At 46.8% G+C, this 288,358-nt stretch overlaps 5 protein-coding genes across 9 annotated transcripts in view; 3 read left to right on the top strand and 2 right to left on the bottom strand.

Annotated features, from left to right (window-relative positions):
* Nucleotides 1-22,106: 22,106 nt before the first annotated feature.
* On the top strand, nt 22,107-55,871 carry NKPD1 (NTPase KAP family P-loop domain containing 1). Its single transcript, XM_050927825.1, has 4 exons — nt 22,107-22,180; nt 30,220-30,388; nt 45,614-45,745; nt 54,166-55,871. Exons 1-4 carry the CDS (start codon nt 22,139-22,141, stop codon nt 55,869-55,871), a joined length of 2,049 nt encoding a protein of 682 aa, XP_050783782.1. The 5' UTR covers nt 22,107-22,138.
* A 9,358-nt stretch (nt 55,872-65,229) lies between these two features.
* On the top strand, nt 65,230-82,881 carry LOC127036714 (zinc finger protein 436-like). 5 transcript variants are annotated; one of them, XR_007770208.1, is made up of 4 exons: nt 66,051-66,069; nt 71,923-72,036; nt 76,044-80,156; nt 80,411-82,881. XR_007770208.1 is itself a non-coding variant. In XM_050927853.1 (3 exons), the coding sequence occupies exons 2-3, from the start codon at nt 71,958-71,960 to the stop codon at nt 76,913-76,915; spliced, it is 951 nt and encodes a 316-aa protein (XP_050783810.1). In that variant the 5' UTR covers nt 65,230-65,306; nt 71,923-71,957; the 3' UTR covers nt 76,916-82,881. The 5 variants fall into 5 exon arrangements, 4 of the variants coding, with proteins under 4 accessions (XP_050783810.1, XP_050783812.1, XP_050783814.1 ...); XM_050927853.1 differs by lacking the exon at nt 66,051-66,069 and adding an exon at nt 65,230-65,306 and having other exon boundaries at nt 76,044-82,881; XM_050927855.1 differs by lacking the exon at nt 66,051-66,069 and adding an exon at nt 65,788-66,026 and having other exon boundaries at nt 76,044-82,881.
* Nucleotides 82,882-97,358: 14,477 nt separating this feature from the next.
* PPP1R37 (protein phosphatase 1 regulatory subunit 37) lies at nt 97,359-255,861 on the bottom strand. Its single transcript, XM_050927774.1, has 13 exons — nt 254,939-255,861; nt 205,537-205,634; nt 193,668-193,713; nt 192,478-192,578; nt 179,035-179,154; nt 152,171-152,321; nt 143,568-143,723; nt 133,488-133,600; nt 132,090-132,231; nt 126,320-126,486; nt 123,129-124,101; nt 114,661-114,751; nt 97,359-103,770 (listed from the first exon to the last, which is right to left on the bottom strand). The coding sequence occupies exons 1-12, from the start codon at nt 255,759-255,761 to the stop codon at nt 114,669-114,671; spliced, it is 2,973 nt and encodes a 990-aa protein (XP_050783731.1). The 5' UTR covers nt 255,762-255,861; the 3' UTR covers nt 97,359-103,770; nt 114,661-114,668.
* Nucleotides 255,862-275,664: 19,803 nt separating this feature from the next.
* On the top strand, nt 275,665-277,851 carry POLR1G (RNA polymerase I subunit G). Its single transcript, XM_050927866.1, has 3 exons — nt 275,665-275,757; nt 275,900-276,032; nt 276,757-277,851. Exons 1-3 carry the CDS (start codon nt 275,736-275,738, stop codon nt 277,409-277,411), a joined length of 810 nt encoding a protein of 269 aa, XP_050783823.1. The 5' UTR covers nt 275,665-275,735; the 3' UTR covers nt 277,412-277,851.
* A 3,153-nt stretch (nt 277,852-281,004) lies between these two features.
* The window catches only part of ERCC1 (ERCC excision repair 1, endonuclease non-catalytic subunit), an 8,039-nt gene continuing 685 nt past the window's right edge, over nt 281,005-288,358 (bottom strand). The window contains exons 2-10 of the mRNA XM_050927847.1: nt 287,723-287,830; nt 286,343-286,648; nt 285,677-285,780; nt 285,196-285,295; nt 284,804-284,880; nt 283,951-284,050; nt 282,003-282,074; nt 281,484-281,552; nt 281,005-281,287 (exon numbers count right to left, since the gene is read on the bottom strand). Coding sequence (XP_050783804.1) covers nt 281,234-281,287; nt 281,484-281,552; nt 282,003-282,074; nt 283,951-284,050; nt 284,804-284,880; nt 285,196-285,295; nt 285,677-285,780; nt 286,343-286,648; nt 287,723-287,803 — 963 coding nt within the window. The 5' untranslated portion in view covers nt 287,804-287,830 and the 3' untranslated portion in view covers nt 281,005-281,233. The remainder of the gene's footprint in view (nt 281,288-281,483; nt 281,553-282,002; nt 282,075-283,950; nt 284,051-284,803; nt 284,881-285,195; nt 285,296-285,676; nt 285,781-286,342; nt 286,649-287,722; nt 287,831-288,358) is intronic.

Below are 288,358 nucleotides of genomic sequence, written 5' to 3'. Positions count from 1 at the left end.
GCTGCATGTATTGATCTCACTTATAGCAGCTGTAGCCCATGATATAAAGTTATATTGAGGGTTTGCGTTGTAATCCTCTGCAACCGTGGAACTCACCAAACAGGAAAGAAGCATTAATTAGTGTAAAGTGCTGATCCTGCACACCAGAAGGCCAACTGAAACCAAATGAGCCTTTGTGAAACGGCAAAGGACAAAGACTTTGTTGACTGCCCTCCCACACACACCTCACTACGAAGAGGAGACAGGTGCCAACACTGGCTCCATCCGTTCGAAGGGAATATAAATGCCTGACCAGAAGGAACAGTATCACTATGCTGCTTATAATGCAAAGAGGGCAATATTTCCAGACATAAGTAAGGAGTCCCCAAGCTGTTTATTTTGGGTTAGCTCTAACAGACCTATAGAGCTTGCACAGATAGCAGCTACTACCACCTTTTGGAACTTCAGCCTGTAACTCATGTGTGTGTGTATGTTTACCCACTTTAACCTTGTAAATAACTCTCATTTATTTTTCCTAGTTAATAAATCTTTAGTTCATTTAATATAGGATTGGTGACAACCGTTGGCCTGAGATCTAAGGTACGCTTGACCAGGGCTAAGTGACTGGTCCTTTGGGATTGGGAGTGACCTGAATGTTGTTGTGATTTTTGGTGTAAGGGGCCATCTATCACCCTTGCCTGGATACCAAGATAGACCAGAGTGCCCAAGAGGACTGTCTGTGACTCCAAGTTAAGGCTGCTATAGTGCTTAAGTAGTTCACACTTGTTATTTAGTTGGTGAAAGCTAATTATAAGAACACCCAACCAGTTTGGGGTTTGTGTGGTGGTTTGTACCAGTCTGCCCTGAGGTTGGCATCCATGTTCATGAGCCACTCCAGACAGCTTGACAACCAGTATATTACATATACTGGTATATTAGCAAAATATATGTAGATTCTATATGTCTCTAATACCTCCATATGTTGCCAGTGACCTGGGCAGAGGCTGCTGCTGGGAATTCCGCCACCAGCACTACCATTGTTCCCATCCCAGCACTTTGCTGCTATGTGTATCTCATCTAGCTGCATGAACCTGTGCTCTTCACTCAGACAGGGGCACTCTACCAGCTGGCCAGTGTGGTGTAAAGACAACGGTGTAAAAAAAATCACAGCCTGTTACTTTAAATCCAAATGGGTTTCTTGGTCCTGCTTGCATACTGGGGACTTGTAGGGAAACGTGCAATCAGGGTCAGCCTAGGAAGAGCGAGCATCGAACAAGGCAGGTGAGTTGCGGCTCTCTGCCTGAGGGAGCAGCCTGCTTTTGTCCTCTCTGGTTTTGGTTGCTGTGTGTAGTCATTCTGGAGTCTAAGAATAAAAGTAGTTCTACTCTGTAACCTTCCAGAAAGAGTGTTGGATGGGTTTTTTAAATCTAACTTCTCGGTTTGTATGCTGTGATCATCATAGCCAGTGCCTTTGGCTGGGAGCTGGTGTGGACAAGTGGCTGAGGTGTCTTGGCATGCCCCAGTTGCCTTTCCTCATGTATGTTTTGCAATCTCACCCAGCTGGGATGAGATGTTTTGCTCCAGGCAGCAGCAGGGCATGTGCAGCTCCTCCTCGTCTCATTTGTTCAACATTTAACACTGACACTGTTGAGTGCTGAGCAGGTTGTTACCGTTCACACAGTAGATGTGACTACACATCTGTCTGAACTGCAGGGAGCAGGCTCTGTGGCTGCTCGCTGGGAGGGATCATCTTTGTAGCTGGGGAATCAAGGTCTCTGCTACTTTTCAAAAAGGATCCAGTCATGGGCAGCGGCTGTGCCAACAGTCTGGCTGTTATTGCTGTCATCAATTTGTATCACCCTGATACCCAGTGCTAAACCAGGGCCCTAGGACCGCTCTCGTCTCTGAGAGCCCCTGTGACTTCTCCAGGGCAGTGAGCTCCCTCTGAGAGAGGACCCAGCTTGGCACCCAGCACCCCAAGCCTTATACAATCCCACTATCACTGTCTCCAGCATGACATGCTCCTTCCACACAGTCAAATCTGGGGCCTAGCAGAGGCCTGGTCCCACTGCCCACAGGCCTGAGGACACTAGAAGTACCAACACTGACAAATCAAATATCTCAACTGGATTTTCCTCTCTTCCCACAAACCTTTCTTCTCCAAGGGGATCTCTTTCCTGCAGAACACCTCTGCCTCCACCCCTTACCACCTAGGAGCTGTATATTCACTTTTCTGCACCCATTACAATGCCTGCATGGAATATCTTAGCTAGGAAATGGAAGCTCCCTCAGGCACAGTTCTCATGTGCAATGATTTGAGGGAGAAATTAGGAATTAGGGAGCAGAAAGAGTCCCGCAGCAAAGGATGCCTCCCCCTCCACTTCTGTGAGCAGGGGAAAGGCTCCTCTGCTCCCCCTCCCTCCCTCTCTGCAACATCCTCCCTGGGAAAGGAGAGAGGGCACTCCAATGCAGCTGCCCACCCAGCCTGAGAGAGGGGGGTGAAGAATCCCAGGAGGAGCAGAGGTAAGGTTGGGAATGGGATGCAACAGAACTGAGATAGGGGCAGGATTAATCTGGGGGCATGGTGGGTTCTAGGAGGACAGAACTGATGTGAGGGGCTGGGCAGAACTGATTTTCAGGGGCAGGACTGATTTGGAGATTGGCAGGGCAGAATTAATTAGGGGCAGGGGTAGGATTGCCAGGTGTTCGGGTTTCGACCAGAATGCGCAGTTGAAAAGGGACCCTGGTGGCTCTGGGCAGCATAGGATTGCCAAGTTTCTAGTCGCACAAAACCAAACACCCTAGCCCCACCCCTTCCCTGAGGCTCTGCCCCCCACTCACTACATTCCTCCTCCCTCGGTGGATCACTCTCCCCAACCCTCATTCACCTTCACTGGGCTGGGGCAGGGGGTTGGGGTGCAGGAGGGAGTGAGGGCTCCAGCTGGGGGTGCTGGCTCTGGGTGGGGCTGGGAATGAGGGGTTCAGGGTGTGGGAGGGAGCTCTGGGCTGGGGCATAGGGTTGGGGTGCAGGGCGGTTGAAGGCTCTGGGCTGGAGATGAGGGATTTGGGGTGCCGGAGGGTGCTCTGGATTTTGGAGGGGCTCAGGGCTGGGGCAGGGCATTGGGGCTTGGGGTTGGGGTGTGGGCATATCTCGGGTGGCTCCCGGTCAGCGGCACAGTGGAGGAGGCTAAGGCAGGCTGCCTACCTGTCCAGGCGCCACTCTCGCCCGCAGGCACCACCCTCCCAGCTCCCGTTGGCTGGTTTCTGGCCAATGGGCGTGTGGAGCTGGTGCTCGGGGTGGGGGCAGCGCATAGAGTCCTGTGTCCCCCACACCCAGGAGCTGGATTTCCTGGCCTCTTCCTGGCACAGCGTGGTTCCAGCCAGGATGACTAGCCTGCCTTAGTGCCACTGCACTGCCGACAGGACTTTTAACAGCCCAGTTGGTAGTACTGACCTGAGCCAGCAGGGTCCCTGTTCGACCATATGATCCGGTTGAAAACCGGACACCTCATCACCCTAGGTCAGCACCCCTGACTGGGCTGCTAAAAATGTGGTTGGCAGCGGCGAGGCTAAGGCAGGCTCTGTGCCCGACTCCGCATGGCTCCCGGGAAGCAGCGACATATCCGGCTCCTAGGCAGAAGGGAAGCTGGAGGACTCCACGTGCTGCTCCCACCTGCAGGCACTGCTCCCATTGGCCAGGAATCTGCAATGGGTGGGAATCGGGGGCACCGTGGCTAAGAGGCGCTGCAGAGCTGGCACTTGGGGTGGTGCCTGTGGGCAGGGGCAGCATGCAGAGCCCCTCTGGCTGCACCTCTGCCTAGGAGCTGGACATGCCGCGGCTTCTCAGGAGCCACGCAGACTTCCTCCATCCCTGGGAAATGCTAGGGCAGTGCTGGTGCAGCTGCTAAGGGGCCACCTGAGGTCAACACCTTCTGGAGCCTCCGTGAACCGCACCAGCCAGGGGTGCCCAGAGCCCGCATCCCAATCCCTATCCCGTGCCCCAGCCCCCTACCCCAGCCCTGAGCCCTCTCCTGCACTCTGAACCCTGCAGCCCCAGCCTGGAGTTCCCTTCTGCACCACAAATCCCTCATCCCCGCCCCCCACCCCCAGAGCCTGCATCCTCAGCCTGGAGCCCATACCCCCTCCTTCACCCCAACCCCTTATCCCTGGCCCCACCCCAGGGCCCATACCTCCAGCTGGACCCCTCTCCCCCTCCCCCTCCCACACCCAAACCCCCTGCCCCAGCCTGGAGCCCCCTTCCTCACCCTGAGCCTCTCATTTCTGGCCCCATCCTGGAGCCCACACCCCCAGCCCAGAGCCTGTACCTCCTCCCACACTCCAATCCCTTGCACCTCAGCCCGCACCCCCAGCCCCCTACCATACTCACAGCCCCAAGCACCCTCCTGCTCTTCCTAGCAGCCACCTCAGCTAAGTAGCCCTTCTCCCTGCAAGCGGCCAGTGGCTGCTTTGGGACAAGGGATCAGGTGGAGATGCTCCTAACTTGTGGCTCCCTTCCCCAGTAGTCCTTCCTCCGAGCTCTCTGGGGAAATGTCTACGCTGCAGTTAAACGCCCTGCTGGCCTGGCTCAGCGGATGTGGGCTGTAACATTACAGAGCTGCATCCTGCCCCTGAAGATGCCATCGCTTCGCCAGACGACTATGCACATGCTAAATATAAATCACTGTGTAGGCACTTGGGCTCTCAGAGCTTGGGGTTCAGCTAGCCCAAACGCAGGCCCACAGATGGGGGCAGTCAACCACCCGCACCTCCACCCAGCAAGTGGGACACAACAGTTGCTCGCCTAGGTGGCTTTGCAGCAGGCCAGTCCCTCCCTGCAGGAGGGGCACGTAGGCTAGTGTGGTTTTGAGTGTGTCTCTATCAGTGCATCCAGGGCAGTGCAGTGGGGCTGGTCCAGCCTCTGCCACTGGGGTGGCCACTGCAACCCACCCAGTCAGCAGGGCACATCAGAAGCTGCGCCAGCAGCCAGACATCGCTGTGCACAAAGCCGGGCACTTCACACTGGTGGGTGCCCATCGGAGTCTGCAAAAAGTAAGAGGGTCACATGGTGTGATGGTGCCAACATCACAAGCAGCACAAAAGGGACCTGGCAACAGGGAATGCAGCTTCACTTGGACTGATGTTCCTGAAACAGTAGAGCTAGTCCCTGGCTATAGTAATCACCCTCACGCCCGTAAACAGACCTTTTATGTTTCAAATAAAGGGCAACTTGGAAATTATAGTTTATTTGTGACACACACTAGTATACAAATAACACACTGTATTACAGTGTAAAATCCTTTGCATGATTATCGGTATATGCGAGATGATATTTATTGATTTGATGTGTAATGTGGAACATTGGCCACCGAATAAAGGGCGGGGGGTCAAGCTGTGTGCGACATTGGAACGTATTTCCTCTCAGCCTGCTTTGGGACAAATCTGGGACACGATACAGGTGAAAAAACTTGAAACAAAGAACACTAGAAAATCTGTTGGTTAGCAGGATGGTACAATAGGGAGAGGTCAGTTTCTGCAGCATGAATTACATTTTATGCAACCTCATCATCTTAACATTGAAGAGCTATAATGAGTTCATACAATAATATCAATGGAATATTAAGGTTATAATTTAAACATAAATGTCAGGAAATGTTAACATTAAGACTCCCATAACATTAATTTGTCCACATTGCATGTATCGTCTATTAAAGCATACATTGAAACAATCTAATCATTAAAGATGGAATAGTATAACTTTTTCCTCCTGCTATACGGTTCATTGTCAGGCAGGGAAGGAATCAGTCAGTACTGGGTGAAGGCAAGAAACAGGACCGGCGCTAGGGTTTTGAGCGCCCTAGGTAGACGGCAATTTCGCCGCCCCGCGCGCTGGTCCCACGGCTCCGGTGGAGCTGCCGCAGTGGTGCCTGCGGGAGGTCCAAGGGACCCGCGCGAGCAGTCGACCGTCCGCAGGCACCACTGGACACCCTGGACTGCCGGCTGCCGCAGCGGCTCCCTGACCCAGGGTCAATGCTCCTCCACGGCAGCCGGCAGCCTGGGGTTTCCCTGGGCCAGGGCAACCCCGCCCCTGGGCTGCTGGCTGCCGGGGCGGCGCACTGACCCAGGGGACCTCCTGGACTGCCGGCTGCCGGGGCAGCACATTGACCCAGGGGACACCCTGGGCTGCTGGCTGCCGCAGAGGCGCCCTGACCCAAGGGACCCCCTGGACTGCGGGCTGCCGCGGCGGCGCCCTGACCCAGGGGACACGCTGGGCTGCCGGCTGCCGCGGCGGCGCCCTGACCCAGGGGACCCCCTGGACTGCCGGCTGCCGCAGAGGCGCCCTGACCCAGGGGACACCCTGGGCTGCCAGCTGCCGCCAGCAGCTCAGACTCCCTCTCTGTCCCAGCAGCAGTGGATGCTCAACCATTTAAAAAAAAATTGGGGGGCGCTTTTTGGCGCCCTCAAATCTTGGCACCCTAGGCAGCCGCCTAGTCCGCCTAAATGGTTGCACCAGCCCTGGCAAGAAAAATCACACTCCTACAATACTCCCTTTAGTCTCGCTCATGGCGAGTGAGTGGGACTCTTTTGGGAGGCAATTCATTTTACCATAGTGTTTAAAATCTCTCCCTAGGGAGCTGAAGGGCATTTGAATCACACATTTCATCTGACCATCTCCCACATGCAAAGTGTTGCCCTCCTGGTGCCTGCTTGGGCCTTGCGGTGAAAATGAGCAAGTGAATGAGAGTGGGGGAGAGCGAGGGACAGAGGGAGGGGAGATGGAGTGAGCTGGGGCGGCGCCTTGGGGAACAGGCAGGGAAGAGGGGCAGGGAAAAGGTGTTCAGTTTTCTGCACTTAGAAAGTTGGCAACCCTAGGCTGATGTGGGATGAGGGGTAACTGCAGTGGGGGCCTAAATACATTTGGGAGTGTGGGCAACACTGAGTGTCTCACACACACTGGGGGGAGTTCAACAATCAAAAGACAGACCGAAAAACACAATGTAATCTTTCCTTTAAAAAAATCTCAAGATTCAGGGGTCAATCTTGTGATTTTTTTGGGGTGTCTGACTCATGATTTTTGAATCTTTGCTTTGGCAATCAGTTATATGAACTAGGATTTATCTATTCAACACACGTTGCTTGCTTCCAAGTGCATGATTTGTCCTAAGGCAATAGCTTGATCTTGTTGGTGTCTCCTAAGAACATAAGAACGGCCATATTGAGTCAGACCAATGGTACATCTAGCCCAGGGCCCTGTCTTCCGACAGTGGCTGGTGCCAGATGCTTCAGATGGAATGCACAGAACAGGACAATTAATAGAGTGATCCAGCCCTTGTCATCCAGTTCCAGCTTCTGGCAGTCAGAGATTTAGGGATACCTGGAGCTTGGGGTTGCATCCCTGACCATCTTGTCTAATAGCCATTGATGGACCTGTCCTCCGGGAACATATCTGATTCTTTTTTAACTCAATTATACTTTTGGCCTTCACAATGTTCCCTTGGCAACAACTTTCACAGGTTGACTGAGTGTTGTGTGAAGAAGTACTTCTATTTGTTTTAAATCTGCTGCCTATTAATTTTATTGGGTGACCCTAGTTCTTGTGTTATATGAAGGAATAGATAACACTTCCTTATTCACTTTCTCCACACCAGTCATGATTTTATAGATCATTATCATATCTCCTTTTAGTCACCTCTTTTCTAAGGGTACGTCTACACTACCCACGAGACTGGCAAGTAGTGATCGAGCTATCGGGGATTGATTTATCGTGTCTAGTATAGATGAGATAAATCAATCCCCAATCACTCTACCATCGACTCCTATACTCTATACTCCGCGAGAGGCGGAAGCAGAGCCAACGGGAGAATGGCGGCAGTCGACCCCGCGCCATAAGGATGCAAGATAAGTCGACCTAAAGTACATCGACTTCAGCTACTCTATTCTCTCCCTCCTCCACCCTGCACAGTGTGGACCAGACCTTAGACAAACAGTCCCTGTCTTTTTAATCGCTCCTTCTATGGAAGCTGTTCCATACTCCTAATCATTTGTGTTGCCCTTTTCCAAGTCAAATATACCTTTTCTGAGATGGGGCAACCAGAACTGCATTCCATATTCAAGGTGTGGGCGTACCATGGATTTACACAGTAGCATGCTGACATTTTCTGTCTTATTATCCCCTTCCTTATGGTTCCCAACATTCTGTTCACTTTTTGACTGCTGCTGCACATTGAGTGGATGTTTTCAGAGAACTATCCGTGATGACTCCAAGGTCACTTTCTTGAGCGGCAACAGCCAACTTAAGCCCCATCATCTTGTATGTATAGTTGGGATTATGTTTTCCAATGTGCATCATTTTGCACTTATCAACACTGCCATTTTGTTGCCCAGTCACCCAGGTTTGTGAGATCCCTTTTGTAACTCTTCGCAGTCTGCTTTGGACTTAACTATCTTGAGTAGTTTTGTATCATCTGCAAATGTTGCCACCTAACTCTTTAACCCCCTTTCCAGATATTTTATGAATATGTTGAATAGCACTGGTCCCAGTACAGATCCTTGGGGGACCTCACTGTTTACCTCTCGCTACTGTGAAAACTGGCCATTTACTCCTATCTTTTAACCAGTTATTGATCCATTAAAGGACCTTCCCTCTTATCCTGTGATTGAGTATTTTGCTTATGAGCCTTTGGTAAGGGACCTTGTCAAAGACTTTCTGAAAGTCCAAGAATGCTATATCAATTGAATTACCCATGTTCAAATGTTTGTTGACTTCCTCAAAGAGATCTTCTGAACTCACATAAGACCCTGAACTCAGGGAGTGTAACATTCCCGGACATCGCCAGATGGTGCTATTATATATAGTCATTCATTCACCCCTTTAAGAGCTTCAAAAGAAAGCAAATGAAACAGGAAATCATCAGGCCTTGTGGGATTGCAGCTATTGCATGGAGTGCAGATATCTATTGCCAAGGAGGACTGTTGATAGCAGTAGGATTTAAATCATACTGGCCTGCTCCAGAACATTGTTCTGGCTCTTTCGAGGGTAAGAGTGCTAGTACCAGAAGTGTGTTCCTGCACTTCTTTTTTAGTACTCACACGTTGGATGCCAATCTATATGCCCACATTCTAGTGACAAAGGAGAAAAGTTAACTCCAGACAAACGCATCTTGTATTTCAGCTACATACATGCAGCCAAGGGCTCAGCCTAGAGAGGCTGCAATGACTGAGATAAGGGCACCTGAAAATAACAATGATCTTGGGAAAAAATACCAGGACAGATACTTTACCGTGCCAGGTTTAGACTATGCCTGGCAGAGTTTTGGCCACACTGAGAAACTGACCAGACACTCCATGTTTCAAAGGGACTCCCTGCTAAAGGTGGGCAAAATTTCTTGGATGAATAGTTTATTTGCTAAAAATGTAGTTTTGGGATGATTGACGATGCTCATTAATTTGTGTTGAATTAGTTGACCAAACTGAGAAAGGAAAAGGAGGAGGTAGCGCTCCCAGCACCCTTGTAACGCCAGTAGCTGCTAAGACGTAGGAGATTCATGTTCAATCCCCTCCCTGTTCTGTTAGATCTGGAAAGCGGTTTTGAGCATGGGTCTCCTGCATTGCAAGAGTTTGCCCTAACCAGTAGGCTCTGGAATATTCACAGCCAGGGCCATCCCTACCTGTACATAAAGTACGCAGCTGCGTAGGGCACCAGGAAATGTGGGGCACCAAATTTCCTGGTGCCCTGTGCAGCCGTGTGCTGCTCCAACCTCTGCTCCGCCTCTTCCCCATGGCTTCCACCCCCAACCCTGCCTCTTTCTGCCCCTGCTCTGCCCCAGCCCTGCCCCCACTCCCCTGAGGAGTGCAGCAGGGGGTGGGCGCCCTGCACTCAGCCTGCTTCGTTCCCCTGGCTCCCAGCTGCACCGCCAGTGAGTGCTGGGGGGCGGTTTGCCCCTGCCCCCCAAGTCCCAAGGCTGGGAGCCAGGGGAGCAGAGCAGAGCGAGTTGGGGCCGGGTCACTCCACTTCCTGCTGCCCTGTGAGTGCGGAGCCGGGCCCGCCCTGGAATCACCAGGCGGCAGGAAGTGAAGCAACCCAGCCCCAACCCACTCCGCTGACTTGTACTTGGGGGCAGTTTCCTCCCTCTCTCCCAAGCCAGCCCGCCCCCTCCATGGAGACCTGGGATCCCACACAGCCCCCTCCGCAAGGGGCAGTGTAGGGCACCAAAATGGCTAGGGATGGCCCTGTTCATAGCTGGTGCTTTCTCGGTCTCGTCTCTAGAAAGTATGCTGTGTTTCATAAATAATTAGATCAGGGGAGCAGGGCCTTGAATGTTAGTCTCCCATAGCCCAGGTGAGGGTCCTGACTATCACATTGTAGGGTCATAGACTCATAGACTCATAGACTCTAGGACTGGAAGGGACCTCGAGAGGTCATCGAGTCCAGTCCCCTGCCCTCATGGCAGGACCAAATACTGTCTAGACCATCCCTAATAGACATTTATCTAACCTACTCTTAAATATCTCCAGAGATGGAAATTCCACAACTTCCTTAGGCAATCTATTCCAGTGTTTAACTACCCTGACAGTTAGGAACTTTTTCCTAATGTCCAACCTAAATCTCCCTTGCTGCAGTTTAAGCCCATTGCTTCTTGTTCTATCATTGGAGGCTAAGGTGAACAAGTTTTCTCCCTCCTCCTGATGACACCCTTTTAGATACCTGAAAACTGCTATCATGTCCCCTCTCAGTCTTCTCTTTTCCAAACTAAACAAACCCAATTCCTTCAGCCTTCCTCCATAGGTCATGTTCTCAAGACCTTTAATCATTCTTGTTGCTCTTCTTTGGACCCTCTCCAATTTCTCCACATCTTTCTTGAAATGCGGTGCCCAGAACTGGACACAATACTCCAGTTGAGGCCTAACTAGCGCAGAGTAAAGCGGAAGAATGACTTCTCGTGTCTTGTTTACAACACACCTGTTAATGCATCCCAGAATCACGTTTGCTTTTTTTGCAACAGTATCACACTGTTGACTCATATTAAGCTTGTGGTCTACTATGACCCCTAGATCTCTTTCTGCCATACTCCTTCCTAGACAGTCTCTTCCCATTCTGTATGTGTGAAACTGATTGTTCCTTCCTAAGTGGAGCACTTTGCATTTATCTTTATTGAACTTCATCCTGTTTACCTCAGACCATTTCTCCAATTTGTCCAGATCATTTTGAATTTTGACTCTGTCCTCCAAAGCAGTTGCGATCCCTCCCAGTTTGGTATCGTCCGCAAACTTAATAAGTGTACTTTCTATGCCAACATCTAAATCGTTGATGAAGATATTGAACAGAGCCGGTCCCAAAACAGACCCCTGCAGAACCCCACTTGTTATACCTTTCCAGCAGGATTGGGAGCCATTAATAACTACTCTCTGAGTACGGTTATCCAGCCAGGTATGCACCCACCTTATAGTAGCCCCATCTAAATTGTACTTTCCTAGTTTATCTATAAGAATATCATGCGAGACCGTATCAAATGCCTTACTAAAGTCTAGGTATATCACATCCACCGCTTCTCCCTTATCCAGGAGGCTCGTTATCCTATCAAAGAATGTTATCAGATTAGTTTGACACAATTTGTTCTTAACAAATCCATGCTGGCTATTCCCTATCACCTTACCACCTTCCAAGTGTTTGCAGATGATTTCTTTAATTACCTGCTCCATTATCTTCCCTGGCACAGAAGTTAAACTAACTGGTCTGTAGTTTCCTGGGTTGTTTTTATTTCCCTTTTTATAGATGGGCACTATATTTGCCCTTTTCCAGTCTTCTGGAATCTCGCCTGTCTCCCATGATTTCCCAAACATAATAGCTAGAGGCTCAGATACCTCCTTTATTTACTTCTTGAATATTGTAAGATGCATTTCATCAGGCCCTGGTGACTTGCAGGCATCTAACTTTTCTAAGTGATTTTTTACTTGCTCTTTTTTTATTTTATCTTCTAAACCTACCCTCTTCCCGTAAGCATTCACTATACTAGACATTCCTTCAGACTTCTCAGTGAAGACCGAAACAAAGAAGTCATTAAGCATCTCTACCATTTCCAAGTCTCCCGTTACTGTTTCCCCCTCCTCACTGAGCAGTGGGCCTACCCTGTCCTTGGTCTTCCTCTTGCTTCTAATGTATTGATAGAAAGTCTTCTTGTTTCCCTTTATTCCCATAGCTAGTTTGAGCTCATTTTGTGCCTTTGCCTTTCTAATCTTGCCTCTGCATTCCTGTGTTATTTGCCTATATTCGTCCTCATGCTCACTCCAGCCCTGCTCCAGTGACTATCCATTGCTGTTCAGAACGGCAAGTCACTTTAATTTGGACTAGATCTTTTTTTTCACTTTTCAATTCACCGAAATATTTCAAACTATGTTGGTTTTGCTTTAACCTGCAACAATTTATTTTTCTTGGCTTTTTGGAATTAACAGTGAACTGAAAAAGCCATTGTGACAGATATTGCAATAGCCTGCAGTATTTCTGGGAGACCATAGTGTATAAAGTTTACATATGGTTTATGGACCTGGGACTGTATGCGATTCCGGTGGGGGAGGGTTACCACATCTCCTCCAGGAACTCAGAACAACCGGGGTTGATGAAGGCTAGTTGCTGAAACTGTAAACAATCCTAGAGAGGTCCCACCTTTGGGGGTAATTTACATGTATTCTTTCAAGTTGTGTGTTCAGAGACCAACAGACAAAGGAAGTACTTTCGGTATGAAAAGGTTGAGTTTAAACTGACACAAGGCCTTCTTTTGATTCAGCAAAGGGGCAGAACTTTCTGTCCAAGGAGGGAGCCCAGTCCCTCAAGGACTGTTGGAAAAACTTTGACTTGCTATGTCCCCATAAGACTGATGGGAATGTTTATTGTTTTTTGTATGTTTTTTCCATAATGGTTTTACCCTAAGGATAACATGCCTACATCTGTAACTTTCACTTCATGCTTCTGAAGATGTGGGTTTTTTTCTCTACGAAAGCTTATGCCCAAATAAATCTATTAGTCTTTAAGGTGCCACTGGATTCCTTGTTGTTTTTGTGGATACAGACTAACACAGCTACCCCTAATACTTGTGTTTTGCTCTGTGAAGGCAGGTTGGTAAGTGGTATACACTGTTGTAGCCCTTTGAGAAAGGTTAGTCACAGGTGTTGGGCCCCAGTCAGACTTGTTGGGAAAATCACAGTGAGATGAAGATGGGGCCCCAAGCCTAACCCATGCTCCTGAGGGAGAGAGATGCAGGTCTCTGCCTGAGAGAGGTGACATCTGGGAAGCCCAACATCTTTAAGTGAGTGTCCTCAAGGAAGATCCCAGCTCTGGTAGTCCCTCCATGGGTAGCGACGCTCTATCCCATTCAGTGTCCATGGTCAACTGGGGTCCCATAGCGTATTCAGGGCGCTTGTCCTCTGCGGTTTGGAGCTCCAGAGGATTTCTGGGAGGCGCCTGCAGCATATGTCTACTAGGTTCCCAGAACAATTTGTATAGTGGGGATGCTGAGAGCCATTGAATCAAACTGTAAACCCCGGATATGGTGGGCTCAGAGGACTCTGCCATACAGGAGAGTGGAAGGGGAGCCCTCAAGGGCAGGGAGGCCTCTGGGTAAAGGAAGTGGGAGCGAGGACTCAGATTCTTTCGCTAGCCCACTTTACTGGGTAATGTATAAACCAGGAAAGTCCCCCACAATAGAGCGACCATTCCCCTGCTTACACCTCACCCATCTTGTCTCTCTAAGGGCCCTTGAGATATAACCATAGCTGGGAAATGCATAAGCTCCGACTCCCTCTCTATCAAGGGGGTGCTCAACCTCCCCCTCGCCCCAAGCCCCTATCCCAGCCCTATCTCTTCCTGCCCCCACTCCGCCCCTGGCCTGCCTCTTCCCACCCCCTCCTCCAAGCATGTCCCATCCCTGCCCTTCCTTCCTCCCAGCACCTCCTGCACCCTGCCTGTTCCGTGGAGTGCAGGAGGTGCTTGAAGGGAAGGGGAGTTGATCAGCTGGGCCACAAGCAGATGGGAGGTGCTGTGGGGGGAGAGGGTAATTTTTTTCCATGGGTGCTCCGGCCCTGGAGCACCAATGAAGTCGGCACCTATGGGGAAATGGGCTGACCATTCTGTGGATAGTTGGCCTGGGTTTGATAAAAATTTTAAGGAGAGTGGCATAAAGGTAACCTCCAACCAGGACCTCCCCAGAAGGGAGAATGGGCTAAACTCAGACCTGTGTGGGGAGCCAAATCCCAGTCGGTGTCCAAAGAAGGAACCTGAGGATATGAAATGTTCTGGTTGCAATAAGAATGGTCATAAGGCGAAACACTGTCCAGTGCTGTGGAGAACAGAATAAGTGGTAACCTCCAGGAGATCCAGATGGCAGTGACCCCACCAGATCCAACCCTGGTGGTCCAATCAGTAACCTGACCATGTCAGCCCCAAAAGGGAAATTGACAATACATTGTTTCCCAGTGGAGGAAGATGGGGTAAGTTTCAGGGCTGAAGTGTCACCCAGGAGAATCTAGTTAAAGGTCAGGAGAGACAAAAAATTGGGTATGACCGAACCATGCATACTCAGACACATGGGAGAGGGGACCAACTCATGGTGCTCATTCCACTATGGCAGAATAAACTCCAGGCCACCCAGGAAGGGCCCTTTAATATATTTAAGTGGCTCAATAAGGTAAACTGTGTGACTGAGCTGTCTAATCACTCCCACTGGCACCAGGTGTATAATGGGAACGTGATGAAACCATATTATGACAGACAGAGTCTGGGTCCTGGCTGTGTGCAGGCCCTGGGAGGAGGAGGAGGGAGAAGATCATAGAATCATAGCGTTAGAAGGGACAGCAAGGGTCATCTAGTCTAACCCTCTGCCAAGATGCAGGATTTGTTGTGTCTAAACCAGGGATCGGCAACCTTTCAGAAGTGGTGTGCCGAGTCTTCATTTATTCACTCTAAATTTAAGGTTTCACACGCCAGTAATACTTTTTAATGTTTTTAGAAGATCTCTTTCTATAAGTCTATAATATATAATATAAACTATTGTTGTATGGAAAGTAAATAAGGCTTTTAAAATGTTTTAGAAGCTTCATTTAAAATTAAATTAAAATGCAGAGCCCCCCGGACCTGTGGCCAGGACCCAGGCAGTGTGAGTGCCACTGAAAATCAGCTTGCATGCCACCTTCAGCACACGTGCTATAGGTTGCCTACCCCTGGTCTAAATCATCTGAGAGTAGTTAAACACTGGAATAGATTGCCTAGGGAAGTTGTGGAATCTCCATCTCTGGAGATATTTAAGAGTAGGTTAGATAAATGTCTATCAGGGATGGTCTAGACAGTATTTGGTCCTGCCATGACGGCAGGGGACTGGACTCGATGACCTCTCGAGGTCCCTTCCAGTGCTAGAGTCTGAGTCTATGAGTCTATGAGACAGATGGCACCAGCCTCCTTTGGAAAACCTCCAGTGAAGAAGCTTCCACGACCTCCAGAGGCATCTGTTCCATTGTCCTAGGAAGTTTTTCCTGAGATTTAATCTAAATCTGCTATGCCCTGGCATATAAAGAGGATATTTGTATCTTCAGTCAGACTTGGGAAGAGTACGTGACCCATGGAGGGAGGGGCCTTCACAGCATTCAGGCAGCAGGCCTGACTCTCAAGATGGAGAAATGCAAGGTCGAGATGGCAGAAGTAGGCTGTTTTGCTATAGGGTGGGAGGGCTGCATAAAACAAGGGCCTGAAAAAGTGGAGGCCACCAGCCAACTCCCTACACAAGAAAACAGGTTTAAGGATTTATTCCCGGAGATCCGTCCTGACCACCTCTATCACTGATCTATGTAAAAACGAGTGAGACGGACATGGTTATCTGGTTTGAGCAGTGTCAATAGGCCTTCTGCAAACTGAAGAAAACCCTAAGTATTGACCCATTTCTGGTAAGCCCCACCTTTGACAAGCCCTTTAACGTGGGACTTGGGGCTTTGCTGATGCAGGGTTGAAAAGAGAGTGTATCTGAGCAAGAAATTGCTTCCCTGAGAGAAAAATGATGCAACAATTGAAAAGAGAATGTTTAACCATGGTGTGGGCCCTCAGCCCATTACAGCCCTATCTATTTGGATGGCATTGTGCTGTATATACTGCCCACTCACCACTTACCTGGCTGCGTCAAATGAAAGGACTAACGCCAAATTGCTAAAATGGAGCTTGATGCTCTAAGATTACGATATGGAAGTGATTCATGTCAAAGGGAATGCAAAGTTGGTCGCTGATGCTCTGTCCAGGAAATAAATCACTCAGGTGTGCTGGACAGCCACCTTTGTGGATGCCCGGTTCTTTTGGGTGAGACGTGACAGATATTGCAGCTGCCTGCAGTATCTTTGGGAAACCAGATTGCACTTGGTTTATGAACGTTTTGGGTATGTCACTGTTGGTCAGGGATTATATGCAATTCCAGGGTGGAAGAGTTACCACAGTCCCTTCAAGAACTAAAAACAATGTGGGGTTGATTAAGGGTAGTTACTGAAACTGTAAACAACCCCAGAGATGCACCACGCTGTGGGGTGGTTTACAAATACTGGTTCCTACTGGGTTCTCAGAGACTAACTGAAAAGGAAGGGCTTTTGGTATGAAAAAGCTGAGTTTAAACTGACACAAGGCCTTATTCTGATTCAGCAAACAGGCAGGAGCTTCTGTCCAAAGGGGGCGCAACCCTCGCAGAAGTGTTGGAAAGACTTTGGCTTACTAAGGCCCCATAAGACTGATGGGCTACCTCTGGCAAGGTTTTAGCAGGTGTATAGGAACGTTTATATGTTTTTTCTGTGAAGCTTTTGCCCTAAGAATAAATGTATTTTGCTTTATAAAGGCTAGTTGGTGTAGCCTTTAGAAAGCAAGGGTTTAGCCACAGCTGCTGGACCTCGGTCAGACCTGTTCAGGAAATTACAGTGAGGTTAAGAGGGTTCCAAGCCTAAAACCCATTCCTGAGGGACAGACCATGTGTGGGTCTCCACTCGAGGGAAGTGACAACTAGGAAGCCTGAATCCTTTAAGCGGGTGCCCTGAAGGAAGACCAGGAGGAGAATCAAAGGTCCAGTTAACTCTGAAGCTCTGACTGGGTTAACCGACACTGTTCATGTGTTTGTGTTGAGTTAGCCAAATAGTTTTGACCAAACTGAGACAGGAAGAGAAGGAGGTGATAGTGGTGGTGGTGTGACCAGGCCTATAAGTTTTAGTCACGTGGTTGGGGCACTTGCCTAGGATGTGGGAGGCCCAGGTTCAACTCTCCCTCTCTGCCGGATGTGGAACAGCAAACTGCCGATGCAGGCATATTTACATACTGTGATATAAATAAGTAGGTGGATCCATTCAATCAAGGACCTGGGGCTGTGTGGCTGCAGGAAAGAAAGCTGGCAGTTTATTCATCCAAGGAAATAAACGATGGCAGCTCAAACAAGAGAGAACAGCTACAGTGGAGTTTGGCCACCAGCTTTTGGAGGAAATCCACGATAAAGCCCCATGGCAGCACCTCTAAGGATCATGGTTTAGCAGACACCAGGAGAGGAGATACCAGTCGCGATACCTCTCTGCCTTACCCTCTCTCTTCTGCCTAAGGGCTTGTCCACATTAAATAAATGTGCACTGGTGTAACTTCATTAAAATAGGTACCACCGTACAAAGTCCTCGAGGTGCTGCACCAGTGCGAAATGAGCTTATGCTCAATGTACCGTAATTTGGTGAATTACGCCTCCATGAGCCCCACCTTGCACTGGTGAAATATGTCTAAATTAGGGGATTGCAGCATGTTCGTGCCAAATTTCTTAATATAAACAAGCCTTAAACTGTGCCTTAGTTGGTAGATGCTGCCTACAGGCTACGCCCACACCAGGAAATCAAATATTATACAATGCCAAAACATGACAAGCAACCATGACTATGGACAATTGACACAGCCTCCCATTCTTTTCCTCATAGGGTGACCAGATGTCCCGATTTTATAGGGACAGTCTCGATTTTTCGTCTTTTTCTTATATAGGATCCTATTACCCCCCACTCTCTGTCCCAATTTTTCACATTTGCTGTCTGGTCACCCTATTTCCTCATTTGACCGAGTGCAAAGAAATACAAAAGATCAGACTAGACAATGTAATGGTCCATTTGGCCTTAACCATTATAAATGTATGAAATAAAACATCATTATTACTCTGATGGGAGTAATTCTGGAAAGTGAAACTTGATAAAGCAAAAGCTACATGACAGCACATTTCTTGTCTCTTAGTTAAGTGATATTGTATTGTTATACACTGTCACCAAGCCCAGATGTTCAAATATTATGAATTGGGCCTAAAATAATGAGTTTAGCTTAATATTTATCAAGGGATTTGAAAAATAATAATAATACATTTTGGGCTTCTGTTTTTTCTCAAATACAGTTACCCTGCACTGGAGGGGACTGGAAGTTCTATGAGATAGGTATATCTCCATTTAAAAAAAAAAACTGAATAAAGCCCTTTTATTTTGAATGTGATTCATCTTTATTAGTTTACCACACATGGTGTACAGTGCCTGCTGGTGTTGTCAGTTAGCTTGCATGTGTGTATATCCTTCCCGTGGGCTGTCCAGCTCTGCGCAGAGAGCTGATTCAGCAGATCTCAATAGTACTACCCAGCCCAATGCTGGGTGCTCAGTGCTTCTGTCCTTGAAGCTTCAACATTATTAGTAGATAGTACAGCATGTTAATTCAGCAGACTTTGATGTTACTCATAAAGAAAGACCACAGTTCAGTGGCAAGGGTGCTCAACCAAGTTTATTGTAAACAGAGCATTGTCCTAGTGCCCTGGCTCTGTGGTTACAGACACAGTAACACAAGTATGACCATTATAGTGGACTCAGCTCAATCAGCAGCAGGACTTTTCGCTGCCCCCTTGGCAGGACAAAGGATTAAGGCAAAGTACACTGCCATTTATAGTCTGAGGCAAACAACTGGAATACACAACACACACACACACAACCTTACGTATTTCATGACCTCTATTTGTTACCGCCCCTTGTTCATGATATCTTGGACAAAACATCTCTATTCCTTTTTTTGTCAAACCATCTCATCTTGTACTAGTTTGGGATGTAGCTGTACTAGCTGGAATATATTTACGTAAATAGCAAGTGCTTAGTATACTAACATCCAGCTTTGCCAAGTTCATGTATTAGACAGTGAACTTGTAAACATCTGCTTTCCTACATGGTCTGACGTTGGTTCATGGCCTCTGATCCTGCACCAGGCCCAGTGCTCCAGGCTGTCTCTGTCTACTACAGCTGTTAGTGAACATAATGGTCTTGTATGCTCACAACCCATAGGACCAGTGCCAAACAGTATAGTTGTCGTAAATGTACAGCAGGTATATGATGGTGCACACTCACCCCTCATGAGCACCTCCAGTCAGTCGGTGCAACCTGCACTCTGCTCACGGTGCCCCTGCTGACTGTTGCCCTGGTCAGGCGGTGCCTCAGCCCTCTAGCTGAGTCACACACGGTCTAAACACATTAAGGAATCCCTTCCAAGGTAATAGGTCCAACAGGGCCTCTCTCTGTGCCCTTGTTGCTATCTTTAGACCTGTCTCTGGGCTCCATGCTCAGCCCCTTCTAGGCTAGCTTTAAGTTTGTGTCTGCCCTGCTATAGAGCAGTGCCCCTAGGGCTTCCTTGCTGGAGACTTTTTAAGACCTGCCCTTCACTTGGGCTTCTAAACAAGTCATATCCCTTTCTTGGGTCCAGTGGCCAGGGAGATGGGGGAACTTGGACCCACCCACTAATCCAGGTCCTGACCCAGGCACCCTACAAATAGCAGCCAAGTGCTGCTTCCTGTAACAGCTGCTGCTGCTGCTATTCCCTGGGCCACTTCCTATGTAGCCCCTTCCTCTTCACCCTTACTCAGGGAAGAAGATCTCAACTCCTTTCCTTCCTCACCCTTCTGGTCCCAGCCAGCAACTGACCTGCTCAGGCCCAGCAGCTCCTTTTAACAAAGACTGCTGTGCTCTGGCTGCTTCCCGGAAGCCTTTCCAGATAAGTCTGGAAAACCCACCTTCACTGCTTCTTTCCTGGAGTAGGGTGTGGTAGGACCATGAGGACTCCAACAGGGGGCCTCAAGGGGCCTAGTACACCCCATCACATAGAACCCCAGTATTATTAGCTGTACTATCATGATATATGCACAGAAGTGTTTCTAACAGGTTCCCAAATTGCAGCACCAGGTTGAGCACAGTAGCCACAGCATATTACTGTGGCTTGCTGTTAGAGTGCTCTTTCAAAGCCTCCCCAAGCCATATACTGTACCTCCTCATTCAGCTCTGTCCAATAGCCCTTGGGTCCGTCTGTTCAAACTCAGCAGACAACCGCTCCATGTCCACCCCTACGGCAAGTTCTCCCCCTTTGCCTCACAAATATTATGCAGGACACAGCTGGCAATTATAACCATTGGGATGTTTTGACATTCTTTGGTGAACCAGAATGTACATACCAGAATCAGGAGATTCCTGTAATCCCTCTGTACCCCTTTGTCAGTTGGTATTATGAGGTTCTTGGGTCCACCATCTAGTAATGGATTAATACCATTGTTAGGATGCTTTTTGTTCTGAATATCCTTAAAAAAAAACCTCTTTCATATGGTCCTTAAGAAATCTGCCTACTATAGATTTCTCCTTGTGTCCCTTTGCTTCCCTTATCAAATTTCTACAATTCTTGGCTTCTGATTTTTATTCATTACTATCAACTTCCCCATTATTGCATTTGTTATATATTATTTTTAATTTTTTATAGCTGGTTTCACTTCCCCTCTAAACCAAGTCAAATTTTTAACCAATATGGCTTTCTCCCTCAGTTGTGGCTTTTAGGGTCTCTACTTAAGTGTTCTTAAACAATTACCAATTATCATTCACATTTTTCTGGTTAAATTGTTCCTCCCAGTTGATTGGCTCATAACTGTTTTCAGCTTTGTGAAACTAGCCCTTTTAAAGCACCAAGTATCTATATCACTGTTCTGGTCTTTATTCTGTTTGCACGTTATAAATGTGATGAAGTCATGATCACTTATAACTAAATTACCATGAATTTTTAGCTTTGTAATCAGTTCCTCTTTATCTGTCAAGAGAAGATCTAACAGAATTCCCTCGTGCTGGAAGCAATACTTCCTGTGTTAGGAAATAGTCATCTATAATATTTAGAAATTCCAAAGATGTTTTAGTACTGGCAGCATGAGACATCCAGCTTGTGTCACTCAAATTGAAGTCCCCCATGATCACTCATCTTTTCCCCTCTACACATTACTGATAGGCATGCAAGGAGCTGGTCATCCTGTTGCCTAGTGTGATTTGGTGCTCTGTAGAAGACAGAAACAAATACCCCATCTTGCGCTTTATCTGTTAGGACATGGATCCATAAGCATTCAAGATCGTTTTCTTCAGAGTTATCAGTGATTTGGAAACAAATAATACCATTTTTGATATACAGTGCCCCCCTACTCCCCCCTGGCACCCATTTTATCCTTTCTAAATAGGTTATAACCATTGATTTTAACATTCCAATCATGGGATTCATCTCAGAAGGTTTCAGTAATACTAGCCAGATCCAATCTATGCTAATAAACGAGCAATTCCAATTTTTGTTTCTTATCCAAATTTGTTTGTGACAAATGGTCACTGTTCCCAAGTCTCACAACTCCACTTAATTCCAGACATCCCCCCTCTGGACAGAGATTGCACATGATGACGAATGGTAGGAGGAAAGGAGCTTTCTTCTTAAAGTCAGAGGAGGAGAGGGAACAACCAGGTACACAAATTTAGCGGTGTAGTCTTGACTTCAGTTCCCCTAATGGAGACATTTCTATCTCCTGACTCAGGTTCAGGGGAGGGGAGTTCTTTGTGTGCTCAGCACTCTATGCTGCCTCTTGTATATCCTGAATTTCTACCTAATCCCCAGCTAATTATTTCCTTTGAGAGGATTCTTTTCTTAGTGTTGTCAGGTGTTTGTCATACCATTCCCCAGAGGGAAAACAAAGAAGGTGTGATAGTAATTAAAGGAAAGAAGCCAGCTTGTGACTATGTATAAATTCAGAAGCACAGCAGGAACGTGAAAGGAACCATAAGTGTGGCCAGAAGAGAAAGTCTGAAGAGAAGCAAAAATCACTGGATGTATTCAGAGGCAGAGAGACACCTGACACCAAAGTCTAAGGTAGGCGCACCCAGCAGCTACTCCATCAAGGAGTCCCTGCTAATTTTATAATACATCATTTGGAGAATGGGAGAGGATTCAGTAAGAGAGACAAAACTCCACTCAATGGGTGGAAAGATTCCTTGATGTTTCCCATCCCAGAGCTTGTCCTGGGGACATGGCCACCCATAAGGATCTACTTGAGGAACCAGGCATAGGTAGTTTCTAAATTATCCCACAATTACTTTTAGTTTGTTGTAATATCTCCCTGCTGAACAGGAGAATCGTGAGACTGTTCATTCATATTTGTGAAATGTTTTTAGAGCCTGAGATGGAAGAAGCTAAAGATATGGAGGCCTTGATACCTTAGGGTTGTGAAAATCAGGCCCTATCTCCTGGAGGCTACTGCAGACACACTGGGAGATTTGGGGTGCTAACAGTCTTGCAGTGCAGCAGTGCTAAGACAGGCTTCCTGCCTGCCCTCTCTCCGCATCACTCCCAGAAACAGCCAGCACCATCCCTGTGCCCCGGAGAGGGGGGATAGGGGGTCTCTGCGCACTGCCCCTGCCCTGAGTGCTGACTCTGCAATTCCCATTGGCCTGCATCCGAACTCCACCCCAGAGCCCACATCCCACACTCCCTCCTGCCCCAGGCTCAGCCTGGAGCCCCCTCCCACACCCAAACTCCCTCCCAGAGTCCACATATCCTTCTGCACCCCATCCTGCACCCCAACCCCCTGCCCCAGGTTCAATCCAGAGCCACCTCCTACACTCCTAACTCCTTGGCCCTAGCTCAGAGCCCGCACCTCCTCCCGCACCTCAACCCCGTGCCGCAGCCCCGTGAAAGTGAGTGAAGGTGGGGCAGAGTGAGCAATGGAGGGAGGGGGGCTGGAGTGAATGGGGTGGGGCCTTGGAGAAGGGGCGAAGCAACAGTGTTTGGGTTTGTGCCATTAGACAATCGGCTACCCTAGATACCATTGTGAATTGTAACCTATAAATACCAGAGAGAGACAAGAACAAATGTTATTTTAAGGTGCCAGAATCCAAACCTCAGTCAGCTGCTGGGTGGCAGCAGCACTTTGGAGAATCATGATGGAAGCATTTTCTATTCAGCTTCCTTCGTTGGCAGTTTTGTGGAAGTTATTTGCTTATTTGCACTTGGAAATTTGATGTTTAGTGTTTTTCTGTCATTTTACTATTGTTTTTCTGGCATTTTGTTTTCTGAAGATGCTGCTTTGTGTCTGACCTTGATACACAAGTGCTTAACAACCAGGGGAGTGGCAGGAGAAAGGGGGCTTCTTGGTATCAGGTCAATCAACAGAATTAGTTTAGCATCTCTGGTTTTCCCTGTTTCAGCCCAGTGTGTGTGAACCTACTCCCAGTTCAGACTTAGACAACAAGAAACTGGCCAGAGAAGGTTTCAGGGTGCTGATGCAATTCACACACAGCACATGGGTGGAGGCTACAAGAAGGAATGTGTCACAGCAATCTGATCAGCAAAGCACCACAGGCCATTTGTCTGGTTATAAGATGAACAGTCTTGTTTTAGAATGGTTTGTCCCCTGACCAGTACTTATAAAACCAGATGTGGTTATTACACAGAAGGCCATTTTGTGGAGGGCACCACAGGCTCCCAACAGCATGACCTTGCACACATGAAAAGAGGTGCTGGGGTCATGCAGAAGGAAGAGGCAGCATAAAGGGGATGTCCTGAGGATACATAAGTGGACACCCTAAATCCAGCAGAGCAACAAACCTGCATGACCAGTCCTGTCAGTGCCCCACAGCTCAGCCCTGTCAGTGTGTCCCACAGCTGAGGTCCACCCCCAAGCACCACCAGCCCTGTCAGTGTGACCCAGAGCTCAGAGCCCCCCAGCCCTGTCAGTGTGCCCCACAGCTCAGCCCTTTCCCCTGCACCACCAGCCTGGCCACTGTGTCCTGCAGCTTAGCTCCCCCCACACCACTGGCCCTGTCAGTGTGTCCCACAGCTCAGAGCCTCTCAGCACCACCAGCCCTGTCAGTGTGCCCCACAGCTCACAGCCTCTCAGCACCACCAGCCCTGTCAGTGTGCCCCACAGCTCACAGCCTCTCAGCACCACCAGCCCTGTCAGTGTGCCCCACAGCTCACAGCCTCTCAGCACCACCAGCCCTGTCAGTGTGCCCCACAGCTCACAGCCTCTCAGCACCACCAGCCCTGTCAGTGTGCCCCACAGCTCACAGCCTCTCAGCACCACCAGCCCTGTCAGTGTGCCCCACAGCTCACAGCCTCTCAGCACCACCAGCCCTGTCAGTGTGCCCCACAGCTCACAGCCTCTCAGCACCACCAGCCCTGTCAGTGTGCCCCACAGCTCACAGCCTCTCAGCACCACCAGCCCTGTCAGTGTGCCCCACAGCTCACAGCCTCTCAGCACCACCGGCCCTGTCAGTGTGCCCCACAGCTCACAGCCTCTCAGCACCACCGGCCCTGTCAGTGTGTCCCACAGCTCAGAGCCCTCCAGCACCACTGGCCCTGTCAGTGTGTCCCACAGCTCACAGCCTCTCAGCACCACCAGCCCTGTCAGTGTGTCCCACAGCTCAGAGCCTCTCAGCACCACCAGCCCTGTCAGTGTGTCCCACAGCTCACAGCCTCTCAGCACCACCAGCCCTGTCAATGTGTCCCACAGCTCAGAGCCCCCCAGCACCACCGGCCCTGTCAATGTGTCCCACAGCTCAGAGCCCCCCAGCACCACTGGCCCTGTCAGTGTGCCCCACAGCTCAGAGCCCCCCAGCCCTGTCAGTGTGCCCCACTGCTCAGCCCTTCCCCCCACACCACCAGCCCGGCCACTGTGTCCTGCAGCTTAGCTCCCGCCACACCACCAACCCTGTCAGTGTGTCCCACAGCTCAGCCCTGTTAGTGTGTCCCACAGCTCAGGTCCACCCCCAAGCACCACCAGCCCTGTCAGTGTGACCCAGAGCTCAGAGCCCCCCAGCCCTGTCAGTGTGCCCCACAGCTCAGCCCTTCCCCCCAGCACCACCGGCCCTGTCAGTGTGTCCCACAGCTCAGCCCTGTCAGTGTGCCCCACTGCTCAGCCCTTCCCTCCAGCACCACCGGCCCTGTCAGTGTGTCCCACAGCTCAGAGCCTCTCAACACCACCAGCCCTGTCAGTGTGCCCCACAGCTCAGAGCCCCCCAGCCCCGTCAGTGTGCCCCACAGCTCAGCCCTTCCCCCCAGCACCACCAGCCCTGTCAGTGTGTCCCACAGCTCAGCCCTGTCAGTGTGCCCCACAGCTCAGCCCTTCCCCCCAGCACCACCAGCCCTGTCAGTGTGACCCAGAGCCCCCCAGCCCTGTCAGTGTGACCCAGAGCTCAGAGCCCCCCAGCCCTGTCAGTGTGCCCCACAGCTCAGCCCTTCCCCCGGCACCACCGGCCCCATCAGTGTGCCCCACAGCTCAGAGCTCCCCAGCCCTGTCAGTGTGCCCCACAGCTCAGCCCTTCCCCCCAGCTCCACCAGCCCTGTCAGTGTGCCCCACAGCTCAGCCCTTCCCCCCAGCACCACCGGCCCCGTCAGTGTGCCCCACAGCTCAGAGCCCCCCAGCCCCGTCAGTGTGCCCCACAGCTCAGAGCCCCCCAGCCCCGTCAGTGTGTCCCACAGCTCAGCCCTTCCCCCCAGCACCACCGGCCCTGTCAGTGTGTCCCACAGCTCAGAGCCCCCCAGCACCACAGGCCCTGTCAGTGTGCCCCACAGCTCAGAGCCCCCCAGCCCTGTCAGTGTGCCCCACAGCTCAGAGCCCCCCAGCACCACCGGCCCTGTCAGTGTGTCCCACAGCTCAGAGCCCCCCAGCCCTGTCAGTGTGTCCCACAGCTCAGAGCCCCCCAGCACCACCGGCCCTGTCAGTGTGTCCCACAGCTCAGAGCCCTCCAGCACCACCGGCCCTGTGAGACTGTCCCACAGCTCAACCTCCCGAAGCACTCTTGACCTGTCCATATTTCACCCCCAGAGTGCAGCACCCCCACAATCAGCCCAGTATATTCAGTGATATTCCTCCTACAGCTCCGAGCCAGCGATTATCCTCCTGTTTCTATATCCCTGACACAATCACACAGGAGAAATGCCAATGTGTGGCTGGCTGTTGCCTCTATGAAACATTCAGTGTGTGGGTTGATGAGGGTGTTTGTGGTGGGTATCCAGTAGATCTAGGATCTGAAGGGTGCTGAGATCCAGAGGTCAGGATTGGCAGTCATCTGTAGTTAAAGTTAGAGCTCAATTAGAATACCCGAGTATTTAGAGTCAGCTCTGATTCTGGGCCCAAACTCTGTGGCTTTATGCAAAGAGCAAATGGAAACAGAAAGGCCAAAGTGCAGCACATTACAGGCTTCATAGTTGGGCAGTATAGGAAAAGCAGACATATGGTGCAGAAATTGAGAATGCCTAAGTGTGAAGGTAGCATTATAAGGAGATGCAGGCCTGTGTTAATTGCCAGGATGCTCTTGGGCAATGTATGCAATGCAGAAGGTTTGTTTAACAATATTTTTAGACCTAGTGAAGAATAATTCTAATTCCAAAACATGAGAGAACCAACGTGGGGTGAGGCTGACCTGATTTTAACAACACCATGGATGTGAGGGACTTTGGGGCTGGCAATCATGAGCTCACCACATTTATGCTTCAAAGAACAGTTCCAGAATCAGTGGGCAGGGCGAGACAGAGATTCATATGTTCCGTTATTATAAGGCCAGACGGGACCATTGTGATAATCTAGTCTGACCAATGTTCCCTCTCATTTTTTAACATCCGTGTGCAGAATGAATTTTGTTATGTGCACCAATATGGAGATGATATATGGTGGGGATGGGGTTGAGGGGTTCAGAGTGTGGGAGGGGGCTCAGGACTGTGGCAGAGAGTTTGAGTGCGCATTGTGGGGGTGAGTGCTCTGGCTGGGGGTGCAGACTCTGGGGTGGGGCTGGGGATGATGGATTTGGAGTGCAGTCTGCCCAGCGCTGAGGCGGGGAGAGAGCACTCCCCTCAGCCCTCTCCCCGGCCACAGCAGCTCCGGGGTCAGGGGGAGAGGTGCCTCTCCCTGGCCGTGGCAGCTCCGGGATTGGGGGGGAGAGGCCCCTCTCTGCTGTGCTCCTGTGCTGCCCTTGATAGCTTGCTGTGCGGTCACGCAGCTTAGAGGGAACTTAGGTCTGACCACCTGTATAACAGAGTCCATAGGACTTCCGTGAATCAAGTTCTGTTTGAACTAGAACATATTTTGGGTCCAAGCTGTGGATTTCACAGCTAGATACCGATTTGATCCTGAATCTGTACAGATTTCCACGATAGTTCAGGTCAAGAGTTATGAGTCAAACCCCTGACAGATATGGGCCTCAGTTGTGAGGTTTGGTTCTGAATCCCAATCAGAATACAATCTTTCCCAAATTGGAAGAGGTAGATGTGTACTGCATCCAGCCCATCTCTAATTAGGAGACTACCGTTTAAGTCAATGTAACTTATGTCACTCAGGGGTGTGAAAACAACACCCCTCTTAGTGATGTAAATTACATTTACTTACAGCCAGGTGTCCACACCACACTATGTTCGCAGGAGACACTCTCCCACCAACATAACTTCTGCCTCTTGCAGAGGTGGAGTAATTATGCTGACAGGAGAGCACTCTCTCATTGGCACAACACGTCCTCATGAGACACACTCTAGCTGCACCAATGTATCATGATAGTGTAGACTTGCCCCAAACCTGAATCCATACATGCAAGCCATCCCCAGAGGGTGGCCAGAGGGGCTTCTCCAGAGTTGTTTACGATTCCAGGCATAATCAACTCCACTGCTTGTCATTCTTGTAGGAGCTGTAGTAACCCTCCCCCAGGGCACAGAACACAATCATACTGAAACTATTCATAAACGTCACACAATGGTCTCCACAGACAGTGTATGGCATTGCACTGTCACTGTATTATTATTATTACTATACATTATTTATTCTTACAGTAACATATAGGAGCCCCAGACCCCACAGCCCAAGGCATTGTACAAAACACCGAACCAAAAGACGATTCCTGCTCTATGAGCATCTAAGAATATGACAAGAGACAACAGCTGGAGATAGACAGAGAGATGGGGGAGGCCAAGGAAAAATAAACAAGTCAGGAAGAGAAGCGGCAATAGCAGCTGCCTGGTAGCTGCCTCCCTGGCTTACGCTGCTGTTTGCAGCTGCACTCAGTATGTATCATTTGGAAATGTAATTACTATGACTTCCCCCCCTCTCTCAGTCTATGGGCACGGCTACACTTCAAGCTGAGGATGTAATTCCTGGCTCTAGGAGACATACCCATAGTAACTCTGATTGCATTAATGCACTAAAAATACCATGTAGCCACAGCGGTGCAAGCAGCAGGAGGGGCTAGCCACCCAAGTACATACCCATCCAAGACTCTAGCCACATACTCCGGCAGCTAGCCCCTCCTTTTTGCTCATTCTGCCACAGATAGACTCTAGTTTCAGCATGCTAGCTTGATCAGAGCAGGTATGTCTCCTCAAGCCAGAACTTACACCCACATCTCGAAGTGAAGATGTACCCTAAATACATGTTACCAGGCCCAACACTGACACTTACTAGGCCCCTCCCACCCAACTCAACCCACTATTCTCAATCCCTCCAGAGTTGGTTCTTTAGCCAGTTTGCAGAGTATGTGGCAGTACACATCGCTGACCCAGTCTGAATTCACATTGCTAGTAGGATTTCATGAGGAGAGGTATCAAATACTTTGTTAAAACCTAGGTATATTATAGCTACTGCCTTCCCTTCATGCCGTCATACTGTAGTTCAGTCACAATCTAGTTTATATGTAGGGCCCTACCAATTTCACAGCATGAAAAACATGTCACGGACCATGAGATCTGATCTCCCCTAGGGCTCCTAGTTGCTAGTCTGGACATGCTGGGGAGGGACAGGAGTTGTTTTTCCCTTGCATGGCTGCTCTTGGTGAGGAAATCAGACCCACCTCCAGAGGCAGCACAGAAATGAGGGTGAAACAACCTCACTTGTGTACTGCAGCAGGGATCTGGGCTTCCGTTCCCTCCCTCGCCCTGTGGCTCCCACCACAGCTCCCAGCACCAAGGTCAGGGCTTCCTTCCCCAGTGGCTCCTGCCAGGCTGGGGGCTTTTGCATCAGGCAGCTGCAGCTTGGACAGCCCAGTCTCTGGCCTTCTGCCCCCCTGTCCCACACCTTGCGACTCCTGCCATGGCTCCAGGCATGGAGCTCAGGGCTTCCTTCTCCGGAGGCTCCTGGGACTGGAGGCTTCCACTCCTGTCAGCTACATCCAGAGCAGCCTTGGCTCAGGGCCTCCCCCCATTCAAGCCAGAGCTTGGGGCAGGCCAGGCTGGAGGCTTCCACCCCCCAACAAAGCAGCCCAGGCTCTGAGCTTCTGCTCCCTGTCATTCTGGCTGGGGCAGCCAGGGCTTAGGGCACCCCCCACCAGTCTAGCTGGGTTAGCCCAAGATTGGGACTTCTGCCCTCCCCCCACCCCACAGCTTCTGCCACTGCTCCGGGTTTCCTCCACCAGCATCTCCGGATGGGGCAGATTGGATGGGGACCCCTGCCTTAATCTGTCACTGGCCTGGACTAGCACCTAGGAGCCCCCAGCTGGGGCACTCCAAGCAGTATGCGGGAGATCCTACCCACCTCCACCTCCGGGAACCTCCTCTAACTGCAGGAAGCTCAGAGGCTGCTGCCTAGGCAGCACAGAAGTGAGGGTGGCAATCTTGGGACTCTTCTGCCCCCCCCCAACAACTTTGCAAACACCCCCGCACACACACACGATCCCGTTTTGGGACCCCCATGATTACAACACCATGAAATTTCAGATGTAAACATCTGAACCTGTGAAATTGACCAATTAAAAAACCTTCTGGCCGTGAATTTGGTGAAGCCCTATTTATATGCTAACCCTGTAATGCTGCTTATTGCTCCATCAGCCCCTCCCAGCTCACAGGCTTTTCTTTTATATATGTGTTCATTCCCTTACTGATTAGGGACTAAAGGCAGCTGTTAAACTAATCGCCGTGATTGTTCTTTTCCCCAGTCCTCTGCCTGCCTGGGAAATCTTGGGGACAGATCTCCTGATCTAACACCGATGAGTTCTAGTGACGAAGAAAGCTCCTGCTTAGAACATGTTGAGGAACCTCCTGGAGTCGGAGGTAAAGGCTCGAAGGGGCAGCTCTACTTCATGGATCAGGAAACCAGCAACAAAGGTACAGTCAGATACATTACATGCTGTAACGCCCTGTCTCTGTTGTGTTTGGGAAATGGGAGTCCAGGAGAAAGCTGGGTGATTTTACATGCTTTGGAAGTCACATGCAAGAGCCCATCCATTAGCATCAACTTTTCAGACTCTTTGTTACTTCTCATTATGATTTATATGTCTTACCCTCAGTGCCAGAACTGTACATACCCTTTCGTAAAGCAAGCAACGGCAAAGATTGCAATTAGGAGAAGATCACAATGCAGGCAGGGGTTTGGGGACAGGACGAGGGCAAAGATGATACACATGGGTCCTTGCCTGGGAGAATAATAGGTGTATCTAGGGAGTTTTCCTTTCTTCCTTTTGTAAACTGCTTCAGTTCTGGAGGAGTGGATAGCAACTTCACAGTACAGGTTCCACTAAGGTTTCTGTTTAAAGCTGATTTTTCAAATTGCTCTAAAATCCACATACTTAGGTAGATTGCCTTGAAAATAGCTATGCCACCCTTGGGCCCCTGGTAGAATTTGTGGTACAGATTCGGGGTCATTTGACCAGGGAGTTCCCAAGATACAGGGCCTCCAAACTCATCATCTTCTAACAGGTTTTGCAGAGGAATTTAGAGACAACAGACGGGAAGATCCAAACATATATCCCCGGCCTTATGGTGACCTAGTGCTGGCACCAGGCTCACTCCAAACAGTCATTATTAAATCCAAACAGTCATTATTATTATAGTATTAAAGGTTATTATTATAGTATTAAAGGTTACTAGTTGTTTGGGTCACTTCTGCTGAGCAAACCACTTTTGGCTTGGGCTGCGAGCTGACTCCACGCTGAACTTCGCAGCTTAGCAAGCAACCTACAGAATATCCTCTTGCCTTGGGGAAAGTCCACTGGCCTTGGAGATTGTGAGTTTGAGTGTTCTTTTACTGACATCTGTTCGCTGTGAAGTGAACAGAAAGGTTATTTTTATCCAATAAGATCTTGTACTCCCAAAGGAGGGCAAGCACCAGACCCAAATTTTGCAGAGAAGGGATTTTGCAAGTTCAGTTGAGGTAGGGTTAGGATGACAGTCCCTAGACTTAGTCCACTTAGCCACACTGCCTTTTGCAATGCATGGGCCAGATCAGCGAGTCACCTGTGACGGAATATCGATGTAACGCTTAAGCAGCAAAGAGTCCTGTGGCACCTTATAGACTAACAGACGTTTTGGAGCATGAGCTTTCGTGAGTGAATACCCACTTCGTCGGATGCATGTAGTGGAAATTTCCAGGGGCAGGAATATATATGTAAGCAAGAAGCAGGCTAGAGATAACGAGGTTAATTCAATCAGGGAGGATGAGGCCCTCTTCTAGCAGTTGAGGTGTGAAAACCAAGGGAGGAGAATCTGCTTTTGTAGTTGGCAAGCCATTCACAGTCTTTCTTTGATCCTGAGCTGATGGTGTCAAATTTGCAGATGAACTGAAGCTCAGCAGTTTCTCTTTGAACAAGTAATGCTTGTGTACAGTGAAGAAAAGGGCTGCAAATATGATTCTGTGGTGAAGGGACTGGACTGGGACACAGAACACTGGAGTACTGCTGCAGATTACTTATGTGAGGTTGGGCAAGTCACTAAAACTACTATCTTTTGAGGTGGCTTCCTTTCTGAGGTCTGTTTAAAGACACCTGCACACTGTGGAGCACACTTCAGTTCTGTGCCTGATTCCCCATTTGACCTTATCCAACCTGTTTCAACTTTCTGTGCTCAGTTTCCCAGCTACAGTCTGTTTTGTCTGCCTGTTTAGGAGACAATTTTGGCTGATATGGTGCTAAGAAGGCTTCTGAAGCTTTGTAGAATCCATGTTCACGGTTGGTCACCCTCTACTCTGGTGGGAGGGGAGTTTGAGGAGCAGCAGGCCTGGGGGATAATGTATTTTTAGGTTGTAGAAGGTTCCCAAGCCAGGGTAAGAAGCAACAGGAGTTCTGCTACCTCATCCCCTCCTTGGGAAACTTGCAGGCTGTAGCTGGGCACGTGGGTGTGAACACCTGAGGTTTGTGGGCATTGACAAAACAGGGAAGGCAGAGTTACAGCCCCAGAGCTGCCAAGTTCTGTGCAGCTCCATGTGTAACATGGTATGCAAATCAGTCAATGAACTAATCTGCACATAAACATAAACTCTGGCTTTATGAAAACTGTGGATTTAGTGCTCATGCAGTCCTGGTGAGTGAAGCCCTCAGTTTTTCTACAGGGGAGGAGAAAGGCAAACTTCCCACACAAATGGCCCTGCCAGCGTGCCCCATCCCTGATCTGGGGGTACTTCCTGTAGGGATCACAAGGTTGCTCACTCCTCCTGGGCCCGGCCGTTCTTGGCCTCTTTGCTGAGTCTGCAAATTAGTATAGAGCCCAGTGGTGAGTTTGGAGGTGGAGCTGAAACCCACCAAACGCATCTCATGTAGAGGCCACTAAACATCCATTAAAGGAGAACAACTTTTTATCTGCTACGGTGTCCCCCTCTGGATCCCTGATTCTTAACCTCTGACCTTGCCCCGCTCTCATTTTTTTCATTTATTGTCCTCCTGTATTCAACTGATGCCTGGGTCCAATGGTTCCTCCCCCTTAATTGAAGGGGAGAGCCTTTAATTTTGGGCGGGTCTACACTCACCCATCCCCAGTACTTCAAATAATACAAACCCTGTAATAGAGATGCCATGTCCTCTTCTTAAAGGGACAATGCCCATTAACCAAAACACAAACACTACAAATGCCACAGTAAAATGAACATGAGCACAACATCTGAATTCCTAGCTTAATATAACACTTTGCAACATGAAGTCATTTAAAGAATTATTCCAGGGCCTTCACACTAGCTTACAGAGACTTTCACGAGTTATTATCAAGATTCAAACCCACAACTACACAGCACAGATGGCTACACTTCAGTGCTAGGAGCCCCAGTGGATGTACAGTCCTGTCTGCTACAAGGAGCAGTCCAGAGAAAGTGACACCACTATCGGGGAACTAGATGCTGGGTACCAGGGTTCTTGGGCTCTGCTTGTGGCAGGAGAATATGATCTAGTGGTTAGAGACAACATAACAGCACCTCTCTTTGGGCCATTTGCAAGAACGGAAGCTAGGATCTCTAGATCTAAAAGCTCTTACCACAAGCTCTTCTACTGACTGCTTTTAACACTTCTATGCACTGTGCAATCCTTATTGAAAGGCCCTCATTTCCTGGCCATAAGGAATAAACTTCATTCTCCATCTTACAGATAACATAATTAATTGGTTGGATAGGCAGAACTGAGACTAGAACCCCATGTCTCCAAAACGAGAACCCACAATCTTTACTGTCCTGCCTTTTAGATGAAATGGGCCAAGTTATCTCCTCATGTAACCCATGCTAAAATGACACGTATCTTTGTCCCTCCCTAGTGACTAGGGGACATATAGGGGTTTTTGAGTCTGTTTCTGCCATTCCCAATAGCAAAGAGGCAGTGAGAGACTAATGATTAATAAACCTCTAGAACAGCCGTTCTTGGAGCTGTCTCTCCTGTTCCTGTTGGGTTCATAAATTGTAGTTCCTGCTGTTTGTTCATAAAGTGACACCTGATGCTGCAGAGTCTGGGCATGATGCTGTTTCTGCTGCTCCATCATCCTTTCCGGATGTCACCCATTCTCCGCCCCCTCCCCCCGCTTTGTGCAGAGACATTTCGAACACAAACCCCACCACTGACACCTCATGTGAGCAAGAATCTTTCTCAACTTCAGCCATCCTGGGCTTGGTTTTATTAATGAAGACATTAATAGCAAGATATCCGTCATTCAGCTCTAACCTCCCTCGGCTCACACTCTAGATCCCCTCACTCCAGAGACCCACTTCTATCTCCCTCCAAATGGAGTAATAAGTCACCTGTTAACTCATTGAGACAGCACTCAGAATCACTCCCTGCTAACAGGATGGGAAACATGGCCAGCCAGGGCTGGGGAGCAGAGTCACCATATATTTTGCCTGATAGTGATATTGGTATGACATTCATCTAGGAGCTGCTCCTAGTCCAGTGGGTAAGGACAAAGGGATTAGCTATTCTACAGTCTCCTGGTTCTGCAAGCAGCATTTCCGATGCTATTGCTGATTTTCCAGGGATACAGGACAGCGGCACAGTTGGTACCATGCAGGAACATGACCCTGATTGTGTTTCACTGGAGTGTGTGACACATGACATGGGAAGAAGACACTTCCATATTTTGCAGATTAGGACATAGACTCCCAAATTTAAGAATTTAGACATTAAGTTCCCAAAGAAGGAGAAAGATCTGGGATCTTTCCAATCCTTGAATCAGTCTGATGGCTGTTCTCTGAACCCACTCCAATTTACCAACACCCTTCTTGAAGGGATGAACCTAATTGTCCCTTCAGCCCTTAAACTTTATGAATCTAGGAACATGCAGTGGTGGATTTAGAGATAGTGGGGCCCTGTGCTCAGCTTCATTTTTGGGGACCCGCTCCGGACCTAGCCCAGAAAAAGAACATTCTCTCTCATCTCCTCATCCTTGTTTTTCATTCTTTTTTTCTTCATCCTCCTCCTATATTATAAGTAATGGGAAGTAAATTAAAATAAAGTGAGATAGTCTAACTTTTTTTTCACAGACCACTTGAAAATTGCTAAGGGTCTTGGCGGACCACTTAATGATCTTTCCAAATATTGTTTGTACCGTTAGCTAACTATTGTAAAGTACTTTGGATAAGAGCGCTTTCTATAAAAAAAACATAAAAAAAATTGAGGTGCGTGGTCTGACCAGGAGTTAGGATGTGGGAGGAGGCTCAGGGTTGGGGTGTGGGGTCTGGGATGGAGTTAGGGTGCAGGAGCAGGCTGGGGGTTGGGGTGCAGGGTCTGGCCATGAGTTAGGGTTTGGGAGGGGGCTCAGGGTTGGGGCGTGGGGTCTGGGAGGGAGTTAGGGTGCAGGAGCGGGTTGGAGGTTGGGACACAGGGTCTGGCCATGAGTTAGAGCTTGGGAGGGGGCTCAGGGTTAGGTCAGAGGGTTAGGGTGTGGAGCTCTTACCTGAGGCAGTTTCTGTTTGGTGTGAAGGGTGCAGGTGGAGATGGTGGGGGTGCAGGAACTCCCATTTGGTGCTCAGGGAGGGGGTGGGTATGGGGGTGAAGGAGTCAGGGCATGGGTTGTGAGTAGGGCTGGATGTGTGTGGGGAAGGGTGCAGGAGTGAGGGCGGGGGCTGATGGGGGTGTGGGAGCGGCTCAGGGCAGAAGGCTGGGGAGGTAGGGGGCAGTGCACAGGGGGGTTCAGGGCTGGGGCAGTCCCAGTCATGGCCACTGGGTTACCTTACCTGGCTGGCTGGTGAATGCATCCCTGCCCCATTGCTGCTCCTGTTCGCTGCCAAAGGGAGCTGTGGTGGCAGCAGCGCATGAGAGCTGCACCCCGTCGCCTACCGCTCCCTTCCCCTGGCCTTTTTCCAGAGGCTGCCAGCAGCCGTGCACGCCAGGGACTGCACCTGTGCTGCCCAGCATCCAGAGAAGCCAGGCAGCAGGACAGGTACAGACAGACACCCCAGCAGGGAAGCACACCTGCTTCCCCTACAGCGCGCCCCCAACCGGCCAGTCATCTGCCTGCCTCATCTGGCCGCCAGCGCCAGCCAGCAGCAGGAGCCTCAGGAGGTAACAGGAGCCTGCTCACCAGTTGGGGCTACTAGGATTATCAGAGGAGAGGAGAGGAGACTCAAGGAGCTTGGCTTGTTTAGCCTAACCAAATAAAGGGGGATAAGTTTATGGAAAGCAAATACATTAGAGCAGGCCTGCACAACTCGTAAAGCGGCGAGGGCCACATTACTCCAAAGAAAACAGCTGAGGGCTGAAACCTCCTGGCCCCACAGAAACACCCCGCCCCAGGGCCACCCATCCCTGCGGAAACAAACCCTCCTTCCCCAGTGCTGCCCCACCAAAACAACTGTGGGCCAAAATGGAAGGCTGGGGGTGGGGGGGTGATACTTTATTTTAATTCAACCAGGGGCTCCCAGCTGAAGAGGTGGCTGGGAGCCCTCAGGGGCAAATTAAAGGGCCTGGGGCTCCAGCGGCTGGGGGAACCCGGCAGGGCGGCTCTAGGTTTTTTGCTGCCCCAAGCAAAAAACAATTTGGCTGCCCCCTGTCCCAACCCTGGGCTCCCCCCTGTACCCTGCTGCTGCCCCAGTCCTGGGCTTTCCCCCCACTCACACCCCCTGCCGCCCCAGCGCTGGGCTTCCCCCTTTCCTCCCCACCAGTGCCCTCCCTCCACCCCGCTGCTGCCCCAGCCCTGGGCTCCCCCCCACCAGTGCCCCCCCCCACACACTTCCTGATGCCCCAGCCCTGGGTCACTGGTAACTCGCTCCCAGGGTGGGTCATTCAGCAGGAATTTTGGATGTGCACAAAACACAGACAAGATTGGTTCCCATGTGGTTACAGAGCTACAGTAAAGTGGAACAATTTTCAGCTTGTGTGATTGGAGGAGATCTGGATGCATGTTATAAGACCATCCTCCATAAATGAGGAAAAGTCAAGGTGCCTTTGTTATTCTTTTGTTCCACTCTTTCTTTCTATGGGGAATTTGCCAATGCAATATCACTGTCTTCCTTCTAAACAAACAAAAAGGCCATGGCTGTTGAAAATAGCAATTCCAGTCCTAATAACCACTGGGAAGCATTTCTTGTTCAATTTTATCCTACTTTTTCTACAGCAAGATACAGTGGATCATATATTGGATTTGGGAGAAATGAAATAACAGCTGCCCAAATTGAGCTTGAGCACTCCTGAATTTTGAGGTGTTCAAATCTGGAAGGCAGGTGCTGGAGCGGGGGGGGCTGTGGGCTCCGCGGGGGAGCATGGCAGCAAGGTGTCTGGAGCTGCATGGAGCCAAACACGCTGGTCTGAGTGGCATCGTAAGGGGGCTGGGGGATGGAGAAGGGGTAGGGGGTTCCAGGGGGCAGTCAAGGGACAGGGAGCAGGGGGGGTTGGATGGGGTGAAGGTTTAGGGGGGCAGTCAGGATAGGCAGCAGTTGGATAGGCATGGGAGTCTCAGGGGTTTATCAGGGGACAGGTAGGGGGTGGGGTCCTGGGGGGAAGTTGGGGGGGTCTCAGGAGGGGGCAGTTGGGGACAAGGAGAAGGGAGGCTTAGATAGGTGCTGGGGTCCCAAGGGGCAGTTAGGGGCAGGGGTCTCAGGAGGGGGCAATCGGACAAGGAGCAGCGGCATTTAGATAGGGGGTGTGGTCCTGGGGGGCAGTTAGGGGCAGGGGTCCTGGGAGAGGGGTATCAGGGGACAAGGACCAGCGGTGCTTAGATAGGGGGTGCGGGTCCTGGGGGGAAGTTGGGGCAGGAGTCCGGGGAGGGGGCAATCAGCAGCCGCAGGCCAGGATTCAAAGGGCTCTGAGCTGCTGGTCACTGCAGGGAGCCCTGAGCCCTTTAAATCCCAGCCGCGGCCCAGCCGCTGGAGCTGCCACCAAGATTCAAAGGGCTCTGGGGTGCCCAAAGCTGCGGGGAGCCCTGAGCCCTTTAAATCCCAGCCACGGCTGGGAATCTCTGCGGGCAGCCCAGAGCCCTTTGATTCCCTGCCATGGCTGGGATTTAAAGGGCTCTGGGCTCCCCGCGGCTGCGGGCAGCCCAGAGCCCTTTGACTCCCAGCTGCAGCTGGGAATTAAAGGGCTCAGGGCTCCCCACGGTTGCGGGCAACCCAGAGCCCTTTGATTGCCCACCCCAGCTGAGATTTAAAGGGCTCTGGGCTCCCTGCAGCTCCCAGCAGCCCAGATCCCTCTGACTCCTGGCCGCGGCTGGGATTTAAAGGGCTCTGTCCGCTGCGGCTGAGATTCAAAGGGCTCTGGGCTGCCCACAGAGCGCCGTGTGCAGGGAATTTAGAATCCCCCCGTGGGCTGCACAGTGAGGGTCTGCGGGCCGCATGTTGTGCAGGCCTGCTTTAAATCATGATTTGAGGACTTTAGTAACTAGAGGTTATGGGTCTATTACAGGAGAGGATGGGTGAGGTTCTGTGGCCTGTGATGTGCAGGAGGTCAGACTAGATGATCGCAATGGTCCCTTCTGGCCTTAAAGTCTTTGAGCTCCTGGAGTTATGTTGGCATTTATGTTGGAATTATGTTGGTTTACATAAGAGGAAAATCTGGCCCTTTGACTCACTATTTATCTTTATCATTTACCTTTTTGTAGGGCTGTCAATTAATCGCACTTAACTCAGGCGATTAACTCAAAAAAATTAATCGGAATTTAAAACATTAATTGCAATTAATCACAGTTTTAATTGCACTTGTTAAACAATAGAATACCAATTGAAATGTATTAAATATTTTTGGATGTTTTTCTACATTTTCAAATATATTGATTTAAATTACAACACAGAATACAAAGTATACCGTGCTCGCTTTACATTATTATTTTTATTACAAATATTTGTACTGTAAAAATGATAAACAAAAGAAATAGTATTTTTCAGTTCACCTCATACAAGAACGGGAGTGCAATTTCTTTATCGTGAAAGTGCAACTTACAAATGAAGATTTTTTTTTTTGTTATATAACTGCACCCAGAACAACGCAAAACTTTAGAGCCTACAAGTCCACTCAATCCTACTTCTTAGCAGCCAGTTACTAAAATAAACAAATCTGTTTACATTTACAGGAGATAATGCTGTTGGTTTCTTATTTTCAATGTCACCTGAAAATGAGAACAGGCATTAGCATGGCACTTTTGTAGCCACATTGCAAGGTATTTATGTGCCAGATATGCTAAACCTTCTGCTACTCACAAACAGAGAAGAATTGGTAGGAGAAGTAGATGTGGGTGGCAACCTAGGCAGCAGTGACCATGAGATGGTCGAGTTCAAGATTCTGACAAAAGGAAGAAAGGAGAGCAGCAGAACATGGACCCTGGACTTCAGAAAAGCAGATTTTGACTCTCTCAAGGATCTGATGATCAGGATCCCCTGGGAGGTTAACACGAGGGGGAAAGGAGTCCAGGAGAGCTGCCTGTATTTTAAAGAAGCCTTATTGAGGGCGCAGGAACAAACCATCCTGATGTGCAGAAAGAATAGCAAATATGGCAGGCGACCAGCTTGGCGTAACAGTGAAATCTTTGCTGAGCTTAAACACGAAAAGGAAGCTTACAAGAACGCATCTGAGGGTGCTGAGGGTGTTGGCTGATGTGATTGCAAAGCCATTGGCCATTATCTTTGAAAATTCATGGCAATTGAGGGAGGTTGGAAAAAGGCAATTATAGATTAAAAAAGGGAAGAAAGAGAACCCAGGGAACTACAGACCCAGTCTCCAGAAAAATTATGGAGCGGGTCCTCAAGAAATCCACTTTGAAGCATTTGGAGGAGAGGAAGGTGATCAGGAACAGTCAGCATGGATTTACCAAGTACAAGTCATGCCTAACCAACCTGATTGCCATCTATGGTGAGATAATTGGCTTGTGATATGGGGAAAGTGGTGGATGTGATATACCTTGACTTTAGCTCCCACAGTATTCTTGCCAGCAAGTTTTTAAAAGTATGGGTTGGATGAATGGACTAAAGGTGGCTAGAAAGCTGGCTAGATCATCGGGCTCAACGGGTAGTGATCAACGGCTCGAAGTCCAGTTAGCAGTCAGTATCAAGCGAAGTGCCCCAGGGGTCGTTCTGGGGCCGGTTTTGTTCAACATCTTCATTAATGATCTAGATGATGGGATGGATTGCACCCTCAGCAGGTTCGCAGATGACACGAAGTTGAGGGGAGAGGTAGATATGCTGGAGGGTAGAGATAGAGTCCAGAGTGACCTAGACAAATTGGAGGATTGGGCCAAAAGAAATCTGATAAGATTCAACAAGAACAAATTCAGAGTCCTGCCCTTAGGATGGAAGAATCCCATGCACCGCTACAGGCTGGGGACCGATTAGCTAAGCGGCAGTTCTGCAGAAAAGGACCTGGGGATTACAGTGGACGAGAAGCTGGATATGTGGTGTGACAAAGTTCCTCCTCTACCTTGGTGGGTCCTGCGCTTATTGGCGGATTTGCTTGCCTCACAGATTCACCCTGTGGGTAGGGAAACAGCCCAGAAACCTTCCCCTCTGATAGAAGCCACGGTCCAGGTCAATTCCTCCTGTGTTCGATCAGGAGTTGAGAGGTTTGGGGGTACCTGGGACCGCCCTCTACTCCAGGTTCCAGCCCAGGGCCCTGTGGACTGCAGCTGTCTAGAGTGCCTCCTGGTACAGTTGCGCGACAGCTACAACTCTCTGGGCTACTTCCCCATGGCCTCCTCCCAACACTTTCTTTTTCCTCACCACTAGGCCTTCCTCTTGATGTCTGATAATGCTTATACTTCTCAGTTCTCCAGCAGTATGCCTACTCACTCTCATCTTCTTGCATGCCTCTTGCTCCCAGTTCCTCGCACGCACTTCCTCTACTCTGGCTTCCTGGCTCCCTTTGGCCTGACTGGAGTGAGCCCTTTTATAGCATCAGAGGGGCCTTAATTAGACTCAGGTGCTTAACAGCCTCATCTGACTCTTAGCAGGTTAATTGGAGTCAGGTGTTCTTATTAACCTGGAGCAGCCCCTGCTCTGGTCACTCAGGGAACAGAAAACTGCTTACCCACTGGCCAGTATCTCTCCCTTTGACTACTCTGCTGTTCCCAACTGGCCTGGGTCTATCACAGTGGATATATGGCTAATGGCATATTGGGTTGCATTAGTAGGAGCTGTTCTTAGTGGTGGCAGATGACAGAACAAGGAGTAATGGTCTCAAGTTGCAGTGGGGGGAGGTCTAGGTTGGATATTAGGAAACACTATTTCACTAGGAGGGTGGTGAAGCACTGGAAGGGGTTACCTAGGGAAGTGGTGAAATCTCCATCTGTAGCGGTTTTTAAGGCCTGGCTTGACAAAGCCCTGACTGGGATGATTTAGTTGGTGTTGGTCCTGCTTTGAGCAGAGGATTGGACTAGATGACCTCCTGAGGTCTCTTCCATCCCTAACCTTCTATGATTCATATGCTACTTCATGCTTCGGCCACCATTCCAGAGGACATGCTCATGACACTCATTAAAACAATAATGTGTTAATTACATTTTGACTGAACTCCTTGGGGGAGTATCGTATGTCTCCTCCTCTGTTTTACCCACATTCTGCCATGTATTTCATACTACTGAAGTCTCAGATGATGACGCAGCACATGCTGTTTTAAGAACACTTTCATTGCAGATTTGACAAAATACAGAGAAGGCACCAATATGAGATTTCTAAACATAGCTACAGCACTTGACCCAAGGTGTAAGAATCTGAACTTTCTTCCAAAATCTGAGAGGGACGAGGTGTGGAGCATGCTTTCAGAAGTCTTAGAAGAGCAACACTGTGATGCGGAAACTACAGAACCCGAACCTCCAAAAAAGAAAATCAAACTTCTGCTGGTTGCATCTGACTCCGATGATGACAATGAACATGCGTTGGTCTACACTGCTTTGGATTGTTATCAAGCAGAACCTGTCATTAACATGAATGCATGTCCTCTGGAATGGTGGTTGAAGCATGAAGGAACACGTGAATCTTTAGTGCATCTGGCACGTAATTATCTTGTGACTCTGGCTACAACAGTACCATGTGAACACTTCTTCTCACTTTCAGGTGACATTGTAAACAAGAAGCGGGGAGTGTTATCTCCTGCAAATGTAAACAAACTTCATTGTCTGAGTGACTGGCTGAAGAAGAAATAGGACTAAGTGGACTTGTAAGCTCTAAATGTTACATTGTTTTATTTTTGAATACAGTTTTTTTTTGTACATAATTCTACATTTGTAAGTTCAACTTTCATGATAAAGAGATTGTATGAGGTGAATTGAAATATACTATTTATTTTGTTTTTACGGCATAAATATTTGTAATCAAAAATAACTATAACAGCCCTACTTTTTTGCTTTTCGCCCATGTTGAACAATCTCATTGTAGCTTTTAGTCAGTTTCACATTCTCATTTGCATGCATTTGCAAAAGGCTCTTGACTTTGGGTTACAACTCTGCTAGGGAAAGTTTAATTCCACATTAAAACGTGTTTGCACAGGCAGTAAAGAAAGACAGTATGGAAATCATTCTACTCACTTTAAATTGTTTAAAACGTTGTTTTTATAAACCCTAATTGTGGGGCCCAAAGTGACCTGTCTGAGAAGGAAATTAATTTGGCAAAGAAAAGCAGAGGGAAGGAACACAATACATATTTAAAATAAAAACGAATGTTGGAAGGGTGTAACCGGCCTTAGCAGAGGAAGCAAGGAGGCATTGGGTTTGGAATGAAAGAGTTTCAGTTGACATTTATTTTATAACTAAAACAATGCAAATTGACAGATGTTAAAGTGTGGGTCTGCTTAGAATAGAGACTGTAATGATAGGGGCATTGGGCTTCATCTTCATTGTCCAAGGGCTTCTCTATATACAAAGTGATAAAGCAGGGGTCCCCAACGCGGTGCCCGCGGGCAGCGTGGCACCCGTGGGGTCATCTAAATGCGCCCGCGTCCTGGCCAGCGGTGGAGCATCCGCTGAAATGCTGCCAAATTTCTGCAGCGTTTCGGCAGCAACGCCTCTCAATGACACCACTTGCCACCGACAAGTGATGTCATCGAGAGGCGTCGCCGCCGAAATGCCGCAGAAATTCAGCGGTATTTCAGCGGGTGCTCCACCACCGCCACAGTCCTCCATCTGGCGCTCGCCAAGTGAAAAGGTTGAGGACCACTGTGATAAAGGGTATGTGTACAGTACCCGCCGCATCGGCGGGTAGTAATTGATCTATCAGGGATCGATGTATCTCGTCTCGTCTAGTCACTATTTAGAGTGGAACGGCATATTAAAACAACACAGATTTCTTCTCCCCCATTCATGGGAGAATTCACAGCAGATGCATAACTCATATATCAGAGGGGTAGCCGTGTTAGTCTGGATCTGTAAAAAGTGACAAAGAGTCCTGTGGCACCTTATAGACTAACAGACGTATTAGAGCATAAGCTTTCATGGGTGAATACTCGCTTCGTTGGATGCATGTAGGGGAAATTTCCAGAGGCAGGTATTTATATTTATACTTGCCTCTGGAAATACCTGCCTCTGGAAATTTCCACTACATGCATCTGACAAAGTGGGTATTCACCCACAAAAGCTTATGCTCTAATACGTCTGTTAGTCTATAAGGTGCCACAGGACTCTTTGTCGCTTTTTATAACTCATAGAGTTTCTGTAAATTGTATAAATGAATCAAAGATCAGTTCAAAGTCCTTTCCCTGTCTGTAGTGATCAAGGGAACAATAGCTGTTCATTACAACAGATGTTCATTTTTAGATTTAAATAACCTCAGTAAATGCTTTGTAAACAAAGATCTCTGTACCCAGGCTGTCTGCCTAGGCAGGGCACAGGGATCAGCTCCAAAGTTCACTCTATCCCAGAAAGCAAACAAGGCTCCCAAAGAACAACACACCTGCTAAATTCATAGCTCTGAGACCCAGGGCATATGGGTTTAAGCAAACTCTGCAGAGTGTCCAAGACCAATGCAGGTTCGAGTAAAGATTTGATTGAGAGAGGAAAATCAAAATGAAAACAGATTGTAATTCAAACCACGTGGCCGTTTATTAATGGGGAATGAGTTGCAACTTGGGCTGGGGAGGAGCACTTTTACCAGCTAACAATACTATCAGAACAAGGATATATACACAACTTGAAACAGTCTATTTACATCCAACAACAAGAAACCAAGCAGTCTATAATCAACTGCTCACTAAAAAACCAGAGCAGATACACAAACCAAGTAAACTGTACACGCATTAATTGAATACTATAAAAATACACCAACTAACCACAATAGCAATTCATACAACAATTTGACTCTCATATACTATATACACAACTTGGTACCAAGTAAGGGAGGGGAAAAAGGGAAGAAGTTAAACAAAAAAGAGTATTTACAGAAATTAAAATGCACATACCACACTCCAGGCACAGCTGACCAGCAGTACAGACACCGAGGACATGGTGAATTGGGGAGGGGAAGTAATCCAAAGAACCAAAACGACACGACACAAGCTGGCTAAATCCGGAGGAGACCCTGGCTGGAAGGGTGATCAGGCCTTCCAGCTGACCCGCGGATACTCCTGCAGATTTTGGCGTGAGGCTTAGTTTTGTTTGGACACTCTTACTCATGTCAGCGTCTGATTGGTCCCTAGCTCCTTCACCAACCAGGTTCCGAGCTGGTGCCCTCTACGTCAATGGGAGCTGCACCCGGCATGCTACTTTTGCACACAGCCCTATGCTTTTGCACACAGTACCAACTTGACCTTTTGACAGACAGAAGGTTCGAGAACAAGCACACTGGTATTTTTGCACAAGGCACTAGCCTGACCCTTAGGTGACCAGGGAAAAAGAGCGGGAATAGGCACATGGCACTATGGTGTTGCAAATGGTACCAATGTGACCTTTTGACCGATAATTGGCCAAACAGACGCCATGTCTGAGCATAGGCTTTAGGGCTGTGACACAGAGCTGCTACATAGCCATCACCTATGCGTGGCCTGGTGGGGAGGATTCCTCCCACAGGGCCAGATTCTCTTCTGCATCCAGCTTATGTTGGGCACATCAGCAGTGGGAGCTGTCAAGGAGCCAGCTCCCCGATCCTCAGCCCAGGCCCATTTTAGTGCAGCCCACTGGTTGTGGCTCTCTAGAGACTATCCACCATCTGGGGATTTGTGCTCTTGCCACTCTCCCTGCCTGCCCCTCCTTGCAACTGACATGCCTTCTGCACAGGGGGCTCCAGGGAGGGGGTAGAGGAGACAGCTGTACCAGCTCTGCCTACTGGCAACTCATTCAGCTGTGGAGTTACTGGCGATTTCTGCTCCCGTTGCACTGTTTGGGCATTGAAAAAGAGTTCCGCAGGCCAGAGACTTTGGCCTGAAACATGTATCCTCTCAGCAATGGGCTACTTGGCTGATTAGCAGGTGCTGAGCTGAGGATCCTGAAGGATGAGCTAAAAACATTTGTTGTTCTGAAGAAAGAGTAAAATGTGTCCCTGGAAAAAGAATTGCTGCGTGGAGCTTATGCTAATAAAGAGACTGAGAATAGGGTCACAGCCACTGGCCCTGTGCATTCCCAAGAGCTCTCCCACATCCTGTCCAGCCCAACCACTCCTGGCAAACAGCCAAACAGATTGGGGGGAGGGCAGGGGCAGCAAGTATGTTTATTTCTCTGTGTTTATGGATGCCTCCTCTTCCCCAGATTTTCTGACTGAAGATGATATTTATTGCTGCTGCCTCTCCAAGACCCTGCTGCACACCTCTACGCCCGTGACCATCGGCTTCTACTGTCCCGTTGGGAGCCGTTTTAATTCGCTGCTTGATAAAATAACAGGTGGGCTCAGGGATGCTTTGGGGTTTCCCCAGGCAGGAGAACTGGTGCTGTCAGACAGGCTAGAATACCGAGGAGGCACTGAGTGCAGCATGGCAGGCTGGCATGAGACAGGCTGCTGGGGGCAGTGTGACCAGACAGAAAGTGTGAAAAATTGAGACAGCGGGTGGGGGGCAATAGGAGCCTATATAAGAAAAAGACCCAAAAATCGGGACTGTCCCTATGAAATCGGGACATCTGGTCACCCTAGCTGGCGGGGGGAGAGAGAGAAGAACAGTAGTATTGTCCTACCTAGCCCGGCAATGAACAGGTCATTGCATGGTGCAGCCTGGGACCTGTACCTGATCCACAGCAGGGCACTACGAGTGCTATGGGATGCCAGCTCCGAGGTGGCTGGTAGCATGCCCAGAGGCAAGTGCAGTGAGTGATCCAAGCAAGGGGTTCTACAGACCCCAGTCCTTAGGGGGTTCCCTAGACCATGTTCATGCTGCAAGTCAGAGCGAGGACACTGCACTGGGACTCTGGGCACAAAGGTGCTATTGCCCTGGGCACGATGGCTTTACCATACAAATGAAACATCATAAACTCAGCACATGTCAGGCCCCTGCACAATCCCTTGCGGCTTCCATCAGAGTCATTTTCCCTGATGCCCTCCTCCTGTTCAGAGCTGGTCTCTGCATCCTGCTGCAGCTAGTGCTGGGCACTGGCCCCTCTCAGCAGCAGCATGTCTCAGCCTAGCACCCATGTCCTCCAGTCCCACTCCAATGCTGTAGGTTACCCAGCCATTTCCTTCAAGACCAGCTGCTCCTGCTGTACAAAGTCGCCAACCCCCTGTTCAGCACAGCTCCCCGCCCCACCCCAGACCCTTCCCATCCTTTGGAGATTATGGACCCCTCTAATGGGCAAATGGTAAACAACGGGTTAAAAGGGTAGTATCCAGTTATGGGTGGCGGGTGAACCAGTTGTTGGGGCAGGCTAGCTCCTGGCCCCTCCCCTTCTGCCTGAGGCCCCTCCCCCTCCTCTCCTGCTCTCCCTCCCTCACTGGACCCCAGAGCACTCCACTGTGGATGCACCTCTCCTCCCGCCCCAGCCCTGGGCCATCTGAGCACCTGCAGCCCCAGAGTGCCAGGAGCATCCCCGGTGCCCACAGCCCCAGAGTTCTGGGTGGGCGGCATGTGAACGGGGCCACACTGGGCTGTTTGGGGAGGATCAACCTCCCCAAGCCTATGACAGCTGCCACCCACGTGCCCAGTGATGTGTTAGCAGACTCATTACCCTACTAATGGTGTCCCAGCTCAAACAACTTCTGGTCTGGTGTAACACGTTGTTCTCAGGCTGGCCAATACAATGTCTCTGTACTGATTTAACCACAGTAGAACCTCAGAGTTATGAACACCTTGGGGATGGAGGTTGTTTGTAACTCTGAACGAAAGGTTCCTCCAAAAGTTCATTGATTTAATACAACTTTGAAACGTTAATATGCAAACTGAAAATGCTGCTTTTCCTTTATTTTGTAGTAGTTTACGTTTAACACAGTACTGTGCAGTATTAGCCTTTGTTGTTGTTGGTGGTGGTGGTGGTGGTTGCGGCTGCTGCTTGACTGCATACTTCTGGTTCCAAAGGAGGTATGTGGTTGACTGCTCAGTTCATAACTCTGGTGTTCGTAACTCTCAAGTTCTACTGTATATTGGTTTTGAAAGTGTCCATAATAGTGAAACTTATTTCAGTAAACAGAAGTTATATATTTATATCGGTGTAACTGAGGCCATGCTGGGGGAAGTATCAATATACTTACATCCATTTCTAAAGGAAGTATTGCTGCTTTTTCTGTATCAGTTTCTTCACTGGTTATAGCTTATTTTTACCAAAATACGCACTACCAATATAAACGCTTTTAATCAGCTACCAAGTCACCTTTCAAAATGGGACTTAGGCTCCTCGGACCAGATTTCCAAAGCTATTTAGGCACCTAAAGATCCAGATAGGCTGCTAGCCCCAAATTTTTAAAGATATTTAGTAGGACTGTCAATTAATTGCAGTTAATGCAAGCAATTAATGCAAAGCAAATTAACTAGATTAAAAAATAGTTGTAATTGATTGTAGTTTTAATCACACTGTTAATAATAGAATAGCAACTTGAATTTATTATAAATATTTTGGATGTTTTTCTATATTTTCAAATATATTCATTTCAATTACAACACAGAATGCAAAGTGCACAGTGCTCGCTTTATATTTGTTGTTACAAATATTTGCACTGTAAAAAAGAGAAACAAAAGAAGTAGTTCTCAATTTACCCCATGCAAGTACTCTAGTGTAATCTCTTTATCATGAAAGTACGACTTATAAACGTAGAAATTTTTTTACCCAACCGCACTCAAAAACAAAGCAGTGTGAAACTTTAGAGATAATGCTGCCCACTTCCACCATTTTGAAGCACTTGGAGGAGAGGAAGGTGATCAGGAACAGTTTAACATGGATTCACCAAGGGCACTTCATGCCTGACCAACCTGATTGCCTTCTATGGTGAGATAACTGACTCTGTGGATATGGTGAAAGCAGTGGATGTGATATAGCTTGATTTCAGCAAACATTTTGATATGGTCTCCCACAGTATTCTTGCCAGCAAATTAAAGAAGTATGGATTGGATGAATGGACTACAAGGTGGATAGAAAGCTGGCTAGATTGTCAGGCTCAATGGGTAGTGATCAACGGCTTGATGTCCAGTTGGCAGCCGATATCAAGTGGAGTACCCCTGAGGTCGGCCCTGGCCAGGGCCACCCGGGGAGGGGGGGAAGGGGGGAAATTTGCTCCAGGACCTGCAGGGGTCCCGCAAGCCCTATCTGAGAATCCCTTCGCTGGGTAGAGACGCCTTTTAATTTTTACTCAGCCGGTGGCAAAAATGATCAGGAAGCTGGGGCACATGACTTACGAGGGGAGACTGAGGGAACTGGGCTTGTTTAGTCTGCAGAAGAGTGAGGCGGGATTTAATAACAGCCTTCAACTACCTGAAGGGAGGTTCCAAAGAGGATGGAGCTCGGCTGTTCTGAGTGGTGGCAGATGACAGAACAAGGAGCAATGGTCTCAAGTTGCAGTGGAGGAGCTCTAGGTTGGATATTAGGAAACACTATTTCACTAGGAGGGTGGTGAAGTACTGGAATGGGTTCCCTAGGGAGGTGGTGGAATCTCCTTCCTTAGAGGTTTTTAAGGCCTGGCTTGACAAAGCCCTGGCTGGGATGATTTAGTTGGTGTTGGGCCTGCTTTGAGCAGGGGGTTGGACTAGATGACCTCCTGAGGTATCTTCCAGCCCTAATCTTCTATGGCCTTATCTACACTTGCAGATGTAGACTGCTGGGAGTTAAACCAGCCCTTGGAGATAGCAGCAGGAAAAGTGCTTCCATGTGTTCACATTGACAGCTGCAAGCGCAGTGGCATGGCCACATTTGCGGCACTTGCAGCAACATTTGGAGTGGTGCATTATGGGCAGCTCACTCGCAGAGCACCTCTACCCATTCTGTCGCTGAGGCTTGTGGGAAGGGGGTGGGGGGGCGTGAGGCATCCTGGGTCCTGTCCCAATGTCCTTGATGCATCGCTTCGCATCCCAGCAATCCCTGTGCTTCCATCCACATTTGGCACCATCTTTCAACATTTTTTGTACTGCGTGCTCTGTCTTCCCTTTCGGTCTGCGGAAATGGATCCCGAACTGCTGAGGAATCTGCTGATGGGTCTCGCCAGCATTCACGTTTGGCAGTCAAGTTACTCCTTAAACTACAAAGTAATAGTGAGGAGTCCGACGATGATGTTGACACACGTAATGCATATGACACGAGATTGCTTGTGGCATTCACGGACATGCTCACCATCATGGAACACCGCTTTTGGGCTTGGGAAACAAGCACTGAGTGGTGGGATCACATCATCATGCAAGTCTGGGATGACGAGCAGCAGCTGTGGAACTTTCGGATGAGAAAAGCCACTTTCATGGGACTGTGTGCTGAGCTCACCCCCACCCTGCGGCGCAAGGACACGAGATTGAGAGCTGCCCTGACGGTGGAGAAGCAGGTGGCTATTGCAATCTGGAAGCTGGCAACTTCAGACAGCTACTGATTGGTTGCAAACCAGTTTGGAGTGGGCAAGTTTACCGTTGGAATCATGTTGATGCAAGTGTGCAGGGCCATTAATTGCATCCTGCTCAGAGGAACCGTGACTCTGAGCAATTGTGGCTGGCTTTGCACAAATGGGTTTCCCTAATTGCGGAGGGGCGATAGATGGGACGCATATTCCAATTCTGGCATGAGACCACCTAGCCTCCAAGTACATAAATCGGAAGGGGTATTTCTCGATGGTTCTCCAGGTGCTTGTGGATCACCATGGGTGTTTCATGGACATTAACGCAGGCTGGTCTGGAAAGGTGCATGACAAATGCATCTTTCGGAACACTGGCCTGTTCAGGAAGCTGCAAGCCGGGACTTTCTTCCCGGACCAGAAGATCACTGTAGGGGAAGTCGAAATGCCCATTGTGATCCTTGGAGACCCAGACTACCCTTTAATGCCATGGCTCATGAAAACATACACAGGGAGCCTTGACAACAGCAAGGAGTGATTCAACAACATGCTGAGTCAGTGCAGAATGACTGTTGAGTGATTTTGGCCATTTAAAAGCCTGCTGGTGCCGTCTATATGGGAAGCTGGATCTGGCCAATGATAACATCCCTACGGTTATAGCTGTGTGCTGTACCCTCCATAATATATGTGAAGGGAATGGTGAAAGCTTCACTCAGGCATGGATCTCGGAGGTTCAACACCTGGAGGCTGAATTTGAACAGCCAGAGACCAGGGCTATTAGAAGGGCCCAACACGGAGCAGTAAGGTTTAGGGATGTCTTGAGGGAGCAATTCAATGCTGAAAGCCACCAGTAATGTTTGGTGCCCTGCACAGGAGTAAAGTGCAGTGGTTCCAAAGTTAGTAGGCATCTGTGTTTGCTATGTATGATGCACTGACTAGCAGTGCCTTTCCTGGGCTATGCTATCTTTTAGTTAATGCAATAGAGAATGTTTCCAAAACCAAAAAATTCATTTATTGAAAAGAAGCACAACAGCTAGAGAAACACACATGACATGACACATCTGTGCTGTGAGGGAGAAGAGAAGAGGGCCGGGTGGGGAACAGAACAATCACAGACTTGCGTATGTCCTGTTATTGTATTCAGCATTCCTGTCTGGAGTGTCGTGCAATGAGTGCTGCAATTCAGGCTGGCTAAAATGCATGGTGATGGGGGTTGAGTGCAGTGGCTAAGGGTAGTAGTTTGCAGGGGTAGGCAGTGAAGCTACAGGTGTTGGAAGCAGCTGGCGGCGATAAGACCTTGGATGTTGGGGAAAGTGGGTTGGCAGTGACATGGGAAAGAGTTTTGGGATAAGGGCTCAGGGTGAGGGGGCGGCTGGATCTCAAGGTTGCATTTGTAAAGCCAAAATGCAACATTTAACAGAGGCAGCACTGTTATCATTAGACAGAGCAATGATTCGGCTGAACTTAAAAACAAGCACAGTGCACACAATAACCCAAACTGCCTGTCCCAAGGCAAGCGCACATGACCCACAAGAGCCCCGAAATGGTGAATAACCACAGGGGCAAGAGAGACTGATTGTTAAAGGACCTTACTGTTCTCTGGGGTCCTGTGCGTTGGGGAGAGCCAACAGCTGCAGGGGGCCCCTATACTGAACACTGCCCCACATTTTCCACAGGATGGGTTTGTCCTGGAAGATATCTCACTGCTGAGGGTGACCTGGGAAGCAAGGGAGGGTCTTCTACTACAAAGCGATTTCTGCCCTGGCCCATATCCAGCTTGCCTGTGTGCAGCAATGGTCCCCCCGCCAGTCATGGCGGGGACATGTTAGCCTCACTGGAACAAGGAGCACGGTAGCTCTTCCAAGGAACCTGGGCAAGTGGATTGCCCAGCTTCTGCATGAAACCTTCGGTGAGATCACTGAGGCCGATTACTGCAATTTGAGAGACAACACCAATGCCCTATTAGGCATCTAGGCATGCATGCAGCCCTAACCCTCCGCGCCCCAATAGCCTGCACCCAACAACTCCCTTTTCAAAATAAAAGCCTTTTACTAGGCACCTCTTCTGCTGTTTGTTCTTCCCCAAGCAACGTCCGCTGCGGCTGGCTACCTTCCTCCTGGCTTGAAAACAGCTCCTGGCCGCAGGCATCTAGGGATGCCAGGCCATCCTCTGGCTCTGGGCCCCCGTCCTCCTCAGCACCCTCACTCCCGCTTTCCAGCTCCTGCCTTGTTGCACTCTGGGCTGCCACGGCCTCTGAAGTGTCCATGGTGCTCTTCGGAGTGGAAGTGGGGTTGCCCCCACATATCTTGTCCAGCCCTTTGTAGAACCGGCAGGCCGTGGGGGTAGCACCGGAGCTGCAGTTTGCCTCCTGTGCTTTGTGGTAGGCGTTCCACAGTTCCTTCACTTTAACCTCGCACCGCACTGCGTCCTGGTCATGCCCTCTTTCTGTCATGGCACTTGATATCTGCCTGTAGGTATCGTAATTCCTACAGGTGGAGTGCAGCTGGGACTGGACAGCTTCCTGCCCTCAAACACTGATGAGGTCCAGCACCTCACCATTGCTATATACTGGGGATCGCCCAGCACGTGGAGGGATGGTCACCTGGAAAGATGTGCTGAGAGCACTCCACACCTGGCTGAGCAAACAGGAAGGGGACTTTCAAAATTCCCAGATAATTTAAAGGGCAGGTCTGATGGTTGGTCATCTGAGGGCAGGGCAGTAGACATCAAAGTGATGACCAGAGTGGCTAGAACAGGCATTGTGGACACTTCCTGGAGGCCGATCAGAGTGCATTAATAGACCAGGGCGTCCACACTGGGGCACAGAAAGTTCTATGCTTCTCGTGGAGGTGGATTACCAGGGGTGCTCCAGCCGCGGAGTCCGTGTGCTCTACGTGCCAGTGTGGACACCTCAGGAGTTAGGGTGCCTGGGGATGATTTAATGCGCTCCAATTTACAAGTGTAGACAAGGCCTATGAGTCTATGATTCTTATTTACAGTGTCACCTGAAAGTGAGAACAGGCGTTCATACGGACATTGTTGTAGCTGGCTTGCACGCTATTTACGTTCCAGATACGCTAAACATTTGTATGCCTCTTCGTGCTCCCACACACAGGCAGCTAGTGAGCTCGCTTGGTTAGGTTAGTGCCGTCACAGTATATGTTCTTCCTGCCCAGATAGAAAAGTTCAGGGATGTTGCAGTCTCTGACAAGGGGACTGAACAGAGAATGGAAGTTACTCAGACACTTCACATGAGGATTGTAATACATAACCCCCTGTTATAAGAGTCAGGTGACAATCACAGCCCCCAATCTCTCTGGGTTTTTCAGTGATTTTTGTTTCAACCTACTATACTCTGCAAATTCTCTGTTTTCATTTATATAAACGAACTGTGTTCTGCCTTCTTCACTGCCAGGATCCCCATGAAAACTACTGGGCAGCTGCCTTCCAGCAATCTGTCCCCAAACATATCACATTTCAACAGCAAAGACAGGAGCTCATCCCACCATTCTCACCTGAATAAAATGCACATTTCAGAGCTATATGGGGCCACAGAAATGCTATGCTGGGACCCAGATCCTGGAGACTTCCAAGTCTTTCCATTTTCACCCAGGCAAATACTCACTGCAGTCCAAGGCCCCTGGATCTCACACATTACAAAAATTTCCTCAAAAGCAAAACAAGTAAGTTAAATATTAAATAAGCCTCCATTAAAACTCCAGAAAGTCAGGAAACACCATAGTTAAGATTCCAGCAGCAAAGTTAATTCAGCTACTTTGCACAGCTGTGAACTGAACACAATGTCCCAGGGATAGTTGCATCAAAGCCACGTCCCCTTGATCTGTAGTGTGATTCTTTGCGTATGCTGCCCACCACATGTGCAATGGTCTCTTCTGCTGCCTTATAACATTTCAACCTCCTGTCTAATTTGCTGCCCACTGCCACACACCAACCCTTTTTGTCACCCTTGGAGCATACGTGTTTGGGATAATTTCCCTGGGATGCACTGGCTGCATCTTTCAAGCTGAATCCATTTTATTTTTTCTGACTCTCTAGGTCCCGTCATGTTATTTCTCTGGCCTCCGAGTTTGCAGAACCTCCCAGTTTAAAATCATCTGCCATTTTTTCTAATATGCAATTTACCCCCTTTCTCGGGATCATTAATGAAGATGTTAAATGAAGTAAGCCCAAAGCTAGCACAGATCCTTATGGCACCCTATTAAACAGTTTATCTCAGAGACCCAGTAAGACAACAAATCAGGGCCACATGACCTGTTTGGAAGGGCCTCCCCACCTCCTCTGAATGTGACACAGTGCCATGCAGCAAGGTAACCAGTTGTTTTTTCTGCTTCTCCAGCCTGCATGCTCAAAGAATCCATTCAGAGAGAAGAAGAGGAGCTGAGAAAATCACACCAAAAGCCAAGAAGACCTGAAGGTTGGGGCTATTTTCTTCTCCTGTGGTATCTGCTCTTCTACCAGCCAGTGATCACTGAAGTCCACCTTAGGAGGGAGAACATTCAGTTCCTCTTCATCAGGTTTAGTGCTTGGCAATATGCTGGCAGCGATAAGCTGTGGGCGGGGCTGGTCACCACGCTGTGTCAAAGCATCCGCAAGCACTTCGGTGCCCTGCCTTTGAGCTTTTACCATGTGATGGGGAAAAGGCCCAGATTTGCCTCTGGCTTTAGCCAAGACGAATGGCTTCTCAACAAAAGGACCTGCCTTTCCTTAGGAGGCCTCGTGTTTGTCCTAGTGGCTGGTGTAAGCCTGCTCTCAGTGGCGATCTTTGTTCCAGGAATAAAAGACAGCAGTGCGTTAAAGGTCATTGGCAGTGCTACCACCGGCCTGTCTGGATCAGGAATATTAGTGACTGTTTTCTCTGTGGTTAAGAACATGGTTATCAGCCAGAAGCAGAAAATTGAGAAGATGACAGACAGCGAGAAGTTTAGCAGTCACCTTGGCTTCATGAGTGAAGTGAAGAAGGAGATCGAGATGCTGACCAGCTTTGTGTATTACATGGAGATCTATCAGAGACGGCGGCTACGCATAGTGCTGGAGATCACCAGTTTGGATATGTGCTACCCAGAGAGGGTCGTTGGGGTTTTGAATGCAATAAACACTTTGCTCTCGGACACTAACGCCCCATTCATTTTCATCCTGGTGATAGATCCCAGCATCATTGCACCGTGTTTGGAACAAACCAGCTGCATGAAAGGAATGGCCGATAATGGGTACCTGTTCCTGAACCGAACAGTGACTTTGCCTTTTTCAATACCAGAGATGGGCACAAAGTCCAAACTGCAGCATTTGCAGGATGCTGTCCAGAGCCGGGAGGACCTGATGTACAAAATCATCACAAAAAACATGGAAAGAGGAGTCAGGAACGTAAAGGGGAAAATGATAAAGCTGGTAGATATGGAGACGTCCAGTGAAATGGACCAAAGCCAAATCGATGCCCAAGCTGTGAGGTATATTCATGAAGCATTTCATGCTCTGCACAATCACACTGATTGTCTCTATAAATACATCCCAGACAGCATTATTCAAATGAAAAGGATAGTCAACACAATTCCCATCACCATCAGACTCATGCTGCAACAGAACATTATGAGACATACAATGTCTCCAAGGTCCGTGGCTGCATGGGTGGTCCTGGCTAATCAATGGCCATGCCGCCTGAGTTGGGTGTTGCAGTGCCTGGAGGACAGGCAGCAGATTCGACCAACGGAGGAATTCAGGAACCAGTCCTTATGGGGAATCTTCGTGGAAAACTGTAAAGAGCTGTATTCCATGCACAAAGTCCTCCAGAATATCCTGGCCTTGGATGGGGACCCTGAACTCTTTCAGAATTTTTTGTCTAATGATTTTCCTTTCACAGTACAGGAGGCCAACACCTTTCTAAAGTCCACAATCAATCTGGACCATTCAATAAGGCATAAATTGGGACTAATACGAGGAGTTAATTCACTGAATAAGGCAAATGATACAAGCGTAACTAAGTCTTCAGTTAAGACTGTCCAGGTGTCTACGGGTGTGCAGTGTTCTGGTATTGAGGAGTGCAGTTAAACAATTGAAAAGACTTCAGTTATTTGCCTTAGAAAGGAAAAAAGGAAGACGTTACCATCTATAAACTATTGAATGATCCAGTGAAAATCAGTCTGGTGCTTCTACTGACTAAATTTGCAGCTACCCTCGCCTAGGTAGTTGAGTCAAAACTACTTAAATGCTGCCAGCTCTCCTGTTTGAGGGTACACAGTGCTTATCTGAGCCAAAGAAAGCCAAAGTCTTCATTTTTAAGAGCGTCTCAGCCTGGCCTCTGACATTGCAGGCCCAGATCATTATGGCCTCATCTCAGCACAGCGATTCTAACTGTCTGCTTGCTGGCTGCAGCCACATAGCTAAAGCTAACATTTTGCGCAGGGGGAGGGGGCTCAACTTTAGATGTTTTAAGCTGGGCACCCAAACCTTGAGGCAGCAAAAGTCAGGGCCCATTTTTGAAAACATTTTCCTAAATATTTAAGTGCAATAAAATTTCCCTCACAATTCTTGTCACCTACAAAATTGCAGTTGTAAATTTGGAAGCAACTTTTCAAAATCAGGCTCTAGACAAACACCAACTGTTTCCTCTAGTCCAGTGGTTCCCAAACGTGTTCTGCTGCTTGTGCAGGGAAAGCCCCTGGCGGGCCGGGCCGGTTTGTTTACCGGCCGCGTCTGCAGGTTTGGCTGATCGCGGCTCCCATTGGCAGTGGTTCGCTGCTCTGGGCCAATGGGGGCTGCTGGAAGTGGCGCAAGCCGAGGGACATACTGGCCACCACTTCCAGCAGCTCCCATTGGCCTGGAGCAGCAAACCGCGGACACGGGGAGCCGCGATCGGCTGAACCTGCGGACGCGGCCGGTAAACAAACCGGCTCGGCCCGCCAGGGGATTTCCCTGCACAAGTGGCAGAACGAGATTGGAAACCACTGGTCTAGTATTGTAAATGCTGAGCTAAAGCCTTCCCTTAGCCACTCCCATACAGCTTGGCTCTCTTGGATCTAGTATTGAGCAGAGCTTGCCCTGGGCCAGATGTGAGGTGTGTAAGTGAGGGGTAACTGATCCTAATTCTCATGTATACTCAGGCCACTTCACAGTGCTCTGGCAATGTAACGGGACCTAAAGTGGGAGAAACTGATAAGGACCCCGAGAGCACTATGTCAATGAGAATCAATTTACTGGATCCAGTGCATGGAGATGTATCCCTGCAGTGGGGCAGGGAGGCAGTGATCTATGTGTGCAGTAGCAAAGGTGCTCAGTGAGTAAGTCTGTGACTAGGAAGGTTGGTACATTTGAAGGGATGCTGGTACGCAGGTACAGTGTGAAGGTGTTAGTGAAATGTTGGGTCCGCATAGCTGAGAGCCAATGACAGCCAGACAGGGATAAGGAAAGGTTGCTTCATTCTGCAGAAGAAAGGAGAGCCTTGTACCTTGGTACAAAAAACTCTACTCAATACAAAAATCAAGAATTTTTTATACACACTCACACACAGGCTTTGGTCGTGCTAGCATTTGATTGGTGGTTAACAAACCCTGCACTTCTGCAATCTGCCCAGCAAAAACCAGCTAAGAACCAACTTCAACTACCTCAAAACTGATAAGGGGAGACAGTTCAAAAGTTCAGGGTACTGTATCCGTAAGGCTTCTGCTTTTCCCTACTGGCTGCTTGTAAGCTGTTAAGGGGGCCTACCAGTAACTTTCACAAAGGTGCAACGTGTTGTAATTATGGTGTGAGTGTGCTGGTCGACTGATGATCAGCTGTGAAGGTATGAGCTGTGTGTGTGCGCATGCCACAATGAGTTACAGAAGCAGGCATCAGTGATTTGTGCAAATGAGGTGTTGTAGTATGACATTAGGCGCATGGAAGTCTAGCACTCTACTGGTTTTAACATTATAATCACCTATTAGTTCCATCTCTGCATCTCTTTCCCTTTGAATTTAGATGATAAGAGTGAAACAAGTCTCAGTCAGGCTTCTGTACAGAATGCCTACCAGAGTGTCTCATTTCTTGCCTTACAATGCCATCATGTGGCCGGTTATTTTGCCGATTTAAAGCTACACAAAGCTCCGTCTTCATGTTTTATTAATCTTGTACTACTTTATTATACTCTTGTTTTCTCTGTTGTTCTAACAATCAGTTTCCCAGCCTTTGGATGTTTGACTTGTTTATCTTCCCCTGGTACAGATCCGAGAAGCACCAGCAGCCTGTCCCCTCTGCGGAGTGGTGCTGCCCTTATGGGGATGTTACCCAGGAGGAGCAGAGAACTGTGATTCTTTCTATCTAACTTTTATTTCTGTAACTACTTGCAATCCACAGACAGGACATGTTTGTTTGCGGGGTTTTTTTGCTCTCCTCTGTAATGCTAAAATGACAGTGTCATGATTAGGGAGCTAGCTGACCCTGTGTCCCCTTTCTGGTCTCTGCCACCCAGCTTGTGTCCTGAGCCTCTGGTCCTTCTCTGCTTTGAGGTGGAATTTGGCAACTCCTGCTCTTAGCTCTGCAGACTTGACTGGGTTTGAGCACCTGCGTTTTTTCCCTTGGGGAACCTGAGATGGGTGATAGTGACCAATGGGCTCCTTAAAACAAAGTGTATTTATCTAGCTAGCAGTTGGAACAAAGCATTAGAGAAAAATTTATTTTAAAGCAATAGCCTTCATGCATATTTAGTCGCATCTAGTCTCACATCTCACTATAAGCTAAGCTATACAGGCTTTCCTCTTGATTTACAGGAAAAGAACTGACCCAAATATTATTCTCCTAGCCCACCCAGATTCCCTTGTGTCTATGGGTCTCTCCTGCCTTGGCTTTGCGACTAGAAGAGTGTATTGTTTTTTACCTTGGGGTAATTAGTGTGGGGGAGCTATCCCAATGTAAAAACATAGTGAAGGGAAGGCACTTTCTTTTTACCGCAAGGTCAACTAGGTGATGACAGCACTAGACTGGGGCTGCTCCTGTGATCACATATGGTCAGCGAGAGGAATTAAAGGCAGGAAAAAACATCTTGGTCCTGACTTTCCATGGCCCTGTACCTTGTCCTTTAAGCAGCACAAAGTGGGGATATAGTGCCACCATCCTGGTTTGGGAGCAGTTTGCATGAATGTAAATGGCTGAACAAGGTGGATTTTTTTCTTGCTATTTAGCCTAAAGTTCAACGCTTGCATCTTCTTAACCAAGGGATGCGGTTCCCCTGCTGTTTAGCTGTTCTAATGCTTGCACACACACATCATGTGCCCCATAGTCGTCATCTGGTCAAGTTCTTTCCTAATATAAAGATCACCCAGGCTGGAGGGAGGGGTGCTGTCCTGACCTCGCCCACCAAACCACAGCTCCCTGAAAGAGCAGCGTCCCAAATGTGCAGAGGCTTCTGCCGATTTGGAGAGGACAGGATGCTACGTTGCCTCAACCCACCCCTCTCCTGACAAGCTTTGGGCCCAAGGAGCAGGTTTCCTGCTCCATTCATCACCCGCATGAGAAAAGGCAAGAGTGATCTGGTCCTACATCTGCTTCCTGCCCAACAACCTGTCTGAGTCATATTACTGCTGTTGATACTCTCTGCCTGCATGGTAAAGGTCCCTGGGCCCAGAGAAAGGCATGACGGCAGCTCCGTTAAAGAACTTCATTTGCAGGTTTCCCATTGTGGCAGGGCGCTGCTGGGGAATCCTCAATCAGCCCCTGCTACTCCAGCCCCAAGCAGAGGAAATGGATTGGAAATAGCCTATTGTTGCCAAATCACTGACTGTACCTGCCAGGTTCATTAGGCAGGAGCTATGAGGCTGGGAGGAAGTGAGTGAAGCGGGGCGGAGCTTGGTGAGAGGCAGGAGCCTGCTACGCTGTTGCCCGTGTTAGGCGAAGCCACTGTAAATAGCAGGAAACTGATGGTGGGAAACAGACACAAATAAACAGTACAGGTGTTGCACCAGCTTGGAGTGTCCCTGAGTCCGTGGAAAGCAGAGCCGATGGGCTGACTACACAGGGGCGCGCCCTGCACCTGTTACATCCATGCAGGGAGTCGGGAGAACTTTACTCTCTAAAGATAGGCAAAACCTCTATTTTCTGGTGGTGTCCCTTGTTGGGTTTTTGTTTGTTTGACTTAGTTTGAGCCGATCAGTCCCAATGTTTGCAATAAGAAGATGACCGTTGCCTATCAAGCTGCCCTTCTAATGTAGCAAATACAAGGAGACGAAAGTCTCCTTCCAGTGTAAATGGTGCAACTCCATAGCAGCCAGTGGAGTCAAACCCATTTACACCAGCTCTGCGCCTGGTTCTGCCATACATATATTTGTGCATGTCCACAGAGGCTCACGCTGTTGGAGTTTTACTTTCAAGCATTTCTGTAGCCTAGTCAATGTATGTCTCTATATGCCATCACTGTACCTTCTGAGTGCTGATTGGTACTTGCCCAATCAGGGCCCACATTCACCCACAGCGCCTCGTCCTTGGCCGCCATGTTCTCTTCATGTTTCTCCATGCTGAGAGCCTTGTGACATGTGAGTTGGGATCCGCCAGTTATTTATAATCTCCTTGTGCCTGGCTGCAACTAAATTGCTGACCAGTCTTTTGTCTCATGACTGAACATGTAACCTGCAGGGAATTACTAGTCTAGATGAGAGCATGAGGGGGAAGGGCTGGCAACATCGCAGAGCATCAAATGGCTCCACTCAGAGCCAAAAGTCTTTAATAGTGACACCTTCAAAGGTAATGTGCAGCATGGTCCCCTTGGCAGGACTCAGAGACAAGATAAGCATCCGCAGCTCCCATAGAAATCAGTGGAGTTGCACATTCCCGCTCCTCTGAGCAGAGCTCAATACAGGAGTCACTGGCTGAAATTCTCTGGTCTGTTATACAGGACATTAGACTAGATGATCTAATGGTTCCTTCTGGCCTTGAAATCTACCAATCTATGGAAACCTCTCAGAGTGAAACACCATGTCACCAAAAGGCAGCTTCTCCGCTCACACCTGCTCTCTGTAGTTCACCTGGATTCTGCAAGAATTGGCTGAAGACCAACGCTAAGCTAAGAATCATAGAATCATAAAATATTAGGGTTGGAAGAGATCTCAAGAGGTCATCTAGTTCAATCCCCTGCTCAAAGAATGCATCAGCTGTGAATCCCATGAAGAAAACTGACCACAAGAGTAAATGTAATATTAAATGTAAACTATGACGCACACTACAATCAGGAAATACAATGTTAAGGTTAAATGATCAGTCTCAACTCTGTCTCACTGAGTGCAGGCATTCAAAGAAGGCTCTCTTGATTTCATTGCATAGAACTTGTCAGGTGTTCGAATATAATATCACAGCATGGAAATGGAAAATTTAGCTTACAGATGCACAGATTTGTGTACATGAGCTCCTAGTGCAATCCTGCGGCGAAAAGAGATCACACAACACATGGATGTATCAGTAGGGGAATCTGAAGTAGGAAGAGGGAGGTGGTACAAAGCAATGAGGAGAGCAGTCCTAGAATACTTGGTCTAGTTCTCATGCCCACACATTAAAAAGGATGGTGAAAAATTAAAGAGGGTTCAGAAAAGAGCTATAAGAATCTCAGTGAGACTAAAGGAACTCAATCTGCTTAGCCTATTGAAAAGAAGGTCATATCCTGACTTGATTGTGGTCTCTACATGAGGAGAAGATATTTAATCTAGCGGACAATTGGTAAAACTTTGCTAAGTGCCTATGTGACTTAGGAGCCTAAATCCAATTTTCAAAATGTGCGGCACGGGCTCCTCAATTACTTGGGTACTTTTGAAAATTTTACCCATTTTACTCATTGAAAATGGGATTTAGGTTAATAAGTCACTTAGGCACTTTTGAAAATGTTACCTCTATATATGAATTTAAAGGACACAAGTCATGGAGAATTTCTCACGTCCCTTTGCAAACTGTCGCAATGGCTAATTATGCTCACAGTGCAAAATGTGTGTCTTACATCCTGTTTGAGCATTGCTGACTTCATCTTCCAGCCATCGGATCTTCTTATGATTTTGTCTGCTAGATTAAAAGGCCCTCGCCTATCAAATATCTTCTCCATATGTGGGTACATATAGATTGCAATCAAGTCTTTCTAAACGATCTGTCCTAGCTCATCTACAAGTTGTTGGACTGTCTGCAGGAATTACTGAATGGAATTCTCTGGCATGTATTATTCAGATCAGACTAGATGATCACAGTGGTCCCTTCTGACCTTAAGATCTATGTAAAGGGGTGCATTGCTGTAATATGATGATTATGTCTCAGCTGAAGTATAGCAATTTTGTTTTTAGAGACCAAAACTAAGTAAGCGAATAAAGCAATGCCTTGTGATTTTTGTAAATACATGTAAAGTATCCAATCCATAGTGAAACACACTTTTAAACTACATAATTTATACAGGAAAATATTTATTTTGACAGCTGTATGTGCACTGGTAGTGTACGGTAAAACAGGGTGTACATCTAACCCAGGAAATGGCACAGGAGTCTCCTCTGTTTGCTAGTCATTTGTCAGTCTGAATAAAGAATGTTTGAGAATAATTGTTCACAATGCTTCATTCTTTACTCCTGTATGTGTGGGATGAGTCAAGTCCCTTGCCAGCCATATTCAGTGAGTGGGGAATGGGATCTGCAAACCAGGCCTAGTCAACTGCCTCTTCTTTAACAGGCCTTACAGCTGGAGCATACCACAGATTGTCTCCACAGGCCAACTCCAAGCTCTCTACAGTCAGCCAGGCCTTGTCAAAAATCTTTAGGGGTGAAGTTTTGGCCCTATTGAAAGTCTATGGTAGTTTTCCCTTTGATTTTAATAGGGCTAGAATTTCCTCCCATTTGTTTTCCTCTTCACCACATCATCGATCCAGCCCCGCTATGCCCTGCACTTTCTGTTAGTTTCAGCGAGAAGATTTCTCTGGCGCTGATCTGTTCCCAGCTCTCTGAGTTGGGATGGGGAGGTTTGATTTATTTACACTTTTGAAAGCATTGAAGCCATTCAATGGCTCTGGAGGTAGACATTGCCCTGGAGATCTAAATCAGATTCCTGGTGCTGTATCAAGAAGCCCTGATCTCCACTGGTTCCCCTCTGTAGCTATTACTAAAAGTGGTCAAGAATTCCCCATTGGATTACTTTTCCAACAGAAAGTGCCTTTTTCACAGAATTAACATTTTTCTGGGGAAAATGTCAGTTTTCCTGAGAAATTTCAATTTTCTATCAGGAAATGCAAACTGACAGCTTCCAGGCTGCCTAACTGGAAGGGTTGTATCAATTTCTGCATCCAGGGAAAAACAAAATCAAGACGAGCCTGCCCAGCAAGCCATGGGCCGTCTGAAAAGTTCCATTTTGGTTCTGCTGAAACAGTGTTTGTCTGGAAATTACTTCCTGCAAGAAAATTTTTTGACTTTTCATCCTGGTTTTGGGCAGAAAAATTCTCAAAAATGCAAAATTTGGATTTCCATCTTCTGGCCAACTCTAGTTGTTATTGCAGGCCACTGGGGATAGAGGCAATGACTCCCGAAGGCGAGTGGGAGCCAGAAGTACAGTGCAGTTGCCTTGGGGAACAGTGGGGCAGCTCCAATGTAATATTATCCTGGAGATCCATGGGCTATGCAGGTTCAAAACACCTCCCTGCATAGGAGTCTCTATGCACAATCTCTCCCCGGGGTCATATTACCATAGGTGTGACCAGTGCTCAGGTTGGATGCCCCTTGATTGAAAGTCCCAGAGCTACTATGCTATGTGCAGATCAGATAGTGTGAGCCATTTGCTGTGGTTTGTTTACTGTAAGGTGCTGCAGAGCACTACCAGATCTAGCAACACCAAACACTATCAGCAAATGAGATTTTCTGCCCCAGCTCTGAGCTCTGGGAAGACACAATAACGCACCAGGGACATCTACAGACACCCAAGCCCTGAGCTCTGAGAACACACGGTGATCCCCGGGGCCATCTAGGGACATCTGATGAGGTTCAACGAGGACAAATGCAGAGTCCTGCACTTAGGACGGAAGAATCCCATGCAGGGGGGACCAACAGGCTAAGCTGCAGTTCTGCAGAAAAGGACCTAGGGATTATAGTGGACGAGAAGCTGGATACGAGACAACAGTGTGCCCTTGTTGCCCAGAAGGCTAACAGCATACTGGGCTGCATTCCTAGGAGCTTTGCCAGCAGATCGAGGGAAGTGATTATTCCCCTCTTCAGCGCTGGTCAGACCACATCTGGAGTACTGCATCCAGTTCTGCCCCCACCCCCCTCCCCACTACAGAAAGGATGTGGACAAATTGGAGAGAGTCCAGCGGAGGGCAGCAAAAATTATTAAGGGGCTGGGACACATGACTTATGAGGAGAGGCTGAGGGAACTGGGATTATTTAGTATGCAGAAGAGAAGAGTGAGGGGGCATTTGATAGCAGCCTTCAACTACCTGAAGGGGGTTTCCAATGAGGATGGAGCCGGGCTCTTCTCAGTGGTGGCAGATGACAGAACAAGGAGCAATGGTCTCAAGTGGCAGTAGGGGAGGTCTAGGCTGGATATTAGGAAACATTATTTCACTAGGAGGGTGGTGAAGCACTGGAATGGGTTACCTAGGGAGGTGGTGGAATCTCCATCCTTAGAAGTTTTTAAGGCTCAGCTTGACAAAGGCCTGGCTGGGATGACTTAGTTGGGGTCGGTCCTGCTTAGAGCTAGATGACCTCCTGAGGTCTCTTCCAACCCTGATCGTCTATGCTTCTACAACACACAGTGACTCCCTGGGGACAATTAGTGCCATCCCAGCCCTTGGCTCCAGGGACACACAAGCGACTCCTTGGGGACATCTAGGGCCTTTGAGAACTGGGGACAAACACAAACTCGCAGGGCACGTCTGGGGCCACCCAACCCTGAGCTCTTGGACACACAGCGACCAGCCGGTCATGTCTAGGGCCATCCCAGCCATGGGCTCCGGGGAGACACAGTGAAGTCCTGGGCACATATAGGACCATCCCAGCACTGGGGTCTCTGGACACAAAACGAGCATCTGGGGAAGTCGAAGGCCATCCCAGCCTTGGGTTCCGGGGACACACAGCAACTCCGTTGGGATGTCTATGGCCCTCGCAGCCCAGAGCTTTGGGGACACACAGCAAGTTGCTCTGGACATCTCTGGCCATCTCATCCTGGGGTTCTAGGGACACGCACTGACTCCCTGGGAAAGTCTAGGGCAACCCCACATCTGGGCTCTGGGGACACACAGCGACTTGCCAGGCACTTCTAGGGCCATTCCAGCCCCGGGTACCAGGAACACACAGCGACCCCCCCCCCGGGGATGTCCGGGGCGGTCCCCGCCCCGCGCCCCGGGACGCTCTGGCGCGCGATGGGTTAAAGCGGGGCCGCAGCCCGGGCGCGCAGGGGGCAGCGCGGTGGGAACTTCCGGCCGCCACCGGAAGTCGCGGGCCAAGGCCGCTTCCGGGACCTCGGAGGGCCCCGGTCCTTCCCCTGCGCGCAGCCCCCGCGGCCGGAGCGGTGAGTGGGGGCGGGGCGAGCCCCGGGGGGCGGCACCCTGGGGGCCTCCCGCCTCCCTCCCTCCTGCAGCCCCCCCGGGTGGGGAAAGGGGAGAAGGGCCCCCCCTTCCCCCCCCCCGCTCGGCCGGACCCCCCCTTCCTGCCCCTCCCCCCTCACTCGGCCGTACCCGCCTGCCCCTCCCCCCCTCTCTCGGCCGGGCCCCCCTTCCTCCCCTTCCCCCTCTCGCTCGGCCGTACCCCTCTCCCCCTCCCCCGCTCGGCCGGGCCCCCCCTTCCTCCCCCTACCCCCTCACTCGGCCGTATCCCCCTTCCTCCCCCCCGCTCGGCCGGGCCCCCCCTTCCTCCCCCTACCCCCTCACTCGGCCGTATCCCCCTTCCTCCCCCCTCGCTCGGCCGGGGCCCCCCCCTTCCTCCTCCCCGCTCCCGGCCTGCCGGGGCTCTGCCCTCCCCCCCCCCGCACACTTAGGCGGATGAGCAATGGGCTGGTCGAGGAGGAGGAGGAGATTGGGGCTGGATCAGAAGGAAGGAGCAGGACGGGGAGGCCGATATGACTCCTTGAGGCCCACGTTAATGGTCTGAAAATCAAGGAGGAGTCCTACCGACAGTGGAGATAGCGACAGATCGCAGTGGGGATGTGCCATGGACTAGCACAAGCCTGCAGGGAGGAAATCAGAAAGGCTGAGGCACGAAATGAGTGATGCCTAGCAAGGGGCATAACAGGGTAATAAGAGGAGTTTCTAAACTACATTAAGAGCAAGAGGAAGGTGAGGGAAGGTGTAGGGAATGAGAGCTAATAACAGGTGACATCAAGAAGGCTGAGATGTTTAGCTTCTGTTTTGCTTCGTTCTTCACTAAGATGATTGCTTGTGTCCAGATTGTCTGTTTCAGGGTAACTAACTGCACCTGTACTCCCTCTCTGTGGTCCCTCAAGGCACCCACTGAAACGTTTCTGGCTCTGAGACATCACCTCTCCTGATGCATGTCTTTTATTCTCTCTTGACCAAGGGTTTTAAGGCTGCAGAACTCCCTAGATTTCACTGTGATGTCCCCAGCAAACCATCTGTCTGTCTTAACTTCCACAATCCTTGTGGAGCAATTACATAGCTCTGTCTAAGCAAGAACATTTATTCTTTAGATAAAAGGGGGGAAAAAAGGTTCCTATTTATTGGGCTAGTTATCCAGAAGTCCCTATTTTGTCTGTTGGTCTCTGAATAATATGGTTTGAATCAGAATATATGAGCTTCCCTAGGAGGTGGTGCCTCTCTGGAGACGTTATAACATGAGTGATTTGCCTTAATCATTTATTACTGTGTTCACTTCCTGGAAGAGCTGTGGTATCCATCTCCCCACCATGGAGTGTATACAATCCCTGGCCCACAATGATACATAAACCATTTATATACTTAATATGATATAGTCTTTCATATATATTGTAGGAAGTTACCTTGTCTGTCTCATCTCCTCCCTAAATAAGTGGGTGTAACTGTGGTGCTTGACTGGCATCCTAGAGGAATCCACAGGTTTGTTCCCTGACTGGAGTTTAAGCCATTACCTTTCGTAAGTTAATATTCACCTATGCATGTAATAAATATTCTGCTAGCAAGTCAGCATACATCCCTCTAAATCTGTACAGTTGTTTAACAGTCATCCTGTATAATTTCTCCTGTTAGAACCTACAAAGTGAAGCTCCTGCTTTCCCCCTCTTGCCCTTTTTCCCCCAGAACCTTTGGGTGTGAACTTGAGATCTGGTTGTTCCACTCCCACCTTCCATCTGGTTTTTAGGAAGCGTGTGTGGTGTCCCTATATCCCTCAAGGTATCAGCTCCTCTGGCAGTGGGTTGAGACCCCACGTATTCTTCAGACAAAAGAGAAATAAAGCAAGGCTGCCTCCCTGTGAAGCGGCTCTCAGCCAGGCATTGCTTTAACAGCAGAGGGGTTGGACAAGAGAGATTCTTGAAACATCTCCCATAGCCAAATTCCTTTCTCTAGGCCACCTCCTCAGCGGTTGGGGCCCCAGGGACTCCTGTGGCTTTACCTCAGCTTCTGTGGGGGAATGAGAGGAGTATTGATCCCCCATCCCAATGGGGTGGCCTTTTCATCTCTGTATATTGAGTCAAGGAGTGCAACAGATTTTCCTCCACCAGGCTCAAGGTCCTTTACATTTTCACAGACCTTCAGGCAATCATAGACTCTGGGGAGAATTTCCCCTTCTTTCCTGACTGTGGTTACTGTTGTCATCTCCCAAGCAGCTGTCTTGCACTTGGGCATTTCCCACCCTTCGGTGGGTGTCCTAGATTGAGCAGTGCACTGCAGCTGCTTCAGTGTCCCTGCTTTTGGCTGGAGTCACTGCCATCCCATGCTCTGTACTTCCTCTGGTTCCCTGGTAAGAGTAGGCAGAGACGTTATTTCCCTGGCCTGGGCTTCAGGACCCAGAGGGTTTCCCTTTAATTCAGTAGGTCTTCTCACTCCCCTGGAGTAGGCGGCTATCTCACCCACCCTCTCCTCACGTATTTGTTTGCATATACTGAGAAAATAACCTGATTCCTCTTGGATACTAGCAGGGAGGAAAATGACCCTTCCCTGCTCCCACCCCCAACACCACCTTTTCAACTACTCTGTTAGCATTCTGGTTAACATCGTCCATTGAAGGCCTGGAGTTAGCAGAGGGGGTCTGATTCACCCCCTCTGTTTTTAGAGCCATATTATCCCCCAAAGCAAAGAATATGGAATAGATGACAATACACCTACCCCTTGTGCCCCGACCCTTCCTGGGTCTGTATAGAAACCTGTGGTATAGGTTGAGTGAAGGCTCTTATACCAGGAGTTTTTACCCACACTTCACACCCTGAGACCATTTGATGGGGTTTTAGGACATGGAGCTTAATTATCTCTCTGGTATCTCTCCATTCAGTGAATGTCTCTCCATTGACTGCACCTTCCATTCCCACCGAGGGTCCAATGGGTCTGCACCTAAGAGGGTGCAGCATGACATATGGGCAGTAGTTTGGGGTGTGACTGGCTCAGTATGAACATTGTATGCCATCAGTGTACTGTGTGACTCCCTCCCTCTCGAGACTGTCACCCAGCTAACGCTGAGGTTGGGGTTGCAGCTGGCTTTTTGAGCATTGCACTCGGCATAGCAGGCAATCCCAGGCAAATTGACATGGCTGATCACAGATGAGACATTGCTTTGTCCCACCCATCCCAGGGCTTCCCTGCTGCTAGATGTGGGCCTTTGCTTGCGTTCGATCCCTGTGATCTGATCCCATTCCTGCATTGTTAGGTTTTCTATCAAACCCAGGCTGATTCTCCACATAATGGCCTGCCAATTTCCCAACTACAGTTTTATCTCTGTGATCTGTGTCTACCAACCCTGGTTTTAGGTCAGGATAGCAGAATTTATAGAATTGTTTTAAACCTGTTTTTTTGTAGGCCTCATTGACTGTGGCAACCTGCCACAACACTTAATACAATATGGTCTCCCAAAGGTATTGTAGAAAATTGCCCAATAATGCTTAACACAATTTTAACAAGGGGGAAGGTACACAAGTCAGAATAGGGAAAGAACATGTTAAAGAAAATTTAGGTAAGTTAGATGTATTCAAGTTGGCAGGGACTGATGAAATGTACCGTAAGCCTATGGATGATGGGATGGATCATGTACCCTTAGGATCAAGCTTATGGATGATTACTGTGGCTCTTTGGCAGTGTACAATGGTAAATTCTGGCTCCTTCCCGGGCTCGGGTTGGCCACCCCTGAACTACATGAAGCAATCCTGGAGAACCATTAGTGATTATCTTCAAGAGCTCATGGAGGAGGGGTGAGGTCCCAGAGGACTAGAGAAGGACACAAACATAATGCCAATCTTTAAAAGGGGGAACAAATAGACTGACTGGTCTATAAATCCCCAGGTCCTAACTTTGATACATGGGAAGATACAGGAATAAATTATTAAACAATTTGTAAACACCTAGAGGAAAATAGGGTAACAAGTAATGGCCAACCTGGATTTGTTAATAACAAATCATGCCAAAACAAACTAATTCCCTTCTTTAATGGGGTTATGGCCTATGGAACATAAGAGTGGCCATACTGTGTTATATCAATAGTCCATCTACCCCAGTATCCTGTCTTCTGACAGGGGCTGGCTGGTGCCTGATGTTTCAGAGGGAATGAACAGAACAATGCAGTTATCAAGTAATCCATCCCCTGTTGTCCAGTCCCAGTTTATGGCAATCACTGGTTTAGGGACACCCAGAGCATGGGGTTGCGTTCTCTATATCTTGGCTAATAGCCATTGATGTACCTGTCCTCCATGAAATTCTCATTCTTTTTTCAGCCCAGTTATACTTTTGGCCTTTACAATATCAACTTTCAATGAGTTCCACGGTTGACTGAACATTGTGTGAAGAAGTAGTTCCTTATGTTTTCTTTTTAAATCTGCTGCCTGTTAATTTCATTGTGTGACCTCTTGTTCTTTTTGTGTGTGAAGGGATAAATAACACTTCCTTATTCACTTTCTCCACACCAGTCATGATTTTACAGATCTTTATCATATTTCCCCTTAGTCATCTCTTTTCTAAGATGATCAGTCTTTTAAATCTCTCCTCGGATGGAATCTGTTCTATACCCCTAATCATTTTTGTTGCTTTTCTCTGTACTTTTTCCAATTCTAATATATCTTTTTTGAGATATGATGACCAGAACTGCACGCAGTATTCAAGGTGTGGGTGTATCATGGATTTATATAGTGGCATTAGGCTATTTTCTGTCTTATTATTTATCCCTTTTCTAATGGTTCCTAACGTTCTGCTAGCTTTTTTGACTGTGGCAATACATGGAGTGAATGTTTTCAAGAACTCCATGATGACTCCAAGATCTTTTTCTTGAGTGCTAACAAATAGTTTAGACCACCACATTTTGTATATGTAGTTGGGATTATGTCTTCCAGTGAGCACTTTGCACATATCAACACTAAACTTCATCTGTCGTTTTGTTGCCCAGTCACCCGGTTTTGTGAGATCCCTTTGTCAGCTTTGGACTTAACTATCTTGAGTTATTTTGTATTGTCTGCAGTGCAGTGTTCACCTCTGTTTCCAGATCATTTCTAAATATGTTGAACAGCACTTGTCCCAGTCCTTGGAGGACCCGGCTATTTATCTCTCTACACTGTGTAAACTGTCCATTTATTCCTACCTTTTTGTTTCTTACCTTTTAACCATTTACTGATCCATGAAAGGACCTTCCCTCTTATCCCATAACTGCTTACTTTGCTTAAGAGCAAAGAGTAGATAGCTTGACTTTTGACACCGTCCCACATGATATTCCCATAAGCAAACTAGGGAAATGTGGTCTAGATCAATTTACTGTAAGGTGTGTGTACAACTTGTTGAAAGACCAAACTCAAAGACTAGTTATCAGCGGTTCATTGTCACACTGGGGTGACATTGTCCCGGGACTGGTACTATTCAACATTTTCATTCATGATTTGAATAATGGAGTGGATAGTATACTTATAAAATTTACAGGCAGCACCAATCTGGTAGGGGTTGTAGGCACTTCTGAGGACAGGACTAGAATTCAAAATGACCTGGACAAATTGGAGTCTGAAATCAGTAAGTTGAAATTCAATAAAAACAAGTGCAAAGAACTACACCTAGAAAGGAAAAATCAAATGCACAGATACAAAAACGGGAATAACTGGCTAGGTGGTGGTACTGCAGAGAAAGCTCTGGATATTGTAGCAGATCATAAACTGGACTTGAGCCAACAATGCAATGCAGTTGCAAAAAACCACTAATATCATTCAAGGAGGGTATAAACAGGAGGTGGTAGTTCTACTCTACTCAGCTGAAATATCATGTCCAGTTTTGGGCACCACACTTGAATTGGAGAGAGTCCAGAGGAAAGCAACAACAATGATAAAAGGTGTAAACAGCCTGACCTATGAAGAAATGTTGGGGAGGTGGAAATCTGGGCATGTTTAGTCTTGGGAAAAGAAGACAGTGGAAATGTGAGAAGTCCTTAAATATATTAAGGGCTGTTATGAAGAGGGTAGTGATTAATTGTTCTCCATGTCCACTGAAGGTAGGACAAGAAGTAATTGGCTTAATCTGGAGCAAGAAAGTTTTACGTCGTATATTAGGAAAAAATTTCTAATTATAAGGGTGGCTAAGTATTGGAATAGGCTTTCAAGGTTGGTTTTTAAGAACAGGCTTGACAAACGCTTGTCAGGGATGGTCTAGGTATACCTGGCTCTGCATGGGGGGGTGGGGCTGAGCTGAACTAAATGAGCCCTTGAGATCCCTTTCAGCCCTACATTTCTATGACTCTGTGAGACCTATTGGAAGGGTGGGGGCAGAATGTCCCATATCTGCTACTGTGGGGTTCTTACACCATCCTCTGAAACATCTTTGACTGGCTACTGTCGTAAACAGGGATCTGGAATAGATGGACCTCGAGTCTGATCAAGTTTAGCAATTCCTAGTTTCTGTATCCATTTTCCCATATATGCAAATACATAGCAACCTCCACCATGGGAGAGATGAGCCTACCTCATGGACCACTGCAGGTAAAATCTATTTGGAGAATACTGAATGGGCCTCTTTGCTTTGCAGTGAGTGGAATTGCTGACTCTGCTGTGCTCATCCAAATGGCAAAATGGGAAGATCTGTGGGTCCCAAGTTTCCAGGACTTCAAGGAAAGGAAACTCTCAAAAGACACCCACACAGGTGAGGAAGGAGTTAAACCAACTGAGAAAACATCTCCCTGCCAAGTATAAAGCTGAAATTCCAGCAAAGCTATTGCAAACTCCGTAGTTCTGTCTCACTTAATCTTGTTCATAGATTTTTAAGGCTAGAAGGGGTTAAAAAACGAAATAAATAAATCCAGATAAAGAAGGGAAATGAAAGCAGCAGTAAAAAACAGATATAACAAAAGAAAAAATGAGTAAATTGTTGGCAATGAGTCCAAGTCAACAAGGAAATGCAGATAATAAAGGAAACTAAAGGGATCAATGAAAAATCTATAGCCAGGAGAATAGAAAAATGAGATTTATTTATATCTATCTGTCGGGAACAAAATTCTATAAATGATATAGATCCAGTAATAGATAAAGCAAGCAATACTGTCAGTATTGTACAGAACAGGCAGAAGTATCAATAAATGTTTCTGTTCTGTATTTAGAAAGTAGTAAGACGATGTATTCACATCTGAGAGTGATAATGAAATACTTTATATTCTATCAGTAACTAGGGAGGATATTAAACAGCATCTATTAGACATGTTTACTGCAGCAGGACCAACAATTTTCACAAATTGTAATTAAAACAATTAAGTGATGAGCTCTCTGAACCATTAATGTTCACTTTTAACAAATCTTAGGACACCAGGAAAGTTCCAGAGAACTGGAAAAAAGCTCATGTAACAATGTTTTAAAAGAATAAATAGGATCACTTGGTAAAATAAATGGATTTTAATATAGCTAAATGCAAATGTATACACCTAGGAATGAAGAATGTAGGCCATATTTACAGGATAGGGGACTCTATCCCAGGAGGCAATGACTAAACAGGTGTGGTGGTGGTGGTAGATAATCAGGTGAACATGAGCTCCCACTGCAGTGCTGTGACTAAAAGGGCTGTCGTGATCCTAGAATGCAACTAGGAAATCTTGAGCAGCAGTAGGGAAGCTATTTTACTTCCTGTATTTGGCACAGGTGTGACCATGCTAGAATACTGCATGTAGTTGTGGTGTCCACATTCAGGAAGAATGTTGATAAATCGGCGAAGGTCCAGAGAAGAGCCATGAGAACGATTAAAGGGTTAGAAAACCTGCCGTATAGTGACAGACTCAAGGAGCTCAATCTATTTATCTTACCAAAGAGTAGGTTAAGGGATGACTTGATTACTGTCTATAAGTGCCTGCATGGAGAACAAATGTTTAATAATGAGCTTTCAGTCTAACAGAGAAAGGAATAACACAATCCAATGGTTGGAAGTTGACGTTAGACAAGTTCAGACTGGAAATTGGCATACATTTTTAACAATGAGGGTAATTAATCATTGGAACTATTTCCTGAGGGTTGTGATGGATTCTCCATCAATAACCATTTAAAAATCAAGATTAGGTATTTTTCTAAATGACATGATCATTTGGCCTGGTTCTATGGCCTGTGTTATGCAGGAGGCCACTGGATGATCACAGTGGTCTCTTCTGGTCTTGCAGTCTATGAACGGTATAGGTGAGTTGGTGTGACATCGTCCCAAACAAAATCATGGAAAGGCTGATCTGAGACTCAGTAAATAATTAAAGGATTGTAGCATAACATGGTTTTATGGATAATAGGTAAGGCTGTGTGCTAGTAACAGAAGTCACAGATTCCATGACCTCCATGACTTCTGCAATGGCCGGTTCTGGCTCAGGGGCTCGGGTAGCAGCAGCAGTTTGGGTGTATGGGAGGGGGCTCAGGGCTGGGGTGGGCGGTTGGGATGCATGGCAGCACTTACCTGGGGGAGGGGGCGGGGGTAGCTCCCTGGCTCCCACTGCTGTGTTCCTGCAGTTCCTAGGCGGAGCGGCCAGGGGGGCTCCACGCACGGCCCGGGCCCGCAGGCACCATTCCTGCAGCTCCCATTGTCTGTGGTTTCTGGCCAGTGGGAGCTGCGGAGCCGATGCTTATGGTAGGAGCAGCGCACAGAGCCTCAAGCTACAGGGACATACTGGATAGGCAGCGCTCCCGTCCCCCTGGGCACATGCAGTCCCCCAGCCCAAGTTTTAGTTAGGGGTATATAATAAAAGTCATAGACAGGTCACGAGCCGTGAATTTTTGTTTACTGCCTGTGACCTATCCATGACTTTTACTAAAAATATCTGTGACTAAAATGTAACCTTTCTGACATTGCACTCCAGAATGCTATCTGCATTCTGTTAGCAATACTGCGTCCTGGCATGTTTTTAGGCACCCAGGAACCCAGAACTTTGCACGAACACCTATGAATGACATCATAGGATTTAAAGGTACTGGAAGGGTGTGTAACCAGAGACAAACCGGGATTTTACATGTACTGCCTCCGCCATGGACAGTGTCCAAGACGCCGGCAGGAGGCGGGTGTGACATTGAACTCCATATGCTTTATAAAAATATGTTTGTAAGTGTGAATATGATGTAACTGGAATATGCTTTGTGCAAAAGGTCTCTTGTAAGGTATTGTTACAAAGCTTGTCTACTGAGTGTGATCATCCTGTTTGTAAGTATCATTCTTGTATCTAAAACTAGAAATATGAAATATAACTCTGAAGTCCTATTATAATTATGCAAAGTGTGGGCCATTAATGGTGGTTTAGAATTTTGATGACTCCCATTAACCAGGACAATTGGTTGTAAATAGCTCTGTTTACTTGCAAGCCTTCCTGTGTTCCTGTGAGTCAGGCCGGGAAGAATGGAGGCTTGAAGGTCTCACACGACATGTGACCATGTCACCTGGTACTGGAATCCATCTTAAATCTGGTGCTTTTCCATTTAGAAGGAGGGGTGGCGACCCAGAGAGACAAAAGATTCCCTCCTTGTGCCAAAGCTATAAAAGGGGGTGGAACAGAACAGAACAAAGAGGCTCCCAGTCATGAGAAATCCCCTAGTTACCACCTGAGCTGGAACTAACAAGGGCTGTACCAGGGAAAGGATTAGGCCCAGACTAGGAAGGAGTCTAGTCTGTGAAAGAAGCTTATTGGAACATCTCTGAGAGTGAGATTTACCTGTAGTCAGTTTCTGAATGTATTAGGCTTAGACTTGCATGTTTTGTTTTACTGGTAACTTACTTTGTTCTGTCTGTCATTACTTGAAACCACTTAAATCCTACTTTTTATACTTTAATAAAATCACTTTTGTTTATTAATTAACCCAGAGTAAGTGATTAATACCTGAGGGAGCAAACAGCTGTGCATATCTCTCTATCGGTTATAGAGGATGGACAGTTTATGAGTTTACCCTGTATAAGCTTTATACAGAGTAAAATGGATTTATTTGGGGTTTGGATCCCATTGGGGTCTGGGTGCTTGAGACAGGAATACTTGCTGAGCTGTTTACAGTTAAATCTGCAAGTTTAGGGGCGTGGACCAGACCCTGGGTCTGTATTGCAGCAGGCTAGCGTGTCTGGCTCAACAAGGCAGGGTTCTGGAGTCCCAAGCTGGCAAAGAAAATGGGCTCAGAGGTAGTTTCAGCACATCAGGTGACAGTCCCAGGGGGTCTCTGTGACCGAACCCTTCACAGCCTTAACAATAGGTCTTGTCAAATAAGTTTTATCGTTTTTTGATGCCATTACAGATTTGGTTTATAAAGGCCATTCTATTGTCATAATATGCTTAGACTTCTATAACATATGTTTTGGAACAAATTTTGAAAGAAAAATTAGTTAAGGACAAAGGTAAACACTAATTGGCCTAAAATACAACATGGTTTTATAAAAGGTAAATAATTCTAGATCAAACCTGATCTTTCTTTGGAGACCACTGCATTCCACCAACCTGACTGATTTCTGTTAGGAGCCCCTCCTCTTCCTTCATCTCTTTTCTCTGGGTTTTCAGAGAGGAAGCTGAAGAACAGCTCTTCCCCACTTATCTCCCTTGGGAAAGGTCCCGAGTCCTGGCTTCCAATTTCTACATTTATCACCACTGTATATTTATTTGCATTTCCCCTTTCCCTGGGTTCATTTTTCCTGGCAGTTACTCTCTCTTTTTATCCTAGCAGATGATGAGATCGCAAGTGAGAGCGAAGAGGATGACAGTCCTCAGCCGGAAGGGCCTGAGAAAGTGGAGCCTCATGGGACATTATCAAGAAGATCCAAATCGAATGTTTCCCAGAGTCAGCAGAGCTCAGAAAAGCAGCCGCAAAAGCCTGCAGGGAAGAGACGGGGTAAGTCTGCTCCCCAAGAGAGATCTTTGGGGAAGCAGCAGAGAATCCACAAAGGGGAGGTGCCAAATGCGTGTCTGGAGTGTGGGAAAGTCTTTGGCCGGAAATCACATCTCATTAGACACCAGAGGACTCACCGGCGAGAGAAGCCGACCATTTGTAATGAGTGCGGGAAGAGCTTCAGCCGCAGCTCAACCCTCATTGAGCACCAGAGAACCCACACGGGCGAGAAGCCCTACAAATGCACTGAGTGTGGGAAGAACTTCAGCCAGAGCTCCCACCTCATCACACACCAGAGGATCCACACAGGCGAAAAGCCCTACCAGTGCACCATATGCGGGAAGCGCTTCCACCAGAACTCGCATCTCCTGACCCACCAGAGAACCCACACGGGTGAGAAGCCCTACCAGTGTACTCAGTGCTGGGAGCGTTTCAGCCGCAGCTACACCCTGACCAGACATCAGCGGAGCCACACGGGGGAGCGGCCCTATCAGTGCCCTGATTGTGGCAAATGCTTCAGCCTCAACTCCACCCTCCTCAGCCACCAGAGAACACACACAGGCGAGAAGCCCTACAAATGCTCTAAGTGCGGCAAAAGCTTCACACGGAGCTCGACGCTCGTCCAGCACCAGAGAACGCACATAGGGGACAAGATCTATACGTGCCCCTGCTGCAACAAGGTGGCCTGCTCTAGCCTGTTCTTCTGAGTTGGGCTGCGGGACCTGCTCCAGCTTGTCCTTCTGAGCCCGGGCATGGGACTGCTCCAGCCTGCCGTAGGATTCCTCTTTTCCTGTTTGTGGTTGGATCCTAAAGAGCAGGGACTGCCAAGGCACTTTGAGATGCTTTTCCTCTAGGAACCACAGCGAGCACAGCTCCTCAACAGGGGAAAGCTCGCACTTGGTTTACTTTTTTTGTTTTAGTTCAGTGACTTTCCCTCTTGTGCACGCTGGGAGAATGTAATACTTCCCTTGCATCTCCCTCCTGATTTCATAATACTGTGCACTTCAATGCATTTAAGGATCTCGGTGCTTCACACACACTAATGAAGTAGGCCTCCCACAGGTTTGAGAGATAAGGACACGTTAAAAATAAAGAAAAGGAGGTGAAGTGACATCAGTGAGTCACAGCAGAGCTGTCATGCTCCCCAGCCAGAATTCCTCACTTGTCCCATATTGCTGTCGTGTTTTCCTGTGCGAGAGAGGAGAAAAGCGAGAGCAAAGTCCCTTTTTGTGGGGTCTGCCAGCTCTGCCAAAATACATTCCTGGGGCTCTTTTGCTCATGAACCTCCCAGCCTTGAAGTTCTGTGGGTGTGATGACCGTCAGTCCGTATGACCTTCACACAGGACAAGTGTTTCTCTTCCTTGGTGAAAGAGCACTGTTACTGTGCCTTAGTGGGCTATGGCCAGTGACTGTGGTGTGGAGGGCTCTAAGACCAGACCAAAGCAGAACAGGCTTCCAGAGTTAACATACCTGGAGTTTGTTCCCTGTTTTGTTGGTAGTGGGGAGGAAACCTTTTCCTTTTTGTACGTTGTACCTCTTTAAATTGTTGATAAAGAAAGCTGATGATTAAGCTCGGGAGAGATGCAGCTGTATTCAGTTGTATGAGACTCTCTCTGTCTTGTTTGACCTAATGTGTTTCTGATAGGAATTGTTCATTGTTTCTTTAAAGCCTAATTGAATTGTATGGACCCGCAATATCATAGAAAAGGCCTGGAAAAGTACCTGCTTCACTTCAGACCAAAGCTCTGCTGGAATGAACTTTAGACCAAAGCTCTGATTCCATTTACAACAAAGACCTTGTGGAGCAAGTAAATCCAACTCTTTCCTCTGAAGTCAGCTGATCTGCAACTCATTAAGTCTTGTCTTTGCTGCAGAGTTAGCTCTTACCGGGTGTTGCCCCTAATCTCACCTCCCACACAGCCCTCTTGCACAAGTTAATTGTGCTTTCTGACCCAGCTAGCTGGCCTGGCTACAGCTGCAGGTTGGAGCCTGGGTACTACTTTCACTTGGACTGGTAACCCGCCCATTTGGAACGAAGATGCAGGCTAAATCACTCAAGCACTGATAGTCTTCCAATGCCTTCCCATAATTCCACTGTGTGCCCTGAAGGATTGACAAATTCTCCCACAGTTTGCTAGGAAAAAATCAGACTGGCTGATCTTACTGCAGCACAAAAAATGGTGGGATATACTTAGCAATACATGTGGGGGAGTGAAGCACCAGTAAGGACACTGTAATGTGGGTGTGGATTTATAGGGTGGTCACTCATGCCCGACTGCTAATGACCCACGCTAAGTCTGCAGTGAAGACATACTCTAAGGATTTAAACCAGTGGTTCTCAACCTTTCCACACTACTGTACCCCTGAAGCTGAGACCCGCTGCATGGGGCTGAAACCTGAACCCTGTTGCCTAGGCTGAAGCATGTAACTTAGGTTCACGTGGCCCCAGGCAACTGCCCTGCTTGCCATCCCCTAATGCCAGCTCTGCTCTTGCAACCTCCTTAAACCCGTCCCACAACCCCCCTGGGGGTTGCAGCCCACAGGTTGTGAAACACTGAACTAGATCAGTTGACCGTATCCCTTGAAAGACCTCTGCATACCCCCAGGGATACACATCTGGTTAAGAACCACTGTGTTAAACTATCTACATTTGAAAATGCTCAATCACCAGCTGGGAGACCGTTCTGAATGCAAGAAAAGCGTCAGTCTTGACTCAACACCACTGCCACCAGGGAACTATAAATGGGCTGCAAATTGTCTTCCACTTCCTGGCAAGAACTCCAGCAGTTTTCTTCACTCTCTGTATGATGTTTAGCTACCAGCTTAGGACTGGCTTAAAATTATACTTTATCTTCTACAAAAACATCAACTTTGAGTGCACTGCTAGAAAATGAAAATTAGGTGGTCTTGCCGTTATCAGAAAAGCCTGGATGGAATTGAAAGAGATGTTTGTACAGGAGCCAGTGTTAAAGTTCTATACAAGTGGAAGGCCTATGAAAATCTTAATAGGTGCCTCACAATTTGATTTAGGTGAAGTCATTTTGCAGTAGTGGGAAGAAAGCTGACAGCTTACAGTTTATGCACTCAGGTCACAGAGATGCAAAAACGAGATGCACAAATACAAACAGCTGTTAGGGATATTGCTTAAGTGCTAAGAGAAATTTTGACCGGAGAGCAGAGGCTGAAACAGACCCAGGTCTCTAATACCAGATTACCTGTTCTATAAGGATGCAAAGTCTGATGATCAAGCTACAGATGTGAGAGAAAGCTGTGTCATAGTAATGAAGTGTTGCCAGCGGATACCCTATCTATACTTGCTGCGTTAGAGAAAGAAGCTGAGGAATTAAGAGTTGGAGACGTAAGCTTGGTGATCCCTTCTCACAGCAAGTGAGAAGCCACAAAGAGGGAAAATGCTGAATGAAACAATTATGAAAGGATGGCCAAAGGTAATGCACAGCAGTCAGCAAGAGACTATGGAGGTTACAGATATAAATGTACAGCAGTGAATGGCGTGATTGTTCATAGACATAAAACCTATTATACTCCAGTGACTTTACTCGTGACTGCTACAGGGAGGCTATTTGGGAATTGTATGTAAAAGAAATAAACCCAGAGGCTTCTCAAATGTGAACAAGCTGGTTGTTCTACTTGAGATACAATCTACAGCCCCATGATTCTCTGTCTGATACTACAGAGACTATCAAATGGTCAGAGATGGGCCAAACCAGGGTATTCCAGTGCAGGGTTTTGAAGTTTTGCGGAGGTTCGAATCTGGATCTGAACTGCTTGACTCAGGCCCAACTATACCAGTGGACATCACAGACTCTCATGTGGCAAAGAACAAGTGAAGTTTGTTCCTGATCCTTGCTCTTTGCACCCTGAAATGTGAACATTTGAAAGTATCTTTGTAAGACGTGGAATTCCAGATAAAGACCCAGATTTTTAAAGGTATTTAGGCAGTGTTCCATTCAGCATTGCAAGGCCTAAGGTCCAGATTTTAAGGGTAGTTAGGGTGTCTAACTTCCACTGGGAGTTAAGCACCTAACTACCTTAAAAAATCTGGGCTTAAGTGACTTGGGGTATGTCTATACTACCCGCTGAATTGGCGGGTAGTGTTTGATGTTTCGGGGATCGATTTATCTTGTCTAGTCTAGATGCAATAAATCTATCTGCTAATCAATGCCCGTACTCCACCTCGGCAGGAAAAATAAGCGGCATTGACGGGGGAGCCGCGGCAATCAATTCGCCGCCGTGAGGATGGCCAGGTAAGTCGAACTAAGACACTTCGACTTGAGCTACACGAATAGCATAGCTGAAGTTGGGTATCTTAGTTCGAACTCCCCTGCTAGTGTAGCCCAGGCCTTAGATGGCTAAGTCCCATTTTCAAAAGTGACTTAGCAGCCTAAATCATTGAAAGTCATTGATTTCAATAGGAGTTAGGATCTTGGTCTTAAGTGTTTGTCACTTTTGAGAGTGTGAATTAGCTCTGTAAATCGATGCTGGCCACGGTAGTGAGGATGCACCGCGACAACTTAATGCGCTTAGTGGGGACATACACAATCGACTGTATAAAATAGATATCTAAAAATCGACTTCTGTAAAATCGATTTAATTTCATAGACATACCCTAAGTCACTTGGGGTAGATTCACAAAGAGGACTTAAGTGTTTTCAACAGCTGATTCCCCACTGCACTGCCACCCAGGGGAATTCACAGCCCTGAGTTATGCATCCAGGCCCCCCAAGCATTGCGTGGGGAGAGTTAGGTGCCTGATTCTCAGAAGCCAGCAAGCTAAGCAGGGAGCCACCGAAGCCAGCCAGGAGTGAAATGCAGAGGAAAGGGCAGGGGTTAAGACCCAGATCCACAAGGGCACTCCCATTGATCTGTGCCTTAAGGATCTGACCAAGAGGTAGGAGAGATTCTCAGCTGTGGGGAGCGGCAGTGGATGCTGCACTTGCCCTGGGCGGGGGTGGGCAGTTCCTCCCACCTGCCTGCCCAGATCTTACCATCAGAGCCCTGTGCAGATACAAAATTTGTATCCACATCCGCACTGCTATCCGCAGAAGTGGTCCATGGATATAAAGTGGATACTTGTAAATTTGCAGGGCTCTAGTTATGGCACTTGCCTGGAAGGTGGGAGACCTGTTTTCAAACCGCTGGCTGGTTTGGAGCAGGGATTTGAATCAAGGTCTCCCATCTCCAAAGCGAGTGCCCATACCACCAGGCTATTGGGTATTCTGGGGTGGCTCTTTCTGTCTCTGCTGTTGAACCTGTTCCATTTGGTATTAAATAAATATTCCTGGGGCAAAAGGAAGCGAGAGAGAGAGACTGAATAGCCTGATGGTTAGGGCACTTGCCTAGGCTGTAGAAGCAGCAGGTTCAGATCCCTGCTCTGGTAGATACACAAAGTGGAGAACAGCTTGATGGTTAGGGCATTCTCCAGTCAGCTTCAAATTAGGCAGAGCAAACCTTCAAAACTGGTAGAAAGTTTAGGCTTAGGCAGCAACTGAGTGGAGATTTTTCTGAATGTCTGAGATGCCTAAAATGTTGGGTTTATGAGCCTGTATCCCTTTGTGAATATAGTTCTACGCTTTGCAACAGCGCGTGGAGAAATAGCAAAATACCTTTAAGAATGTGGGGGCAAAGTGTTCGGTGCTATTAGAACAGAATGTTCCCCTCACAGAAAGTAAGCAGCTTTCAGTTGATGTAGATTTTAAGCATATGATTTCAGCTTCTAACCATTTTAGATCAAATGGGCTAAACAAGAGCTTAATACAGATAGTGAAGAAGTGGAGCAAGAAGCTACCAATCCTTTGGATCAGCTCCATCCATTAGTAGACGATGGAGAGTCACCACCTCAGCTGTTGAGAAGATGAATGAAAATTAACTTTCCCAGCAAGAAAAAAGCTAAACAAGACTCAAAATTAAGACAGAATAAGATTAAAGAGAATCAGAAAATTAAACAAAGTTACTTTGATTTTTAAGAAGAGCACACTCTCCCATCATTTCAGCTTTGGCAGCACCGTGCATCCTTGTGCCTACACCACAAACTAGTGATTAGAGAGGCATAGGGGAAGCACAGAGAGCTCCAAAATCCTAGCAAGTGTATAATGTGTTTGCTGCCCTTTGATTTAATAAACATATCCTGAGATCACAGATATGTCTGGTGCAAATGAACCATTAGAACTTGTGGGATAGAACAGAGAAAAAGGGAGAGGTTAATTAATCTGAAGAAGATAATACATTAAGAAGCTCTTAAACCACTACAGAAACGAAATAAAAATGTCATATTTCTATATAGAAATAATTGTATAAAGAGGTAAACGCTTGCTGGAGAGTGAAGTGCGAGTTGCCTCTTCTGCTTGGAGAAGCAGAACGTAAAAGATAGCTGTTTTCTGCGTATGTGATGTTGAAATGTATATTGTATACATTGAGAGACATTAAGACATTGTTTAAAAGAAGGAAGAGAGAGTGATATAAATATTGGAGGTAATAGATGACTCTTAGAATGTTAACAGGCCTATGAGAATTTGGAGATGGTCCCTAAGAATTATTGATGGAGGGCAAAATTCTGTTGTTAGGGCAGGACATGCCATATTGTTTTGAAGAAAATGATAGACTTGATGGTGCAGCTATGAATTCTAGCCGAATAATAAACTAGTTATTCTTCTCACTCGTGTGTCCGTATTTAGAGAATGCAAAGAACGTGTCACACCCATCCACAACCACCTCCACAGGATCCCCATTCATCCCGGAGCCAGTCCAGAAAAGACCTCTGCTTACATCTCTTCCATAGTCTTGTGCCAGTCACCCTGATATAACTCCTCCACTGTGTGTCTCCTCTCGGCCCTTCCTCACAATCTGACCTCTATCCCTGCCACAGCCTTCACCTCTGAACCTGCCAGGAAGAATAGCCACTTTGTCTCTCTGCAACATCCCTCTTAAAATCTCATCTGAAAATGTGTCTTTGATGATGTACCTGGGGCTTGTTACACAGGAATAACTTGGAAGAAAGCAACACGCCAGGCCTCGCTACATACACATAGTCAGCTCCTGGTATTTTAATAGATTCCAAGGGCAGAGGGGACCATTGTGATCATGTAGTGTGACCTCCTGTATAGGACAGGACTTCTCCCCCAAAAATAATTCCTTTACCATATCTTTTAGGAAAACATCCAATCTTGATCGAAAAATTGTCAGGGATGTAGACTCTGCCATGACCTTTGATAAATTGTCCAAATGGTTAATTACTTTCACCATTTAAAAGTTATGCCTTATTTCCAGCATGAATTTTTCTAGCCTCAACTGGGCATTGGATTGTGTTACACCTTTCTCTGCTAGTTTGAGGAACCCAGTATTAAATACTTGTACCTACTTATGGACTGTGATCAAATCACCCCTTAACCTTCACTTGAAGCTAAATAAATTGAGCCCCTTGAGTCTCTCATATGTTTCCTATTCTCATGGCTCTTCTCTGAACCCTCTCCAATTTGTCAACATCCTCTTTGAATGGTGGGCCCCAGAATTGGACACAGCGCTCATAGTAATGTCAAATACAGAGGTAAAATAACTTCTCTACTCTTATCTGAGTCCCCTGGTTATGGCATCAAGGATTGCATTAGCTGTTTTAGCCACAGTGTTGCACTAGGAACTTCTGGTCAGCTGATTAGCTGCCGTGACTCACAAATCTTTTTCAGATAACTGCTTCCCAGGATAGAATCACTCATCCAGTAAATATGGCTGATATGCTTTGTTCTCAGATGTATACGTTTACATTTAACCATATTAAAACATTTTTTTTGTGCCCTGTTTGCCAACCTATCCGGATCACTCTGAATTAGTGACCAGTCCTCTTTATTATTTACCATTCCCCTGATTTTTGTGTCAGCACATTTTATTAGTGATGATTTTATGTTTTTTTTCCATATCATTGATAAAAATATTAAATAGCATAGGGCCTATGCCAAGAGCAAATCCCTGTGAGACCGCCTCCCCCCGACTAGACGCACACCCACTAGATCAGGGGTTGGCAACCTTTCAGAAGTGGTGGGGCCAAGTCTTCATTTATTCACTCTAATTTAAGGTTTCACGTGCCAGTAATACATTTTAACGTTTTTAGAAATCTCTTTTTATAAGTGTACAATATATAGCTAAACGATTGTTGTATGTAAAGTAAATAAGGTTTTTAAAATGTTTTAAGAAGCTTCATTTAAAATTAAATTACAATGCAGAGTCCCCCAGACCGGTGGCCAGGACCCAGGCAGTGTGAGTGCCACTGAAAATCAGCTCGTGTGCCACCTTCGGCACACGTGCCATAGGTTGCCTACCCCTGGACTAGATGATGATTCTCTATTTATAATTACATTTTGAGACCTATCTATTAGCCAATTTTTAATCAATGTGTGTGACATTAAGAATATCTTTCTAGTTTTTTTTAGTCATGTTGTGCAATACCATGTCAAATGCCTTACAGAAGTCCAAGTATAGTATGTCAACACTATTACCTTTACCAGACAAGCTTGTAAGCTCATCAAAAAAGGTATCACATTAGTTTCAGAGGCTCTGTTTGCCATAAACTCCTGTTGCTCTGCATTGATTTTATTACTCTGCTTTAATTCTTTATTAATCAGGTTCCATATCAGCCATTCATTAATTTTCTGTAGGATCATTATCAGGCTGATGACTCAGATGATCCCATTTACCCTTTTTTAATATTGGCACAACATTATCGTTCCTGCAGTCTTCAGGAACTTCCCCAGTGAGCTGTGCAGCCAGCGCTTTTAAAATTCTTGGATCCAAATGATCTGGACCTGCTGATTTAAGAATGTTTGAATTTAGTAGCTTCTATCCTGAGGTGGTGGTAGAATGGAAGGAGGGTTATCACCATACGATGAGACTATATCATCTGTTTTCCCTTAAATACAGAACAGAAATATTTATTGAACACCGCTGCCTTTTCTGAATTATTATTGATAATTTTACCATTTCCATCTACTAATGAACAAATACCATTGTCAGGATTTTTTTTTTTTTTTTTTTTTTTTTTTTTTTTTTTTTTTTTTTTTGTTCCTAACATAGTTCAAAAGCTCCTTCTTGTCTTTCATTCTCCTGGCCATAGATGTCTCCTTGTGGCCCTTTGCTTCCCTTATCAATTTACAGTTCCTAAGTTCTGATTTATATTCATTGCTATTAACTTCCCCTTTCTTCTGTTTGTTATACCTTTATTTTTTGTAGTTGCCTTCATTTCCCCTCTAAACCAGATTGGTTTTTAATCAGTACAGCCTTCCTTGAGTCCCATTTATCATTCACATTTTTCTGATTAAAGTCATCCTCCAGCTGATTTGGCTCATAATTGTTTCCAGCTTTGGGAAACTGGTCACTTTAAAGTACCAATTCTCTCTCTATATATATTACTGGTCTGTACCTTATTCTGCATACACATTATAAAGGTGATCAAGTCATAATTGCTTGTACCTAAGCTACCATTAATGTTTAGTTCTATGATCAGTTCCTCTTGATTTGTTAAGACCAAGTCTAATAAAGAATTCCTCCACGTTGGATGCAACACCTTTTGAGTTAGGAAACCATCATGTTGCGAAATTGCAAGGACTTTTTAATCCTGGCAGTATGAGACATCCTGCATGTGTCACTCCAATTCAAGTGCCTCATGAACATGCAGATTTTTTTCTTAAAAATCCCTCCCTCTTGGGGTGGTTTGAGCACTAGCCTGCTAAACCCAGGGTTGTGAGTTCAGTCCTTGAGGGGGCCACTTAGGGATCTGGGGCAAAAATCTGTCAGGGGATTGGTCCTGCTTTGAGCAGGGGGTGGGACTAGATGACCTCCTGAGGTCCCTTCCAACTAGATAGGTGCATAAGGAGCTGGCCATCTTGTTGCCTAGTGCGATTTAGTGAGTTGTAGCAGGCACCAACTAATAACCCATCTTTTGCTTTCTGTTAGGACACTGAGCTATAAGCATTCAAGGTCATTTTCCTGTGGGGTGTCAGTGAAACAAGTAATGCCATTTTTGATAGTGTGTCACTTACCCTCCCTTTTTGCCCGCTTTATCCTTCCTAAACAGGTTATAACCACTGGTTTTTAACAAGCCACTTATGGGACTTATCCCACCTGATTTTAATAATATTAACCAGACCCAATTTATGCTCATAAATGTACAATTCCAATGCCTCATTTGTTTCCATTTGCATTCATGTATAGGCATTTCAAGAATTTCATCTCCTTTGATTCCTGACATGTTCTCAACATCTTGGTTTTGTATTAACTGTGGGGTGTGGGTGTGAGAGATCGGCACACAGTGTGGTGTGTGAGAGAGAAAAACAGTGTGTTATGTAAGAGTTTGAAAGAGCCAGTGAGGGGTAAGTGTGCGAGAGACACGGTGGTGTGGGGTGTGTGCATGACACAGTGGGGTATGTGTGTTAGACTCACAGTGGGGAGCGGGTGTGCGAGAAAGCAACACAATCGCACACATTTCCCCTTTAAGTAGCTTGGCACTCACCAGGCTGAAGCCTGCTTGTTCAAACACCGCAGCAGCCACCAGCAAGCTCCGTCCCACCTCCCACTCCTGATGCCACTTGTGTTCCTTCCCTCCCATGGGTGTGTCGGGGGGGGGGAATACCCTGACATCAGCTTCCCTCCCCTGCCCTCTGCTCTTCACCGCAAGCAGGAGACTCCCAGGGGCTCACCCCAAGGCAGAGGGCAGGAGCAGAACAGGAGTCCTGGGAGGCGTTTGATTGACTGCTGGGCGGCCGCGCAGCTTAGCGGGAACTTAGACTGCAAGTCAAGTTCTTCAGCCTGCTAGTTGCTCTTGTGGCTTTTTTCTAGCCCCATAACAATTTTTCAATATTCTTTTTAAAGTCTGGACACTGTATCATGAGCAGGGGACCTGGAGCCAGAGGGCCTATGCTCCCTGGAGGGATTGGTATTGGCAGGACACCAGGCAGGCAGGGAATGCGAGGAATTGGGCAGGAAGCCATGCAGCCACCTGGCCAGAGCAGTGCACAGGTTTAATCAAGTTCCACGCCTGTTCAACGTAACATGCATTCAGCCTCGCTCAGTGGTAGCGGAACACAGTGGCAGTATCTGAGGGGTGAGTTCTCTGCACTGGCAGCATGTGCCAGGGAACACTCTGAAGCACATCAGGAGCCCTGGATTTTGCAGACAAAATCCTAAAGCAGTGATGGACCTGCAGGAAGGACAGACAAGGTGGGTGAGGTAAGATCTGCCGTGAGCTTTCGAGCCACACAGGCTTTTCTTCAGGGCTGGGAAAGGTACTAACAGTGTCACAGCGAAACACAACGTGGAACATACTGTTTAGTGGGAGTATTAACACATATTGCAGGGGACCATTCCACGTGAAGTGGCCCATTAACACCTCTCTAGTCATGAAAGGGGAAAGGGGCGGGGGCTGTAAGTGGCTTATAGATTGTTGTAATAAACCATAAATCTATTGTCCTTCAGGCCATGATGTTCAGGCTATGTCTGCACCAATGGGCCCTCTGTTTTTTCCATCGATGTGCCGAATACATTTTGTTATGTGCACCAAGGGACGATGTGGATGTGCGCCACCAGTAGAAACAAAAAAACTTAGAGATAATATATATTTTTAAAAGTCACCAACAGGGATGATTACTCCAGCCAGGACAAGTTAGGTATTTTAGAACTCGCTCCTCAAATAATTAAATTTAAATGTAAGAGAAATAAAAAATTATGAAATGCACAGACCAGTCAAAACACTAACACGCTTTGAAAGAATAAAATTACAAAGCATCTAAGTGCATTGCAGGAAGTACCAAGAAGTAACAACAATAACACAAGTATGTGTTGGGAGGTGACTGTGAAAGACTGCTGGGTGTGATGTAGAGACACACCGACTGTGTGTGTGTAGAAAGAACAGACACGTGTGTGTGTACACGCACGCATGTGCGCACACAGACTCTTCTCTACAAGCAGACTCTGTGTGTGTGTGTGTGAGAGAGAGAGAGAGAGAGATTTTGTGTGCTAGGGAAGCCTCTGGGGTAAAGGCACTCACCGCCCAGAACAGCATTCAGACCTAAGACCTTCTCCTGCAGTGGCCAGAGTCCTGAGCTGGGCTGTCCTGTCTGCCTCGCTGCTGTACAGAGGAGGGGGACACCCTGACATCAGCCCCTTCCTCCCCCACACTCTGACCAACCCGCAGGAGCAGCAGGGGCTCCAAGGCGGAGGGCTACAAAGCAGCGGGGGGGAGGGAGGAGCACACCTGAATACAGGCCTGTTGGATGTGAGCGGCTCTGCACAGCACTTCACTCACTCCTGGGCAGCCACTTAGTGTGCAGCTTACAGGGAACATGGCTGAGGGTCCGGCTGGGAGGGAGCAGGGACACAGGTAACTCAGCCGTCTCCCATTGCAGATGTGGGGCTGCTGCCAGCTGTTGCCTCACCAGCTGCCCGCCCTGCTGAAGGCTACAGGTGGAAGTCACCTCTTGCTCAAGGCTGGCCAGGGGGAGCAGGAAAGAGGTGGGTTTCATCAGGGATGCAGCACCCTGGCCCAGGCCTGTTACTCCCACACATACACATCCCCTGTTCAGCTGCACGGTACCTCGCCTTGGCTAAGGCGGATTTCTCTCTGGGGTGGGGAGGAGCGGAGTCAGGTGGTGTGAAGAAGACGCATGTACAGGAAGGCTGCAGCTGTATAACACTCTGCTGTGAACCGTGCACAGCTCCCAGATTAAGCCCTGCAGAGCCTGGCTGGGTGCCTGTGACCAGCGAGGAAAGTCGTGTGGCAGCATTAAATACAGCCAGGAAATCAGGCATTGGCAGCTCTCCTGCAGGGTCTCTCATTTAGGTCGCTGTGCTGGAGGGAGCAGGGGGTGACTCCCTGGGAAGCTCGCTACCCTCTGAGTGAGCAATGACCTCAGCACGCCCACGTGGTGAATTTGCTAATTGAATCTCTTCCCATCTCCTTTCACTTGGCTGCTCCTTCACTTCCTTGGCCCCCCAAGTGGCTGCTATCCCTCCCCACACCCACCAGGCAGCCTGTGCTAACCTGTCTGCCTGGCTCATGCTGGATGAGGCACCCAAATGCATCCGGAGGCATGGCTGTAAGGAGCATGCAATGACCACTTGCCACCGAGAGTGGGGGAGTCAGGGCCACACCCCCCCCCACTGCCTGCAATTCACCCTGACTCTCAGCCAGTAAAACAGAAGGTTTGTTAGACGACAGGAGCACCATCCCAAGCAGGGCTTGTAGGTACAACCAGGACTCCTCAGCCAGGTTCCTCAGGAAGGCAAGGAGCTTAGACCCCAGACTTGGGGGTTCCCTGCCTCTTCCCAGCCAGCCCAAAACTGAAACCAAAAACCCCTCCAGCAGGCTCTTCCCTCCCTCTTCCCTTTGTCCAGTTTCCCAGGGAAAGGTGTGGACTGGCCCCACCCCTCTTCCTGGCTCAGGTACCATCCCTCACCTAAAGTCATCCCCTGCTCTCCCATCCCCCCATGCAGACAGTCCTAGTAAAACTAGACGACATTCCCACGTCAATCCATCCCGCTCCCTACTGCATCACACCACTATAGCCCTCAACCCTCCCCACAGATGTTGAACCTTGGGTAGGGGGAATCTTACACCTAGTGATATCAACCCTTAGGCTAGGCCTGACCCCCCAAGAGATGCTAGATACTTACCTGTGAAGGTCTCGCCTTTTTGTACGAGGTCCTGTATTCCCGTTCTATTCTATTCCTGATGCAGCCCAGGCAAGCTAGGATGCCTCTCCTAGGTAGGCCTGGTTCAGACAAGGCTATCCAGGCCGAGAGAGACAGGGGTTGGAGCAGAAGGGGCCTCATCAAGCCCCGCTGTGTGCCTAGCTTGTCTCACTTTTGTGGGGCCCTGTCCAACACTGGACTGGGGAAGGAGCAGCGAGAGCACAATCCCACTAGTTGACGAGGAAACACTGAAATGGGAGGCAACGTAAAACACAACTCAACTGAGAGACACCCACCAAAGCCAAGAAATGAAAAATTAATCCATCGCTACCACATGCTGTCTCCTTCTCCACTCACAGCCATGCACTGTACCCTACTCACAGCCACTGTACACCACAGACAACAAGCTTAACTCTTACCCCTCCCCCCTGCAGCCAAATGACTGCTTTCTAACACCGCAGGGCTGGGCTACCCAGGTTTTGTGCCACTGCAACTATGGGTATGTCTACGCTACGAAATTAGGTCAAATTTATAGAAGTCGATTTTTTAGGAAGCGATTCTATACAGTCAATTGTGTGTGTCCCCATTAAGCGCATTAAGTCAGCGGAGTGCGTCCACAGTACCATGGCAAGCGTCGACTCCAGGAGCGGTTCACTGTGGGTAGCTATCCCACAGTTCCTGCAGTCTCCGCCACCCATTGGAATTCTGGGCTGAGCTCCCAATGCCTGATGGGCCAAAACATTGTCGTGGGTGGTTCTGGGTACATGTTGTCCCTCTGTAACGGCAGAAAATTGCTTCTCACCTTTTTTCTGTGCAGACCCCATACCATGGCAAGCGTGCAGCCCACTCAGCTCAGCCGCTGCTATGTCATGTCCTGGGTGCTGCTGGCAGCAGACAGTGCAGTAAGGCTGCAAACCATCGTCACGCTTCCACTGCCACTCCGCTCTCGTGCAGACACCATACCATGACAAGCATGGAGCCCACTCAGATCACCACAGCAGTTATGAGCACTGTAAACAGCGCACGCATTATCCTGCAGTATATGCAGCACCAGAACCTGCAAAAGCTGGCGAGGAGGCGACAGCAGCGCGGTGACGAGAGTGATGAGGACATGGACACAGACTTCTCTCAAAGCATCATGGTGTTAATGGGGCAGGTTCATGCCATGGAACGCCGATTCTGGACCCAGGAAACAAGTACAGACTGGTGGGATCGCATAGTGTTGCAGGTCTGGGATGATTCCCAGTGGCTGCGAAACTTTCGCATGCATAAGTGCACTTTCATGGAACTTTGTGACTTACTTTCCCCTGCCTTGAAGCACAAGAATACCAAGATGAGAGCAGCCTTCACAGTTCACAAGCAAGTGGCGATAGGCCTCTGGAAGCTTGCAATGCCGAACAGCTACCGGTCAGTCAGGAATCAATTTGGAGTGGGCAAATCTATTGTGGGTGCTGCTGTGATCCAAGTAGCCAACGCAATCACTGAGCTGTTGCTATCAAGGATAGTGACTCTGGGAAACGTGCAGGTCATAGTGGATGGCTTTGCTGCAATGGAATTCCCCAACTGTGGTGGGGCAGTAGACGGAACCCATATCCCTATCTTGGGACCGGACCACCAAGGCAGCCAGTACATAAACCGAAAGGGGTACTTTTCAATGGTGCTGCAAGCACTGGTGGATCACAAGGGACGTTTCACCAACATCAATGTGGGATGGCTGGGAAAGGCACATGATGCTCGCATCTTCAGGAACTCTGGTCTGTCTGAATGGCTGCAGCAAGGGACTTACTTTCCAGACCAAAAAATAACCGTTGGGGATGTTGAAACACCTGTTATCCTTAGGACCCAGCCTACCCCTTAATGCCATGGCTCATGAAGCCATACACAGGAAGCCTGGACAGTAGTCAGGAGCTGTTCAACTACAGGCTGAGCAAGTGCAGAATGGTGGTAGAACGTGCATTTGGATGTTTAAAAGCGCGCTGGCGCAGTTTACTGACTCAGTTAGACCAATATTCCCATCTTTATTACTGCTTGCTGTGTGCTCCACAATATCTGTGAGAGTAAGGGGGAGATGTTTATAGAGGGGTGGGAGGTTGAGGCAAATCGCCTGGCCACTGATTATGCACAGCCTGACCCTAAGGCAGTTAGAAGAGCACAGCAGGGTGCGCTGTACATCAGAGAAGCTTTGAAAACCGGTTTCATGGCTGGCCAGGCTACGGTGTGAAAGTTCTGTTTCTCCTTGATGAAAACCCACCCCCTTGGTTCACTGCTTCCCTGTAAGCCAACCACCCTCCCCTTCCCCCTTCAATCACTGCTTGCAGAGGCAATAAAGTCATTGTTGTTTCAAATTCATGCATTCTTTATTAATTAGTCACAGAAATAGGGGGATAACTGCCAAGGTAAGTCAGGAGGGGTGGTGGAGGAGGGAAGGACAAGGCCCCACTGCACTTCAAAACTTACTGAATGTCAGCCTTCTGTTGCTTGGGCAGGTCTCTGGGGTGGAGTGGTTGGGTGCCCAGAGGCACCCCCCCACCACGTTCTTGGGTGTCTGGGTGAGGAGGCTATGGAGCTTGGGGAGCAGGGCAGTTGGTTACAGAGGGGCTGCAGTGGCGGTCTGTGCTCCTGCTGCCTTTCCTGCACCTCAACCATACTCCAGAGCATATCACTTTGATCCTCCAGTAGCCTCAGCATTGCATCCTGCCTCCTCTCATCACGCTGCCGCCACCTATCCTCTTGCTCCAGCCATCTATTCTCTCACGTGTCCCTCCTGTCCTTGCGTTCATTTTGTGCTTTCCTGGACTCTGACATTGTCTGCCTCCATGCATTCTGCTGGGCTCTTTCAGTGTGGGAGGCCTGCAGGAGCTCAGAGAACATTTAACTGCAAGTGCGTTTTTTTCGCCTTCTTATCTGTGCTAGCCTCTGAGACAGAGATGATAGGGGGATCATTGAAACATTTGCAGCTGCAAGCGGAAAAAAAGGGAGAGTTGGGTTGACCATTTAAAATGGGTTGGCCATTTAAAAGGAGTGGCTGTGGTTTTCGGGTTAACTTGCAGCACAAACCTAAGTAAACCCCCCCTCACACCCAATTCTTTGGGATGATCGCTTCACCCCTCCCCCACCACGTGGCTAACAGTCGAGATGATTTCTTTTCAGCCACAGGCACACAACCCAACAGGAACGGCCACCTCTGAATGTCCCCTTAATAAAATTCCCCTATTTCAGCCAGGTGACCATGAATGATACCACTCTCCTGAGGATAACACAGAGATAAAGAACGGATGTTGCTTGACTGCATTCCAGTAGCTTTACAGGCTGTGAATACATCCCAAGTCTTCAGGGCAAATTAATCATTAAACATGCTTGCTTTTAAACCATGTATTATATTTACAAAGGTACACTCACTAAAGGTTCCTTCTCCACCTTCAAGGTCTGGGAGCCCGGGTTAGGAGGGTAATGTCTCCAGGATGATAAACAGTTCCTGGCTGTCGGGGAGAACAGTTTCTCCGCTTGCGTGCTGTGTGCTATTTTCAACCTCCTCATCTTCCGCGTCCCTAAAATCCTCATCTCTGTTGCGTGAGACTCCCTTGCAGGAGTCCATGTACAAGGGTGGGGTAGTTGTAGGGGCATCCCCTAGAATGGCATGCAGCTCATCATAAAAGCGGCAACCTGGAGGTCTGACCTGTAGCGGCCATTTGCCCCTCTGGCTCTTTGGTAGGCTTGCCTCAGCTCCTTAAGTTTCACGTGGCACTGCTGCGAGTCCCTGTTACAGCCTCTGTCCTTCATTCCCTTGGAGATTTTTTTCAAATATTTGGGTATTTCATCTTTTGGAACGGGGTTCTGATAGCACAGATTCATCTCCCCATACAGTGATCAGATCCAGTACCTCCCGTTCGGTCCATGCTGGAGCTCTTTTGCGATTCTAGGACTCCATGGTCACCTCTGCTGATGAGCTCTGCATGGTTACCTGTGCTGATCAGCTTGCCACGCTGGCCAAACAGGAAATAAAACTCAAAAGTTCACAGGGCTTTGCCTGTCTATCTGGCCAGTGCATCTGAGTTGAGAGTGCTGTCCAGAGCGGTCACAATGGAGCACTCTGGGATAGCTCCCGGAGACCAATACCGTCTAATTGCGTCCATACTACCCCAAAATTCGACCCAGCGATGTTGATTTCAGTGCTAATCCTCTCATTGGGGAGGAGTACAGAAATCAATTTTAAGACCCCTTTAAGTCGACAAAAATTGCTTCGTTGTGTGGATGGGTGCAGGGTTAAATCGATCCAATGCTGCTAAATTCGACCTAAACTCGTAGTGTAGACCAAGGCTTAGTTAGAAACTTGTACAGTTATAACTATGCAGCCCCTACTGTAGACACTGCTAGACACACATAAGGGCGTTTCTAGTGGCATAGCTTAGTGTGTGGGGGGGTTAAATTGTGGCCCCTATGGGAGTGCAGAGGAATATCTGGGGAGGGGCGAACAACACTGCTAGGCGGCTGTTTTCAAACTTTTTAAGCTGAGCCCCCCCACCCCACGAGTTACACTTTTTGTTGCATTCCCCCACCCCCACTCCAGGCAGGCTGGGTGGTCCACTGAGGTGAGTCAAGAGGGTGGAGGTGGGGGTCATAGGCACTGACTTCCCCTCTATTCCATGGGTGTTGACCCCCCCCACCCAACCCCTTCCATATTCCAACTCCTTCCACAAACCCCCGCCCCAGCCCTGCCTCTTCCCCTGAGTGTGCCATCTTCCCACTCCTCCGCACCCCTCCCAGAGCATGCAAACAGCTGTTTGGTGGCCACTGGATGGGAAATGCTGGGAGGTAGGCAGAGGAGCGGGGACATGGTGCGCTTCGGGGGGGAGAAGGAGGTGGTGGGGTGGAGGTGAGGGGAGCTTGGCTGCCAGTGGGTGCAGAGCACCCACTAATTTTTTGGCACCTATGGTGGCAGTCCTTCCCTGAGCCCTGCCGCATGGGGCTGCTCACCCTCCTGAATGTTCCTCCACACCCCCGGGGAGGGGAATGTCCCCCAGTTTGAAAATCTCTAAAAACTGTTGTGAAACGGAAGGCAGAGACGTAACCTCGCGTCTCTCCCCCACACCGCCTCTTCCTATCTCAGATAGGGGCATGCAGTAGACAACATTATTTGGAATGGGGCACACAGCCTAAAATATTTTAAAGCCACTGATTTCGTTCCTTAAGTCTACAGGACTAAGCGATATTGTGCTCTAATGGCACCCACAAAATGAGTTATACCAATTTAACTTTCGGGGGGGGGAATACATTCCCTCCCTAAATGAACTAGTTCTATTGGTACACACTGTACCCGCTCTTAATTGCGACTGCCGGCTGCAGCAGTGTGCTGTGGTAGGAGGGGTAGTTTGGTAAAGGTGGAGAGTGGAAGGCTGGCGTCTCCAGGGAGCAGAGGTAAAGTTACCATGTTTGGCCTAAGGTGGGTACATGGCGGTGGAGCCATAGAGGGGCATGAACTGGTGGGTGATGCTTTCTGGTTCCTGGCTTTGGTGGATTTGGGTCAGGTATGTTGTGTGGGCAGCACTGATTTTTCTGAAGGTCCCGGGCTTGCTCCCCTCAGCGCCCAGCCCCGTGAGTAAGCCAAGGCAGAGGGTGGGGTTGCCAGATGGTACAAATGCAGCTGCTGAAGATTTCAGCTGTGAGCAATTGCATATAAATGCCTAGGTGCAGCTGTAGCACATACACAGCATGAAGTGTCCGCCCCTCTGATGCCAGTTTGAGCCCATTTCTAACCCAAGAGCAAAATCGCAGCCAGTACCTCCCATAACATTTACCTCAATACAATAGATTCCAGCAGCTGTTTCTTAGAAGGGTTCATTTGCATCTCCGTTTTACATAGGGGAGTGTAAATACCCAGCTATACTTCAAGGGCTTTACCCTGCTCTGGCAGCACAGATAGGCCTTAAAGTGGGTGGAAATAGTCCTCTGCTAAAGCCCACTCACTCAGGGGTTTGCTGTCCAGTGCGTTACACCCACTCTGCCTCTAGCCCCAGGTGGAGGGGACAGATTGGAGGTGGAGGGTGACGGGAGAACAGTGGAGGGATCACGAGAAGCAAGTGAGAGTAGCCCTGAGGCTGCTTTTAATTAATACCACAGAGCAGGCAGGCCCCTGCATGGCCCCAGAATACAGGGAACACCAATAGTAGCTCACCAATAGTAGCACACGACCACAGTCCGTGAGACTTTGCCCTCAGGTCAAGTCCTGCATACCTTGTTCCCCCATTGATTTATGGGTGCCCAGGAGGGCAGGGCTGGATACACCAAGACAGTCAGCGGCAGATCTAACCTCTTCCTGCACAGATCTGTACGCAGTGACCCGTCTAAGGGACAATACGTGCAAATTAGCGGTGAAAGGGAAGCCAGAGCATTCAGGCAAATCAAACCATCACTTACCTAAAGTCTGGTCTACATTGTGTGTGTGTGTGGGGGGGGGGAGTTGAGCTAAGATACGCAACTTCAGCTACAAGAATAGCTTGGCTGAAGTCGACGTATCTTAGATCGAATTAAAATTACTTACGTCGCATCCTCGCAGCATGCCATGGCTCCCCCGTTGACTTTGCTCCCGCCTCTCGCTGAGCTGGAGTTCAGGAGTTGACAGGAGAGCGATCGGGGATCGATTTATCGCGTCTACGCTACAAGCGATAAATCAATCCCCAATAGATCGATTGCTACCCACCAATCTGGCGGGTAGAGTAGACGTATCCTAAGTGCCTACATTGCAAGAAAGACATGGTAGAGGGTGTAACTATTCAGGACAATGCTAGAGCCTGGTTCTGCATGGGCAGACAGACAGACAGACATTTCTCTTCAGGGACCTACCCAACTGCCCTCCATCCACGTGAACTACAAAAGCGAGCTGAGGCTGCTGTGCCTGTCACGGGGCCAGCCCCTACGTGTGCAGCACATGGATCGTTTTATGATGTAGCACCAACCTTGGCAGCCCACTCTGTGCCTTCCATGGAGTGCCGAGGGATGGGGCTCCTAAGCATGATGGGGAGAAGAGGCAGGATCTAGCTCTGTCAACAACTCTTGGTGTGGCCTTGGGGAAGCCAGTCCCTGTCTGTTGTAAAATAGGGGTGATGATACAGCCTCGCCTTTAGGAAGTGTTTGGAGCTCTGCTGGAGGAGGGTGACAGCAGTTGCACCAATATCCCCCCAAGGCTGCATGTTGGTCCACCCCCTAAAAGGGCATTAGCGAGAGCCTCTCTCTTGCTTTTGAAGGACTTGCCCTCTGTATAAATAACCTCTGGGCAGTGAGATTGTCATCCATTTCCTTATCTTCTTTCTTGCCATGGGTGGTGGGGATCCCCAGCTGCATCTCATTGCAGAGATGTGTGAAGAGAGGAAAGGAAAGAGAGGATGTTAAAAGTCTGGGCCAGTCGCCCTGCAAAGTGGTCCTTTCTGGAAGTGAGAAGGGAATTGACCATGGACAATCCCAGACTAAATTAGGAAACCCTTTATTTCATCCAAGAATATTACAAGAAATCCATAAATGCGGTAAAACACACATCATTGTTCTCTAGGGTTTGATAACAAAGCAAGTACTGGCCCGATACCAGCCTAATAAAACAGAAATGAAATATATTAACTCTTTAATACCCAAGTGCTGGTTTACAGGAGATGTCAACATTCAGTTAAAGGCAGGTTACATGGTTTTTCCAAGTCTTTTGGTACCTAAAAACCATCCACGTGAGGCAATTGGTCAGAGAGAAAGGAGGTGGATCAGGAGCAAATCTCTTTGCTACCAGGCTTTGGGCAGAGGTAACACTACCATTCAGTTGGAGTTCTAAGCACAGAAGAAGAGTAGCTGGTTAGCTGAAAGTTCAGTGTCATGAATCCTCTTATTTGCTTGGTTATAAAAGATGGAAGGCTTCAGCAGGTGTGATTTCTTTGCTGAACCCCAAGCTGCTGCATTATCAGGGCTGCTGATACAGGCTGTGGCCCCTCTCACTTTTACAGCAGTGTTACATAGAACCTTTTCCCAGGGTAAAATGTAACAGTCTATTTGTCCATGGCACAGTGCACCCTGGCAGGCTCAGATAAATCCATTTATTTTCCTGTTCTCATTTTCAGACTGACTGAAAGGGCAGAAATGTGTCCACCTGATGGAAGTCTGAGACACGCCCTGGTAGCTCTTGGTGCCCCACTAGATTTGTTCTTTTGATGAAGTCCTTTCCGTTTAAAATCAAGGCATCTTCTAGTAAGATCTCTACTTTCCACACTGACAAGCAGCAGGAGTAGAAGAGCGTGATGAGGCGTGGGAAGGATCTAGGAGGGATGACCCTGGATGGTGCTGGGCCCACTTAACTCCAGACTCCAAGGGGAAGTCAGGTATTGTGTGGACCTTGCAGGAGGCATTCAGTGCCTTTCAGGACTGGGCTCAACATCCAGTATTTTCAGACTTGTGTCTGAAGTGAAGCAGCTAAGTAAGAGTGCCCTGCTTTTCAGAGGGCCTCAACTTCCACTCAAGTCAATGGAAGCTAATCGGTCCATGTTTACATTAGGTTCCCAGCATGGATTCAGATGCCTAACTTTAGGATCCCACATCTGAAAATTCAGCTTCTGAAGGAAGCATCGCTAAGATAGAGAGATCCCAACTCTACCCAAAGTTCCAGGGGTGGCTCCAGGTACCAGTGCACCAAGCACGTGCCTGGGGCGGCGAGCCGCGGGAGGCGGCCTGCCGGTCGCTGTGAGGGTGGCAGTCAGGCTGCCTTCGTCGGTGCGCCTGCAGGAGGTCTGCTGGTCCTGTGGTTTCAGCGGCAATTCAGCGGCAGGTACGCCAAAGGCGCAGGACCGGTGGACCTCCAGCAGGCATGCCGCCAAATCCACGTTACCAGTGGACCTCCCGCAGGCACGCCGCCGAAAACTGCCTGACTGCCGTGCTCGGGGCGACAAAATACACAGAGCCGCCCCTGTGTGCAGAAGAGAGAGTGCAACGGTTTCAGCATCAACAATCCGGTCAGCGTTCCCATATCTGGGGGTTTAAAATATCACATCACACAAGGTCACATCTAAGATCCAAGAACACACAAGGCAGTTTTCCCACCGCCGCAGACTGCTTTGCAATATACATCAAGGTCGTTTCAGAAATATGACACCAGACAAGATGATTTTACCATTTTAAAGAGTCCCAGAGGGACACTGAAGTTTTGAAAAGCAGCTGCTGCACATGCCCTGTAAGACACCTGCAAAAAGTTTCTAATACGATGTCTACAGTATGACTGACATGTCATGGCCTCATTTCAGCGCACATCAGGTAACATTAACAGGAGATGCATATGCTGTGTTCAAGGGCAGTTAGACCTTCTGATGTGCCAGACTGGGTTCTGCGCTGCTTCAAGAAATACAGCAGTGAAAACACCTGCCAGAAGGCTGAGCAGAGGTTTCAACTCAGATCCTTATTCTTAACTACTGAATCTAGATTTCTGTGCTTTAAATCTGCTGCTATCCTTAGCAGTTATTCCTGTTTATTCACCTTAGATTTACAAATGACAGTAGGCCAGATAGTCAAGGCTCAAAGCAAAGAGAAATCTCTCAAAGAAGTTCCTTGGAGAAGAGCATAAATGAGAAAGCGGTAAGAGAGACATGGCAATAAGTCTCAGGATAGGTCTACTAGGAATCTTGGGGTCCTAGTTTTATGTAACATGAATGATAGATTTTATTCCTTTCAAAAGGAAATGATTGAAAACAACTTCATTCAGGGGTAGTACTGAGAGGCACTGGGGCAAATGCTTCTCAGCCTTGACTGGTGCTGAATTTTTTATGGGCTGTCTCCCTGTGTGTAGACTGCTGAGCATACCTAACTGGGTCAAATGCCAGAGGACAGTTTCTTTGGCAAAACAGCCTAATTTGTGTTGGTTTTCCAGGTACAGGGAAAGATGCACCGTAACTGCTGGCTCCATGAACTCAGGAGTCGCTTCAGATGTTCCTGTGGATACTAAATCTAAGCTACAAATGAGATATGAAGGCTGCAGCTTTGCAGTAGGAGTCTCCCAATTAAGCACACCTGATTTGCATACGGACTTGTCTGCTGCTTCCTGTGGAGAAGCAATAGCTACAAACAGCCACTGGGCTGCCCGGTTCTGCCTTCTTCATACTGGGTGACACACACTGAGCTCCTCGAATCAGTACCCCATGCTGGAAAATCCAGCCCTGCATTCACGGCAGAATACAGAGAACACACAATAAACCTGTTTCTATAACTGGTTGTAAGGCAGAACTTTCTGAAGCAGACTGGAGGGTATGTAGCTGCTGTCAGCATTAAGCTTACACACAAGGACAAAGCCATGTCAGAGCAGCATACGGAGGAGAAGAAATGCGTACCACAAAACATGTTTTAGATGAAGCTCAATTTCCTGTCACATGTACAGCAGGGTATTGCCTAGAATTGCATGGTCACCATCATCATGAGCTTAGGCCTCACTATCTGACAGCTGGTTCTTCTCATAAACCACTAATATTTGCTAAAATCTCATTTTTGTGACCTGTAATATTTTAACATTTCTCTTGCACAAATAATTCATTAACACTGAGTAACAAGATCTCAAGAAGATCATTGCCAACTTCCCCACAGACTGCAAATGGGACTCCCAAAGATGGGCAAATACCCTGAGCCCACAGACAGCGGTCTTTACCCGCTTTAGGATCTCACTCATCTCTTCCAAGAAGCCAGCTCCCTGGGTGGGGAGCATCTAAGAGCCTTAGGGGCACCAACTCTAGTGACAGCCAATGAGACTTGTGCTCTGAGCTCATTTCGGTGCTTCTGAAAACCCCACTGATGATCCTCATGTAGCTTTACAGGGGTTTGCCTGACAGGTATTTTACTCATCAAAGTGAAAAACAAAAGGGCAAACAGATTCTGAACATGAATATCTGGGAGAGGACAGAAGCATTTCAGAGGCTGGACCACTGGACTGAGACTGTCCTATCAAGCTCGCACCCATAGGTACCATGCAGAACTTCAAACCACTGTCCGGTTTTCCTAATGGCTCTTTTCGCCAGGGTAGTGGATGGTAGCGCTAGCTCTGCAGAGTTCCTTTGGAAAGGATATTGCTTCAGTTCTAGTGAAATCTCACCTTCTCTTCTTTGCCATGAACAAAACAAGTGTCATTTGTAGGTACCAAACAGACAGGAGGAGTCAGTGACGAATGCAGTTTTCATTTAATAGAAAACAGTGTTAACAAAAATACACAACAGAAAGAAATGACAAACATTAGCAAATAAATCACCATCCTTTGTATGTAGTGTTAATGCAGCAAATTCCTAATGTGATTCAGTTTCAGTGCATGAAGAGCTAAAATTTCTGCATCTCCAGCCTTGATTCCCATGCAATGAAGTGCCCTCACAGCTCCCTGATAGATTTATTGCACTTAAGAAAAAATAAAAAATAAAAAAAAGCTTAAGTTCTACCCAACAGTCCCCTCTCTAAGCTGTTTCTCTGGTCAGTTTATACAATAAATTTGTTAAATTACAGATCAGTACCATAGTTTCCTTCCGAGATTTCTCTTCATAGCAGAGCAGTAATCCACATATACAGAAATATTTCTCTTCCGATAACCATTTCTGGGGGCTAGTGGGAGGGTCTCTCTGCCATTCCTCGTGGATTTGAACCAAAATGGTAGTTCAAGACCTAATTTAACCTACCAAGTCTTCCTTCCTCTCCAACTCAAGGATAAAGATGGTTCAATCTCTTATGACCCACATCATTCAGACTTTACGCTAACAGGCCTTGCTACACAATAAAAAATGGTTTGCTGCATAATTTTGTTTTCCTTCCTTGACTGTTCCTCTTGCATGTGCTATATTGAAGCCTTCTGCCCAACACCTCAGTGCTGCCTTAGAACTGCTGGTTCCTCCCCAACAGGCCAGCTCCTCTCTCTGGCTGTGGGTACAGGGCAGGCATTCCATTCATTTGGATTTGCACTCTGGAAATTCTGGTTTTCATTGTAATAGTGCCTTCGGAATAAGGGCCTCTTTGGGTGTCATGCTTTGTGCAGGGTGTGGTATGTTGCAGTGGGACTTTGCAGCCTAAAACAATGACCCATTCCACACTCTCGATACCAGAGTGCTCGGCCAGCAGAATCTCACAAGTCCTGGGACACTGAGAGAGAACCCTCCCTGAGAAAACTGAACATCTTTTCCAGAGCAACCAGATTCCTTCCCTCGGCAAGAAGAATAAAGGAAAGGCACCTCTAATGGTATATTCATCCTATCAAAGGTGTGACAGCCTCTGGGATTCTCCGTATTAAGCACAATTTATGGAATGGAGCACGTTCCAATGCAGAATTGAAAATTCATCCCGAAAAACCTTTGGTAAAAGGGGCACATATTCTCTAAAGCAAGATTTTACACTGAATCAGAAGGCCCGCTGACCAGCTATATGAAAGCTACTTACACAATCATGGAAAGTCAAATTCCTGTTCATCTTTAATGGTGTAACATGTCCCCTGAATCTTTCCTCAGCCAAATACAAAAGGAGTTGGAAAATCCGGAACAGAAGGAGGGCAGTAACTTAAACAAACCAGGTGATCCTAGACTTCCTTTAATGTAATAAAATGTAGAGGATCCAACTACTTCTACTGCATATTTGCCTCTGGCTCAGTATTAGACTGCTGGATGAGCTCCCAAATGGAGATGACTGAGTCAGCCCCATTCCGCCCTCTCTCTCTCACGCCGTCAGTTCTGTAATATATGGCTTTGAGAAAACTTTGCTAAAGGGGGTAATTTGTCCTTCTGTTTGAAGCTTATAAAGTTAGGAAACTAGAACAGACTCAGCCATGATGATTCCTTCTCCCCTAAGAGACACACAACGATGTAAGGAATTTCACCTGATCCTCAAGGGTATTAGCTCTGCCTCTTGAACGCATCACAGGCAGGGAGCCCCCTGAAATGTGGATCTCACAAACGTGTGTTTGTGTGCACACAAGCACGCCGGCTAGTTATGTCAGTGTGGTGTTCTGTGTAGGATTTGCAAGGGAAGGTATTTTTGATGGTGCTTTTTGGCAGAGTTCTGCAAACCAGGAGTAAAGTTCCAAAAAGGCTGCAGGTTAGACTAAAAGTAATTCTACATTGTTTTCTAAGTTAAATCCTGTTCAGTACTTTGAAGCTCATGATAAATATATACCTAAAAAAGGAATTTAAAATAAATAACCATTGTGGCTGTGGATGCAGCCTGTCCTGGACAGCTTGTCTGGCAATGCAAGTCTCAACAAGTGACTACAGCTTGTCAGGGCCACGCTTCCCAGGGACACAATCATGTGCAACCATTCTGCTAGCAGGTTTCCATGTTAGAAAACAGTTTTCTTAAACTAGCCTTCAGAGACCTGGGACACTTGTAGTGCGTGGAAAGCAATTCCAGGCCTGAACCATGAGGTTCTGGGTTTTTAATCTCCCATTTGAATTGTAGAATATTTCAGTCCAATGCCCATTCTCCAGGATTGAGGAGATCTTCTCCTTACAAATTACTCAGTAACAGTGGTAATTCCAGAGAAATAGAGAAAGAAAAATGCAAATGCATCAGGTAGTGTCTAGAGAAGGTCAGAAAGTAGTGCCATTTCCATCAGGTGCCAGAGCTCACCTTGGAATCAGGTAGGGAAATCACTCTTTTGGTAAGATTTTCTCTCTGTTCTCCTTCCCTTCCTGAATCATCTTGAGAATAGCCGAGTCCTTCCTTATAGGGCAGAGTCAAGAATGTGGGGAAAAGTGTCTAGGGCAGGAAATAGCACTGATATGGTTTGAAAAAGAATAACCTCTGCACTGCAGACCAAGGTTCTTCTGAATCACATGGAGTGGAAAGGGATGTCACAGGCATGTCTCAAGACAGTTTCAGCTCAACGGAGCTCGACCCAGAGGAGCTGTGAGAGAACACACACAAAGTCAGACATCACAGGAATTGCCAGACAGGATCAGCAGGCTCGTGGCCTCTCTTGTACAGTGCTCAGCACCAGATTCTCCTGAGAAAGCCGCAAAAATCTCCATCACTCACAGCTATAGACTAGCCAACCCTATAGAGACAGCGTGCTGCTAACTCCAGCAGTCAGCGGCTGAGACAGGAAGATTTGTTTTCCTTGTTCTTTTATCCTAACTTATATCAAACCACAGAATGGAGTTGGAACAGCTCCCAGTCTCTTTGCCTAAGGCGACTACATCTACCACAAGAGTTTAATAATACCTGCTCTCAAGATCTATTTCAATAATAACTGACACCCAACTAGGTACCCTACATTTCCCTTTAAATTTTATTTAAAATCAGATACACAGTAACTTGGAGCACAGCTCCTCTTAAGAAAACATCATAAAACACAGACTTCAAAATACAGTACAGTAACTCCTCACTTAACATCGTCCTGGTTAACGTCGTTTCATTGCTGATCAATCAGAGAACATGGTCCGTTTAAAGTTGCGCAATGCTCCCTTATAATGTTGTTTGATAGCCGCCTGCTTTGTTTACTGCTTGCAGAAAGAGCAGCCTGTTGGAGCTAGCTGGTGGGCGCTTGGAATCAGAGTGGACCGGCAGCCCCACTAGCCCCTATTAGCTCCCTGTTCCCCTAAGTACCCTGTGTGCAATTGTTCAGCTGTCCCTCCCCGCACTGCCCTGTGTTGCTCCTGCCCTCTGCCTTGGAGCTGCTCCTGTGAGCCTCCTGCTTGCAGTGCGGGGAGATGGCGGGGGGAAAGGGTGCTAATGTCAGGGTGTCCCCCTCCCCTCTGCTCCTGCCCCCTGCTTCTTTACATCATCTCTATAGAGCGGAGGTCGGTGGGAGAGACACGACAGCTCAGGACAGAGGGAGCGTGCTGGCAGCAGCTGCTGTCTCAATTTGCTAATCTACTTAAAAGGGCAATGTACTTAGAGTGGGGTCAGCATATGTAAAGGGGCAATGCGCATCTCTCTCCCACACAGGGTGTATGTCTCTGTCTCTCTCTACCATGCTGTCTCCCTTCCCTCCATTCCTGCTGCCTTGTAGACTGTGAGGCTACATTAACAACAATTTGTTGACTCTTGAGTGCTCAGCCAAGTGCTAGTTCATCATTTAGCAGTAAGGCATTCCCTGGGAAATATCCCACCCTCTTCCACCCTCTGACTTCACCACCTCAGCCAAGCTTCACAATCACCATTGCTGTCTACAGTATTAACCTGTTTAAAACTTATAGTGTGCATGTGTACGTGTATATATATATATAAAGTTTTTGTCTGGAGAAAAAGAATTCCCTGGAACCTAAGCCCCCCTATTTACGTAATTCTCATGGGGAAATTGGATTTGCTTAACATTGTTTGGCTTAAAGTAGCATTTTTCAGGAACATAACTACAATGTTAAGTGAGGAGCTACTGTACTAATCATCATTACTTACCTAGATAAACTAAATCTCAGCATTTGCAGTATTTTTTCCACTTAATATAGGAAATACCTACAGAGTATGGCAGTTATCCTAGTAATGTTATTTAGTAACTAAACTTCTTGAAAAGTTTTTAAGGGCAACTACTATTAAAATGCATTATTTCTGTGTACAGCACATGCATAATATTCTAAAGGAACACCTATAGTGATGTCCCAATCTGCAGTACATAACAAATCATGCAGGAATCTCACATGCTCCTAACCACCAAGGTTAAAACTACACTTTCTTTTTAATAAAACCTTTGATGCAGATGTGAAGCACACTTAGTCCTTCAGAACATCACAACCTGAATCAAACAACTGGGGGCGCCCAGCAAAAAGGTCTAGATTGCTGGGCCCTTCCAAGGCCGTCTGTGACAAAGTGGAAATCTTCTGTAATATTATTAGGAATTGATATGCTTGGAAGTATGCAGTGTACTTGTAGCCATGTTGGTCCCAGGATATTAGAAAGACAAGGTGGGTGAAATAATATTGATTGGACCAACTTCTGTTGTCTCTCTCACCAACAGAAGTTGGTCCAATAAAAGATATTACTTCACTCACCTTGTCTCTCACATTAGAAGTGTCATACTTGACTAGGAATTGCTACCCAGTGAGTGCAGAAGGATTAAAATGTTCTTGAGGTAGAAGAGCAGACATGAGGTGCTTGGATCACGTAACTGTCTGGGGTGATATGAATGGGTTGCTACAGACTGGCTGAAACCAAATCATATCAATGGAGGCTCTGGAAAGACAACTGAACCCTAAGGACTGAATAACTGATACCTAACAATGGGAATCTCCAGCAGACAGAACCTTCGAACTCAGCAGGGATCCTGCAGAAAGATAACAATGGACCGAAAAGTGTCAGGTGGCTGTGTTAGGAGCTGGCCTTTGGAGGGACTCCCTTGGGACTGACTGACAGAAAGAGTGAGTCAAAATGGATTCTAGAGCAGCTTGGCTGGACAGAGTTGTGATGTTGGCCTGTCTGAACTCTGTTTTAGCCTGTACTTCTCTCTGCTAACTTAAGGACTTTCCGATGCCGTATGCCAGTTGTTTTGAAAAGGCTGCCTGGGGTCCCTGCAAATACCTGGAGAGGTGCATTGGTCCCAGAAGAGGACACAAGTCTCAGAATAGGAGACTACCACAGTGGAACTTGCTGAGCAGAACTCAGGGTGAGAAGCAGGAGAGCTGGAGCCCAGAGACTCACGTCTCAGAGGCATAGGGCCAGCCCTTAAGGAAGATTGGGACCCCTTGAGGGTCTGCCACACTGAAGGAGAACCACCGAGGGATTGCTTAAAGGCTAGGGCACAGCACAGATCCTGTGTATCCATGATACCATCTTACTGTCAGGTGGATTAGCATCCAGTGGTTCCACTACCATAAAGAGAGCACTGGAAGGGCTCCGTAGCTCTGGGAGTGGAATAACCACCCCGATGCCCATTCAGGGTGAGGAGGACATGAGAGGTCCCAGAGGACTAGGGAAGAGCAAACAGTACCTGTCTTTAAAACGGAGAATAACTACAGACCTGTCAGTCTAGCTCTGATATTCGAAAAGATATGGGGACACATTATTAAACAATTTATAAGCAATTAAGGATAATAGGGTGATAAGTAATAGCCAAAGTGAATTTGTCAAGCATAAATCATGCCAGATCAACCCAATTTCCTCCTTTGACAAGGTTAATGGTCTAGTGGATAGGTGGAAAGCAGCAGACATGACAATTTGATTTTCAGTAAGACTTCTGATATGGTGCCATATTACATTCTCATAAGCAAACTAAGGAAATGTGGTCTAGATGAAATTACTAAAAGATGGTGCACAACTGGTGAATAGGCCATAATCAAAGTGTAGTTCACTGCCAAAGTCGGAGGACATATCTACTGATGTCCTGCCCCCAGAGGGTCTGTCCTAGGCAAGGTACTATTCAGCATTTTCATGAATGACTTGGCTAATGGAGTGGAGCGCATGCTTATAAAATCTAATGATGACAGCAAACTGGAAGGGGTTTGCAAACACTTCAGAGGACAGGATTCGAATTCAAAATGACAGACAAATTAGAGAATTGGTCTGAAATCAACAAGATGAAATTCCATAAAAACAAGTGCAAAAGACAATGCTTAGGAAGGAAAAAAATGCACAACGACAAAATGGGAAAAACAGCGAGGTGGTCGTACTGCTGAAAACGATCTGTGGGTTATAGCAGATCACAAATTGAACATGAGCTAGCAATGTGATCCAATTGCAAAAAAGGCTATTATCAGTTTGGGATTATTAATGGGAATGTCTCATGGCGGTAACTGTTCCTCTCTACCTGGTGAGACCTCAGCAGGAGTACAGTGTCCAGGTTTGGGCAACACACTTTAAGAAAGACATGGACAAACTGGAGAGAGTCCAGAAGAGAGAAACAAAAATGATAAAAGGTTTAGAAAGTCTGACCATTGAGGAAAGTAAAAGACAGTTCCCTTTTCTGTAACTGGTGTTCTTCGAGATGGGTTGCTCATGTCCATTCAGCTTAGGTGTGTGTGCTTGCCACATGCACCGATGCTGGAAGTTTTTCCCTCAGCAGTATCCATAGGGGACCGGCGCCGGTGGCCCCTGGAGTGGTGCACACATGTCACGGTATATAGAGTGCCACCAGTTCCCCCCACCCTCAGCTCCTTCTTGCCAGAAACTCTGACAGTGGGGAAGGACGATGGGTTGTGGAATGGACATGAGCAACACATCTCAAAACAACACCAGTTACAGAAAGGGTCTCTTCTTCAAATGATTGCTCATGTCCATTTAACTTCGGTGACTCCCAAGCAGTCCCCTCGGAGGTGGGTAGGAGTTCACATACACATAGATTGCAACACAGTTTTGCTGAACCCAGCACCGTCCCTGGCCTGCTAAGTGATGGCGTAGTGGGCCGTGAATGTGGGCACTGAGGACCACGTCATGGCTCGACTGATGTCCTGGATCAGGAAGTTGCCAGGAAGGCCACCGAAGATGCCTGTGTTCTGGTTGAGTGGGCTCTGACGATTGGGGGCAAAGGGACTCCTGCCAACTTGAAGCAGATCTGAATGCAAGAGGTGATCCACTTAGAAATCCTATGTGTGGACACTAGGAGGTGCTTCATCCTATCAGCTGTAGAGATGAAAAGCTGAGCTGACTTATGGAAAGGCTTTGTCTGATTAGGTAGAAAGCCACAGCCCTTCTTACATCCAAAGCATGAAGGTGCCTCTCTTCACTAGTCTCATGGGGCTTAAGGCAAAAGACTGGAAGGAAGATGTCCAGGCTCATGTGGAAAGTGGACATCACCTTGGGAAGGAAGGCTGGGTGGGGATGGAGCTGGTCCTTGTCCTTACAGAAGACTGTGTACAGTGGTTCTGAGGTCAGGGCTCGCAGCTCAGAGATTCGCCTCAGTGACATCACCACCATCAGGAAAGCTACCTTCCATGATAGGTGAGACAGGGAGCATAAGACCAAAGGTTCAAAGGGCAGGCCTGTGAGCCTGGACAGAACCAAGCTGAGATCCCACTGAGGGGCTGGGGACTGGACTTGAGGAAAGAGTCTCCTCTAAGGAACATGACTGTTGTCATGAGAGAACACAGTATGCCCCTGGATTGGCAGATGAAAGGCCGAAATGGCCGCCAGATGCACCTTAATAGAGAAGTGTGCCAGGCCCTGGTTCCTTAAATGAAGCAGGTAGTCCAAGATCGACTGCACCAAAGAATCTGATGGGGAGATGCCCCGTTCAGCCGCTGGACCCCTTCTGAACAGGCTCGTTCATCTGGGTTCAGCCAAACAGTATCCACGGTGTGAGGTTGAGGGATGCAAGGTCGGGATGCAAGAGTCGGCTGTGATCCTGTTACAGCAGGTCCGGTCGGTTTGGCAGGGGCCAGGGAGCGATTGCTGACAAGCTTGATAGCGTTCCAAACCAGTGCTGGTGAGGCCATGCTGGGGCTATCATGATAACCTGTGCCTTGTCCCTCTTAATTTTCGCTAGGACCTTGCTGATGAGCGGAATTGGAGGGAACGCATACATTAGGCTTCCTACCCAAGGCAGGAAGAAGGCGTCGGAGAGGGAGCCCTTGCCCAGATCCTGTGTGGAGCAAAACCTGTGGCACTGCCTGTTCTGCCTGCTGGTGAACAAATCCACTTGGGGAGTTTCCCACCTCTGGAAGATTATGCCAGCAACATCCAGGTAGAGTACCCACTCACGGTGAGAGAAAAAATCCCTGCTTAGGTGATCTGCTAGCATGTTTCTGGCACCAGAAGGCGACATGCTTTAGATGGATTCCATGGTTGATGCAGAAGTCCCAGAGATGGAGGACTTTTTGACGGAGGACTGAGGATCATGCTCCGCCTTGCCTGTTGATGTAGAACATCAAGATTGTCAAGTATCAGAGGGGTAGCCGTGTTAGTCTGGATCTGTAAAAGCAGCAGAGTCCTGTGGCACCTTATAGACTAACAACAAGTTTCTTCATGTGGTTGATGGATTTCCATTCCATACAGCTAAATGCAGTGCCTTGCATCCGACGAAGTGGGTATTCACCCACGAAAACTCATGCTCCAAAACTTCTGTTAGTCTATAAGGTGCCACAGGACTCTTTGTTGCATCAAGATTGTGTTGTCCATGAGGACTCTGCCCACTCTGCCCAACAGGTGAGGCAGGAAAACCGTGCTTGCTCTGCACACCGCCCTGATCTCTCTGACGTCTGTGTGTGGCATTGATTCCTAGGGGATCCACATACTTCGGGTCTGGAGGGTGCTGAGGTGTGCCCCCACAGCCGAGGTCCGAGTGCTGACGAAGGGAACTCCTTCCAGGATTTTCCTGGGGTCGGTCCACCATCACAGCAAGGTAAGTACCGTCATGGGGATGGTGATGACCTTCTCCAGGTAGTCCCTGGACTGGGAGTAGACCCTCGCCAACCACTGCTGCAGGGGTCGCATTCGGAGCCTGGCATGGCGCACCACATATGTATACGCTGACATGCAACCTAGTAGGCACAGGCAAACCCTGACCGTGGTCAGGAGAAACACAGACACTTCTGCGATGAGGTCCATCAGTGCCTTGAATCTCTCCAGCAGCAGAAAGCCCTGGGGCAGGTCAAGTCGAGCACCGCTTCGACAAACTCTATCTTCTGCACTGAAACTAACGTGGATTTTTTGTCATTCACCATCAGGCCGAGGCGACGGTAAGTGGCTAACAGCATCATCACATCCCTTTGGACCTGGCTCTGCCATTGACTAGCCAGTTGTTGAGGTATGGGTAGATCTAGACACGCCGCCGTCTGAGGTAGGCAGCCACCACCGACATGCACTTGGTAAATATCCCTGGTGCTGTTGCTAGACCAAATGGGAGGACTACAAATTGATAGTGGTTGAGACCTACCATAAACTGGAGGAAGTGTCTGTGTCCCTCAAAGATGGCGATGTGAAAGTACGCATCTTTCAGATCGAGGGCAGCACACTAGTCTCCCGGATCCAGGGAGGGGATGATGGAGGCCAGGGAGACAGTGCGGAACTTTAACTTTGCTAGGAAGTGCTTCAGGTCTTGCAGGTCCAGAATAGATTGTAGACCACCCTTGGCCTTTGGGATTAAAAAATAGAGGGAATAGAACCCCTTGTTCCTGAACTCTAGAGGAACGATCTCCACCATACCTAGCTGCAGTAACCTCTCTACCGCCTGCTCAAGGAGACTCTCGTGAGACGGGTCCCTGAAGAGGGACAGAGAAAGGGGCTGGGAAGGAGGGGCAGAAAGCAACGGAAGGATGTAACCCTGCACCACCGTACTGAGGACCCATCGGTCCGATGTTATAGATGCCCACACAGGGAGGAAAGGAGAAAGGCTGCTGGAAAAATAAGGGAGGGAGAATCCTGGGAACAGTCCGGTATGTTGCCCTGGGGAATACCCTCAAAACAAGCGCTTGCCTGCCTGGGTTGACCCTGTCGCTCCCTGTGGTTAACAACTTGGACTACTCGACTGTGTGAACCCCCTTGGGTTCAGTGGGTACCATGGCATCGGCCACTGTGCCTGAGGCCACGGGGCTGGTTTCGGTGCTGATAACGAAGCTGGTACCGCCAATACCAGAGATTGTCCCACCATCAGGGAACCTCGCTCTGAACCAGGGCTGGATTCTGAGTAGTCGCTCCCAGGTGACCAGGCCTGGAAATCTACATCTCGTGCTTGATGAGCAGTACTGGGATGAGGAACAGGCTCGGTGCCGGAAAGCACCCACACATGGTGATGCCCTCCTAGAGATCGGTGACAGTGCGAAGAATGGTACCGTTGATCCCTTGATGGGTCCCTGGAGTGGTACGGCAGTCTCAGAGATACTGGGTGCCGGGACCGGTACTCCTGCTGGGGGAACGTCTGCCTCCAAAGGTCTGTGCCCAGTGGCCGGAGAGCTGTGCCTCGAGCCTCTCTGCCCTTGCCCAAGGTCTGGGGACCGAATAGGACTACACTGCGTCTGCCTATCGTGGTCAGACATATGGTGGCTATGGGACGCTGAGTGCTGGCGGGACATCCCCAATGACGGGGAATGGTGCTGCTGAGGTGGGGACCGAAGCAGTCCGAATGCAGGTTTACCCCATGATCAGGGAACTGCAGGAGCTGGTGTGGGTGACACCAGGAGGGAAATTTTCTCCTGCACTCCCTGCAGGGCCTCCAGCATGGACAGCCCCCAAAGCTAACAGAGGCCTCTTCCACTATCGGGGGTAGCCGGCGGGGAGCGGGTTGGGCTACATTGCTCCCCCAAAGCTTGGGCTCAGATCCCAACATGGGTGAAGAGTTGTCCGGCCTGAGACCTTGCTCACACCCAGTCTTATCCTTTCCCTTGGGGGATGTTGGAAACCAGCCTTGTCCCGCCTTCTTGGTCAGAGCCACGGATGGGGATCGGTGCCAGCTAATGGATGGTTCTGGTGGGGCACTGCGCACCGAGGTCACGGTACTCAGCGCCGAGTCGGAGCATTGCTCCAGCGCCGGAGTGAGGACCGACTCCATAATGAGCGCTCTTAAACGAATATCACACTCCTTCTTAGTCCTTGGCTTGAAGAACTTGCAACTTTTGAACTTCTCACTAATATGTCCTTCGCCCAAGCAACACAGACAACTGCTGTGTGGATCACTAAAGGGCACAGGCCTCTTGCAGCGATCACAGGGCTTAAAGCCTGGGGATTGGGGCATGCCCCGTCCCAAGGCAAAGTGCTGTTTTGGACCTACAAAGTCTCTAACTATAGCTAAGGGATTTATCAACACCAATATAAAACTATAAACCGTATAAAACAGAAGATAACTAGTTTGTATGAATGAGCAGTTAGAGCACTTACTGAAGCAGCAACAGTTCCAGCACTGTCACTGGCGGCAAGAAGGAACTGAGGGTGGGGGGAACCAGCGGTGCCTTATATACCACGGCATGTGCGCGCCACTCCAGGGGGTGCCAGAGCCAGTCCCCTACAGATACTGCTGAGGGAAAAACTTCCAGCACTGGTGCATGTGGCAAGCACACACACTTAAGTTGAACGGACATGAACAATCACTTGACGAAGAACTGGGCATGCTTAGTCAAGAGAAAAGAAGGCCGAGGTAAGGCCTGATAATCTTCATATACACCTCTACCCCGATATAACGCTCTCCTTGGGAGCCAAAAAAATCTTACCACATTATAGGTGAAACCGCTTTATATTGAACTTGCTTTGATCTGCTGGAATGCGCAGCTCTGCCTCCCTGGAGCACTGCTTTACCGCGTTATATCCGAATTCGTGTTATATTGGAGTAGAGGTGTATGTTAAGATATGTTACAATAGTTAAGTACTGGAATAGGTTACCAAGGGAGGCTGTGGAATCCGTTATTGAAGGTTTTTAAGAACAGGTTAGACAAAACATCTGTCAGGGATGGCTTAGGTTTACTTGGTCTTGCCTCAGCACAGGCGGGTGGATTAGATGACATCTGGAGATTCCTTCCAGACCTATACTTGTATGATTCCTCCACCATTTTTTCCCCTAATGCACAATTGGCTAGATGTATTCTCAGTGGGGTTTGCTGGGTTTTTTCCCACCTTCCTCTGAAACATCAGAGATTGGCCATGGCTGGAGATGGGACACCAGTTGGGGTGGACCAGTGCTCTGAGGTGGTACAGATAATTCTCTTCTAAATTCCTGGCTGGGGTGCCTTGCTCACACGCTCAGGGTCATACCGATCAACAGACTGTGGCCCAGGTCAGATTGGCAGGGATCTTGGGGTTTTTTCGCCTTTCTTTGCAGTGAATTGCCTGCTGAGATCATCTGACCACATCTTACCTAATCAATTCCCTGCTATTGCAGGGCCCTCGGGCATTGGTGGCACCTTGATCTTTTCTGCTCTCTTCCTGTGGCACACATCAACATAGTCTCCTGAGAACTGAAATACTTTGGGCTAAATATCTGGGTTAAATTTAATGGCCTGTGATATACAGGTGTCAAATTAGATGATCTAATGCTCAGCCAGGGTAAGTCATATCATCTGGACAATGCCAGTGAACGAGACCAGGATAGGCCACCGCCTCGTGAAGATGAAATAGATGTTCCACTCCGTCTGTACCACTGTTTGCTCAGACTGGAGAGCTCTTTGGGCCTGCACCTATCCACTAATATATCCTCTCTCCACCACACAGACCTGTATAGCTTCTCCGCCTACCGAAGTTATGAGTGGATGACAACGGTAACATAGTTTTTGAAACGTATGTATATAAATCAGTGGTTTTCAACGTATAGTCCATGGACCCCTTGGGTCCTCAGACTACGTCTGAGGGGTCTGTGAAAGGTTGTCCATGCCACAGAAGAGTGGTTTTCAACCTGGGGTCTGCAGACTGTATCTAAGATTTCCAAAGGAATACACACCTCCATCTGAAATTTTTCAGGGGTTCAGAGATGAAAGAAGGTTGAAAACCACTGATATAAATAAATGATCTACAAAAAACCGCACTGAAACCATGATATTCGGGTGGTAAAGTCAGGCCCTCAGAAGTTAGGAAATACCACAAGGAAAGCCTGTGTAACACTAACCCTGCCACCTCCTTATGCGTATGCACTGTGACACAATTACATGATCACATGCTATTTTTTGCACAGGAAAAATATTTTGGGCGTGTGAAGTCAGGTTGACCTAGGTCTAGAGTGTGTTTTTATTACAGACATCCTTGACTGTGTCTGAATGAAGCTAGCACAGATTCACCAGCCTGTCTCAGACCCAGAGCTATTCTGGCAACTAGGACGTTGTAGATAAAACGGTGGAGGAAAAAAAAAAAAACTTTGTTCTCTTTGTCACAGAAACAGTAGCAGCTTTCAGAAACTCTAGTTTCCTTCTGTCTTGATTCTCTTACGTCAGCGACCAGAAAGTTTCCTTACCTAAAGTGTCACAGTGGCTCCTGCCCTGTCTCTTGACTTGCTTCCAGGAGCAATGCCTCCAGCTCCTTCTCATTCTTGGAGCAGTTTAATTCTGAAAACAAACAAGGATGAACCTCGTTAATCAGCAACCTTAAGACCAATTAATTCTCATTAAGAAACAAGCACCATGTCACTCCCCAAATCTGGGATCGGTAGGGCACGTCAATTGGGAAGCCTGGGATGGACTAGGAGTAAGTGCTCAGACATAAGGTTGTTTCCATCTTATTGTATTAATTTATAAAAAGACTGGTGCAAAGAGACAAAGCAATCAAAGGTTAAGAATTTCCTAGCGTTTAATTACAGAAGCAACTATTACATCATCTCATCAGACCTCCTATATAACACAAGCGCTACAACTTCACCCAAATACCCTATGTGGCGCTCACTCACTGCAAAGTAATGCCATTCTCACTCCATTCAATAAAAATATAGATCCCTCTCATTTAAAGCCACTAGGAATGCTGACCTGAAGGGTCTTGTCTTTTTTAAAATTTATTAAACATTTTCAAATCTTGTTTCTCATAATAAACCAAACTAGTTTTAGACAATATGACAATCTATTACACAAGTAAAAAGAGTACTATGCATCAGAAAAAAGAAAAGACCAAGATATTTACACAGTGCTTGGATTCCCACATATTAACTGTAATACTCCAAGCACTTTTTTTTTTTAATGGCACATAAAAAAAATTCAAAAACAAGAGACCAAACAAAAATTGAAGAAATCAAAATCAAAAGGGGAAAAACGTGAAATGGAGAGAAGAAATCAAGGGGAAGTGTGTGTATCTATACACCTGCTTTAATCGAGGCCTCCTGCAGGGTTCTTTACTTGATCAGTTCGAGGAAACTGACCCACATTTTCCCAGGGTTTTCCCATCTATTGTATGTGATCTCTTTCTTCGCAGCCAGGTCTGCCAGTTCATTACACCAGACTTTGTGCCTAGCGAGGGAATGAGGATGTACTTTTCCAAGATAGCAAAAATGGACAATAAAGCTCTGTGTAATTTTCCCCTTTGGTATGTTAATAGCCTCCATTTATTAGGTATATGACCCAGGACAAAGGTACCTACTTTAAAGTCAAGTGAAGTCTCTACGAGCATGTTTATTCTGGTTTTAATGCCATCCCAGAAGTTAAAACAATAGGGCATGACCAACACTTCTCCTTCGCCTCCACACCTCCAACGTCAAATCACTGGGGACAGCTTTGATTTTCTCAAGTCCTTGGAGAGGCCCATGTACTCAAAAGATGATTTTTGTGGAGACAGAATCAGAGGTCCAAGGTTGCTTCCTTAACCTCTTGGGTTGCTCTATTCCACTGGTGGCGGTGTGGAGGGGGAAGAGATTTCTATTGTCGATTCTTGGTTACATTTTTGTCTCTGTATAAACATCTGTATTAATGCTTTGGTGAGTTTCATACAGTGTAGCTTCCAGTCTGGGGAAATAGGATAGCTCTCTACAAAATCTGAGAAGTTCTTACGCTTCAGCAGCACAAATACTTCCAGGTGAAGTTCTGAAGTGGACATTACTGTTGTTGGAGAGAAGTAAACAGTGTGATCTGGTCCTCAGTTATTAATTGGGTTATATATGGTATGGTGTATTCCATTCAGTTTTCCCACATTATTGTCTTCCTCCCCGATTTTTAGCATGGAAGTATCCAAGACTGGGCCTGTTACATAAGATGAGATGGAATGTGTGCTGGCGTGCCAAGGTCGACCATATCTTATGGGATGTACGGATGGTGGGAATTAGATCTTTTTGGCATCTACAGTATCCAGAGTCTAAGTGTTTCCTTTATCTTAAACTAGAAGCGGTCAGTTGTTTTTATCAAATAGGAAGTGAAATATCACACTCAAAAGAAATAAGAGTCTGTAAACAAACTGATGTTACAAACCATGTTCTTCATAGAAATATGTTTATGATATGAATATGGCATAACTAAGGTATTTTATGCAAGATGGCACATGTAAGATATCATTGGAAAGGTTATGATTTACTCAATGTGATTATCCAATTTGTATGCATGTATCATTTCTGTATCTAAAGTTACGCATGTAACAATTACAACTGTGGGTGTATTTAGGAGACACCCACCAGAGAACCGGCCATCACAGCCTTGATAGGCCATTCGGAAGAAACAATAAGACTGTGACGATATTAATCTTTTTCCTTCCTGAGATGCAGCTGTGACACTACCAGGTCCGGTGATATCATCCTCCGATACAAAAAAATACCACCTTGGACACTGCTGGTACTTTTCCTCTGTAGGAGGATGGGTATCAAAAAGATTTCCTGCCTTAGGTACATCCTTTTTAAGGCTCGGGAGGGGGTTAATCTAGACTCTCCTCCATTGCCTACCCCAGAAGAAGGACTGCTGATAGAAACTAAAGGGACAAAGGAACTAACCTGAAAGGAAGGGCAGGGGTGAGTCCAGACTGAGACAGGGGTCTAGCCTGTAAGAACAAATAACTAGAACTCTGCAACTTACCTAAAACAACATTTAGGGTGAGAAATTACTTCTTGAAACTAGTCTCTTTAAGATCTTAAGCTTAGTATGCGTGTTTTGTTTTATTTGCCCAGTAATCTGCTTTGTTCTGTTTGCTATCCCTTATAATCATTTAAAATCTGCCTTTTATAGTTAATCAATTTGTTCTGTTTATTATTAAACCCAGTTTGTGCAATTTCTAACTGGGGGGTGGAGAGCAAGAAGTACATATCTTTCTCTTCACATTGAGGGAGAGGGCGAATTCTTATGAGCTTGCAGTATGCAGATCTTTTTATACAGTACAAGACAATATTATTTTGGGTTTATTCCTGAACAGGGTGTGCACGTGAGTGCTGGGTGAATCCTCTCACACAGAGCTGACTTCAGTCTGTGTCTGCAGCTGGATTTGGCCCTACCTGTGTGTGTGCGCGCTGCAAGAAGCCGGAAAGCCTAATTCAGGAAAACAGGGAAAGGGAATCCAGGCTCGCGGAGCAGGACAGGCTCAGTGAAACCCCAGTACATCAGGTGGCATCCCAGAAGGGGGGTCCAACCCATCACACATTGCAAACTGCTCTGCCAGAGGGGGCAAGATGATGCATTTTCATTATAGACCAACGGACACATTGTCATGTCACGATATCAGAGGAGATGTTATACAATTCAAGTGACCACTCATTTGTTTCCCAGCTGAGGAAAGGGGATTACAGAATATTAAAAGAAAGAAAGTTCATAGATTTTAAGGAAAAGGAGAAAGCATTCTGATCATCTAGTCTCACCTCCTACATGACACAGGCCAAAGAATTTCATCCTCTCATTCTGTCATGAAGCTCATAAATTCTGGTGGAGCTAGAGCAAACATTTTAGAAAGACATCCAATCTTCATTTAAAGACTCCTAGTGTGGAAAATCCACCAAGTGTCTAGGTATGTTGTTCCAATGGTTAAGTATTCTCACTGGTAAAAATGTGCTCCTTACTTCTAAATCTAATTTATCTAATTTCAGGTTCTGATCACTGGATCTTATCATGCCTTTGTCTTCTAGATTAAAGGCTTTATGCAGTGTTGTAGCCATGCTGCTCCCAGGATATGAGAGAGATAAGGTGAGTGACGTAATATCTTTTATTTGACTAAATTCTGTTGCTGGAAGGTACAATCTTTCAAGCTTCGCAGAGTTCTTCTTTGAGTATGGGGAAAGGAGGCAGAGTGTCTGAGATAAATACAAGTTAGGACAGATTGTTAAGCAGAAGGGGTAATATACTGGAGTATAAGGTGACCATCTATATTACCGTTACACAATTTCCATAAGTCTTATACAAAGTATGTCATTTAAGCTATCAATAGAAAAGTAATGAATTGCGAAGTATGATTATCCTGTTTATCTGCATGTATCATCTTTGCATCTGAAGTTATCAATATTGGCTATGTATCTGTATCTCATGTGATTCAGTAAAACACACAGTGGCATGTGATTTGCTCATGTGACCTAAGACTCCATCTTGGGCCAGTAACTTTCCATACAGAGTGGCTACGGGCTTTGTTTGGGACAGTACATTTCCAGGCTCGTGGCAGAGGGTATAAAAGGCACCTAAGACATCTCCATTTTGCCTCTTTCCTGTTCTAATTCCCTGGACTGTGGATTTACAACAAAAAGGAGCATCTTGAACTATGGACCAAAGACCTTCTAATCTTTTGGTAAATACCAGAGAGGCTTTTGCAAGCCAGCAGTCTATTCCATCACTGCTACAAATCTGATATGAGGACTTTGCCATCATTTGTATGCATATAATCCATTAACTATTTATAAGTCTCTTATTTTTTTAATAAATCTTTACTTAGTTTATTAGGATTGGCTGACAGCAAGGTATTTGGGTAAGGTCTGAGCTGTATATGGACCTGGAGATAAGTCTTATCCTTTGGGATTAGTAGAACCTCACATATGGTGAACTGAGTTTTCAATAACCTCTCACTACATTATTTGTTCATCTGGATGGGAGCCAAGGGCTGGAATGCCTAAACAGGGGACAGTATTTGGCTTCTGGTTAACTAGTGTGGTACTGCTGAAGCTCTTTTATTACTGGCTTGGTGACTAAGTATAAATCTACTACTAGTTTTGGGGATTGTTTGCCTTGTTTCCTGCGGTCTGCCCTGAGTGCGGCATTCTTAATGTGGTCCATCCCAAGCATCTGGTCACACCTGGGTTACATAATGAACAATTACACACACTTGTCTTCAGGCCCCCGTATAGATGACAAGCATTTGAACCTACATTTCTGACCAACCACCATCTGTAGGCATATTTTCATACAGAGGAATGAAGAAAGATCAAACCATCACAAATAAATGTACTCCTAAAAATCAGTCAGTTCACAGATAATTTGCATGTAGAAAGGCAGGCTAAATTAGCTCAATAAACACTATTTCTGACTAGTCTGAGCAGTCTAGAAGAAAAAATAGAGCATACTCATTCCCAACAGCACGCTATTTTGCAGATTACAGCAAACTGCACACTCAAGCACATAGCCTGCAAACACTTGTGTACATGCTCAGCTTCAAGCAAGTGAGCAATCCTTTGAGTTTAATGTGCCTACTCACATGCTAAGAGTTGATTGTGTGTGTTTTCAGGACTGGAGCCTATGATGCCTAAAATCCAGTTATTGGGGAAAAGTTTCTATGCTTCTCATTTGTTTACTCTGGGCATTTGACAGCACCATGCGTAGAGGAATGGCTACTATTTCCCTTCTATGGTCAGCTAGGCAGCTTCTCCCTGACTAAGCAACCCTTATAGATTCAGATTCCAAGGGCAGAAAAGCCCACTATCACCTAATCTGACCTCCTGCATAACACAGGCTATAGAACTCCCAAAATAATTCCTGTCTGAATTAGACCATCTCTTTTAGAAAATCATCATCGAGAATGAAAAAAAGCCATCATAAAAACTAGTTATAAAAGCAATCTTCTTTAAAAAAAAATGCTATGACCTGTTTAAAGAGTGAGCTATCAGAAATGGTAATTTTAGAAATTAGTTTACAAAGCTGAATGTCCCTTACACTGGTCCGACAGGTTACTACAGAGTGACACTGGAAACTTCCACCCTAAGGACTGAGCACTGTTTTGCCAAGGGAGTGAAAGACTCCAGATGTAACCAGCAATGCAGAGCACTTCCAGCTATGGCTGGCCCAAAAAATGATGTTAGGATTGGAAATCAAAGCCAGGTTTCTTGTATGGCCAGGTGGCCTCCTTTGGGAAGTATTTGGGTTGAGAGAAGGTCTGGGCAAGTCATTTTCTATTTCCATGAGGCAGGAACAGAAAGCAGAGCGCAGAAAGGATGTAAGCTCTCAAGGTTAGCTTTAGTTAGAGAGGACAGCTTTAAGTGTCCAGAAGGCAACTTCTTACCCAACTCATATACCCCCTATCTCCATAAGCCTTTGACATGCTGACTGCAGTGACAAAAGAAGCACAAAGAGGCCCTTATCCTGACTGGGCCTCTAAATGTTACAATAATAACAATAAAACTAAGGGCTTCTAGTGCCAGCCCTACAAAGCCAACAGACCCATGAAATAAGTGAACTACATTCTTTATGGTGACTGAGGATTCCAGAGGATGCACAAATCTAGCTCTTGCTGGAGTCAATGGGAGTTGGCATAGGTAGTGGGTGGAGCCCCACATTTGGGGAGGCTAGCCCCTGGCTCCATCCCTTCTGCTTGCACTCCTTCCACAGCCAGAGCCCCGAGCTCCCCTATTTCCCTGCAGCTGGAGCCCCAAGCCCCACTACTCTGTGGCTGGAGAAGCCCCAGGTCAGCTGGAGCCCTGAGCCACCCCCCGCCACCGCAGTCAGAGGAGCTCTGGGCCAACCAGAACACCCCAGCAATGCTGCACCTCCCAAGACCCCAAGTCACTCCGTGGGAAAAGCTCTTGTCTCTTCTATTCTGGAAGAAAAATCTGAGCTTTTGATATGCATCATGTAGGTTCCATGGCGGCTGACGAGGCAGTATGTGTTACTCAGCTTCCCAGGTTCATCAGTAATATTCCTGCACCTTCCCTCACCCCTCAGCTCACCTTCCTATCCCACAAGTCCCTTCTCCTTTTCCCCTATCAGAATGTAAGCTCTTGCTGCACCCTTCTGTTCTGTATTTGAATCATGCCTAGCATAATGGGGTCCTAGTCCTTGGGTAGGGCATCTAGGTGTTAACATAATACACAATATATAAAAATACTAAAAAGTCATGCACAAGGGGTGATGGCATGTGTTCCAAGGCACGTGGATAATTTTATTAACCAGCATATTTATATTTATTTTAATATTGTGCAAGCATCATCCAACCCTTAGAAAGAAAAAAAGAGCCTGACTTCTGATCCCAGGGCAGATTGGGTCAAGAAATGGGCCAGAGGCTTTGACATATGGTCAGAGAAGAAGGAATTGCATAGCCCCTTGCTAAACGTTCTGCAAGGAAGCTTGAGGAAAGCACAGTGCTAGTCACAGCTATCTATAGTATTATAGCTAATCCCTGCTGTTTTCCTGTAGATAGTCACCTGCAACAGTCAGTGAAGAACTGGCACTATCATCTCTGCGCAGACTAGAGCCTTTGACAGCACGCTAGTGAGGAACATAGCTAGGTAGATCCCAGGACATACTTCTCAGGCAGGAAATGGAATGACAGCCTCAAAACATACCTGGTCTTCTGTGGTGGTTTGAAACTTTTTCCCTGCTATCATGTTTCTGGACAATGTGACAGTAGTATCTCGGACACAGAAGGAAGAGAAACTATTGCACTGCCAGACGACTAAGAGTCACTAATCATAGCAGTTGGGTCATCCCCTCATGGAAATACTGAAGCTGCCCTTGCTATTGTGATCCTGCAAGGTAGCTAGACAATCATTAGGGGACTTTCTGTTAGGATAACTGGCTCTGTCTGGAAGATGGTGAAAGGACCCAAACTACTTAGCATCCCCTTCTAGAGAGCTTGAAGAAAAGTAGTAGTACTTCTAACTTCCCCTTGTCTGACAGAGAAGTTCAAAGAACTGTTCTCTGTGGTCTCCCCAAACCATAAGGTCCACACAGGCTTTTCTACTATATCTTGCAAACCTTGATCCTTGGGAGCCCTTAATAGGTGAATGTAACAAACCGTATCTTCATGTCTAGATCATTAAATCTACAGTACCTTTATTTGAACGGCATAAAACCAAAACAAAATGAAAACTGTTTAAGAGGACACAGTCAGTAACCACGGCAAGAGCTTACTGAGGCAAGTGGTCATTTGGAGGCTTTAAATTAAATTAGAACTGAATATGTTCCTAAAACAAATGAGGTCTCAGCCATCAGGGTGATTGTGAACCGGGCAAGGGGGGATGAGAACACTCACCCTTCTCTTTGAGGTAGATGTGACGGGGTCCCAACACTTTTTTCTTGTAGACATGGAATCATGCTGTGTTAATGGTTGAAAGCCACTGGCTTAGTTCGCAAAATACAATGTCCATGTAAAAGAGATGCTCTAGAACTACAGCCCCAAGCTAGTAGGACTGATAACGTTCACTCATATAGAAGGGAAAAATAATTTCCTGCGGGAATCTCTGATCTGTGTTATGCAGGAGGTCAAACTAGATGATCATAGTTGCCTTAAAAATAAATTAAACAAGTATAGCTAGGTATAACAGGACACAATTCAGGCTGAACTGGGAAAAACCTTTTGACCATGAGACCATGAATAAATTCATAGAATAGTGGTGGAAGAAGCTTGGAATATTCAGAATTAGATGAGCGAAAACACGGCAGAAAATAGAATAGGGAACAATCCTGCACTAGCCCCAAGAGAGAGACTTTTGAAATGTTTTTTTAATTGGCTATCAAGACTATGAGCTGAGGAAACACGGATCAGAAATCACTTTGTTTTGAAGATCCAAGTTCAGCACAACAGAGGATAAAATTCTAGAATAACGTAAAGCAGTCTTACCATGCTCGACAGCACAGCTCCCCATTTTCCCATCACAACCTGAGGATGTATCTGGTAGCACATGAACAAATTCTGTCTTTAGCCCATTAGGAAGCGGAGTTTCATGGACTGTATTCTCACACGAACCAGAGTTCATCTTTTCTGAAACTGATCCAGAGGTTCCTGCCGATGGCGCATTTTCCAAGTTGGCAGCCAACTTGGAAACAGTCCCATTTGCCTGCAAGTCCAAAAATTCAGTCTTCATAGGTAGGGTTTGAGTAATCAGTTTAGACTGATTCACTGCATTGCCTTGCAGGTCACTCACATTCTCCTTCAGCCATGTAGTGTTTTCTGCTGTTTTGTCTGGTAGATTTTCCACTCGTGTCACTACAAAGATTTTATGGCCTCGCCCAGGACTGGAAACAGAAATTCTCCTCTCATTTCCTTGAGAGAGAGCATGTGCCTGAGCCCCTGGTATAGTCCCTTTGTTTCCCCCTCCTTTGGGCTCACACTTTGTTTCTTCAGCCATGTTTGAAGGGGTAGTTCTGTTCTCTGAGCTAAGTGCATCCCTGGTCTTTTCAGGAGAAAAAAATGTCTGGGGCACATTATCTACATGAACAGAATCATTTTGTTTCTGTGATTTACTGAGATCTTTAGTCACTAACCCAGTGTCTACCTCATCATCTGTGTCAGAGTCTGAATATGTCACCCCATCTTTGTCACTGTTTATTGCCTTGTCTGTACGCCTGTTCTCTTTGGACACCAATGTCTCCCCCACTTCATCTTCTTCAGGTGTTGCTGTTGTGCCATCACCTTGGCTGTTTTCCCCAGGTCCCTCCTCAATAGGCTCGGTGATAGTGATCTCTGGCATAGAGGCAGATTGCTGAAGTTTCTGTTCTTTCTCCTCTTTCTCTTTGGCCAGAATAAAGTTGCGCTTGCAACCATTTTGGATTTCAGCTAAAAGAGCCTTCTGTGTTTCAATAAAACTCTTAACCTGCAAGAGGGAGAGAAACACTGCTGAAACTTCAGATAGTTTGAGATACAGCATATACCATATTTGCAGCTCTCTCGGCACGACTCAATCTTGGTGCAGAAACCCATTTCTGCACCATTTTTATGGGCTATCCAATTGCTTACACAGAGAATATGGGAACAGTGATAAACCTTTAACTCCACTTGGGTGGGTAACCAACTAGTAAACTTCAGCAAATATCTGTTGCAGTTATAAGAATAACCTATCCATCTACTATATTTGAGTGTAATTGATTAAAAGCAAGGAGACTGTTAGCAAAGCCAATAGATTCTGGCTTTAAAAGGTAGTCAAGCTCTCTCATTAAGTGACTACAATAAATAGCCTGTTTTGTTTTCCTGCCTTGATACAAGATGGAATGAAAAAATTACATATTTGTAACTTCTGTTCTCTAAAAATGACTCCTTTTTAAATTGTAACACTGAGGCAGGGATTGTCTCTCCCTGTGTTCAAGATGCAGTGCGATGGGAGGACCCTCGCTCATCCTGATTTGGGGTCTGATTGGAGTGCCATTGCAATGCAAATACTAAAAAAATAACAAGTCAAATCACTTCCATAGGTATAGAAAGGACTGACAACTCTATGGAATGACTGGTGGGCAAGTGATGTCATGGGTAACTTTAGAGAACAATTATTAATCGGTAAGTAACTATCATTTTGCTGAAGATACATTAATAAACACCACAATGTAGGAAGCATAGCCAAGGTTAACACATCTTAAAATAGCCAAAATTAACATTTTTTAAAAAAGGTATAAAAAGGTATACATTGAGGTTTTGAAGAATATAGTTATACTGAGACTTTGCTAAGAAATTGGAAAGAAGATCATAAAGGTATTCCAAAAACTGAGTAAAAAATAGTAAAAGATCAGAGTCTGGAAGCCCCTAGCTCAGAAAAATTCTAACAGATCAAATTTTGATTCCTATCTAGAGGCCTAATCATGGCCATGGCCTGCACTGAACAGAAGGTCAGACTAGAAGATCACAACAGTCTCTTAGAGTCTATGAATCAAAACAATAGTGTTTTTTGAATGCATACAAAGAATTCCCCTGTGGCTGCCTTGAAAATCTCCAGGATGGGAACAGATCAAGTCTGCTGAAGCAGACTTTTGCCATATACAAGCCTCAATATGACCGTATAGTGAGAGAGTCTCCCAGCCATTTAGATACATGGCTTTCTCAGAGAGCAGAAATTACAGAATTAGCATTAAGTGAGAAAAATCTTGGTGGATTGTCTGAGTAGGTAAGAACCCAAAGGACCTTTTTACAGCTTGTGAAGAGGAGAATCACCTGCACAGGTACACTGATATGGGAAAACACTGGCAGAATGATTGACTGATTAACTCTATTACCATATGATGGCCCACTGGAGGGTGTGCAGATACCAGAGTCTACAGCAAGCTCATTTGCTGTGTGAGCAAAGTCAATGCCACTAGGAAAATGACTCTGCATATTGGAAGCCTGAGCTGAAAGGCATCAAGTGACTCAAAAGGAGCTGTAAACAGCTCAGTTAGGACTCCATTATCATCCCATGACATATTATGTGACATGACATTGGGAGCTTTCAAAGTAACAAGCCCCTGATGAATGTGACAAAGGACTGGTCTACCTTCAACATGCTGCTATGGCAGAGGAGACAGACAGGCACAATGACCCTGAGGAGCACCTTTGCTCACCAAAAAAAAAAAAAGAAGACACCCAGAAGTTTATCTCTCTGCTAGACCCAGCTTTAGAACACTGTTGTTTATAGGAATGGGCTTGGCTATGGTGGGTAGCTTGAGAGAGGGAACGAATATTCTCGGAGACGTAATGTCAGTCTAGAACAGGGTTTGGCAACCTTTCAGAGGTGGTGTGCCGAGTCTTCATTTATTCACTCTAATTTAAGGTTTCACGTGCTAGTCATACATTTGAACGTTTTTAGAAGGTCTCTTTTTATAAGTCTATAATATAGAACTAAACTATTGTTGTATGTAAAGTAAATAAGGTTTTTAAAATGTTTAAGAAGCTTCATTTAAAATTAAACTAACATGCAGAGCGCCCTGGACTGGTGGCCAGGATCAGGCAGTGTGAGTGCCACTGAAAATTAGCTTGCGTGCCACCTTCGGCACCTGTGCCATAGGTTGCCTACCCCTGGTCTAGAACCACATAAAGTTCATAGGCACAAAAAATGCAGTGCAACTTACAGACTCCTTTTTCGGCTCCCTGTCTAAGTCTAGCCTGAGCAGAGAATGATTGACCTTCAGTGCCAAGGACAATGCCATGAGACCCCCCGTTTTAATCTCATTCTCCCGCAGGTCTAGTCGAAGGAGCCTTGGACTCTCTGCAATGAATTCTGCTACTGCCACAGCACCTGTAGGGGAAGAAAGATCTCCGATGATGAACCACGACAACGGAAAAGAAAAAGAAACTGGCTCACAACATGCTCCCCATAAACAACAGGGAAAGGTTCTTACTTGCGTACTTTAGACAAGGCTTAGTGAGATGGGGCCCATTTCTCATTACAGAATTTTGTCCAGATTCTTGCTATTGTAACAAACTGCTCTACAAAAAATCTAAGTATTAACTCGATTTGTTTTCAATAAATTGATAATACAACATCCTGGTCACCCATAAATAAAAGTCTGCCAAGTGAGCGTGTTAACACTGATGCTCTGGCTGTATTTCAATTTTATAATGCCATTTTCCCTTCCTACATTCCACCAATTGCTAGTTTGGAGATGGTATTTTTCACTTCCTGGCATAAACCCAGGTGTTCTTTTATGCACTGTTATGCAGATGTTTTCTAAATCAAAAGTACCTGCATTTCAGAGGGGACTCAATTGTTTCCTGTATATGCAGTTTACGTAACGTGGGATCCTTTAAGATGAAAGAAACTGTATAAATCTAACATAGCAACTGACACTTTTCAGATTGCCATTGAAGTACAGTTTGGAAACCTCATTTATACATACCAATAATTTATTACAAGGATTCCAAAACTCCTAGATGCTTCATAAGCAAATAGACTATAGGCTCTTTGTGGAAGGGACCATGTCTTGTAAGACTTTGAGAAGAGATTACTCACCCTGGGCAGTAACTGTGGTTCTTTGAGACGTGTCCCCCTATGAGTGCTCCACTCTTGGTGAGCAATGTGCCCTTGATCAGAGATTTTCCTTAGCCACATCCATTTGGCCTGCACATGAGCCACTGGTATCTTCATGCCCTGCACCAAGGCTACATTATGCTGTATGAGTGAATTGCCCCCTCAGTTCCTTCTGTACCACCATTCTCAGAAGAAACTCCAAAGCAGAGAAAAAGAGGGCAGGTAGTGGAGCACTTATAGGGACACACATCTCAAAGAACCACAGTTACTGCACGGGGTGAGTAATCACTTCTCTTCGAGTAGTGTCCTTATGGGTGCTCCAGTCCTGGTGACTTCCAAGCAGTATTCCTAGTAGGAGAAGGAAACTTCAGAATGGAGTCCATCACAGACGAGAGATCTACATTGTCAATTGCCGCATCAGACCTGGAGGTATGCACCAAGGCACAGTGTCTAAAGAAAGTATGTACCGAAGACCGTGTAGCAGCTCTGCAGATTTCTGGAATGGGAACATGTTTAAGGAGAGCTATAGATACAGATTGTGATCTGGTTGAGTATGCCAAAATGTTGGTAGGGGGTGGAATGTCGACAGCCTGGCAGCAAGCTATGAAACACTTGGAAATACGTTCCAAGAGTCTCTGGGTAGAAATGGTGGAACCCTTAGATTTGTCTGCAATCAAAAGAAAGAGTCCTTTGGATTTTTACAAAATGATTAAGTTCTATCCAGATAGAAGGATAACGCCCTCTTGTCATCCAGAGTGTGGAGAATAGTCTTCTGGTTGGAAGCATGCAGTTTTGGGAGGAAAACCAGCAGGTATACGGTCTGATTCAGGTGAAATTCACAAGTCACTTTAGGGAGAAACCTGGGATGCAGCCATAAGGACACCTTATCCTTGTGAAATGTTGTGAAAGGGGGATCTTCCATTAAAGCCCCAACCTCTCCGACTCTGCGGGCTGAGGTAATCGCCACTAGGAAGGCTATTTTCCTTGATCAATTCAATAGGGAGCAGGTGGCCAGCAGTTTAAATTGGGGCTTCGTGAGAACCAAATTCAGGTCCAAAACAGAAGTAGGAACCTTTACCTATGGGAGCAGATTCCCTAAGCCTTTCATAAATCTCGTGGTTGTGGGGTGAGCAAACAAAGAGAAACCTTCAATGGCAGTGTCGAAGGCTGTTAGGGCAGCCAGGTGAACTTTGATGGAATTGAGGGACAATTTCTAAAGCTGTAACAGGTACTCCAGAATTAGAGGAGCTGGGGCAGATTCAGAAGCAGAACTGTGAAGTTCATACCAGTGGCCAAATCTTGTCCAGTTCTGGAGGTAAGTTCTGGTGGAAACTTTTCTACTATTTAATAGCACATGTTGCACCTCCGCAGATCAAGAGGACTCTAGTCCTGAGACCCATTCAGGTACCATGACTTGAGGCAAAGAACGCCCAAGCTGGGATGTGTCAGGGGTCCGACATCCTGAGAGAGGAATTAACAGACAGCTGGAAGATCTATCAGAGAATAGAGAGCATGGTGGAACAGTAAGGGAAAGCACTTGTCTCAACCACGTCGGGGCTATCAGAATGACTCTGGCCTTGTTCTGCTTGAACTTATCACCTTGAGAATGAGAGGCATCAGAGGAAAGGCATAAAACAGTTATGGTTAGAAGTTTGGCTGCACATGTGTTTTCCCTGTGTGCTGCCCCAGCTCTGTGCAGACAGCCAGCAGAGCAGACCTTGAGTGAACTGCCCAATGATCACAAGATTCGTTAAAGTACGAAAGCGCCAGGCCAGATTGTATGTGGTAAAGAAAACATGCAAATTAATATTTGTTAGTGTTATTAGCAAAACAAGCACTATACCTCAAGGAAGATATATCTGCCAAATTTCTAGGCCAAAGGAATTCAGGAAATTTTGTTCTATCCTCCCAACTAAAAACATTTTTTTTTTTTAACAGTTGAAATACTGTATTTTCCCCACACTCTCCTACCTTACACATGACCAGAAGGACTTCGGTCAAATTTCCAAAAAAATCTCCAATATTCACAGACCAGGACAAAAGAGTTAGGAAAGTTTTGAGCACTTGAAACCAAGGGTTTTTTTTAAAGGGACTAGCAAAGACAAAACGTTGCATTTGGGTACACAGAATGCCTGAAAAAGTCCCCTCCAATCCAAAGAAAGTTTTTTCTGGTTTTCTCCACTGAAAGCTTCAGGTCCTAGCTTGGTTGAAAGACTCTGTGGTGAATGGGGAACTTGTACAATATATACATCAAGAATAGATACACTTGCACAGGAGGTGAAAAGGCAGAACAACTCAAAGTCTCTGGGTAAAGATAAAAAGGGGAAAAAATAAGCGTGACATCTTTGCAGAGGATCTGCTACAGACCATTAACCAGGAAGAGGAGGTGGAAGCGGCATTGCTAGCACATAAGGAAAAATCCCCACTTCGTCACACCTGGGTCTGGTACTATGCAAAATTCTCATTAATTATTTAGACAATGGAGTGAAGAGGATGCTTATAAAATCTGTGGATGACATCAAGCAGAGAGGGGTTTCAAGGGCTTTGGGGGACAGGATGAGAATTCAACAAACTTGACAAATAGGAGAACTGGTCTGAAATCAACAAGGTGAAATTCTGTAAAGACCAGTGCAAAGTGGGGTGAACAGTGAGATGGCAAAATCTGCACACAACACAAAATTACTCAGGATAGTTAAGTCCAAAGCAGACTTTGAAGAGTTACAAAGGCATCTCACCAGACTAGGTGACAAATGGACTCATAAAACTCAACGTTGGTAAGTGCAAAGTAATTCACAATGGAAAAAATATTCCCATCTGTACATACAAAATGGTGGGGTCTAAATTGGCTGCTACCATTCAAAAAAAGTGTCATGGAATCATTGTTGACAGTTCTCTGAAAATTATCCGATTAATGTGCAGTGGAAGCCCCAAAAGCCAACAGTATTAGGGAACCACGAGGAAAGGGATAGATAGTAAAACAAAATATCATGCCAGTACCTGATACACCCACACTTTGAATACTGCATGCGTAGTTCCAGTCACTCTATCTCAAAAAAGATATTTCAAAACTGGAAAGGTGCAGAGAAGGGCAACAAAAATCGACGAGGGATATGGAACAACTTTTGTATGAGGAGAGTTTAAAAAGACTGGGACTGTTCAGTTTACAAAAGAGATGATGAAGGGGGGATATGATAGAGGTTTATAAAATCATGACTAGTGTGGAGAAAGTTAATAGGGAAGTATCATTTAAATTAAGGGTCACCCAATGAAATTAATAGGCAGCAGGTTTAAAACAAACATAAGGAAGTATTTCTTCCCATGACTCAGAGTCAACATGAGAACTCATTGTCTGGGGATGTTGTGAAGGCCAAAACTATAACTGTGTTCAAAAAAGAAGTAGGTAAGTTCACGGAGGACAGGTCCATCAATGGCTATTAGCAGAGATGGTCAGGGAAGCAACCCCATGCTCCAGGTGTCCCTCAACCTCTAACAACCTGAAGATGATACTGGATGACAGGGGATGGACCACTTGAATTTGCCATGTTCTGTTCATGCCCCCTGAAGCATCTGGCCCTGGCCACTATCAGAGAGAGGATACTGGGCTAGAATTCAGGGGTTCTCAAACAGGGGGTCCCATGGTTATTACATGAGGGGTCGCAAGCTCTCAGCCGCCACTCCAAAGCCTGCTTTGCCTCCAGCATTTATAATAGTGTTAAATATATAAAAAGAGTGTTTTTAATGTATAAGGAGGGGGTCACACTCAGAGGCTTGGTATGTGAAAGGGGTCACAAGTACAAAAGTCTGAACCCCTGGGCTAGACAGACCACTGGTCTAACAGTATGGCCATTTTAATGTTCTCAAAGTATTATATTTAGGAAGGAAAACATCAGATGCACAACTACAAAATAGGGAATAACTGGCTTGGTGGCTGTACAGCTCAGAAGGATTTGGGGGTTACAGTGGATCACAAAAGAAATCTGATGAGGTTCAACAAGGACAAGTGCAGAGTCCTGCATTTAGGAAGGAAGAATCCCATGCACTGCTACCGGCTGGGGACCAACTGGCTAGGCGGCAGTTCTGCAGAAAAGGACCTGGGGATTACAATGGACAAGAAGCTGGATATGAATCAGCAGTGTGCCCTTGTGGCCAAGAAGGCTAACGGCATATTGGGCTACATTAGTAGGAGCATTGCCAGCAGATTGAGGGAAGGGATTATGCCCCTCTATTCAGCACTGGTAAGACCACAGCTGGAGTATTGTGTTCAGTTTTGGGCCCCCCACTACAGAAAGGATGTGAACAAATTGGAAAAAGAGTCCAGTGGAGGGAAACAAAAATTATTAGGGGGCTGGGGCACATGATTTACGAGGAGAGGCTGAGGGAACTGGGCTTATTTAGTCTGCGGAAGACAAGAGTGAGGGGGGGGGGATTTGATAGCAGTCTTCAATTACCTGAAGGGGGGTTCCAAAGAGAATGGAGCTTGGCTGTTCTCAGTGGTGGCAGATGACAGAACAAGGAGCAATGGTCTCAAGTTGCAATGGGGGAAGTCTACATCAGATATTAGGAAACACTAGGAAGGTGGTGGAATCTTCATCCTTAGAGGTTTTTAAGGCCCAGCTTGACAAAGCCCTGGCTGGGATGATTTAGTTGGGGTGGTCCTGCTTTGAGCAGGGGGTTGGACTAGATGACCTCCTGAGGTCTCTTCCAACCCTCATCTTCTATGATTCTATGATCCTAGGATATCACAAGAACGACATTATTCCTGTAATTGTCATTGTTAACTGCATTCTCAGTAATGACAGAAGTGTTGGGGGTTTCAATGATTGCTAATCCTGAAAATAACAATCCCTGAAGATACGGAAAGTCTGTTTTACCCTCGCATGTTAGTTTAGTAGAAGCCAAGCCTAATCGGAGCACAGAGCGGTTTCCAATGAGTCCATTCTTCAGATTACGAACACCTTCATTCCCAATGGGATTGTGACCAAGGTTCAGGGTTTCCAAACTCTGCGTATGAGGCTGTGGACACAAGCAGAAAAATAAGGTGAAAGAGGTACATTACAATAGAATGTCAGCGCAAAAGAGTCATAACCCTCACCCACATCAACACCTACCAACCATAGCGAAATAACTGACTCTCCTAGGCCTTCCAAGTCCAAAATGGGAATTTCTTAGGGAGGCCCTGTATTCCCAAGCATACGGAATACTACTGATTTCCAGGGCTGCTAGTTTTACAGACGTTACTGTTTTGTCCAGGTTTTTTATTTTTCAATCCCCACAGAGCAAAGGAGCCCTTGGTTACTGAGCTGGTGAAATTGACATTGGCCTGGTAGAGAGCACATGTGCCTCAGCAACCAATCCACTCCTTTAGCCTGTCACAGGCTGACTCCCTCCCCTACCTACATCCTCTAGTAGTGCTAGAGCCTGCTCTTCCAGCATGGACTGTCTAGGCTTGTGCTGCCATGGGAAATCTACAAGGTAACTTAGCCACACCACAACTACCTGCTGATGGCTACTGACCCAGCCTAGGCTGAAAGCCACAGTTCTCACCTTCCTTGCATCAGAAGTGGGCACTGGATCTCCACTGTGGAGGAGTGGGTAGAACGGAGAGTCAAAAAGGGTGGCAGAGGAGTGAGGGGAGATGGTAGGAGAGAAGGAAGCAGAAGGATAAGCAAAGGAGAAGGAAAAATGAGAGACATTACTAGCAGAGAGAAAACATAAGAAAAGATAACCCAGGCAGGCAGGAAAGAGAAAGCGAAAAGGTGGGGCTCAGAGCAGGAAGAGCTAGGCCTGCTGCTACTAAGGAGAACATACCAACAGGGTTGGGGTGAATAGCGGAGGACATATAGCAGCTAAATAGTGCTCTTTCATCCTGCCTTTTACTGTAAGAGGTCCTGTTTTTCATTCTCCTTGTATTCCTGGATCCCTTGCAAATGCTGCCTCTCCAGCCTGACAGATGTCTTTTTCCTCTGACAGACTGCTTGCCCTGACCCCTCCAATATGCTGCATTAATTCTCTTCATTTCTATGCACTTTGTGCAGTTGCACAAGAACATTGCATCCACCCACTCTGCAAGAGTATGTTGTCAATGGCTTGATTGAGCTACTGGACAACAAATTATGCCTGGCTCTAGAACACACATCTATAAGAAAAACAAACTGGACCGTTTGTATCTGCCTCTCCTTTCCATAGGCTCCCAGTTTAGATCTCAAAACTACTCTCTAAAGGAGAATCACTCAAAAGCCATTCATCTTCTCCCTCTGAAATCTACTCACCAGTGTCATCCCCATATAAGCCATGCCAGTGTGAGTCAGTTGGTTATTCCACAAAACCAGAGTGATCAGTCCTTTCCGTTGCTCCTTTAGGCCCTCACAGATGTATGCCAAGCCTATAAAACAGTATCAGTTAGAGCGGATTTATTCGGTTGCTTTCAGCATTTCACAGGCCAGCACTTCAACAGTCATGATGTGACAGGCCAGCAAAGTCTGATGTGAACACGCAGATACTGTAGGCTTTAACAGCACTCTTCTTGTCTTATCTAATCCCTTCTTTTGCACAGGCTTACTCAGTAAACCACAAAATAGAACTTCACATGCTGTGCTGGATAAGAAGAACGGTACAGGCAACAGCCTGCAGACACTTCTCATTCAATTTAAGCAGCAAGGTGGAAACAATGAAAATTTCTCTCAACACAGAATTATTAAAAAAAATAAAATCTTTATCCTCTCATGAGGGAGAGAAATTACTTAAACGGAGACATCCAAAATCCAAATTCTGATTATCATGTATTAATTTAAATAGTATGTTTTTAAAGTAGGTTGTGATTGATATTAGGACAGAGCAGAATGTAAGTACAGTAGAGAACATTTCTGGTATAGCTTTATAAAAGATACAAAATCACCAATTTCTTCATTAACAGTCATTGAATTGGCAGTATGTCTTTTACCATCCAGCAAGGGCTGGATGCCCCCCACCACAATTCCTCCAATTCACGGGGGCATGGGGGAAAAGCATAGGCACTCTAAAGCCAGCCCCAACTCAGAGAATCCCAAAGGCTAGGGGGCGAAGGGGGGAGGGGGAAACACCGTCAGGGCACAAGCTCCAGCCCCTGCCTGGGCCCATTCACTAGAGCCTGCCCATGATGGGGGAAAAGGTGAGCAATGGTGGGGGAGTGTTTGGAGGTGGGGACTGGGCCATGAAGGGGGAGGAGGGTTGGAGAAGTGTTTTGGCAGGGTGATGTTTTATGGGAGCATATATTTGGGGGGCTGTGCAACAGGGGTGGCGGGTTGGTGTGGTGGGGAGAAGCCTGTGGCGAGAGGAGGTTTTGTGGGGTTTAGGTTTATTGGGGGGGGGGGATGTATTTGCTGGGGGATGTGGTACCAAGGGGGTAGATGGGTTTAAGCAGGGATGGATTAGGGTTTAGGCACCTATGGCAGGTGGTTGAGTGGGGGACTGGGAGTACAGGGAGCTGTATGGCAATGTCAGTGAGTGCAGCTGGCTGCGCCTATATTTGGCTCCTTCCTCCACAGCCCCATTTCCCCTTTCTTCTCCTCCCACTGTCTCACTCCCCTCACTCCCCCTCTCATGCCACCAGCCCCAGCTCTGCTTGAAAACACGGGAGGGACAGGCTCACCACCACTGCACCAAAGTCACCTCACCTGGACTCACCTCACAACTGGGCTCTGGGGACTCTCCTTGCCCATCCTGCTGCTCGGCAGCCAGGCATTTCAGCACCAAGCTCTGCCTGCCAAGGCTTTGCATACTGGCACTGGGGTGGCTCAAATTTCAGAGGGTTGAGCCCTCTCTAGCCCTAAATACCCGCCACCTATGGTGAGCCCTCTAGAGAGGCTAGCCTTGAGCTGCCTGGGTCCCCAGCCTCATCCTCCTTTGACACCGCCACCCCAGCTCACAATGCCTCTCACTGAAGTGTGACCTAGTCATTGGTCTATCATGACTGAGACACACCCAGCCACATTACAGTGAGCGGTGTTGCCAAAAAGTTGAGATTGTTGCAGTTTCCACAACAAAACTTGTGACCCATGATTTTCTTACAGTCCTACTCATAACGTGTCCTTATATACAGCCAGAAACCTACTCAGATAATTTAGAAGAGGAAATGAGTTACTGCAAAGACCTCAACAATTGGGGTGGGTTTCTGAATGTCCTGTCCTGTTAAGGGTGTGAAGTTTAGTCTCCCCAGAAGTCGAGTCAAGCTTAGGGAAGAAAACTAGGAGATGAATCAAATGATTCACATAGAACTCAAACAACTGCAAGAAGTTGAGATGAGGCCTGAGAATGACCCTGTTCTTACGAAACACTGCATAAATGGGACCCACCACAAACGTCTGGCTCTCCCCTACTCTTTGAGCTGATGGAATGGCTACCAGAAAGGCAGTCTCCAGAAATAAATTGTAGAAGAACAGGTTGTCAAGTGCTCAACCCTGCTAATACTACACTGACGGTTGCAAGAGGCTCCTCAACTGCAAGGTAAAACCATGAATAAGGCCTTTAAAGAAACCTTACCATTGTATGATGGGAAAACAGAGCAAGGCCCTAGGTAGGATGGTGATGTGCACATATTGATTCTAGGTAGACCCTTATGGGGCTGAAAGGTGGAGGGCTAGGAAGAGAAGAGCTCCCTCTGGAGGTTCTACCAGGCTCTTGACACCAGCAACAGGCCAAGCCTGCTGCCTAGTGAAAGAGAGATATTGTGCATTAACAGAGGAAGAGGCAGAGAACGTCTACCTCACTAGAACATCTACCTCTTTCTCTGAAACTCCAAGGTCTTTGAGGTTGGTAACAGTGTTGGGCAGAGGAATGCTGCCTGAAGGAAGCCTGTGGTCTCACTTACTTGGTCCTTGGGCCTGGAATATGGGGGCCTAGGGAGCACCGAGTAGTCCTAGAGTTCTTGGAGGAATCAAAGGCCCCACCTATCTTTCAATTAAATCTCATTGACCTAAAAAGGAAGGTCCTCTATTGGAAATTTGTGACAACTGAAGCTAGGATGATCTTCTCACGGCCACCAAGGCAGCCAAGGTGTGCATCCAGTATAGCCTATAGGGGATGTGTGGACTATCAGACAAGGGTCTTTATCTCCTCTTGCTATTTCTGGGGTACCCCATCCACATATTGAGAAAGTTTGTTTCACTTCTGCTTGGTAATAAGCACGTGCAGCTGAAGGCTGGCAGATGAATATACTTTGCACTGAAAAGGTCTACTCTCTTAGGATCTGATGTTTCAACCTCCCTTGGACTGCCAATACCAGAAGCAACCCTAGTACTCAAATCCCTTGGAATAGCGTCTGTCAGCTCACTTGGATGTGATTGGGATGGAGACTGACATGTGCCATAGGTCTTCTGCAAGCTCCAACAGCCTCTCATTTATAGGCATCGTGAGCCTGCCATTCATGAAAAACTCATGGACATCTTGCAGCCTGAGAGACTTCTGCACTACTTTCAGGGGCGTATCTAGAGTCTCTTCCATGCACTTGACAAGGTCCTGGAACGCCTTGAAGGCACGGACTGAAAGCAGTATAGAAGGATTGTTGCGAGAGGATAAAGAGATTACAAGGGGGAAAACTACTTGTCCCCACTGCAGATGATGTTCATAATCACTTCCTGTAGCAGGGTGGTCACCTGCTCCAGCCCTGGAAGGGTTAAAGCCAGCCCTAGGAGAGGGCTGAGGATGTGAAGCAAAGCCTGGGCTGACTGGGGAAGGGCATAACAGCTGGGGCCATGCCCCAGTCAGGCCCAGCTGGTCCCTATAAGAGGCTGCAAGCCAGAAGCCCAAACAGTCTCTCTCTGCTTTGAGAGAGAGAAGGGCCTGACTGCTAGAGAGCTGAGCAGGGTACTGGGAGTGCAGCAGGATTCGGGGAAGGCTAGAGGAACTGGGGAGCTCCAGCCTGGAAAACCTGCAGGCCTAGCTGAGGGCCTAAGACAAGTCCTGCGGTTGCAAAGGGGCAGCCCAACAATAGGTAGAGGCAGTAGGTCCAGACCCAACCTTGCCTATGATGAGTGGCTTATTCTGCAGTCTACCTCGGTGTGCGGGGGCGATTTGGTGACTGGCAGTAGCCTAAGACTGAGGTGAGGTGGGGCTAGTGGGTGGGGGTTCCCCGGAGAAACAGTGGGGGTACGGCCAGGGGGCAGCACCCAGTGAAAGGGTCGCCCAGGGTCCGGGAGGGACACGGGGGCAAGCAGCAAAGTGAGACGCTGGCTGACAGAGGGCACTCCGGAGGCTGGAAGCTAATTCCCTGAGATGACCAACAGGAGGCAGCTTTCTTCTACCTTTCCAGGATCCAAAGCTGCACTAGCTGACCTGGCCACACAGGTTTAGACCTAACCTTAGAGGGGGCCGATGATGAAAACTTGCTTGAATACAGCTGCGCACCCCAGAGTATCCAGCAGGACCAAGGCTAATATGAGTATGGCATTCGGGTAGGAAATAAGGGGAGGCAGGTCCCAGGAAGGATGTTCCCTATAAGCCCTATGTCATTTCTTGATGTCCCTTACAGATTCCTCCCCAGAGTCTCTTCCTGACCCACCCTGTGTTACCCAAGGAGGGGAAGAAAGGTGTGAAGGGAAGGAGGAGTGCCTACATGCCCCATGGGGATGAACAAAAGAAGTACAACAGCCAAGACACCTTTTCCAGAGGTGGCATCATCATGACTGGGTAGGGGGGCAAAGTCTGCACTGGAGATACCACCCTGACCTGTCATACCGATGATTTGGTAGTAGACAGTTTAATTATCAGCCTCAGCCTCTTAAGAAAAGGAAACTCTTGTACTGTGCCCACAGGCAAAAACACTCTGTACCATATATGTCCTCGGTAATGACACATTAGGTACCAAGAACACTGTTTCGAGGTTGCTGGAGCAGAAACACCAGGTACCGCAGGATCCGTGCCAAGAGACACATGGCCCACAGGTTTAGGGGGTACTGCCACCATTCTCTAACAGTCAGTAGTGGGGCACCAGACAAACCCTTCTCAGGCCACTGGCTGCCTCTCAGCTCTCGAGCTCAAGAGAAGTCACTTATGAGTCTTGTGTAGGGTGACCTATACCCCTATTCTACATTGGCGATGCTCTTCCCTTGTCCTGTCAGAGGACATAGGAGCTGGAATGGAGGCAGATAACTGGGGCCTCTTCATTGATGTAGTCCAGGAACTCAGGGTGGAATCTCAGCTTACCAGGGCGCTCACAGAGAGGGTGACCGGAAGACAGAAATCTTTCTGTGTCCTTCCTTTCAGTGTCCAAGATGGTTTACCTACAGTGCTTCAACAGGAACAATTTTAAGCAGGCTTCTCTACCTTTCTGAGTTTGCTTAGAGAAGAACTGACATATGGTACACACTGCTCAGGAATATGTCTTTTCTGAAACATAATAGGCAGAGTGCTCATTGCTATGTGGCACTGAAGCTTCACATAAGGGACAGGTTTTAAATCCCAAGTTTTCTTTCTGCCACTTTGCTAGAGCCCCTGTATGCAGAGACTAGGATGTGTGTTTAGTCAAAAACTAGAACCTGACTAAAACAAAGATTTATGCGTGCGCTGTCAACAGCCAAGACGACTAACAACCATTCCAATCTAAACTAGTGCAGTGCACAGAGAAGTGGGCAGACCCTGCAGGGGTTGTCTCTCACTGTCACAGGTGGTAAGAAGGAACTGAAGGATGGTTGGGCCCAGTCTGTTCTTTGTATTCTCAAACGGCAAGGGCAGGGCGCAGGAGGACATCTAGGGCCCAGGTACAGCCCCAGTAAATGCTGCTGGCCAAAACAGTCCGATCTCACATGTGAGACACTGTGCACCAAGAGCAGAATCCATGTGGACAAACACTGGCAGAAGAATTTTAGAGGATAGATGGATTTGCTGCTGATAAACTGGTATCCTGGCTTCCCTGCCTAACTATGAAATGTTTGTTTTTTCTCCAGAAATACTGATAAGATTCACAACTGTGTGTTCAAATGTACACGTGTAGAAGTTGGGACATTCCTACACTAAGGCCTGGTCTACACTACCCGTTTATACTGAATTTAACAGCATTAAACTGAATTAACCCTGCACCCGTCCACTCAACGAAGCCCTTTATTTCGATATAAAGGACTCTTAATACCGATATCTGTACTCCTCCCCGACAAGGGGAGTAGCGCTGAAATCGGTATTGCCATGTCAGATTAGGATTAGTGTGGCCGCAATTCAACGGTATTGGCCTCCGGGTGCTATCCCACAGTGCACCATTGTGACCGCTCTGAACAGCAATCTGAGCTCTGATGCACTGGCCAGGTAGACAGGAAAAGCCCCGCGAACTTTTGAATTTCATTTCCTGTTTGCCCAGCATGGAGCGTTGACCAGCATGGACTGTGTATGGGAGACACTGGATCTGATCGCTTTATGGGGAGACAAATCTGTTCTAGCAGAGCTCCGTTCCAGAAGACAAAATGCCAAAGCATTTGAAAAAAATCTCCAGGCTATGATAAGACAGAGGCCACAGCAGGGACTCAACACCGTGCTGCGTGACAAGTGTAACGGAAAGCCAAAGAATCAAATGGACGCTCATGGAGGGAGGGAGGGGGGATTGAGGACTCCAGCTATCCCACAGTCTCAGAAAAGTATTTACACTCTTGGCTGAGCTCCCAATGCCTGAAGGGTCAAAAACATTGTCCCGGGTGGTTCAGGGTATATGTCATCAATTTACCCCCCTCCCCTCCGTGAAAGAAAAGAAGAAAAAATCATTTCTCGCCTTTTTTCCCCACTGTCATCGTATGTCTACTGCGTGCTGCTGGTAGACGTGGTGCTGCAGTGCTGAACAGCAGCATCCCCTCCCCTTCCTTTCCTGATGGCAGCCGGTACAAAAGGGTTGAAAACCATCCTCATCATCCCTTGAGTGCTCCTGGCTGGCCTCAGTGAGGTCGGCCAGGGGCACCTGGGTAAAAATGGGAATGACTCCCCGTCATTCCCTTCTTTAAGCTTTGTCTCCTGGATAAGCAGATGGTGCAATAGGCTTGGTAACCGTCCTCATCATAGCAGCTGGAGGCTGAGCTCCTCTTTCCCCACCCCCCCTTTCATGTCTAATGAGGATTCTGTACTGCCTGGACTATCATAGCAGCTGGAGGCTGCCTCTGCCTCATTTTATCTCACTAAATAGTCAGTGTTTCTTATTCCTGCATTCGTTATTATTTCATCACACAAATGGGGGGACACTGCCACAGTAGCCCAGGAGGGGTGTGGGAGGAGGGAAGCAACGGGTGGGGCTGTTTCAGGGGCACCCTCTCGAATGGCATGCAGCTCATCATTTCTGCAGGATCTCTGGGGCTCTGACCCGGAGCGGCCGTGCTCTCTGGTTCTCTAGTAGACTTGCCTCATATTCTAGGCAGGACTGACTATTTTTAGACAAAACATAATGAAGGGAATAACCTGGGAAGGTCATTCACATTTTTGTCCATGCGCCCCCGGCCAACCTCAACAAAGCCAGGCAGGAGCACCCATGACAGCAGCAGACAGTACAAAAGGACTGGTAACCATCATCGCCAATTTCCAAAGCAGCAGACAGTACAAAAGGACTAGTAATCGACATCGCCAATTTCCAAAACAGCAGACAATGCAATAGGGCTGGTAATCATCTCTGCTACCTTGCAAAGGCAAAATGAATGCTGCTGTGTAGCATTGCAGTACCGCGTCTGTCAGCAGCATTCAGTACACATACGGTGACAGTGACAAAAGGCTAAACGGGCTCCCTGGTTTCCATGCTATGGCATCTGCCAGGGCAATCCAGAGAAAGAGGGCGCTAAATGATTGTCTGCTGTTGCTTTCACGGAGGAAGGATTGAGTGACGACATTTACCCAGAATCACCCGCGACACTGTTTTTGCACCATCATGCATTGGGATCTCAACCCAGAATTCCAATGGGCAGGGGAGACTGCGGGAACTATTGGATAGCTACCCACAATGCAATGCTCCAGAAATCGACGCTAGCCTCGGTACATGGATGCACAGCACTGAATTAATGTGCTTAGTGTGGCCGCGTGCACTCGACTTTACACAATCTGTTTTAAAAAACCGGTTTCTGTAAAATCAGAATTATCCTGTTAGTGTAGACATACCCTAAGACAGTGTTCAGATACAGGGGTCTGGGGGGAAAAAAAAAATCACAAGGCCATTATTTTTCTATTGTGAAACCTCAAGCTGTCTGTCTCTTATTCCACTCTCACGCTTTGGAAAATCTGTTCAGCAAAAATATATTGCATGCTTACATTAGCTACAGAAAGATGTAGGCCTATAATTCCTTCATCTTAACAGCTGGAGTGCAGTCCCATAGTCACACCCAGCAACTCCGTAATGACATGCAACCAAAACTAATTAAATCGAAGCTACAAAGAAGGAGCTCCAGACTTCAGGGATTCCAAACTTCAGCGATTCACAAAGAACTGGAGGTGGAACTTGTACATCCCATAATAGGAAATATTTTGCTTTGAAACCTTTTGAATACAACAGCTCTTGACTGAGGCCACCAGAGCCTGGCTTCCCTTGCCTATAGGCATTATTAGCCCCATTCCACAGATGGCTTTACAAACAGGTAGGTTTCTTGGAGAGTCCTGTGTTCAGTGGATAAAATGTACATCTATGACAGGAGCTCTGGATTCTAATCCCAGTGCTGACACAGGTATCCAATGAGACCTTTGGCAAGAGGCTTAATGCATGTGTAATATGGAGAATACCTGCTGATGGCACACACCTTTACCAAATATTGTTTGCTAACTGAAGCATATTAATAAGGCCAATTGGTGAAAGAGTTCTCAGCAGATGTCGTTAAGGATGCCAAGAATCAGGCCAGGAAATTCAGTCATTTAAGGTTACTTCTACAGCATTAACTCAGAAATAATAAAATAGACTGAGTGTCCAAACTTATGATAGGCACCTCAGCTGATCAGGAAGATAGTAACCAAACATACTACAGGCCTGCACAAAGGCTGAGTTAACATTGAACTGAAAACACTGAATTTTGTATTGACATTTGTTTCTGCTTTTAATTTCACCGATGTTTTCTCTTTTGAAAAGGAGAAAGAGTAAGAGTAAAAGACACAGAAATCTCTAGGAGAGGTGAGGTACCTTAAGGACCCTATCCTGAAAACTGTCAAGCAGCCACAGCTCTTACTAACTTCAACAGGAATTGTGGGCATGTGACATCTCACGATCAGACCCTTCAAGTGAGTTAAGATGCCTTAACTCGGTCTAAGCAGCTTAAGTTGCTCTATGCACTTAGAAAGACATAGGCCACATCTACACTAGCAAGCTTAAAGCCATGCTGCTGTAAGATCGCTCGTGTGGCTGCTCTATGCAGATGGGAGAGAGCTCCCGTCGACATAAAACCACCTAAATGAGCAGCGGTAGCTACGTTGGCGGGAGAGCATCTCTCACTGATAGAAGCACTCGTGTGCACAATGCTTATGCCAGCAAAACTTGTCACTCAGGGGTATGTTTTTTCACACCTCTGAGCGACATAAGTTTTGTCAACATAAGGGGTAGTGTAGACATGGTCTTACACTGCTATCATTCTTTAAAAATGCTTAAACTGCTTTTTAAAAAAAAAAAAAAAAAAAAACTCATTTCAACTCTCAATTTGAGATCAGATTTGGAAATTGTTCAGCCTCCACTACGACTTTCCCTTTGACAGCAGGAGCTGCCCGCTGCTGTATTGGGCAGGGTTCCTCAAAAAAATGCAGAAAGAGTTCCAGCAAGCCAGCCTCTTACTGCCTCTCCGTCAAGGTGTTCCAGCAGCCCTAGGCCATTGTCCTCTTGCTCAAAATCACCTCAAGCTACCTCCTTGCCTGGTGGAAAGAGGAGATGGTACTGCCAGAGACAGAATTTCAGTTTAAGAGGTAGGACTCTTTCTTCCAACCAGCTGGTGCTGCTCAGTTCCTGATTGGGGCTTTTGTGGTTTTACCAAGAAGTAGCGTCTCAGAGATAAGAGCAGCATCAGCTGTCCCTGTGTTCCTAAAGAAAGTGGAGACTGGGGCCCTAACTTGCCATATTCCACCACAAGTTAGAGTTCAAATTAATTTATTCATTGTTTAAAGTCTGAGGATTTACTAGACATTCACTGTCTTTATTAAGATACTACGTTGTGGGGTGGGAGGGAGGAAACAATCACTCTTTAAAAGAAAGGCAAGTAAAAATATTCAGAATGAGAAAGGAATGAAGACTTAGCTTGCTTTGAAAGGGCAAATTTTCCAACCTGGGTTGGAGTGCAACATGGGATCCAATAAGATGTTATGTTTTTGGCTGAGAACATTTAAAATGTAGTTCTCGCTCTGATAAAATTTCTCAGAGAAAAGAAGTACGAAGACTAAGGAGGATCTCCCACCTGAATCTAGGATGTGGTTGTTCCTCAGGTCCAGTATGTGTATGTAACAGTTAAATTTCAGCAGGTTGCCAAGCTGAGCAGAGTCCTGCAATCCATTCAGTTTATTATCGGCTAGATACAGTTCCCGTAGGTTCATGTTCATTTTCAGAGCCGTTGCTAAAAAGCAAAACACAGAGAATTACACTTCAGCTAATGTAACACAGCTGCAGAACAAAAGACCACAGAGAGCAGGGCACCCGTCTGTAGACCCACAAGACACCTTGAAACAGCAAGTAACCAAAGGAGACGTAACTTTAGGTTTCATTCATTATTGCTTTAGGTCTGCATGTTTATCCTTGCTCATTGTGTGCCATACAGAAGGAATTAAGATCAGGCATCATAGGCAGAAAAACGCATGTCCATACAGGCCATTCGTAGTGCCATCAACATCTTATGCAAATTTCTTACTCATATAATATGTCAGCCAGCTGTAGACAAAGTCTCAATATCATAAATTAACTAGGCAGAAAAACCATCAGCAGGACACAAGTATGGTGGTCTAAACACTTTAGATTGACAAAGTCACGGGGCTAACCTGCGTTTGGGAGGCATGACTGTGGAGCTACAGGAAGCTCAGTAGAAGCTGCAGGAGACACAGGCCCAATGTCTCCAGGGGTGTGTGTTGGTGGGATGGGGAGAGGCACTGCATAATCCTGAGAGAGGGGAATACATCCACTACCAGGACCTTTGTAGAGAGCAATGCTAGCAGTGCAATGAGTCCTGAGCAGTCCTTGCTCTCCTCAACTACCAGGGCTGCTATTGCACGCAACCTTGCACAATGTGAGGCACAGTGTGCTGGCTCCTTGCCACCAGAACAACGGTAGGCTACAATCTTGCTCTGAATCGACAATGACACTTCTGCCAGCACTAGGGGGACTTGCTAGTCAGCAGCAGTATCACAGCAGATCAGAGGAGATAAAACTTCAATTTTCCATTAAATTCTGCATTTCACACCAAGATCACAACCGCCCTGTTAACCAGAATGCTAGACCTAGAGTATTAACTTCAGCCTTGGAACGTGCAGCCCAGGTGAGAATCTCTCTCAAGTGTCCCTGACAGACATAAGAACATGGTGCAAAGGGTTGCACATAGCAGGGCAGTTACACTAATAGCCTATTAACTGCAAAGCCATCTTTTGCTTACCTGTCTGCAATGTGCCTCTACCTGGGATCTGATGTGACCACAAAGATGCCTAACTCCAGCCTAGCAGTGATTCACTACCAACCAGCTCCCAGTGGGGCCTTATCCCCGCCCAGAACACTGAAAGGGCCTGACCTTAAAACCTTTGAAACCCAGGAAATGGCTCACACGACACCCCACCTAACCTTAACTCTGCCCTCCTTTCTTTGTTCTCCTAAGGGAATCCTCAGTGCTGTATCCCTCCCTAAGACTTGGGGCCAGCAGAAAGGGTGAGGGAGATTGGAGAAAGCGGCTAAGTTTTAAAAATGTTAATGGATTTCAAGGCCAGAAGGGACATTGTGAGCCTGCAGTCTGACATCCTGCATAGCACAGGCCAGCGAACAGGAATCTTTGAGCTCTGCAGCTCCAAGCCCCCTGAGATGGCAGGACAAGCTCTGGCAACCTGCTGCACTGCTCCCTGATCGATATAGCACAGGGAGGAGTGGGGGAGCATGACAATAAGAGCAAGGATTTGGAATTGTGTTGAACACATAGAAAAGGGCAGATTCTTTAAGGGAGAGACAAGGTTCTACTATATGCCCAGTGCCTATGGCAATCTCCATGGGGGGCAGGTGTGGTAGTGGTCTGGGGTAGGAGGCATTCCTTTAACTCCACATTTCCTGAGGGTCAGACGCTTAAGTTTAGCACCCTCCCACACACGCACTTTCTGGAAGGGTATGCGGCAGGGATGGGCAGCCTGAACTCTGCAGTTTTTGGCCGAGTTTCCCTGGTTTACGAACAGTCACAGAACCCGCAAGTTCCAGTGCCCAGCACTCCCTCCACATTGGCCCTGGCTCCTTTGCTACACTTACTCCAACTACCAAAGGATCTGGCCGCAGATTAATCCCTTCCCCGCATCACCGCCCCAGCTCAGAGAATTGCCCTCTTCCTGCCTCATCCTCCCACCCCAGCCCTCCTGCCCATGAAGGAGTCAGCAGTACTGGGGAGTCCCACAGGTTGGGGAGCTGAGAAGAGGCTTCAGGGACTGACATGGAGTCAGTGGGGCATTTGGTGAAGCAGACAAATGGGGTCACAATGTGCTGCAGCTTCTCAAGTTGTGAGAAGCTGCAGCACATTGTGAATCATGAAATCAGATCTCCCCCCTTAAACCTAGCTATTGCAGGGGAGGAGTAGAACTGGGGGCACCCCAGCTGGGGGCTTCTACTATGCCTGGGGCTGCAGCTGCTAGTCCTGGCAGGGCTGGGGAGGGACAGGAGTTCTTCTTGCCCCAGCACAGCCATTCTTGGGCAGACGGGTGGAGAGGGAAACAGACCCAGTTCTGCATATCTCCCTCAGTTTTTGACCCCTCTACAACAGCTTTGCAGCCCTCCTCATAAGCCCCTTTTAGGTTGGGACCCTTCAGTTATAACACCTTGAAATTTAAGATGAAAACATCTGAAACTGTGAAATTGACTAATTTTTAAATGCTATGGCCATTAAATTGACCAGAATAGACTGTGAATTTAGTGGGACCCTACATATGACCTCTGTGAGGCAGAAGCCGTTGAAGCAGCAGAGCTCCAGCTTACATTCTGCAAGCTGCCCCAGGCCCGTCAGCCCATCCCGGAGGAACAAGAGCAGGGAGAAATAGCGGGGAAAGAGAACTCCTGGTAACAGCAGCAAAAGGAGCTGGCAGCTGTGGGGAGCAGCAGCAGCAGGACTGGAACTAGCAGTTACCCTCCCCTGAGGTTTGCATCTAGCCTAGAGTGGAACTGCCAGCCCTGATCCAGCATTTCTTGCCATCCATGCCCTTTGCTAGTGAGGCTCCTCTAGGAAAGGGAAAGTGAGGGGGCTTTTAGGGAGGAGGCTCCCTCACAGCTGACGCTGCATGCCCCCGCCCCAGGGCTCCTAGCTCCAATCTACCAACACACTCTCCAATGGTACGTCCAGACTACCCGCCCTATCAGTGGGTAGCGATCCATTTATCAGGGATCGATATATTGCATCTCATCTAGATGCGATATATCGATCCCCGAACACGCTCCCCGTCAACTCCGGAACGCCACCGGAGCGATCAGCGGTAGCAGAGTCGACAGGGGAGCCGCGGACATCGATCCCACACGAGGACCAGAGGTAAATTGATCTAAGATACTTCGACTTCAGCTACGCTATTCACGTAGCTGAAGTTGCGTACCTTAGATCGACACCCCCCCCCCACACACACACACAGTGTAGACCAGCCCCAAAACTAGCCCTGCAGGGTCTCCCTAAAGGCTCTTCTCCTTTCCGAACTGTCCAGCTCCAGCAAAGAAGCGGCTCTCTGATGACGATCCCTTATTTATCTAAGGGATCACTGAAAATCATTTTCAAAAAACAAGTTTTCCCATCTTTAAGAGAGAACTGGGCTTTCGGAAAATGAAGATTTTTGAGGATCTTTTATACAAATAAGGGACTGTCAAAGGGCCGCTTTATGAGAGCTAGGCAGCTCCAACCAAGAAGAGCCTTGTGGGATCTAGATGAGCCCCCTATTCCTGAGGGTGGGTGTCTGTCAGAGTCTTGGTAGATAGAAGTGCAGAGACAGGCACACCCTTGTATATCTGAATGGGTCTTTCCACCAGTTTAAAAAGGAGAGAACTTCTTCTGGGACCTTGATCAGCATGTCCATGTGGTATCTTCTAGGTATATATACACACTGGATTTCAAATCACCCTTGCAGATGACCTCTTGCATGCGTGTGACATGAGTGCATGAGGTCATGGGTCCTAGAAATCTCAGACATGCACTGGTGATTCTGGGTGAGCTTAGTTGCTCTACTTCAGTGTGTGGTAGACCCTGCCCACACAAGCTTCGAGTCTGATTGGCCCCAGTCGATAGTATGAGATAAGGGCCTCTGCTACGGGTAATGAGCGAAGGCCAATGGCAACTCAGCTGACAAGGGTGAAGTTCCAATGGCGATGAAGGTGGATGAGCTACAGCTGTGGATGCATAGGCCGTATAGGGCAGAAGGGGAGCTAGATCTTCATAATGGTCATCCACCCCCACAGAAACCAATGGCATCTGACAGAGAAGTTCCTGGGAAGGGGAACTGGTATCCCTAAAAATAAAAAACTCCTCTACATCTCCCCAATCCCAAGGAGGCAGAGCAGGGCAAGGAAGGGAAAAAAGCAACCAGCCACAACAGACCTCAACAATAGCACCAGGGTTAAAACCTCTGCTATTACTGACTCCAGGAGGAGAGGCATGTTCTGCATGCATAGGACAGAAGCGACCCAAACCCCACTTGTGAATGCACAGCCACAATGATCAAACCAGCCTTCAGAGGCACGTTCTGTGTCGCCAGGTGGAATGTGTTAACACTGAATGACACAGGGTACAAGCTCTTGTCAAAGAACTCAGCCGCTAGAAGACTAATTGCTGGCACCACAGAAAAGCAACATGCCCTCCCCTCCCCACACACATTTTGGTGGTCCACACTAAACTCAAGGTGTAGCACTTGTGTGCTACATGTTTGCCAATAAACAATTTAATAAAAAAGAACCCCATCTTTCCATGCTTACTCTATGCTCAGCTCCAGCATCATTATGAACACTTTTCTGTTGGTGCATAAGCCACGACGACAGCTGATGCATTACCTGGGCAACAGGATGCATTCTATCACCAACCAGTAGCAAAAATCCAGTGCTTGTGCTTGGAGATTTTAATGCCATGACAGGCGGTGACTGAAGTAGGTATGAAACTATAATAGGTCCCTTTGGTTTGGGTTCACCAAACGAATACATCACTTGGCTTCTGACACTGTGTGTCACTAAGGGATTGTCTGTTACGGACTCCTGGTTTAGGCACCTTAACAACCATCGCTGGACCTGGATTTCAAATAATGGACGTCATGAAAGAAACCGATCACATCACTGTCGGATATCGTTCTTTGGCAACACAGAAACACTAGCAAACTTAGACCACAGATTAGTTGTCACTCAGTCTCTCTCTGCATATTTCACCTCCTCGCAAGCCAGACATCTACCAACAGTACAATGTCCATTGTCTATCAGAGGAGCCTCTTGATGCCATAAAATATACACAGCCCTTTGAGGATAACATATGTAACCTTGATATCCTCTTAGATGCTGTGGAGATTGCCCGGAGTGTATACGTAATGCTACATCATATGCCACCATTGAATAACTGGCTTCAGACATTCGTGCCTTTTAACATCCCCCATTATGAAACTAGATGGCTCTCCCTGCTCAACAATGGATGAGGTCCTGGACAGATGGAAAACATTACAAAAGTGTGCTGAACTGCGCACCTGCTGATGACTGTCTAAAGCTACATGACCTGACAAACTGCACAGCTGCAAACTCAGCAACAACACTGATCCGCCATCACTCGCGGACATTTGAAAGACCAAACAAAAGTTACAGAATGGACATGCTGCTGGGCCAGAAGGTATTCCGACCCAGTTGCTGAAAGGTGCCTTGGAACCAGTAAGCATCGGCCTACATCAATTCTTCTTAAGTGTGGGCATCAGGCCAAGTACCTGCAGAACTGAAAGACGGCATCGGAGCGTACCAGGGCACAAGATTTCTCCTTGAGCGAGGCAACTACAGTCCGATCTCATTATCATCAGTCCCTGAAAAGGTCTTTGCTTATGTTCTTGGTAGAAGGCAGCCACTCCGTATCAGAGATTACTGTCTACAGCAATCATGTTCAACTAGTTGACAATGGACACTGTTCTTACCCTTTGGCTTCTAGATGAGCTGCACTGAAAATTTAACCACTCATTTCATGTGACATATATCATCATCACATTAGATTTTGATTTGGTCAACAGGTCAGCACGTTGGCTTGCACTGAGAGAGGTTTCAATTCTAGATGTTCTGCTAAACCTGGTGTATGATCTTCAGAACAATAGTGGAGCAAGAGTGCACACTGGTTCATGGCTTTGGTTGCATTTGTACACAACCCCAGGTGTGCGGCAACGATGAATTCTCACCCCAGCATTATTCTGTTGAGCTGCTGACTGAATACTAGTACTTGCTACTCCACATGTCAGAATCAAGGATGATCACGAAGGGTTTGCTGACCAGGCCTATGCTAACAACATTCTCTTGTTTGTTGAGAAGTCAGAGAATTTCAGTCCCACCCACCAACATCTCCAAGACAACATCCACAATGTGGGATTGAATGTCTCATGGCAGAAGATCATGGTCCAGAAATTCAGAACTGGGCCACCAAAACTCCCCAGTGCAGTGAGTGCTGTAGAGAGTGCTGATGAGTTCAAGCAGTCACAGCAAACTGGACATTCTTCAATTACTAGGTCCTGCTGTCTTCCGCATAAAGTCTATGTCTCACTTGTGGATGCAAGAACTTGTTTGTGTTGACACAAAAAGCTCAGGATCTAGCAAACCTGTGTATTGCCTGTATTGCCACAGATGTCAGAAACCTGGACCCCTAACACTGGCAGACTTGGAGCAGCTGGAGGCATTCCATAAATGCTGTCAATGCCAAATCCTGAACATAATGTGGTTTGACTTAGTGCAAAATATCTTAACCTAACAGAGGTCTAGCCTCCCTTCAATCCATGATTATATTCAAAAGCAGCATGGCATTCTCTTTGACCATTTCACCAAGATGGACAAAAACTCTTCGGCACACTGTGCTCTCAAATTCTCCATCCACACTCAAAAGGGGTGTATGTTGTGACTTGACCTGGCACCGCCTACAGGGCAACCCCAAAGATTCATAGATTTGTAGGACTGAGCCAGATCTGGGAACTTCACTACACGTTGCCTTGTGCATCACCATGGTCACTAGCCAGCGCAACAGTCCTCAGTAGGCTGTCCATGTCTGATGATGATGAAGTTGGTTGAAAACAGCTATTACCTATTGGTGAAAATCCTTGAGGCTGTAAGAAAGACAAAAGGTCAGGACTCCGTATTGGCAGTAGGATGCTCCTGCCAGGAATCAGAGGTATTTCCTGTGGGCTGAATGGATTGATAGCTCTTCACCTCCTAATGCTGATTTCCACTACAAACTATGGTCATTATGAGCACTGTATCAGATGCACCAGCACAGCTTATAGCAAGGGTGGGCAATCAGAGGTCTCTTTGCCATGAAAGATGACGACTTCCCCTGCTGCTCCTTTGGCCATTTGTCTATACACTGAGACTCTGTCCCAGTTTAGACAGTCATATTTTGAGAGGGGAGCGTGATAGGAAGGCCAGCCTTAACTGGAGGTTAGCCTATAAATACATCTTGTGGCCGAAGAAGTCCTGAACTGCTGTCACCATAGAAGAAACTGATGCTCAATGTGAATAAAAAATAGATATATATTTGAATTCCTTAGCAGGGACTTGGTACCTCCCATCTACTCTTTATCCCGTGACCTGGATGGATGTAGGTGGATGCCAGACAGCTTTTTCAGCCTTTAGTAGGCCTTTATTAATGGGGATGGCAAGCCTCCCTGGTGTAGAAGGATGTAGAATGTCCAAGAGTTTGTGATGCTTCTCTTGAACCACTTCCAGGGCTATGTCTAAGGCTTCCAACACACATCTCATCAAGTCCTGGAATACCTTAAAGCCATCAGTGAAGGCAGACACAGATGGAGTGTCAGACTTGTCAGGGAACAGTGAAAATATCACAGCAGGGAATGGTTGCTCTTCCCTTGGAGCTGATGTTCTTATCTTTCCTCCTGCCTTTCAAGTACCTGTGGCTGTACCAACCGGCTTATCTGAGAAGGCTTAACGTGTCTCTTTGAAGAGGGTGATCTAGCCCAAGAGTTAATGAAGTAGGCTACTTGAAGTACAGCTGTATTTTAATTTTACATGCCAGCAATCTGGTTCTATTTTAGTTTAGGTGTACCCTGTATGGGCGTCTCCTTCCCCCCAAAGGTTCCCAATAAATCTAAAACCCTCCTCCCTACACCACTGTCTCATCCATGCATTTAGACCTCACAGTTCTGCCTGTCTAAGTGGCCCTGTGCGTGGAGCTGAATGCATTTCAGAGAAAGCTGACGTGGAGGTCCTGTACTAACTACACTATCTAAATATTCTATACAAGGCTAGGTAAAATCACAGTATATGCCAAACAAGCAGACACAGCAGGGGTTTCATCTCACTGCCATGGGTGGTAAGAAGTAACTGAGGGAAAGTTGGGGCTACTCTGCCCTTTTTACTCTTGGGTAGGATGTGTGACTGCACAGCCAGCGGACACTGTTGACCAAAATAATTGGTTCTCACATGCATGGGGAACATATGCACCAACAGTGGAACAAGTTTGGACAATCATTTGAAGTAGAATAGTTTGTCCTCTCTTTTCAAGGCATTAAAAACAAAGAAGTTATCCAGGTAAATAAAAGGTGTTTGGATGCAAAGAAGAGATAACCACATGTGATTACTCCAGGAAACAGACCATGCCTTGTGAACAAGATTCTCCAGGTTATTCACCTAGTAGCATGAGCGGGCGCCCAGAAAGGCCGGCGTTCTCCAAGTGTAACACTACCAGGGTGCTGCTGATGCGCAGAGCCCGAGCAACAAATGGCGCCGAGTGATCCAGCAGAGGAGTGTTCCGAGCATCCAGGTACTGCAGACAGTTAGTCTGGAAAAGGAAGGCAGAGGGGTGAGATGACAAACAAAACAGAACAAAAACATGTAGCCATTGCACACTTTCAAAGCACATTTAAGTTCAACTCAAGCCAGCTGGGCACAGCCTCTGCATATACTTTGCCTGATCTGCCCTTAGAGCACTTTACAAACATTATTGACGTCCCTAGGAAAAATAGTTAGGTAACATATCATGGTTTTAAAGATAAGAAAAAACTAAGGCACGGAGGCGTAATATCTTGCTCAAGATCATATCAGGAATCCGTGACAGAAAAGGGAATAGCACACCAATCTCCCTGCTTTAAGACCTGTGCCTTAACCATAAGACCATCTTATTTTTTCATCCATGAAACAGAATTTGGGTATTTATGTATATCTCAGCAACAAACATGTTAATCCAACTACTAGCGACTGTCCAACCAGCTGAAAAAAAACCAAAACATCCAGCATTCCAGAATCCAGCCTGACAATAACAAATACAAAATATAGGAATGATAGTTTCCCCTCTAGTCAGTAACACTTAATACTTCAAACAATAGTGGATTGCCTGCAAGTGCCGCATTTTGCAATTCAGTCGATTGTGGACAGTGCCTTTTCACTGCTTCAGAGGAAATGCCTTGGAAATATAAAGGGAAGTGATGGAGTTTGCTGAAGTGAAGAGGCCAGAATGGCTCTCCAGATTTTCAAAGTAAATAAGTGATTTCAGACATCCCTGCTTCTTTTGTTAATTCCCCAGAGAACAACTAGGATGCATCTTCTAGGAATTAGCCATTTTTCCTTTTAGGCTAGTTTGTATTTTAGCTGTCACCTGCTCCTCTTCCAGCTGGCAGGGAAAAGCATCTGTGAGACCTCAATGGTTTGGGACCCAGTTACTCAAGAAACATGTTCCATCCACCCAATGTTCCATTACAGCAACTAAGATAAGCTGGGCACTTTAGCATGGGCTCCTAGGATAAAAATCTAGTACTGGTAGCAGGACATTTCAGTCAATGGCTCTTGCTCATGGAATTCACCTCCTCTGGTGGCCTTCGGGGCACTTTGTAAGCTGCTGGTTAGGCAAGGTTTGTGGTGAGAAGAGACACACCAAAAAAAAAAATGTTGACATTGGGCTACCATAGCAATAATGATCCATCTGCAGTACTGATTGTAACGGTCTGTTTTTAAATACAGAAAAACCTGATCATCACGGGAACAGATTACATAGAAAGATCTTTACAAATAAGTAAAAAGGAAATTCTCAGGTAAGAAATAAAATGATACCAATCTTTGAATATCCATCTCCAGCCATCATACCACATCCTGCCAGTCTGGAGAAAAAGAACAAACCTTTTCAGATTGGGATGGGGCTAAGGACTCTATTTGGATTGAGCAGATTTGTCTAGAACACCTCAACCGGGAATCTTCAGAGCAGCCTGATGAGGTGCTGTGCCCAGAGCTGGTAGCAGGCCATTTTCAGTCAATGGCTCTGAGAGAAGGAACTCTGTGCATGAGCCCAGCAGCCAGAGGAACTTCATCAAGATTGGTTGATGACCATATGGATATGGCCATCTGAAGAACAGTGGAAACAACCTTTACATACATTCATCTGAAGGAAAATACCCTGCAACAGCTCACGTCTGCAACTACAGTGAGCAGTCTTCACTGGGGAAAGGGGACTTGTTCCCAGCTGAAGACTACAGGAATGAGATGTTAACTGCTGTACAGCAGTTAGTCTACTCATCCAAATAAGCCTGTATGAGGTATTCCAAAACGAGGGTAAATGCGACTCCTTTGCTGTCTCCAAGCAGCCACTTGAACTAATAAATCCTTTAGAGATACTCTACAAGGTAAGTAGGCCCAAAGGTAGTGCTTAGTCTGAAAAACAGAGGCTGTAGTATGAAAATTGGAGAAAGTTTCCTGTAATATTCTTGAATAATATGGAGACACTCCTTTCACTGGGCCTACAGTCATTATACAGTGGCTGAGGAAAATGAACACAATTTCTTTTTCAGATTATCCACCATGACCCTCAAGTCTTTTTCAGAGTCACTGCTTTCCAAAGTAGAGTCCCTCATGTTGTAAGTGTGACCTACATTCTTGGTTCCTAGATTTGCAGCCTTGCATTTAGCTCTATTAATATACATATTTGCTTGCACCCAGCTTATCAAGTGATCCAAATCACTCTGTTTCAGCAACCTGTCCTTCTCAGTATTTACCACTCCCCTACACTTGTGTCATTGTAAACTTTTATCAGTAAGGATGCCAGTTTGTCACGGAGGTCACAGAAGTCACTTTCCATGACCTCTGCAGCGGCCGGTGTGCCTAGCCCAGGGGCCACCTGAGCAGCTCACGCAGTCCTTGGGCCAGCAGCATTGGCTGCCGCTGGGGAAGTCTCAGGCCCCCCAAAATAGGGTCAAGATGATGATTACCTGTTTATAATTATATTTTGAGAATTCTGAGTTAGCCAGATTTTAATCCACGTAATGTGTGCCGTGTTAATTTTGAATTGTTCTGTTTTTTCATCAAAATGTTATGCGCTACCAACACAAATGCCTTACAGATGTCTATTACATCAATACTGTTACCATTATCAATCAAACTTGAAATCTCATAAGAGAATTTGACAAAAATCTATTTTCAATAAACTCATGTTTAGGTCAGAAAATACAGAGAAAAAGTGAGAACTGCCAAAAGCCAAGCAGAGTTGGATCTTGCAAAGGAAATTAGAAACGAGCAATAAGAGGTTCTTTAGCCATATAAATAAAAAGAAAATAAGGAAAGAAGAACCGGGACCATTATTCAGGAGGATGGGGTAAAGATTAAAGATAATGCAGGTACGACCCAACACCTAAATGGTTACTTTGCCTCAGTTTTTAAATCAGGGTAATGAGGAGCTTGGGGTCAGTGGCAGGGTGGCTACTGAGAACAAGGCTCTGGAAGGAGAAATTCCCACATTCAAGGTAGAAACCAAATTCAAATAGTTTAATAGGACCAAACTGGACAGCCCAGATGACCTCCATCTAAGAATATTAAAGGCACTGGCACATGAAATTGCCACCCCGGTAGCAAGAGTTTTTATTGAAACTGCAAACTTGGGGGTTCATAACCTATGACAGGAGAATTGCAAATATCATACCTACCTATATGTAAGAAAAGAGATTGATCTGAGAAACTACAGGGCCATTAGTTTGACCTCAATTGTATGCAGGGTCTTAAAACAAATTCTGAAAGAAAGAGTAGTTAAGGACAGAAGTAAACAGTAACTGGGATAAAATACAGCATGGTTTTACAAAAGGCAGATGGTCTGGCACTAATCTGATCTTTCTTTTGAGAAGATAACTGATTTTCTAGACAAAGGAAATGCAGTAGATCTAATCTACTTGAATTTCAGTAAAGCATTTGATACAGTTCCTCTCAGAAAATTATTAGTTACATTGGAGAAGATAGGTATTAATATGAGAATCAGAAGGCCGGTAAGGAACTGGTTAAAGGGGAGACAAAAACAGATCATGCAGAAAAGTGAACTGTTAAACTGGAGTGAAATATCAGAAGGGTAGCCATGTTAGTCTGGATCTGTGAAAGCAGCAAAGAGTCCTATGGCACCTTATAGACTAACAGACGCATAGGAGCATGAGCTTCCGTGGGTGAATACCCACTTCGTCGGATGCATGTAGTGGAAATTTCCAGGGGCAGGTGTGTATATATATAAGCAAGAAGCAGGCTAGAGATAACGAAGTTAGTTCAATCAGGGAGGATGAGGCCCTCTTCTAGCAGTTGAGGTGTGAAAACCAAGGGAGGAGAAACTGGTTTTGTAGTTGGCAAGCCATTCACAGTCTTTGTTTAATCCTGAGCTGATGGTGTCAAATTTGCAGATGAACTGAAGCTCAGCAGTTTCTCTTTGAAGTCTAGTCCTGAAGTTTTTTGCTGCAGGATGGCTACCTTTAAATCTGTTATTGTGTGTCCACGGAGATTGAAGTGTTCTCCTACAGGTTTTTGTATATTGCCATTCCTAATATCTGATTTGTGTCCGTTTATCCTTTTCTGTAGCGACTGTCCAGTTTGGCCGATGTACATAGAGGGGCATTGCTGGCATATGATGGCGTATATTACATTGGTGAACGTGCAGGTGAATGAACCGGTGATGGTATGGCTGATCTGGTTAGGTCCTGTGATGGTGTCGCTGGTGTAGATATGTGGGCAGAGTTGGCATTGAGGTTTGTTGCATGGATTGGTTCCTGAGTTAGAGTTACTATAGTGCAGGGTGCAGTTACTGGCGAGAATGCGCTTCAGGTTGGCAGGTTGTCTGTGGGCGAGGACTGGCCTGCCACCCAAGGACTGAAACTGTGGAGTCATTGTCCAGAATGGGTTGTAGATCCCTGATGATGCGTTGGAGGGGTTTTAGCTGGGGACTGTATGTGATGGCCAGTGGAGTTCTGTTGGTTTCTTTCTTGGGTTTGTCTTGCAATAGGAGGCTTCCAGGTAAACGTCTGGCTCTGTTGATCTGTTTCCTTATTTCCTCGTGCAGGTATTATAGTTTTGAGAATGCTTGGTGAAGATTTTGTAGGTGTTGGTCTCTGTTTGAGGGGTTGGAGCAGATGCAGTTGTAGCTCAGTGCTTGGCTGTAGACAATGGATCGTGTGGTGTGCCCGGAATGGAAGCTGGAGGCATGAAGGTAGGCATAGCGGTTGGTAGGTTTTCGGTACAGGGTGGTGTTAATGTGACCATCTCTTATTTGCACCATGGTGTCTAGGAAGTGGACCTCCCGTGTAGATTGGTCCAGGCTGAGGATGATGGTGGGGTGGAAGCTGTTGAAATTGTGGTGGAATTTTTCCAGAGAGTCTCCTTCCCATGGGTCCAGATGATGAAGATGTCATCAATGTAGCGTAGGTAGAGAAGGGGCGTGTGACGAACTGGGAATGTTCTTAATGTTTCTCTGAATACTGTGTTGGTGCCTCAGTGTCCCCATGGCAGTTCTTAAGTATCTGGCAGAGCAAAGGGACAGTGCACCTAAATGCCTGACCCTCTGTCTCCTAGCAACTGATGGCCTGGGCCCCTCCTCTGCAAAGGTGCCAGCTGAAAGTGTTGGGTCTAAACTTTTGGTGAACTTTGGGGAGCCAAAACACACCCAGACTGGCCGTCTCTGCATAATCCTTTCTAAACCCTTTATCGAACAAAGCACTGACCTGCAAACTACTCATGACACCCCCTTTATTAAGTAGCCATTAGCCTTTATCTCTATGCATTTACTTGTTAAACTTGCTTTTCCTGTAAAATATTGATTGATTATGCATGACCATTATCTTTTGTTAATCACTTTGTTTACTTCTGTGTATAAATATTAATGCTCACCCCTAATAAAGGGGCCACACTTAATCTAAAGCTTTGAGAGCTAAGGATAGTGTGAGCCCGTTAATCAACGCATTGGTGTCTGGTCTCTGACAGAATTGTGTGCCCCATACCAACTCCGCACGAACTCGGGTGCTGGAGAGGTGAGTGAGGACTTGCTTTATTACTTAACAATTTGGGGGCTCGTCCGGGATTCCTTCTGGTGCGGTACCTCTGTCCAGTGGTCAGACCACTCATATATGAATTGGCAAGGCGCCACAGGAGATTTCTCCCAGCCAATTCAATATTGAGGGGTCGTGTACTGGACAGCAGGGTAAACGCCAGTTGGAGGGCTCCTGTCAGACACCATGGGTCAAGGGACTAGCGTGCCTCTTGAGAGTCCGTTGGGGATTGTAAATAAGTTATGGAACAAAGGGAAACTCCCAGTACAGACAGGAATGTCTAGGAAGAAGTTGTACACACTATGTGTAAGGAATTGGACTGGGTATACCGCGGTATTGGCCGACCCGGAGATGAGGTGGCCTTCGTATGGCTCTTTCGAACAGGCTGCCTTAAGAGGAGTAAGGAGCCAGATCGAAAAAGACCATCCGGGACAGTTATGTTACTGGTTTTGTTGGGACACAGCAGCAGAGCTGTGGAAATCTTTAAAAATTATGGCAGTCAGGTACTCTCCCGAGAGTGAACCCCCTCCAGGTTATTTCGATGAAGGGTGTAGACCACGGTGTGTTTTGACTCGTCAGCTGGTCCCCTCTGCACCTGCCCCTATTCCTCCGCAGGGGAACTCTCTCCTTGTAGCAGAGGGGAATCTGCAGGATACCAGATTGAAATTTCTGCAGAAGAATGAGGAGGAAATGGAGGGGCAAACCTCGGGAGGAGTGGTTACTAGGCTAATGTCCAAGCAGGTACGGCAGGGTGCATGCCCCCCCCCTGAGGATAGCCCAGAGGATGTCCCCGTCAAATCTCTTGCGAGTAATAAAAGTATAGTTAGAGAGATGCCTTTACAGGTGCACGATCAACCTTATATGGGCAATGATGGACGGTTACAACATGCTAATATTGTGGAATATAAAGGATGGCTAGAATGGGACTTAAAAAAGTGGGGACAGTTGTCAGGGTCTTTTGGGGAAAATCCCCGAAAGATCATAGAACTTCTAAAAAGATTGTTTTTAAGTTATAATCCTACTTATACGGATGTGGATCAGTTGTTAAGTAGAGTTTTGACCGGAGAGGAACGTAGTAGATTGTGGATGGCAGAAAGGACATGGGGAGATAGCAATGCAGCTAATCATACTTGGATGGATAGGCGGGATCTGGCCGCTGGCTGGAATCCCCTAGACTGGACTCAGCCAAGGCTGACTCAGCTGCGAACAGATCGAGAGCGATTGTTAGAGAGACTCAAGAAAATGGCTCGCCGCTCGCCTAATCAGGCTAAGTTCATGCAGATTCGGCAGGAATCTGATGAGCCGCCCAGAAAGTTCTGGTCGAGGCTATTAAAGGGGGCCCGAATGTTCACTCAGATGGATCCTGAGAGAGAAGCAGACCACCCTACTCTTATTTCATTTTTTGTGAATCAGTCGGTGCCCCCTGTAAGGGATTACTTCTTAAAGTTTCGCCCTGGTTGGGGAGGTGAGTCAGTCACTTCAGTGTTGGACGTAGCTAATTTTGCCTGGGAGAAAGAAAGGGAAAGTAGTAAAAAGAAAGAGAAAAAGGAAGAATATAAGCTGATGGCTTTAGCTTTTCACGGCGGTGTTCAAGGCAAAGGCCGTGGCCGTGGCAGGGGATTCCAGGGTGCTCGGGAAAGAGGGTCCTGGCGACCCCAGCCATCAGGAAATTGTTTTCAGTGCGAACAGCCCGGTCACTTTAAACGTGAATGCCCCTGGGGACGCCCAGAGGGTCCGGTTGCATCCGCAGATGCTTACACAAGTAAGGAATACACCCCTGCACCACCAGCTCAGCCCATTCCCCAGGCCTGGATCAACTACGGGAAACAGCAGCAGCCGCAGCAAACTCAGCCTCCTCAATGACGGTACCCCGGGGGCGAAGGCAAACAATGTGATGGTCTTATTTCCTTAATGTCTTTAGCCGGCTCCTTTCTCACTTTCTCCCCTCCCAGCAAAGAGCCTCGTTTAACCCTTTCAGTCCAGGGACTGCCTGTCTCTTTCCTCATTGATACTGGGGCTACTTTCTCTCTTTTAAATCATGCCCCCTCTCCCTGGCTATCCTCTGAGGTTAAAACTGCGACTGGGGTGGAGGGCAACCCACAGTCTCTGGAACTCACTTTGCCTTTGAATGTTGTTTATGCTGATAAATGTTTTCCTCACCGTTTTCTTTTTTCCCCAGCTTGTCCGATCCCTTTGATGGGCCGGGATTTACTCTGTAAGCTTGAGGCTACTTTAACCTGCACTCCTGAAGGGGTAGGATTATTGATGACAGTGTTAGAAGATTCGGCCCCTACTCAGGGTAATTGGGAAACACCCCCCTCTCTCTCCCCTGACCTCACTGACTTGCCTTCAACCCTCTGGGGAATTTCTAACACTGATGTTGGCCTGCTCCTTTCGGCAGAGCCCGTAAGGATTCAGGTGAAGCCTTCCTTAACCCCCCCGTCAGTCCCTCAATACCCCCTGTCGCTGGAAGCCCGGGAGGGCATCCGCCCCATTATCGAGGGATTCATTGCACAAAAGCTAGTCCGCCCTCAGCGCACTCCCTGTAACACCCCTATACTGCCTGTCAAAAAGCCTCCTAAAAAGGACGGAGACCCTGTTCGTTGGCGCTTTGTACAGGATCTACGAGTTGTTAATCAGTATGTGGTCCCTCTTCATGCAGTAGTTCCTGACCCAGCTACTATCATCAGCCAAATCCCCTGGGATGCTGAGTGGTTCACTGTTATTGACTTAAAATCAGCTTTTTTCAGCATTCCTGTGCACCCAGACTCTCAGTATCTCTTTGGTTTCACCTGGGAGGGACAAAGTTATGTCTGGCAACGACTTCCTCAAGGCTACAGAGACAGCCCCACGATTTTCAGCCAGTGCCTCCGCCACGACTTGGAAGGTTTCACCAGTCCGCAGGGATCCACACTGGTCCTATACGTAGATGACATCCTATTAGGTAATCGCGAAGAAGCTGCCCTCCGCATCGATGGTAAGGCACTTTTATTATACCTACACACCAGAGGCCACAAGGTAGACCCTAAAAAGATTCAGTGGGTCTCACAGAAGGTCCGATATCTGGGCTTCATGTTAACCCCAGAGGGAAGACAGATGGACCCAGCCCGCATAAAGACTATTCAAAACTGCCCTCTACCGAACACCAAGAAACAACTTCGAGGTTTCTTAGGATTAATTGGCTTCTGTCGCCCCTGGTTGCCGTCCTGCGGGGAGTTAAGCAAACCGCTCCACCGACTCACTGCTAACCTTGCTCCTGACCCTTTGCAGTGGTCCCCGAACACTATTCAAGCCTTTCAGTTACTGAAGGACAGTGTGGCCTCCTCCATGTCTCTCCGCCCCCCCAATTACAGCAAACCCTTTCACCTTTTTGTCCACGAGAGGGGCGGAATTGCTAGTGGTGTCCTTACCCAGCTGAGCGGGCCCCACCATTTCCCGCTTGCTTTTTACTCTCAGCAAATCGACCCTGTCGCTCAGGGAACCCCATCCTGCACCCGGACTCTGGCAGCAGCTGCCCTGCTGATCACAAAGGCAAAGAGCCTAACCCTGGGTCATTTTACCACGGTTTGGACCTCTCATGCCTTGTCAGCCCTTCTGCGTAGGGGCACAACCCAAGTCTTTTCGGCCCATCGTCAGCAACAGCTAGAGGCCGAACTCTTAAAAAACACTAACCTAATTTTTGAAAGGTGTGGACCCCTTAATCCAGCTACCTTGCTTCCTGACCTGCCAGTCCTCCAGGATCAGCACGACTGTGTGGAAGTAGTTTACAGCATCTTACAGATAAAAGACAACCTGTTTGACGTGCCACTGGACAACCCCGATTGCATCCTCTTCTCGGACGAAAGCTCCTTCTATGTTGATGGCAAGCGTTTCACTGGTTATGCTGTCACCTCTGAATGGGACATTCAAGAGGCCGCCTCACTGCCAGGCAACTGGGGAGCCCAAGCCGCTGAACTCTATGCCCTGGCCCGAGCTTGCCAGTTGGCCGCTGGTAAGACCGTTACCATTTTTACTGATAGCAAATATGCTTTTGGAGTTGTGCATTGTCATATCCACCTCTGGAAGTTTCGAGGTTTCCAGACAGCTGCCGGTAAACCCATTCAGCACCTCCCCCTCATCCACAAGCTTTTGGACGCCCTCCAAAAACCCTCTGTCCTGGCTGTAGTTCACTGCCGGGCCCATACTAAAGATAGTAGCCCCGTTACCCGTGGGAATGCCCTGGCTGACGCCTCCGCCAAGAAGGCTGCCACCTTACCTTTAGCCATGCCCACATTGGCTATTGCAACCTCCTCCTTTACTCCACCGCACCCCGTACCAGTACCCGCTGCTGAACTACAATCGTGGGAAAGCCTCGGGGCCACTCTGGTCAAAGGGACCTGGCTTATGCCAGATGGCCGAGCCTGCCTCCCTCGCACCACATACCCCGTGGCAGTTCGCTGGCACCATGATAAAGGGGGTCACTACGGCACGCACGCCCTCGTGGACACTATCGCTCGCTTTTGGTATGCTCCAGGCATTCAACCCTATTGCCTATCAATAGTGAAAGCATGCAGCACATGTCAGCGTAATGGACCTGCTCCGCCTCTTAACAAAATTAAGGGTGGAAGACCTCCGCCTGCTGCTCCATTTCAACATCTTCAAATTGACTTTGCAGATATGCCAAAGGCTTTTGGAAAAAAGCACCTCCTTGTTTTGGTTTGCCCTCTGACTTCCTGGGTCGAAGCTTTTCCTACTGCTAATTGTACTGCTGCCACAGTGGCAAAGATTCTCCTTAGAGATATTGTACCCCGTTTTGGCATCCCTCTTGTGCTCGACTCAGATCGCGGACCTCACTTTACTGGTCATGTCCTTGGCCGTTTAGAACAAGAACTGGGCATTTCACACTCCTTTCATACACCCTACCACCCCCAGTCTAGCGGAAAAGTTGAGCGTATGAATAGGGAACTTAAGTTTACATTGGCTAAATACTGTCAGGAAACAGGATTAAAGTGGCCTCAGGTACTTCCCTTGGTCCTGTTTCACCTTCGTACTCGCCCAACCCGCGCATTGGGATTATCCCCCTTTAAACTGCTCTATGAACACCCCCCTTTCAAAGGCGGGGCGCTACCACGTGCTGATGTTTCACTATTGGAAGGAAATCATATAACCGCGTGTCAGTTTCTCTCCCTACAGGCTCGCCTTCGTACCCTTTGGAAAGCCTCGCAGTTTTCCCAGACCGTGCCGCTGGAGGAACAAATCCACCCGTTCCAACCAGGGGACTTCGTCTGGGCCAAAAAGTTCGTTCGTGACAACACCCTCCAGCCAAGGTTTACTGGACCCCACCAGGTTCTTTTGACAACCCAGACTGCAGTGTTCCTGGAAGAACGCAAATCTTGGATCCACCACTCCCACGTCAAGCCAGCCGTAGTGGACCACAGTGACGGACCAGCAGCTCTTGTCACCACTGAGAACACTGCCTTCGACCAGTGAACCAGCTTACCTCTCTCAGACATTAGACTTAAATTGACTGCCCGGACTTGGGTGGGTTAAAAACCTCTTGGTGGGTGTTGTTGGGGCCATAGTAGTCCTTATAATACTGTGTTGCTGTATTCAGTGTGTCCCCTCCCTCATAAACTCATGTAAGTCAGTTTATTCTTTTCCCACTTCAGCTAAAAGCCTTACTCTCTTCTAATTGGCCCAGGCTTAAATTGCCAAGCGGCCCTTAAGATCTTTAAATAGGGTGTAGCTTTTTGATTAATAGTTATCTCAAAGCTACAAATGGAGGAATGTTGGGTCTAAACTTTTGGTGAACTTTGGGGAGCCAAAACACACCCAGACTGGCCGTCTCTGCATAATCCTTTCTAAACCCTTTATCGAACAAAGCACTGACCTGCAAACTACTCATGACACCCCCTTTATTAAGTAGCCATTAGCCTTTATCTCTATGCATTTACTTGTTAAACTTGCTTTTCCTGTAAAATATTGATTGATTATGCATGACCATTATCTTTTGTTAATCACTTTGTTTACTTCTGTGTATAAATATTAATGCTCACCCCTAATAAAGGGGCCACACTTAATCTAAAGCTTTGAGAGCTAAGGATAGTGTGAGCCCGTTAATCAACGCATTGGTGTCTGGTCTCTGACAGAATTGTGTGCCCCATACCAACTCCGCACAAACTCGGGTGCTGGAGAGGTGAGTGAGGACTTGCTTTATTACTTAACAAAAGTGTTGGAGACAAAGGGATCAGGTGACCTCCTGGCCCGGGAAAGGGGCTGAGCAGAGAGGAGGGGATGGGAGGGGTTGTTAGTCTGGAGCTGGCTGGGGTCAAGGGTGGAGGGCAGACCTGGGGGTCTGGCTCACTGCCCCCCAGAATGGACCCAGCCGAGGGGTCCGGTTCGCTGTATCTACAAGCTCTGTTTTAGACCCTGTTCCTGTCATCGAATAAACCTCTGTTTTACTGGCTGGCTGAGAGTCACGTCTGACTGCAAAGTGGGGGTGCAGAACCCGGTGGCTTCCCCAGGACCCCGCTGGGGTGGACTCGCTGTGGGAAGCGCACGGAGGGGCAGAGGATGCTGAATGCTCCAAGGAGAGACCCAGGAGGTGAAGCTGTGTGAGCTTCTTGCCCTGAACAAGTCTGCTCCAAGGGAGAGGAGGCTCCCCAAAGTCCTGACTGGCTTGGTGGGGAGCAGTTCCAGAGCATCACCCGGTGACTCCGTGACAGGGCGTGAGTGGACGAGAGTTGAGGAAGCATTGTTCCAAGTCAACTATAAAAATATTGGCATATTGTGGGGCAATGCGGGTGCCCACAGCGGTGCCACTGATCTGGAGGTATATATTGTCATCAAATCTGAAATAGTTGTGTGTGAGGATAAAGAGGGAGATTACTAATGGAGTTCCCTCAAGGATCGGTCTTGAGACTAATTTTATTTAACATTTTAATTAGGAGCTTAGCACAAAAAGTGGAAGTGTGCTAATAAAACTTGCAGATGACAAAGCTGGGAGGTATTGCCAATACGGAGGAAGACTAGAATATGATACAAGAAGATGTGGACAACCTTGAAAACAGGAGTAATAGAAATGGGATGAAATTTAATAGTGCTTAGGGACTAACAAGAAACATTTTTGCTTTAAGCTGGGGACCTATAAGTTGAAAGTGACAGAGGAGACTATAAGCTGCCAATGTGATGTGGCTGTGAAAAAGGCTAATGCAAACCTAGTATGCATCAGATAAGGTATTTCCAATAGAGATAGAGAAGTGTCATTATCATTATACAGTGCACTGGTGAGACCTCATCTAGAATACTGCATGCAATTCTGGTCTTCCATGTTTAAGAAAGATGAATTCAAACTGAAACAAGTGCACAGAAGGTCTACTAGGATGATCAGAGGAATGAAGAACCTACCTTATGAGAGGAGACTTAAGGAGCTTGGCTTGTTTAGCCTAACAGAACGAAGATTGAGGAGAAATATTACTGCTCTCTAGAAATACATCACAGAGATAAACACCAGGAAAACAGAAATTATTTAAGTTAAGAGCCAGTGCTGGCACAAGAACAAGTTTAGGATTAAAACTAGATGAAAGTTTCTAAACATCAGCGGAGTAAAGTGCTGAAACAGGTGTGGTTAGATGTTCGGCTGCATGTGTGTGTTCTCTCTGCGTTCTCCCTGCTGCCCCAGCTCTGCGCAGACGGCCGGCACAGCAGACCTCGAGCAAACCGCCCTATGACCACAAGATCCACCAAGGTATGAAGGCACCAGGCCAGGTTTATGTTGACAAAGCACAGTACTAGTATCCCACAGAGGCCACGTCTACACTACAGCATAAAATCGAAATTATTAAAACTGGTTTTATAAAATCGATTTTACGCGTCCACACTAGGGCACATTAATTCAGTGGTGTGCGTCCATGGTCCTAGGCTACCATCGATTTCTGGAGCGGTGCACTCTGGGTAGCTCAGTAAAAGAATGAGACCAACAACTTCGATTTCCAGCCACACTAACCCTAAATCGATATAGTAATATCGATTTTAGGGTTACTCCTCTCGTTGGGGAGGAGTACAGAAATCGATTTTAAGAGCCCTTAAAATCGATTTAAAGTGCCTTGTAGTGTGGACGGGTACAGCGTTAAATCGATTTAACGCTGTTTAAATCGATTTAACGCTGTAGTGTGGACCAGGTGAGACTCTACGGGATCACTAATATATGTATGTCCGTAACAATGGACCAGCTCAGTGAATGGTGGAACTTTCCGTTCCTCCCTAGGCTAGACAAAGACACTCCCTCTGAGATACATCTTCATACCCCGATACAAACAAGTTACGTACTGCTCCTCTGACAGAGTTAGTTACTGCCCCCTGATGTGGCTAGTTATCACTCATCACCTTGTACATGTTGGTTCGATCAAAACATCTCTATTATGTACTGTCATCCTGACCTTATCTTTGAGGAGGGGTCAGTATGTTCCTGTTATCCTGGGGGAATGTTTTTGTACCATCCTTGATCTTGGGATGTTCTGGTACCACTTGATATCGTGATGTGTTTGTGTGAGTACTCTGTGCCTAGCACTTCTTAGTAATGTGTATTTCAGCCCTGTTCTTGCCAGATTCTGTGACCAGGTCCTGCCTCTTGCTCACAGCTTGTCTTCGCTTTATATCAGTAAAGTTTTGACTACTACTTTAGGCCAGGCCTCATGCCCCATACCAGGCCTCTGATGCAAGGGCTTATGGTGTTTCAGGCTCTCTTCCTACTACATGCCTCCGTTTTTTGTCTTTTCATGGGGAGGATGTTTACCCATCGTCCCAGAAAAACATAATGCAAGGACTGACGATGGCCCAGTGGGCTAAACAGTGCACCTGCAAAGAAATTTTCCATAAGTCAGATTGGTACATACCCTGAGGGATTTTTGCCTTCCATTGCAGAGTGCGGCTTGGAACGCTTGCTGGTTTAAACTAGAGCAGAGGTTCCCAACTTCTCTTATTGCATACTCCTTCCAGATTTACCAGCTGCCCGCATACCCCTGCCCTTCTCATCACTGATACTTTGTGTGTTCCTTCTTAGCACTACCTGTCTTGTCTTTAGCCATCTCTTCATACTTCATTGTTAGATACAGATATATAGGGAAAAAGTATACAGCTGGGGAAAAAACAATCCTAAATTCAGAGCTCAGTTAGAGAGTTAGAGACTGGCCAGTTGCGGGACAACTGAACCCGTGCTGTACAGGGACTTCACCTCCAGTCACGCTATGTCAACATCTCTGTGTTCTCACTGGTACATTCTGAGATAAATTAACTATTGTATTTTATATAACAAATTCCCAGAGTTTTAAAGCTTCATCTGAGTAGCCTATTATGAAAATGCAATAAATAAATAAAATCCACCATTACACAATTTCTCCTGCTTACCCCCAGAGATGACTCACATGCTCCAAGGGGAACCCATGAACTACAGTAAATGATGCATTCTCTGCAACAAAGTCATTAAATAAAGATTTGAGTACTTCACTAAACCTCAGATAGAGGTTTTCAGTCTATTACATGAGCGGGTGGGTGAGATTTTCGTGGCCTGCAATCTGAAAGAGGTCAGATTAGATGATCATGATGGTCCCGTCTGCCCCCAAAGCATATGAGTCATCATCAAGACACTCCAGGGACCCAAAGTATGTTCCCATCATGCTTACGCCTTGATCAAGGCCTGCATGCCAGAGTGATGAGCACAGAATATGTCTGTTTTGGTTTTTATGGCCTTTTAAGACTGCTCTGTTGCCCCCACACTCTAAGGCACAATGAACAATACTTGTGCCTCAGAGGAAATCTCTCAGCGGGGCCAATTTTGATCAGGCAATTTACACACTCGGTCCTGGGCTGAATTTCTGAAATCCTGAAGGACAAGTGTGACAAAGTGGGATTTTTCCCCTTGTTATGTTGCATAGGAGTCTGTCATGCACTAATACTGTGTGTACCTCAGTTTCCCTGTGTACTGAACCGATGCCTATGTGGTCGGAACTGGGTGTGTGACTTTAGCTGAGGCCCTTGGGGCCAGGTGAGGCTGCCCAGCTGCCAGCATGTAAGCTATGGCTGATGCCCTTTGTAACTTGAGAACCAGGAAGATGTGACCAGGTGACATTTTGCCTGGGTAGCAGGACAAAGCCTGGGGGAGGAGCTACGGGAGAGTGGGAGGAAAGGCAGCAGGGTCCAAGGCAGTCTCCTGTTTGGGTCTTGGAGCGGGGAGTCCAGGGCATCTGGCCCAGGGTCCGTCCCCCAACCCCCCAAGATGGGCGTGGCTGAAAGTCGCTAATTTCCATGCTAACAAATTCTGTTCTACGATAAACCTGTTTTACTGGCTGTCTCAGAGTCACATTGACTGTGGAACTTGGATGCAGAGCCCTTTGGCTTCCCCAGGAGCCCTGCTCAGGTGGACTCACTGTGGGAAGCGCACGGTGAATGGGGATGCTGAATGCTGAGGTCAGACACAGGAAGGCCAAAGCCACATAGGCTTCTTGCCCTGGCAACACTCAGTTAGAGGAGGCATGCTCTACCAGAGCCCTGACTGGCTGCATTTGGAGCAGTTCCAGAACATCAGCCTGGTGACTCTGTGACAACAGGTTTCTAGTAAGGACTCAAAATCTACAGAATATCCTAGAGCACTTCCAGAGTCTGTTTATCCGTGATAGTTGTCCTCCATTGGGTGACAAGTGCCTGGTGTCTCTCCCAGCCAGGATGTTTCCCTAGAATCTGTCAGGTCTCCAGTCACATGGAACGGATCATCGGACTGGAGTTTGAGAGACAAGTATTTCTGCCCCTTCCACACCTGGAATACCAGCTCCTTTCTCCTCTGAAATGAGTAGATTCCCAGTGGAATTAATCAGAGTTCCTAGTTTTGTAGGGCTATGTGTAATCCCCTCTGGCTGGGCTCTGGAACTGAGAGGTGTTAAGAGTTGATGTAAATGGCTTCAAAAAGGAAGCTATTTGCAGTGCATAAATTTCACTGCTCCTACAAACCCCAAGAACCATGCTATTCTTGTCTTATCTATTGGCATTTTATTAAACATATGTACAGATATAGAACATCTGTAATAGCAGGGACTTTTTAATCCTTATCTGCCTCAGCTCTGCCCAATCCTTCTCCATATGGTTTGCATCTGAAAAATCTGGAGGCCATGATCAGCTGTTTCTCCTGGACATCAGCTTTTCCAGTAACTGAATGAAGATGCCTACTAAATACTAAAGTTGGCTGACACAGGACAGAGGCATCGACTCTGAAGGAAGAAATAACATCATTTTCTTGCCTTTTGGTGCTAACATCCTGATAGCTCACTCATCTGGGCTAGAATGGCTCCAGAGAAGCAAGTCATTGCCCATGAGGCTTAAAGCCAAGGCTGCAACTTTTAATTGTTAGAAGCTCAACTCAGTTTTTCTTGTTGGCTCTTTGGGAAGACTCTGCTGGAAACACTCTTTTAGAATCAAGGATCTTACAGCCTCTATTTTGGAAAGGGCAATTGAGACCGGGGTCCTAACATGGAGCCAGCTGTGGTCAGTCAATCATGGTGAACTGCAAAGAATGGGGCAGACAATCCCCATAAAGCTGGAGGATATTCCAATACTTAGATTCACCAAACCAGCATAAAACAGCTTCTTTATTACCTTACTGGTTACTCAGAAGTCCAAACAACAGTTCTCTTAAAGTGATCCAGCCTCAGGCCTCCATCCTGATACCCACATGAAATATGATGAAAATTTCTGTAAATCTTATTTCATCACATAAAAGAAAAAAGGTTCTACCAATCCCAAAGGACTGGACACATTACCTCCCAGGTTAATGCATGTTTCAGATCTTGCCCAAATACATGCTACAGACAATTCTTATTAACTAAACTAACATTTATTAAAAAACAAAAGAGACGGAGTATGGTTAAAAGATCAGTATACATACAGACATGAGTTCAACTCACTGAGGTGCAGATTCATAGCATAGAGTCAGAGCGTCATAGTTGCAAAGAGTTGTTTCAGAAATAGTTCATAGTCCAATATCCAAATATCAAATTCAGGGCATAGCAGCATAACCAGGACCTCAACCTTGCTACTCAAACTTCCCCTAAAGAAGCTTAAGCATATCTGAGATGACAGAATCAGGACCCAATGATCTTTTATACAATTTCATGTCTTTTAACAAGTTGAAATTCCTCAGGGAACAAAAGGTAATTAGGATGACTTTGAAGGAGGTCCATCCCCAGGACTTAGCTATACGAATTAACATAAGGCCATTTGCTTGTTCCTCCACCATTCACAGTACATTTCAAAGAGAGATAAATACGGAGATATCTCGTGTTTACAATTCATTTACATGATAGGCTGTTCTTCTGACTTCTGAATGATCAGAATACAGCACAGACAGACTGTTGATTACATTGTCCACCCTACTCATACATATGTAAATACTATGATACAGGAGGGACAGGGAGCAGTGGGAGAGAGTGGTAGAGGGGAAGTATATAAGCCCTAGGCTACTTAAGGTGTGCCTCCCTGAAGACTAGGGAGGGCTGCTAAAGGTTAATTGGAGCACCTGTAGTCAATTAAGGCCCTGTTAGCAACCTAATAAAACCCCCTGCTTCAGGGAGTCAGGGGAGAGGGAGGAAGGAGAGAGGACTGGAGCTTGGCGGTGTGCTGTGAGACTTGGAAGATCGGAAAGCCAGAGTAAGGGAGACCCTGCCCCAGCAGGGGAGGGAGACTCCCTCCCCCAGCGTCTAAGGACTGAGGCTGTGGCTACACTGGCACTTTACAGCGCAGCAACTTTCGCGCTCAGGGATGTGAAAAAACACCCCCCTGAGCGCTGCAAGATACAGCGCTGTAAAGCCTCAGTGTAATCAGTGCCGCAGTGCTGGGAGCGCGGCTACCAGCGCTGCACGCTACACCCGTAGAGGATGTGGTTTACATGCAGCGCTGGGAGAGCTCTCTCCCAGTGCTGGCGCTCCGACCACACTCACACTTCAAAGCGCTGCCGCTACCCTACCCAAGGGGGAAGAGGGTAAAGACCCGCAGGGGTTGAAAGAGGCTGGGACTCAGAGTGAGGAGCAAACCCAGACCCCTCCCCTGCTTCCTCCCTTTTACCACCTTCCCAGGCCACTAGTGGGGCCCTCAGTGCCCCAAGAGCAGGGGCAAGGGGTAGCATCTTAGCTCCCCACCAAGAAAAGCGCAGGACTCATCATACTACATCGGCCATCTTATAGACTCATAGACTCCAGGACTGGAAGGGACCTTGAGAGGTCATCGAGTCCAGTCCCCTGCCCTCATGGCAGGACCAAATACTGTCTAGACCATCCCTAATAGACATTTATCTAACCTACTCTTAAATATCTCCAGAGATGGAGCTTCCACAACTTCCCTAGGCAATCTATTCCAGTGTTTAACTACCCTGACAGTTAGGAACTTTATCCTAATATCCAACCTAAATCTCCCTTGCTGCAGTTTAAGCCCATTGCTTCTTTGTTCTATCATTGGAGGCTAAGGTGAACAAGTTTTCTCCCTCCTCCTGATGACACCCTTTTAGATACCTGAAAGCTGCTATCATGTCCCGTCTCAGTCTTCTCTTTTCCAAACTAAACAAACCCAATTCCTTCAGCCTTCCTTCATAGGTCATGTTCTCAAGACCTTTAATCATTCTTGTTGCTCTTCTCTGGACCCTCTCCAATTTCTCCACATCTTTCTTGAAATGCGGTGCCCAGAACTGGACACAATACTCCAGTTGAGGCCTGACCAGTGCAGAGTAAAGCGGAAGAATGACTTCTCGTGTCTTGTTTACAACACACCTGTTAATGCATCCCAGAATCATATTTGCTTTTTTTTTGCACACTGTTGACTCATATTAAGCTTGTGGTCTACTATGACCCCTAGATCTCTTTCTGCCATACTCCTTCCTAGACAGTCTCTTCCCATTCTGTATGTGTGAAACTGATTGTTCCTTCCTAGGTGGAGCACTTTGCATTTATCTTTATTGAACTTCATCCTGTTTACCTCAGACCATTTCTCCAATTTGTCCAGATCGTTTTGAATTTTGACCCTGTCCTCCAAAGCAGTTGCAATCCCTCCCAGTTTGGTATAGTCCGCAAACTTAATAAGCTTACTTTCTATGCCAACATCTAAATCGTTGATGAAGATATTGAACAGAACCGGTCCCAAAACAGACCCCTTGTCACAATATGCAAAAACCCAAACATCATCTCCCCACATGTCTTCTGTGGGTTATTTATTTTGCAGGATGTTTAACCCTTTCTACTCATGCAGCACAGTAAAAAAGTCAGTTTTGTCCTTCAAAGCACAGAACTCTTGTGTCTGGCTGTTTAGACACTAGGGTTTGTTAGATTATTCCTGTTTTGTTTGAGGAGGTCTCTGAAATCAAGACACAAAGGTGGCGTCCTTGTGCCTTTTTGAAAATTACTACTGAACTTTTTTCTTCACATGTATTTTTGATTATGTCTGGATTACCTTCCCCTGCCCGCCCACCCCCATGGTGGAGAAAGGATATCCACATAGGGACATACTTTTCTGACCAGAAAGCAGAATCATCTTGGACATCACCATCCTGCCTGTCATCCAGGCTCATAACCTGGTCATCAGCTTCGACTCACACATCTCCCCAGGTCCTCAAAACAAGGCTATGATTAAATCTTGGCAAATCTTTCTGCATAATATTTTAAAGACCTGGCCTTTCCTATGCAGCCACACAGCTAAATTCTCATCCAAACTCTCATTTTTCTTCTCAATGGACTACAACATCTTTCTCTATGGCTTTGAAAAATGCAAACTTACCTCACTCTTGGCCCTTCAAAATGCTACCGTAAAGATCATTTTCCTAGCTTGCCACTTTGACCACATCGCCCCTCTCGCTGCATGTTTCCACTAGCTCCCACGTCTCCATTACATCAAACAGAAGCTGCTTGCATTCACTTTCGGAGCCCTTCATGGTCAAACTCCACCTTACCTATATGCTCTCAATTTGCTATGGCCTATACTTGCCTATGATCAACCTGTGATGCTAGCCTCCATTGCTCATTTGTAAATATTTTGAAATAAACAAACACTTTTCTTCTCTCCCATGCTGCCCCCTCACAATGGGAGGTGCTCCCCATAAACATCTGCCAAAGCTCCCTCACTATCCACCTTCAAATCACTCCTCAAAAAACTCTTCAAAAATGACTTGACAGTCAGACCACAGCCTATCACGCTGACCCATATGGTCTCACTGGTTACTTGTACTCCCCGCATCTGTCTGTATCCATCTGTCTCTTGTCTTATATTTGGAGTGTAAAGCCCATGGGGCAGGGACTGTCTCCTGTACTGTTTGCACAGTGCCTATCACATTCAGGTCCTAGGCACTATGGTAATACTAATAATAAGCAAGTAACAGCAGCAACAACATCTAGGAATGGAACAGTCTTAGCTAGATCTCTTGTTTCATTTCTGATAACTACCCTTCTTCCATGCATGACATTGCTGGAAGGCAGGGGTGGGGGGGCGCGGGGCAACATTTCATCATCCACAGGATTTCTTAGGTCTTATGATGCGGGTTTCTTTTTTGTCTTTTGTTTGTTGGTTACAAGAAGTGTCTGGAAAGTGCTCATCACCGGTCCTCTAGTCTTCTGCTCCAACAGTGTGGACCCATGAGTGTTTGACTGGAGTGCTGAATTCCTTCTCTTGTCTGGTGAAGGTGGACCTATCCAGACTCTCACACAGGAGTCACTTTACAACAGTACTTCAAGATGACTGTTTATAGGTGAATCACTCAACAGATTTTCTGATTCATACATTTTATGGCCAGAACAGACCCTTATGTTTATCTAATCTGACCTGTATAATGAGTTACTCAAAGTTCTGTATTAATTTGCCTAGTAAGGAATCTATTTGTCAAAAAAATTTCCTCAATCTTTTGTTGTCTGTATTGCTACGGACATAGTTGCTGACAGGTATTTTGAAATAAATTATCAAAATAATTGAAACTGGCATGATTATTTTGTGTTACTTTGACAAAAAGAATATGCACAATTTTGCAGAATTTAAAAATAACGCGTGCAGAATTTTTAACTTTTTGGCACCGAATTCCCCAGGGTGAGAGGCCCCTAGGGCTGGTGGATGGCTGGATCACCCCTAAAGCCAGCATATCTCTGACATCTCCCTCCGTGGCCTGTGTTTGCCCGTTACTCTGAATGGGGAACACTTGATGGGAGGGCTGGCTCCCGTCTCCACCCAGTGGACAGCTCAGTTAGTGTGCCCAGGTCAGTTGTAAAACAGCTGTTGGTACAGATGCAGCATCTCTCTGATCTCTGCCTGCTAGGCAGGGGTTAGCTGGTCAGAAAGTGGAAAATGATTCCAGCAAGGGGCTGGCTCCGGTCTCAGGGAAGAGACCCACCAGGGGATGTTCCTCCTTCTTCCACTGGCCACATACGGCCAGTACAGCCTCTCCCTGTCACAGTACGGCTTCATCATGTTGACCTGGTCCCCTCGGTGGCTGTAAGCCCGGTTGGGCAGTTCCATCATATCATTCTCCTCATTCAGCTGCTTGATGACCTTGAAAGGCCCATCCTAGGCAGCTTATTCTTTCTCACCAGGATGAGAAACCTCACCTGGTCCCTGGTGCCACAGGCTAAGCAGTTGTACCAGATCTTCAGCTTCCATTGGGCCCTGGCTAGGTTCTTCCTGGCAGGACCTATGAGTTCAGAGAGCTTTTCCTGGAAACTCAGTCATAACCCATGGATTCTCCATCGGGGGAGGCCTTCCCCTCCCATTTGTTCTTCACCAAGTCCAGGGCCACTTTCTGAAAAGGCTCCTCTATGACATGCAGGTGTCCCAAGGCTGATTTACCCTTGCCCCAGACCATATGCACCTCTCATAGACTCATAGACTCTAGGACTGGAAGGGACCTCGAGAGGTCATCGAGTCCAGTCCCCTGCCCCCATGGCAGGACCAAATACTGTCTAGACCATCCCTAATAGACATTTATCTAACCTACTCAAATATCTCCAGAGATGGAGATTCCACAACTTCCCTAGGCAATCTATTCCAGTGTTTAACTACCCTGACAGTTAGGAACTTTTTCCTAATGTCCAACCTAAATCTCCCTTGCTGCAGTTTAAGCCCATTGCTTCTTGTTCTATCATTGGAGGCTAAGGTGAACAAGTTTTCTCCCTCCTCCTGATGACACCCTTTTAGATACCTGAAAACTGCTATCATGTCCCCTCTCAGTCTTCTCTTTTCCAAACTAAACAAACCCAATTCCTTCAGCCTTCCTTCATAGGTCATGTTCTCAAGACCTTTAATCATTCTTGTTGCTCTTCTTTGGACCCTCTCCAATTTCTCCATATCTTTCTTGAAATGCAGTGCCCAGAACTGGACACAATACTCCAGTTGAGGCCTAACCAGCGCAGAGTAAAACGGAAGAATGACTTCTCGTGTCTTGTTTACAACACACCTGTTAATGCATCCCAGAATCATGTTTGCTTTTTTTGCAACAGTATCACACTGTTGACTCATATTAAGCTTGTGGTCCACTATGACCCCTAGATCTCTTTCTGCCATACTCCCTCCTAGACAGTCTCTTCTCATTCTGTATGTGTGAAACTGATTGTTCCTTCCTAAGTGGAGCACTTTGCATTTATCTTTATTGAACTTCATCCTGTTTACCTCAGACCATTTCTCCAATTTGTCCAGATCGTTTTGAATTTTGACCCTGTCCTCCAAAGCAGTTGCAATCCCTCCCAGTTTGGTATCGTCCGCAAACTTAATAAGCGTACTTTCTATGCCAACATCTAAATCGTTGAAGATATTGAACAGAACAGAACAGAGGACAAGGCCTCCCTGGTTGGCAGCTGTCCCGCCCTGGCTGCGGTTCTCCACACTCAGGTAGGGTCTCTGATCCCCCTGGGCTCAGCTTTGCCCCTGCAGTCCAAGTGAGGGCAGGCAGTGAGCCTGCTGCTTTGCTCACAGCAGCAGAGCCGGCATGAGCCACCTCTGCCCTGTGCAGGGGAACAGGGAGAATCTCACTGTCCCACTCAGCTCCAGGGCTCTGGTTACAGACAGGCAGGTATCCTAAGCCTAGCAGCTCCTCCCCCCCCTGCCAGCCAGGTAATTCACTAACCGCTTCTGTCTCCGCCGGTTGGTTCCCTGGATTCAAACTCAAATCGTTGGCTGTTACAGGAACAGGGGCTGGACCCTGTCCCAAACCGACACAGTCATTCCTCAACAGGAGGTCACAGCTGATATATTGGAGAACCCCAACTACCAGCCAGCCCAACCGCTCCTGTCTCTGCACAGGGATCTGGGCCATAGGCAGGGCAAGGGGCTTCATCCCTGGGACCTTCAACCAAGTCACACAGCCCCTTAGCATCTGATGAGGCTGCACCACCCGGGGTCTGACAACAGTTTTCTCTGTCCCAGGATCTTGCCACTCCAGGAATGTCTCCCCATTGACCACCACCTTCCGCTCCCACTGGGGATCGGAGGGGTCTGAGCCCAGGATAGTACATGCAGACATATATGCTGGGGCCAGGAGCGAGAGCCAGTCTGCCACCCCACCTATCTGGCTAAACAACTCCATGGCCTTGGGATCCAGGAAGGGGGCTAAACACCAGAGTCTTTCCACAGGGCCAGCCTCATTCCAATTGCCAGCCTTCCCAAAGGCCGCAAGACAGGTATCTATATCTCCCCCTCCTTCACCTGGGGCAGCAATTTAGGGTCCCTGCGGAATTGGCACCCTGAGGTCCATCCCCACTCACCCCTGGAAGGGTCCCTCTGCCTCTCAGCTCCGCCAGGGCCAGTTCCTGCTGCCTTTTTCTCTCTTGCTGTTCTGCTTCATGCCTTCCCTGGCTCTCAGGATCCTCTGACTCCTTCAAACTCATCTCCAATTCCATCCACCTCAGATCAACCAATGGGGAGGGGACCCCCGGCTGGTCGGGGACACGGGTCTCCGGGACACCTGGCTGCTCCCAGCCTCTCTCATGGCTCCAGCTGGGTCAGGAACCGGCTCCTTAGCGCAATCCTGCTCTTCCAGCTGAGCAATCAGCTGTGCCTTAGAGCTTTCCAGTGAGCCAGCCATCTCTCTCTGCACAGCTTCACAATGTCCTTCTTAAGGGATGGTTATAAGCCATCTCCATGCTGTTCCCAAGTGGTCACGGATTCACAGGCCTGTGCTCTCTCAGCTTCTCATGATCCCTGGGAGGAACCCCTTCAACAGGACAGCCCTTCTTGGTGGACCACCTCTCTCAGGGTTAAGCTATAGGCTCCTCCTGGAACCGCACCTCTCGGAGGCTCCAGTACGACCGTTTAATCCCCTTTCATTTTACTGCTCCCCAGTCACTTACTGCAGGACGTTCTGTCCATGGGGTGCAGTTTATCCCACCACTGCCACCAGTTGTCACAGAGTCACCGGGGCAATGCTCTGGAAGCCAGTCAAGACTCTAGGGGAGCATGCCTCCTCTCGGAGCATACTATATCTCCAAGGCAAGAGGCTTACACACAGTTTCTACCTTCCTGGCTCTGAACATCCCCTTCCACACCGTGCACTTCCTGCAGCGAGTCTGCCCGGGTGAGGATCCTGGGGAAGCCAGAGAACCCTGCACCCCAACTCCGGAGTCAGACATGTCTCTCAGCCAGACAGTAAAACAGAAGGTTTATTAGTCAACAGGAACAGAGCATAGGAGAGAACTTGTTAGCACAGAAATCAGTGACTTTCAGCCAAGTCCGTCTTGTGGAGGAACGGAGACCACAGCCAGGGCTCTGGTCCTCGCCCTGAGGTGCAAGCCAGCTGAGACTGACTTGCTTCCAGCTGTCTAGCCCCTGCCCTGCCCATTGCTCCTCCTCCGACCTTTGTCTCGCTTCCCGGGCCAAGAGTCACCTGGTCGCATCCCCCTCCTGGGTCTCAGGTTATGAAGGGGGGTGGGGGGGGGCATAGCATTGGTGTAGGCAGCTGGAACAGCCCCACAAAAGTCACACCCCCTTATTCCCACCACCTATACATTGGTGCTATACACAGGGAAACTGAGGCACACACAGCATTCATGCAAAACAGTAAGACTCACATAGGCTCACACGCAACATAACAAGGGAAAATCCCCACTTTGTCACACTCAGCACCCACCATTTTTTCCCCATGGGTGCTCCAGACCCGGAGCATCCATGGAGTCGGCGCCTATGTTTCAGGAGCTCAGCCACTGACTTCCTGTGTGACCTTGGATAAATCATATAATCTCATTCATAAAAAAAAGATAATACTTCCTATCGCCTACCCTTTGTTAGTCTGTTCTTTCTAGTTTGTAAGCTCTTCTGGACAGGGCCTCTAGGTGCTACTGTAATACAAATGAAAAAAGATCTCTTTCAAAGTACAATTCACGGGACGTTCATATTTCAGAATGAGCAGACAGGATAAGCATATCCCATGTCATTCCCACATCCCCAGTTACTATCTCATTAAGTAGAACGCTATGCTGAAACATCTTACTAGGAAACATTTTCTTGTATAGGTAATGTTTGCACAAAGCAGATGTTCACTTGTTACTATGATTTGCATTTAGTTTAAAAACCATTAGCCTTAGGTCTTGGCTATTTCCTTATGAATGGTGGAATGATAATTATCTGAAACATTTCCACGTTTTGCCACACTATGAAGTTACAGAGCAAAATCCTCTTAATAGGCCCACTTGGCACAAGCAACAAGCAATGATCCCACATCTCAGACACACTGAAACACTTCAGTGTGTTATGCTTGGTTGGCAAAGAGCACACAGGCACTAAAGAAACTCCAGCTGGGGCACAACAGCCTCCCTGTTAAACATGGGTTTAAGGAAGCACTTCCTTCTGGCGTTCCGATCGTTGCACTGGCTACTCACTGAATTGCCTTAACACTGCTCCCACTGACGGAGATTCAAGGACTTGGCTACAGTAACACAGGAACTCTGGTAAAACTGGACAGAGAACCCAGATCTCCCAATTACAGTCCACAGCCATAAGCACAAGACTGTCCTCCTTCCATCCCAGCAAGCTACTAGCAGATATCTCTCACTGTAGTTTAAAAAGCTACCTGTAATTTCTTGTATGCACATCCCTCCCTCCCCACTACACAGAAAATGGTTAGATTCACAGAGTTCCAACCGCATTAAAATCTAACTCTACACTAACTTGAAATCATGTTAGTATTACTAGGTGTTTACAAGCAGTAAATTAAACAGATGATAAAAATGTTCAAGAACTAACACAAACCTTTCTCATCATATGTGCAGCTGCCTGCCAGCCTCGGGTGCCGATGTGTTTGTTAAACGAGATGTTGAGGTGCGTTGCTGACTCATAATACTCAATCATGTCAAATAATGCTGAGGCACCCTGGAAAACAAAGAGAGGAAAAGACAAACTGTAAAGTTGACACAAGATTGTGGAGGCATTCAGCAGTGGCTCTGGGAACCAGTCACAGACATCAGCTTCTCATTTCCAGTAAGACACCTGCACAGAACAATCCATGAAGCTAGCAGCTTGCTAATACATAGAGGGAGACCTGGAGAGAGAAAAAATGGTTACTAACCTTCTGTAACTGTTGTTCTTTGAAATATGTTGCTCATGTCCATTCCACTTGTACTTCTAGGGTGTAATGACTAAGTTCAAGGAGTTACTGCCACAGGAATCCAGGACTGAGTTCTCTGCTCCAGTCGAGGAGGGCAGAGCAGTGGCAAAAATGTCCCTGCAAGCAGCATTAGATGTAGCGGACTCTGCTGCATGAACCATAGCCTTGGCTGTGGTCATGAGGAGGAGCTCATGGCTGCAGGCCTCAGGCCTCCCATATGAAGTGCAGCGGACTATTCAGGACCTTCCTTTTGAGGGCATCTCTCTCTTTTCAGAGCAAATGGACTCTAAACTACACACAGAGCGAAGGATTTGAGAGTCACTCTAAAGTTCCTCAAACTACACATGCGGGCCCCACTGAGAAAGCACTTTAAGCCCCAGCCATTGCCCAGTTTCTATCAGCCTCTATTGAGGCAGGATTACAGTAGGAGGCAGGGCCTAGAGTAGGCCTTTTGATGGTACACCTGAGGATGGCATACCAGGACAGTGTCTGGATCCACTCTCACCAATTTTTATCAACTGGCTATACCACTACTATTGGGCATAGTCCCACATCACCTCAGACCGCTGGGTGCTACGCATGATAGAACTGGTATACACCCTGCAGGTCAGTTTTTCCCCTCCTTCCTACCCTCTCTCTCCATCCTTCTTCAGGGACTCCTCACAAGCAACGTTTACTTCACAAAGTGCGAATGCTCCTGCAAGTGGGAGCAGTAGAGGAAGTTCCTCTGGAGCGAAGGGGCAGGGGTTTTTACTCCTGGTGTTTCCTAATCCCAAAGGCCAATGGCAGTCTCAGACCCATCCTGGACCTGTGAAAACTCAACATATTCATGAAGAAGCTGAAGTCCTATATGGTCTCCTTGGTCACCATTACTGCATCTCTGGATTCAGGGGACTGATATGCTGCTTTTGATTTGAAGGATGCCTGAATCCATATTTCAATCTTCCAAGGCCACAAAAATGCCTCCATTTTGTGGTGAACCAAGTGCACTACCAGTTCACTGTCCTTCGATTCGGCCTGTCAGCAGCCCCTCAGGTTTTCACAGAGTGTGTGGCAGTTGTCGTAGCCTTCTTGAGGAAGCAAAGGGTTCAGATTTACCCTTACCTTGTTGACTGGCTGGTCAAAGGTTGGTCCAAGGCCCAGGTGGAGGAAAATGTAAGGTTGATACTGTCAACCTTCAAAGAGTTAGGCCTGTTGACAAACATGCAGAAAACCGACACGTGTCAGTTAAAAGAACAGAATTTATAGGGGCAGTCCTCAACTTGGTCCAGGCCAGAGCATTACTTCCAGAGATCCAGTTCCAGGCCCTAGGTATGACCATGGAAAGCCTCAGACACCACCCAACCACCACGGCAAGAACCTGCCTAAAACTCCTGGGGCACATGGCCTCATGCACTTATGTGATGCACCATGCGAGATTATGACTCAGACCTCTCAAGGCTTAGCTAGCGTCAGTGTACCAGCTGGGACAGGATCATTTGGACACGGTTGTCATACTTCCCCATTCAGTAATTACCACCCTCCTTTGATAGTTGGAGCCAAGGGCAGTATGTGCAGGTGTCCCCTTCTCGAGACCACATCTGGGGATATTTCTAGTCATTGACTCATCTGGGCTGAGTTGGGGGGCTCATCGAGGGGTACGCAGGACCCAGGGCCGCTGTCCCAAGCAGAGCTCTCGCTGCACATCAACGTGAGGGAACTCAGAGAGGTGCACTTTGCCTGCCAAACATTGCAGCCCCACCTGGAAGGCAAATACGTATTGATACTTAGACAACAACACACAGGACGGAGTGTGCTTCTCTCACCTATGCCAGGAAGCCCTTTGCCTGTGGGAATTCTGCATAACCCCCTCAAATCATCTCAAAGCCTCCTATTTTCTGGGGGCACAGAATGAGTTAGATTGCCTAAGCAGATCTTTCTCCAGTCACGAGTGGTCCATTCAATCAGAAATCATGAAGGACATTTTCCGGAGGTGGGGAGCTCCCCAGAGAGACTTGTTTGCAATGAGACAACAGGAAGCGTCTGCAGTTCTGCTCCTGCCTGAGTCACAGCCCAGGTTCGCTAACAGATACATTTTTTCTCTCTTGGAAGGACCATCTCTTCTATGAATTCCCTCCCATTCGCTCATACACAAGGTCTTGCTGAAGGTCAGGAAGAAAGGCATGAATCTGATCCTGACAGCCATGGCCTGGCCACATCAACACTGGTTCAACACCCTTCTGGACCTCCTGGTGGAATCAATGATCTGATCTCCCAGGATCACGTCCGTCTATGAAATCTGAACCTTAAGTCCTTTCATCTCATGGCCTGGAAGCTCCATGGCTGAACCCCTTGGAGCTAGCATGCTCCAAGGCGGTTAGAGAAGTCCTTGTGGGGAGCAGGAAACCATCCACTACAGCTACATACCTGCCAGAGTGTAAAAGGTTCTCAATCTGGTCAGGGCAGAAAGGTATTTCATCCACGTGGTCATCAGTGCCATTAATTCTGGACTACTTACTACACCTGAAGCAGCAAATGCTATCGGTGTCATCAGTTAGAGTCCACCTGGCTGCAATTTTGCTGTTTGACCCACGGGTAAATAGCCGGTCCATCTTTGCAAACTTGATCTGTACTCGTTTCCTCAAATGCCTGGATAGACTATATCCCCAAATACGACAACCAATCCCGCTTTGGGATCTCAACCTGATATTACTGAGGCTCACGGGTTCCCCATTCGAGCCCTTGGCAACGTGTTCTCTCCTCTACTAGTCCTGAAAAGTGGCACTTCTGGTGGCCATTACTTCAGACAGAAGGGTCTCAGAGATTAGGGCTCTGACTTCAGAACCTCCCTACACTGTATTCTTCAAGGACAAGGTCCAGCTGAGCTCTCACCCAACCTTCCTCCCGAAGATGGTTTCGCAATTCCATAGTAACCAGGACATATTCCTTCTGGTTTTCTATTCGAAACCACATGCCAATAGCCAGGAGCAAAGGCTTCACTCACTAGATGTCAGATATGCGCTTGCCTTCTGCGTAGAAAGGAGAAAGCCATTTAGGAAGACTACTCAGCTTTTTGAGGCGGTGGCAGATAGGATGAAAGGTTTGCCAATCATAGCCAAAAGGATTTAATTGTGGCTCAGTTCTTGTATCTGCATGGGCTACGACCTGGCAAAAGTCCTTGCTCTGGGCCTGATGGCACACTCCACGAGGGAGCAAGTCCTCGGCTGCTTTTTGGAACAGATTCCCATCCAGAATATCTGAAGTGCAGCAACCTGGTCTTCGGTCCACACCTTTGTGACACACTATGCCATCACTCGGTAGGCCAGAGACAATGCTGGATTTGGCAGACTCGTGCTACAGTCTGCTTGCCATTGAACTCCAAACCGTCCTCCTACATCTGCTTGGGAGTCACCTACACTGGAATGGACATGAGCAAGCACTCGAAGAAGAAAAACAGTTACTGACCCTCCGTTAACTGTTGTCCTTTGAGATGTGTGGCTCATATCTATTCCAAAATCCACCCTCATACTCCCCTGTTGGAGTTAGCTGGCAAGAAGGAACTAAGAGGGTGGCAGGACTACGTATATCAGCATTATAAGGGCACAACTCCAGGGGGCACCAGAGCCTACCTGAAGGATACCACTGAGGGAAAAGCTTTCCAGCGGCAGTGCATGCAGCACGTACATGCTTACATTGGAATGGACGTGAGCAAGCACTCAAAGAAGAGCCCCACTGTGACGGGATCCCCAAGGTGCAGCTTGGGACTGTGGGGCCACTGTGCCCCTTAACTCTCCAGCCTGGGCTGTCTGACACAATGCTTTGCTAGTGACAAGCAGCAAACCCCTCCAGGCACTGTTATAACTCAGCACAACAGCATGTGGAGTCTCACACCCAGCTGGATTGCATGCATGTTCCCAGAGCCACTCATGAATCACGCAGAGAAAGGCACCAGCCAAATCCCCCCAGCTCCCAGCCTTGTACCTCAGGGATACACCGTCTTGCACTGCTCTAGACAAGCAGTGCAAGTTTATGAATTGGCTCCCCATTCCATCAATGGAAAGTGGATATACACCAGCCTTTGTAAACCTGAGCAGATTTACCAAACACTTCAGGCAACTTAACTGGTAAAGATAAATGGTAAAAAAAAAGTTTGACTACAAAAGGTAGATTAAGCGACAAGCAAAACGTCAGAAAGAAGTCAGCGTGTACATGAACCACTGCAATAATTACTGTCGTGGTTGTAAGTCAACTTAACATAGACAGACTTAAATTTCTAGTGTAAACACGCCCTGAGAAGGAAGCTTTCGCCATCAAGTTGGCTCACTGAGATATAATGTGCTACGTAGTTCCCTTTCCCTAGTCATAAACCATGCGCCCTTATACAGGGTGCACTCCATGAAGGACTCAAATCCCCGGATTACACGCTGGTATCTAGCCCTCCAGCTCTATAGCTTCTGGGTGTAGTACCAAGTAGGGAAAGAGCATACAATGTGAATTTTTTTCTTCCCCAGGGACATGCTCAAGCAAGAAATCATTCTGGTTTTGGAAGGGAGATATGTGATTGAACACACCTCCATCCCACTGGTGGCAAGGCTAAGAAGTATTCCTGCACTCAGATAGTGCCAATCAGGCACTCCTGCAGACTATGCACCACAGAGAGAACGGGAGCTTAAAGAGACTGGCCACAAAAAAAAGGAAGTTCTCCCAGAAGCAGGGAGGTTGCCAGGGACAGCTAGTGAGCTCTGGTAGGAAGGGCAGCTCAGCTTGGGGCAGTTTCTAATTGCGACGTTGTCTAATTAAAATATAACCATGCAAATCATTACGGCTACCACTGTTATATAGTTGCAACGAATCCTATACAAAGTGCATCACGTGGCCAGAAAGGGTTAAGCATCCTGCAGGCTAACTGAACCAGAGTCAACCTGCAAAGACATGTTAGCAATGGTAATTAAGGCCATTCCCTGGTAAATGGGCTAGAACTTTGAAATGCAAACCTGTATTGTTAGAAGTGATACTAATTGCATATGTGTACTCATAAATGTCAGCCATATAAACAGACAGTTCTAGTCTGTCACTATAGCTATTGATTCAGAGATCAAAAGGGAATATTAACATTTAGATGAATCTTGCCATATGACATAATGTCATTGTCTGTGTGTCTCTTGAAAGTTTGTGATAAACTGCTTAATGGATACATTATTTTATGTTAATCTATGTAGTTAATGACCAGTGAGGTTTAGGAAACAGGATATTGTTCACCCAGGATTGTATAGTCAAGTGGCTACTATAAAAGACCCTTGGGTACTGATGCTGTCTTCTCGGGTCTGCTTGAGGTTTCATGCAGGGCTTCATTCCTAAACCATAAGGACTGAGGTCCCAGTCCTGACTGGACCACCCTGAATATAAACATTGGACTATAACCTGTAAACTATTTCTGAAAGAACTCTTTGCAACTTCAAAGCTCAGCATCTCTGCTATGAATCTGAACCTCAAGAATTGAACTCATGTCTGTAATTATACTGATCTTTTAATTAGTTCTCTCTCTTCTTTTTTAATAAATTTTATTTTAGTTAATAAGAATTGGCTGTAAGCATATATTTGGGTAAGAGCTGGAAAAATCATTAACCAGGGGGGTAATGCATCCAATCCATTGGGATGGGTAGAACTTTTTTATATGAAGAAGATTTTCAGTAATCCTCATCATATTTGACTTGGGTGTCCAGGTGGAGGCCTGAGGCTGGATTACTTTAAGGGAACTGTGTTGTTGGCTTCTGACTAATCAGTGAGGTATTATAGAAGCTGTTTTGTGCTGGCTTTGTAAATCTAAGTACAGTAACTCCTCACCTAACGTCTTCCTGGTTAACATTGTTTCATTGCTGATCTAGTAGAGAACATGTTCGTTTAAAGTTGTTCGATGCTCCCTTATAACCTTGTTTGGCAGCCGCCTGCTTTGTCCCCTGCTTACAGGAAGAGAAACCCATTGAAGCTAGCAGGTGGGGGACTTGGAACCAGAGTAGGCCAGCAGCCCCCCATCAGCTCCCCAAGTTCCCTGTGCAGCAGCCACCCAGCAGGCAATCAATTGCTGGACAGTTCAGGTGTCCCGCCTCCCACTGCCCTATGCTGCTCCTGGAAGCCTCCTGCTTGCTGTGCAGGAAGTGGGGGTGGGAAAGAGGGATGCTGATATCAGAGTGTCTCCCTCTCCCCACTCCTGTACCCCATCGCCACAGAGCAGGGAGGGTCATGACAGGAGAGAGGGCTCAAGACGGAGAGAGCTTGCTGGCAGCAGCTACTGTCTCAACTTACTGAACTAGTTAGAGGCAGTGTACTTAGAGTGGTGTCAGCATAGTTAAAGGGGAAACATGCATCTCTCTCACACACACACACACACACACACACACACACCACTTTGCAAAGTGGAGGAAGTGGTGCGCTCCAGTGGGATAGCGTGGGTTCATCATCACATTCATTTTCCACAGGAAACGTGTGCAGCCACTGCCATGAGTCTATTGTGTCTCCTCCCTCCATTCATGCTGCCTTGTATGGTGTCAGGCTACATTAACAACATGTTAACCCTTGAGGGCTCAGCCGAGTGCTAGTTCATCATTTAGCAGCATGACATTCCCTGAGAAATATCCCATCCTCTGACTCCAACACCTCAACCAGGCTTCACAAACATCACTGCTATGTACAGTATTAAATTGTTTGTTTAAAATGTATACTGTGTATATATGTATAATGTCTTTTGTCTGGTGAAAAAAATTCCCTGGAACCTAACCCCCGACTATTTATATTAATTCTTATGGGGAAATTGGATTCGCTTAACATCGTTTCGCTTAAAGTAACATTTTTCAGGAACGTAACTACAACGTTAAGAGAGGAGTTACTGTATTGGAATATCCACCAGCTTTGGAGATTGTCTGCCCCATTCTTTGCAGTTCACCCTAACTGAGTAACCTCAGTTGCCTCCCTGGGACTCCGGACACGTTAACCTTTTCCTTCAACTTCCCCTGTTTGGAGGAGATTGACACAACAAGCTCAATATGAGCAAAGGCTCTGGAAAGCTGCTTCTAGACAAAGACCTGCAGTGGGTCCTGGGAAGCACTGCCAGAAGCTAGAGGCAAGGGGATTGTAAACTGGACTCTGAAAAGACCCTGGGAGTGAGCTGAACTCCTGCCAGGAACAGTAAGATTGCCTAAACTGAGGGTCAGCCAACTATTGGTCCCATCTAGTCCATGCCCAGAATTAGGGTAGGATTATTCCCTATGGGATTTCTTCTCTTTATCCAGTCTAGTTTTAAATATCACACGCAACAAGGCTGCCACCAGTTCTGACTGTCAGGAAATAGTTCCATGATATTTAGCCAAAGTTATATATTTTTTAAAACATCCAGTAAATAATCACAGCTGGAAAGGACTGGAGTCTAGTGGGATTTCTAGAAAAAACTCAATGCAGTAGCAGATGCAGCAATGGCTACTTAATAAGCTAATAAACATTGTTCATGACCCTCCTTTTGTCTTCTTGTGACATCTGCCTGAAACAGACAATCAAATAGAAAGAGAACTCCTGCAGAAAAGCATCTTGATCAAAGCTTACAAGAACCTATAAAGGTAACAAAAATTTGATAATGGGATCTTAAATATAGAAAACAAACACATAACAAGATCCAGTGCCTGGAAGTTAAAGCTAGACAAATTCAGGCTGGAAATCAGGCACAAGTTTTCAACTGTGAGGATGCCAATCCACTGACCAGTTTACCAAGAATTGTGGTGTATTCTCCATCACTGGAAATTTTTAAGTAAAAATTGGATATATGTTCTAAGAGATCTGCTTCAGTTCAAACAAGAATTAATTCAGGGAAGTTGTCACTTGTGTTATACAAGTCATCGGTGGTCCCCTCTGGCCTTACAATCTATGAAAATACCACATAATTTTAAGAGAAGTCTGACTCCTTCTCTTGGAGATTACATATACACAAAAAAAAAAGTGCCCCAAGTGTGAAAAGTACTATAATAGTCTTAAATCTGAGAATCTCAAAATACCAGCCCTTTCCTTAATTATGCAAATATTGCTGAGGATGGGCAACAGTGCTCTTTTCTACAGCTGTTCTGGCTGCAACATAACTGGCAGGAGCGAAAACCTGATTTACAAGAAAAGCCGTATGTGCAGCAAGGACATCCACAACATCCACAATCACCTTTCCGCCAAAGGTATCCACAATAGCTTTGAAGCCATGCAATGTTTTTTAATTACTCCCTTAAAAGGATGACAGATATCTTTGGGATAATGAATTGTAGGCTACACCTTCACAGTTCTTTACTGTTTAACATCCTACTTTTTACCTCATCTCTTGTCAAATGTGATTAGGAAGTCCTGAGTAGTAGTAGTATTATTATTATTGCTAAGCATTTCCGAATAGCACCTAATGTTCAAGGAACTGTACAACATATAGTGGCAGACTCTGCCCTCAAGAGCTTCCAATCTAGCAGAAAGAAAACAAACCAAACCAAGTAGGACTATCGATTAATTGCAGTTAATTCATGTGATCAACTCAAAAAAAAAAACAGACTAAAAAAATTAATCGTGATTACTTGCACTGTTAAACAATAGAATATCAGTTGAAATGTATTAAATATTTTGGATGGTTTTTCTATATTTTCAAATATATTTATTTCTATTTACAACAGAATACAAAGTATACAGTACTCACTTTATATTAAGTTTTTATTACAAATATTTGCACTGTTAAATTGATAAATGAAAAAGTATTTTTTAATTCACTCATACAAGTTCTGTAGCGCAATCTCTATTGTGAAAGTGTAACTTACAAATGCAGATTTTTTTGTTACATAACTGCACTCAAAAAAACAAAACAATGTAAAATTTTAGAGCCTGAAAGTCCACTCAGTCCTACTTCTTGTTCAGCCAATCGCTACGAAAACAAGTTTGTTTGCATTTACAGGAGATACTGCTGCCAGCATCTTATTTACAATGTCACCTGAAAGTGAGAACAGGCATTCGCATGGCACTTTTGTAGCAGGCATTGCAAGGTATTTACTTGCCAGACAGGCTAAACATTCATATGCCTCATGCTTCAGCCACCATTCTGGAGGACATGCTTCCATGCTGATGATGATCATTAAAAAAAAATAGTGCATTAATTAAATTTGTGACTGAACTCTTTGGGGAAGAAATGTATGTCTCCTGTTCTGTTTTACCCGCATTCTGCCATATATTTCATGTTACAGCAGTCTCGGATGATGACCCAGCATGTTTGATTTACAAACACTGGCACTGCAGATTTGACAAAATGCAAAGAAGGTACTAATGTGAGATTTCAAAAAATAGCTACAGCACTTGACCCAAGGTTTAAGAATCTGAAGTGCCTTCCAAAATCTGAGAAGGACAAGGTGTGGAGCATGCTTTCAGAAGTCTTAAAAGAGCAACACTGTGATGCAGAAACTACAGAACCCAAACCACCAAAAAAGACAATTAATCTTCTGCTGGTGGCATCTGATTCACATGATGAAAATGATCATGCATCAGTCCACTCTGCTTTGGATCGTTATCAAGCAGAATCCATCATCAGCATGGACGCATGTCCTCTGGGAGGGTGGTTGAAGCATGAAGTGACATAAATCTTTAGTGCATCTGGCACATAACTATCTTGCGACACCGGTTACAACACAGTGCCATGCAAATGCCTGTTCTCATTTTCAGGTGACATTGTAAACAAGAAGCGGGCAGCATTCTCTCCTGCAAATGTAATCAAACTTGATTGGCTGAAGTAGGACCGAGTGGACTTGTAGGCACTAAAGTTTTACATTTTGTTATTTTCAAATGCAGGGGTTTTTCGTACATAATTCTACATCGTAAGTTCAACTTTCATGATAAAGAGACTGCACTACAGCACTTGTATTAGGTGAATTGAAATATACTATTTCTTTTGTTTTTTAATCAAAAATAAATATAAAATGAGCACCGTACACTTTGTATTCTGTGTTGTAATTGAAATCAATATATTCGAAAACGTAGAAGACATCCAAAAGTATTTACATAAATGGTATTTGATTATTTAATTGCAAATACTTTTTTTTAATTGCTTGACAGCCCTAAAAACAAGTCATGGGATCAGAAATCAGGGTAAGATGGGCATGCAGGGATTACCCACCAGTGTGGGAATAGGAGGAAATAAAAGCAGAAATACAGACAGAGGTAAAGGGAACAAGAAAGAGCTTGAATATGATGGAGGTAAGATGAAGCCAGTGATATATCTAGAACGGCAGCAGAACAGGACTTCAGTCTATCCAAAACTCCACCACTAGAGGGGGAAAATGGGCAGCAGGGAGCTATGGTCAGAGGGAAGATTGCAGCAATCAGGAAGAAATTACCAAGTCATTGACAATAGTTTAGCAAAGGGAGAGGGGAGAATTTGGGAGACTGTACATGAATGGCAACAGAAAAAGACAGGACTGAGGTAGAGAAGGAAGATAAATAGTTCTCTCTCTGAAGGTAATGAGCTAGAGATGGTGGAGATTTCATCTGCCTCTCACCTGATGTGAGGCAGGACATTGGGGAACCAGCTACACAGAGAAGGAAGAAAAGACAGTTACTCATCTTTGTAACTGTTGTTCTTCGAGATGTGTTGTTCATATCCATTCCAATTAGGGTGTGCACGCGCCACGTGCACGATCATCGGAAGATTTTTACCCTAGCAACACTCGGTGGGTCAGCTGGGCGCCCGCTGGAGTGGCGCTTTTATAGCGCCAGGTACATACCCCTGCCGACCCAACGGCCCTTCAGTTCCTTCTTGCCGGCTACTCCGACAGAGGGGAAGGAGGGCAGGTTTCGAATAGATATGAGCAACACATCTCGAAAAACAACTGTTACAAAGGTGAGTAACCATCTTTCCGTCTTCAAGTGCTTGCTCACATAGATTCCAATTAGGTGACTCCCAAGCCCTACCTAGGTGGTTGGGTTGGAGTGAGATGTCGCAGAATGCAGCACTGCTGAAACAAATGCAGCGTCATCTCTGGACTGTTGTACCAATGCGTAGTGTGACATGAAGATGTGCACAGATGACCAAGTAGCTGCCCAACATATCTCCCGGATGGGTATGTGGGCCAGGAAGGCGGCAGATGAAGCTTGAGCCCGAGTAGAATGGGCGGTGAGGTGGCTAGTTGGAACGTGAGCCAAGTCATAATAGGCACGGATGCAAGACGTCACCCAAGATGAAATTAGTTGCGAGGAGACCGGAAGGCCCTTCATCCAGTCTGCCACCGCTACGAAGAGTTGGGGAGTCTTTTGAAAGGGCTTTGTTCTTTCGATGTAAAAGTGGAGGGCCCCACGAACATCCAGGGAATGCAACTGTTGTTCCTGACATGAGGAATGCGGTTTCGGGAAGAAGACCGGGAGGATGATGTCCTGGTTGACGTGGAAGGCAGACACCACCTCAGGGAGGAAGGTGGGGTGTGGTCGCAGCTGTACCTTGTCCTTATGAAACAGTGTATATGGAAGGTCTGCTGTGAGGGCCCGAAGCTCAGACACTCACCTTGCCGATGTAATGGCGACGAGGAAGGCTGTCTTCCAGGAGAGGTACAGCAGCGAGCAGGTGGCTAGCAGCTCAAAGGGGGCACCCATGAGCCTGGATAGAACCAGACTGAGGTCCCACGTCGGGGACAGGCGTCAAATCTGCGGGAACTAGTGCTCCAGGCCCTTGAGGAACCTGGAAACCATGGGGTCCGAAAAGACAGAGCGCCCATTCTCCCCTGGATGGAAGACGGAGATGGCTCCAAGTGAACCTTTATGGACGAGACCGCTAGGCCGTGCGGTTTCAGGGATCAGAGATATTCCAGGACAGTAGGAGCTGGTGCCTACTACCCAGGAGCACCTGCTGGATAGAGGCAGAGCAACTTAACTCGGACTAGCTTAACCACACAGCATCCATGCTGTGAGGTGAAGGGATTGCAGGTCTGGATGGCGAAGTCTGCCGTGGTCTTTAGTAATGAGATCTGGCCAGAGGGATAGGGGAATTGGGTCGGTCACCGACAGGTCGAACAACATGGTGTACCAGTGTTGTCTCGGCCATGCTGGAGCGATCAGAATCGGAGAAACTACAAGGAAAGCTAGGGAAATGGAGATCAGCTAAACCGCGCTCCACAGTTCCAACGACCATCACGGGTGGTAAGACGGAACTGAAGGGCCGTTGGGTCAGCAGGGGTATATATCTGGCGCTATAACAGCACCACTCTAGGGGGCGACCAAGCCGACCCACCGAGTGTTGCTAGGATAAAAATCTTCCGACGATCGTGCACGCGGCGCACACACACCCTAATTGGAATCGATATGAGCAAGCACTCGAAGAAGAAAAGGTCACTACAGAGAGAGCACTCGGGAACCGGAGGGGACCCAGAAGCAGATGGATAACGAACAGGCACCTGGGGCTTACAATTTTCATTCTTTATTTGTTAACGGAGTTAAGGAAAAGGGCTAGTGGTGACATAGTTACTTAAAATAAACATAGGTTTTAGATACCAAGCTGTTACTGTAGCACACTGAGTTCACTGCACCAAAACTGTTTAAAATATCAGTTCCTTCTTCATTTACTCGTTGGGACCTTTGGGGTTACTTTAGACCCAATGGCATTGCTACAACACGCCTACACAACATAAAGAATACACTGTGCAGGTTAGTGTAGCGCAGGAAGTTCAGAACATAAAGCCTGAACTCAGGTCCGGCAGGGAAAAAGCATTCCAGTTCACATTACATAAAACATTCGAAAGGTTAATCCTCAGATGGATTTTTAAACATGTTTATTTAGGAGACTTCCAGGTCCATTTGAATTATGGCAATTTGGAATCTGGAGATCGAGGGTTCAAAATGCAAACAAAGACCTAAAATGAAGCGTACTTATGAATGGAGAGGGTAATAGCAATGGCAAGTATAAGTCAGATTTGAAGCACATCCCTTTAACTGCTCACTAACCTGAGTGCATAAAGAGAAAGCTCAGAACAGAACTCAAAACCGTACCAGGCAGAGAAAATTCAAGATTAACAAAAATCCTCTACACAAAAAACGACATGGTAAATTACACAACATTAAATGAAACTTACATCTTCATCCAGGTTCGTTTGCTCCAAATCAACTATTTTGAACTGGACCCTTTTGAAAATCTCTTCCAGTGCCTCACAGGCCTTATAGTCTAGTTTTTCTCCTGGGAGGGAAAACAGAGTGAATTCAGAAGACCCAGTGTTAAGTGTTTTGTTGGTACATAAAAATGCACAGTATTAAGAGAAATACATTTCTGTGAGTTCTAGAACCCTAGGCACTGGGATAGAAAACGAGGCAATGCAAGGAGAGATGGATCTGGTTTTTCCTTCAGTTGGGGTAAGCTACTTCCTGCTCTTGCAGACAACAACATTTATTATTTGCACTGTTAAATATTTAAAACCCACACACACAAAAAAAAATCATCTTGGGCTGGTTTCCAAGCAGATGGACTAGATAACCCATTAGGAGCTTTTCCATTGCTCATCTTTATGATACTATGAATTCAGAATCAGCATCTGATTCTTCCACGAGATCCAGGCCTAACTCAGCAAGGCATGTAAAACTAAGACTGCCCAAGATGCTAGGGGACTCAGCCTAGACCTCCAATGCCCAGGATTTTAATAAATATTTTCCACGTTCGAATTCCTCACCTGAACAATACGCTGAGATAAATTGAGACAATGAACCAGCCCCTAAAATACATACATGATTAACATGCCTCCAGTCTTGGCCTTGCCATTTGACTATTCTGTAATCATATTGTCCAAATGTTCCTAACACATTTTCTACTTTCAGAGATTTCACTTGTCGTATTCAGAATTATTTAGAAATATCTGTACCAAGCATTAGAGATTCCTGCTACAACCTGAATGGCTGAAAACTAACAGCTTAGGTCATCTCAAATGCCTTCAGTCAGCTTAAACAAATGTTATTAAAAAAGCAGGAATAATTTTCTGACGCAAGAGCTTGGTTTTTAAACTCTAATACTCACTGGTAAGAGGAAGTGGCAGCAAAGAAGGCTGTGTATGCTGGACAGGCCAATTGGCAATTTCGAGCTCCTAATCACCTACAAAATTAACTATTGCCGTTTCCTCAGTATTAGCATTATTTGTACTGCATTAGCACAGCAAATGCCCCACTCGGGATCAGGACACCATTGAGGCAGGAGCTGTACAAACAGAGTACAACAGTTTCTGCTCAGAGAATTTCCTTTAAAAAGCTACGTCATTAGGGTTATGAGAGAGAGGCTTACCTTTTAGATCCAAGCAATCTATCCTGGGAGACAGATCTTTAAATTCCTGTAAGAGAAATAGTAGCACATTAATATACTCAGGAGAAGACAAATCTCTCCTCTAGGATAATACAAAAGTGGAAGGTATGGCAACACTCCCCCACACATACGAGGGGAGGGCATTACTCCCTGCACCCTTCTGTGACTTCATTGAAATCCAGTACATACCCATGGTGTTTCTTAGGGTTTGTCTACATGAGGGGATTTAATCTGCAGCTTTTTTCTGCGCGTCAGGTAACACACATTATGCTAGCTGTAGTAACAGCATGCACGAAGGACAGTGTGCTCTCAGTCAAGGCACATCGTGTGTACACACAGCAGCAGTTTGCTGCAAACTGAAAGCATAGCATTCTCGAAGCATATCTGATGCTCCTTTGCTTTGTTGCTGAGCAGTATGCATTCTGGGATTTTTCTTGCTGTGCACTGTGGGATACATAGCAGGATGGCTGGTTCAAGTTTTTTAAAAGTCCCATGATTCATCCATATCCATCCCATCCTTCTTTTATGGGCAAACTAACACCATTTTCAAATTGCTGTAAGCGAGCATGGACCCAACAGAGCTCTGTATCACTACGCCGGCAACGACAAATAGCTACTTGGACTGTATTTCAGCATTCAAAGTCAGATGAATTCGGCTTAGGCCTTTGCTTGCCGCACCACCGAGCAGATGACGTGGCAGCAGCAGCTCTACCAGCAGAAGGATATTCAGCAGCAGTGGAACTGGGACACAGATGAGGAAAAAGAGGAACTGACAGCAACTGATAGAGGACCAGTTCCTGGAGCTGCTATACAGCATGCAGTGCTGTTTCTGGGTTCAGGAAACCAGCACAGATTCATGGGAAAGGGCAATGAAGTCTTGCAGTGACATGTGATCATGTCACCTGAATTGGAATCCATCTTTAACCTGGTGTCTTTCCATTGAGAAAGGAGGGGTGGGAACCCAGAGAGGGACAAAGGATTCCCGCCGTATGCAAAGAGTTATAAAGGGATGGAAGAGAACAAAGAGAGAGGAGCTATCATGAAGAATCCCCTAGCTACCACCTGAGCTGGAACAAGAGCTGCACCAGGGAAAAGAATTGTGCCCAGGCCTGGAAGGTGTCCAGTCCGAGGGGAAAAAACAAAACAAAACAAAAACTTACTGAAGCATCTCTGAGGGTGAGATTATCTGTATTCAGTTTGATTAGACAGAGATTTGTGCATTTTATTTTATTTTGCTTGGTAATTTACTTTGTTAAGTCTGTTACTACTTGGAACCACTTAAATCCTACTTTCCGTATTTAATAAAATCACTTTTTACTTATTAATTAACTCAGAGTATGTATTAACACTGGGGGGAGTAAACAACTGTGCATCTCTATCAGTGTTACAGAGGACGAACCATTTATAAGTTTACCCTGCATAAGCTTTATATAGGCTAAAATTGATTTACTTGCATTTAGACCTCACTGGGAGTTGGGCATCATCTGAGTGTTAAAGACAGGAATACTTCTGTTAGCTGCTTTCAGGGAAATCTGCAGCTTTGGGGCAAGTAATTCAGACCCTGGGTCTTTGTTGGAGCAGTGGGAGTGTCTGGCTCAGCAAGACAGGATGCTGGGGTCCTGAGTTGGCAGTGAAAGCAGGAGCAGAAGTAGTCTTGGCACATCAGGTGGCAGCTCCCAAGGGGGGTTCTGTAATCTAACCTGTCACAGGATGATTGCACTGTTTGTGAAATACTTTGGAAGCAAGAGAAAAAGACATCTCAAAGATTACAGCTACAAGTTGTATTTTGCACAGTATTAGTGAGAATTAGGGAGAAAGACTTGGCGATAGGTGGATGGCTGATGTGTAGAGACTGGCTCACTGATTTGCGTAGCCATCTAGGCATTCACTACAGAACACAAACAGCCGGGGCAACAGCGTCCAGGATGCCTATCGCTCTTATTTGGAGTCTCAGGCCTGAAATTGTGCAGCTGTGAATTCTGCTATTAACCTATGCATGGATTGAGACAGGAGGAGAGATTTTTGTGAAGTTCAGTGTTGTTAGGGGCAGTGGGAGTGCAACATTGTGGCAATCCTTGTTGTACCTTGTGTCTTTGCCTATATGTGTTTGTAAAAGCTTAAGAATTAATGCAAACAGTTATTTTCTGTGTAAAATGAACCATTAATTGCTTGTGAATGAAATTATAAAGGTTTTCATTAAATAATCTATTATGTAATAAACAGAAATGAACCTTCAACTAAGACAAAAATTTAAGAAATACTTATAATTATGAAACAAACTAGCTAACTACCAAGAACTGTTTCATTAAACCAGCAGTGGAAACCAAAACAGTAAAGTACAATAGTTCAGTGCAGAGCATAAAGCCAGGTGGCTTAAAATTACAGGCAAAGGTATGTCTTTGTTACGCTCCTTCTGGTTCATGGGATTTCTGGTGTGGAGTGCCCAGGCTCAAAGTTACCATGGGCAAGAGAGAGAGCTCAGAAGAGCTGGGGTCTTAAGTGCCACTGCTCTCGGTGTCCTGAGCTGGAGTCTGGCAGGGGAATGGACTCTGGGTGCGCTGTTGCGAGGGTACAGCCAAGAGGAGGAGTTGCTCCCAGTAGCCTGTATTGTCCAACAGCTGTAAAACATGGCTGGGTGCTAGTCTGCAGTACTGCATTGCCTAACAGTAACATGGACTGCAACAGGGCATTTTGGCTTTGTATTGTCCCCAGGAGTTGCCTCTGCATCTTCTTCCATATTATCTTTGGCCTTGGCAAAGCTTCTCCTGGCAACTGCCATGCTGTCCTTGGCCACTGCAGTGACCTCCCTGGAAAGCTCCTTGTCGTATTCCCTCAGTCCTCAGAGACTGTCCCCTCCCCTCTGTATTCTTCATTTTTTTTGGGGTGGGGGTGGGAGGGGAAGAGGAGGAGGACTCTGCATTATGTCCATGAATTTTTCATCACAAATTTCCTGTTTTCTCCCACTCAGGTTTCCTCGCCGTTCCGTTGCTGCTAAGGGCCCTCTCCTTGAGGGTCTGGCCAGTACAGGTACCATAGCTGTGGGGGTATTAAAATTAAATAAAATAAAATGACAAATGGTTATTCATATTCTAGAGAGGCTGTGGTGTTTTTAACATTCATTCCTGGCTTTACCGCCTTTAGATTCTTTACAGTCTTGAGGAACCTTGGAGATGGTAAATGGTGCGTGGTTTTGGACTTTTGGTTGTACACTATATGCTGTGTGGTTTACTATGGTGCCTTGGAGCATAGAGGTGATGGGAATTAAGCAGTTCAGGATGTGCCTTGGAGATGTTTTACATGGTGTCAGAGGGGTTAGCAGGGTGAATCTTGGGATCAGCTGGACAGTAACATTCTTGAGGCTGTCCTGACTCTGAATCACAGTACAATGAGGCAAGTGGCTAGGAGGCAGAGAATGGCTTTATAAAAATAGGCAAAAGGCAGAGTAGCAAGCTACGCTGCGAAGTTATTCAACAAGATAGTCCCCCCAGTGTGCTGCAGGAGTCATAAGCAGTTCTGGTGGGGATGGCCAGTAGCTATTCCTTCATCCATGAGCAAAAATGGAGCAATTTCTCAGTCTTAGAATTTGCTTTATCTCCCCTGCAGACATGTTAAAAGTGCAAAGAAAGACAGGGTTCTGCAATGACTGCCTGAAACATTCACTGTTACCAGTCTGTCAGAATGGCCCTGTAAATGCATATTACAGGCAGCTGTGCTCTTTGTAGCTTTATGGATATGTAAAGTCCATGTCTACCCCCCGTACATTGAGAACACTAACCAAACTTCCCTTCCTGTAACCACTGTTTAATAAACTTCTGCATTCCACACAAAAGAAAGAATGGTTTTCCTTATTCGACTCTGGCATGGAAGGGGACAGCAGAGAGGCTGAGGCCACACAATGCAGCCAGCAACTGATTTGAAGACAGTGAATGGGGTTTGTGGGCAGGAGGAAGGGCACATTCCCAGGCAGGATGCCAAGGAAAGGAAAATCAGTCAATAGGTACACAGGCATGTGCCTTCCATAGCACGGGCCTGAAAACAGTTGGTAACCAGGGTTTTAGCACATGACAGTGGCTGATGGAGACTACTCCAGCTGGGTAATTTTGGAAAAGTATATGGGAGGGGCACAAAAGGACAGTGTGGGCCAATGGAGGGAGGGATGGATCTTGCACTCGGCCATGGGGCACTTGGAACAGAAGCTAGTACTGCCTTACAGCATAATAGTAAAATAAAACTTAAATAGTAAGTTATTTAAAAAATAAAGAAAAAAATACTTGCATATGTGAAGGTTCCCTCCACAGGATCAACCTCCTCAGTTGCTGCCTGGGAATCAGGGTTGGTTGGCTCACCTTCTACATGGCTGGCATCAGGTGCCTGAGCTCTGAACAGATCCTGGCTGTTTCACATCTCTTCACTGGCCTCCTCTTACTCATGCTCGGACGAGTCTTCCTGGTCACCCGGAGTGGCAGGGGAGGGGGGAAGGGGAATGTTCTCTGCCGCATTTCTTCCTGTTGTTCCTCATTTTCACATGGGTGTTCCTCAGCTGTTTGCTCTTTATTCAGTGTTGTTTGGCATTCTGGTCATAGCCCCTCACCAGCACATGCCTCGCAATGCCCACAAACAGATCTTTTTCCAGGTGGCTGGCAACAAGAGCTACCTGCACCAACACTTCTCCCCAGATGACACTGAGATCCACAGTCTCAGCATGGATACAAGGTCTGCTTGAGGCATGCTGTAGGGCTTCTGGAGCATTAAACACACCAATCATGATAAACTGGAATCCAGGAGTGAATGAACAGCCAGATTATAAATGAGGAAGGGGACATCCAGTCAACTTGATCCCAGGGCAGGAGTGGACACACAGGTAAACAGACAGGTCAACAGTCAACACTGTAGTGGCTACACTGCATGCTTTTTAGCCGCATGGCTGTAGCGACACAGCCATGTCGCTAAAAGCTGCATTGTGTAGACATAGCTTAATTCGCTTTGCCGCGAAGTTAGTTCATTTTGAAAGGGGACTCCAGAGTTTTCAACAAATGCGAAGTCAGTGAACAACAATGAATTGTCATGTGCATGCAAGCGCCTTCAAAGCAGATTAACCTGAAGAGCTTCTGATTAACTCCCCCACCCAATCTCACCCCTTCCCTTGTGTAGACAAGCCCTAAAGCAATATTTGTATCAAATAATATTTTGTAGTCTGTGACGATCAGACAAGCTTGGCCACACACAAATCACAGATAGCAAAGCAGTGACTGCCTTGAGAATCTTACCGCCTAGCAATCGCATTAGAAGACCCAGATGAAAGTGCTAGAATTTGGCATCTCTTAATACTGTGTTGGGGTGAGGAAGATGTTTGACTGATATGGTTTAGTGTTTGCAGGCCCCATGGAAGCAGTGAGTCTTTAGGAAGGGTTGGATGGGAGCCCTGATAGGTGTGAAGGAGAGATATTGAGTTATGTTGGCAATTTTAGACTCTTTTCTGATGGAGGTATTGAGGAGTGGAGTGGGCTTCTTCATTGGCAGTCTAAGTATTTTTGTACAAATATTTTTTGCTCCAGAGTCCTTACTGGTGTACTCGGCTACAGCAGCCATGCCCCTTCACTTACCTCCACAGGCCATACATAGAGTAGGAAAAGAGCTAGCAGTTTAAAAACACGTTTAACTATCAAAATTGCCTTTGTATCTAGTGTAGACAGGTTAAGTCAACGTTAGCTGGTTTTGGTCAACCCTAACATGACTTGCCCCATCTACACTAAAATGTAAAGATCTGCTTATGGTCTTGATACTGAAAAAGTGTGGGCTAACATTGTTTTTAGAACACAACCTATGTTCTTAGTCAAGACATGGCCCTAATATGGCTTAGAAGAGTAAGAACATGACTACCTAGGAGGACTGACTTTGGAATTCAGCAGTGTTGCCAACTCTTGCCATATTGGGTGTTTTTCTTAATGTCCCAACTGCTTGAGTCAAGTTATTTTTTAAAATACAGTTCCTAGCTCTCTCTGGAGAAAACCTTGAAAACAAGATCCAAGTGCACTCTAACAGCGCAGAAACCAAATAAAGAGACCCAACACCTTTTTTTTTAAATTACCTCAGGATTTTTAAGACAACTGCATGACTTCAGGGGCCTGACTCATGATTTTTGAAAGATGGTACTGGGATTATACAATTGTTAACATTTCACAGAAACTCAAGTCAGGAGGAGCAGACACAGAAACAGTCTCAGCAGGAATTGTGACACTGGTGGGGGAGGGACGCAACTGGGGCCACCCTTTCCCCCACTCGCATCTTCAAGACCCAGAACTATGCAGAGGTGACTCCCCACACTTCCTGCTCTGGAGACACTAGATTCCATGCAGCAGCTCCCACCTCCAAGCCATGTGGTCTTAAAGAAGAATTCCAGGAAGGAGCCAGACTCCTCTCCCTGGAAGGCAGAGGAATTGTCAAGCTGGCAGATCAGACACAGAAACAACCTCAGCATGTTCTGCCACTGTGACCATGAGACATTGGTGATGTCATCAGACTCCCTTCTACAATTTTAGCTCTGGTCATTGTCTCCCCTGCACCAACTGGCTGTTTGCGCCAGCCCTTTCCCACCCTCCACATCACAGTCCCTTCCCACTAGCCTCACTCACTTCACCTGACTTTGGTGCTCCCATCTTTCCTTGTTCTTCCCTGCCCTCTCCCTTCTCCTTGCCTTTGCTTTTTTGTTTAGCTGATCAAACTTCACACAAAGAATTACAGAAGCAAAAAATACCATCTCCATCATGGAGCTAACGTGACATTTGCATCCATCACTCTGCTCACACCTTATGTCCCTTAACCTTTCATCTGTTTTGTCCATTTAGGCGATAAAACAATACAGTTTCCCCAAGAACAGTTTATGTTTATAGTGCTTAGTACAATGAGGCTCCCTTCTCAGTTAATCCCTACAAACCACCATAATACAAATAAGTTCACAGGCAGGCAAAATTGCTAGAGCAGTATGGAAAAAATGGTTACCTACCTGTAACTGTTGTTCTTTGAGATGCGATGCAGATGTGTATCCTACGTGGGTGTGCATCTCCCATGCACCAGAGCCAGTAAACTCTACCTAGCACTACCTGTAGTGGTGGCTCTCACGCCCTATGGCTGCAGCCTCTCTTGCCCCCAGAAGTATAAGGGCAGCACTGTCCTGTCCACCCTGCCCCTCAGTTCCTTCACACTGAAGGTCAGAAGTGCAGACTCTGATGCAGAGGGATGGAAGAAAGGTCATGGAATACATATCTGCATCACATCTCGAAGAACAGTTACAGGTAGGTAACAGTTTTTTCTTCTTTGAGTAGATGCAGCTATGTATTCTGTGTAGGTGACTCATATGCAGTCCTCGCAGGAGGCTGGGCTCGAAGCCTATTTCAAGAAGGACTGCCTTCACAAAAGTTTGCATCTGATATGGATGCAGCCGTAATGGCATTCTGCACACTTCTGCAAACCACTGAGGACCAAGAGGCCACCCTGCAAATGTCCAATATAGAAATGTTGTCGATGTCACGAGCTTTTGTGGAATGAGCTTATACCCCCTTGAGGGGGCACAGCCTGGAGCTATTTCATATGCTGTTGTGATACAGGAGGTTATCAGCCTGGAAGAGACAACTTGACCCTTCATTTGGTCTGCATATGAAACACACAGACATGGTGAGGAATAGAAAAAACGCTAGACATTGCCTGACATCCAAAGCATGGAGATGATGCTCCTCTGGGGTTAAACGTGGCTTAGGGAAGAACAGCCGTAGATATATAAACTTGGTTCAAACAAAACTGAGAAACTACCTTCGGTGAAAACGTAGGGTGGAGCCACAAGGTCACTTTGTCATTGGAAATTTGTACGTAAGGAGGCTCTACCATCGAAGCCTTCAGCTCACACACTCTCCCTGCAGATGTTATCGCCACAAGGAAGGCAGTTTTCTGACATAGAAGAGGACGTTGCCAGGGGCTCAAACGGAGGTACCAAAAGAGCCGCTAAACCAGTATTAAGGTCCCATAAGGGAACTGGCTCTTTAAGCAGTGGGTGAAGATAAGGGACTCCTTTCAAACAGCAGACTGCCAAGGGGTTTGAAGACACAGACTTCTCATAAATAGGTGGATAAAATGCCTAAACTGACACAAGGTGGACGCTCAATGAACTAAGTGCAAGGCCAGACAACTGAAGACGTAACAGGTAGTCCAAGATGTCCTGGATACAAGCCTGCATTGGCTGAACTCCCCAGGCTAACGATTATACACAAAACCGATCCCACCTGGCCGAACAGACAACCCTGGTGGACGGCTTCCTACTGGGAACCCTGGTGCACTGCCTCCAAACACTGTGCCACCTCCTCCCCATCTAACCATGCAGTAGCCATGCTGTGAGATGCCGGAGCTAAGTAATATATGCAAAACCTGATCGTGATGCTGAGTCAGTAGAAGGGGGAAGGGATATGGGAGGCCAGACGGATAACGTGAGGTGATCGGAGAACCAACATTTTCTTGGCCATGCTGCAGCAAGTAGCTCAGGACTGAGACGATCCCCCTTCAGCTCACATTTCTTCTTTTTTCTCACACCAAATAGATCAATTGTCAGAATGCCCCAGACTGAAAAGACAGACAGATGGCAGGACACTGGGCTTCAGAGACCACTTGTGATTCTGAGAGAAACTCTGGTTGAGGTGAGCTGTCAGGTGATTATGGAACTCAGAAAAGTGATTGGCCCTGAGGGCAATGTTCTCCCTGATGCAAAACTGTCAGACTCTCACTGCCTCCCGACAAGGCATGTTGGAATGAGCTCCCCAGCCTGTTCACATAATACATTGCGATGGTACTGTCGGTGAGTATGAGAACCACTGAGACCCGATGTGATCTTGGAGGGTCTGACAAACACTGCAGATGCCATGAAGCTCCAGACTTCGTGTAGAAAAGCTTCTTGTTTTGACCACAGGCCTTGAACCTTCAGCGAATCCAACACTCCCCAGCTTATTGAAGTGGTCGTGGTGACCATTGTTCTGGTTGGCGGAGACCAAGCGAAGAGAATGCCCTAGTACACACTGTCCTGAACCATACACTACCAAGACTGGTGGAGGAAGACAAACCAGTCTGCCTAAGGGATGACAGTGCTGACGACAGATCGACAACTTCGGTCACATTTGAAGAGGACGAAGGAGCAACATAGCATATTGGACTACCTATGTGCACAAAGCCATATGGCCTAGCAACCTCAGTTATACTCAGACTGCAGCTGAGGATTGGGACTACAGGTCCAGAGTAAGCAGCTAATTGACTGGAATCTTTCGGTAAGGAGAAATGCTCTAGAATTCAGAGAGTCTATCCAGTCCACAATGAACTTAATTCTTTGAGTTGGAACCAACATTGGTATGGCTCGGGAGAATTGCTACATGAAAATAAATGTCCTCACGGTCTAGGGCTGAGAACTAGTCACTGTGATTTAGGGCAAGGAGTACAGTTGCCAGGGCGACCATCCGCAAACTCACATATCTGATGTATTTGTTGAAGTGGGGAAGTGTGGGATAGGTCTCATCCCTCCCTTGAGCTTGGGAACAAAGGAATACTGGGAGTAGAATCCCTGTCCCCGATGCTGCCTGGGGACCTCCACCACAGCCCCAAGGCCAGTAGAGACTGAATCTGCTTAAGGAGCAGTCTCTCGTGAGAGGGGTCCCTGAAGAGGGACAGGGTGGAGGGATGGAGAGGAACTGTATGGCATAACCTGATCTGACATGCTTCTGACCCATTAGTCTATTGTAATCAAGCACTGTAAAAGCAAGCCAGCCTGCCCCCCAAAAAGGGGACTGGTGAGAGGTTACCACTGGATCACTGTCCTGGACACAACTAAAAATGGGTCCTTGTGAGATCCTGGGGTGGGGGCGTCGGGGTGGGGGCAAGAAGGAAGACGACATGCGCCAGCCGGCTGAACCCCAGAACCAAAGGGCCTCTTTCTTTGGAACCTGTGGATCTTTCTGCAGTCGTCCTACTGCTGCACAGGAAGGGAGGACTGTCTGAAAAAACACTGAGCAGTATTGCTATGGCTGCTGACCGCTAAATACCAAATATCAGGGTTAGTCTCAGCATCACCCTGGAAGGGGATCAAGCTGCATCACGCTGCTGGCAATCTGGAGAATAGCGACTCCACAAGGTTTAATTCCTTGGGGACAAGTTCAGAGCAGGATGCCTGGCCAGCCAAATAGCTACTGCCTCTACTAAGCAAAGACTTGAGTAAACCGATGCGTCTTCTATTGTGCTCTAAAAAAAGCAAGACATATCCCCTTTCCATCACTCCAGAATATTCCTAGCAGTAGGGAGAAGTGGTCACTTAAGAGAACAGCGCCCTTGGCTATTAAGGACTTGAAGAGGAGATCCAGGATCTTGAATTTTATCTTGTGTTGGTCCCATTACATCACGGGATGGCTGAATTAAAAAGTTTTTGTCTAGTTGATTTACTGCTAGTAGGTTTATGCTTTTAGTCTACTATATGTAGGCAACAATTAACAAGAATATAGCTTCTGTATTTCACAAAAATCAAACCCAGGAAGTTTAGAAAGGACAGTTATTTTGATTAAGTATTATTAATGTCCCTGGTTTTACATGGGGCTCAGCTCCTAGCCCCGCTCTGTGGAGGGGTCTGTGGGTGGGTGGCGCTGGGATCTGTGGGGGGTGGCACTGTGGTTCTCAATATGTGGCCCACAATGATAAATAGGTTGAGAATCAGTGCCCTAAACTGACTTTTCAGAAACATTTAGCATTAAGATCGCACAACCTTTGGATACCATCAGCTCAGTAATCTCTTCAGACATTCTGAAAGTTACAATGTAACATCCATTTAAAACTGTAATTACATTCCACCCTACTTCCAAGTGTTAGTGCAAGTATATTATGAGAAACACAAAACTGATTTTAAAATACCAAAATATTTAATTTAAGAAATTAAAACATTGTCTATACTTTAGTACAGTGCTGAATGTGTACTACATGGCAATGTAATCCTAGTAACCCTCTGTATAGGTCTATGTAAGACTTTATATAAAATTCTGCTCTCTAAAACACACTCCTAAGCATGCAAGCTGATTGGTTCACTTAGTGCTTTCCTGTACTGCCTAGAAAAGTACTGTAGAAACCCCCTGTGAAATTTCACTCCCCCAAGAGTAGTTGTCATTTTCCTTCGCTCTTCTACTGCTTCCACCTCCCACTCCTGCCATAGTCTCTCATATATATCTTTACATTTAACATTTATGCTGCATGCTCCTTTTTCTTTTCTCCTTACATGTCACAATATACAATCTCTGAAAAAAAATAATACCTGAACTTAAACCAATGTAGGGTTAACACACAAACTTTTAATTATTCCCACACTTGAGAAAACAAAAAATAATTAATGCAGCACAAAATAGAAACAATACATAAGCTGTGTGGGAAAACTAGTATCCATCTTCTTTAAACTCAGTACAAAAACGAGCCCATCTGTAAGCACCGTACAGAAAGAAAACCATTTAAGAACTAAAGGCAAGAACCCAGACTTCTGTAATAATTTATTAAATAATTTCTGCATAGTATTTTGGTAACAAATATTTTAGATACTAGCATCCTGCAACACTTTTTCATCTGCTAAAAGACCTGCTCAAGTTGTTAGAAAGCAATGCTATTGTTTTTCCATATTTGACAGGCATGAAAATTATTCTAAGTATCAACCTAGGGTCTGTTTTCAGCAGATTTATATTTTCAGTTCTGATATGGCTGCAGCTGACTTTTCTAGTGTTTCCATGTCAGTCGTACTCCAGGAGCTAAACAGGATTTAAATTTTGTGCTGCATATGTAAGAATATCCACAATACCTGTATCTGCTTCAGTAGTTTGGGTATCTGTTTGCAGTTTAATTTCTGACAGGCTTGTTTGTAGGCCATGATAATTTCCTCAACAGTCACATTCTGGGCTGAAAATGTAAAAGAGGTAGAGATTAAGGTTACATTTACATTCAAATTTATTCACTCAGCTACACAATGAATTGTGTGTCAGGCACTTACATTGATAAAAGTGAGAGAGTTGTGTATAATTAACTAATGCTCTTCCCACCCAGAATAATTTCAAATGGCCAGGATATGAAACAGGCAATTGATGTTCAAAGCAAAATGAGAATCTAATTTGATATTTTATTATAAGAGTTGAACAGCTATATTACCATAACATACACATTATGTCTGTGCACTATATCGTGTTCATGAACTTTGTTTTCTGTGTGGCTTTGTTAACCATCTTATTCAGGAGTCTCAAAGTCCCGGCCCACGGGCCATATGTGGCCTGAGAATCTCCCCGCTGCGGCCCACGGAGGAGAGATGTATGCAGAGACGTTGCTGGCAATGTCAGCTGCAGGTGCCGCCCCCCGCAGCTCCCATTGGCAGGGAGAGATGGACAGAGATACCATCACTAGTCGCCAGGCAGAGCCAGCCATGGAGGCAGGATCACTTTTTGCCATAATTAATATAAACAAGTCAAAATACCGGACACAATTATCTGATGCACGTCTTGCTGCAATCCTGAAGGTTTCAACTGCTCAGTCACTGAGGCCAAACATCAACAAACTGACAGAATTGAAGCGTTGCCAGGTGTCTGGCAAACACTAAAATCTCTCTGGCAGGTGAAGAATTGTATAAAGTTGTATGAGAGTTTTATTATTTCTAAGAAATTCGAAATAAAAAATACAACATAAATATTTTCTTTTCTGAACACCATCTTCAGTGACATTATTGGCCCGCTGGGAGGATTTGAGGACTGGCGCTGGCCCTAAGGTAAATTGAGTTTGAGACCCCTGATTTTATTGCTTTAAAAATCTCAACATAAAATCAAGAGCATGATGTAAACAGTTCTAGTTCACACTACCACCAACTGATATATATTTAGCAAAAATCTTGAGATAAAAAAAAAATAAAAAGGAAATTCTTTAAGGCTGCTAGGCTAAGAAGTCTAACAAATAATGCATTGAACCAAAATACAGGAAAGATTTTAGAAGCCCCTTCCAACAGCAAACAAATGTAACTAGATTTGCATAAATCTAAAAATAGATTTGCAAGGACTTCATAGATTTCACTTCTTACGATTATACAGTATGACCTCCTGCATAACACAGGCCAGAGAATTGCATCCAGTGATTTCTTCTTATGAACAGACTTTAATGTCAGAAGTTAAGTCTAGAATGGACCATCATAAACATCTAGTTTGACCTCCTGCACATTGCAGGCCAGAGACCTTCACCCACCCACTCCTGTAATGGACACCAGTAACTCTGCCAGAGGTTAGAAGTCCTCAAATCATAATTTAAAGACTTCAAGTTATAGCAAATCCACCATTTACACTAGTTTAAACCTGCAAGTGACCTGTGCCCCATGCTGCAGAGGAAGACATTAAACCTTGCTGTTAAATTAGATCTTATTTTAGAAACTGATATAATCTTTAAGGATTTCAAGTGATGGAGAATCAAAAGCATCCGCAGGGGACATTTCCAATGACTAGTTATCCTTACTATTAAAAATGTGCATCTTGTTTTCATTTTGAATTTTGCTAACTTCAAATCCTCTTGATCAGATCTAGTTACACTTTTGTTGGCTAGGTTAAAGAACCCTCTGCTATCAGAAATCTTCTCCTTGTGAAGGTACTTTTAGATCATGATCAAGTCACCTCTTAATCTTTTCTCCGATAAGCTAAATAGATCTAGCTCCTTAAATCTCACCATGAAGAGCATTTTCTAGAACACCCCCAAAAAAAAAATAATCATCATCATCTGTAGTTCTTCTCTGAATCCTCTCCAATGCTCAACATGTTTTTTTTGTTTTTTTTTTTTTTTTTTTTTTTACAGTGTGGACACCACACACACTTTTCTGGTAGTGGTTTCACTAGTGTCATGTGCAGACGTAACATCACCACTTTACTCTTGCTCAATATTCCTGTGTTAATATAGCCAAGTAATACGTCAGCCCTTTTAGCTAAAGCACCATATTTGAAACTCTGATTCGGTTGTTTATCTACAGGCCAAAAGTCCTTTTCAGAGACACTACTTTCTAGTCCGCTGCCCTTTAAATATGGCCTACATTTTCTGTCCTCAGATGTGTGACCTGGCATTTGACCACATTAAAATACAAGTTTGATCGTACCTAGATTACCAAGTGATTTGATAGATCATTGGCACATAACTATTTCATTATTTGACGTATTAACAACCTTTGTATAAATTTGCAAACCTCAGCCATGATTTATCATCTTCTTTCAGATTGTTGATAAAATAGTGAACAGCACTGAAGGGAGAACCATTCCCTGTGGAACCCCACTAGAAACACCTCATTGGCTGCTAATTCACAATTAAATACACAGACTATCAGACAGCTTCTGCTCTATTTAGTTGCGTGCAATATTGATTTTGCACAGTGCTATACACTTCTACCCTGATATAACAGGACCCAATATAACATGAATTCATATATAATGTGGTAAAGCAGTGCTCTGGGGGCGGGGGGGCTGCGTGCTCCAGTGGATCAACACAAGTTCGATATAACGCGGTAAGATTTTTTGGCACCTGAGGACAGCCATTATATCAAGGTAGAGGGGTAGTTTGTTTTATTTTTAAATTACAATGTCATGTGGTATGACATCAAATACCTTACAGAAGTCCAAGTATACTGTAACAATTACCCCATCAAGCACACTTGCAATCTTGTCATGGAACAACTTGAAGTTCATTTGACAAGACCTATTTTGTCTTGTTCATAGTTCTTTAAATTTCTAGCCTTTCAAGTCCTATATCGCCTGTCACTGCTATGGGTCAAGCTCCTCTAGCTGGACACTCACCAAGCTGCTGTGTTTGGATCAACGTGCCAAGTCCATGTGCTTTTAAGCTCCTTTGGGTCTGGGTAGGTTTTAGGTGCTCACTCTTTGGTTTCTGGCTTGGTCCCTGGGCATAGATTCGTTTGGCACCCATTCGAGGAAAGGCCCTGCAGCCTAGCTGCCCTAGGCCCTAAGATCAGCGCCAAACCCCTCCAAGACTCCAATAGTTAAGCATCCCATCTCCAGAGCTCTACCTTAGAGGGTACTCTTGTTTACTGTTTAGCTCTTTGGAGACATGATAGTTGAAGGCAATAAATCAGACTTTGCAGAGGGATTTCTAAACCCCTCACTCTTTACTTTTAGACAACACAAGTGATATAAGCTCCATGCAAAAGAAAAAACAAACACTTATATGCCATTCCCTGCCTCGGTTCTCTCAGCACTATTGAGCATTCTTTGGGATCTGGTCAATGTCATTTCATGGGTCCAGGTCCCCTCTCCTTGACTTCAAAAAGAGAAGCCTGTGCTGGACACGTGTTCAGGAGTGGTCAGCGATCTTGTCCTTATATAGCTTCCAGTACTCTGTCTCGCAGGTGACCTACCTAGTCAGCCTCAACGCCCATCAGATGATCTATTCTTTGATTCCCAAAAAAACATCTAGGACAGCAGGGGTTTCCCTTGGTACCAGCTCTTCATCCAATGGTGTTTCCATTTGAATAGGTCAAGGTTAATGCCCCATCACAGTTAATCCTCTGTTAGGTGCAAGAATTTATTCTGACATTTCCTGTGTTTTAGCTCAAAATGGAGGCTACAGAGCCAGGTGAAGGCACAGAACAGTTTGACAAACAAATAGCTTTTCAGAACAAAATGGCATTTGCAGATTGATACAGATACATCCAGACATACACTTGTCACTCATTCCATTGTTTTGCCTACGCCTACTGTCAGGCTAATTGGTGTACCTGCAAACTTTCAATAATCATTTCTGTTTTCTCCCAAGTCATTTACAAAAAGTGTTAAATAGCATAAGGCCAAGAACTGATCCCTGCCCCACCCCAGTAGAAATACACCCACTTAATGATTCCCAGTCTACAATTAAAAACTGCCTGACAGGTCTCAATGTAATTCATTTAATGTGTGCCAAATTAATTTTGGCTGTTCTCATTATTAAACTATTGTACAATATCAAACCAAATGCCATAAGGAAGTTAAGTATATTAAATGAATGCTATTACCTATATTTTATAGTTACATTCTCTTCTCCGATAAGGCAGGTTGTCTTAACCAGTGTAGTAGCCTTTAATTGTGGTCTTCGGGGCATCTAGTAAAATGTTCTTAAATAGCTCCTAATTATCATTCAAATGTTTGTTTAATTTCCCTTCCCGCCCTCCCCCTGGCTAATTGATTTATCTAATTTTTTACACTTTTGTGAAGTTGATATAGATATAGAATTTCTCTCATCACAGAAGCATTTCAAATTCCTTTCATTTATTAGTCAAACTACTACCAAACAAATTGTATACAGGCAAATTAAACATTACCTTCGAATCCCTTGACACCTTTGGTATGTCTGTTGAGGGCACCATCAATTAAAGAAGTCAAAAGCAAACTAAAAGAAGAATTTAACATTTTCAGCGTAGAACACAATCCTAACTAGTACTAGGAGACTAGAATAATCTACAAGAGCTCCTTTGTAAATATACTTCACAGGATTTCATGATTTTCTATCCCACTAACATCTGTCTTCACAGTATATTTTGCATTAAAAATTCTGTTGAATTCATCACTATGTGGAGGTTTGTATTTTAAGTTATTCTGTTTGAGAAAAACAAAAATGTTTTAAAAGTTTAATCTAAAGCTTTATGAAAGGCACAATGTATAGACGTGTCAGTGCGTAAACCCATGTATATGATGAGCCTTACTGTGGTTCAGCAAAAGGAGAGTCCTGGTGCTACATACTAGACAGAACTTTAGAAGATCCAAAGCATGGGGGAACTGCATGAGAACTGACCATTATCGTCCAAAACCATCCCCTAATTAAGGGCAACATCTTGATCACACTTCACTCTGGTGCCACTGCCCTGTCTACAAAGGAAGTTTGCACTAACGGAACTAGATAGAGGCACATCACTAAAAGCTACATGCAGCACCAATGCAAAAATGTTGCACTGATACAGTTTAATGTGGAAACATGCCATTGGTGTAAGCCATAGTTTGCAACATTGCAGTGTGTCCACACCAAATGATTTGCGCTGGTGTGAATTTCCTTAAGAGACTACATCACTCAAAAGTTAGGAGCACTAGAGAAATAACATCCATCACATCTATGCCAGATGCAAAAAGCAAAATTTTATTTTTGCTGGGATTCCATATAAGTCAAGTTCATGTTACAGATTCATGGAATTTAAGGCCAGAAGGGACTAATTTCCTATATCTCATCTGACAGCCCACACAGCACGGCGACAGAATTCCACTCTATCACACCTCCATCAAATCCAACAACTTGTGGTTGAGCTAGAGAGTGTATCTTAGACATCCAACCTTGAAGACTCCAAGTGATGGAGAACTCATCATATTCTTGGTAAACTGTTGTACTGGTTAAATTACCCTGATAAATGCTTGCACCTTATTTCCAGTTTGTATTTGTCAAGCTTCTACTTCCAGCCACTGGATCTTATTAGAACATAAGACAACGATACAACATCAGACCAGTGGTCCATCTAGCCTAGTCTTCTGACAGTGACCAATGGCAGGTGCTTCAGAGGGAACGAACAGAACATGTAATCAAGTCATTCATCACCTGTCGCCCATTCCCAGCTTCTGGTAAACAGAGTCTATGGACACTTCAGAGCATGGTTCTCTATCCTTGCTCACCCTGGCTAATAAACATTGATGGATCTATCCTCCATGAACTTATCTAGTTCTTTTTTGAACCCTGTTAGTTTGTTTGCTGAGTTTGCCAAGACAGCCTTATGGCTGGCTTTAGACCCACGCACTGGTATTATAATGGACACGAAATCCATCTCTTAAAAATAAAGCGAATGCATGCCAAGTTTCTGATGCATTGGAAGCTGCTAAATAAGAGCAACATATTAAACAATGCAGTTTATTTTGCATGGATCCAATTACAAGGTAGTAATAATCCGCTGTGGACTGCTGGGGCAGAATGATCCTCATTTAATTATAAAGGAGGATGATTATATCACTAATATAATTGCCAGGAAGCACTAGAAATGTCCAGTTACATCTGCCACACACAAATTCTAATGCAGTCCCTGAAAGCCAAACAGGAGGCATTTTGGAAAATCCAGATAGTAACAGAGTTCTGGTACAGTAGGTTTGTACCACTGCCTATGACAAAGCCACCTAACAAGCACAATACAATATTGTTGTCATCCCTCTTGCTGCATAAGATGTCCAATATGAGGAGAATACATAACTTTTCCCCTCATAACACCACAGAATAATCTAGTTATATTCCAACTGCCATGATTCTGCAAGTGCATAAGATTAGACTGCCACAAGTACAATCAGAGTTTAAGAATATTGAGTCTGTTCCCTGGGTAAGCCTACGTACTGTAAGATGTCTTCACCCCAAACTACAGTTAGCACTTGTTTGAATTTCTCCTCTGAGGATGGAACACGGCAAGCTACTTGTTATTTTAATATTACCTACGTATGTTTCATGCATATGAACAAGTCTGAGCTTCCTTGTTCCAAAAACACTAGCACAAACATGCAACAGATAGAATATTCCCAGACAGTGTTGGTGTGTCTGTTAGAGAGAACCTACACTTTTACCCTGCTGTTCGAGGAAACATTGCTAAAATGACCAAGAACTGGTTTTGATTTTATTTTGTTTTAGTAAACAAAGTTCATCTGACAGAGAGCAAGAGTTTGTTTTAAAGACCAATTCCTTTTAGCATGATTTGTTTTCTGGGTGTAGGCTGCTTTACAAATCTTTATTTATCTCTAAGTGTTTTGTTCCTATTGTAAAAAACAGTGTTTTTGCTTTAAGAAGGCTGCCTCGCCACTATATACACCAATGGTTACAGACTCCCAAAGGAAAAACCACAGAAGTCGAACCTGCTGGGTAAGAATAGCTGATATGCAGGGCAGTGTAGCCTAGAGCTTGGTCTAATAGTAGAAGAACTGCATAATTCTACTCCTGAAAAGGAAAAGGCACAAGGCCTGACACATGAGGGATGCAGTCAGAGGGGCCAGAAGTGAGACAGAGAGTACAGCTAGTCCTGTAACTTTGCCATACACAGAGCCATTTATACAGAGTCACTTTTCAGAGCAGGATTGTGACCTGCTTGTGTTTTTGATTTGTAGTGCTGACATAGGAACACTTCTGCAAATCCACAAGCCTGGGTTTTAGTACACTGCCAATCACACTTTTCCCATCTTTTTCGGCTACTAATAATTGCTGCAACATGTTTACAGATGGACATTTGGCACAATGTTTTTTTATATTTTGTTCTTTTACCCAGACCTTGCAGAACATTGAGGCTATTGCAAGTGTTTGGTAAATTTTCCATGGATCTGCCAGAGACACCTCAACAGCTGAGAAATAAAACTTCTCCCACAAAAACAAAGCCAGCAATCCCATACAGGCAATCCAGAGGATCAATCATCTGCTGCAAGACAGCTCGGATTTTAACTCATACTTTCATCCCAATTAAACAAGTCTTTTTAGGAGAGACCAGAAGACAACAACGTGATAGTGTATCTTTTTCCTGCAAAGTTAGAGTTCACTCCAAGCCCAAATCATTTGTCTCATGAGGCTCTATGCAGGCCACAACGCTACTGCAGAAAATAAAACACATTTGCTTGAAGAATAAGTATATAAGGGTTGAACCGTGAAACACACTTCAAGAATTTACACAAAGTACATGGGGGATTTTTCTTTTGTTTAAGGCTGAGTTACTTGGACAAAAAAAAAAAAACAACAAAAAAAAAAACGCTTAGTTACGATGACTCTTAGAGGGGTCCCTCCTCCACTGGTTTTTGTTCCCTCCCACTTTAAGGCCTACTCTTTACACATAAAGCTAACTGCAAATTAATAAAGTTTCTGTCTGCAACAATTCAGCCTTTGGTGCCAATATTAGCAGAATTATTTCCTGGTTGAATTCTGTCTTGTGGCTTAATGGCAAATATTTGCCAAGTCTATATCATTGGTATTCAAGAACTTTACAGTTCCAAAGAACAATTATTACCAACACATGTCCCTGTAGGATTGGCAATGTCCTTTCCAGGCCCCTTGATTACTGTGGGCTAACAGAACTATAATCTTTTTGCTTGCTGTAAAACTTCCATGGAGTGATTGTATTGTATTTCCTGTTCTAAAGGCAAACTGATTTTTTTAAAAAATCCATTAGCATCTGGTTAAGAGGCAACTTGAACAAGATCTGTAAATACCTACGTGAGATTATTTTTGATCTTAGAGGGTTCTTTAATCTAGCAGACAAAGACCTAAGATGAAATGGCTATAAACTGAATTTAGACAAGTTCACTCTGGAAACATGGTGCAGATGTGTAGCAATAACAGTAATTAATCACTGATGCAAGAATTGTCAGACTACATGGTCATAATGATGATCTCTTCTAGTTTGAATCTAGGGAAGTCTGAAATCATTAGCAGAATATAATACAAATAAACTTCTGAACAGAATTAAATTGCAAATACATAGTTGTATAAAAAGTTAAACCAAAAGGTATTTTTATTAGAGAGACCAATATTCAGAATTGGACGAGAGTAAAATGACATCACTAACACCAAAAGCAGTATACAGAATACCCCTTTGTAAGTGGAAGTGAGGATATGAACTACGCAGTGTTTTTCAGACTTTTTGATACCAGGGATCGACTTGCTGCCTTCCTAAACTATGTCAGGAAAATGTCAGGGACAGGGCATGCTGATGCACGGAACGGTCATTGAAAAACACTGAATTAGAGCACTGGGAATAGAGAATGCCAAGGGCATAAACTCCAGTCATGGCAGATAAAAATACCTTTAAAAAAAAAAAGTCTCAACAGTGAACTTAAAAATTAATATTGATTACTTTGTTTTGGCCTGTGTCATGCTACCTTCCCTAGGATGCGATCTCAGCAGTCAGGCCTATTTACTATTTGGGTGCAATATCTAAATGAAAAACCCAGGTCCTACATGAAGCGGTGTCGAACAGGGGAGCAGAGTAACAGATGAGTGTTTTGTTTGTTTGCTGTATCTGCGAAGGTGTTGCATCTCTGGTTTCAGGCCTCTGATCAGGCCACGTGTTTGGTTTGGTCTGCTTGTTGTCTACCTGAGAGATGTATGACCAAGCCCATTGATCCAGCTGGATGTTTGAAGTCTGGGTGGTTGATTCTTGCCTTTTAATAAAAGGACAGTGCTGATTTGCTAGACCACCAATTTAGTCATGGATAGCTGGTAAGGATAACACTTTTCAACCTTCTGATCATTAACATTTACTCACCCCATTTTCCCTCACTTTACAACTAGCCACATATGCATTGCCCTCTCCTTCCCAGCACAAGCTGGAGGTGTTTATTACCAGCTCCTTCTCTTTCACTCATATGGCAGAGACTCTCTCACTGGAAAAGTAGCTGCAGCACATGGGAGAAAAAAGGTTTTAAGTTCTCATGATTTTCCTCCTTCCCTAAAGTTTATCCCAGCCACAATGAGAAGATGGAGTGGGCTGGAAGAAATGAATTTGCCTTAAGACAAACAAATCGCCGTCTCTCCAGGAAAGAGCTTATAACTCAATTTGGAGGACAAGAATTACAGGTATATTTCTTTTCCATAAGAAAAAGTTACTAAAGCTATTAAAAAAAATTCTTTCATGGCAAATTTTGAAATTACCTTCCGCCAACAAAATTTTGCAAAACAAAATTCCAAGACTTTAGAATTGGAGGCATCAAAATGGAATATTTAAATATTTTAATTTTCAAAGAAAAATTGTGTGTCAAAATCGACAACTGTCTCTGTGGAAGATGTGGTTTTGTCAAAATTGACATTTTCCAATGAGAAAACATTCTGGTCAGAAAAATTCTACCAGTTTTAGAAGTTACACATCTTAACTCCTGGAAATTAAAGTGCTCCAGTGATATTTTGGGGGGCTAGGGGGCTGTAACCTAACATCAAAAAATACTTGTGAGGCAGGAAGGCATACCAGACATTCACCGACTCAAGCTCCTGGAAGTTACCATGGAATATTCTGATACAGAGGATAGGAACTTAAATATTGCAGAACCACATTCACTAAAGAGTAGAAAATATGAAGTTGCTAAGAGTCCACTATCACTCAGTGAAGATACAAAGACTAGTTGAGTTTTTGTTGTTTTTTTAAATTAAAAATGGAGAGTAATAAACCCACAGAGACCAAAACTAGCTACTGAGACAGCTTTCAAGGGAAGATGGGAGGGCTGGGCCACTCAGCTTGGAAAGAAGTGCTCCAACAGAGGTCAAACCTAGATTCACAACATGATGCTGACTCCAAGGAATAATGTCTGGAAAAGCAACATAGGGTGCTGTTGCTGGGACCTGTTCAACTAGCCCTGACAATACTTGAGTCAGAGGTGTTAAGCTTCCCTCCACTCTACAATGCCCTTATCAGCAACATCTCTGGGATCAGAGGGAATTAACCCCCACCTGCCACCATGTGGCTCTCTTTTGACTTTGAGAGATACTGAGACTTCAGTTGTTAGAGATTTAAGGTTTTGTCTCTTCACTGTTCTTAGATTTGACCTGATCCTATAAATTTTCTATGTCTACTCAGAGTAGTGGCTTGCAATTGCAATTCAAGACTGCATCAATTCCCTATATATTAATTTTTTTAATTACATACATATAAGGCAGGGAGATGTGTACATATCTAGGGTTTTATATGAAAAACAGTGTTGAGGTAATCAAGAAGAAGTCTTTCAGTTGCAAATATAAAATGCAACTTTTTTACTCCAAGGTGCTCAGATGCTTCAGTGCTATCCTGTATTCAGTTCTTATACCAGGCCCATCACGATGATATCCAAGTGATTCTTTCAAATCCTCAGCACAGTCCATCTTTAGGTTTGCTGATTCCTCCCCACTCCCACATCAAGAGTGCTTCTCAAAAAACCCTCCGCAATAGAAACGGGATTGTTTGGATTAAAGACATTTTAGGAGCAGAAAAGGAACGATGACAGCCTAGAGTACGGGAGCAAGTGCTCCTCATAAAATGTCCAGAACAAAGTAACATTTGGTATTTTCAGGGATCCAAGTACTCTAGGATGGAACCCCTGAGATACCTACCTCTCTGTGATCATGAACATGCTTACGGTTAGCACATTTGCACAGGAGAAATGCAGACGTCTTATTAATTCAGAATAGTGCATCTCAGCCACATGGATGTGGTAGGAAAGTCCCTGTATGACTGGCCTGGGTGCAATGAGACTGCAAGATCCATCAACATTACCTCAGTTTTTCCTAGTACACACAACATGCTTCTAGCTGCCATCACCCAGTCCCAACATATGTAGCAGCCAGTACCAGTGGCTGTGATGTGCCCTTCCTGCCATGCTCATGTTATCTTGGGTTTGGTTAGGGAACAAAGTTTTCAGCTGACCCATGTCTTGTTCAAGCAGGGCTCCTACGCATTCCAAGCTTCTTGCAGAAACAGAGATTCCCTTTCTTCTAAAGCAAAGAGTGCACCACGGCATGTTTCGTTTTGTGAAATGCACAATTTAGTTTCATACACTTGACAAATGTTACAAAAATTCAGTTTCATTTTCATTATTGTCCATTATATGCTATCAACAGTAAACCAGGAGTGAAATGTTTACAGTTTCTGAAGACTTCTCTGTCCAGTTGTTTAAATCCCAGATGCAGGAAAACATCTTAACTAAGTCACTTTTGTTTTAAAGACATTGTACATTCAGAAAAATTACATTCCTTTCTTAAAATGAACAGAGACCATATTGGTTAACAAAACTAATTAAAGCCTCAATTTTGCAGCTATTCAAATAAAGGAAAAGGAAGAGAAGTTACTTTTTAAACCCTGCAATACCCTTGAAAAAGTTGGGTCTATTGTCATATAGAAAATAGTTTCAAAATCAGCAAGTCAATGGCATTTGACATGACAAAGAATACTATAAATTAGCTTCAAAGAACAGCTATACATACTCACTACATTAATGTTATTTAAAACCATAAATTAGTGAAACAATTTTTATCTAAATCTGTCCAGAACATCATCACGATTGCCCCCGCTTGTCTCTAGTACTGACTTGACAGTTTCCAGCAAGTTTGCCTTGAAAATCAAAGCAAGAACATTTCAACAAAAGCCACTCCCTTTGAACTAGGGCAACAATAGCCATGCCTTTTGCTCAAGCTATATTCTAATAAGAATAATTATGATTTAGTAAACTCCTGAACTGAATGCTTTCAGAATGAGCAGGACACAAAAAAGGATGTGCATCTTTAGAGCACTGTCTGTGAACCACTATGCACAGGAGAGAGATTCAAGAGTTCAGTCTTCCACGCAACATATCTGTAGCTACAGCAGGTTTACCTGAAGCCAGATCCTAATGGTTTGAAGTAATAAAGGGCCCTCAGGGTGTCTCTTAAAAAAAAAGAACAAAAAAAAAAAAAACAAACAAACACCATCTTTCTTCCCTGTTCAAATTTTTGAAATTTCCAGCCTTAAAGTCCTTACTAGTACAATATTTTAAGTCGTCCACGGGAGTTTTAAGCACCCAATAACCAATAAATTTCAATGAGAGCTGTATCTTTAATTTATGTAGATTTTAAAAATTAGAATAAATGGACTACTATGATCTGGTCTGACCTCCTGCATGACACAGGCCATTTCACTCAACAGTTCCTGCATCAAGCCCATAACATTGTCTTTCAGAAAGACATCCAGTCTTTAAAAAACATTCCAGTGATAGAGAATCCACCACAGCTTTTGTTAAGCTGGGAAATTCCAATAACGTCAATGTACACCTTATTTCTAGTCTAAATGTATCTAGCTTTGGTTTCCTGCTGTTCGATCTTGTCACACCTCAGCCTGCCAGACCAGGGGTTCTCAAACCTCATTGCACCACAACCGCCTTCTGACAACAAAAATTACTACACAACCCCAGGGGAGGGGGGCCCAAAGCCCGAGCCCCACTGCACAGGGCAGGAAGGGAGTCGAAGCCTGAGTTTCAGTGGGGTTTGGGCTTTGGCCCCAGGCCCCAGCAAGTCTAACATCAATCCTGGCGACCCCATAAAAACAGGTTCGCGACCCACAGTTTGAGAACTGTTGTGCTAGACTAAAGAACCTTCTACTTTCTAATGTCTTATCCCAGGGGTGGGCAAACTACAACCCGTGGGCCACATCTGGCCCATGGGACCGTCCTGCCCAGCCCCCGAGTTCCTGGCTCAGGAGGCTCGCCCCCGGCCTCTCCTGCACTGTTCTCCCTCGCCAGCAGCCTCAGCTCCCTCCGCCGCCAGCGCAATGCTCTGGGCAGCGGGGCTGTGAGCTCCTGGGGCGGGGCAGCGCAGCTGCAGAGCCGGGCCTGACCCTGTCTCTGTGCTGTGCGGTGGCGGCAGCAGCATGGCCCGGCTCCAGCTGGGTAGCATGGCTGTAATGCCACCAGCGCTCCAGGCAGGAGGCAGAGAATTGGGTCACTGGATAGACAGAAGAAGAGTTCGGGGCGGCGGTTGGGGGGAAACAGGGGGTTGAATGGAGGCAGGGGTCCTAGGGGGCAGTCAGGAAGGAGGGGAGGTTGGATGGGGCGGCAGGGGGCAGTCAGGGGCAAGGGTTCCGGGAGCAGTCAGGGGACAGGGAGAAGGGTGGCTGGATGGGGCAAGGGTCCCAGGGAGCCGTCAGGAATGAGACCAGGGGTTAGATGGGACAGTGGGGGTCCGGGGGGCAGTCAGAGGACAGGGAACAAGGGTGTGTGGATGGGGCAGGGGTGGTTGAATAGGGCGGGGAGGGGGCAGATAGGAGGTGGGGACTAGGCCACGACCTCCTCCCCTAACAGGCCCTCCATACAATTTACAAAACCCGATGCGGCCCTCAGGCCAAAAAGTTTGCCCGCCTCTGTCTTATCCCTATGTAGGTCCTTCTCTTTGATAAACAGATTGGGATTCTTTAGTCTATTTAGTCTGCAATGCAGATTTTTCAGACCTTGAATCATTCTCACTCTTTTCTGAAATGCCTCCAAGTTTTCAACATTTTTTTTTGAAGCGCTGATAACAGAAGTGGATACAGTATCCACTAACGGCAGAGGTAGAAGTAAGCCGGTACGGTCCAGTACGGCGTACCGGCAAGAGCCCGTTAACCGGCGTCCCAGTCAGCCCAAAGCCCATTAACCCCACCACCACCGTCGCGGCCCGGCAGCCGGGCTGGGGCCAGATTTAAAGGGCTCTGGGCTGCCGCAGCTGCAGTCAGCCCAGAGCCCTTTAAATCCCTCGCCTGCAGCTCCGGTGGCTGGGCTCGGGGCTCCAGCAGCTGTGGGCAACCCGGAGCCCTTTAAATCTCACCCGCGGCTCTGGCAGCCGGAGCTATGGTGGGGATTTAAATGGTCTGGAGCTCCGCAGTGCCAGGAGCCTCAGGGCCTTGCAGCCACCTCTGCAGCTGGGAACCCCGGGTTGATTTAAAGGCGCTGGGGCTCTCAGCCACAGCTAGTGCCCCAGGGCCTTTAAATCTTGAGAGGCTCCGCCCCTTCCAGATGAAGCCATGCCCCCTCAGGACTCCAGCAGTACCAGTAAGTCCTGTAAGTTACTTTCACCCCCGACTAACAGTCTAACTAACGCTGTATATAGAGCAGTATTACCTCCTTTCTATTTGATATTCCCGTTTATATGCCCACGGTTTACACAAGACTTCTCTCAGCCACAGCACAGCATTGTGAACTCATATCTAGTCACCATGACCTGCAAGTTATTTACAGAGTCTCTGCTTTCAAGGATACAGCTTTGTGTACAGGACAAATCCTGTAAGTGTGGACCTACGTTCTTTGTTCCTAGATGTAGTGAAACTAGACTGACTAGTTTTTACACACCATAACAAGGCTACAAGGTTCAGGTTTTCATTGTTGTACAGGGAATGAAATGCAAATGGGAAAAAAAACACTTCTGTTCACATTAGTTTTTGTAAAAAGCTTTTGAATTTTAATAAAGTCTAAATTTTGGACCTAAGTGAAATAAAAACATTTCTTCAAAGGACACCTTTTAAGTTTCCTTTAAATAACAGCCTCTGGTTTCAGCCTCCTTCTTGCTGAAATAACATATATCCTAGAGAAGGATGTTTTCATAAGTAATGTCTTGCCTGTCAATTTCGTTTTTCCAAGTGTGGATCCTACACACTCAAGTTTTCCCAGATTCAACCTCTGAACTGTGGACTGCCAATAGATAAGGCTACAATTTAGTCACAGAGGTCACAGCAATCATGTTTATTTGACCTCCGGGACTTCTTTGGCTTCAGCTGTCTGCACCCCCACCTCGCAACAGAGGCCTGAGATGCTGCAACCTCCCTCGCCCCTCCTCCTCCATCCACTACCCCTGCTCCCTGTCCCCTGACTGCTCCTGGAACCCCCACCCCTGACTGCCCCTTGCTGCCCCATCCAACCCCTCCTCTCATTCCTGATTGCCTCCCCTGGACCCCTGCCCCATCCAACCACTCCTTCTCCCTGACTGGCCCCCGCCCATTCAATACCCTCTCCTTCCTGACTGGTCCCCTAGGACCTCTGTCCCATTCAACCTCGCTGTTCCCTGCCCTTTCACTGCCTCAACCCCATCCACACCCCTGCCCCCTGGATCACTACCCCCAAACCACCACCCCCCCCCCCGCTCCTCAGAGCACTGGTGGCCCAGCTGGAGCCCACCACGCCACCACGCAGCACAAAGTACCGGGTCAGGCTCACAGCCCCACAACCCAGAGTACTGCGCCAGCAGCGCAGTGAGCTGAGGCTGTGGAGGGCTAGCCTCCTAGGCCAGGAGCTCAGGGGCCGGGCAGGAGGGTCCCGTGGGCTGGATGTGGCCCATGGACGGTAGTTTGCTCATCTCTGTATTAGAGGGTCTCAAAAGATTATTTTAAAAATTGTGGAAAGTGTTAGCATCCTTTTATATTTAAGTTTCCTATCAGCATCCACTATCTGTTTGTAGCAGTGACATTCAGAAGAGTTTCACTATTACATTTTTTAATTCTTGATCAAATAGTAAATCTGGGCGTATTCTAATGTGTGTCGCAGGCATTTTCAGTGGTGGTTAGTCTAGTGGAGATCAACTTACAGTAATTGCACCTGGCCGTTTGCCCAGAGCTGCTCAGCCACACAAAGCTTACTCCAAGGATCAATGCAAAAAATGTGTTTTTGAGGGCTTAAACCTATGCAGTATTTCCTTTTAAGTTTCAAATGGCTCTCTTTGGCAGGCTTTATTAGGAAAGATGTATATAAAAATCAGAAGAGCTTGTTTGGCCAGCTTTAAAAATATGCAAGGTGAAAAAAAAAAAAAGAGTTTTCATTCTGCTCAATGAACGAGGCACGTATTTCCAACTCTCAAAAATGTGAGAGAGTAGAGTTATTTCACCATTCCCACATCTCCAAAATCACCATGGCCACAGTCACTAAGGGACACTTCACCACCATTAGTGATCTCTGCTTCTTTTGACATTCTGGCTCATTCCCCACCTTTCTTGGCTTTCATGACTGCTTTTTAGATTCTCTTATCTTACTGATGACTCCTTCAGTGTCCCCTTGTTCTCTCCAACACCTGTCCTCCTTCCCTCATCTTCTTTATTAAAGAGATTGCTTGCTACCTTTACCCCAAGCATGGCATACTCCTGCTTTAGGTAGGTATTTTGGTAGACCTACCTAAATCTGCTCTGATTTCCCTCTAAACTCACACTTTATCACTCACTTGGACTCTCTCTCCTATGCAAGGCTTTGTATCATCAGACTGCCCCCTAAGTGCCCCATTTCTAAGGCTGAGAGTTTGTCATGGAGGTCATGGATTCCCATCCAATGGGAGCTGCGAAACCAGTGCTCTGGGTGGAGGCAGCACGCAAAGCTGCCTGGCCACGCCTCCATCTAGGAGCTGAGTGAGGGCAATGTCACCACTTCCAGGGAGCCCCCCAGGTAAGCGCTGCCCAGAGCCCGCTACATCCCGTCCCATGCCCCAACCTCCTGTTCCCTTCCACACCCAAACTCTGCTGCTGCAGGAGGCGTGGAGCCAGATAGGGAGATTAACGGCCCTACCAACATCCACCCCCCCAGCACCAGCAGGGGTTCCGGGCCACAGGCCACCTCCCGGGGTGAGTTCTGGGTACCCATCTTGCTCTGACAGACAATGGGCCAGGCTCAACAAAGAAAACAGACCACTATTGGCCATCACATACTGCCCCCAGCTAAAACCTCTCCAGCACATTATCAATGATCTACAATCCCTCACTCTCACAGACCTTGGGAGGCAGGCCAATCCTCACTTACAGAGAACTCCCCAACCTGAAGCAAATACTCACCAGCAATTATACACACCATAGAAACACTAACCCAGAAACCATTCCTGCAGGAAACCTTGCTGCCTAATCTGTCCCCGTATCTATTCTAGTGAACTCAGAGGACCCGACCACATGAGCCACACCATCAAGGGCTCATTCACCTGCAGGTCTTCTAATGTGATATATGCAACGATAATGATTAGGGGGCTGTGGCACATGACTTACGAGGAGAGGCTGAGGGAACTACCTGCAGGGAGGTTCCAAAGAGGATGGTGCTAGGCTGTTCTCAGTGGTGGCAGATGATAGAACAAGAAGCAATGGTCTCAAACTGCAGCTGGGGAGGTCTAGGTTGGATATTAGGAAAAATTATTTCACTAAGAGGTTGGTGAAACACTGGAATGGGTTACCTAGGGAGGTGGTGGAACCTCCAACCTTAGAGGTTTTTAAGATCAGGCTTGACAAAGCCCTGGCTGGGATGATTTAGTTGGGGTTGATCCTGCTTTGAGCAAGGAGTTGGACTAGATGACCTCCTGAGGTCCTTTCCAACCCTAATCTTCTATGATTCTATGCCATCACATGCCAGCAATGCCCATCTGCCATGTACGTTAGCCAAACCAGACAGTCCTTAGATAAAAGAATAAATGGACACAAACTGGATATCAGGAATGGTAACACACAAAGGCCAGTAGGAGAACATTTCAATCTCCCTGGACATTCTATAACCCATTTAAAAGTAGCCAAGCTTCAACAAAAAAGAAAACTTCAGAAACAGACTTCAAAGAGAAAGAGCAGAACTAAAATTCAAATGCAAATTTAATACCATTAATTTGGGTTTGAATAGGAACTGGGAGTGGCTGGCTCATTACAAAAGAAGCTTTGCCTCTCCTGGAATTGACATCTTCTCATCTATTATTGAGAGTGAACTGCATCCAACCTGATCGAATTGGCCCTGTCAACACTGGTCCTCCACATATGAGGTAACTCCCTTCTCTTCATGTGTCATTATATAATGCCCGCATCTGTAACTTTCACTCCATGCATCTGAAAAAGTGATGAAGAATGATGCCTACTAGTGGAAGACATACAGGGCTCAATCTGTATCGCTTACCAAAAGAAGATCAAGAGGTGACTGATTACAGTATTTAAGTACCCTCAAGGGGAGAAAATACCTGCTACTAAACAGCTCTTTAATCTAGTGGAGAAGGGCATAACAAGACCCAGACAAACTCAAAAATTAGAAATAAAGATATGAGCATTAAGAGTGAGGGTGATTAACTACTGAAAGACTATCAAGGGAAGTGATGGATTCTCCATCTCTGGATATCTTCACACCAAGGTCGAATACCTTTCTGGAAGATACGATTTAGTCATAAACAAGTACATGGGCTTGATACAGAGGTAATTGGGTGAAGTTCTGCTATCTAGGTCATAAAGGAGGAGATCTGACTAGATAACAATCTAATGATTGCTTTTGGTCTTAAAAAAAGTCGATGAAATCAGTTTCTATGGTGCCCAAAAAACGAGTATGCACCATACTGGTGCTGTGATGCTACAGACTCTCACTGGAGCAAACCTATGGGAACAAGCATTTCTACTGTGTTTTATGTGATTATAGAGGTCAGCGACCCTAGAAAGTCCATCATCGACTGATAACCACTGCCTCTGAAGCCAGGCCAGCTGATACAGAATCTACACCAAATGCATTACCCCTTTTTTTTGGCATGGATAAAACAAACAAAACCTCTGAACACAGGGTAGGATTTGCAGTTAAAAACCCATTAACAGAATCATAGAAGATTAGGATTGGAAGAGACCTCAGGAGGTCATCTAGTTCAACCCCCTGCTCAAAGCAGGACCAACACCAACTAAATCGTCCCAGCCATGGCTTTGTCAACCCGGGCCTTAAAAACCTCTAAGGATGGAGATTCCACCACCATCTACCTAGGTAACCCATTCCAATGCTTCACCACCCTGCTAGTGAAATAGTGTTTCCTAATACCCAACCTAGACCTCCCCTACTGCAACTTGAGACCATTGCTCCTTATTCTGTTAATATCCATTGTCAAATGTCCTGCTCCAACATCAGAACATGTACCACCAAGAATACCAACCTCACGTGGCTTTGCCAACATCATCAGTACATATGCTTCAACACTCTTCTCCATCTTCACAGAGAAGGATTTGTTGTATAAACAATTTGACAGCATCACCAGTAAGCTACCACCAGCCAAGCGATTCTCTGCTAGGACACTTCAATGCTAGAGAATCAGCTCAGATCATCAGATGTGCCTACTATGCCCCAGCCACCATGAGTGGGAAAAGTGAACGACAATGGCCAAAGTATACTGGATCTCTGCACCCACTGAGGACTGAATTACCAACATGTATCTCCAGAGATGACTGCCAGGTCTTGTGTAGACACCCAAAGCCAGACGGATTTAATTGTCAGCCACAGAAAACACTTACATGACATTCTCCATACTCTCAGTTTTCACAATGCACACTGCGACACAGACCAGGCTGCAAAATAAGATTTCATTACAGAAATTCCATGGCACCAAACAAAGCTGTTGCCCACGCATTAACATCAATGAAACAATTCACTATGAATCACAGGGAAGCGATCATCAACTGCATCTCTTTGAATGCTGCATGGAACAAACTCAGACTGAATATCCTTACAGCTGCAATATCAGTTTTCGGTAAAAAGATTGTATGAGATTAAGACTGGTTTGTAGCATACACTGAAGAAATGTTTCCAGCTATTGAAGCAAAGAGCACAACATCTCTCCATCACAATTGGAACATCTCTTCTGAGAGATGTGCTAGCCTCAGAATGGCCAAGAGCACATTACAATGTACAGCAAGACAATGAGCTCAAAACATACTGAATTATCTGTAAGACAAAATACGAACATCCTTTGAGAATGGAGATCTAAGAGATATGTATGATACAAATCAAGAAAGCAACAGGTTTTTCAGCCAAAAAGATAGCCCCCCTCAAATCTCTTAATGGAGACCAGGGTGGATAAAAAAATGGTAATCAGCTGATTTTTAAAAAAGTATTATTCAGTAAAAATGTAACTTAAAACCAAAAGCACAAAGTCCATCAACAGCTACAACAGCAGATACTGTATTTCCCTTTATTTTGTAATAGTACAGAACTGATAATTCAAACATGTTTGAGTCAGGAAATACTTCCCAGCTGTGCAGGGTTTAAAAAACAAACAAAAAAATATATAAAATGAACAGTAACAGCCCACAAAGCAAGCACATCACTCAAGCACACACCCTGTAATCTCCTGGCTTCTCCAATTCTCCCATGTTCCTGCTCAGCCCTCATATGATCCTTCGGTGTTTTCTTCAAGGGCCCTCCTCTCCAACTTTCTGTCCTTAGCCCCTTTTTCTTCTCCCCCTACAACCTTGTCCATGGGCAAATTCATTCAGAGACAACTTCAACTATCATCTCTATGCTAACATGTCACAGATCTAGCCCTCAATTCTGGACCCATCACTTTCTGGCCAAACTAAAATCTTGACCTCCTTTCTAACATCTCATGCATGTCTAGCCAGCCTATGTTCCTGACAACTGCTCACAGACGCCTGCTGTCTACTTAAACAGAGCTCTTGATCTTCCCTCTCCTGAAGCTCACTTTCCTTTCTCAGCCACCACACCATCCTCCCTCTCACTCAGGCCCATAACGTGGTATGGTCTTTGACTGTTCCCTTCCTAGAGACACATGTGCAGGCTGTGCCTAGATCTTGCCTTTCTTCCTGAACAAAATCTAAGATTGAGCCTGTCCTCTCTAGCCACACATCCAAAAATCTTATCCAGATCATCCCCATCCCACATTAACTGCTGCAACATCCTCTTCCTAGCTGGCCGTAACAAATCCCATATTACCTCACTTGCATCCATAGAAAACGTTGCTACAACGAACATTTTTCTACATCGACCATATCACCCCCTTTCCTGCATCCCTCCATTGGCTCCTCTCTCTCTTCACCCCCCGCCCCCCCGCAAACAGAGGTTTCTCTTCTTCACTTACACAACTCTTCCTGGCCTAACCTCACCGTGTCACCTTATGTGCTACTGAGAGGTCAAGTCAAGTCTCCACTCTGCCAATTATGACAGTTTTGACTATTCATTTGATTGTCAGTTTAGCTGTTAAATTTTCAAACATTTTCTCCCCTTCCACATGGAAGTAACAACTCAAATATCCACCAGATCAACCTAACTAACTGCCCTTCATAAAACTCTCCTCTGACATGGCTACAAAAACCTCAATAATGTGGTAGCCGGTGTGCTTTGACTACTGCTTGTTCATGCTTTCAAAACAGTAGCATTGTTACCATGCGTTTCCCGCCTCCACCCACCTCTTTACTGTATCTACCAGTTGCATTTTGCCATATATATCTTAGATACATTTATATAGATACCTTTAGAGTGGGAACTACATTTTTGTTCTGCGTCTGTACAGCACCTAACACAGTCAGGCCCTGAGCTCTGTCTGGAATCCTTACATGCCACCTTGATGGGGCGGCTGCCCCTCACTGGCAGAAAAGCAGTCCTAGGAAGGCTGTGCCAGAGGCAGCCAATTAGAAAGGTGCTGAGAAGAGCACACGATGGAGAGTGCGGGCAGCACAGTCAGTCCAATACAAGGGTAAGACAGAGGACTGTGGGGACGATTGCCAAGATACAAGGAGAAATATTGAAGGTGGGGACAATGGATCCAGAGTATGCAGAAGTCTTCTTTGCTGAGGGTTCTTTTGACATCTCAGGCAGAAAGGGACTGACAGACAGCAGGAAAGGCTCGAGACCTTGCTGCAGAAAATCCTGGAGAACGAGCAGAAGCAATGCAGGCACGGTGATACCTCCCAATTTATTTGGGGCAGCTGGTCAAGCAACAGAAGGCCTTGGTAAAGCTCCTGCGGAGAGCGGGAGGAGAAGCCAGGCAACAGGGCCAGGAGGCCAGTGGCTGGCCTGGGTGAATGTTACGCCTGCGAGCAACAGGAACATGGGAAGGGAGAATGCCACTACCAGGACAGGGAACAGAAGCATCACCTTGAGAACGGGAGGAAGAAAGAGCCCAAGAGTCCCTCTGTGAGGATAAGCTGGCAGCTGCTGAGGAGGCCCTGCAAGTAGCCAAGGGGAACTCCAGAGACTCCAGGCCTGGTATGGATAAAGAGAAAGAAAGTGTGTGTTTCCTGCTGGAAGGTGCAAAACAAGAGGGATAACCTGTGGGTGCAGCTTAGACAGATGCAGGGCAGGAGACATCCCTAACCCCAAGAGTTGCAGTCTTAAGGGAGAAGGTGAGTGATGGGGCAGCTGCCCCTCACTAGCAGAAAAGAGGGTTAAAAGTAGCTCTAGGGAGGCTGCACCAGTGGCAGTCAATCAGAAAGGTGCTGAAAGGAGCAGCCAATCATGGCCCTGCAGGCTCATATAAGAAGGACTGCAAGGCAGGGCAGAGGGCAGTAGCTGACTTGAGCTTGAGGGAAGATGACCAGGCTCCTAGCAGGAGGAAAGAGCGCCAGCACCTGGAACAAAGCAAGACTGCAAGCAAGGAACGGGGGACCTAGAGAGAACTCCTGGCTGGCTACTAGGGCCTGCAGGCTGAGGCCCTGAGGTAAAAGCAGAAGAGGGTGCTGGAGCCACATGGGAAGCAGCCCCAGAACAATGGACTGCAGCTGCCGCTGAGAGAAGTGGCTTGACAGAGATTGAAGGTCCCTCAGAAGAAGGGGGAGGGGGACACAGAGCTTGGCACAGTCGTAGGGCAGCGTCACTGAAGAATACGCCGCAGTCCTGGGAGTGGCACGGGTCCCAAAACAAAAGCGACAGCAGCAAGGCACAACCAGAGGAGGACACACTAGTGAACAGAGGTAATCCCCAGGACAGCCAGCAGCAGGTGCCATAGTGGTGAGTGAGCCCCATCACACCACCACAATACAAACCAAACCAACCAACCCACCCACCCTTTGGGAAGAGACGCTAAAAAGGAAAGTTCATTCACTCACCTGCTGTGGTGTTCTACCTGCCATGCCATAAGTCCTGCCTTCGACAAGGAAACTAGGACAGAATTTGAACATGGAAAACAGTCTAAATCAGAAACAGTTAGACACCATGTAGGTATGGTGGTTTTTACTTTAACTACAAATGGCCATTTCAGAAACACATGGTGTGATTGACAACAAATGTAAAATAAATGTTGATAAGCTTTGGTTTGGTTGTCTCTCCTTGTTAGAATTAGTTACTACTGAAGACAGTTCATGTTGCTACCAACAGAGAATACATCAAGAATATTAATACTACATAGAATTAATTGCAACAAGCTAATATATCATTTTACCCCACTATCCGAAGTGTCTACTGTAAAATATTTAACAGGGCATTTGCAAACATATCCTTGCCAACTGTTCGCATCACTGTACCCAATCGGTATACAACAGCAGATTACAGAAAAGCAACAGAATATAGCAGCTGCCAAAGTAATCAGAACAGTTATTTATTAACATGCTGCATTAGCTCATGTTTTCTATAAGAGCATATCCACCAAGTCCCAGGTTAGTTTCCCCACCACTGCACCACAAAAGACAAAGACATGGTTCTAGTATAAATTCAAGTAATACTGATGCTTTAACTTCTACCAGACTTTCTAATGTTTGTTCTGTACACCTATTTTTGAATACAATCCCAAGGAAACAGAACTTAAGAAAAAATGTGCTGTACAGGAATATACCACAACCTTAGAGTCAGTACTGCAATAACTACACACATCAGGGTGAGCTAAATGTTGAACAAATCAAAACTAAAAGACTTAAATCTTCTGTTACTATGACATGCAAGGAAAAGCAGTGTTGCTACCTAGGAGTACTTTTTAATTGATCACAAATAGTTTAATGTAATCTTAACAACAATATCCTGGATCTCACAAAGTAAGATCATAAGAATCTCTAAAATTAGCATGCTCCACTCTTTTTCAGCAAGCTCCTCCCAGTCTTCAAAAAGACACAGAACTGCACTGGAGACAGATTGTCTACACTAGAAGGATCCAGTAATTTTACTTTTAAACTAGATTTCTTTTTATTCAAGCTAGAAACTACAGGTTTAACACAAAGATGCTAACATGAATTAACAATATGTCAAACTGCTGCCTGAAGAAAATTATGCATTCATAACTAGAAATCAAAAGTGGGGAAAACTTAAACCAATAGCTATCTAAACATACACCAAAAAGAGCCACATGTTGAGTAAGGAAGTTTCTCTTTGTTTTGTTAAGGAAAGTCGTTGCTTTCATTCACAAGTTTAAATGCTTCTTTTTATAGCTTGAGTACAGTAAATAAACATGCTTCCCAATATGTAATTATGGTTTTCATAAAACTCGAGCTATAAAGTCAGGAACCACAACACCAGCCAAACTAGCAGAAGCATGCAAATTGTCCATGTACAGTCAATAAAGACCTAGATTAAGCTGTGAGGTCATAGCAGGTAGTAAAGACTACACAGCACCAATCTGCCACAACAAGCAAGCTATTTTGGGCTTAGTATTTGCAAATTAATTCAACTGTGCCAGATGGTTTCTTCTACTTTGTTTTTATTTTAAAAATCACATTTCTGGGTATAATTCTACAGACAAACCAAATCTATCAAGGAAGCAGACATTTAAACATGAAACGGGGAAGCTACATTTCGGAAGGTTGGCCATTTTGATTTATACAGGCAGTAAACAAACACCTCACCTGTGTTGCCATTCAAATAATGCCCCCCCCACCCCCAAAAAAAAGTTCCTCAGGCACTATGTAAATTAAATGCATAAATGAAAAAAGATTCTCAAATGCAGCTTTATATGGAGTAAACAATCTGTTAAAATCTCTCAAGTGCTGGGTGCCAAACTCAGGTTACTGAAATCCAGTGTCCACATGGGGAGTTATTCTGCAATTGCTTGTTCCAGTCAATTTCCCTGTGCACGCAAGCCCTACGTCATTGATTTCCCAAGCCAGAGGAACAGGAACTGCCCTGGGGAGAAGAAAATAACCTTACTCTCTATGGAAAGAGGCAAAACTGATAAAGAAGCTTGTTGGTTGTGGTTCTTTTGCAGTCAGTACTGAGTCAGTGACAACATAACGTAGATGAAGATTAAGAGAAGGATCTGTAAAACCTGAGCTATCTACTGCTCTTTAGGTTTGTTTTTCCTAAAAAGAGGATCAGTAAACTCCATGTGGCAGACAAATTTAAGGTCATCTACATTCACCTCTTGCCTGGGAAAAATATTTTGTTTGAACCTACACAAGAAACCTAAAAGTTACTTTTCTCTCTGGACTCATCAGCCAGACACTATGGCTCATATGGTAACTAACTCTTCCAGTTCTCCTTGCTCTTCTCTTTGCTAGCAAGATCAAATTATTTTCTAGCAAACCATTCCAGAAGCATTGACCAGAATCAGAAATTCAGTTTTGGAGGAAGGGAAAACTAAGCTACAGGGAAGCTGCAGCTTTGAAACCCCACTGGTCTCTGGAATGCCTCTACCTTCTTCTGTCCTGGGGTGGAATCCCACAATTCTCTCACTCACAGACCAGGTCTCCGAGATATAGCACCCCGGTTTACCAACTGTGCTTCCTTAGCAGGCCCAGCTGGGTTTGGCACCTGCAGAAGAGCCATCCCTCATGAGTATCCCTCATGAGTTGTGTTGGGGGGGGGGGGGGGCCAGGCCCCGAATAACTGGAAATATGGCGTGGGGTTAAAAGTTTACATTCTCAGGCCTGCCATCGCCCTCGAATTGCCCCTTAGATTAATCAATATGTTCCTTTAAAGCTAGCATGAGTACATGTAATCATTTATCATTTTCTTTTGTTTATGGTATAAAATGTAATCGAGCAAAGGGGGGTAAAGGATATAGTTTAATTAAAGGATCCAGTACTTAATGAATTGTAAATGATGAATTGTGGCACCTGTGAACATCTCTGTAAACAAGTGGGGTATATAAGGTGGGGAAGAGGATAGTGATGTGTGCATGATCTGAGATTGTATATCTCCTTGCACCTTATTTGACTCAAATAAAGATACTTGCTTCTCCACTCCGGTGTGGTCATTGGGGATATGCACACCGGGCAAACAAACCCCAACTGTTGCCCCCCCAACCCCCCGCAACAGTTGTGACCAGCGAGTGATTATATAGCAACACAGTACAGCTACTTCAAAACAAAGTACTGTTTATCTATCCACTGGAACATAACAATTGGAGAAAAGGATTAACACAAATACATGTATCTCTTCTTACCTAAAGATTAGCATTTCTTGCAAAGCTTTGGCTGGCCCCACTTATTCCAGGTATCAGTGCATTAAGTCTGGTTCCCTACAGTCACTGCCTCAGATTTTTATCTAGTCTAGAAATTCTTGTTTTGGGTCTCTTGCCTGAAGACCCCTGCTCCAAGCCGGGGTGTTGGACCCAGCTCGATTCATAAGACTACATTTTAGAAGAAGATGATGTTGACATCTGTATCATCAGTTAAGTACCAGGTGTCACAGGTCCACAGTAACTACACCTCTACCCCGATATAACGCGACCCAATATAAACACAAATTCGGATATAACGTGGTAAACTAGTGCTCCAGGGGCAGGGCTGCGCACTCCGGTGGATCAAAGCAAGTTAGATATAACGCGGTTTCACCTATAATGCAGTAAGATGTTTTGGCTCCCGAGGACAGCGTTATATCGAGGCAGAGATGTATCTCTGTTCTCTTCAAGGTATCCTTGAGGGTACCACTAACTCAAGCCTTTAGCCATCACCTTTCTTTAAGTGGGAGCTCACATCTCTCCCTCCAGACTAGGGATTTAGGATGAAATTCCCTTGCACTTTACTGTGATTATCCCAACAGGTCTGACTTTAGCCCAGTGCCTGCAGTTCTGCCGTTTCCCAGGGGAAGTGGCAGGTTGTACCAGTGACCAGCCAGCTTTCACAAAGCAAAATGCATTTACTTAGGACAAAAGCATTAGAGAAATCATTACAAAACAAAACATTCCCCATCTGGGGTGGACAAACTATGGCCCGTGGGCTGAATCCAGCCTGCCAGCCATTTTAACCCAACCCTCAAGCTCCTGGGCCGATCCATGTGGCTCCCAGAAGTAGCAGCCTGTCCGCACCTCTCTGCATAGGAGCTGGAGGACAGGGGTGGGGGAGGCATGCCACTGCTTCCAGGAGCTGCTTGAGTTAAGCGCCGTCCAGAGCCTGTACCTCTGAGCACACACACCGGCACCCCAACCCCCTGCCCCAGCTCTGATCTCCCTCCCACCCTCCAAACCCCTCAGTCCCAGCCCCGAGCACCCTCCTGCACCCAAACCCCTCATCCCCACCCCAGAGCCTTCACCCCCAGAAAGATCCCTCACCCCCCACACACACCCTGAACTCCTCATTTCTGGCCCCATCCCAGAGCCCACACCCCCAGCCAGAGCCCTTACCACACCCCACCCCACCTTCATCAGCATTCAAAGCCCAACATACAATTTCTAGATCCACATATGGCCCTCGGGCCAAAAAGTTTGCCCATCCCTGCTCTACATATATGCAAAGCTTAACATGTGTCACATATCTTCCACATGGAAACCTGGTATGTTCCAAAGTCCTTCAAACTTTTCCTGCAAGGTTTTGCCCTCTTAGTTAAGTCTCATGTCAGTTCTTGTATGAAAGCACTTCAGAAGTCAGTTCAGTGTGATCCTTTTTACACCTACGTTTTTTGTATACTGGGGCTCTTGAATCCAGTTAAAATGAGTATATGCAGTTTCCTCCATGGGTGACACTTCTACAAACTTATTTACTTGTCCAGGGATTTGCATTAGTTATCTCCAAGTGATTTTAGTTCCTGCAGAAAGCTCTGTAACCACCCCTCACAGAGCCAGAATACCCTAGCTCACAAAGATACACATAAAACATTTATAGATATAATATTCCATGAACATCCCTTGGGACCACAGCATCAGGACCCTCTCCACACAACAGTCTGAAATTTCCATTCTTCCAACATCTCACATTTGTCGTAACTGTTGCCTGAACCTTTCTGCAGATAGAGGTAAGGTACAGCAGAAGTTTGCTACATAAGTTCCAAAGGTTAACAGCAGAAACATAATATTCACACACATTACCAGAAGCTCCCCTGTCCTTCATACTTAGTAAAAGGAAAAAGTGACCTAAAGGAAAGTGCTCCCCAACAACAGCAGCTTAATGCCCTCAACAGTAGTATTAGACTAACACTACTTTTAGGCCAAGTCTATGCCTTCCCCCCCCCCGCCCCCACACCATGACTAATACAGTGGTCCCCAAACTTTTCATCTCCCCCTCCCCTTTTTTGCCTCCCCTCCCCTCACTGGAGACAGGGCCAGAAACAGGGCCACAGATGGGGTATGGGGGCTGAAGCTGGGGCCAGCAGCAGAGCTGGACGGTACTCCCTCTTCACTGTCTATGGGGGGGGGAGGGGAGGGGAGGGAATGTGCTCTCCCCCCTGAACATTTCTCCATGCCCCGCTAGGGTAGCACACCCCACAGTTTGGGGACCTCTGCTCTAACAGCATCCCAATGCAAGAGGCTCACTAGTATCCAGTGAGTTTTAGCTGGCCTGACCAATTCATTAATTGAAAACTATCTAAGATATGCATCATGTAAGGGTATCCGTGGAAAACTTAACACACTGATGGTTAATATTCTTACATAGTATATGTATAGTAAATGCCCCAGGACTAAACAAGAAGTGTGAAACTAAAGTGTGTTTACCAGACAAGTCAGGGGAGCAAGTAAAACAGGTCTCTCAAAGGACAAGCCGATGCCTCCAGTCAGGTGTCATCTGAGTCAACCAGCAATCACATATCAAGTGACCGTTCATTTGCATTGGCAAGGGTGATAACAGATCAATTTGCATTTTAGCAAACAGCAGTGAGGGATGAAACCAACATGAAACTTCCTTCTCCACCAGACTCCATGTCTCTTTCCCCACAGCTTGAATGAACTTTAATCTTGGGAGGGGAGGGGCAATCTTCAGAAAATCCATTTCACAGGTTCACTGGACTAGAAAAGAGAGGGGAAAAGAACCCCAAGTTATCTTTCATCTAAGAAGACACGGGCAAGCAGCACCATGTTCTTCTGTGGAAAGTCCTGACAGAGGCAGTCAGTCATGCTGGGCAAAGAGAGAAGCCATCTTAAATAGAGTCTGTAGATTACCTTCCTTTTAGATGTGTATTTTTCACTTTTAGTATTTTGCTTCTAACCACCCTTACCTTTCTTTCTTTCTTTCACTTGGCATCACTTTACCTATATCCTGCTCTTAATAAAAACTCATTTTATTTAAATCTACACAAACTCAGTGCTGTACCTGAAAGTGACTGTTAACACCAGTGAATGTGGCAAGCTGCTCGGTACAGATTCTTTAAAAGGAGCAAACAAACCTTATTATTCCTCCAAATGGTCCAGGAAAGGATTGGACATTGCAGAACACATGGTTTTGGGAAAATTCAGGACTGCGATATGCTGAAGTCACTTGGCTAGTTGCCATCAAGGCCGGTAGTTATTACAGCATGACTGGGGTGTAACAAGCAGGCTGCCAGAATCAGTGTACTGAGTCATAGCTGATTAACACAGAGACACTCAGGGTATGGCTACATCTGGAATTTCAAAGCGCTGCCCCGGCAGCGCTGCGGGAGCGCTGCCGCGGCAGCGCTTTGAAGTGTGAGTGTAGTCAGAGCAGCAGCGCTGGGAGAGAGCTCTCCCAGCGCTGCATGTAAACCACATCCTTTACGGGTGTAGCGTGCAGCGCTGGGAGCCGCGCTCCCAGCGCTGCTGCCCTGATTACACTGACGCTTTACAGCGCTGTATCTTGCAGCGCCCAGGGGGGTGTTTTTTCACACCCCAGTTGCAGCGCTGTAAAGTGTGAGTGTAGCCAAGGCCTCAGTGCATGCTTCTCTGTTGGCTGTCGATCTTCAGGCTAAAAGAACAAGGAGCACTTGTGGCATCTTAGAGACTAACAAATTTATTTGGGCATAAGCTTTCATGAGCTCAAACCCACTTCAGATTCATGGAATGGAAAATACAGTAGGAAGACACATACACACACACACACACACAAGATAGGGGTTGCCATACCAACTCTAATGAGACAAATCAATTAAGGTGGGCTATTATCAGCAGAAGGAAAAAACCTTTTGTAGTGATAATCAGGATGGCCAATTTCCAACAGTTGACAAGAAGGTGTGAGTAACAGTAAGGGGAAAAAATTAGCATGGGGAAAGAGTTTTTAGTTTAATGACTCATCCACTCCCAGTCTTTATTCAAGCCTAATTTAATGGTGTCCAGTGTACAAATTAATTCTAATTCTGCAGTTTCTCGTTAGAATCTGTTTTTGAAGTTTTTTTGTTGAAGAATTGTGACTTTTAGGTCTGTAACTGAGTGTCCAGGGAGGTTGAAGTGTTCTCTGACTGGTTTTTGAACATTATAATTCTTGACACCTGATTTGTGTCCATTTATTCTTTTGCGTAGAGACTGTCCGGTTTGACCAATGTACATGGCAGAGGGGCACTGCTAGCACATGATGGCATATATCACGTTGGTAGATGTGCAGCTGAATGAGACCCTGATGGTGTGGCTCACGTGACTGAGTCTTCTGATGGTGTCCCTTGAATAGATATGTGGGCAGAATTGGCAACGGGCTTTGTTGCAAAGATAGGCTCCTGGGTTAGTGTTTTTGTTGTGTGGTTACTGGAAAGTATTTGCTTCAGGTTGGCGGGCTGTCTGTAAGCGAGGACTGGCCTTTGTCCCAAGGTCTGTGAGTGAGGGATCGTCCTTCAGGATAGGTTGTAGATCCTTGATGATGTGCTGGAGAAGTTTTATTTGGAGGCTGAAGGTGATGCCTAGTGGCGTTCTGTTACTTTCTTTGTTGGGCCTGTCCTGTAGTAGGTACTCTTCTGGCTCTGTCATTTTACCAGGTGGGTATTATAGTTTTAAGCACACTCGACAGAGATCTTGTAGGTGTTGGTCTCTGTCGGAGGGATTGGAGCAAATGTGGTTGCATCTTAGAGCTTGGCTGTAGATAATGGATCGTGTGATGTGGTCTGGATGAAAACTGGAGGCATTTAGGTAAGTATAGCAGTCAGTAGGTTTCTGGTACAGGATGGCATTTCTGTGACCATCATTTATTAGTACTGTAGCATCCAGGAAGTGGTTCTCTTGTGTGGACTGGTCCAGGCTGAGGTTGATGGTGGGGTGGAAATTGTTGAAATCCTGGTGGAATTCCTCGAGGGCTTCTTTTCCATGGGTCCAGATGATGAAGATGTCATTAATGTAGCGCAAGTAGATGAGGGGCATTAGAACAACGCTTCCTTAGCTCTTCTCGCCTAAGTCAGCCATAAAAAAATCATCATACTGTGGGGCCATGCAGGTACCCATAGCAGTGCCTCTGACTTGAAGATATACATTGTCACCAAATGTGAAATAGTTGTGGGTGAGGACAAAGTCACCAGGTTAGCCGTGATATTAACAGGGACACTGTTCCTTACAGCTTGTAGTCCATCTTTGTGTGGAATGTTGGTGTAGATAGAGAGCTTCTACATCCATAGTAGCCAGGATGGTGTTTTCTGGAAGATCACCGATGGATTGTAGTTTCCCCAGGAAGTCAGTGGTGTCTGGAAGATAGCTGGGAGTGCTGGTAGCGTAGGGCCTGAGGAGAGAGTCTACACAGACAGATAATCCTGCTGTCAGGGTGCCAATGCCTGAGATGATGGGGCATCCAGGATTTCCAGGTTTATGGATCTTGGGTAGCAGACAGAATACCCCTGGTTGGGGTTCTAGGGGTGTGTCTGTGCAGATTTGTTCCTGTGCTTTTTCAGTGAGTTTCTTGAGCAGATGGAGTATTTTTTTTTTTTTGGTAACCCTCAGTGGGATCTGATGGTAATGACCTGTAGACCTAGCAGCCTCTTGTTCATATTCCAACCTATTCATGATGACAAGAGCACCTCCGTTGTCAGAGTTGTTCCTGAGGCTGTGGATGGCATTGTGTTCCGCACAGCTGAGGTTATGGGGCAAGTGATGCTGCTTTTCTACAATTTCAGCCGTACACGTCGGCAGAGCATTTAAGGCACCCAATTTACAGGGCAAGCGGTGACACAGCTCTTCACTGGTCTGGACTGTGCCCCAAAATATGACACACACACAGAGCAAAGATTCCTCAGTTGCCTTCTTCCCAAAAATGAGGTGTTTCCAGAGGGCCTGTCTCTGAATTGGCACATGCAGTCTAGCAAAGAATGGAAACCAAATAGAGTCTAATGACTCTAGAGATTACTCAAATATTCCACACTCAGTGAAAAGGTAGTCAAGCTAAGAAATAGCCAAAAACTTCCAAATAGCAATCAAAAAAGCAAGGTGCTGAAAAAATATAAGAGGCACAGTAAGTGAGGAATATGACTTGGCCCATCTGTGACCATAAGTAAGAACAGGATGGGAAGCTGCCTCCTTGGTGCCAGTGACAAGAATGGCTTAGAGATTAAAGTTGCGTCTCAGACTTGGGAGACCTGGCTTTGGTTCTCTCCTCTCCAACAGACTTCCTGTGTGACCTTGGGAAAGTTGTTTATTCTCTGTGCCTCAATTTCCCCAAATATAAAATTGAGAACAGCACTTCATAACTTGCAGAGCTATTTGAGAATACTTACATTAATGATTGAGAGGTACTCAAGATGGTGACGGGCACCATAGATAGAATGTTAGGGAATTTCCCCACTTATAATTAAGACTGCGAGTCTGTTACAGAAGTCACAGATTCCGTGACTTTCCATGACCTCCACAGCGGAGGCTGCTGGCTCAGGGACTGCCCAAGCCAGGCAGCCTTTGGTTCAGCAGCAGCAGTTTGGGTGTGGGTAGGAGGCTCCCTCTGGCATGGTCCTGCAGCACCTAGGCAGAGGAGGAGCTGGGGGCTCCACGCACTGCCTGCAGACCCCACCCCCGCAGCTGTCATTGGCTGCAGTTCCTGGCCAATAGGAGCTGCGCAGCCAGTACTTATGGCAGGACCAGGAGCAGAACACAGAGCCCTCTGGCTCCTCCGCCGTCTAGGAGCTGCAGGGACAGGCGGAGCAGGGTAGCGAGCCCCTGCCAGCCCTGCCCACTCTCCCCCCACAGCACCAGCTGGGTCCCAGGCTGCCTCCCAGAGCACCTGCGTCCCCTACGCCCAAGTTTTAGTTGGGGTATATAGTAAAAGCCATGGATAGGTCACGGGCCATGAATTTTTGTTTACTGCCCCTGACCTGTTCTTGACTTTTACTAAAAATACCCAGGACTAAAACATAGTCTTACTTATAATTACCTAAAATAAACACTTGTTAAAAGAACATTAAGGATGCAGAATCCAGAGCTCAAAAAAATTAGGAAATACCAGAATTAAGATTTGCCATACAATGTTAATTCAGAATATGCATTATGAGACAGTCTTCAATAACAAGACCACAAACTAGTTTTTTCCACAGGACCCCGCCTAATTAATTGAACAGGACCAACTGTGCTTTGGGAATGAGTCAGTGTTGCCTAATGAACGAGTCTTAGGGCTTGTTACTCCTAGGGGTATTCTGCACCAAAAAATTAAAAATTCTACACACACAATTCTAAAATTCTGCAAAACTTCAAATTGTGTCAAAACAACACTACATAATCATGTCAGTTTCAATTATGTTGGTAATTTATTTCAAAATACCTGTCAACAAGTATGTCTGTAACAATACAAACAGAAAAAATCCTCCAGGAGCAGAGAGTTAAAGAAACCCCTATGACAACCCAATCCTGTTTCTCTGCCCCCTCCTCTCCCCCAGAGCCCAGCCGTGGGGATCCCCCTTGCTCAGATACCCGCACCCTTTTCCCTCCCTATAGCCCAGCTGCAAGGCCCCTCCACCTCAAGCCCAGGGAACCAAAGGGATCAACAGGCTGATTCTCGGTCCCAGGTTTGCACAGTTTCCTGCACTCCACTTTCCCTTCTCTCAGGGCATGTTGGGAAGTGCGGCTGCCAGGAACCCTCTAGCTTCCTCCCCCTCCCCCCTGGCAGTGTCTTCTGTGTGCGAGCTGGGCTCTGGCAGGTCCATCATCCCCTAGTGGCGGCTAGCAGCACTGCAGCCCATATCTGTGGGGGAAAGGAAATTCTGCACGCATATTAATTTCTGCAAAATTCTGCATTGTGCAGAATTACCCCAGGAGTAACTTGTACACACTAGCACTTACTTCGGTATAACTTAAGTCGCTCAGTGTTGTGGAAAAGCCACCCCCCGAGCGATGTAATTTACCCAGACTTAAGTGTCGGTGTAGACGGTGCTATATCGGCAGGAGAAGCTCTCCCACTGACATAGCTACCGCCACTCGGGGAGGTGGAATAATTATGCTGACAGGAGAGCTCTCCAATTGGCACAGAGCAACTGCACTAGCAGCGCTACAGCAGCACAGCTACATTGATAAACAGCTGTGCCACTATAGCAATACTAGTGTAAACTAACCTGCATAAATTGGCCAAGTATTCACAGGGAATGTGAAAGACATATCCCTGACACAAGGACAACCCCCTGCCAAGTGTCAAGTCCCTGCTCCAAAGCATGGAGACACTCTTCTTCACGTATGCACAACGTCCCTCAGGTGGCATGTGACCAGGATTCATCAGCAAATTTGGTCCGCTAGTTGGATCATTAGTTTCACTGGCCCAGGCCGGGTACTATCAGGGAGTGAGACATGAACACTGATCCATGCCCCTGTGGAGACACTAAAGCATCTCAAACAGTTCATGATTTTTGTTTTTTTTAAACAAAGACAAAATACACGTCTTTTTCCTCATCCCTATTCTGAGAAATAACCACCATTTTAGCTGAAGCTTTCCAAAAACATCAGCTCCAACAGTTTAAGACTGGCAAAGTTATAAGTCACTGAAAACACAGCCTTATAATGGAAAATATCATGTAACCTTAACTGCATCTGTGGTACCAATCATGTAGGAAGGCATAACAAATGGAATGAGAGCAGACACAAAGTAAAACTATAATGGGGTAGAAATGAGACACAAGGTAACTTCGTGGAGATCCTTCTACTGGGAATTAGCTCCATCATATCAGAATGCTTGAAAATGTGTACCCCATAAAAGTGTATTCTCTAGTCCAAGTCAGCAGGGACTGAACTTTAAATAAAGTGCCAAAGTGCAAAGAAGGAAGACGGATATTGGAGACCAAACAGCTAATGGTATAGCCAGCAGAGTATCAAAGATTGTTTAGGTCAGAAGAGCTCCACTTAAAACAGGAGGATTTCCAGGTGTAACCAAAGATGTTGGCAAGGTCTGTTAGGGAGAAAAAGAATAGAGAAGAAGTTTTTTTTGTAATTTAGTTTAACATCTATCCCAGCAAAACAACAGAATAGCCAATACCAAACTTGGTCAATAAAGAATTAAAGGACAAAAAAAAAATTAATGCCAATCGACAAGGTTTCATGGAAAATAGGCCTCGTCAAATGAATTTCATATTAAATTGACAAGATTACAAGTCTGGTCGATAAAGGTGGTTGTGCTGACAGTACCACATGATAGTATCAGTTAAAAAAATTAGTAGCATACAAAAAGAAAAATCAATGCCACATTTTAACACAATTAAAAAAGATGGATGATGTATCTCAGTATGCGATTGTTAATGGAGAACTATCAAGTGGCAGCATTTCTAGTGGGATCCTGCAGAGATCAGTTCACTGCCGAACACTATTCTTTTTTTTTTTTAATCAACGATCTGGAAGAAAAATTCATTGCTGATAGACTTTGTAGATGACAGAGATTGATGGAGTTAGGTTATTGATAGAGTGATCTACATCACTTTGTAAGCTGGGCACAATCAGACAACATGCACTATAATACAAATCAAATGCAAGGACACACATATGTCTAGGAAAACAAGTCATACTTAATGAATGGAAGGTTGTGCCTTGGAAAGCAACAACTTTGTAAAGGACTTAAGAGTCACTATAGATAATCAAAAAAAGAACAAGAGTACTTGTGGCACCTTAGAGACTAAGGCCTTGGCTACACTCACACTTTACAGCGCTGCAACTGGGGTGTGAAAAAACACCCCCCGAGCGCTGCAAGATACAGCGCTGTAAAGCGTCAGTGTAATCAGGGCAGCAGCGCTGGGAGCGTGGCTCCCAGCGGTGCACGCTACACCCGTAAGGGATGTGGTTTACCTGCAGCGCTGGGAGAGCTCTCTCCCAGCGCTGCCGCTCTGACTACACTCACACTTCAAAGCGCTGCCGGGGCAGCGCTTTGAAATTCCAAATGTAGCCATACCATAAAATTTATTTCAGCATGAGCTTTCGTGAGCTACAGCTCACTTCTTCAGATGCACAGAATGGAACACACAGACAGGAGATATTTATACATACAGAGAACATGAAAAGGTGGAAGTATGCATACCAACAGGAAGAGTCTAATCAATTGAGATGAGCTATCCTCAGCAGGGGAAAAAAAGCTTTTGAAGTGATAATTAAGATGACCCATAGAAGGTGTGAGGATAACTTAACATAGGGAAATAGATTCAATTAGTGTAATGACCCAGCCATTCCCAGTCTCTGTTAAGGCCTGAGTTAATTGTGTCTAATTTGCATATTAATTCGAGTTCAGCAGTCTCTCTTTGGAGTCTGTTTTTGAAGTTTTTTTGTTGCAAAACTGCCACCTTCAAGTCTGTCACTGAGTAGTTAGAGAGGTTGAAGTGTTCTCCCACTGGTTTTTGAGTGTTATGATTCCTGATGTCAGATTTGTGTCCATTTATTCTTTTGCGAAGAGACTGTTCGGTTTGGCCAATATACATGGCAGAGGGGCATTGCTGGCACATGATGGCATATATCACGTTGGTAGATGTGCAGGTGAACGAACCCCTGATGCGGGGCTGATGTGATTAGGTCTTATGATGGTGTCACTTGAATCGATATGTGGACAGAGCTGGCATCAGGCTTTGTTGCAAGGATAGGTTCCTGGGTTAGTGTTTATGTTGTATGGTGTGCAGCTGCAACAAAAAAACTTCAAAAACAGACTCCAAAGAGAGACTGCTGAACTCGAATTAATATGCAAATTAGACACAATTAACTCAGGCCTTAACAGAGACTGGGAATGGCTGGGTCATTACACTAATTGAATCTATTTCCCTACGATAAGTTCTCCTCACACCTTCTATGGGTCATCTTAATTATCACTTCAAAAGTTTTTTTTCCCCTGCTGAGGATAGCTCATCTCAATTGATTAGACTCTTCCTGTTGGTATGCATACTTCCATCTTTTCATGTTCTCTGTATGTATAAATATCTCCTGTCTGTGTGTTCCATTCTGTGCATCTGAAGAAGTGAGCTGTAGCTCACGAAAGCTCATGCTGAAATAAATTTGTTAGTCTCTAAGGTGCCACAAGTACTCTTGTTCTTTTTGCGGATACAGACTAACACAGCTGCTACTCTGAAACCTATAGATAATCAACAGAACATGACTTCTCAATGCAATGCTGAGGTAAAAAGACTAAACACCAGATATAGATGTATAAATAAAATATTGACCAGAAGGAGGGAGGCAACATTACCTCTGCATACAGCATCTGAGGTCTGGAAAAGTGTCTTTAGTGAGAAACTTAAAGAGTTCAGCTCATGGTCAGAGTACCTTTTGAGTACCTTTACAGGACGAAAATATCTAATACAGGGCCAAAGCGGAGTTGGTTGAACATATACCAGGGACTATTTGGTTAATTATGTATTGCTTTCACAGACCTAAATCAAGACTGGATCTCTCTTTCTAGAAGAAATACTATAGCTCAAACAGAAAATGATGGGCTTGATGCGGGAAATTACTTGAAGTTCTTTGGCCTGTACTATTTAGGAGCTCAAACTAGAGGATCATAAATGGTCCCTCTGGTCCTTAAATCTACAAAGAGCTGAAATTCTACAAAAAATTAAGAAATTAAACAATTGCAAGGCATCCACATTAGCAATGTAATACTACAAAGACAGTAAACAACATGTAAATAAGAAACCAAGCCAATTTAAATAAAAAACTCATTTAAGGGTAATTTTTTCTCCAAACTAGTCTATGCACAAGTCTGATGAAGAGAAATAATCAAAATGTCAATTAATGTCACATTTCATGCAAGATGAGATTTAGTAATTATTACTGAAGTTTAGCAACTAACTAACTAACAGAACATCTTTTTGTGGACTCACTATCATAGACGGGATAGTGCACTCAGACTTCAATCACCCATACACCTGAGTGTCAAATATATGAATTTAAAGAGAATAGTTACACAAAACAGGAAGATAATCCTACCAAAGTAGGAAAGTTGTATATAGCTAGAAGTTTATCCAATCAAGAAACCTAAATTTCTAAGGTATTAATTAAGTATTGTTAAACCATGCTCTGGTAAAATTCAAAGATATGAAAAATTTAGTGAAAAGCAATTAAGGTGGCTACAGGCAACCCCCATCCAATTCAAAGTCAGAGAATATAGAAAATCCTGTGTTTACTCTGAAACATAACAACAGGACTTTAGATGCCAGAGTTAGAGAAGCACTAGATAAATTAAAAAAAAAAAAAGAAGGAAAAAAAAAAAGAGAGAGAGAGACAAGCTAATGGGTTTGTTCTACAATTCCAAAACTTCCACCCTTTTCTGGGTGTCAAGCCCCTCCCCCATAACTTACCAAAAAGTTTCAAGTTTACATGAAAGTGTCCACAAACTTTGAAAGAAGAAGATTGCTGTGATAGCATAAAATGATTTAAAATAGAAAGGTTTATTACACTGACTATATTTTTAACTCAGTATGAAAATAAAGGCTTGTTAGTTTCTGGGGGATTTTTGTATTTTATTTCATTTTATTGATCCTTCCTCAGACTTCCATTCATAGAATCAGAAGATCAGGATAGAAAGGGACCTCAGAAGGTCATCTAGTCCAGAGTTTCTCAAACTGGGATCACTGCTTGTGTAGGGAAAGCCCCTGGCAGGCCGGGCCGGTTTGTTTACCTGCTCCGTCTGCAGGCCTGGTCGATCGTGGCTCCCGCTGGCCACGGTTCACCGCTGCAGGCCAATGGGAGCTCCTAGAAGCAGCGGCCAGTATGTCCCTCAGCCCATGCTGCTTCCAGCAGCCCCTGTTGGCCTGAAGCAGCGAACCGCGGCCAGTGGGAGCCACAATCGGCCGGACCTGTGGATGAGGCAGGTAAACAAACAAGCAGCGACCCCAGTTTGGGAAACACTGATCTAGTCCAACCCCCTGCTCAAAGCAGGACAAATCCCCAACTGCGCCAAATGGGATGCCTCTTACCTACATGAAAAACCACCACTCTACCACATGCAATCAAAGGTACACATACCCTTGGGGGTACACAGAGGTCCACATACCCTTGGGGGTACACAGAGGTCTTCTGGGGGTACATCAATTCATCTAGATATTTGACTAGTTTTAAAACAGCCTATATAAAAAGCACTAGCAAAGTAAGTAAAAACTAAAATTTCATACAATGACTTGTGCATAATGCTCTATATAATACAATATTTATATCCTAATTAATTTGACTATACTGGTAAAAATGAGCAAGTAAGCAATTTTTCAGTAATAGTGTGCTGTGACACTTGTATTTTCATGTCTGATTTTACACAAGTAGTTTTTACATGCGGTGAAACCTGGGTTACACAAGACAAATCAGACTCCTGAAAGGGGTACAGTAGTTTGGAAAGGTTGAGCCACTAAAAATTATTTTTTGAAAGGGAGGAGCTCAAAGATGAGAATCAATCTGACTGTTCATAGAGACCAGAATTAGTGTTAAGAAAGTTATGAGACCTCTCTTTTAAACTCAAATATAAGGTAGGCTGCGAGCTGGATTTTAGCTTAACAGTTCAAGGCAGGACAATTAACAAGCAAAAGCATGATTCTTAGGTTAGAACAGTGAGCAGATGGAATGGGGGAGTGCTCATCTGGAAAAAACATGCAATGCGTACAGAAAAACAGGAACCTGAACCATTTAGCCAAGTTAATGATTATGATGAAGGACTTCTGAAAGCATATCATAGATATGGCATGAGACAAGCAGTGCATTTCTGTCTACAAAAACACCCGGACACAGCACTTTGCAGGGAGGGGAGTTAGACAGTAAAATAAATAGAGAAACATGAAAAGTACACAAAGGCTGCTAAGTGAGAAAGGGTGACATGAGACACTTGAGACTAGAGGCTCTGTTCTTGACATTCTGTCTGCCAAGAACATCAGAGAAGAATGAGATATGCTGAATCTGAGACGATCTGGTCTTCAAGGAGTCTCTTACATTTTTTATTTCCCTGTAGTGACACAAATGGTACCTAGAAGAGCTTTGGCAGACAAGATATGTTGTGCATAACATTTATTTTGTTTGGATCAGATTACCTTTGCTCCCCAAAAGTCTAATTTTACTACAGCCAAGATGATTTTAGACTGAATGAAATTTTGGAATGTGTATGCAATTTTTAGAATACATTTTATATATAAGCTCAGAGCACTGCATGGACACATTTTAGTTACATAATTTCCATGTATAAAAACAAATTAAAAGTCTGTTGAGTTGTTTCGTTTCTGCAAAACAAGATATGCTACATCCTTTTGGGAATCAGAAAAGAAGGTCTCTAGTTACGGACTCTAGATTTACCTAAAAAGCCACTACATCATCAGTACATAATAAGTCACTAAAATAAACTGACCACCTGATATATAAGTATGAAAGATGTTAAAGAAAAGGAACTCTAGTCTAGTGAACTGTTTAAAAAGGAAAGTCTCATTAAATGTCATGGGAAATATGCATCATGCTTCAGATTAAGGTTTTACCACAGAATTCAGAATTTCTCACAGAATTTAAAAATTCATCCAAAGAATTAAATAAATAGTTATCCCTGTGGTTACAAAGAACCACAGGAACGTGACCTTGGTGCTGTATTGTTTCTCTGCAGACTTTGCTCCTGTGAGAATTCTGCACTACTGCACACATGCATAATTAATATGCCGTTCATGTTCAATTTTTTTACAGAAAATAGCTTCTCCTGGAAAGCTGCTGCAGTTCCGCCTTTTGCCCACCATACGGTGCTGTGCCACTTGAACAGAACACTACTCTTAGCCAGCTATGGAAGAGAAAGAGCCTGCAGTGCCTTCTTCACAGGGCCTGTCAGGTCAGGTCAGGAGACAGGTGATACAGACAGTGTGGGACTGGTGGGGGGAGGCACAGACAGGGGCTCATAAGCACTAGTGGGGGAGGACAGAGTGGAGCAGGGGCTGAATGGGAGGGGAGGGGGTGCAGGGCCACAGGGGGGGAATGGGGATGGCTGGGTGGGGACACAGACACATGAGGAAGGGGCTGCAAGGACACATGGGGGTGCAGGGATACATGGGCCTGATTGAATGGGAGAGGCTAGAGGTCAGTCAGGGTCTGCACAGGAAAGCTCCCTAACAATCCTTTCCCATCCCCCCAAAAAAACCTGTTCCATACTTTTCCTACCCATACTCAACCACCTTTCAAGTTCACACCCAGACTCCTTTCCAACAATTACTTCTCTCTCCTGCAGCTACTCCGTTACCCCTGACTCCCCCAAGCCTTTGCATTGCTTCTGGGGGATGTGACAAATACAGTTCTGTATTGTAGTTTAAATGAATTATTACTCAGAATTCTGCATTAATATGCCTAGAAAGGAATCTATTTGTCAAAAAACATTTCCTGAATCTTTTTTATTGTCTGTATTGTTACAGACATACTTGCGGACAGATATTTTGAAATAAATTACCAAAAAAATTTAAATTGGTGTTAGGGATGTAAATAGCATTAAAAAAAAAAAAAAACATTTAAAACTACTAAGATTCTACCAATTAAACGTTTAACAGTTTGGCTCCACAGCCACCCCACACCCTGGATTCTGGCTGTCAGCCCTGTGCCCAAGTACTCCACTCACTGCCAGCCCCCATATGCCAGGGGCTCTGCTGCCGCCCTGCACAGGGACCGCGGGGGCAGCAGATGGGACCCTGGGGACAGGGCCAGTGGCGGAGTCCCGCAGCGCAGGTTAAACATGAACAGGAATACCTTACCGATAACACTGATACTAATAATTTATTCATTTAACCAGTTAACATTTTACACCCCATATTTGTGCGATTATATTCCGTTATTTTTACAAAATAATATGCAGAATTTTGCAGAATTTTAAAATATTGTGTGCACAATTTTTAATTTTTTGGTGCAGCATTCCATGAGTAAGACTTGGACAATAGTTCCAAGACACAAATTGCCCTAGTTCAGTAGGTATTCATGCTGAAGTCATGTGTTTACAACCTGAACTACTGACAGGTTTCAGTGGTAGCTGTGTTAGTCCGTATCAGCAAAATCTATAGACTTCTCTACAGATTACTTAGGTTAATCTTTCTATCTACCCAAACAAACTCAGTGCTCAGTCTAGAATAGTGGTCTCCAAAGTGGGAAAGCCCCTGGCAGGTCGGGCCGGTTTGTTTACCTGCCCCATCCAAGTGGCTTTTCTTTCTTTTTTTTTTTGCGCGCTTCGGCAAAAATGGTAGAGCTGGCGCGGCAGGGGGGTGCATGCTCACAGATTTTTCACTGATAAGGGTACGCAATCGAAGAAGTTTGGAGACCACTGGTCTAGAAGATACCATCTGAGATGCTTAGTTTTGCAGTTCTCAAACTGTGGATTTGTGTCTCCAGAGACAACATGCTTGTTAACAACAAAAATGTTTTTAAATAAATAATATATGGAGATGAGAAATAACAGACCTCAACCCTATTATCCCTCTGCAAGTTTCTGTACACAGAGTCAATTCCTTACCTCTCTCTAAAAGTGCAGTTTCAAAAAGTTCAATGACTAGAAGATTGTTGGGGGCAGAATAGATCTAGACAAGGAGAAGAAGTCTGGAGATAAATGTGAGAAGGGAGGGACAGGCAGTAGAAACAGATGTGAAACTATTTTGAGCAGCATATTCCACAAGTCTTGAGATCTTTCCGAGTGTAGCCTTCATTTCTTCGAGATCTACCATACCATTCTCTCACTAGAAGGGAAAACTTGTAAGGGCAGCAGGCTCTAAAATACACCGTTTGGGAATAAGAACTATTCAAGAAATATATGTTTGCTGATGATGTTTTAAAGAGATGGAAGTCACTTAAGTACTTGGATTCAGAGACTGTTGAAGTGATAATCTCACTTAACAGCAGTAGCTTCTTCTGCCAGTATAGAAATAAAATTCTCTTCCTTTGGACTAATTCATTCCAAATTGAGAAATAATTTGGGATCTGAAAAAAGCAGGAAAGCTTGTTTTTCTTTTCCAGATTGTGAACAAACAGGAAAATGAAGGTGAAGAAGCCAGTATTTTAAGTTTCCCATGTTGACCTGGCTGACATAGTCGATTTAATTTGTTGGGTTTTTCTAAATATTTCATTTATCTATTTTAGTTAAAAACAATTTTAACAAAAACAAACCTGATTTTAAAAAACTTGAATGTTTAACTAAATTCAAAAATTCATATGCTTGTTTTGTTAAAATATTATGTGTTTGCTGTTGAAGAAAAAAATCCAGAATACATAATGTTGTTTTAGTTAAACAAAACAAGTTAAGAGTTTGTCTGGTGATCATCTCCTGCTAATACAGCATGGCAAGAAAATCCTCCAAATATTAATGATTAACCTGTTGAATTGGAGATATTTATAAAGTCATTGGGAGGTGAACTATCTGCTTCAATTACCTTTGGTAAATGAAATAACCAAACAATCATTTATTTTCTGATATAGCTGTAAAACTAATCTGAGAAGTTTTCAGAATAAATCACTTTTAAAAATGAAACCTACATCTATCTCTGAGCTGTGAAGACTATGTATTAAGGTTATAACAACCAACAAAAATGCACTTTTATGTAGAAATCCATGATTAAATCGAGTCTTCCTGACTAGTGATTTTAAATCAAATTGATTTAAATCATGATTCAAATCAAATCCACCCTATTTTACTATTAATCATTTTAGCACAGGGATCAGCAACATTCCCTCAGCCCACGTCACTTCCCGCAGCTCCCACTGGCCTCAAGTGGCGAACCGTGGCCAGTGGGAGCTATGATTGTTTATGTGCCGTGTCTGCAGGTTTAGCCAAACTGGACTGGCTCACCAGAGTGCTTACCCTGGCAGACCGCGTGCCAAAGGTTGCCAATCTCTGTTTTAGCAGGAATACCTAGCTCACTTGCTTTATACATGGTGGATGGATTCATCTGATTCCACAAGCCTCATTACACATTTTAAAGTAATTACATTTGCTATCAAATTTTTGTGGAGGAGGGAAGGGTTGGTCCTCAAAGAAGTCATTCCTGGAAGATTATAAATTGTTAATGCTTAAAGCACCGATTTCTTGAGTAATGGAAATTGGAAAATAAAACGGAAAGGAAGTCAAATATTAAGGAAAAATGAGAAATTAGATGAGCAAATCTACTCAGAAATTACTCAAAAATCCAACACAATTATGTTAGTGTTTCCATATACTGTTAGGGCAAATTCTCTCAAAAAACCACCCCACATTGTCCCATCAGTTTTCCTATAGTTTCCACAGATTTAAAGAGTCAAACTGTAACTGAAAGGGAAGCCGACAAACAACGTACCCAAAAAAAAGAAAAAAGCTTTCCACAAGAAACAGTCTCAGTTCTTCATCCCATTCCTTTTGTTTACCTTTGTCTTCCCCAAACTCTCCATGTGTGTCACGAGATCTAGCTTTAGGGCCTATGTTGCTGACACTACCAGGAGTAATGTTTATACAACTTATTGCCAAAAAACCTTCATTAATGCAGAGTTAAGATTGACTCACCCTGATGAGGCATAGCCATTTTCAAAACAATATGAGCAGGCATGTCAATTCTAGAGCACTAAAAAAAAAATAAATCAGCTTTTCAAAATAAAAGCTCAGCTCTTGGGGCAAAACTTCTAAAAGAACTTCCTTTAAAGCCTTTTAGCCCAAACAGAATGCACACAAGAGAGTATTTGTGTGCACAGCAATCATTTTTGGAAACCTGACAAGGGAAGGACTGTCTATCAAAAATCTCTTCCCCACCTAGGCACATGTAGCCCATAGATTAGAGGTGGGCAAACTACGGCACACATCCAGCCCATGGGATTATCCTGACCAGCCCTTGAGCTCCTGGCTGGGGAGACTAGCCCCCAGCCCCTCCCCTGCTGTCCCACCTCCCCTGCAGCCTCAGCTCGCTGAGCCACCTGCAGTCTGGCCCACCCTCCCCGCCCGGCAGTGCGGTGGCGTGGCCCTGGCTCCAGGGTTGGATGGGGTGGAGATTCGGGGGGGGGAGGGGGCAGTCAGGGGACAGGGGTGGTTGAATAGGCATGGGAGTCCCAGGGGGCCTGTCGGGGGCAGTGGTGTGGACACGGGGCAGGGCAGTCAGGGGACAGGAGCGGGGGGATTGGATAGGGGGTGGGGTCCTGGGGGATGGTGGCAGTCAGGGGACAAAGATGGGGGGGTTGGATGGGTCGGAGGTTCTGAAGGGGGACAGTCATGGGGCGGGAAGTGGGAGGGGGCAGATAGAGGGCAGGGGCCAGGCTGTTTGGGGAGGCACAGCCTTCCCTCCACACAGTTTCGCAACCCTGATATGGCCCTCAGGCCAAAAAGTTTGCCCACCCCTGCCATAAACCTTGATGTGTGTCAATTTATAGAGCTAGACAGAACCTCTAATAAATCAGTTTGGTGTACACTAGTCCCATGGTTTAAACTCCAGTTTTGGGGGCAGAGGAGGGTCTGTGTATGGAACCCCCGAACCAAATGAGGCCACTAACCCTACCCTCAGGCCCTGATGAGGCACAGCAGTTTTCAAGATAATTTGAATATGAATGTGGATTTAGAACCATTTGAAGCATTGATTGTTAATGAGGTTGAACTAAATTCAACCTCGTTAAATCAAACTGCCCAGTAAAAGCCACCACATAATGAGTAGCCCACATGACCTATAATTACAAGTACTGAGGCTCATTCACACTTGTAAATCATTTCTCTGGAGTGAAGCAACTCAGATGTACAAGGGTCCTGTCCACACATAGTCATTGTGTGCCCTGTCTTCAAGGAGGCTCAAACACACACAATTAATTTCCTATGTTCAGTTTTGCCAAGCACAACAAGTCAGCTACAGAAGTTTGTACAGTAACTCCTCACTTAAAGTTGTCCCAGTTAACATTGGTACATTGCTGATCAATTAGGGAACAGGCTCAGTTTGAAGTTATGTAAGGCTCCCTTCTAACCTTGTTTGGCAGCAGCCTGCTTTGTTAACTGCTTGCAGGAAGAGCAGCCCCTTGCAGCTAGCTAGTTGGGGCTTGGAACCTGGGTAGATCAGCAGCTCCCCCCTCAGCTCCCACTCCCCTAAGTTCCCTGGGCAGCAGCTGCCCAGCAGGCTAGCAGTTGCAGCTGTCCCTCCCTCAACTGCCATGTGCTACTGCTTCTGCCCTCTGCCTTGGAGCTGCTCCCCGAGACTCCTGCTTGCTGTGCGCGGGGGGGTGGGGAGGGGGAAGAGGGGGACTAAGGTCAGGGTGTCCCCCTCCCCGCTTACCCCACCTTCTGTAGAGCAAGGGGGGACACATCAGGGCTCAGGACAGAGGGAGCTTGCAGCAGCTGTGATCTCAGCAAGCTGATCTAATTAACAAGGCAGTGTACTGAAAGGGGAAATGCACATATCTCCCTCTATTCCTGCTACCTTGTAGAGTGAGAGAGTTAACCCCTGAGGGCTCAGCCAAATGCTAGTTTATCATTTAGCAGTAAGGGATGTATCTCACCCTCTGACTCCTTCACTTCAACCAAGCTTCACAACCATCATCACTGTGTACCAATATTAAATTGTTTGTTTAAAACATACTCTGTGTGTATGTGTATATATTAGTCTTTTGTCTGGTGAAAAAAAATTTCCCTGGAACCTAACTCCCTCATTTACATTAATTATGGGGAAATTGGGTTCGCTTAACACTGTTTTGCTTCAAGTCATATTTTTCAGGAACATAACTACAACGTTAAGTGAGAAGTTACTGTAGGACCAAAGCCTTAGGAGACTAGAATGTACCTTATCCTAAAACAATTCCATGTGATAAAGCCATTACAATTAAAAAAAAAAATTAAAAACATTTAGCTCACTGGTAACATTCTGCATTACTTTACACCACTGCTGTGCAGCCTCAATATTACATACATTGCTACAATAACTGCAGTATACATTAAAATATTTTAAATGTAAATGTAAGCCTGTTACTACAAAGCAAACTGACCTGTTTACTTTCCAAACATTCCTATCAGATTTACACAAGAGTTCCAGATTTTCTTATGCCTGAAGTGAAGTCTGTCCATCACCATTCTTGCCAAAGGTTAGACTCAATTTTCAGAAAATGAGTTTTACTAAAACTAAACCTATAGCTACATAAGGAGGAGGGAAGACTGAAGTCTTAAATATTTTTTTCTCCCATGCATATACAACTTTCTGTGTAATCAGTAAATTTACTAGAGGAGTCATTACAAGGATCCAAACCATTAAGAACAATTACCAAATTCAGAGTTTAATTTGACCTGATACTTTCAGTACCATCACTATACTGGATGACCCATACCTCTCTGTCATGCCCTCACCACCCATACAAACTCACATCTTTAACTTCTCTAAAATGTCCAGTATGTTCATTAAGATGTACAGTAGTTTAACTTCTAAGTAGTCCAGAGATTAGTATAAGACTCCAACTGCTTCATTAGTTAGAAATGCTGACAGAATTAGTCCATGGTGCACTTACCACTTTGAGCACAACGGGTAGAGACAGTCACTAGACAATGAGACACCTCTCACATTAAAAACAAATGAACCTTATTTAATTTCCATTGGGAATAAGTTACTCTACGTCTTGAGTTTCCGGAATACCAGCCAGTGGCCAGGTTTAATGAATATAATAGAATGCAGTATCCTTTGTATTGATTTGAAATGTCATTTCTAAGATGCTGAACACATCATTCTTTAATTCAGCAACTAGATGACAGAATCCTGTCAAAAACTTAATCCCTGCTTCAAAAAGCTACACCCAAAATCCATTTCCAGAAAATAATATGTGAAGCAATTCTATTTTAGCCACTTTGAAATTCCATTAACCTGGGTAAAAGCAGAAAGGAAACATTAAGTAAAATCTGGTTGATAAATATGACAAATGCACTGAAAATATGAATTTAATATACACTATGAGGTGAATGTTGGTTTTAAGTTACTAATAGTCATTACTTCTGTAAATAGTTTAAAGATATTAGCACTTACTGTCAACTAAGCATTATCTATCTTTGTACTGCTATGATAAAACATTACAAAGTGGAGAGAGCACTAGTTTCTTTACATTTCTGGAAGCACATATTTGCTTGTTTCATAAGTCAGTTATGCAAAAAATGGGAAAAAAACAACATGGGGTCTTACTAAGGAAGGGGCATCATTTCTACAGCTCCACAGTGCTAAAAAGGTGTGCTACAGACACTGGGTAATATTATTTCAAGGCTTCAATCCTACCTGGATCAGAAAAGGGCTTAAAACAGTGCAGAATGTTCCGTTCCATTAAAAGGTGTGCATATAACTAATAAAAATCAGGTTAGCACTCAGTTCTTGCCATTCGATCCTAATTATTGTTTGTAATTTTTATAAAGTTCATGTGTGCACTCAAAGCACCAGATGAATATATTTTTATGAACTGAAACAAACTGCATAGTTTTGCTTAACTATGCTTAACAGAAAAGTAATCTTTGTGTATGCTGTTATACCACAAATGTCAACAAATAAGTGTCCTGTTTTGTTTGGGAACAATTCTGCAAAACCATGTGACTAGACCTTCAGTGAAGTTAACAGGACTATTCATATGATATACAATTTCCAGCCCCAGGAAAAGAGCAAGTTAAAGCATTTTAAAAAGTTTACCATGTCTCCAAGGATCTTTAGGCTCCAGACACCCAGAGACTATGTCCTCATCCGAAGGAAACGTTACCCGCTTTGCTCCATGTTTGAGTTTTCCATCTTCAGACGGTGGAGAAGCCTCCACTTGTTGGTCACCCACTGGACTCTCTTGACTTGGGGCTTCTGAGTCCAAAGAAGAGTTACAGGAAGGTGGAGATGCCAACGTTTCCTGTGAGGGGGAAAGAGGGGCCTGCAGCAGAGATTTTTCATTTCCCCCGGGACATCCGCTGGCGGCAGCAGCCACCTCTGGCAAATTTCTCTCCTCTGCAGCCAAGTGAGGGTTACAAGAAGCATCCTCGTTCCCTCGAAATGCTTCCTGAAGTGGATGGTTCACGACCAAAGAAGTCTCTTTCCCTTGTAACCGCTCCTCTCCCAGATCTAAGCCCCCTGGCTCCTTCAAGTCCCTCTTTGCAGAAGCCACAGTGGCATGGTCCACCATTTCCCCGCTGGGAGCGTTTCCTGACGCCGGTGAGCTGGGTTTGGAGGGAAGGGTCTCCGCATCCAGCTGGGAGAGGAGAGCCGTGCCCCAACTTTCCCGGAGTTTCACCCCCATTGGCTCTCCAGCAGCAGCAGCTCCCTCCTGCGAGGCAGCCCAGGGCTCAAAGCCGCCTAGTGTCTCCTCGTCTTTCTGCGGTGCAGGGGGCGGCAGCAGCAGCCGCAGCCGGTCCCCCTCAGCAGCACTCCCCGGCTGCATGGGGGGGACCTGCACACACTCCATGGCGGCACTGGCAGGGCAGGCCCGGCGCGCGGCAGGCACAGCGGCTCCCGCTCCCGCTCCCCTCCTCATGCGGGCCCCGGAGGCATCACCCCCCCGCACCGCCGCAGGAGCGCTCTGGGCCCGGCCCTGCGCGCCCAGACCCGCACAGGTCTCCCCGGCCGGGCTCGGCCGGCAGAACAGGCCGCGCCCCGGAAAGCCGCCGCCGAGCGCAGCCCCTGACTGGTGCGGAGCCGGGAAAAGCCGCCGCCAGCAGAGTGCGCCAGCGACCTGCACATCCGCGGCAGCACTTTCTCCAAGGACTTGGGCGCGAAGCGCCTGCGCGGCGCTGCTTCCACCCCGCCCGGCACTTCGGAGGGGCTCTTGCGGCTCTGGCTCGCTCACGGAGCCAGCCCGCCGCCGCAGGGCGCTCCGGGGACTGCTCCGCCTGGTGGCGAATCGGCGGCTGGAATTCCTTACACACACACGGCGGCGGCCGCCGTGGCCGAGTGAAGATGTCTGCAGCTTCGGCGCAGCACTTTCAACGCACGGACTCCGGGATGGAGCAGCCTTCAGGCGCAGGGGAATGGGCTCAGCTCTCCCTGGAACAACAGCCCGCGCGGCGGGCACTGGTCTCCGCTGGAGATCGGGGACAGGTGAATCTGCTGCTACTAATAAACAGAGAGCGGCCGATGCCCAGCCTCACGTGATACTCCGGCATTTCCCTGGCCCGCCCCAGGCGGGCTGCTGGCCCTTTAAATTAACTCCGGGGGCGGGACCCAGGCGAGCTCACATGCCGCGTAGCTCCCTGTCCCGCGGCGCGTCATGAGGCCCCGCCCCCAGCAGCCCCCGGCTCGTTCCCAGCGGGGGACGGTGATGGGGGGCGGGTCTTTCTCTCTGGTGTGTACGGCCAGTGTGTGTGTGTGTGTGTGTGTGAATCCGTGTGTGTGTGTGTGTGTTCTGTGCGGCCAGTGTGTGAATCCGTGTGTGTGTGTGTGTGTGTGTGTTCTGTGCGGCCAGTGTGTGAATCCGTGTGTGTGTGTGTGTGTGTGTGTGTGTGTGTGTGTGTTCGTGTTCTGTGCGGCCAGTGTGTGAATCCGTGTGTGTGTGTGTGTGTTCTGTGCGGCCAGTGTGTGAATCCGTGTGTGTGTGTTCGTGTTCTGTGCGGCCAGTGTGTGAATCCGTGTGTGTGTGTGTGTGTGTGTGTGTGTTCGTGTGTGTGTTCGTTCTGTGCGGCCAGTGTGTGAATCCGTGTGTGTGTGTGTTCTGTGCGGCCAGTGTGTGAATCCGTGTGTGTGTGTGTGTGTGTTCTGTGCGGCCAGTGTGTGAATCCGTGTGTGTGTGTGTGTTCGTGTTCTGTGCGGCCAGTGTGTGAATCCGTGTGTGTGTGTGTGTGTGTTCTGTGCGGCCAGTGTGTGAATCCGTGTGTGTGTGTTCGTGTTCTGTGCGGCCAGTGTGTGAATCCGTGTGTGTGTGTGTGTGTGTGTGTGAATCCGTGTGTGTGTGTGTGTGTTCGTGTGTGTGTTCGTTCTGTGCGGCCAGTGTGTGAATCCGTGTGTGTGTGTGTGTGTGTGTGTGTGTGTTCTGTGCGGCCAGTGTGTGAATCCGTGTCTGTGTGTGTGTTCTGTGCAGCCAGTGTGTGAATCCGTGTCTGTGTGTGTGTTCTGTGCAGCCAGTGTGTGAATCCGTGTGTGTGTGTGTGAATCCGTGTGTGTGTGTGTGAATCCGTGTGTGAGAATCCGTGTGTGTGTGTTCGTGTTCTGTGCGGCCAGTGTGTGAATCCGTGTGTGTGTGTGTGTGTGTGTGTGTTCGTGTTCTGTGCGGCCAGTGTGTGAATCCGTGTGTGTGTGCATGTGTGTGTGTGTGTGTGAATCCGTGTGTGTGTGTGTTCTGTGCGGCCAGTGTGTGAATCCATGTGTGTGTCTGTGTGTGTGTGTGTGTTCGTGTTCTATGCGGCCAGTGTGTGAATCCGTGTGTGTGTGTGTGTGTGTGTGTGTGTTCTGTGCGGCCAGTGTGTGAATCCGTGTGTGTGTGTGTGTTCGTGTTCTGTGCGGCCAGTGTGTGAATCCGTGTGTGTGTGTGTGTGTGTGTGTGTGTGTGTTCGTGTTCTATGCGGCCAGTGTGTGAATCCGTGTGTGTGTGTGTGTGTGTGTGTGTGTGTTCTGTGCGGCCAGTGTGTGAATCCGTGTGTGTGTGTTCGTGTTCTGTGCGGCCAGTGTGTGAATCCGTGTGTGTGTGTGTGTGTGTTCTGTGCGGCCAGTGTGTGAATCCGTGTGTGTGTGTTCGTGTTCTATGCGGCCAGTGTGTGAATCCGTGTGTGTGTGTGTGTGTGTGTGTGTGTGTTCTGTGCGGCCAGTGTGTGAATCCGTGTGTGTGTGTGTGTTCGTGTTCTGTGCGGCCAGTGTGTGAATCCGTGTGTGTGTGTGTGTGTGTGTGTGTGTGTGTGTGTTCGTGTTCTATGCGGCCAGTGTGTGAATCCGTGTGTGTGTGTGTGTGTGTGTGTGTGTGTGTTCTGTGCGGCCAGTGTGTGAATCCGTGTGTGTGTGTTCGTGTTCTGTGCGGCCAGTGTGTGAATCCGTGTGTGTGTGTGTGTGTGTTTTGTGCGGCCAGTGTGTGAATCCGTGTGTGTGTGTGTGTGTGTTCTGTGCGGCCAGTGTGTGAATCCGTGTGTGTGTGTTCATGTTCTGTGCGGCCAGTGTGTGAATCCGTGTGTGTGTGTGTGTGTGTGTGTTTTGTGCGGCCAGTGTATGAATCCGTGTGTGTGTGTGTGTGTTCTGTGCGGCCAGTGTGTGAATCCGTGTGTGTGTGTCTGTGTGTTCGTGTTCTGTGTGGCCAGTGTGTGAATCCATGTGTGTGTGTGTGTGTGTTCGTGTTCTGTGCGGCCAGTGTGTGAATCCGTGTGTGTGTCTTCGTGTTCTGTGCGGCCAGTGTGTGAATCCATGTGTGTGTGTGTGTGTGTGTGTGTGTGTGTGTTCGTGTTCTGTGCGGCCAGTGTGTGAATCCGTGTGTGTCTTCGTGTTCTGTGCGGCCAGTGTGTGAATCCGTCCTTGTGTGTTAGTGTTCTGTGCGGCCAGTATGTGAATCCGTGTGTGTGTGTGTGTGTGTTCGTGTTCTATGCGGCCAGTGTGTGAATCCGTGTGTGTGTGTGAATCCGTGTGTGTGTGTTCGTGTTCTGTGCGGCCAGTGTGTGAATCCGTGTGTGTGTGTGAATCCGTGTGTGTGTGTTAGTGTTCTGTGCGGCCAGTGTGTGAATCCGTGTGTGTGTGTGTGTGTTCGTGTTCTGTGCGGCCAGTGTGTGAATCCGTGTGTGTGTGTGAATCCGTGTGTGTGTGTTCGTGTTCTGTGCGGCCAGTGTGTGAATCCGTGTGTGTGTCTTCGTGTTCTGTGCGGCCAGTGTGTGAATCCGTGTGTGTGTGTGTGTGTGTGTGTGTGTGTGTTTTGTGCGGCCAGTGTGTGAATCCGTGTGTGTGTGTGTGTGTGTTCTGTGCGGCCAGTGTGTGAATCCGTGTGTGTGTGTGTGTGTGTTCTGTGCGGCCAGTGTGTGAATCCGTGTGTGTGTGTGAATCCGTGTGTGTGTGTTCGTGTTCTGTGCGGCCAGTGTGTGAATCCGTGTGTGTGTGTGTGAATCCGTGTGTGTGTGTTCGTGTTCTGTGCGGCCAGTGTGTGAATCCGTGTGTGTGTGTGTGTGTGTTCGTGTTCTATGCGGCCAGTGTGTGAATCCGTGTGTGTGTGTGAATCCGTGTGTGTGTGTTCGTGTTCTGTGCGGCCAGTGTGTGAATCCGTGTGTGTGTCTTCGTGTTCTGTGCGGCCAGTGTGTGAATCCGTGTGTGTGTGTGTGTGTGTGTGTGTGTTTTGTGCGGCCAGTGTGTGAATCTGTGTGTGTGTGTGTGTGTTTTGTGCGGCCAGTGTGTGAATCCATGTGTGTGTGTGTGTGTGTTCGTGTTCTGTGCGGCCAGTGTGTGAATCCATGTGTGTGTGTGTGTGTGTGTGTTCGTGTTCTGTGCGGCCAGTGTGTGAATCCGTGTGTGTGTCTTCGTGTTCTGTGCGGCCAGTGTGTGAATCCGTGTGTGTGTGTGTTTTGTGCGGCCAGTGTGTGAATCCGTGTGTGTGTGTGTGTGTGTGTTCTGTGCGGCCAGTGTGTGAATCCGTGTGTGTGTGTTCATGTTCTGTGCGGCCAGTGTGTGAATCCGTGTGTGTGTGTGTGTGTGTGTGTGTGTGTGTGTTCTGTGCGGCCAGTGTGTGAATCCGTGTGTGTGTGTCTGTGTGTTCGTGTTCTGTGTGGCCAGTGTGTGAATCCGTGTGTGTGTGTGTGTGTTCGTGTTCTGTGTGGCCAGTGTGTGAACCCGTGTGTGTGTGTTCGTGTTCTGTGCGGCCAGTGTGTGAATCCGTGTGTGTGTGTTCGTGTTCTGTGCGGCCAGTGTGTGAATCCGTGTGTGTGTCTTCGTGTTCTGTGCGGCCAGTGTGTGAATCCGTCTGTGTGTGTGTGTGTGTGTGTGTGTGTTTTGTGCGGCCAGGGTATGAATCCGTGTGTGTGTGTGTGTGTGTGTGTGTGTGTGTGTTCTGTGCGGCCAGTGTGTGAATCCGTGTGTGTGTGTCTGTGTGTTCGTGTTCTGTGTGGCCAGTGTGTGAATCCATGTGTGTGTGTGTGTGTGTTCGTGTTCTGTGTGGCCAGTGTGTGAACCCGTGTGTGTGTGTTCGTGTTCTGTGCGGCCAGTGTGTGAATCCGTGTGTGTGTGTGTGTGTGTTCGTGTTCGTGTTCTGTGCGGCCAGTGTGTGAATCCGTGTGTGTGTGTGTGTGTGTTTTGTGCGGCCAGTGTGTGAATCCGTGTGTGTGTGTGTGTGTGTGTTCTGTGCGGCCAGTGTGTGAATCCGTGTGTGTGTGTGTGTGTTCTGTGCGGCCAGTGTGTGAATCCGTGTGTGTGTGTTCATGTTCTGTGCAGCCAGTGTGTGAATCCGTGTGTGTGTGTGTGTGTGTGTGTGTGTGTGTGTTCTGTGCGGCCAGTGTGTGAATCCGTGTGTGTGTGTCTGTGTGTTCGTGTTCTGTGTGGCCAGTGTGTGAATCCATGTGTGTGTGTGTGTGTGTGTGTGTTCGTGTTCTGTGTGGCCAGTGTGTGAACCCGTGTGTGTGTGTTCGTGTTCTGTGCGGCCAGTGTGTGAATCCGTGTGTGTGTGTGTGTGTGTTCGTGTTCTGTGCGGCCAGTGTGTGAATCCGTGTGTGTGTCTTCGTGTTCTGTGCGGCCAGTGTGTGAATCCGTGTGTGTGTGTGTGTGTGTGTGTGTGTGTTCGTGTTCTGTGCGGCCAGTGTGTGAATCCGTGTGTGTATGTGAATCCATGTGTGTGTGTCTGTTCTGTACAGCCAGTGTGTGTGTGAATCCGTGTGTGTGTGTCTGTTCTGTGCAGCCAGCGTGTGTGTGAATCCGTGTGTGTGTCTGTTCTGTGCAGCCAGTGTGTGTGTGAATCCGTGTGTGTGTGTCTGTTCTGTGCAGCCAGTGTGTTTGAATCCCTGTGTGTGTGTGTGTTCTGTGCAGCCAGTGTGTGTTTGAATCCCTGTGTGTGTGTGTGTGTTCTGTGCAGCCACTGTGTGTGAATCCGTGTGTGTGTGTGTGTGAATCTGTGTGTGTTCTGTGCAGCCAGCGTGTGTGTGAATCTGTGTGTGAATCCCTGTGTGTGTGTGTTTGTTCTGTGCAGCCAGCGTGTGTGTGAATCTGTGTGTGTGTGTCAATCTGTGTGTGTGTGTTCTGTTCAGCCAGTGTGTGTGTGAATCTGTGTGTGTCTGTTCTGTACAGCCAGTGTGTGTGTGAATCCGTGTGTGTGTGAATCCATGTTTGTGTGTCTGTTCTGTACAGCCAGTGTGTGTGTGAATCCGTGTGTGTGTGTGTTCTGTACAGCCAGTGTGTGTGTGAATCCGTGTGTGTGTGTGTCTGTTCTGTACAGCCTGTGTGTGTATGAATCCCTGTGTGTGTGTGTGTTCTGTGCAGCCACTGTGTGTGAATCCGTGTGTGTGTGTGTTCTGTGCAGCCAGAGTGTGTGTGAATCCGTGTGTGTGTGTGTGAATCTGTGTGTGTTCTGTGCAGCCAGCGTGTGTGTGAATCCCTGTGTGTGTGTGTGTGTTCTGTGCAGCCAGCGTGTGTGTGAATCTGTGTGTGAATCCCTGTGTGTGTGTGTGTGTGTGTGTGTGTTCTGTACAGCCAGCGTGTGTGTGAATCCGTGTGTGTGTCTGTTCTGTACAGCCAGTGTGTGTGTGAATCCGTGTGTGTGTCTGTTCTGTACAGCCAGTGTGTGTGTGAATCCGTGTGTGTGTCTGTTCTGTACAGCCAGTGTGTGTGTGAATCCGTGTGTGTGTGAATCCATGTTTGTGTGTCTGTTCTGTACAGCCAGTGTGTGTGTGAATCCGTGTGTATGTGTGTCTGTTCTGTACAGCCTGTGTGTGTATGAATCCATGTGTGTGTTCTGTACAGCCAGCGTGTGTGTGAATCCATGTGTGTGTGTGTGTGTGTGTTCTGTACAGCGTGTGTGTGTCTGTGTGTGTGTGTGTGTGTGTGAATCCCTGCATGCATCTCTCTCTCTTGCTGGGGTCTGTATGTTGTATATAGGCAGCATGTCTGTGTTTCCCTCTCCCTGTTGTGTGTTGCTAGTCTGTGTATGAATCTATGTGTATGTGTGTCGCTCCCTCTCTGTTGTGTATGAGTGGCTCGTATGTGTGAAACCATGTGTATGTATGTATCTGTTGTGTATGGCTTTTGTATGTGGCCAGTGTGTGTCTCTGTGTGAATCACTGCATGTCTCTCTCATGTGTGTGAATCCCTGCATGTGTCTCTGTGTGTGTGTGAATCCATGTGCGTGTGTCTCCCTCTCTCTGTCTTATGTGGCCAGTGTGTGTGAATCCATGTGTGTGTATCTGTGTGAATCACTGCATGTCTCTCTCGTGTGTGTGTGGCCAGTGTGTGTGTGAATCCCTGCATGTGTGTCTCTCTCTCTCTGTACACAGATGTGTGAGAATCCGTGTGTGTGTCTCCCTCTCTCTGTCTTGTGTGGCCACTGTGTGAATTCATGTGTGTCTCTCTCTCTGTGTTGTGTATGTGAAGCCCTGTATGTTGTGTGTGTATGTCTCTCTCCCCAAGATATGTGAATCCCTGTGTGCATCTCTCTCTCTGTCTGTTGTCTGTATGTTGTATATAGCTGGTATGTCATTGTCTCCCTCTCCTTTTGTGTATGTGACCATGTCATGGTATCTTTCCCCAATCTGAACCTTAGAGTCCAAAAATTGGGGTATCAGCATGAATTCCTCTAAGCTTAATTACCAGCTTAGATCTGATAAGCTGCCACCAATCAGGAATTCCAGTGCCTGATACACTCTGGTCCCCCCAAAACCTTCCCTGGGGACCCCCAAGACCCAGACCCTCTGGATCTTAACACAAGGAAATTAAACCCCTTTCCTCACCGTTGCCTTTCCCAGCCTTCCCCTCCCTGGGTTACCCTGGAAGATTACTGTGATTCAAACTCCTTGAATCACAACACAGAGAAATTAGGTCTCCTGGAGAAATAGACAGATTCACGCTCCGTGAATCTAAAACAAAGGGATTCCACCCTTCCCCTCCTTTCTCCTTCCCTGTTAAGTACAGACTCAATTCCCTTGAGCCTCAACAAGGGGAAAAATCAGACAGGTCTTAAAAGCAAAACTTTTAATAAAAGAAAAAAAAGAATAAAGAAAGTCACTGTAAATTCAAGATGGAATATTACAGGGTCTGTCAGCTTATAGACACTAGAAAGAAGCCTCCCCCCAGCAAAATACAATTTAAAATACTTCCAGCAAACTACACATTTGCAAATACAGAAACAATCAAAAGACTATAACCGCCTTTCTTACTAAAATACTCACTATAAAAGACTGTAGCAGGGAGATTGGCAAGAAAACTGGTTGCCCGTCTAGTCCCTTCCAGGACCCAGAGAGAACAAAACCAAACCCAAAAAACACAAACAAAAGCTTCCCTCCACCGAGATTTGAAAGTATCTTGTCTCCTGATTGGTCCCCTGGTCAGGTGTTTGTTTCCCTGTTTGTTAACCCTTTACAGGTAAAAGAGACATTAACCCTTAACTATCTGTTTATGACAGACCAGTGTCGATGAAACTATGTGTATCTGTTGTGCACGACTTGTGTGTCTCTCTCTCTTTCTCATGTGAGAATCACTGCATGCATCTCTCTCCTGTCTTTCTCTTTGTGGGGTGTGTGTGTGTCTCTCTCCCTCTCCCTGTGGTGGTGGGGGGTGTCTCCCTCTGTGTGTGTGTGTGTGTGTGTGAGAGAGAGAGAGAATCCATCTGTGTGAGAGGGGAGAATCTATCTCCCTTTGTGTGTGGGGGGGAGAATCTATCTGCATGAGAAGGAGAGAGAGAGAATCCATCTGTGTGAGAATCTATGTGTGCGTCTCCCTCTGTGTGTATGGGAGAGAGTGCATCTGTATCTCCCTCTGTGTGTGTGTGTGTGTGTGTGCACGCACACGCATCTCCCTCTGTGTGTGTGAGAATCCATCTGGGTGGCTCCCTGCGTATTTCTCCCTATGTGTGTGTGTGAGAATCCGCATGTCTCCCTCTGGGTGTGAGAATCCCTCTGTGCGGTTCTGACAAAAATAATTCATCTGTGTATGTGTCTCCGTGTGTGTGTGTGTGAGAGAGAGAGAGAATCTGTGTGTCTCAATCCATCTGTGTGCGTCTCCCTCTGTGAGAGAGAATGCATTCCTTTGTGCGTGTGTGTGAGAGAGACAGAATCCATCTGTGTGTCTGTGTGAGAGAATCCATCTGTGTGTGTGAGAGAGATCAAATGTGTGTGTGTGTGTGTGTGTGTGTGTGTGTGTGTGTGTGTGTGTGTGTGTGTGTGTGTGTGTGTGTGTGTGTGTGTGTGATGGTGATAAGGGGTTGCAACCACGTGGTTCAGCCCCTGAACTTTCCAAAGACGTTTTAATGGTCGCTGCGAGGAAGTTAGTTCCTGAATCTGTAAGGATGTCAGAAGGCCAACCTACCCTGGCAAAAATGTCTGCCAATCCCCGGCTCACACTTTTAGCCCTGGTGTTGCTTAGAGCTACTGTTTCGTAGAACCATAAAATGTCAGGGTTGGAAGGGACCTCAGGAGGTCATCTAGTCCAACCCCCTGCTCAAAGCAGGACCAATCCCCAACTAAATCATCCCAGCCAGGGCTTTGTCAACCCTGACCTTAAAAACCTCTATGGAAGGAGATTCCACCACCTCCCTAGGGAACTCATTCCAGTGCCTCACCACCCTCCTAGTGAAAAAGGTTTTCCTAATATCCAACCTAAACCTCCCCCACTGCAACTTGAGACCATCACTCCTTGTTTTGTCATCTGGTACCACTGAGAACAGTCTAGATCCATCCTCTTTGGAACCCTTTTTCAGGTAGTTGAAAGCAGCTATCAAATCCCCTCTCATTCTTCTCTTCTGCAGACTAAACAATTCCAGTTCCTTCAGCCTCTCCTCGTAGGTCATGTGCTCCAGCACCCTAATCATTTTTGTTGCCCTCCACTGGACTCTTTCCAATTTTTCCACATCCTTCTTGTAGTGTGGGGCCCAAAACTGGACACAGTACTCCAGATGAGGTCTCACCAATGTCAAATAGAGGGGAATGATCATGTCCCTAGATCTGCTGGCAATGCCCCTACTTATACAGCCCAAAATGCCATTACCCTTCTTGGCAACAAGGGCACGCTGTTAACTCATATCCAGCTTCTCATCCAATGTAACCCCTAGATCCTTTTCTGCAGAACTGCTGCCTAGCCACTTGGTCCCTAGTCTGTAACAGTGCATGGGATTCTTCTGTCCTAAGTGCAGGACTCTGCACTTGTCCTTCTTGAACCTCATCAGGTTTCTTTTGGCCCAATCCTCTAATTTGTCTAGGTCCCTCTGTATCCTATCCCTACCCTCCAGCATATCTACCGCTCCTCCCAGTTTAGTGTCATCTGCAAACTTGCTGAGAGTGCAGTCCACCCCATCCTCCAGATCATTCATGAAGATATTGAACAAAACTGGCCCCAGGACCGACCCTTGGGGCACTCCGCTTGAAACCGGCTGCCAACTAGACATGGAGCATTGACCACTACCTGTTGAGCCTGACGATTTAGCCAGCTTTCTATCCACCTTATAGACCATTCTTCCAGCCCATACTTCTTTAACTTGCTGGCAAGAATACTGTGGGAGACCGTATCAAAAGCTTTGCTAAAGTCAAGGAATAACACATCCACTGCTTTCCCCTCATCCAGAGACCCAGTTATCTCCTCATAGAAGGCAATTAGGTTAGTCAGGCATGACATGACCTTGGTGAATCCATGCTGACTGTTCTTGATCACTTTCCTCTCCCCTAAGTGCTTCAGAATTGATTCCTTGAGGACCTGCTCCTTGATTTTTTCAGGGACTGAGGTGAGGCTGACAGGCCTGTAGTTCCCCGGATCCTCCTTCTTCCCTTTTTTAAATATGGGCACTACATTAACCTTTTTCCAGTCATCTGGGACCTCCCCCAATCACCATGAGTTTTCAAAGATAATGGCCAATGGCTCTGCAATCTCATCCACCAACTCCTTTAGCACCCTCAGATGCAGCGCATCCTGTCCCATGGACTTGTGCTCGTCCAGCTTTTCTAAATAGCCCTGAACCATTTCTTTCTCCACAGAGGGCTGGTCACCTCCTCCCCATAGTGTGCTGCCCAGTGCAGCAGTCTGGCCATCAAGTGGCAAAATCCATGAAGGTCAGTATGTACAGCTTTCCTCTGGGTGTTTTCTTAGGGAAAGGACCCAGAATATCCACAGCTACACACTGATATGGTACCTCAATTATGGGGAGTGGCTGGAGAGGGGCCTTGATCTGGTCTTGGGGCTTTCCCACCCTCTTTCATACCTCACAAGACCAGACATAGGTCGAAACTTCCTTGCCCATTCCCTCCCAGAGGAATGACTTTCCCAAACGGTCTTTGGTCCTGTTTACCCAGCATGGCCACCAGGGTGATCGTGAGCTAAGCTCAAGAGCTTTTTCCTCCTTGTGTCCACCAGAAAGGGTCTTCTTGTATGAGAGTCTTCCTTCAGAATCCACACACCACACAACAAAAACACTAATCCAGGAACCTATCCTTGCAACAAGCCTGTTGCCAAGTTTGTCCACATATCTATTCAGAGGACACCATCATAGGACCTAATCACATCAGCCACACTATCAGAGGCTGTTCACCTGCACATCTACCAATGTGATATAAGCAGCAAAGAGTCCTGTGGCACCTTATAGACTAACAGATGTTTTGGAGCATGAGCTTTCGTGGGTGAATACCCACTTCCTCAGATTCACCCACGAAAGCTCATGCTCCAAAACGTCTGTTAGTCTATAAGGTGCCACAGGATTCTTTGCTGCTTTTACAGATCCAGACTAACACGGCTACCCTCTGATACTTGACACAATGTGATATATGCCATCACGTGCCAGCAATGCCCCTCTGCCATGTACATTGGCCAAACCGGACAGTTTCTACACAAAAGAATAAATGGACACAAATCAGATGCCAAGAATAACATTCAAAAAACAGTTGGAGAACATTTCAACCTCCTTGGTCACTCAATTACAGATCTCAGTCCCAATACTCCAACAAAAAAACTTCAAAAGCAGACTCCAATGAGAAACTGCGGAATTGGAATTAATTTGAAAACTAGACATCATTAAATTAGGCTTGAATAAAGACTGGGAGTGGATGGGTCATTATACAAAGTAAAAACTGTTTTCCCATGCTAATTTTTTCCCCTTACTGTTATTGACACCTTCTTGTCAACTGTTGGAAATGGGCCATCCTGATTATCACTACAAAAGTTTTTTTTTCTCCTGCTGATAATAGGTCACCTAAAAGCTCACCTTAATTAATTACTTTTATTAGAGTTGGTATGGCAACACCCATTTTTTCATGTTCTCTGTGTATATATATCTTCCTACTGTATTTTCCACTGCATGCAGCCGACGAAGTGGGTTTTAGCCCATAAAAGCTTATGCTCAAATAAATGTGTTAGTCTCTAAGGTGCCACAAGAACTCCTCATTCTTTTTGCTGATACAGGCTAACACGGCTACCACTCTGAAACCTCCTTTTACAACAAACCTGGACCTATCAGAAGAGCTGAGAGGCGGTGGGTCACTCCGTGCTACCATCTAAGCTCCCTTAAGGCTTTCATCCGCTTCCTGCTCTTCCTGGAACTGCTCCCTTGATGCTGGAGACGTTAGTTCCTCCTCACTGGGTTGTGGACTTGGGCTTGGTCCCACCGGAAGCGATGCAGGTGATGGGCGTGTCTCCGTCGATTGTGAACCACTCTCCACTGGTGCACTAGGTTGTATTTCAAGCTTCCATTGAGCTTGCACCGATTTAAGTGCAGGCTCTGTGGCGTCCTTTGGTGCTGGCTCCCCTGACTCTGGTGGGATTGCAAGCATGGGCGCTGGTGCTGAGTGCTCTGCCAGTTCCAGTTCTTGGGCTGGTTCCAACTGGGTCCCACGCCAGGACATGTATTTACAACTGCTGCCGTAGACTGTGGTCTGGGGTCTGGTTCCACCACCTCTGGCTGGGTCCCCAGACCTGTAATATCAGGGGATGCAGACTGGGCCCTTGTAGGAGGCTCAAGAATAGAGTTGGGTGTGGAGGCCAGTTTAGCCTGGCAGTGGGTGACCATCCTCACCCTTTTTGTTAACTTCACATGGTTGACTACATCTTCTCCCAGCAGCATGGGAATGGGATAATCATCATAGATTGCAAAAGTCCATATTCCTGACCAGCCCTTGTACTGGACAGGCATGAGTTCAAGTACAAATACCCAACCACTCTCAATTCATTGGGTTTTGGAACCCATGTCCCTTGTCTAGTGAGTGCTACTTAGTTGATGTTGAGTCCCTCTGTCATAAAACAGTTTCATTGTCCTTGATTCACATAATCAGGGTAACAACACTTTTTTCTTCCTGCCTCAATAACAGAGAAACTGGGGATCCCACAGCAGCCAAAGTGACCATTTGGGCTGCTGTGGGCTCATGCTAGGTGGGGTGGGTGTGCCTGTGCAAACAAGATCAACCCCTGAAGTTCTTCTCCACAACTCGCCACAATTCACCACCAGATGTCAGGGTAATGTTCATCCTGACTCTGCTTACATCTATTCTAAAGAAAAAAGAGCCCTTTTCTCACAGAAACGGTCTGTAAAAAATTGCTGCAGGCAGCAAGCAGCCAAATACTCTGATCTATATTATTAAACTATTAAACAAGTTAATCAAAATCACTAAAAAATGTAAAGAGTTTCTATTGAAACGTAACTTGACTAGCTTTAATTGCATGAAATAAAAATGTAATTGAAATACAATTATCTAAACATAATAAAAGCAGTAAAAGGGGTGTTAAGCAAAAAAAAATTGTGTGTAAATCTTTTTATATAACTAGATAATGTTTTAAGGACCTAAACCAGCACTCATGGTTTATAAAATTCTGTTTGTATGTTTAAAATAAATTGGTTTGGCTTAATTTTTTAAATTAAAAAAAAAATCAGTGCCACTAAAATTCCATTTCAATCTCTCATTCAGAGTTGCAACACTAACAGACCCTTGTGCTAGACACAGGCAAATAGTGTAATGTAGCTTTAGTATTTAGCATTTAACCCTTTGGGTACTTCTATGTTTTTTATAAAGTATAATAGATTTTTAAATAAGAGCCAAAGAATATGTTCCTGGCTGGGGGAGCCAGAACTAAAAGAATGGGGGGAAAAAAATTTTTTTTTTGTAATAAATAGCACTAAAAACTGGGAAAAAAATTGTGCACCTCTTAAAAAAGAAAAAAAGGCAAGAGTAAAATGTATAAGGGAGCAATGTTAAAAATACTGAGTCTTGGGGTTGCTCTGGGTAATCAAACTGTCGCTTTGGGGGGGCGTGAGAACTCTGTGGGGAGGGGGAAGGTAGTTACACCTTGTGTAAAAGTTAACGTGGCTAATATAATGTTGTAAAGTTAAAACTGTGAAGGGGGTGTGTGCATTTTCCAAGAATATGTGCAGTATATATTATAAAAAAGGTTAAAAAAATACAAACAAAATATCCTACGTAATTAAAATCCTATTAGGACTCCAAAAGGAGCCGCAATAGGCTGTGTTTTCTTTTTCAAATGGCTGTGTGTTTTAAAAGCAAACGTTAAAAGTAAAAAGTAATCATAACTCTGGTAAAAATTAATTGTGTCCCTTTTATGACAGAGTCTCTGAGCTGCTAATAGCTTTGAATCCAAAAGCAAGCCAGACAGCGTCTGTGTAAATGCAAATCACCTCGCTAATAGGGGAAGGAAAAAACTGCCCATAAATGCCAGCACAAAGGAGCTGCAAATATAAATAAACCAGGTCGGTTGTACAAAAGGGAAAACTGAGGTAGACAACCTCATGAATTTCATAAATGAACAGTGGAATAATTCACCTGTTCCCTTTAAGGGTAAAACCCTAGCCTGCCTGTAAAACATAACAAAAAAGTATAAAGGTAATTCTTCTGTTTTCCTGCAGTCAGCAAAAAAAATTGTAAAAAAAAAAGAAAAGAAAAGAAAAGACAAAAAGGGGGGGGGAGTATTTTAAAGCAATAATCTGTCCCCACCAAGGAGCTAGGAAATGTTTATTTTGTTTTTCAAATACTGTGGGCAAGCTAGCGCCAGTGAAAGAACAACCCTGAACACTATAGGTCTCCTGTCGCAACAAAAATGGTGTTGTGTGTTTTGTCTTGTTATTACCATTATTTTGGTAAATATTGTACAAAAAATATTAACGCACATAGCAGCAAAAATTAGTCCATGGTATAGCCTGCCTAAAAAAGCACGATCTACCCAACGGGGGGAATCAAGTAATGTACCGCATTCCAGGAGAATACCATCAATTCCCAGTTCCTAAATAAAGGATTCCTTACCTAGTCATTAACCTGATGCTATTAAAAACAAAAAAATGAAGGATGGAAATGGGTTTATTGCACACAAATAAAAAGGCACAAAATGGGGATTTTATATATATATTTTGTTACATCCATATTACAGGTGAACCTACAAAAAAAACCCAAAAATTCCCTGGCCTCGAATGGAACAATCATTGTTGCTAATCACAGTTGCCACTATTGTAAACTCTTCCCAGATCCTGCAATGTAAAGTAGCAAAAGAAGGAAACACGTGAACTGTTACACCCCAAAGTAGGGGTAATGAAGCAGAGAACTTGAAGGATTTACCCGTGAAAAACTACTACTAATCCCCCATGAAAATTTAGCAATGTTAGTATGTAGTGTATAAAGTGGAAATCTTAACTCAGTAAAAAATAGCAAATTTATCAAAGAATATTGCATAGTATTCCTTAAAATGTCATCATTAATAACAGTGGGAAACACAGTCATCTGGACATGTGGTTTGTCATGGAGGGCCCCAAAAACATATAGCCCTTTGGTCTCCTGGGGTGTTTGGATTATGGGGTTCCACAATGGGGGTGTGGTATTACCATGTGTAATCATAATGGTACCTCCATAAAGAAGAATCCTTAGGCTTGCAGTTATGTACATACCAGACTGGGCATAAAGTCTCCCCTGGAATATAACAATTTAATCACTTTGCAGAATGTAACCCTATGGGTAATATGGATGCCAGGATGGAAGGATCCTGATTTAAGCTGGCTGCAGCCTGGAGCTGGAAATATTTCCTTACAGCCGAACATGTGGAAGCAGGTGAAACCAGAGGTCGTCAACGTGTCCTTTCAGTCCATTACACGGATGGGTGGTACAACGCACAGAATGGAGGGTGGACCGAGTACACCCCAACTGCAGCACATACATAAGAGGGTTAAAGCAACAATTGAATTGGTGGGTAAGGGAATACACATGAAATTGTCACTGCAAAAGAAATCTCTGGGCGGTAGGAACCACAGGGTTGGGTGTATGGAATTTGGGGACCCATTGGGTAACTAAATAATTAATAAGCCAAAACGTAAAACTTCAACAACAAATTAATAAACTCCTGGCACAGCAACTATCTGCAGTTGGGGTGGGGCATATTTAACATATGACATAAAAAAGGACGGCAAAGGTAACCCTGCAGTTAACTCACTCAACAGGAAACCCTGTAACATGGGTAAAAGTAGCTTTAAAAAGCTAACTTGAAAAAAAAAAAGTATATATAAAAATGCAAAATGTTTAACTAGAGGAGCTGGCACCTGAATAATAATTGCAGTAAAATAAAACAGCAACTAAGGTGATCCCCACAAGCCCTATAAAATAATAATAATAATTAATAAAGGCTCACTAAAAACCATTACAAAATAAATAAAATAATGTAAAATAAACAATAATTCAATTAAATAATTGTTTGTCCCAACAAAATATTTAAATATGCCCCACCCCAATGGCAATAAAGGAACAAACCCAGTAGCTGGTGCCAGGACTAAACAATTAGGTATAATGTATATGGGTTATAAAGTGTTCTGCTACAAATGTGCACAATTCTGTATATAACACTTAAAAGTACAAGTGCACCAGCATCTGGCACAATCACACACAGCTACACGCTGCCACAGATCATTAGTGCATGAATGGATCTGTGGAACTCATTGCTGTGGACATTCGAACCAGTGCATTACCCCGTTCCATACCAAGTGGTCAAGCTGGTTTGGACAATCCCCCCTTTCTCTGTAAATATTCAATATACTCATGATGTGAACAAGAGCACATGAAGACTGTAGGGGCAGTTTGCTGCAACTGCCAACAACGGGACACATTTAAAACACACACTCCAAAATGGTGCTACAGAATTTTAACCCTGTCAAAGAAGACGACGCAGTGTTTCTGGCGGTGGTGGCCCAAATACTGGACCCAAGTCTTAAAAGTTTTGGAATGCCTTCTAATGGGCTACTAAACTGCCTACTGATTGTACTTGGGCTTCGGGACGGTGCAACCATTTAGGCAACCTAGGCAGCAGGGCCGTCCTTAGGATTTATGGGGCCCTAGGCAGTATTATTAAACTGGTGCCCCTATGCCGGATGGCAGCCCAAGCTCACAGCCTGGTGGGGGAGGGGGAGGAGGGATTTTACAGCAAAGGATAATGAGATGCCCAGCCTGCCTCATGGTGGCGGAGAGTCACAGTTCCCTGCAGAGACTTCCATGCCCTCTCCCTCATGCAGAATGGACATGAAGAAAGTACCTAATTAAAAGCACTAAAATCTGGGAATAAAAAATGTCAGTCAGAGGTTTTTTGATATGCCCTGAAGTTTGTCAGAGATTTATTTGCAAAAACTTCATAGTAAGGGTGAGTCAGTTGTCCTGCTGAATACAACATTACATATAATGGAATACATGATGCAGCTCTTCTCTGTTTTACATTTTCTTCATCAGTATTTCTAAATTGAATTTATATTTTAAATGTACTCAAATCTTAAGCCAGCATTCCAGATTACTACATATTTAACTCACTGAAACAAAGACATTCTTTTAAATTAATCAGAGAGATTTAGTGTGTTCATAACAATGTTCATTGCTTTTAGAAAAAGGGAACAGTAATTTACTTTGTGTGATCTCCATAACAAGAGACATGGTTATGAAATTTCACCAACTTTAAAAAAATATGTTTCCAAAGATTTTAGGTATAACAAGGATTTTGTCTTACTAAGGTACTGATTTTGCTGGAGGGTTCTTTTAAAACTAGTTTGTCGGATAGTCAGAAGTAAAGAAAGGGAACTCTTTGTCCAGCTATCTGGAAGGGAAGGACTGTTGTCCCTTTAAGGGCTCTCTTCAGTGGGGAGTGGGGGGAGAGGTGGTGAAGGGATGGACAGAAAGGACAGGAAGACTTGGAAGCACTTTTTTTTTAACTATAGTAATTAAAATGTGTATTTTAGATAAGGAAGGTCTTTTGAAGGATTTATTTAAAAAACTATGTGTGAAGATCCACACATTTAAGGCTAAAGATGATTGTGCATCTAAAACTCTATGCAAGCATTTTTTAGAAATGTGATTTTATAATCTTCACCAGCTCACTAATGAAATATTTTTAAAGCAAATTTTAAACTAAGGTCCTGTAGACTGACATGTTCTGTGTAAATATTACATTAATGAACAACTGTTTTTGTCAGTAAAGTCAGAAACAGACAGTATAAAAATTTATTTGGGCATAAGCTTTCGTGGACATCTGATGAAATGGGTTCTAGCCCACAAAAGCTTATGCCCAAATAATTTGTTAGTCTTTGAGGTGACACAAGGACTCGTCCTTGTTTTTGCTGATACAGACTAACAGGACTACCACTCTGAAACCTATCAGTATATACCTTGGGGTTGGCAAATGCCTGTTAAATGGCTTTATTACCCCTTGAATGTCTCTTTAACAGTTTCAATGTTGTGCTAATAGGTCTGCCAGGCTGGAGGTTTTTTCACTTTTAACTACTAGATTCCCTCCCAAGGAAGACTCACCAGGCTAGAGCAGCCATCTGTGGGATCCTGCAGGAAGGGTCAGAACAGGGATAGGAAAACAAGAGGGTGGACACTAAGACCCAGTGGTGCCCCAAATTTTCAGGTGCCCTACGCAGCTGCCTATGTTGCCTATGCCTAAGGACAGCCATGCTAGGCAGTCGCCTAGGGTGCTGGGATTTGGGGTGGGGGCGCCATTTTCTTTGGCAGCGACCACAGCGGCTGGATCTTCGGCCGCCCTGGTCACCACTGGCATTTAGGCAGGGGAGCGCAGGGAGGGCCACCTGCAGCAAGTAAGGGTGGGGGGGCGGCACGCAGGGGAACTCCCTGCCCCAGTTCACCCCTGCCCCACCTCCTCCCTGAGCACGCCGTGGCTGCTTCACTTCTCCCGCCTCCCAGGCTTGAGGTGCCAATCAGCTTCGGTGCTGCAAGCCTGGGAGGCAGGAGAAGTGAAGCAGCCACAGCGTGCTCGGGGTGCTCGTGCACAGAGCAGGGGTGAGCTGGGGGGGGGCGTGCCTCAGGGTAGGGGGTGGGGAGCTGCCGGAAGGGGGGGGTGCCTCAGGGCATAGAGGGGAACTGCTGCGAGGGGGGGAGGTGCCGGGGGGCAGGGGGGTGGCGCAAGGTGGAAGTTTCGCCTAGGGTGTGAAACATCCTTGCACTGGCCCTACTTGGGCTAATGTAGCCGGTGCCCTTTGGACAGGCCTGATGGACACTCATTTGCTTCTTGGTCATATTACTCGTGTTGTAAAAATGTTATTCCTATTAATTGTATTAATTGTATTTATGGGGTGTTTACAATTATGTGCTGCCTTAGCCTCTCCCCAAAAGCCATATTTGTACATTCAGCAGCTTACCCCTTTTATGACCCACCTTTTCCCTCTCCTTGTAGCCGGGCTGCCCAGAGCGGGGTTCAAGTGGGGCAATTGCCCCAGCCCCCACAGGGGCCCACAGAAGACTATAGCATTCTATAGTATTGCAACTTTTTTTTGTGGAAGGGACCCCCCCGAAATTGCTTTGCCCCAGGCCCCCTGAATCCTCTGGGCGGCCCTGCCTTATAGCATAACCAGAGGCTCAAGGGATCTGGCCTCCAGCCTGAATGCCCTCTGTTCAGTGTTCAAAAGTGAAGGAGGAGGCCAGGGCTCTGCCCCAGAGCCAGCTGCATTGCTCCCTGGGCACAAGCAAGCTGTGTTCTCATAACCCAGGAACACGCTGCAGGCCAGGCTCGGGGAGGAGCTCAGGCCAGCCAGGAAGAACAGGCTGATCGTGGGGAGGGAGGTGGCTAATCAGCTCCCAGCACCAGGCTGGGGCCGCAGAGGCTGGGCGAGCTCCTGGCTGCACGCACAGCGACCTGCCGCTAGGGGCGAGGGCGGCGCTGTCCCCTCTGCGCGCCGCTAGGGCGGCGGGAGACTTTGTCGCGGACCGAGCCAAGAGGACGCGGTAGGGGTCGGACGGACACCCGCCCGGAAGGATGGTCCAGGCCGGGACCGTACCAAGTCTCAGCAAGCGCAGAGCGGAGGCGGCGCTCCCCCTGCCAGGACAGTGAGTCTGCCCGGCGGGGGCGGGGCCAGGGAACAGTGGCTCCACGTGGTCTCTTCCGCAGGCTCAGCGCCTGCAGCATGGAGCGGGCGGCGCTGCGGGGTGAGTGGGGCCGGGGGGTGAGTGACCCCGGGGGGCGGTCGGGTCGGGGGGGTGAGTGACCCCGGGGGGGGGGTCCCGCCTGCCAGCGGGTGTCCCGGGCTCCCCCCCCTCTAATCCGCCCTTTACCGTGTCCTCCTGGCAGGGCTGCCGCGGTTCCAGTGCCCCCCGGATTTCTCCCCGAGCCCCTTCAGACCCGGGACGCCCTTCGCCCCCGAGGAGCTGCGGGGCAAGGAGCTGTGGCTGATCCGAGCGCCCGCTGATTTCAGCCCGGACAGGTGAGCGGCAGGCCGACCCTGCCATGGGGGGGCTGGGAGCCGGGACGCCTGGGTTCTCTCTAGGGTTGCCAGTTTTGGTCTGATGTATCTCTGGAGATTTCATCACATGACGTAATCTTTAATTCCTGGTGACTCCAGACCAATCCTGGAGGGTTGGTAACAGTAGTTCTGTCCTGGCTCTGGGAGGGAAGTGAGGTCCAATGGTTAGAGTGGGGGGAGGGAGAGACTGGGAGCCAGGATGCCTGGGTTCTGTCCATGTCCCTGGCTCTGGAAGGGAAGTAGGGTCTAGTGGTCATTCACTGGGTGAACTTGATTCTTCCCCTCTGTATGGTGAGGATCAGATGATGTTCCTGCCCCCCTGTGCAGGGCTGGGTGAGGTGCTGAGGGTTTCCTTGTAATCTGTCCATCATCCCAACCTGCTTGGTTGGGGCTTGTCCAGTGTTTTCTCCTTTGGGTAGGGAGCAAAGCCTAGAAGGGCCCGCAGGATTGTGGCTATGTGAGGTGGGGAGATCGCTGCTCTTCCCCCAAGCTCTGTACTGGCTTTGGACCTTCAGGGGCTTGTGCGAAGCCTGGGACTCGCACAGCGGCCAGTTCTGAGCCCTGGTGCGCCGTGGGGGCACAGAGCCAACGGCCTGTGGGTGAGGCTGCCTCGAAGCTCATGCCCCTGGGTTACTGTGCTGTTCCAGCCCAAGGCTCACCTGAGGTTCTCTTGCTTCCCCCTCAGCCTGAATGGCTGCGCTGTGCCCCTGGTCGGGTTCCAGACGTTGAAGACAAAGTTTGATGGGACGCAGCAGGTCTTCGACATCCACAGTGCCCTGGAGGAGTCGGGCAGCCCCTATTTGCTAGTGTCCTCAACCCACTCTGACCAGCTCTCCTGCGCAGCCTCCTTCCACGGCTGCATGCGCATCTGCGAGAGATTTGGGGACCCCAGCAGCAGGAGCCCTGGCCAGGCTGTCACAGCCAGGCCTGCCCCCCAGGTCCCAGAGGGCCTCCGGCAGCGTTTCCTGCCCTTTGGGAGCAGCCCGAAGCAACAGTGCCCAGAGGCAGCCACGTCCACGCCAGCGACAGATGTGCTGGGGTCTGCCAGGAAGAAGAAGAAGAAAAAGAGAGTGAAAGAGGAGCCCATGGAGCTGCTGGTGTCGATAAAGCAGGAGCCTCCCGGGGAGCCCTGGGGCTGGGGGAGCGGTGATCCTGGCCCTGAACCCCCCAGAGCGGAGGATGATGGCTTGAGGGGGGCAGAGGAGCCCACTCCGGGGCACCTGAGCCCCAAGCACAAGAAGAAGAAAAAGAAAAAGAAACACAAGTACGAGGCTTTGGAGAGGGCAGTCTGGCCATGCAAGGCCGAACGGCTGGACCTCAGCTCCATAAAGCAGGAGTGAATGTGGCTAAAGCCTCAGGGCAGGGGTTTGGTTGAAGACGTGTGGTGGGCACGTCCCATCACTGCTCTGAGCCCTGTGGTGTCCGCCTGCTGCAGAGATGGGAATGGCAGCTTCACATGGGGTGCCCCAGACTACCAGTCTAAAGTGCCAGTGTTCCTCTGTGGGCATTAGGTGCATCAGGCCCCATGCTCCTGCAGGGCCACCCAGCGGTGCCAGTGCAGTGCCTGCTGCCATAGGAATAAACAGGAGGCCTTGGTGAGTCCAGGCAGAGGGGACACGTTCTGGGCCGCAGCTGACGACTGTGTGGCCAGGCTGCTCTTGGTGTTAGTGGGAGGTACTGGCTGAACCCTGCTGGCTGCGGGATCCTGCCTGAGGCTGGGAGGGGCTGCAGGGAGTTGTGCTGTGTCTCTGCCTTCAATTATAAATGCAAGTACACGCGGGGATATGTTCTGTCTCCTTTAATGGCCATGGTTGTAGGGTGTTCCCCACCACCAGTGATTGTTCCCTGTGGGGGAGGGTAGCTAGCTCCACCTAAGACCAGGCACGCCCCCCTCACCACCACCACCCTGGGAGGAAGGTTTGAGTCTGGTGCCTTGCACTGGTTTCCCCAGGGTTCCTGCTGGGGGAGCTGGGAGGTTCCCAGCAGCCCTGGGGCTAGAGGACATGCTGCCCCAGGGGAAGCCTTAGCTCGGGGGCCGGAGGAGTCACCCAGCTCATGTCCCCATTTATCCAGCTGCCGGGGGCAGTGCTGTACTGTGCTCCCCGACAACATGGCACAGCTGGGCAGGGCCCTCCCTCAGTGCCTCCTGCCTGCGTGTCATAGAAGGTGTAGGGGAGCGGGTGGGAGATGGAGGCTGAAGCCTGTTTGTTAAGGGAGGGGAGTTCTGCAGTGGGCCAGTGCCTGGTTCGTTCCTGGCTGGGGCTGGGGGGCAGGGGCCTGGCTCAGTGAGCCCCCCTCCCCCCAGGGGGAGCAGCAATACCCTGTGTGCTGAGGAGCTTCCCCATCCCCTGCTAGGCCTCCCACTTAGTGCCCTAGCTCAAGAAGAAGGGTGTCAGTAGGGAAGCTGGGTGCCAGTGGGGCTCTGCCTTGTAGATCCTGCCCTAGTGTGGCTCCCAGAGGGAGAGGGTGTCAACTCAGGGCCCATGTGCCTGCTGAGAAACTAGGCCAGGGTGCTGGGGGTGAGTGTGACCAGTCCAGTCACCCCAGCTGGTGGGGGATATCAGGCCAGGCAGCACGGTGGGTTCTGGGCACTGCTGTATGTGTGTCCACTGAGTCACTGCACCCCCAAACACCCTCAAACTCCACCAAGTCACTGCACCCCAAACCTGAGAAGCTGTCCCCAGTGGATCACTGCATCCCCCCCCCCCCCCAAACCTCAGGGACCCCCAAACCGCAGCCACCATTGAATCACTGCACTCCCGGATGCCACTCTCCCAAGCTCACAGGAGGTATTTTATTTAACTTGCCTCATTTAAACCCCAACACTCAATCGGTCTAGCTTGGTGAGCTAAACCTGGCATGCTGTTATGATGTACCGTGTGCTGGACGTGAGAAAGACCCTCCCACAACCATCCACTTGTTTCAGCTCTGGTTCTGGGGCTGGCCCTGGAGCCCTACCCTGCTCCCATGGGGCCTGTAACTTGCCCCAGCTGCTCCCATTCTCTGAGCTCTGGCAGCTTGAGCAGCTCCCTGGTGTGTGGGAGACGGTGGTGTCTGGCAGTGGCCGTGGTTGGAGTTAGTAACTCCTGAGATAAAATGAGGATTTTTTTGTCATGTTTTTATGAGGCCTGTTTGTGTTTGTTTCCCCCATGGGTGGAAAGGGACTGTTTGCTCTCAGGGCAGGGTAAGCCACAGGGGTGAATAGTAACCAGCTGTTAGGGTGATCAAGGTCCACATAGACCCCCTTAGTGGAGCATTTGAGCAGACAATGGCAGATCCAGGGGCCTGGACACTGACACCTAGCAACCAAGGACCCAGGGAGAAACAGATTCCCCTGCCTCTCCGCATGGGGCTGGGCTGCCTCTCCCCAGCTTGGGGAGGTGGGAGCTAAGTGCAGGCTGTGGGAAGCTCTTGGGGGCATACCTGGAGTCTGAGGGATGATGGAGCTTGAACGAGAGGATTCACTGCCGCTTGGTGGGGCTCTGATTACCCCCAATGGCCTATGCTTTAATCCAGTGCTTTTCAAACATTTTTTTCTGGCAACCCAGTTGACCCTGCTCCCACACCTCATGACCCAACGGAGCTGGGGGTGTGGGAGGGGCTCAGGGCTGGAGCAGAGGGTTGGGGTGCATGGGTGAGGGCAGAGGGGTTTAGGGTGCAGGAGGGGGCTTTGGGTTTGGGGGGGTGTTCAGGGCTGGGGCAGGGGATTAGAGTGCGGGCTTACCTTGGGCGGGTCCCGGTAAGTGGCACAGCTGGGGTGCTAAGGCAGGCTTCCTGCCTGTCCTGGCACCACAGACCACACTGCGCCCCAGAAGTGGCCAGCAGCAGATCCAGCTCCTAAACAGAGGCATGCCGCTCTCAACCACAGGCACCACCCCCCACACCTGTTCGGAGCCGGTGTTTGGGGCAGGGGCAGCGCACGGAGCCCTGTGGCTCTCCCCGCCTAGGAGCCAAACCTGCTGCTGGTCACTTCCGGGGTGCAGTGCAGGGTCAGAGCAGGTAGGGACTAGTCTGCCTTAGCTGGGCAGCACCGCCGATGGGACTTTTAACATCCAGAGCCACCACGACCCAGTCCCTGCATTTCTACACGTCTCTCTGCTAACCTAAGGCCTTCCTATGCTGTGTTCCACATGGCTGCTAACCCTTGCTGGGTTGAAAGCAGTGTGAGTGGCTCCAGTGAGCCCTGGAAAATGGACAAGTCTCCTTCAGGGCTCTGCCTTAGTGGAATGTGCTGAAGGGAGCTCACGGGATGAACCAGGGGTGCTGAAGGCCCAGAGGTCCAATCTAAGGAGCTGGTGAAGCCACAGGGTTAGCCCTGGAGGAAGAGTCAGACCCCTACAAGGATTCCTCCTACAACCTGTTTCAAAGCTGAGGCCGTAGCGCTTACCCTACAGATCTGACAGCTCCCTGCTGGGGCCATAGCACACAAGGGGGTGGGGGGTGGCTTTCCCCACCCCCACTCCCGGCATCAAGGCAGTGCTCTAACCCCAGAAACCTGGAGTCCTTGCTCTAGCAAATCTCCCCTGGCTGCACTAGAAGCTATTGGCTGCTCCCTCCCAGGGGCTCGCTGCCCATGTGGCAGTGGAGCAAGGGAAGGGGCTGGGACAGTCACCAGCAGGGGACTCCCCCACATATGTGCAGGGAGTGCCAGATTGGCAGGGGTTCCTGCAGTGCATGCCCCTGAGGCTGCAGGCTACAACACGTGCTGTCAGTGCATTGCGTGGAGGGGACTGGAGCAGCTCCCTCACACTCTGCAGGCTGAGCCAGCCAGCACCCCTCCCCGGGAGGATGTGGGGAGCCTAGATGCCAAAAACTCCTGCCCAGATGGGGCTGTGTCCATGTTTCTGCTTTACCCATTATCTGTCCCCTCGCAGTGAGGTTTGATGAGCCCCCTACTCCCTGTGGGCCGAGGACTCCATGAGCCAAACCCATGTGAGATGCTGTTTGGTGGCCAGGCCAAGCTGCGATGCTGCACAGCATGTTTTATTGTCAAAGTCCAGACTCGCAGAAACAGCTGGGCTTTGGTTCCTGGTGCTGCTAAGGGTCCCCCAAGGCCCTGGCTTCCTGGCAGACAACATATGGTGTGCTGGCAGGGACACATGGCCTGCTGGGCACGGGGGGCTGTTTATTCCTGCTTGTCTGTGCTGCTGGCAGTGCTCCACTCATTTGGGGATCTTCAGAAACGGCTCGTGGAGGGTGTCAAAGAGCCGCTTGGCCTGTAAGGAAAGCACAGGAAACCCGGAGCTGGTGAAGGCTGGAGCTCTGAGGCCAGCATCCTCTGCTGGGGCTTTCACCTAGGAATGCACCCAGCTGGTTCCATGCAGCCCCTTTGGTGCACAGGTAAGGTACTGGGGGAGGATGAGCACCCAGCTGGTGCATTTGAGAGAAGTTCTCCATCCTGCTCCCACTCACCTTCTGGGGCCCAATGCCTGGGCAGAGGGAGAGATCCTCCTTGGACGCTTGTGCAATGTTCGCCAGAGACTGAAACAACAATGTTCAGAGTCAGAGGTGACCCCAGAAAGCCTGGGCCACAAGGAAGGACCCTGCTGGGTCCTTCCATTTCGCACCAGCACTCTTGCCCAGTGACCCAGTCCTGCCACTGCACTGCAGTATGGTTCGTGGGTTGGACACACGACTCCTGCCAGGGGGGGTCCTGCAGGCGGGGAGCTATGGGAGGTCAGCAGCTTGGGCCAGGCCAGTTTGCCATCCTATCCTTTCCTGCAGCTCTCATGCCTCTCCAGGGGCAACATCCTGCTCCGACAGTGCTCATGCACTGCAGGGAAAACCCAGAGACCCAGCTGGCGACCTGTCCTGGGTAAACTGATATGAAGGGAGCGATGGGCCTAAGTAGTCCCAAAAGGCAGCCAGCCCTGCTCAGAGCTAGCAGTTGTAAGGCCCAGTCTGCACGCTGATGGGCAGCAGGTGGCTCACCCCAAATGTTGAGAGAAGGCTCAGTGCATCTGTCTTGTTAACTGACTTCACACTGGTCAGACAATCTGTCACCTGGAAAGAGAAAGAGCTGTTGCATAGAATCATAGACTATCAGGGTTGGAAGGGACCTCAGGAGGTCATCTAGTCCAATCCCCTACTCAAAGCAGGATCAACCCCAACTAAATCATCCCAGCCAGGGCTTTGTCAATCCAGGCATTAAACACCTCAAAGAATGGAGATTCCACCTCCTCCCTAGGTAACCCATTCCAGTGCTTCACCACCCTCCTAGTGAAAGTGTTTCCTAATACAGGGGAGTTGCATCTTACGCAGGGGTTAGGTTCTGAAGTCAGCACGTAAGGTGAAAATCCATGTATAGTCAAATGCTTATTGAGTGGAATGGCAGGCGGAATCACCTGTGATACAGGTGCAGTATTTAAATTATTTTTCTTTGTTTTGTTGTTTTGCCGAGCGCATGTAGTTAAAATCACATAAGTTAAATGCGCCTATGATGCGACTCCACTGTATCCAACCGAGACCTCCCCCACTGCAACTTGAGACCATTGCTCCTTGTTCTGTCAGCTGCCACCACAGAACAGCCGAGCTCCATCCTCCTTGGAACCCCCCTTCAGGTAGTTGAAGGCTGCTATTAACCCCCCCACACACACTCCTTTTCTGTAGTAAGCCCAGTTCTTGCAGCCTCTTCTGATAAGTCACGTGCCCCAGCCCTGTAATCATTTTCATTGCCCTCTGCTGGACTCTTTTGAATTTGTCCACATCTCTTCTGTAGTGGGTGACCCCAAAACTGGACACAATACTCCAGGTGTGGCCTCACCAGTGCTGAATAGAGGGGAATGATCACTTCCCTCCATCTGCTGGCAATATTCCTACTAATGCAGCCCAACATGCTGTTAGCCTTCTTGGCCACAAGGGCACACTGCTGACTCATATCCAGATTCTCGTCCACTGTAATCCCCAGGTCCTTTCCTGCAGAACTGCAGCTTAGCCAGTCGGTCCCCAGCCGGTAGCAGTGCATGGGATTCTTCCGTCCTAAGTGCAGGACCCTGCACTTGTCCTTGTTGAACCTCATCAGATTTCTTTTGGCCCAATCCTCCAATTTGTCTAGGTCACTCTGGACCCTATTCCTGCCCTCCAGTGTATCTATCTCTCTCCCCAGCTTAGTGTCATCCACAAACCTGCTGAGGGTGCAATCCAGCCCGTCATCCAGATCATTAGTGAAGATGTTGAACAAAAGCGGCTCCAGGACCGACGCCTGGGGCACTTCGCTCGATACCGGCTGCCAACTAGACATGGAGCCGTGTGTGTGGGAACGCCCCTCCTTGGCCGGGGGAAAGTGCACTCACACCCGTCACAAGCTTAATTCCCCTTCCTACTACACACTGCTGAGAGGCACATCTGCTACAGGAGACCTAGGGAAGGCACTGCTGCGGAAAAGCTCAGGGCAGGGGGCCCCCTGCCAGGGCACTGCTGCAGGGAAGCTCACGGCACGGGGGCCCCCTGGCAAGGCACTGCTGCGGAAAAGCTCAGGGCAGGGGGCCCCCTGCCAGGGCACTGCTGCAGGGAAGCTCACAGCACGGGGGCCCCCTGGCAAGGCACTGCTGTGGGGAAGCTCACGGCACGGGGCCACCTGGCAGGGCACTGCTGCGGGGAAGCTCACGGCACGGGGCCACCTGGCAGGGCACTGCTGCGGGGAAGCTCAGGGCAGGGGTGTCCCTGGCAGGGCACTGCTGCGGGGAAGCTCATGGCACGGGGCCACCTGGCAGGGCACTGCTGCGGGGAAGCTCAGGGCAGGGGGGTCCCTGACAGGGCATTGCTGCGGGGAAGCATGCAGCGAGGGGTCCCTGGCAGGGCACTGCTGTGGGGAAGCTCACGGCATGGTGCCCCCTGGTAGGGCACTGCTGTGGGGAAGCACACAGCGTGGTAGCCTTACTATGGACAGGAAGTCCTGATCCACCTTCTCCTTGAGCAGGTCAGCTGGTTTCTGCTCGTAGGCTTTGTACGTTTCCAGGTAGCGTCCAGCCTCTTCGGGGCTGCGGGGAACCAGAGACCCAAGAATTAGCTCAGGAATCAGGCACAGCGCACACCATGAAGGGTTAAAGCCACAGTGCTGAGCCCAGCTGGACGATGCCCCAGCCTGCGGGGAGTGGTGCTCAAAGCCAGGCACGGGCAGGGCCCAGCATCCAGGTTTGCTGGGCAGCTGCTATGGCCAACGTTCAGCTCCGTGCTTATGCCCCAGCCCCGCTCCTGCCATCGGCTTCACATCGGGGTCGCTGAGTGCTCCCCAAGGCCCACAGGGGGCAGTCGAGCAGATGTGCCGCAGGTCATGGAGCTTTCAGCACACAGGCCGAGGCATGCGCTGAGGAGGACGGGGAGCCTTTGGGCAGCGCCTGAAGAATGAAACATGCTGCCCAGAGAGGACTCGCCACCTCCAGCCAGCCAGGCCCGATTAGCCCCTCACAGGGGAAGGGACCTGCCCACAGTCACAGTTCTGGGAATGGAACCCAGGAGTCCGGTCACAATGGCAGCCAAATCCCCAGGTTACCCACCAGCTCCATCTCACTCCAGCAGAGATGGGCGCAGGGGCCTGGGTCTCATGCCCCTTGGCAGGACACAACCAGGCTGGCCTGACCCAGCCTCCAGCTCCCACACACATTTTGCCCCATGGCAAGGCACTCCCAGCCCATCCCAGCTGGCATGAAGCCCACCCGGCCCAGCCTCTGGCTCCCCACTCCCTGGGTCTGGGTCTCACCCTCCATGGGATGGGCCCAGCCTGCGGCTCTCACCTCCAGGCCAGGATGAGGGTGCAGTCGGCCAGGATGCATATCTTGGCCAGTTCCTTCAGTGCCTGGTGTGGGTCCTTCTACAGCAAAGAAAAGGAATTCCTCTCTGAGACGAGAACAATTCTCCTCTGAGATGGAAGGCAGTGGAGGGGGCAGGGAGTATATGAGAGGGGATGAAGTGGGAATTGAGCTGGAAAGGGGTGATGGGAGTGGCTGAGTGAGGCCATGGAGGCAGGAGAAGCAGGCGGATCACTGTTCAGGAGGATGGGACACTGGGGAGGTGGTTGGGGTGGGGGGGAGCTGGTTCCATCCCCCCCAGCCCTGCAGCAGGGAGAGGACAAGGCACTGTTGCAGAAGGTCTGGTTCAGGGCTAGGAGGGGACCGAGGCTCCTTACCACATCGACCTGCACCAGCAGCACCTGCACTGCGTATGTCTTGCCCAGGAGCTGCAGACGCGCATGGATGTAGTTGGGGTTCAGGTTATGGTACCGCAGGCTGCGAGGGGAGCAGAGAGCACCGGAGTCATGGGTAACCCTTCTCCTGCCTGCCGCACTGGCAACTCTCCTTGCCTGCCCCGAGAACCCGGCTCTCTCCCAGCCACCAGCCTTACCCGCCCAACACCAACCCCCTGGCAAGCCCGGCTCTCTCAGCCATCAGCTTCCCCCATCAACCCCCCACTCAGAGCCTGGCTCTCCCAGCCATCTGCCTGCCCCCCAACCTCTCCCCCCGAGAACCCCCCCCAACCAGCCTGCCCCCCAACCAGCACTCCCAGCCATTGGCCTGCATCCCAACCCCTGCCTCCCCCAGCTATCAGCCTGCCCCCTAACCCCACCCCCAGAAAGCCCAGCTCTCCCCAGCATTGGCTTACCCACCCACCTCAGGAAGAGGGCACACGTGCTCTGGCCCAGCACGTAGTCAGGGACGATCTCGCCAAACTCCCAAGGAACGTTGCGCACAAATTTTAGGATGGGGTTCCCCCGCTGAGAAGAGAGGAGGAGTCCCCACAGCATCAGAAATGGGGTGCCAGCCCCAACAGGGCACTGGCAAGAGATTGGGAGGAGAGGCTGGGAACCCCCCAATGGGGGGGTTCCAGAAAGAGGCCAAGGGTTGGGGTGGGGGCGAGCCCTCAATCTGAGCACAAGGGAGAGCCTGGGAAAGAGGGGGTGGGTGAGTCCCTGACAGAGGATCTGGGGAGAGGCTGGGTTTGGGGAGAGGGTGGAAGAGGCAGGATGGGAAAGCCCTCAATGGAGGATCTGCAGAGAGGCCAGGGGAGGTGGGGTTGGGCAAACCCTTGACAGGGGCACCTATGAGAGGGTAGGGCAGGGCAGGCGAGCCCTTGATAGGGTGCACGAGAGAGAGAGACCCAGAGTGGGCAAGCCCCTGATGGGGATGGGGGCACTGAACCATGCAGCACAAGAGCCAGGGCCTGAGGAGACCCTCGCTCCACAGACCTCTCCTGCAGAGAGTGCCCCCTCCAATGCCAAAAGAGAGCGAGGAGAAGTGCCCCTCATGCAGCCCCCCTCCGCCCACGCCCACTCTCACCTGGCGAGCGCTGACGATAATGCAGTTGCTCTTGGCCCCCAGTTTCAGCGTGGGGCTGGGGTCCGAGTCCCCACTGGCAGCAGGGGGTACAGTGCTGGCCTCAGTGCCTGGAGGGAGCGCTCCTGAGGCAGCTCCCTCTCTGGACCCCGATGACGCAGCTGTCATCCTGGCAGGCCGGGAGACTGGCATGGAGGCCGAGGACGCAGACACCTGTGCGACGACGTATTCGGCATAGGAGGTGGCCCCAGGCAGGGCAGGGGCTCTCGGCTCTGCTGCAGAGCAAGAAGATTTGAAGATGGGTCTCACCTGGCGGGAAGCAACAAACCCTGAGTGAGAGGGAGACAGAGCCAACTGTGCGTGGGCAGGAGCCTCTCAGGGAGAGCTGGGTATGAGTTGGAGTGACCCCAAGTGTGCCAGGGATCCCCTGAGCAAGCAGGGTGTTTCTTGAGGGCCCTGGGGGAAGCACAGAGCCAGCTCTCTGCTATGGCCCCCAGAACGAGCAGTGTAGTAGAAAGAGGAAGCCTGACACATGAGCCTGGTGCAAGGCCTCAAGCCTGAACCAAAGTTGGCAAATTTTACGCTATGAGCAGCAGCCAGGCCCTGACAAACGCAGATGCTTGCCCGCAAGTCAGTGGCCGGTACACAAACTGGGCACTAGTATTGCTAACATTGCTAAAACACACTGGCTGTGTAAACACATTCCAGCAGGCCAACACAAGAACACCCCAACCTAGCACTTGAGAACACGGTTTGACAAAAGTAACAAATAGTGATATTTTGTCTGAAACATCACCAGCAAAAGTACAAAGACAAGTGGTGAATACAAATGTTTTGTCTGAAACATCAGGAGGAAAGTACAGGGGGAGGTAACGAACATGTCATGAAGCCCCTAAGGTGATACATAAGTTGTTTATCCCAGATTGTTTTCATTTATAAATGTTGGAATACCTCACCTTAACCCTTCGCCTGGCCTAGGGGGCAGTGGGAAGTCCTGCCACTAACAGCTAGTCCATTGTCATGGGCATACATTTGTTAGTGTCCCTGTAACCATTGAGCTGGGGCATTAGCACTGTGCTTTGTTGGCAATAAATCTGTCCGGGTGCCTTCACTACTAAACAAGTCTCATGGTCTCATTGGGCAGTTCGATTGGAGCCTGCTGTACGGGCTATCTGGCCAGGGCTAATGCAGCACGCGGAAAAAACACATGCACACAACCAAACATCTGACAATGTGGGTGTGTCTGGGGGTTCCTGGGGGAGGGGCAGAGCCAACTCCGTGCTAGGGGCCTCCTGCCTCTCACTGTGTGTGTGAATCTTAGCAGCCCTGGACACAATCAACTATCCGGTCCCCTCCAAGAGCCACCCCTGCCTCCTTTCCTACCATGGTATGTTCAGGGTCCTGTGACTGCACAGTGAATCTCTTCCTCCCCTCCGGGGCCTGGGCTGCCTCCATGGGCTCCATCCTTCACGACCCAGCCTGGCGCGATTCCTGGGGAGAGTCCAGAGCAGACACTTCAGACACCAGCAGGGACCAGCCTCACCCAGCAGCCTGGCTATGCAGAGCTCGTAGCCCTGTGGTTACACACCAAAGAGCTCTCAAGGGCAGGGGCTCAAGGCGGCACGGCTTCAGCTCAGCACTGCACAGCATTTATCTCACCAGCTGGCTCAATACAGCCCATTCCTTGGGGTTACGGCTAAGGTCCCCCCGCAGGGAAAACATTGGGTTAGTGCCCCCTGGGCATAAATCAGTAACATGTGACCAGGGGGAGGAAGGTGGGGGTGTGTCCTACACTGATGTTTGGCTGGTTCCAGGAGCCACTCACTTCTAGACTTATCTGTCATGGATGACACAGATTCTCCCAGCCTGGTGTTTGTGACCCCCCAAGGTCATGGACAAGTTCAGGAGACTTTCTTTATGGCTAGATGGGGATGGGGGAAAAGGTCAGCATGGCAGGAGCTGAGAGACCCTATTTCCGAGGGGGCTCTGGGGTGCCTCACAATTCAGGCCTCCCAGCAG

This window comes from Gopherus flavomarginatus, chromosome 18 (assembly GCF_025201925.1).
Source record: "Gopherus flavomarginatus isolate rGopFla2 chromosome 18, rGopFla2.mat.asm, whole genome shotgun sequence".
Taxonomy (NCBI): domain Eukaryota; kingdom Metazoa; phylum Chordata; order Testudines; family Testudinidae; genus Gopherus; species Gopherus flavomarginatus.
Note: the sequence above shows the minus strand (reverse complement) of the source record. Positions and strands in the feature narration are given on the sequence as shown.

What these genes read in the sequence shown, in the direction of transcription:
- NKPD1 (XM_050927825.1), top strand. Translation starts at nt 22,139, where the DNA reads ATGTATTCAGAGGCAGAGAGACACCTGACACCAAAGTCTAAG. An exon ending in TCAGGAAACCAGCAACAAAG is followed by an intron (nt 30,389 to 45,613) that starts GTACAGTCAGAT and finishes CCTCTTCCCCAG; the next exon opens with ATTTTCTGACTGAAGATGAT. An exon ending in GCTGCTTGATAAAATAACAG is followed by an intron (nt 45,746 to 54,165) that starts GTGGGCTCAGGG and finishes CTGCTTCTCCAG; the next exon opens with CCTGCATGCTCAAAGAATCC.
- LOC127036714 (XM_050927853.1), top strand. Translation starts at nt 71,958, where the DNA reads ATGGCAAAATGGGAAGATCTGTGGGTCCCAAGTTTCCAGGACTTCAAG. An exon ending in CTCAAAAGACACCCACACAG is followed by an intron (nt 72,037 to 76,043) that starts GTGAGGAAGGAG and finishes TTTTTATCCTAG; the next exon opens with CAGATGATGAGATCGCAAGT.
- PPP1R37 (XM_050927774.1), bottom strand. Translation starts at nt 255,761, where the DNA reads ATGAGGAGGGGAGCGGGAGCGGGAGCCGCTGTGCCTGCCGCGCGCCGG. An exon ending in GCGCCCGCTCATGCTACTAG is followed by an intron (nt 143,724 to 152,170) that starts GTGAATAACCTG and finishes TTTGCTTTTTAG; the next exon opens with CAACGGCTCTGAAAATGAAC. An exon ending in CTTATATGGGGATGACACTG is followed by an intron (nt 132,232 to 133,487) that starts GTGAGTAGATTT and finishes TTGTGTCCACAG; the next exon opens with CCTCATACGCAGAGTTTGGA.
- POLR1G (XM_050927866.1), top strand. Translation starts at nt 275,736, where the DNA reads ATGGAGCGGGCGGCGCTGCGGG. An exon ending in GGAGCGGGCGGCGCTGCGGG is followed by an intron (nt 275,758 to 275,899) that starts GTGAGTGGGGCC and finishes TCCTCCTGGCAG; the next exon opens with GGCTGCCGCGGTTCCAGTGC. An exon ending in GCTGATTTCAGCCCGGACAG is followed by an intron (nt 276,033 to 276,756) that starts GTGAGCGGCAGG and finishes CTTCCCCCTCAG; the next exon opens with CCTGAATGGCTGCGCTGTGC.